At 42.6% G+C, this 288358-nt stretch overlaps 1 protein-coding gene and 1 non-coding gene across 2 annotated transcripts; both read left to right on the top strand.

Annotated features, from left to right (window-relative positions):
* The first annotated feature begins 96242 nt into the window (after positions 1-96242).
* On the top strand, positions 96243-236802 carry LOC126474636 (uncharacterized). The gene is made up of 3 exons (XM_050102115.1): positions 96243-96516; positions 199955-200290; positions 236477-236802. Exons 1-3 carry the CDS (start codon positions 96243-96245, stop codon positions 236800-236802), a joined length of 936 nt encoding a protein of 311 aa, XP_049958072.1.
* A 45220-nt stretch (positions 236803-282022) lies between these two features.
* Trnas-cga (transfer RNA serine (anticodon CGA)) lies at positions 282023-282097 on the top strand. Its single transcript has one exon. It is a non-coding gene; the product is annotated as a tRNA-Ser (tRNA).
* The last annotated feature ends 6261 nt before the right edge of the window (positions 282098-288358 follow it).

Here is a 288358-nt window from a genome sequence, read left to right on the forward strand (position 1 = left end):
CAGGAACGACTTCTGAAGTTTCAAAAGACTGTAACTCACTTACTATATACTAAATTCTTTATTTTTAGTCACTCAGAAACACCCTGCACCATACTGTGTATCATGCTCTTGATCTTTTTCCAAGTTTTTTCTTCTTTTCTTCTTTCTGGACTCCTTAGTGGTCAACTGTGCTGCATACTCTGCGTTATCAGTGCGAACCTTGTCCATCTGTTGAAGTTCTCTAATGTTTGCGCTATGATTAATTCCCATATGCTGAAGCACTTTTATCTTACCAATGTGGCCATCATTAAAAGCATTAACAGCATCACTGACCCCCCCCCCCCCCCACTTTAGTGCCTTCACTCCAACAAAAACATTTTTTGGCAAGCGAGTCCATATAAGATTACTGAACGACTCATTGGGATTTTGAGTCTGACCATGCAGAAACTTCTTCAGTAATTCAGGATTGCCAGGTCCCTGTCAATAGGTTTTATAATATCCATGACTGCTGCTGAGATGGAATGTTTGTGGCTGGACATTGCGGTAATTCCAGCATGGATCTGGTCAAGGAAAACAAAAGTGGTGTATTGGTTTTTCACCAGTTGACAGTCTCTGGAAGAAGGTAGCCCAGACTGTCTGCTTCATTTTCAACAAATCCTATTATTTCTAATGGCCATCGCGCTATACTGCTGTAGTTCAATAATTTTTTCTGTCAGCCTGCCTCTGATGGCTTTACCATCATACAGTTTCTTGTCTCTCAAACTTTGTTCAATTTCCTCAACCTGGTGCCCATCCTCTTCTGGACATGATCAACACATTCCAATTTATAATACAGCAATCAAAAGACTTCTATATAAAATTAAGGATTTTATTAGATCTTGAAACAATGCATGTAAAATTTTAACATTTTCAGCTTGTGTAGATTATATTTCAAAAATAAAATCAAATACTTACCATGTTTTATAAGTGATATATAATGCTATTCGGAAAATTGCGAATTTTATAATGAGATAAAAATCTCAAAATGTGAAAAAAAATCCGTTCTAAATCCCATTTTTAGTGAAATGCAGATTACTGGGAACAACAAATTACGTATTACTGAAAGAAATTTACAGCCATTGCACTGTTTTAAATCAACGTTAACAATAGTAGCAGTAACTGCAGCAAGATGCGACTATAAACGCACCGTTCCGAAATAGATATACTCATGGACGAATCCGCATTTCAATTAAAATCTCCCTTTTTTGTGACAAAACTGTGTGTCGATTCCGCCTCTTGGATGACTGTTCGCCACCTGCATGATTTCTCCATCAGCAATTCGGTTTCTACAATCTGCGGAACGTGAAGCTGGGATGCAATTCATATATTATTTGCGCGAAACAGATGTTTTCTAAAAATGATAATAAAACGATACTTACCCACTTGCCGCCCTTCTCCCACCACTAGGCAACAGTTTCAAACTACCATTTTTCTTCAGTTATTTTTTAAATTAATAGTTCACCCGGTGAATTAAAAAACGTTTGAAGCTGGACCGTTACATTAGCAGCAGAGAGAGGTGCGTAGCCACTGTTGTACCGATTGATAACAGGGGACACAGGCGTGGCACCACGTATTTTCAGCACCGTTTAGGATCTGCGTACAGGATCAACATGGACACGTTCGTCTGTGGAAGCGCCAAGAAGAAAGAACTTGGTGAAGTTACAATGGTCGTCCTCATTTGGGCGCAGTATCTAGAGGTACTTGACACCACAACACGCTTTCCTCTGGTTCTGAAAGCCGGTAATTTGGAGAAGAGTGAATAAATTTGAGATGTGATGAGGCCCTTCGCTGTGCTTTATTTTGGAGATGTCCATAACGTTATCCCCCAACAAGACAGCATGGAAGACCACATGATGACCCATGCTGGTCCATCCTACCTCGATACATGGGGAGTACTCAACTGTTGCTATAACCAACACGTTCTCCAGATCGGTCACTCACTGCAAACATTTTCCCTTGGGATGTCAAAATGGCTCTGAGCTCTATGGAACTTAACTTCTGAGGTCATCAGTCACCTAGAACTTAGAACTACTTAAACCTAACTAACCTAAGGACATCACACACATCCATGCCCAAGGCAGGATTCGAACCTGCGACCGTAGCGGTCGCGCGGTTCCAGACTGTAGCGCCTAGAACCGCCCGGCCACTCCGGCCGGCCATGGGATGTCGACAGAGTGATACTCCACTGTTCGTCAGCTAGTAACAGGGGGACCATCAGACCAATTAAACACGGATTTTTATGGATCTCAGGCATATTGTTGACGGATCTCTCCTAAGTACATGACTAGCCGTTTTTCATATGAAACACCCTAGTTTTTCGCACCCCGTGTGCTTCCAAAATATGTGAGGATGTAACCATGTATTCTTTCTTCAGTATGAGGGGTATCGCTAAGTGTTAAGTATCATACTCAAAAAGGTGATGTACAGTTTGTTTTGTTGTTGTTAAATCTTCTCTATGTTGTCACCTTTAATCTTTATACATTATTGCCAGTGTTTCGTGACTTCTGAATGCCTTCAACGTATAAGTCTGCAGATTTTGCCTTTAACCGCTCTTCCACATCATTAACAACATCATCTGTGTTGTCAAATCGGCGAGCACGTAAGGGGTTATTCATTTATGAGCACAGGAAAACTCAGTTAGAGGGAGATGTGCCAAATAAGGTGAATGCTGCTAGATCTCAAAGCCATATACCCTCGTTTTTTCCACACCAACATGAGCTGTACGAGCGGGTGCATTATCTGTCAGAAGATGAACACGTCTGAAGAGCATATAACGGCGTTTCTTAATCAGACCTTCCCATAATTGGTCCAGAAGGAAGCTGTAGTATCTGCCAGTGATGGTCTGACATTCACGAAGGTGATGTGTGAGGATAATTCCAAGACAGTCCCAGAAACTTAACTTTTGGGCTTGGCTCATCTGTCAGGGACATGTGACCAGTTTGGAAATGTCGCTTCCACTTCACAATATTTCCATAATATGGGCAATCATTTCCATAAAACGCCGAAATGTCATCATGCATTTCGTGGGCACTGTTACCTTTCAAACGTAGGAACTTTATCATAGTGCAGACCTTTTTTGAAGTACCGGGATGAACAAGCTTTAAGTGAGGAACTTCCGATCGAGAAAGAGGATCCAGTGAGTAATGCATCAACTCTGATAGTGAAAGGCCAAGTAGAAGGATTGGAGTTCGAGTTCTTGTTGGATACGGGAAGTCATGTTATTTTATTATCCAAAGCAGTGTGGGAAAGTTATAAACACAAGTGGATATGCCCAATTTATCCGGTAACTAACGTACATGTAGTGGGACTAGCCGGAAACAAAGGGAAGAAGGTAGAAGGAGAAGTGTTACTCACATTCACCATTTCCGGAGTAACGCTACAGCAATCCATGTTAATCGTGTCCGGAATATATTTACCTGTATTATTAGGTATGGACAGATTAGTGGCGAATGGAGTACAACTAGACTTACCGAGAGAAAGGATGAGTATAAATGTTAATAATAGTCAATTGTGGGTTAAGTTGAATAAGAGTAGTTCCTGTCTAGATAGCACGGAGCATTTCAAGAGTTGGAATATAAGATGGGAAGATACTGTGAAGATAACGCAAGACGAAGAAGGGTCCGTGTCGGTAGATGAAAGTAGTACTGGTGATTAGAAAAGTATGGTTAAGCAAAAATGCGATGAGTCTAGTGGACTGAATGAAAACGAAAAGGGACAGTTATAAGCGGTCTTAGGTCGCAATAAAAGAGTCTTCAACGACAAGTCAGGACTATTTCAGGGGCATGAATGCAAATTAAAAATGAAGGAGCATATACCGTTCCTTAAAGCTCCGTATCTTATAGCTTTAAGTATTCCACATACTGTAACTAAGGAAATAAACAGGATGTTAAATTGAGATATTATTGAGCGCTCTGACAGTCTGTATGATAATCCCGTAGTAGCTGTAAGAAAGCCTAATGGAGACATCAGACCGGTCTTAGGTGCTAGAACAGTGAATCGAATCATAGAAATTGAACGAGATCGACCAGTTCCGATAGAAGAAATCTTAGTTAGGTTCAACGATGCGAAATACTTAAGGTCGATAGATTTGTCTGCGGGATATTGGCAGGTTCCCCTTGCGCAAGAGTCACGTAAGCACACAGCTTTGTTGTTTGACGGCAGGTCATATCATTTTAAAGTACTACCCTTCGGCCTTGATGTATCGGTGGCTGAATTTATTAGAGTGCTAGACATGGCATTACGGGAGGAATTGCTTGACAAGGTGTTTGAACATGTCGACTACATTCTAATGATTTCGAAGACTTGGTCACCTCATGTCGAACTGATTGACAAGGTATTACTAAGGTTGACACAAAGGGGAGTCACGGTTAAGTTTGCGAAAGCACATTTCGGGTGCAGCGAGATTAAGTTTTTAGGGCATATAATTAGCCACAAAGGTCTTAGACCTGACCCTAAGAAATTGAAAGCTATTAGTGAATGTCCACAACGTAAGAACAAGAAAATATTAAAATCGTGCCTTGGGTTAATTGGGTATTACCGTCGTTATATCCCGAGTGATATCACGAATGGTATTAATCTAAATGCCCTGTTAAAACTGAAGGCCCAGTGTTCATGGAGTGAAGACTGTCAATCCGAGTGGTTAGCTATTAAGAAGTCTTTATGTGAAGCGCCCATACACAGGCGTCCCGACTTAAGTAAGGAGTTTTGTTTAGCGGTAGATGCATCTGGCTACGGTATTGGTTGTCACGTGTTTCATGAGCAGGGAATAAGACTAGGAGTTAAGACATACACTTCGTTACCAAATATGCTGGTGGGAGAAGTACAAACATTAAGGATAAGAAACGCCATGAGTCGAGGTATTTATCGATCTCGTAAGTTATCTTTAGTCTGCATTAAGAAGTATAAGAATGAAAAGGTTGAAACTAGGAGGAGGCCGAGGGGTGCTTCTTATTTGGACAGAACTTTTGATGAGAAGGAAAAAAGGTTAAGGAAGGGCAAGTTTGAAGTAGAAGCAAGAAGGCCCAGAGCCTACCAAAAGGTATGATATACTGATGGGTCATTAGCCACAAGTCAGGGTAAATGATGCCTCTTGGATTGGGAACTTTGCATCACCCAACTATAGTATAAGTTTTTGATAGTTTGTAAGGTATTTACTATTTGTGCTAATATTGTGTACATAGTGTAGTGTTTGTTGTAAGGAGGACTTCTATTCCATTTAGTACATTGTTTTGTAGCTGTAGTGTTAATGAGCATTTTTAGGATAAAATTAAGCATCATGCACGTATTAACATGTAATTGAATGAAGAATAGAATTTCACTGAGGGGGAAGAACTCGGGTTAGGAAGGAAAGGATGAAAGTAGCTAGCAAGTCATCTAGTAAAAACCATTTATCGGAATTGTTTTTCTTACAATTGGCATCACGAGTATGAGAGTTGAAGCTACAACTGACCTGTTTCTTTAACTGGAATATATAACAGGGAATACTTATTAGGCGAAAGGTCGTTACAACATGATGGGAATAGGACGAGTAACAAGAAAATACTAAAGTGTATAATTTGCTTCAATATCTCATGCCTCAGTCCAAGCAACAGAATGTAATATGTTTCGGATGTTGTTGGATTTGCTCAATCAATCTCTGTTCAGTATATTTGAAAGTAAAATGTCAATCCGTAAGAGAGGTCGCTCAGCATCGAATAAGGTCGCGGAGGAGGCTCTGTGCTGTGTCAAAACGCTCGGGCTACGTTCGCCCTTACTGGTGCTGAGCGTCCTGCGTGATAAATCAATGATAACACCTGGTGGTCACGATAATATACGTTTATGATGTGGTAAAACCAAAATCAAATTGTGTTCTAGATGATATGAGAGCGTCTATCACATGCGAGCATGCGCGACTGCAGCGATATACCATATCGCCCTCCCCGCCTCCAGAGATGCAGCCGGCCGCTATTGCGAAGAATCGACACCATCGATGATTATTACATTAATTGTTAAAAGTTGGCGTGGCGTTGCGTGTTTGTTCGTTTTAAATGGTTCCTATTGTACAACGAAAAGAGTTAGTTAGTTCCCGGATAGACCTTTCACCGACCAAGTGGTGGTAGTGGTGTATATCAGGTCTGATCTTACAGCGTTTCACTGGGTGGTGTAGTGAGGCTGCTCAGTTGACACCTAAGTCTTGGGAGAGTGCACGGAATTTTGTCGATTATAGTTGTGGGAACAGTTTCGTTCCTAAAATTTGCTGGGGTGAGTCCCGCGTGAGCCTCATTTAATTGAGAGATTGCTTTGTTAGGTGCTGAGTTTTGTCGAATCGGTGTGACCGATATCCCGTCTGCATTGTATGTTGAATGGTCGCGATGCGCCCAGAGGTAATTGGGTTGCTTGTCGTTTTTATTGAGGTGGTTTGGGTATTATGCGTGTGTGTATCGAGAAGGGAAAGCCTCGAACACGTGTTAGTAGTTGTATTTTCAAGACCACTAGCTTGCAGCAGACAGCGAATTGGCTCATAGAACGACGAACTGTTTCACTATACGGTGATGGTGTGCACGTATCACTGAGTAGACAAGCGATAGTAAATTGAAGGAACCATTTAACGAGCTACACGTAGCTAAACCAAAACTTGATTCATCAAGGTGACGAGTGGCCGATTTTATATGTTAGGTAACTTAGCAGGTCGCGTGTGGTCAACGCCTGAAGAGGTCAAGATTTGCTTTTAAATTTAACTTAAGGTTAGTTGAAAAGTGGCGGTGACATTTAGGATTTTTGTTTGATTTTTTTTTTTTATTACTGGTTTCCGTATTGTGGGGACTGATAATATATTTGCTGGCACTCGTTCACTAGTGATAACCGACGTGTATTGAGATAAATAGAAGGAAAATAAATCCAATTTCATTCGGATTAAAGGAAACTTCCCAGTCTATTGAAGTAGTATCTAGTGTGAATATATCTATATCATTTTCGGAAGTGTAAAAGAGTGTAATTCAGAGATATTGATACAGTGGAGTCGATATCACGTATAATGTGGTGTTTTTTAAATGTGTTTGGTGAAAGGTTCTTGAACAAATGAAATTATAAATAAGCTACTGAAACTAGATCTTCTCAATATTAAATAAAAGATTTCGATTAAGAGAAAAAGTTTTCTAAATGATGAATAAGTTCAACTGAAGTAATTGAATTATTTACGGAAAGGCCAAAGATTTTGCTACTAACAAAGATTCGTTATTCTGTGACGCATGCGAAGTCTCATCACTTACATATTATCGCTGGGTCGAGTTGGAAAAATATTTAAGGGAGAATTAAAAATGTTTTAATTCCTGACAGTAGTGATGGAAGTGTCCATAAACAGAATAATCATTTCAAGACGGTAGACAGACTGGTATTTTAGTACAAGTAATAAAATAGTTCTGAGTTTATGTCGGAGAGTACGTACTGCGTTGTGAAAAGCTCGTTGCGAAAGATAACAATTGCCAGTTGGATGTCGCATTTATGATCACGAAAGATAATCAGGTACTGAAATTAAAGTAATTTGTTGGACTGACGAGATCAGTATAGTAGACAACGAGAGTAGTTCATTAAGTAGGCCCATTTATTCACTACTGCTTAATTTCAGTGAATATTGTTAAGTGATTATTCGCAGTAATGTCGTGGCTTGGTACGATTTCGGCGTCGTGTCTAGGCAGGGTGTTGTTCCCATTATTTGGCAGACAGGCTGTTTGCATGGTCAGTGGTTGAGGTGGCTGCAATATTAATTGTACTAAGGCTGATTTCGTGTCCGATTGGTTCATTGCCAGTGTGATTGCGGCGCGGGCTAGATTCTTGTCGTCATCAGAGGCTCCTCTCCAACTGGAATCTTCTGCAATTAGCGTTCTGCAGTCTTAACATCTAGTTAAAAATAAGAAACTGTACCTAATTAAAGATGTGATGGTTGACTGGTGGCCTAAGTACTTTGCGCAACAGGATACTCTGCAGTAACGGCATAGAGATGTTGGTACAGTACGATCCCTTGTTGGGTACTGCCAGTCACGGATGAGTACATGATGACCTCAGATGTTAGGTCCCATAGTGCTCAGAGCCATTTGAAGCATCTGAACTACATGAAATGTAATCGCAGTCACGAGTATGGACAACCATCAGCTCTATAATGGAATGGCAACAGTGTAAATTTCCAGCTTTTTGCGAGCGATCGCCTTACCTTCAGGCTATCCAGCTGAAGCCCACACCCAATCTTCCATTGTCTTCAACCATCTGTCTACAACATGCACTCATACATCGATTATGCATATTCAGTTACAGGAGAGACATTTTAATTGAAACTCGCTCCACCGGTATTGGCGGATGAATACGATATTTCAGTGCCTGTGTTGTTTTGAAATACGATGCAATATTATTTCGGACATGTTTGCATGCGTCTTATCAGTTTTCTCCGTCTTACACACTGTTAGTTCAGGCACTCCCTGTAAAATAAATAGTGGAGAAAAATGGTTCAAATGACTCTAAGCACTATGGGAATTAAAATCTGAGGTCATCAGTCCCCTAGACTTAGAACTACACAAACCTAACTAACCTAAGGACATAAAACACGTCCATGCCCGAGGCAGGATTCGAACCTGTGACTGTAGCAGTAGCGTGGTTCCAGACTGAAGCGCCTAGAACCGCTCGGCCACAGCGGCCGGCAATAATGGAGAGAAGTAACTGAAATACTCTACATCATGTGCTGAGAGACCAGTGATAACACTGATAAAATTTCATCAATGTAGCATAATAATTGCCGAGAGATAATTAGAACTGATGATAAGAATTTTGCGATATCCTCTCGCACTACCATTCATAGCGTTAAGATTTTAATATCAGGCAGTGTGACACAAATCTTTTACAAAGAGAAATATTTTGATTGAAAGATTACTTACGACTGGCCTATATAAATGAAATTATGACAGTTTTGAAAATATTGGCATGTGTGGCGACTATTTTCCTGGGAACGCTACGGGACAGAACAAATGGGCAGCTAGTCGCCTCTCCCCTGCGGGGTTCCTTTAACGCGGCCACGGTCGCCTCCGGCCGAGCCATATTATTCACCTCGTTAGACGGGTTGCCCCAGCAGCAGCTGCAGCAGCAACAGCAGCGGCGGGGGTAGGCGGAACACACCGCGTCGCGCGCAAATTAGAGTTCCGGCAGCGGGCGGGCGCCGTCCTCAGGCTGCCACCCGACCCGACCCGGGCCCGCTCAACAAGCTTTGATACGTCATTAATCTGATAAACACAAGTGGGTAATTACCAGTGTATCAGCAGCGGGACGGCCGCCGTCCGCCCAATTAACTCTTGTCGTCTCTCGCCACGCCTACCGTCTGTGTGTGAGAGCGTATGTGTGCGTGCATGTGTGTGCGTATGTGTGTATGCTTGTGTGAGTGTGGCCATGTGTATGTTTGTGTGCGCGTGCAGCCGCGGCGAGGACAGGTGCGTGGACGCGGTGCTGTCGGCTACGCACGAAGCAACGTGGGCGGCGCTTGGGCTGAGCCACCGCGTCGGCGATGCCGCAGCGAGGTTATCTGCGATTTTCACGGTCCAGCAGAGGCACGTAATTGTTATTTTAATCACGGACCCGTGTGCATGTAACGTATCTCGCATTTACCTGACATTTCGTGCCTCGCTCAGCGTACCTACTTTTTTCGTTTTTCCTTAAAAACTTGAAATTTCATGTATCTGAAACAGACTAAATACATGCTTCAGCAGATGCCAGTGATGGGAATGTATAGGGCAATGCTTTGTTTACATTTCTCGTTTTGCTGGCCGTACGGCAGATTATTTCGGTCAATAAGAGCTGTAAAAATTTTCCCGCACAGGAAAACAAGTTCAGCAATATATCTGACCAACTTCTTTCCAGGACGAAGTTTCGAGGTAACAAGTGAACCTCAGAATAGACGCACTAGTAGATCGTGAACACACTGGGTACAAAAAGTATAGCCAGCCGCTGTGGCCGAGTGGTTCTAGGCGCTTCAGTACGGAACCGCGCTGCTGCTACGGTCGCAGGTTCGAATCCTACCTCGAGCATGGATGTTTGTGATGTCCTTAGGTTAGTTAGGTTTAAGTAGTTCTAAGTCTAGGGGACTGATGACCTCAGATGTTGTTAAGTCCCATAGTGCTTAGCACCATTTGAACCATTTGAACAAAAAGTATTCTCGCTCAAAGTTTCCAAGGTCTAGACAAAAACGTTGTCGGTTTTAGTGCGTAAAAATATCCGAGATGTTCTTTAAAATTTCTCAAAGTTCCTATTAATGTTTCAGGTGCTACCGACACACTGTTTTTGCTACTTTCCTTTTTTTTTTTTTTTTTTTTTTTTTATCAGCCTTGTGGCTGGGCTGAAGAAGTCCGCCACATATTTTCACTCCTGCACCAAGCCCTTACTCTCAAAGTGGCATCTGCAACTTACACCTTCAGTTACTTTCTGGATGTATTCCTGTCCCTGTCTTTTTGCACCGTTTTTACCCTTTAGAGCTCCCTCTATTACCGTGGGAGATATTCTCAGATTTCCACAGATCCATCTTTCTTGGGAAACAGGAGACGACTGGTCAGTGTATGAGGATGACACTACCTTCAACCGCGTTATTAAAATTTCTTTATTCAGTGCGACCGGTTCTAGTACCACACTACACAGCCACCAGGCCCTCAGTAGGCAGTAATTAGATCTGCAGACACCGGCTTAATATTATTTCCTGATGGATAGTTGGTGTGGATCCAACTATTGCCTATGAAGGCTCGATGACGGTCCAGTGTAACATCGAAACCGGTCGCACTGAATCAAGAACATTTAAAAACACATTATTTCCTGATGCCTTAAAACATGTCCTATCACCCTGTCCCTTTCTCTTGTCAGAGTTTTCAGTATGTTCCCTGCTTCACCGATTCTGCAAGGAGCCTAACCATCCCTAGTCTTATCAGTCCAGCTAAATCTTCCGTAGCACCACATCTTAAACGATCGATTCTTTTGTGTCACGGTTTCGCCCATTGTCCATGATTCACTACCATACAGTGCTGTGCTCCTCAAATTACGGCCTATGTTTCATTCCAGTAAACTTCTCTTGGCCACGAATGCCTTCTTTATCTGTTGTGGTCTGCTTTTTATGTCTTTTTTGTTGGTCCGTCATGTGTTGGTTTACTTCCAAGGAAGCAGAATTCCTTATCATCGTCCTCAACGTGATCACCAGTTTTGATGTTATGTTTGCTCTCTATAAAATTCTGTACTCATGACACAGTTTATTCCATTCAACAGATCCTCGAATTCATCTTTATTTTTACTGAGGAAACTGCACGCCCTCATATAGCGAGTAATCCGCACTCACATATTACGCATCTCTATTAAGCAATCTGAAAACGATTACTTTAAAATCCGGTAACAATGTCGCCCGTGCATTCTGATCTAGAATCGCCTTAGCTGCCCTATTTTCGAACATGAATATACGTGTATAAATTACTTTCGATACTTTCGAAGCGTGTTTTATCAATTAATCTAAACTGCATATGACTTCCTGCAAATGAGAACGAATGTAACTTATAGTTAACAATAATACCAGAAGAGCTTTGTCATGACACAATTACACACATTGGCCAATTGCTACATATCAAAAACATGTCCTGTTGAAAAAACGCATCTACTGAATTCATGTAAGAATTCTACAAATGAATGCTGTTAAAAATCCTCTCGAAATGTTTGTTTAGGCCATAAAATTGCGTCTTAAGGGTTGCAACCGATACCTCGGCTCTATTCTGTCTACGCACTGCCAGATTATGAAGTGGCGAAATGCACCTACCTCAAGTAAATCAATGTGCAGCAAACAGTTTTCATCTTCTTTTATTTTAGGCTACTTTCATAAATTCAACTTTATCTATCTTCTTTAAAATAAAGGTAGATCACTTGATAGGTTTGAGTATAGAATCGATTCTACAGTAATGTGATATCTTTGCTCTCGAGCTGTTACATATGCGATGTTGTAAGCTGTATCGCAGGGTTACGTTATCACCTTTGGTGTGCGCGTAGGCGCATTAGTTAGTTGTGTTAAAAAGAGGAAGCAGTTGTAATGTTATGTTTCAAATGTAAAGTCTCAATTTATCAATGTGTTTAATTAAGATGAATATGTAATGGTAACTGATCCGAGAAAGAGGAAGTGCAATGAAACCTCTTATTTACGTGAAGAGGAATTATAAAGTAATTTTTTTGACGTCACTCTTTTATTATTGTAGCGCCATTTTTCACCTACATTTCTCTTATAATTTTTAATTGATGATAGTTTTTTCAAAAGTAGAAAAGGGACCAAATGTGTTCCGAAAATACTTGTGTTTGCAACAAACAGAGAACTCATTGCACCTCACGACTGTCTCTGTGTAGATATAGTAATTGGCAGCTTCAGCATAGCGGCGGCCAAGACAGAGCAGTACTGCAACATGTTATCCAGATTTGCGCAGACTAGAAGTAAGGACTAAATATTTTGATGTTTTTTTTATTTTTTTTTATTCAATCAGGGCCGACTTACGTCATTCAGAGACAGTCAGATTTTCCCGTGTTGTGTATCAGTTTTAGCTCTGGGATCTGGGATTAGTTTTGCAAAACTAATTATCGTAGGTTTTATGTCAAAGTTCATTTTTCAGGCAGTTTATACTGCTTCAAAATTCTTGCAATCACATTATTCGCTTCGCCAGTATTAAGGGCTTGCCTTCTCGCTGCGGGAGTTTAATTTTCAATTATATTCATACCTACTTCTCCCCAGCCGTTATTATTCAAAACAGAGTATGTCAGTCATATTTTTGTTACTTAAAGGGAACTTACAGATTTTTCTTGCAACAGTGCAATTTTTACTAGATATAGGTAAACTGAAACACATAACTGTTTCGAAACAAATGAAATAGTACAAATGTTTCGAAACAGTGAAACAGTTTGTGTTTTGTAATAGTATAGGCCCTCACATTATATCATCTTGAGCGTCTACTGTATAAATATTGTCATAAAAACACAAACGAAGTGCCAGAGCGCCAATCATATCGCAGTAAGTATGGAACTTTCACTCAGGCGTCTTTGCAGTTCCTTATTTCCTGTAGCAAATGCGCTGATTTCGTGTCATGTGACTTTCATACTTTTCAATTAGCCCAGGTCAGACCAAATATGTTTGACATAACAGATTTTACCAAACTCATTTCCCTGTACTCTAGTGCATACTTTTGATAGGTTTTATGAGTGATAATCTGTATGTGCTCTTGAAAAGGCATATTATGATATATAATTTATTGAGATAACATTTGGGGAAGAGGGGCACTAAATTAACATTTATGAGTGTGCCACTCACACTTTTATTACTCACAGTTAACGTTTCCGTTGTTTGTCACACAGAGCAGGGTGCAAAGTGACGGATGCACACATAGCAGGAAATTACCATAACAGACTGGAGCGTATAGCACAATGGTCAAGTATGGCAGTTTCTCATCAAACATTCACAAGTTAGCTGGATACATCTCATAATAAGTACACTTGGTGGAACTGGAAAAAATGTCAAGGTAACTGAAATGCAGAGATCGGTGTGTTTCTTTGAAGTATAAAATCCAGACTAAAATTGAAAACAATTCATACAGTGTAATGCCTTTGTGATACTTATATCATGGCAGATCTACCTCTACACCACTTACAGTTCTTGCCAAAGAAGTTTATTTGAGGTACAGGTACATCTACTTGAGGGATCAAGTACTCACAGCAAGCAGGTGTATTACCATTTTGTTATGAACTTCCCCAGGAAATCATAGATGAAGTTACGTTGCTGTTGAAATGCAATTTTTATCACAGTATCTGAACGCCAAAACCAAAGAATTAAAGTGCCATAGTTGATCTGCCTGAGATTTATTTATGATACACAAGTAGCAAGATGCCTGTCCTGTAATAACCAAACATAGCACATTTACAAAAATAAACACACAAACATATAGATACACAAATCAGATAATTATTCTCAAACACATAAATGAATAAATAACATACTCAAAAAATTAAACTCGCTGAATGGTGAGAAAAAACGTATCTTCTGTGTGCAACAAATTTGAGAAAAATGTTCTTGTAAGGTAGCTACATGCACGATTTAGTGGACTGAACAAAATACAATCAAATGCAAATTCAATGCACGGTGTCAAGAGAAGAACAAAATCAATTGAAATTTTACGGTTTCATTTCTGAGCAGATCCGCTGTACCTATTCTAGCTTGTAAAGTAGAAATATCATTTTTTATACTTTTTCGCTTGAAAGACTGGCTCGTCTGTCTGTTATTGTTTGCCCCTGATTTGAAAACATGCGCTCACATGGAACAGAGGTGACCATAATACAGAGACGTCGTTTCATTCTTTCAAACAGTGTACGAAACAACACATGATTTTCTTTCCATCACAGCAATGGATCTTGTGATCTGTGTATCAGTGGCATCTTCATATATTTATCAAGCTCGACTATACTTGCAGCACGTGGATTGTCTACCCTTTGGATCAAGCCACCCACAGCTTGGTCAAAGTCTTGCAAAATGTTGCCACTGCTAGAGGTGAATATGCTCACCGCAACTAGTTTGGCTGGTGGTGGATTGTCTGTAGAACATCAAATGGATTTCTGTCGTATTGCACATCATTTTTTAATTATGGCATCTTTTGTTTCTTTTAATCGATGCCCAGTTTTTGGAAATCCTCCCTGAAGCGAGGATCCAATAATGTTGCTTCACAAGCAAATTGCCTTATGTGCAGACTTTTGAACGAGGTGGGTGCAGATTCCATCCTCAAGTTTAGCAACTACTGTATTAGTGGCTTCATTGCTGTGATCTGAGTTTTTCAGTCTCACACAATGACTTTATAAACCTTTGCTTAATAAGGCAACTTTTTACAAGGTTACATTTCTTTCACTGCTAATTTCTGTTGTGACTTGTTCAAAAGGCGGTAGTATTTCACAAGATTTTTCAATAACTGACCAGTCTTCATTGGACAGTTTTGTTTGTGAATCCACAATGAGTATAGCGAGGGTTCTTTGCAAAGGTTGTTTGATTTTCAAAAGCTTGTCAAACATTTCATACGTGAAATTGCATTTCGTAGGGCAATCTTGTTTCGGTGTTAAAATAGGGAAGCAGATGTGCTTCTGAATATTGTGTAATTTCTCAAATGCTTGGGGACTTCTTTTGAAAAATTCCAGTATTACTTTCACTTTTGCCCTTGTGTCTGTAATTGATTCAAAACTTGCTTGCACAGGTAAATACAGTGTATGTGCATCATCCACACAATTCCGAAGACGGCAAGAGCTGACAAGTGCGAGAATTATCGCACAATCAGCTTAACAGCTCATGTATCGAAGCTACTTACAAGAATAATATACAGAAGACTGGAAAAGAAAATTGAGAATGAGCTAGGTGACGATCAGTTTGGCTTTAGGAAAAGTAAAGGGACGAGAGAGGCAATTCTGACGTTACGGCTAATAATGGAAGCAAGGCTAAAGAAAAATCAAGACACATTCATAGGATTTGTCGACCTCGAAAAAGCGTTCGACAATATAAAATGGTGCAAGTTGTTCGAGATTCTGAAAAAAGTAGGGGTAAGCTATAGGGAGAGACGGGTCATATACAATATGTACAACAACCAAGAGGGAATAATAAGAGTGGACGATCAAGAACGAAGTGCTCGTGTTAAGAAGGGTGTAAGACAAGTCTGTAGGCTTTCGCCCCTACTCTTCAATCTGTACATCGAGGAAGCAATGATGGAAATAAAAGAAAGGTTCAGGAGTGGAATTAAAATACAAGGTGAAAGGATATCAATGATACGATTCACTGATGACATTGCTATCCCGAGTGAAAGTGAAAAAGAATTAAATGATCTGCTGAACGGAATGAACAGTCTAATGAGTACACAGTATGGTTTGAGAGTAAATCGGAGAAAGACGAAGGTAATGAGAAGTAGTAGAAATGAGAACAGCGAGAAACTTAACATCAGGATTGATGGTCACGAAGTCAATGAAGTTAAGGAATTCTGCTACCTAGGCAGTAAAATACCCAATGACGGACGGAGCAAGGAGGACATCGAAAGCAGACTCGCTATGGCAAAAAAGGCATTTCTGGCCATGAGAAGTATACTAATATCAAATACCGGCCTTAATTTGAGGAAGAAATTTCTGAGGATGTACGTCTGGAGTACAGCATTGTATGGTAACGAAACATGGACTGTGGGAAAACCGGAACACAAGAGAATCGAAGCATTTGAGATGTGGTGCTATAGACGAATGTTGAAAATTAGGTGGACTGATAAGGTAAGGAATGAGGAGGTTCTACGCAGAATCGGAGAGGAAAGGAATATGTGGAAAACACTGATAAGGAGAAGGGACAGGATGATAGGACATCTGCTAAGACATGAGGGAATGACTTCCATGGTACTAGAGGGAGCTGTAGAGGGCAAAAACTGTAGAGGAAGACAGAGATTGGAATACGTCAAGAAAATAATTGAGGACGTAGGTTGCAAGTGCTACTCTGAGATGAAGAGGTTAGCACAGGAAAGGAATTCGTGGCGGGCCGCATCAAACCAGTCAGTAGACTGATAACCAAAAAAAAAAAAAAAGTGCAAAACAAGGTACATGCCACCATTTGCACATCATCGCTGCCTTCACCATATTAGGTGCATTATCTGTAATACAAGCTACAGTTTTATCGGTAATACCCCAAGTTGGAGTCACATTTTGTAATTCACTGGAAATGTTTTCTGCTGTAGCCTTGTCATGGAATTTAAAAGTAGATAAGTAAAATGACTTCAGATTGTAGTTTTCATCAAAGAAGTGATCAGTCAATGTAATATAATTCACATTATTCACAGATGTCCACCCATCAGGTGTAATGCAGATGTAGGATGTAGCTTGCACTGCAGATCTTACTCGCACTAGTGTGCTGTCGAACACTTGAGAGAGTAAGCTGTGGGAGAGTGTTTTTCTACTGGGAGGTACATAGTTTTCATTTAATAAATAAGTAATTTTTCTAAACACTAGACCCTCAGCTACATTAAATGGAAGGTATTCTTTAACAACAAGCCTTAAAATCCGTTCGTCTGTTTTGGTTTGTTTGAATGAAGGCACTGGTCTTGATGCAGATCCAGTAATCTTAGTTTGTCTACCACATCTACCCAGAACCGAACCGTGGTAGTGCACAGATTGTTCATCGTGACGCACAGGCACTGAAATGGCAGATTCCTGAACAGTTTCTGTGGAAACTGAACTGGCTTCGTTACTGCCCAGATTCATAAAAACTGGTTTCGAACGAGTTTCACTTAAATTAACTGTTGGATACTTATGTCGCAAGTGTCTGTTTAAGCAAGAAGTTGAACTACTTTGAAACGACAACACTGCCGAGCACAAGTTACATTTAAGTTTCTCAGGTTTTATCTTCATAAAATAACCCCACATCGGGCTCCGTAACGCCATAGCTGAAGACAGAAGAGCCAACACGAACGGAACTGGAGGCGGGACCAAACTACAGAAACAACGGATACTGGGATTCCCACATTTCGTTAGTATGGATAATATATACCCGTCCTGCTAATTTCCATGCACACAAAAGAAATAATTGTGGAGAATAGGCACATTGACTGTAAAAATTGCAATTGTTTCAAAGAAAATGCCTTTTTTGCATGCTGCACATCGAAATTTTTATTTTTATTTATGCACCCAAACGCGTTTCGCCTTTTTTACAAGGCATTTTCAGTGGGTGTCCTGAAATATTACATGAATTGTCCATATTTACACGTAGGTTATGGTTTCACATCTAGGTTATAGATCTGACTATAGACTCACAAATAAAACTCCATAATTCGAATAAATGACAAAATATAAGAGAAAAAAATTTTTGGCCCCCAAGGTGTTTCGAACTATTACCATAAATCCACCATGCTTCCCAGCTCTTCCTGTTCACCATTACATCATTAATGATCCTTCAGTCACATTGCTTGAAAGTAAAACCAATTTATGTATATGTCTAAAAACTGCCACTATACTTTTTTTTAAATTCAAAATGTTGTAGGTTATCTTGCTTTTTTTAATATAACTTTACATGAACAGAGATGCGTATGTTATAGGAGATGTGTAATTTAACTGAATGTTTTTCACACTTTTATTATTTTGAATGCGAATAGTGTGCTTTATTTTATTGTTTGTTAGTGTTTATAAAGAATATATTACATTTCGGAATAGAGTAGTCAATCAGAATCGAAGCTTTATTTTCGAAAATATTAAGCTTCATGCTGCTGTGTATCAAAAAGATTTCGATACTCTTGAAAGTGTTTTATGAAGTAGTATATTAAACGTATTTCAGTATCTGTACCGTTCCTGAATCTCGTCCGAGACAGAGCGGAAAGAAACATCACTGTTTCCATACAGTTAGTCAGTTCCAAGCACAAGAGGACTGAACATCGTTATTTTGAAACAACGATACAGTTTCTGTGGCTGGCTCGATATCGAATCTGGTCCCGTTATCCGACACAGAGCGGAATGAAACACCACTGTTTCGAAACAGTGGAACATAACCCTTTCAAAACAGTGAAACTGTTCCACGTATCGCTACACTGTATCGAAACATAGCAACAGTGGCCAAGTCTAATTTTTACCAGGTTTACGTTTCATTTAACAGTGAGTTTTAGCTACATCACAGATCATGTCAAATAAAATGCATCCTCTGTGCGGCAAGCCCTCCATCCGAGCTCCCCACTACGCAACTACTCAACACTCTTTCTCTTTGCAACTGGCTCAGTCTCTCACCAGAGCTCTGCTCAGTACTACAGCCCATCGAAAGAAAACGTCTCACTCACCTATTCAGGAATGTAAAGATGCTTATAGTGGCAAATATAATGAACAACTTGTTATTTCTAACAACAGATACACAGAATGAAATTTTCACTCTACAGCGGAGAGTGCGCTGATATGAAACTTCCTGGCAGATTAAAATTGTGTGCCGGACCGAGACTCGAACTCGGGACCTTTGCCTTTCGCGGACAAGTGCTCTACCAACTGAGCTACCCAAGGACGACTCACGCCCCGTCCTCACAGCTTTAATTCCGCCAGTACCTCGTCTCCTACCTTCCAAACGTCACAGAAGCTCTCCTGCGAGTCCCGAGCTCGAGTCTCGGTCCGGCACGCAGTTTTAATCTGCCAGGAAGTTTCAACAGATACACAGCCGGCCGTTGTGGCCGAGCGGTTCTAGGCGCTTCAGTCCGGAACCGCGCTGCTGCTACGGTCACAGGTTCGAATCCTGCCTCGGGCATGGATGCGTGTGATGTCCTTAGGTTAGTTTGGTTTAAGTAGTTCTATGTCTAGGTGGGTGATGACCTCAGATGATAAGTCCAATAGTGCTCAGAGCCATTTGAACCATTTTGACAGATACACGTTTCGACACAACTAACTGTTTGACGTCGTACCTAATGCGTGCCGTTTTCTATTTCTTACAGGAAATTAGCCATCATATTCTTATAAGCATCTTCTCTCGACCATTCCTGAGTGCGTAAGTGCAGGAAATTAGCCATCGTATTCTTATGACCATCTTCTCCCGACTAATATGCGGATAAAGTCGTAGTCTGCAGAACCCGTGAATCATCAATAACAAGTAACCTTTCCGCAGAGGTACGAGAACTTTCTGTGATCGTGGTGGAAATGCACATTCGGGCGTGGAGACTCCACTTCTACTGAAGAAAATCGCTTAGTGAGCCTGGAAACTGTATCCTGGAAACGGTGTCGCGAGTGTATCGGCTAAGTATATTACTGGATAACGTCTCCTTGACGCGAAAACCCTCAGGTAGATGGAAACATCACTTGTCAGATAGGCTGTGAGGCAGGCGTGCGGTACGAGATCGGAGAGTGATGGGAGGGGCGGTGCCAGGGGCGGAGTGCAGCGCGAGCAAACCTCGCTGGCGGGAACGGATGTGGGGCGGCGGCGGCGGCGGCGGCGGCGGCGGCGGCGGTTGCTGTGGCCGCACGCCGTGCCGGCCGCTCACTCAACGTCACACAACTTGCCGCCGCTACCTGCGCCTAGGCCGTGTCGTTGTGGTCTGTTTAAGGTGCGGTCACCGCTACCCGCACCGACGCGCAGGCTTAACATTACACAGGGTCATTTGTCCTCGAGACAAAAGACGACAAGCCCTATTAACTTCCTAGACGCACTGTACACTTCGCCATCTTCATACCTGTCCAGAAATTAGTGAAATATTATAAAACAACAGAAAATAAGTTACAGGTCACGAGGACTTCAAACGAGTGAGATGAATTCCGACAACGAACACTTTTGACCTCGAATGCTCGGAACCGCACGAAGCCAAGCTTAGAACAACAGTCGATCATAAAAAAAGAGGACGCAGTGGTCTGTGTAATTTCCACGTAAAAATCAGTTAAAGGCCGTAAATTGGACTGATTACGTAGGAATTACAATTAGGAACAACTTAAATTGGAAAGAAGACATGGAAAGTGTTGTGGGAAAGGCAAACCAAATACTTTTACTGGCAGAACTCTTAGAAGACGCATCTGATCTGCTAAACAGCCAGTCTACACTACGCTTCTCCGTCCTCTTTTGGAGTACTACTGCGCGGTGCGGGATCCTTACCAGACAGGATTAACGGAGTAAGTCGAGAAAGTTCAAAGAGTGGTAATACGTTTTGAATCATCGAGAAATAGGGGAGAGAGTGTTATGGAAATGATAGAGGATTTGTAGAAGACATCATTGAATCATAGGTGTTTCTCGTTGCGGTGGGACCTTCTCATCAAAAATCTATCACCAACTTTCTCCTCCGAATGCGAAAACGTTTTGCTGACGCCGACCGACATAGGAGGAAACGGTCATCGTAATAAAATAAGGGAAATCAGAGCTCGCACGGGGAGATATAGGTGTTCTTTTTTTCCTGCGCGCTGTTCGAGAGTGGAACAACGGAGAATTTTTGTGAAGGTGGTTCGATGAACCCTCTGCCAGGCACTTAAGTGTGATTTGCAGAGTAACCATGTAGATGTCGATGTCGGTGTAGAACACGTTGCATTCTGACACTTGTGACGTTTTAATAGACAGAAACCAATACCATAGGAGGGATGCTACATGCAGTTCAATGATGTTAATGTATCATTCCATTTTAAACCAACAGCGCCAGAAGACTCTGCACTTAAAGTTATTATAATAGCGTGTAGCACGCATACCCTACACACCTGATAGTGGCCGCGCAGGAGTAGCCCGAGCGGTCTAGGGCACTACAGTCATGGACTGTGTGGATGGTCCCGGCGGAGGTTCGAGTCCTCCCTCGGGCATGGGTGTGTGTTTGTCCTTAGGCTAATTTAGGTTAAGTGGTGTGTAAGCTTAGGAACTGATGACCTTAGCAGTTAGGTCCCATAACATTTCACACACACATTTTACACATTTTGATAGTGCTTATACTAGCCCTCGTAGTGCAGACCCTGATTTCGATGAAGTGGTTAAAACGAACTGGAAGAGAAAATGTGCACAACTCAAAACCACAGTCGCATTTAAGCAGCCCAGTATCAAAAGCCAAACTATTTTCATTTTGAAATGATTGGGTGTATCAGTGTCTTAACTTGCCTTTCGCCAAACGTACTGGAAAATAAGCGTGTAGTTTGGTGCAGAAAATTGATTGTGAATCACAAAGTGAAGTTTGATGATGAAATAACCATCATGTACGTATCTTCATTTGTGGTTTGGCACATTGTAGTCTTTGAAAATGAACAAACCTCCTCATACAGAGCATATACTGCCGAAAGAAGTAAACCCTAAGAAGTTGGGAATGTTTTGTTATTTTCGGTGGCAATATCTTCAGCATAACGTTTTTACTTGAAAAACTTGCATCTAGAAGGATACGACATGTATGACCTGACCTGGAGTCATACGGCAATAGACTCTTTCCACTTGTTACATGTTACTTAGGTCAGAAAACGTTTCACCTGTTCTTTAGTCTTTTTTCGCTTTTGATTGACTCCATATGAATGTTTCTGTGCACGTTGTTTCAAGTTTCTTTGCTGAAAGTGCCTTGTCTCCCTTCAGAACATATGACAGATGTATGACTTGTCTGTTAGTACGCTTGTTACTGATAAAGCCACATCAGTTGTGTAGCTGTGGGTAGAGCTATCTACGGGCTAGCACACACTAGCTGTAGTTTTCTCTCCTCTGTGAGACAGTGTTTATGATAAAACATTTCGTACTGGAACTGACTCTGGTCATTGTTCCAAACATTTACTTTCTCCACACCCTGCTCTGTCATATACTTGTTCACCTCCTCCACAAACTGTTGTGGCTTGTGACGTACACTATTATCGTCTTCGCTGCTTTTATGTGTGATAAATGAAGTAATACGCTTGAATGAAATGCTTTATTCAGCCTTAAGGATATTAATAAAAGAAATCGGTGCTTTGAAACTGTGCGAGCCAATCATTTTAGACGCTTCTAGTGCCCACATTTGGAGACTCCATTAGTGAACTCAGATCCATACGATCTTGCTCTATCTAACTGCGATATTACATGCTCTATTGCAGCTTGTAACTGCTACAGTCTATTATAACGAACTATTGTTCTCCTTATAGTAGACACATTTAGAATTAATCTGAAATTTTATTTGTTTTACTGCACTTATGGCACCTCATTAAATTGCTGTAGGACTTGAAGTCACGACTGTAACAGACTTCACAAATATTAGCTAATACGCTGTCATCAGTACTTCTAATACACTGGGCCTCGACTGTTTGGGTGACGATAGTACGTACTCACTTCGACTAGACTGTTCCTATTGCTCAGGAAATGAACACCGTTACTTTGAGTAGCCGCCTTCAGTTTCAGGTTCTTCTTGTCATTCGAAATCATTGTATTTATCTACCGAAACATGGATTTCTGTGTCATCCCCATTATATTTCCGAATTATTGCATTATATCAGCGAACTTTCTATCCCCGACTCCGGTTTCATTTCCATATTCAGCACGGCATAGCTTTGTCCCTAATAACTGGATCACCTCCTCGTATGATTATTTCTCTTCATATCAATGTACAAGTTTACACAGCAGCCAGCATGCGAACACTCCAAGAGACTCATTTGTAGTGCAACTATACCATTCATGCCACTCGAGCACTTATTAGTGCAGCTACAGCATTCCACCGTCTCATGGCGCCAGCAGACAAGTGCGGAGTTTTGAATTGAAATGAAGCAGGCCCGTGTTGCTTTTGTGATCGAGTGTTAGTCTAGGCATGTTTTCGTGCGTTTCCGGGCGTTCAAGGTCCAAGGTATCCGCTGTGAGTGCCGTTTCACGAGATATCTGACGTGCAATTTATAAAATCTAAATTGTCACCACAAAAGTCAATCTTACTAAATAATGTTAGATGCACATTAATAATTGACAGATTCAACCTTATTATGTTCTACAGACGGATCAGCAATGCTTTTCGACAGACAATTCTCTCATCGTCAAGTTATCAAACCCAGCTCATGTAGCTAAAATGTCTGTCAATACACTTTCGGCGTTCATGAAATAAAATAGAATGAAAACACTGTGTACACTCGGAGACTCGACTCGCAAGTTCTCCCACTGACTATTTATAATCGTAAATTCGTCGCTTGAATCTTGTCACGTATAGGCGGTTTCTATCGGAGTAGAGAGGAGGGACAGTACATATGTTCACATATGTAACCAAGGACTGGTGGCATTGCTAGTACATTAGTAACTGTTAGAAAAATGGTTCAAATGGCTCTGAGCACTATGGGACTCAACTGCTGAGGTCATTAGTCCCCTAGAACTTAGAACTAGTTAAACCTAACTATCCTAAGGACATCACAAACATCCATGCCCGAGGCAGGATTCGAACCTGCGACCGTAGCGGTCTTGCGGTTCCAGACTGCAGCGCCTTTAACCGCACGGCCACTTCGGCCGGCAGTAACTGTTAGATTCACCTGTTATTATAAGGGTGTCCCAGAAATGTCGTGACAAACTTCGAGGGATTGTAGAGTGTGTCTCGTGGAACGAGTCGCGGATAGGAATGATTGTCTGGAAAAGTCATTCACGACGCTACAGGGTGTCGAAGTTACAGACGGCGACGCCTGCAGCTAGGCCACCGCTTTGGCAACAATCGTGACTTTGTACGCCGACGGACTGTAGGTGAAAAGTGTCGAAATATCGTTTGTTATTCAGTGATCGCATCTGATATTCACCATCGCCAATGGAGAAAATGGAGCTAGTTGCTGAGAGAAAGGTCTTGTCTCCTATGAATGCGACGCTGTGTTGCGTTGGTGGATGAGGGACATGGACACGGGTTCCCATTTGCTATTTACTTTTGTCCTGGATCCGTCTAAAATTCATGTATTTATCAGAACTGAAGAGATATTATTTGATAAACTAACAGTATGGGAGTTCCTTCCTAATCTATACCTACGAAAGGTTTAATTAAATTAGTCTTCTACCAAAAGTAGATAAAAATTCTGTACCTGCTGGCTTCACACAGTGAGGAAAAAGTATTCGTACACAACTAGAAATGTAAACATAGAAACGACTAACAAAGCTCTTGCAGCAAGGAACGCCTTCAGTGGTAAGCTGCACCTCGCGCCTGCTGGTTGTAAATGTCGTACAGTAGTAGTACACTGGGCTCCAAAGAGAAGGAAACAACTGTAGAGAAAAGCCAGTAGTTGTCTCCCAGTATGGAAAAGGCAAATCATTTTCAGAAACTACTGGTACAATTGGCAGAAGACAGGCTACTGGCTGTATACTGTTCGCGGATGAAAGTAAATTTAACATATTTGCAATTGATGGCAGAGTATTGGTGTGAAGACGACCATGTACTGTGCTGGATACCAAACACATTCAACACACTGTAAAGCACGGGTGGGGGTGGGGGGCGGGGGGTGGGGGTATACTGATGTATGACGACTCTAGTGTTGGGAAACTTGTTTATGTTGAAGGTAAAGTGGTTAGATTAAAATATTTAAATATCTTAAAGGAAAACCTCAGAACTGTGTTGATAGCTTGGGCTTAGACACAGATTACTAATGTCACGAAGAGTGGAACCCTAACCATACAGCGGATATTTTTCACCTGTGGTACTCTCGGGTACTCTCCGTGTCCTCAGATTTCCAACAGAGACCGCAGATCGTATTCCAATTTTAAATCTTGGGAGTATGCTTGAAAGAAAGACCAGAAAACATGAAATACGAAGTAAGACTACTCTGAAACAATGCCTGCAACAAGAATGGCAAAATATTACCTCAGAGACTACCGAAAACGTGGTTCATTCCACGCAAGAGAGATGAACAGAAGTATAAGTGACACATTGAAGAGGAATTCCTGCAAAATATTAACAATGTCATTACATTAATGTAAATTGCGTTTTTCTTTGTATGTATGAGTGCATTTATCTCCATTTTGTGAAGGTAGCTGGTGCAGAATTGCTGTTTACTTTTTGCAGAAGGACAATTTAGTTAATTATTTTACAAGTACAGATTAGGATGGAAACACGATACTGTTACTTTAACAAATAACATCCCTCGTTGTGATCTTTTAAACGTTCCAGCGCAAATATTTGTGGTCTAACAATAGGTACTGAAAAATGACTTTCACTACTATGAGTGTAAGGCAGGGGCTCATAAAAGTAAATATTATGAGATATTCTAAAACTAAGTTTTAGCACAACGTGTTTTTTTTTTTTTTTTTTTTTTTTTTTTTTGTAATTAGCACCTCATATTACTTCTCTCGAAATCAATAACGTGAAAAATTACAAAAAGAATGGCGTTTTTGCATCGCAATATGTCGGTTACTGTCTTTCGGCGCTCGTGATAATACTGAAAGTAAAATTACATACGTCAATCACATCGCGATTGTGAGCAACGCCGGGTTCACGCTTGCATATCGAGATGTGCAATAGCGGCGCGTTTTTTTTTTTTTTTTTTCAGCATCAACTTTGCTTTGCATTTCTCGGAGTGTAATTCACGTATTGCGATGCAACCAACGCCATTATCTTTGTGATTTTTCATGTTATTTATAGGGTAAGAAATGGCACAGTGTGTCCGTTCAGAAAAACGTAAATTTATCTTGAAAGTAATATTTTCTTATGTTTCAGAATCTCTGGTAGCATTTATTTTCATATGCCCCTGTCTTACATGCATACCAGTGAAAATCGTTTTTCAATATTAATTTTTGTGCTAGAGGTACTTGCACTGAAACGTTTAAGTGGGCCACCCTGTATAACATCATTACTGCTATGGGCTTTATCGGATCAACCTACGGTATTACGTGCCATTCTCTGGAGTTTCCAAGCAGCTGCCATTTTTCCTCTATGGTATCTTTTCTTTCTTTGATCCACATTTTTCCTGGTATGATGGTGCTGCCTTCATTTTCTCACCATACTTCCGATTTGTTATTTTTTGTCTGTATGGGTTTCTTATGAGAGTATATGATGAACTTACATGTGTCCACAAGCGCAAGTGTCCATGTCTAAAAGAATAAATGTTTCACTCTCTTTGGTCCGAGGGACATAACAGTGACGTTGATTTGCAACCCGTCTTCGTTTAATGAAGCACATATATTTTCCCGTGGTGGAGGTGGAATACACAAGAACACAACCGTTTCGTTTGCACTGGACGAACTCTGTAAGTTTCCCGTCTGAAGGATGGACTACAGCATCGAATTTCTTCGATGCATCACACTGCCTGTACAGGAACACATCTTAAATTGTTTACGCAGCATCATATTTCTTCTTGCACCCTCCACAGCCTCACAAAACGCAGCTTCGTTACAGACCACTAATCGGTCTTTTAGTCCTGTCATTGTTACACCACAGCAATAAAATCGTGCACCTAACTTCTGTACTAAGTCATTATTTGCCTTACATCCTTCACGCCTCAGTAAGACAGAGCGAAACGACGAATAGAAAGCGATAGGAGCGCCACCGTCTCTGACTCGTCACACTCGTAGAATTACAGTAGAAAGGAACGAAGGCAATGCTGACGAAACAGCAACGCCTTGATTTCTGAAGCCAGCAACCCTCAAGACCGGACTCGTACACTCTCTCACTGCAGGTCAGGCTGTATCTGGATCACCTGTAGATCCGAAAGTTGAATGTAACAAGTTATTACTACTAAAATATAACATCTGTTACCCTACAGCCTAAAAATGCATAATATTAAGTTACACACATAGTTCCGCAGTAAGAAAATAGAGGAACGGAAGGTTCCAAATGATTGGAAAAGTGCACAGGTAGTCCCAATCTTCAAGAAGGGTCGTCGAGCAGATGCGCAAAACTACAGACCTATATCTCTGACGTCGATCTGTTGTAGAATTTTAGAACATGTTTTTTGCTCGAGTATCATGTCGTTTTTGGAAACCCAGAATCTACTATGTAGGAATCAACATGGATTCCGGAAACAGCGATCGTGTGAGACCCAACTCGCTTTATTTGTTCATGAGACCCAGAAAATATTAGATACAGGCACCCAGGTAGATGCTATTTTTCTTGACTTCTGGAAGGCGTTCAATACAGTTCCGCACTGTCGCCTGATAAACAAAGTAAGAGCCTACGGAATATCAGACCAGCTGTGTGGCTGGATTGAAGAGTTTTTAGCAAACAGAACACAGCATGTTGTTATCAATGGAGAGACGTCTACAGACGTTAAAGTAACCTCTGGCGTGCCACAGGGGAGTGTTATGGGACCATTGCTTTTCGCAATATATGTAAATGACTTAGTAGATAGTGTCGGAAGTTCCATGCGGCTTTTCGCGGATGATGCTGTAGTATACAGAGAAGTTGCTGCATTAGAAAATTGTAGCGAAATGCAGGAAGATCTGCAGCGGATAGGCACTTGGTGCAGGGAGTGGCAACTGACCCTTAACATAGACAAATGTAATGTATTGCGAATACATAGAAAGAAGGATCCTTTATTGTATGATTATATGGTAGCGGAACAAACACTGGTAGCAGTTACTTCTGTAAAATATCTGGGAGTATGCGTGCGGAACGAGTTGAAGTGGAATGATCATATAAAATTAATTGTTGGTAAGGCGGGTACCAGGTTGAGATTCATTGGGAGAGTGCTTAGAAAATGTAGTCCATAAACAAAGGAGGTGGCTTACAAAACACTCGTTCGACCTATACTTGAGTATTGCTCATCAGTGTGGGATCCGTACCAGATCGGTCTGACGGAGGAGATAGAGAAGATCCAAAGAAGAGCGGCGCGTTTCGTCACAGGGTTATTTGGTAACCGTGATAGCGTTACGGAGATGTTTAATAAACTCAAGTGGCAAACTCTGCAAGAGAGGCGCTCTGCATCGCGGTGTAGCTTGCTCGCCAGGTTTCGAGAGGGTGCGTTTCTGGATGAGGTATCGAATATATTGCTTCCCCCTACTTATACCTCCCGAGGAGATCACGAATGTAAAATTAGAGAGATTAGAGAGCGCACGGAGGCTTTCAGACAGTCGTTCTTCCCGCGAACCATACGCGACTGGAACAGGAAAGGGAGGTAATGAGAGTGGCACGTAAAGTGCCCACCGCCACACACCGTTGGGTGGCTTGCGGAGTATAAATATAGATGTAGATGTAGGTGCAACAGAGCATGGGAGTGAAATAGCGCCGCAACTGCAAACGTACTGAGAAGCTGAAGTACACGGGGCAGTATTATTCTTTTTGACGAAACGTCTAAATTGCGCAAAGATTCGCTGTGTAATTTCAGCAGGGTATGGACCAAATGTAAAGTCGCGTCCAACCTTAGTGAAATGATGCAAGCAATTTGAGGAAAACGGCAGAGACGATTGGCAAATCCAAATCTTCCACCATGCGATTTCCATCTTTTCGGCAATCTGAAAGAACATCGCGGGGGAAAGAGCTTTTCCAAGGATAAGGACGTTGACGCAGCGGTCCTTGAATGTCTCCATGACCAGGGCTCAGATTTCTATGGCTGTGGAACTGAATGATTGGTAGGTAGTTCTGACCGTATTTTGCTGAAACATGGTGACTGTGCTGAAAAATAGTGTCATGTGTCTGAGTCTCTTTGAAATGTAGTGCAGCATTCAATAAAAATTAAAAAGTAGCCTGGCATTCTATAATCATGTGTAAGTTAATTTTTGATGTCTCCCTACACGGAATTATTGTGTGTTTGGTTCCATTGGTTGCATGACGCTAGACGAGACCAAATAAAACGTCACAGTAGCGACGGTGCGGAATTTCACTATTTAGCGGAACTGCAAACATGTATCTGAAAGTAAACAAAACCTTAAACGTGTAACTTTACCCTTTCGATAGGATAATTAAAACGTGTCGACTATCATGTGTACAGAACGCCCACGCAATTAAGTGGCGGTACAACCTGCTGCCACAAATGCATAGTACAAAGCGATTATAAACTAATGTGCAATTAGCGTGTTACGCTCATCCAGTCGTGATAACGGCGACGAGTCGTTGCAGGAACTTCACGACACATCGAAAACTTATTAGAGTCATTATGATCCGTTATCGTTTACTTTAAACCATGTTGTACATGTGACGAAGCTGAATATGGAACGCACATCGATATTCATAACGACACTGACGTGTTTAATGGGACTGAGACAAACGCTTATTGTTCGTGGAGTGTTCCTTAAAACCATGCGTCACAGTCAAGATCGATGGGCTTGTGCTTCCAGTGTTGTATGAAACCGAATTGACGCGATGGATTCCTTCGTGGTCAGTAATAAATCTGCCTTCCATTTTACCCTTCGGCTGTACTAGTGCCACCGCATAATTTATCCCTCAGACACGTCACACCAGGAATTGCTGTAACACTAGTCTAACTTGGAGCGTCCCTTGTCAGTTTCGTATAAGCCAGCTCTTGTGCGTTACAGATGTAACGCTTATTGCCACATTTATATATCAGCAGCTTCAAGTCGATTCCTTTCTAATCTACACAGAGTCCAACTTCCACTTCCATAGGGCAGTGCACTCCATATGAATGATTTTGCATCGGATTTTCTGACACCTATATTCATAAATTTGCTGTTAAAATGTTTTTCTTAGTTATAAATGATTACTTTGCAAATGATATCCTTCTCGTCATTTCCATTATGCATCCATTGTCCTACATATGTTGTATAAATTGACTCGTGCTGAAGCGAAATTTCCAAAGTCACTATTCTCTCCCTCGTGTACCAGTCAACTTAGTGGCACGCTATTTCGGAATATAGCCACAAGTCCATTATTAGTCGACACATAAAGTGCCCCAGGCCAAACTCGAGTTAAGATTGACTTCCTAGAAACCTAAGCTTTAGAGTTGCATTTTCGAAGCCGGCCGCTGTGACCGAGCGGTTTAGGAGCTTCAGTCCGGAATCGCGCTGCTGCTACTGCCACAGGTTCGAATCCTGCCTAGGGCATGGATGTGTGTGATGTCCTTAGCTTAGTTAGGTTTAAGTAGTTCTAAGTCTAGGGAACTGATAACCTCCGATGTTAAGTCCCACAGTGCTTATAGCCAATTGAACCATTTGAATTTTCCACGACTTACATGTCATCTTCCTACTTTTTCCAACTCGACATGATGCTGGAAATAATTTTACAACAATTTTACTTTTAAGATAAATAGAAGCGGAATTAATACGGGAAATTTGTACGGAAATCTATCGTTTGGATTATATCTGTGGTTGTTGAAGCACAACCTATTACGGCACTGTTGCTGTCCAAGCTCTGCTTAGTATACTATTTTTTTAGCTACGCTTCCAGGGCTATATATTCACCTTCCGTTGTATCCGAGGTTATTATCCGTTGTTCATAGACGGAGGTTTTGTTAACGGAGCAATATTGGTGTTTCAATAATTCGTTCGTGATATCAGGGTATTTCGTTATTACCTTCCACTTATTTAATACTACTTCTGGAATTAATGATATTAATAGTGATCCTTGTGTTCTGATTTTCATGTTTTGTGCCGTTGTACTCCACGTGGTCCGTTATTGAATGTATGTAACTTAGTTATTGCATCTGTTAATTGGATTAATGAATAGTACACGCAGACATTCTAAGGTGGTTTCGATTGATTCTGATCGCATATCATTTTATGAAATTACTCTCCATGTGTTCTTTTAGAAGTGGAAGTCAACTGAGACCTAGACAGACAGAAACGGTAAGTAAAATGTTTATTATTTCAAAAGTAGCACCATAACTGTTAATACATTTATCCCACTTTGAGACAAATGGTCAGTGGGGCTGATGACAACGCTGTTTAGTCCCATAACCCCCGCCCCCCCCCCTTTTTCAGTCAATCAATCAGTCAAGATGGTCAGTAGCTGCGTGGAAAACTGTTTGTTGTTGCCTACAGAACTATGATTGTACTCAGGCAAGCACCTTTTCCACACAAGGAAAACGACGCTCACGAATGTCTTTCTTGAGAGCTCCAGAGGTATGGAATCGCATGAGAAAGGATCAGTTTACTTACGGAAGGTGTTTAAGGCTTCCCAGCGGAGCTTCTGCAGCGTAATCGACGCAGACTTGGCAGTATGGAGACAGACCCAGGACTTTCTCTGGAAAATCAGCCTCCATACTCCACATCTTTCCCCATGCGATTTCCATATTTATCGAGTCCGAAGAAAGAAATTCGTGGCCGTCGTCTACTTCGGACGAAAAGATGCACTTCTGGGTACAATAGTGGTTCCGCAGGCAACTGCAAAAATTTTTAACATGAAGGCATTGGTCGTCTTGCCCCACAGTGAAATAAATATATTAAGAATTATGGCGATTATTATCGAAATAATAAACTGTTTCCTTACGTTTTCTGTCTGTGTCGTTTTCATTTCGCTGCCCCTTATATTTTTACGTAAAACAGTAGTTGATATGAGGGCTAGCTATTAAATGCTTTCTGCCATCAGGGGGGGGGGGGGGTCATCATACTAAACGAGCCGCGTTTGGGTACAGGCAGATGGTGTTGTCTGCTTTTTTGGGGAGAGCCAAACCACTGGAGACTAGGTTCGCCGACACTTAAACGACTCAGGTAATGGTTGCCTGAGGACCTAAATTCTCAATGCAAGGCCATTTAGTCAACCAGCCAAGACTATTAGCGAGTGAAAACGCTTACACCCGTCTCGGACAGATAGATGAAAGAAACGTAGGCAGATCATCATTGTGCAGCACCGGACAAATAAAAATCATTATTCTTCCCCGTGCAGACTTTTCTGTTAGTCAGTCTTCCCTCTTCTAAACACCCTGAAACACCTATGTTCGGCGAATTTCTACCACTGGCGAATAGTATAAATTTTTCCACCAATTGTGTTCTTTCAGATTTATTGATTACCCCAGCTTGTCACAGATTATTTCCTTCAATGTTCATCAGACTTTATCTCTACGTATAAAGAAAAGTATCCTAGCTGGTCCTAGCAGGTTTTCATTAGCCCCCAGGTGAGATATATCTTCTTCTACAAAAACCGAGAGAGATGACCAATATTATGACAACGTACTACAGAGGAAGGCGCTTGACATCTCCGTCCGACATTTTCAATTGATATATTCTTCAATTTTCCCAAATCATTTAAGGTGAATGCCAGGTTGGTTCCTTTGAAACCCCACAGACAATTTCGTTGCCCATCACTGCCTAATCGGAGCCCGATCTCTAACGATCTCCTCGTTGACGGGACACTAAAGCGTAATCTCACTATTTTATCTTATATAAAACATGGGATGCGTCCTTGAAGTGAAAGGTAACACTAAATTCCAAGTAGCATAAAAAAAAACCAGGAGGCTTGGCTATAATTGTTCTCCAGGCGGAACTGCCTTTATAAGACAGAAGCGTCTGATTTGTCGATACGTTGCGACACTCCTTGGCTGCGGAAAGCCGCACAACTGGGCGGGTACGAAGTTTCGAATGCACAAGGGCTATGGGGGCATTGTTGCTGTGTGCCGCTGTGTTCTGACCACTCACAGAATAGTTAATAAGTAAGTGGCTTACATTTAAGAGAAACTAAAATGTAGACCTTGCTCGGGCATTGGCTCTACTTGATTCTCTACCCTGTTTTTCTCGTATGAAATCATTCAGGTCACGCTCCACACGCGTCATATTCAACGACTTGAATATATGTAAGATAATTTGCGTGCCACACAACGCAATTGACCCGATAAAATAAGTAATTACAAACCTATTTCTGATGCGCAATAAGTACCTTGAGTAGATATTTTGTGATTGCTCCATTAATACACGTGAGAGAGGGAAAATGACACGGCGAGCAATGCAACGTTCCCTGATGCTTCAAAATTTTACTCGCAAAAGATCAGCTTGCTTTAAATTCAGGGCAAATTCAAAGCTCACAGTTATACAAGGTGTCTCTCCTAAGAGCCGTCAGACGCATTTTCTCTGGTGTTTCAGACAATATTTGCAATTTTGTTTTTTCTTTATGTAGCCGGAGTCAGCCCAAACCGTAAGTGCTTATCAGACCTAGCATTCGACTCTCATTGCGACGGAAAGCGTCGATTTATTTCCCGTTAAATACAATATGGTTTTAATGCGTAATTTTACGCACTCAATCGATACAGTGGTCCCAGATTAGTCTAGTGCGATATTTGGTTTATCGGTATGTGTTAACATGGGCAGTAAGACACCAGCACTTCAGCAGCGACAGCACTGCCGTGGCTTGTGCGGACTGCTATCGCCAAGCATGGACTGCTGTTTATCCTTTGTGTCACTGGTAATACATATCGATAAAAATAATAACACATTAGACTAATCTGTGACCGCTCTATCGATTGGGCACGTGAAATTGCGCTTTAGAAATCACTATGTTTGTAACGGGAAACAAATCGACGCTTCCCGCCGATACTGGGCATCACATGAAGGACGTGATGAGCAGTATTTGTTCGTGCTGACTCCAGCTGCACAATGCAAAAATTAAATTGCGAATATCTGTTGAAGCATCCGAAAAGATGGGCCAGATGACTCTTAGGAGAGACACCCTGTATAATCCCCTAGAATTTTCAAACTGAAGAGATTTTGGGGAAACGGTGTTCAGTTGCTATGTTATGAAAAGTTGTCTCGAAATTTACTAGTCACGAATTTAGTTTATTCATTGACATGAGTGTGGACAAAACTATTGGCTAAAAAGCCACACAAAAAGCGCTGTAAGAACAATGAAACATATTGTACTATCATGATTTGTGCTGTACTGATCCCCTAGCGAACAATTGCACGTGGAATGTCAGGAGCGCAACGCGTAGCATAATCAATCACCGTCCAATTTGCTAGGGTGTACATTCAAATATGGTGTCGACAACCAACAGAAAAATGAAACAGAAAATATAGAAATCATTAACGAAAAGAAATTTTCCTCTTATATATGTGACCATAGTGAAGTGAGCTCAAGACACTGTTCGTAATGTACCACAGTCATGGCTGTGTTGATGATAGAGGATCGTCTGATAGCCAGAACTAAGGCTATCTTTTATACATTCAAAAACTGCAAAATTAATAACAATTGCACACATGTGTGAGTATTCGTGAAACTCAGTGGGTTCGGATCCACAGTTTATATATAGCCACAGATCTATAATTTTGAAACCTAAGGTTCATGGGTTCGCGATGGTCTGAATTTAGTCTACCTTTTATAAATTCATAATCCAGAAAGTAGATAAAACTTGCAAACTAGTGTGTATAGTCATTGGACGCAGGGGATTCAAATGAATTGCTAAACACAGCTATAGATCTAAATTCTAGGGTTGAAAGGCACTTGGTTAGCTGATGACCAGAATTCTGCCTGTCTTTTATAAATTCCGAAACTGCGAAATATAGAAAATTTCACACTTGTGTCAGTGGTCATTTATCTGTGGCGACTGAGACCTATCCTTTAAACATGCCCATGATCAATAAGCTGTGATTCAAAGGCAGGTGGTGAGCTGATTGTCAGAATCTAATCTATGATCCACAAAGGAAACTTCACACGAAACAAGTAAAATTGTACAGCTAGAGCGCAGCACACGAATAGCAACAATACAGGAATACACAGTAAATAGGATTACCCTTGTTACATTATCATTAGCACTACAAGACTACGAGTTTAGACAAAGACAAGACAAAACATTACCCATAAAACTGCAGTTAGTACGTGACTTTACTCGAGAATAATTTAGAATAAGCAATAATGTTGAATCCTTGGCGTTATCTCACGAAAGAAATGTACAAAATTAATTGCAATCTCAAATCGAGTTAATCTAACCGAATGCTTTGTCCGTGACACTAGAGCAGCACCTACAAAAACGTGTCCATAACCTAGCAAGGCCCGCTGAACATTACCTCACTTCCTTGTTGGGTGGCGTGTTTACCCTATGCAAGAAGAGGTTGGTTTGAATGTCCGCAGCTCGTGGTCGTGCGGTAGCGTTCTCGCTTCCCACGCCCGGGTTCCCGGGTTCGATTCCCGGCCGGGTCAGGGATTTTCTCTGCCTCGTGATGACTGGGTGTTGTGTGATGTCCTTAGGTTAGTTAGGTTTAAGTAGTCCTAAGTTCTAGGGGACTGATGACCGTAGATGTCCCATAGTGCTCAGAGCCATTTGAACCAAAAAAATGGTTCAAATGGCTCTGAGCACTATGGGACTTAACATCTTAGGTCATCAGTGCCCTAGAACTTAGAACTACTTAAACCTAACTAACCTAAGGACATCACACACATCTATGCCCGAGGCAGGATTCGAACCTGCGACCGTAGCAAATGGTTCAAATGGCTCTGAGCACTATGGGACTTAACATCTGTGGTCATCAGTCCCCTAGAACTTAGAACTACTTAAACCTGACTAACCTAAGGACATCACACACATCCATGCCCGAGGCAGCATTCGAACCTGCGACCGTAGCAGTCGCGCGGTTCCGGACTGAGTGCCTGAACCGCTAGACCACCGCGGCCGGCCGACCGTAGCAGTCCCGCGGTTCTGGACTGCAGCGCCTAGAACCCCACGGCCACCGCGGACAGCGCAAGAAGAGGGATGGTAGGGGAGGGGACATAGCCAAACAGCCACGTGTACTATGCAAAAACCTTACCACTACACTTGTAACTGACCAGAATCTCTGGTTCCAGCAACAGCTATCTGGCGCCATCCAGCCACTCACTATAAAGACTCTTGATACATTGGAGCAGATTTCAGACCACTTACATCATCACATTTGCACACATCCACAGAGTAAACTTGAGAACCCAAGAAGACTGCAAGATACGGACACAGACACCCTATCATTCTCCAGAAGGGTAAGAAATCTAGATACTGTTAGCATGCTGAGGCATGAGTTGTACTCAAGATTTGTGAAACGGATTTCACGGACTCCTTTCAAACAGATAACATTAGTCTGAAACACATATTTAACAACGAAGTAAACATGTACTCTGCAAAAAATGAAACGTGAATGTCTCAGAAGACACTGTCGAACATCAGTGTAATTCCGTACACATGCACAACATTGACAGGTATGTGTATGACTAGGACTGCTTTTATGTGACAAGAACAACGACATCAGAGTGCATTGCTAGGCCTTACAGATTATATAATTGGCGTGAAGAGCTTCAGATGATGAGTAATCACTGTGAAGAGACAGGAGATGCTGTGTAATCGTCTGAGGGGGAATTATCAGTGCCTGATAATATGGCTAGAAAGTCTTTCACGACGGTATCCTTGCATACAAAGTTCTTGGTTTACTTGCTGAGAGAGTGGTACTTAGATTCCAGGCTCTCAGAAGGTGCAGCCTAGGATACAGACCGGATTACTTATTATTTTCAGTCACTTCACCCACAACCTTCGGGCATGGGTAGTGCTAAGCATGGTCAGCCACTGAAACGTTTGCAAACCAAATGAATGGATGCATGCAGAGGTTTCAGATTGCCGTTAGGGCTTTTATGTTTGTGATTCCATTTGTTAGCAGCCTCGAATTCAACATGTGCTTAGTCAAGGCAGTCGGTGCATGGACGACTCTTTTTATAGTTCTTTCTTTCCTCTCTGATTAACGTTCGAGAATCACTGTACGAATTCTATGAACTTAATCATTCTCCCAGATGTTGTGTTAAGTTTAACGTATTCACCTCAACCTCATTACCTCACGTTTGCCAAGGTGCCGTTACCATAATTCCCGCGTAAAGTTGTATTAACATTTAATGAACGGAGAAAAATGAAGAGATAATTGTCTTACCGACTGACAAGGGGAATGCTACGGTTATTCTTAATGTTACAGATTGTCAAAAGAAAGTGGATCTGCTACTGGAAGATACTACATGCGGGATTCTCAAATACGATCTCACACTGGCATTTAGCAGAAGATAGCGAAGCAACTAATGAACCCTGCCTTCTCTGGCAACACGTGAGGAATTTAAGGCCAAGAGTACCGGTGCCACCCAAGTTGTTTGATCTGCTTAAAATACACAAAGATAAGGTTCCATTGAGACCAACTGTTATTGCTGTCGGCTCTCTTACATACAGACTGCCAAAATACTTAACTAAATTATTGGCGCCTAAAGTCGGAGACTGTAGACAGCAGAATAGCAATTCACGAATGTTTTTTGCTATAGTTAACCAGATGAGGGTAGGCACGAATGACGCGATGGTCAGCTTCGAGGTGATCTTCCTGTTTAAAAATATACCAGTGTAGGAAACATTAAAGCCGTCGGTCGTTCGTCTCTTCCCTGAAATTTTGAAATGAATTCGACACGCTTTGAAGACCACTTACTTTCTGAACGGTATAAATTGCTATGAAATATTTGATGGAATGGCTACGGGGTCGCTACGGTCACCAACCACAGCCAATATTTTTTAAGGGGAATTTTTAAGAACTGACATTGAACAGTGTTCCCTTCCGTCCACCTGCTTCCTCTGATAGCTGTTAGCATTAGTGACATAAAAGCAGATATATGTTGCGAAAACAACTCAAATCCTTTAAGAAAGGCAAATCTTCCGGTCCAGATGGTATACCAACCAGGTTCCTCTCAGAGTAAGCAGACACAATAGCGCCTTTCTTAGCAACCAACACTGGAAAGTAATACAGGTCACACCAATATTCAAGAAAGGAAATAGGTGTAACCGACTGAATTACAGACCCATATCACTGACCTCAATTTGCAACAGGATTTTGAAGCATATATTGTACTCGAACATTATGAATCACCTTGGAGAAAATGACTTATTGATACATAACCAACACGGTTTCAGAAAATATCGTTCTTGTGCAACACAGCTAGCTCTTTATTCCCATGAAGTAATGAGTGCTGTTGACAAGGGATCTCAGATCGATTCCATATTCCCAGATTTCCAGAAGGCTTTTGATACCGTTCCCCACAAGCGACTATTAATCAAATTGCGTGCATATGGAGTATCGTCTCAGTTGTGTGACTGGATTCGTGATTTCCTCTCAGGGAGGTCACAGTTCGTAGTGATAGCCGGTAAATCATCGAGTACAACAGAAGTGATATCTGGCGTTCCGCAAGGTAGTGTTATAGGCCCTCTGCTGTTCCTGATTTACATAAATGATCCAAGTGATAATCTGAGCAGCCCCCTTAGATTGTTTGCAGATGACGCTGTGATTTACCGTCTAGTAAAATCATCAGACGATTAACCAATTACAAAATTATCTAGAGAGAATTTCTATATGGTGCGAAAAGTGGCAATTAGCACTAAAGAAAGAAAAGTGTGAGTTCGTCCACATGTGTTTTAAAAGAAATCCGATAAATTTTGGGTACGCGATAAATCGCACAAATCTAAGGGCTGTCAGTTCGACTAAATACCTAGGAATTACAATTAAGAGCAACTTAAACTGAAAATACCACGTAGATAATATTATAGGGAAGGCGAAACAAAAACTGCGCTTTGCTGGCAAAACACTTAGAAGATGCGACAAAGCCACAAAGGAGACAGCCTACATTACACTTGTCCGTCCTCTGCTAGAATATTGCTGCGGGGTAAGGGATCATTACCAGGTAGGACTGACTGAGGACATCGAACAATTGTTTGCAGTTTGTTGCAGGGCAGTTTGTTTCGTGTTATCACGCAATAGGGGTGAGAGTGTCACTGATACGATACGCGAGTTGGGGTGGTAGTCACTGAAACAAAGGCGGTTTTCTTTGCGGCGAGGTCTATTTACGAAATTTCTATCATCAACTTTCCCTTCCGAATGCGTAAACATTTTGTTGACACTCACCTACGTACGGAGAAATGATCATCATAATAAAATAAGAGAAATCAGAGCTCGAACGGAAAGATTTAGGTGCTCCTTTTTCCCACGCCCCATTCGAGAGTGGAATAGTAGAGAAGTAGTATGAAGATGGTTCGATGAACCATCTGCCAAGAACTTAACCGTAAATTGCAGAGTAACCATGTAGATGCAGATGTAGATATAGATATGTGACGGTACATTTTTAATATGGCCGCTTGTTAGCGAGGTACTGCAGCAGCTGATTGATCATTTAAGTGGTATACATCCTACTATAAGACTTACAGCGGAGGGAGAGGACGGAAAGTTACGTTACTTAGACGAGTTGGCTAAATGGAACTCAGATGGATGACTCAGCCAACCGACGCATACAGACCTATACCTGAAAGGAAATTGGTTGCACCATCCAGCTCAGAAGAGAGCCATACTGAACACGTTAGTATACAGAGCTAACTCAATTTCAGACAAGGAATATCTCGGCTTCGAAATTAACCATTCACAAGAAACCGGTATTCTGTGCGTGATATTAGATCAACAATGTACAGAAGACCAAGACATGACGCCGTTGAAACAAACTAAGAGAATCAAAACACAGCGCGACTTCCACTCTGCTGTGCAACAACTAGTAAGTTATGTAGTGTCCTAAAGGGGAAAGAAATCAGATCAATCTTCTGGCTACCCAGAAAAAGTAAAGCAAATAGGCGACCCATTAAAAATAATCTCGGTGTGAGGATGCCGGGAATTTATAATGTCCCATGCGGGTGTAGGTACAGTTATGTGGGCTAGTCTCCACTGACTGTTTTTGAATAGTGTTTCAAGCGTCAGCGTACCTTAAACACCGATAACTGACACATCAGCTGTGACTGAACACAGCCTATTGAATAAGAACAAGATTTTGTTTAATGAGTGAGAAAACCTGTTCGCGCACCGCCTAACTGGGACTCAGTGATCAGGGAAGCAGTTGAAATTAGAGCACGTGAAAACAGGTTGAATAGAGATACCGTCTATGCACATAGCAGTGCATGGAAGCGTGAACTGGCGAAAGAGCACAGAGGAAAACTCCCCGCAGTTTACCACCTTATACGAGGAATTGAGCTGCAAGCAGCACTGGATAGAGACGCAGAGGGCATCATCTCAGAACGCGACATTTCCGTGTTGTCGTCATGACGTAATCCAGCTAATGAGGTGCACTCCTCTGGATATAAAATCGAGAACCATTTCACTGCAGCCTTATCCCCTAACGACAATGATGGAGGCAATCATCAAAAGTTTGAGATTTTATCCGAATCTGACGCGGCAAGTAAACAGAGAAGTTTTTATGCAGCGCCTGATAATGACCGAAAAGAGCCTCATTTCGCGGGTCTGTTCGTTCGGCTGATCGAATTGTGCGATACACAGATTTAAGGGACATTCGGATAGAACAGTGGCGTGAGGATGGAATGCTTATGAACGTGAGGGCAGGCAGATTCGTCACCAAGGTTCCGTTCACTGCATCGTTCAGCCTCGAGGGAGGATCGCCGTGTTGTGCACCAAGCGCGTCGTAACCCCTTCACAACTGCTTCTGCCAACGCAGAACACGTTCTGTGTTTAAAAAATAATGGGAATTTTGTAATTTCATGTATCGTATTAATCTAACCCTCTTGATGTTTTTCATCCTTGTCTTGGCAAACTTTCATTTAGTCTCAATTAATCTGTCGAAATGGTAACATGTGTTTTTCTTAATTCGGAAATTATTTCGTTATCACAAAAATGGCATAATGTATTTCAGCAAAGTCTTAGAAATGTTATATGTTGGTTTCATTTATCTCCCACGAGTTAATCAAGGATTTAAGATTGGTATGAGGCATATTCGGAAAGTAAGGCTCGATTAGGCGCGAAATGGAAACCAGTGGGAAAATCCGATGGAACTTCGCACAGACGTGTTGGGCAGTGTCTTTAGTGTACCTGTGGATAGCTTCACGACGCTCTTTTCAGTTCAAAGCGCAAAGTAATCACGTAGAAAAGCCTAAAACAATAGTGTGTCCCGCCAAGTATGTGAATCTGTTGAGAAATTTAACTTGAAGCTATGCAGCTAACATAACATAAATATCATGCGTTTCTTTCTTCAAGACAATTTTCAGCCGCGTTCTGCAGGGATGATGAAGACGCTTCTGCAGCGTTTCCCATGGGAAGTGTATGTTCACCGACAATACAACCTTCAATTGGCTCCCTCCGTTGTTCATCTCTGCTCACATGAACCGCCGGCTAGGAGGACAACATTTTGACACAAACAACGAAAGGTAGACCAGCGTAGAGAATTGGCGGAAAGCTCAGGCGGTTGCTTTCTCTCCACGACAAATGTCTGATTCGGTGCGGCTACTATTTAGAGAGGTAGCTGGAACGTGTGGTTAACTGCTGCGAATAATTTTTTTTTTTTTTTATTTTCACTGTGGTTTTCATTTTGCGACCGATCGGACCATACTATCAGAACAGCCCTCGTAAATCGAAGAAGATCGTGAAGACGTTGAGAACGACGAGCGCCTTCGGCAACTCAGCACATCATCTAACGGTGAAATCATGTTAAACTGAAAGGTATGTTTATGTATCACAATCAGGAAGTCGATGAATTTTTGTCCCACGCCGTGAGAGTTTTCGTATGTTGTTTGGTATGTAACCCGTGATTGCGGAATTTGACACAAAATTAGGATTCCGAACAAAAACAGTGAATGTAATTTGCTCAGGAGTCGGTCGGAGAAGTCAAGAACGATGCTGAACTGCTGAAACATATAACAGGTCATGCAACATGGCATTGCGGTTATGAAGTCACAATGGAATCATTCTGGATCGTCAAGATCGAAAAACCTCGACCAGTGCTGTGAAATTTGAAAGTTACGCTCAAGCTATCCCAAAAATTGACTTACAAAATGGGGGGTTGAAAAAGCGCTAGCATAGATGTGTAACATGTAATTGGGACAATTTTGAGGATGTAGATGAATAGTTAAAACTGATGGGTAATAAAAGTTTTTTCCAAAATCTATTAATTTTCGTTGAATTTTGATTACATCTCGTACTTGCCACCTTTAGTTAGTACTTGCTACATTTACTTAGTTAAATATTTGTCTTTGCAATAAAAAAACTTCAAGATTCACCCTCCTTCTTGGGAATTTCAGTATAAATCATGTTTTTCATGACTCAGATGTACTGATTACCTTATGTTCACTCGGTGGATGGCTCTCACGGTAGAAAGTAGCGTATATTCTGTAATATGGACGACCTCACCTAAAAAGTGCACATAATCTATGGCAGTAGCGCGTCATCCGAAGACAATAGTAAAATAAACAATATCTTGAAGGTGTAGATGGTACTGCCAATAAGCCACATTCAAGTTTAACAGTAGTAAATAAAACAAACACGATGCTTTGGATTTGTAACTTATCCCATCTGCAGTTATTTTGTGCATTACTTGTCGGATTCTGATTAAAAAAGTATTTCATTAGAGTTCTGAGTTCCAATACCACTGGGCCGCATGTATATATTCCTACACTGTTTTTCAGAACCACACTTAGTAGCAAGATTTTCCGAGAGTAATAGTTGTCTACCTTCAAGTGTCTATGGCAGTTTTTTGAACTAAGCGCTTTGAACATGGCCATTTCAGTAGGTCCAGATGCCGTCTCTATGCCGATGGTGCTTATCACTGAACATGATCATTGAGAAAGGTCATAGGTGCTCTGAAAAATTGTGACCTTGGTAGACCACCATGCAGGCTTTTTCCAGGTTACAGCAAGTAGCAAAAGCATGGTTAATATTGGTGTTCAGCAAAACGCTGACACCTTTCTAATATCAACCCGTGAAATCCGATCGATAGAACTCAATGTTCTTTGTTGACCGCAGTAGCTATCCATACGAGCATAAATGAACTCTACGCCATCTGAATGTGTATTGAGAAACATAAGTAAAAAATTGTTGATATTTCTGAATATACATTCAGATTGCATAGTATTCACTTATATTGGTAATTATTGCCGTCTACAACAAACATTAAGTTCTTTGCTTTCATTTAAATGCTGTAACACAAGTTAAATTTGAAGCAGGAGTCTGTGACTGTCGTTGACCTGACTTTCCGTTTCGTAATTAACATTCAGTCGAAATGTTTAATCAAGGATTACTTCCGTAAGTGAATTAAATTTCATATTATGAACCCAATTATAGAAATCCACTTGCACCAGATCTGCTAACTGCTCCATTTTCATTACGAAACATCATTCCCGCTTCGCATGCAATATTATTTCAGCAAATGAATCCGACCTCTCTGTTAAATAAACTACATTTGAGTATAAAAAGTTTTTATGCCAATATTTGTCTCATTCGTTGTGCAATCTGAATTCCGTGCGTGATTTATATTTAGCTGCTTATTTACAATATCTCTCTTAAATAATTAATAAAAAATGCACATTGTGCATCACAGAGTTTAGTCAGGCGTTACAATAAAAACTTGAGAGCACAAACAAACTGTTGCTGCTGCATTTGTGTGTGTGTGTGTGTGTGTGTGTGTGTATGTGTGTGTGTGTGTGTGTAAGTGAAAGGAGTGGGCGAGTGACACAAAGGTAGGTCGAGGGGAAGTAACCGGTTATTATTTACATCTTACGACGTATTTTACTTACGTACGTCGTGAAACGACGTTTGACAATTATTTGGTCCATGAAAGAAAGGTAGGGCTCTCTCACTATTTCTGGAACCAACAATGCAGCACTGCCAGAGGCTAATCACTATTGATAGTTGCATAAATATGTTCAACAACGGTTTTTGAGTGCCAAGCTATACTTGATAAGAAATGAGAGTTTCTAGATTACAAGAAGGATAATACTGCACAGTAGTCCAATGCGTGGAAGACACTGACTGAAATTAATCTCTTGTTTGTAATGCACGATAAATAAGATGCACCCAAAATTCTTTTAAATGCGTTTTTGACCTACAAATCTTTAACAGGTATGTGGCGTTACACGCTACAGTCCGGTACAAGTCCAAAAGAAAAGTATACTCTACTACTTGGACTAGACTAGTATATTCTGCTACTTACACCGAAATACAGGTACTCTAATTCACTGAAGAGTACAACGACCTTTCTTTTATTTGGAATGTTAGTCCGCCTTTGGAAAGTAATATATGAGCTATTCTGCATGGCACTGATTCGACAAGCACTTGGTTTGTTTCCAGGGCCGGCACCAGCCGTCTGCGCACAGGTCACGTGGAAGAGGCGCTCGATAGCATCCCAAATGTGTTCCAAAACATACAAATCAGGTTAATTTTTTGGCTAAAAGATCCTCTACCATGCCCCCAAAACATTGTAGCACGATTCTGGACTTCTTAAACGGTAAGATGTCCTATTGGAAAATACCGTCGCCGTCGCGAAAGACATCGCACATGAAGTGATGTAGGTAATCTGCAATAATCTCCATATAGTCCACAGTTGTCATGGGAACTTCGATTACTACCACAGATCCGATGGACGCCCAGATGGATGTGCCCCATAGCATAATTATTCCTCAACCTGCTTGCGTGGTGCGGCGCATGTTTCCAGCTGTTGTACACAACCTGCTTCCGCGGCAGGGTGTATGTTTCGAACGACTGTTTGCAACCTGCTTCCAAAGGACAGTGCGTGATTCGAGAGACCATACGCCAGGACGCTGGCGCACCCGACACGACTGACGTCTTCGTGTAGCAAGAAGTGTGATTCATCCGAATAGGTGACACATTTCCATTGTTGTACGGGCAAAGCTCGATGATCCTGTGTGCACTGCTATTGTAACTGTCTACGTGGAGACGCGTATGGCCATCTGCTACAGAGCCCCATATTGAGCAATGTGCGTTGAACGGTATGTTCCAAAATACTTGAGCCTGCCGTCAAATCTGTCACAAAGCAAAGAGGGCAAGCCTCCGTGGTTTCATCTTTCTTCAGCCACTTTCCATAGATGCTCATGAATTTTGCAAGGGAACAACCGAGCAGCTTTGTTGTTTCCAAGTCAATTTTTGTTGGGAGCAGCGCCATAATAGCCGGACACCTGTCAAAATCGCTTACGTGAGTGGATTTCCACATTTTCAGGCCGTATTTTACCCAGTATGGTACACCAATCCTATCTGCTACGCTTATATAAGTTCCATACCGCGTAATGTGACCACAACGCCACCACAGATACTCACTCACGCGGTGGGCACTCTATCATAATGTTCTGTCTCATCAGTGTATATAATGTTAGCTTACTGCACCTAGTAAAGGTCTTTAAAACATTTATACGTTGCACGCTCTACATTCCACCACTCAGTTAAAGCTTCACATTTTCTAAACTCCGTCTCAAATCGCGACGTAAAAGTTTGAAACTTGAGTCAAAATTTCCTCAGTAATGCTGAAAAAGTGTGGCACTCTGTAACGTCACCCTTGAGCTCGGCGACGGAACGACACATGTGAAAAAAAGGCCAGAGCTCGTAAGTTCCTGTAAGTTGGGTTAATGATGCTACAATGGCACCAAATTTCTCACCAAATCGGCCCATCACAACCGTGGTCGTGTCAGGTCACACGATGGGATGGTCCTCACATCTCCTCTTACTGATCGCTTCTCTCGACGCCGACGAAAAAACACTATCGCTCAGAAACAACTCGAAAAGGCCTTAAATGGTGCGATAAAGGGCGTTAATGGAACCACTTCTTCCCTTGGGGCGTTGATTCCCACACATTTCGCGGTCGCTGTGGGCTATGCAACAGGAAGATGTTCTTGACCACCTCCGACACTGCTGAGATTTACTTCTTCCTCCTACGGCACGATTTAATCATCCGCTGAGGACATTGTGGGCCTGCTACCCTAATAAACGTTATCACACTCCTTTGGAGTGCAGCGCGACATCTGTGTTTGCTCTGGTGTTCAGTATGGGACCATTCAAGGCCATTCGACGAAATATGAACGCGTCCTGAAGCAATAAACGGTGTCTATACTTTTTCAGCACTCCTGTTCAGGGCCCTACTTTGATTACAAAAACTGTTTCTTAAAACAAGAGTCCTTGACTGATGCAATTTACAGGGTTTGAGTCAGTGACAACAACACATTGTTGACTTCAAAATTGAAATCTTCCATTTTGAAACTTGTATATCAATAACGACGTTGATATATTGTTTATCGCACTTTTAGTAAAAATGCTTTAGGCTGTGCACAAAGCAGCATCGATGTAGGGAGATCGTCCAGCAAAATCCACAGAGCAGCAGATAGCGCAGACTGAGTGTCGTAGCGACATGTCAGATATTTCAGGTAAAGGCAAGTCCCTCGCGGCTAGCAAAGCGACTCGTCAGTAGCGCGCGCTTGATAACTGTCAGAGGAGGATGCGAAGCCTCTGGACGTCCAACTATTTCCAGCAAAGTTAAGTTATTTGCAACCACCCTTTGACGTAGTCGGACAATTCGAACAATACACAGCAACGTCCGGCTCATTTTTGTATCAGTCCGTTATTCTGCCATCGGCATCGGGAATCCGGTGAGGTTTTTCGTCATGTATAGCGTATATTTTGACATTTTTTGTTCATTATGGCTTCCTTCTAGTAAACTACATTAAATTTTAAGTATGTAATAGTAAAACGTAGCCCTTTGTTGTATATTAGCTACAAAATTGTTTGGATAAAACATAAATCACACAGCAAATGTTGAAAATAGAGGTAGAAAAAATAAATGAGTAATTAGAGTCCTCCATGTAGTGTTACGACAATGTACTGTCTTACACTATGGTGTGAAATGACACGTACAAACATTAATCAGTACCTGTCGTTGGGCTAATATTCCATAAAACTTTTCATCTCATCTGCAGACCCTCATTACTTATGTATTCGTTGCATGTTTAAAAAAATCACATCACATTAGTAAAAGATAAAAAAGTTACCTACTCTTGAAAAGAGCCTTTACCTACAGTATTTTCTCCGTAACGTTCGAGTAGATTGGAATAGAGAAACCTTATGTAATATTAAAGTCTTACGAAACAATGGTAATAGTACTGATCTCTTAAGACAATTTAGTTCAGTGTTGTAAACACAATTGAGCCGTGTTGTTTTCACCCTTCACAAAATTACATTTTACTCTGCAGCGGGCTATTACCTCCAGGCTAGGAACCACTGCACTAGAGGGTGATGAAAGTGACAAACCATTCAGTAGAAGACAAATTATTTCTTATTTTATTCTTATTTTGATTTGTGTCTCTCTATCTCTCTATCTCTCTCTCTCTGTCTCTCTCTCTCTCTCTCTCTCTCTCTCTCTCTCTCTCTCTCTCTCTCTCTCTCTCTGTGTGTGTGTGTGTGTGTGTGTGTGTGTGTGTGTGTGTGTGTGTGTGTCGTAAGGAAGTTCTCGGTTTAGGATTTGGTTCAAACGGTTCAAATGGCTCTGAGCACTATGGGACTTAACATCTGTGGTCATCAGTCCCCTAGAAATTAGAACTACTTAAACCTAACTAACCTAAGGACATCCGACACATCCATGCCCGAGGCAGGATTCGAACCTGCGACTGTAGCGGTCGCGCGGTTCCAGACTGAAGCGCCTAGAACCGCACGGCCACACCGGCCGGCTGGAATAGGATTTCCGAGGGAGAGTGGACATTGATTTAAAATTTCGACGAATTCCCAACCGCTTTGAGCGCTATCGAGGAGTACAGTCTTACAGTCCCTGAAACTGTAATGTAATACAGTTCATCATGAATAAATGGGGATACATTAGCAGGTATTGTCTCATTACTGTGAGCTATTTCAGACATAAGTAAGCTGATAAAATAAATTTCTCGATTTTTTCGATCTTAACCGGAACGGAGTTGTTGATTAGGTATTTACTTCGAATAGCGGTGATAATACCTGGGCAGCAACTTTTGTATACATATACAAAAACAAGAACTTAGATTAATCCAAAGAAATACGCTGATTTATATTATTCATTCTTGTAATCCTAGGTAATGAGAACTCGATCGTACAGTTAATACAATTATAGATCGCACAGTTAATAGAATTAAAGTTGTACTCCAAACATGTAACAAGAAACTGAAGTACTAGCGCCTTATGAGGCTCCCAATTATATTGGTAGACGGAGGAGGAGGAGATGATAGAGAGAAAGATGAGGAGGCGATTGACAGAGGGAAGAGGATGATATGAACACACGAAGGAAAGTGGAGGAGACGCACAGAGAGAGGAGGAAATGGATAGCACGAGGGGGAGAAGGAAATAGACGGAGAGAGCGAGAGGATCAGATGGGCAGAGAGAAGGGTAGGAGCGATTGAAGAGAGGCAGAAGGTGATGAACAGAGAGTTGGGGTGGAGGACATGGACATAGAGAGGGAGGAAGAGATGGAAAGGGAGGGGTGAGCGGGAGACGGACAGAGATAGGGGATGGAAGAGATGGACTAGTAGAAAATATTAGTAAATTCATACCTGGGCAATGCCGGTAACTCAGATAGTAGTAAATAAATATCTAACTTCACGGGTGACCGACACAGAGTTATAAAGGGGAAGAGCCATTATCTTGTTAAGTTAAAGATACAGCTGCGGGAAAAAAAAGAAAATCGGAATAAAAGGACAAACGAAAAAAATCCAGACAAACTTTTAAGGTGCATCGACTCCTAGGAAAGAGTTAAAGGAATTTATATCAGCGCAGTTTAACCAAGCTACTCGATCAAATTCGTTGAAGATATAACTGAAGAATGGAGAAACATAAAAAATATTGTGTGTCACATACCATTGTGCAAATTAATCTACGAAATCCAGATTCCAATGGAAAAAACAGCAAAGGAAGGGTCAGATCTAATAGCTCTACCAGAATTAAGACAGGCACTGAAGAAAGCAAGGGAACTGGAAAGCACCTAGATTAGAGAGAACTGCCACGGAACTGATAAAGTATGTGGAACATTCCTGCAAATTCAGAATGCCCGATGCCTATAACATGTGCTGGCGTACATGAGAAATACCATAAGAATGAAGAGTGACTAAAGTTATTTCACTGTTTAAAAAGGGAGACAGAAGTAACACAAATAATTATAGATGAATTAGTTCCCAATTGATTCTTCTGAGACGTACAGAAAATTACTATTAAAAGACTTAGAAACATTTCTGATTCATTTTTGTTAAAACAGCCAGTAGGTTTCCGTAAAGGAAGATCCTATGCCGAAGAAGATTCCACGCTGAAACGAATTATACAAACAAGAAGAGAATTCAGTTGGGAAACAAACCTAGTATTCGCTGACTGTGAAGAAGCATGTGACTGCGTCCTTAGGAAAAGTTTTCCTAGCGTCTGATAAAAGTATGGCCAGGTTTACATGAACATACGAAAACAAGGATACATACTGGCAGATACCTGACATTACAAAAGGAGATAAACCTGGGCGTAAATATACATACAGGTACATCGACGACCAGTAGAGGGAATGGATGAGGGACAGAATAATTGCAGATGTAGAAATGGGAACAGTGATTTTTTCTGACGAGCAGGTAATCATATAGGTCGGCGGAGACAAACTACAAAAAGCGGTAAATAGCTTAAGTCACAGCGTGTAGATATCAATAGCAGAAACAGAAAAAAACAGCATTTTCATGGCAATGCTGCACAAGAACTAAGATGGTAATCAGTAGTATAGCAATAGAACAGGTGACCCATTTGCAGTTCCTAAGTTGTAACTTTTGAAGAAGAGAAAAACATAAATATGATAATTAATATAGCTCAACGAATATGTGGCACAAGGAGAAGGACAGAGAGGAGGAAGACGAGAATAGGACATAAAATGAGATAAAAAGTCAGGTCACTACCCACAATACTATAAGGAGCAGGAAACTGAACATCAAGACGTTAAGACACTAGCTGTTCCTGAGCTATTGGCTTAATTTTTTTAAACAAAGCTTGGGATGCAAGCTGTTGTTACAATCCTGACACAGGAAATCTGCGAAAGGTATTCATTCCACTCAGCAGAACATCGGTTATTTCTATGGTCAAATTAATGTATTTCACATTTGGAGCATGTGAGAATATGGTGTAGATCAAGTTATAAAACATATCGCCACATTAATAGCCGATGCGTTTCTAGACGCTCAAAATATAGTTGAAGACGTTGTGTGCAAGAGCTACTCTGAGATGACTAGGATAGAACAGGTGAGTTCGTATCAAACAAGAAGGATGACTGATGATAAACAGAAAATTTGTGCGGTGCTCCTTACCATAAGGCGTGTGTGTGTGTGTGTGTGTGTGAGTGTGTGTGTGTGTGTGTGTGTGTGTGAGATCCAGTACACCTTCCTGGAGTAACTGCGAAAGAAGTTGATACACGTATGATATAATGTTAAGATAAAACACATTGGGAAGTGCCAGCACACCCTTGACTTTCCTACACCCACATCACCCCTGGGAGTGGGAATGGTGTAACGAACAGAAGTATTTCAGTACAAATTTCTTTCAAAGTTGCTGTACGTACGTCTCAGAAAATAGAAAAAGAACATGCTTCTAGCGTCTCTAATGGCGGTGGTGGGAAAAGATATCACTTATAAAGAATCTGATACTGGTGATAGCTGTGTCAAACAATTAACTTCGCAAGGCTTATTAGTACAAATTAGTCACATTCAATGAAACGTAGTTTGTAGAGAGCTGTTGAAAGTGTTGTAAATTTTTAGAAATGAAGACAATCCCCAGAAGGAACTAAATTAGTAATAAAACATTTTGCCAGAAAAATTGACATAAAAAGTTTAGTGATTTATGTAAAGAATCGTCTTCTGGATATTTCCAGCATCCAGCTGGCTGTTATATAGTGGCAGGAGTTTCTGAAGACATCAGTACAAAGTTATTTTAAAGCAACCCACTATAATCTGTGATGATACTTCAGGCGCAACAAAAAATTGGTTCTCAACACCTTTACTAACATCATATTCCTGTGCTGATGCACTCAGCTCTTTCTACGTCTGCCACACACATAGAAATGAAGTGGATCTGTAAAAAGTAATACTGAAAATATTGACGTTTTAAGGTCTTGTAACTGTTCATACCTCTCAGTAGTCCATACGTTCACCGTATCGTTGTTTCTACTTACAGCAGACTTCAGTACCCTTCGCGTGTAGCACAGTTACAACCCCACTCTGATCAACACATCCCCCTTGAAAAATTTATAAATGACTATGCTGGTAAACCTCCTACGTTATTTGATTTTCAAACAGCTGGGCAAAACTGAACGTACTCAGACATTTCTCTCTTTACTTATTCTGATCAACACTAAACGCAGTCTGACTTTCAATAATCCCTACAAAACAATGGCCCTGACTAACAGTAACCTCTTTCATGAATCACTTACGTCACAAAAATCTTCGTTTCTCGAACTATCGCAATACAGCGAGCGCCAATACTGCCAGCTAAATTAAAGATTCTAACTACTGAAGGCACCAACTAATGATAGGCATAGTTAGAAAATGAAAGAATTTGATGGAAAACATACAATGTATTTACCTTCATAGTGTTCAAAGTATATATATATATATATATATATATATATATTATCAGTTCATGACATCCAGTCTTACAAATTTCCTGTTTCTGACGGACACCCGTCCAGATCGTCCGCTCTCAAAACTCAGCCATCTCTCTCCCCACATCCACCACTGCTGGTGGCTCACCTCCAACTGCGCAACGTTATGCGCTGTTCGCATCCAACACTACAATAGCAAATATTCCAACAATGCCAACCAGCCACAGACTGCACACAGCACAGTCAGCGATTTTCATACAGAGTGCTACGTGGTGTTACCAAAAACCTAAACAGCCTACTTACACACTGAGGTGACAAAAATCTTGGGTTGGCAATATTCACATGTACAAATGGCTGTAGTACTGCCTGCACAAGAGGTTCGTGACCTTAGCGGTTGGACCCTAAACGAATGGAAAACGGTGGCCTCATCACATGACTTCCAATTTCATTTGAGCTATGGCAGGACTGAAGTGTGGCGCAGACCACACGATGCCATGGACCCATATAGTCAACAAGACACTGTGAACGTTGGCAAGTTTGTAGTGGCTCCATAATGGTATCGACCGTGTTTATATGGAATATAGTGGATCCTCTGGTCCAGTTGAGCCGATCATTGATCGATAAAGGTTATGTTCGATTAGCTGGAAAACATTTTCATGTTCCCAAACAAAGCAGTTTTTATAATTTTTATCTATGACAATGCGCCTTCTCACCGGGTCACAATTGTTAGCGATTGGTCTGAAGAACGATCTGCACAATTCCAGAGAATTATTTGGCCACTTGGATCGCCCGACGTGAATCCCATCAAACATTTGTGAGACATGATCGGGAAGTCAGTTCGTGCACATAATTCTGCACCGGCAACGCTTTCCGGAGTGTGGCTGGATATGAAGCATAGCTCTATATTTCTGCAAGGGACTTCCAATGAGTTTTTGAATCCATGCCATGTCGAGCTGCTGCACTACGTCGGGGAAAAGGAGGTCCGACACGATATTGGGAGGCATCACATGACTTCTGTCACATCAATGTGCAGCGTGTCGTCTCACAAATTCGATTCTACAAAGGGTACTAAACATAACATGGCGTGCGGATTCGATTTGGTTGCTCTCTGATCTCCCTATGTTGTAACATAAAGCGCGTTAAACTGTGCGAGCAGGTCTTGTATGTTGTTGTTGTTGTTGTTGTTGTGGTCTTCAGTCCTGAGACTGGTTTGATGCAGCTCTCCATGCCACTCTATCCTGTGCAGGCTTCTTCATCTCCCAGTACTTACTGAAACCTATATCCTTCTGAATCTTCTTAGTGTATTCATCTCTTGGTCTCCCTCTACGATTTTTACCCTCCACGCTGCCCTCCAATGCTAAATGTAATCCCTTGATGCCTCAGAACATGTCCTACCAACCGGTCCCTTCTTCTTGTCAAGTTGTGCCACAAACTCCTCTTCTCCCCAATTCTGTTCAATATCTCTTCATTAGTTATGTGATCTAACCATCTAATCTTCAGCATTCTTCTGTAGCACCACATTTCGAAAGCTTCTATTCTCTTCTTGTCCAAACTATCTATCGTCCATGTTTCACTTCCATACATGGCTACACATCATACAAATACTTTCAGTAACGGTTTCCTGACACTTAAATCTATACTCGATGTTAACAAATTTCTCTTCTTCCTCTCTACTTCGACCATCGTCAGTTATTTTACTACTTTAAGTGTCTCATTTCCTAATCGAATTCCCTCAGCATCACCCGGTCTAATTAGACTACATTGCATTATCCTCGTTTTGCTTTTGTTGATGTTCATCTTATACACTCGTTTCAAGACACTGTCCATTTCGTTCAACTGCTCTTCCAAAACCTTTGCTGTCTCTGACAGAATCACAATGTCATCGGTGAACCTCAAAGTTATTATATCTTCTCCATATATTTTAATACCTACTCCGAATTTTTCTTTTGTTTCCTTTACTGCTTGCTCAATATACAGATTGAATAACATCGGGGAGAGGCTACAACCCTGTCTCACTCCCTTCCCAACCACTGCTTCCCTTTCATGCCCCTCGACTCTTACAACTGCCATCTGGTTTCTGTACAAATTGTAAATAGCCTTTCGCTCCCTGTATTTTACTCCTGCCACCTTTAGAATTTAAAAGAGAGTATTCCACTCAACACTGTCAAAAGCTTTCTCTAAGTCTACAAATGCTAGAAACGTAGGTTTGCCTCTCCTTAATCTTCCTTCTAAGATAAGTCGTAAGGTCAGTATTCCCAGACGTGTCCAACAGCCCAAGTGCGTTTTCCAGAATGGATGATGCTCTAGCGGACTATACGTTGCTTTCAAACAGTTTTAAAGCATAATGTGTGTACTAGTGTCGAACCCAGAATATTCCCTGGAAAAGATTAGGGATTTAGTTGACTTAGAGTTGAAACAGATAAATTGTAGGCAGAGACAAACATGCAAACTGATTAGTAACAATATTAATGGAGAAGGTATGTGGAGAGTAGCATGCGCAAAGAAACCATTATCTGCTAAGAGACGTCTGCTAGTAGCAAACATACACCTCGATAGGGAACGTATGTATGGAGCACAGCGTTTATGCAAGGGAATCATACAGTGTGGGAAGAGACGATAATCGAATAACTGATAAAAAATGTTACATACGGATGTTGAAAATTATCTGACGAGACAAGAGGTGAGCAGGTTCTCACAGTCGGGAACAAAATGTATGTATGGAAAATACTGACTATGAGGGGTTCCAGGTATATGTCTCCACTCCTGTTACACATACAAATCCAATGATACATTACCTCAACACACAGAATAGCCAAAATAAAATGGCGCTGCCAATCTGCATTTTATCAACGGAATGTTTCGGCTTCTTCAGCCACATGCTTCGTGTATGGATTTCAGAGTGCTCCAAGATTGCAGACATATTCTTGAAAATACCTTGAAAATAGTCGAAAAAAGAAAGAGCGGTATCTTAGGAGATATGTTAAGAATGTCTTACATGGTGGTAAAGACATTCTTAGAGAGGAAAAACTTGTGAGAGAAGACGGAAGATACACGACTTGCCAATAAAGTTGCTACACCAAGAAGAAATGCAGATGATAAACGGGTATTTGTTGGACAAATATATTATACCAGAACTGACATGTGATTACATTTTCACGTAATATGGGTGCATAGATCCCGAGAAATCAGTACCCAGAATAACCACCTCTGGCCGTAATGACGGCCCTGATACGCCGGGGCATTGAGCCAAACACAGCTTGGATGGTGAGTACAGGTACAGCTGCCCATGCAGCTTCAACACGATACCACAGTTCATCAAGAGTAGCGACTAGCTTATTGTGACGAGCCAGTTGCTCGGCCACCGTATACCTGACGTTTTCAATTAGTGAGAGATCTGGAGAATGGGCTGGCCAGAGCAGCAATCGAACATTTTCTGTATCCAGAAAGGTCCGTACAGGACCTGTAGCATGCGGTCGTGCATTATACTGCTGAAATGTAATGTTTCGCAGGGATCGAATGAAGCGTAGAGCCACGGGTCGTAACACATCTGAAATGTAACGGCCACTGCTCAAAGTGGTGTCAATGCGAACAAGAGGTGCCCGAGACGTGTAACCAATGGCACCCCATACCATCACGCCGGGTGATACGCCGGTATGGCGATGACGAATACACGCTTCCAATGTGCGTTCACCGCGATGTCGCCAAACACTGATGCGACCATTATGATGCTGTAAACAGAACCTGGATTCATCCGAAAAATGACGTTTTGCCATTCGTGCACCCAGGTTCGTCGTTGAGTACACCATCGCTGTGATGCAGCATCAAGGGTGACCGCAGCCATGGTCTCCGAGCTGATAGTCCATGCTGCTGCAATCGTCGTCGAACTGTTCGTGCAGATGGTTGTTGTGTTGTAAACGAAAAAAATGGCTCTGAGCACTATGGGACTTAACAGCTGTGGTCATCAGTCCCCTAGAACTTAGAACTACTTAAACCTAACTAACCTAAGGACATCACACACATCCACGCCCGAGGCAGGATTCGAACCTGCGACCGTAGCAGTCGCACGGTTCCGGACTGCGCGCCTAGAACCGCGAGACCACCGCGGCCGTCTCTTGCAAACGTCCCCATCTGTTGACTCAGGGATCGAGACGTGGCTGCACGATCCGTTACAGCCGTACGAGTAAGATGCCTGTCATCTCGACTGCTAGTGATACGAGGCCGTAGGGATCCAGCACGGCGTTCAGTATTACCCTCCTGATCCCACCGATTCCATATTTTGCTAACAGTCATTGGATCTCGACCAACGCGAGCAGCAATGTCGCGATACGATAAACCGTAATCGCGATAGGCTACAATCCGACCTTTACCAAATCGGAAACCTGATGGTACGCATTTCTCCTCCTTATACGAGACATCACAACGTTTCACCAGGCAACGCCGGTCAACTGCTGTTTGTGTATGAGATATCGATTGGAAACTTTCCTCATGTCAGCACATTGTAGGTGTCGCCACCGGCGCCAACCTTGTGTGAGTGCTCCGAAAAGCTAATCATTTGCATATCACAGCATCTTCTTCCTGTCGGTTAAATTTCGCGTCTGTAGCACGTCATATTCGTGGTGTAGCAATTTTAATGGCTAGCAGAGCAGAATATATTCAACAAACATAATCGAGAAGTAATTTCTTTTAGATGGTAGTGTTGGCACAGGGGAGAAACTTACGGCAGGCCGCATCAGATCAACAGAAATGATCACTTACACCCTAATCTTATAACATTGTGGACATGCCTCCGGTATATTCAGTAAAACTTTCTAGTTTATGTTTACATTCTGTTAAAACTGCTAACACAGTATTTTTCGACAGATATCATACGTAGACACTCTATAAGCTCTATAGACGAGAAGTTTAATACAGATTTTACTGAAACTTCCTGGCAGATTAAAACTGTGAGCCCGACCAAGACTCGAACTCGGGACCTTTGCTTTTCGCGGCAAGTGCTCTACCATCTTTTTTTTGTTTTTTTTTTTTTGTTTTTCGACGCTTGCCACTTTTTTTTTCGCGGGCAAGTACTCTACCAACTTTTTTTTTCTTTTTTTCGCGGGCAAATGCTCTACCAACTTTTTTTTGTTTTTTTTTTGTTTTTTTCTTTTTTTGTTTGTATCCAATGTCAGGCTGACATACATGTTGTTGTACTATCGCATAAATAGTGTCTACAAAGTCCATATGTTGACAAATAGTGGCTAATTAGAAACTTAGTTAAGTAAGGAAATGAATAAAACTGAAAATGCTCAAATGAAAGACATGAAGACAATTGCGGATAGTACAAATACAAAAGAAACATACTCCTGTAGCAATGAAATGAAATTCGTGTCGGGGGCGACACCTGCTCACGACCCGACGTTCGATAGAGCAAGAGAGCCATCTATCGACTCGTTCTCCGGACGTTGGTGTAAGACTGGGTCGTCTTCTCGAAAGTAACTAAGGGTCCGTAAGTGTGATCGATGTCTATCTAGGCTTCTTCGTCTATCTCATCTCTCACCCGTCACACCCCATCTGGCCGGCGGGTCGGTAAATGTAAGTCGCAAGTAATTAGCGAAGTCTTGCCTATATTTCTTATGCTGTTGCAGCTTCGTGTGTCCATCCAGGAGAAAATGCCAAAAATCAAGTTTGTCCTTTTCCGAATCGTTATACACGTAGCCCACCACCATTCCCCGTACCCATGTCACTGCATTGGTTTTTTGGACCGGAAAATAAGATTCTTGGGGGAAAAAAAGTGTGTCTGATGAAATTGTGTGAGGGCGGAGCGTAACAGGAACGCCAATATCTGTTGTGCCAAGTGCCACACTGGAGCCGTCCCACTACATGCTAAACGATGTTCATCAGTGTCCACTGTTGCGCAGCCTAAACATAGTGGAGTGTCTGCCAAATGAATCGCGTGCCGCCGTTGATTCGTTGCGAACTTCCTATTTATCACCACATACCATGTTGAGCGTACCGACGTTGGGAGGTAAACGTTCCGTATAACGCGCCATATCTGTCTCCAGTTCTTGTCTGGGTACTTCTTTTCCAGGGTATTCCTGGGGCACCGGCGCAGTAAGAGTTGGTATACGTCTCGCGTCGTCGGTAGTCGTGTTGTTGGGAAGGAATCTCTGACATAGCTAAGCTCCAAAAAAAAAAAAAAGACTTGAAATGTGACCGCTTCGATGAAATATGGCCCACATCGACTGGGGGCAGCATTGAAGTGGGCGCTAGTACATCGGCCAACGCACCCGAGATATTGCGAAATTGACCGCGCCACTGTCGGAAAATCGTACTGACGAATAACGCCTGTGCCTTTTCATATACGTTCTCTAGACCAAGTCCACCCTCTCCAGGTGGTAGCGTAAGCGTTGTGTATCGGATCTTAAACAGGTGTCCCACACTCGCGTAGGCTCCGAAAGTTGCTTGTATCCGTGATGCCATTGTGCGCGTTAAAGGCAGGACATGCGCTACGTGAGTGAGTCTCGGTGCTAGGTATACGTTAACATAGGTCACCCTCTGAATCATATCCAACGCTCTTAATTTCTGTAACAGCACCATTGTCCGCATCAGCTTCAATATGCGTCGGTAGTTATCCGCTGCTGTCCGCTGCACATCCGTGTGGAACGTAATACCTAGGCATTTTATGGTCTTAACTAAGATGAGCGGGCCTTCCTCCCCCCGTCTGAGCTACCGAAGCACTACTCACGGCTGGTACTCACAGCTTTACTTCTGCCAGTACCTCGTCTCGATCGTGCACGCAGTTTTAATCTGTCAGGAAGTTTAATATCAGAGCACACTCCGCTGTAGAGTGAAAATCTCATTGTGGAAACAAATTTTACTGCTTTTCGAAAATTATCTTCAGTCTAGGATTACAACCAAATTTGCAACCATGCAGTTATTAAGGAAACATAAATTTTTGAAACAGAAAAATTGAGTACTACATATAAACAAACCTCTGAGCATAAACATCATAGAAATAGCTATGTTAATTTCAAGAACAAGCCAAAAGACTAAAATTTCAAATTCTGAAATGTTGTTAAATTATTAAATAAATTACCTTTTGAAATTGTATATCTTATTCGAAAACTTTGGAGAAAGAGATACTGAAATGCTTCCTATTTTTTGTCATTTCTACCCCAAGTAGAAAATAGCCAGATTTGAAATATGAAAATAGGGTCGTAATTTTGATTTTAAAAGCGTAGTTGATTCACAAACCTGTTAACACCAAAACTGCTTTCATTATTTGTAATTGCTGATAGGTAACATAAAAGAGATATAATCTATTCGTAGAAAACACAAAACTGCAATTCACCTATTCGTCTATCTGAGTGGAGAACATGCCCAAATGAGATTAAGTTTTCCATTGCCTTAACCCGTATATTTCACATTTTTCTAGTTTTTAAAATGACATTAACCTGAGTCAAAGGTGTATAAACTAAAACCAGAATAATAACTCCAGCCTGAAGCCGGAGCTTTTATGAGGTCTTTGACGTATCAGTGGAGACGACATATTTGATTGTCACGGATGCACGAAAGCGGATGTGCGTTAAAGGGTCTCTCTATAAACTGTTCTCTTCAGTAGTATATATGAATATTGTAATCAGTCGTGAATGTGTGTCAGAATCTACAATTAAACCATCTGATGGAGAATGATATCATGGCCAAAAATATTTATTTAAAGGCAAACTTCAACTTAATCCACTACCAGAACTTATTTTTACAAGCTTGCACAAGAAGAGGGAAGAGCAGCCTGGGAGACTACCGTCAAAACATCATCATCAAGAAGGTAAAAAAATGGAAATGAGCGTATGGCATCGTTGGTCGGGAGGCCCCTATTCGGGGAGGTTCGGCCGCCAAGTGCAAGTCTTACTTCATTCGGCGCCACACTGGGCGACTTGCGCGCCGATGATGAGGATGAAATGAAGATGAGGACAACACAATACTCAGTCCACGAGCGGAGAAAGTCTCCAACCCGGCCGGGAATCGAACCGGGGCCCGCTTGCATTGGAGGCGAGCAAGTTACCACCCAGCTAAGCAGGCGGGCATCCAAAAGGTAAGTACTAGTAACACAGTTACGCCTTCATCACTTTGTCCAAATTTAGATACTTTAGGCTAGAAGACGAGTACTAGAATTTTGTTATAACCAAAATGTATTATGACATGTGGATGAAGTGATGTCAGAGCCTCCACTTCACAGGCCACCTTCCGGTGTGTATGGCGCAGGGTACATTTTGTATCAATGTCACTTCTCACTTGTTCTGTTCCACTCGCAAATTGTCTGGGAGAAGAACGATTGCCGGCGAACCTTCGATTGAGCTCTAACCTCTCTCCCTGCTCTTTTCGCGTGGTATACACAGGTGGAAGAAAAATATTTGTTGACTTTTCTAGGAACGTATGCTCTCGGAATTTCAACAGTAAATCACACTATGGTGCAGAACGCCTCTGTTGCAGCGGCTGCCATAGAAGTTGGTTGATAATCTCCGTGACGCTTTACCGCTTACTAAATAAACCTGTAGCGAAACACGCTGCTCGTCTTTGGCTCTTGTCTTCTTTCTGTCAGTCCTGTTTGGTTCGGATCCCATACTAGAGGAACATTCAAATATTCGTCGAATCGGAATTTTGTAAGATAACTCCTTCGCTGGGGGGTGTGTTTCGTTATGATTCTTCCAATTAATCTCATTCCTGCGCCTGCCTTTCCTGCGAAAAGTTTTATGTGGTCGTTCCACTGTAAATCGCCGTATCTATTACTCCTAGAAATTTTATGGTAGCAGTTGCTTCCAGTGATTGTTCCGCAATCGTGTATCAAACAACAATGGCTCTCTCTTCCTACTTGTGTCCAGTATGCTACATTTGTTTATGTTGACGTTAAGTTGCCATTACCTGCACAAGGTGTCGATCCCCTGTAGGTCTTCTTCCGTTTCACTACAATTTTCTAACGTTACGAACGCTCTGTATACAACAGCATCGTTCGCAAAAAGCCACAAGGAACTTACAAGGTTATATAATACGTATTCATAAGAGGCGCTGAGAATCATAAGGGGCTAAAACGCAGGCACAAAATTTCGAGTAAATCGATTTTTGTGAAAGTGAAATTTGCTCTCAAACCACAGGTCTCGTTGGTTTCACTTGCTTTTGTAACGAAAGCTGGCTATCCTACTAAAAAATCATTTATAGACTAATGAGAATAGCGTCTTTTTGCCAGCTGTAAAGTGTGTATTAAATGTGAAACTAGAATCAGAACATAAAGAACAGATATTAAATGCACAACACACGATTATGGCATGTTCTGACACTTCATGGTCCTCATTATCACCACTTTCATTACACACATTTTGTGGCTTGAGGGTGAGATAAAACTGTCATCCCACTTCAGGTATGAAATCAGTAGTTCTTCATCTAGTAGTTTTGTTGCATCTTGGTGTTTCAAGGTTCATATTTGCTATCTGCTCGTATATTTTGGCACTAGATTATGCTGGGAATCTACAGACTATTGGTAAATGACAAATTGTGATCCCCATCGACTCGGCATGAAGAAAATGGTGGCGTCCCAAGCCTCCATTGAAAAATATGTTTCTCTAAACAACAGAATCCGGCAACTGATGAAAACTGCATCTTTGCGAAATTCTTGAAATGTACGTTGTTACAATGTACATCAGTCTTCGTTTGGTAGTGAGATCGGTAACACTCTTAGAGGTTAAAGTTTTAAAATGGTCTTGATCCTACAAAATATTCCTTAAGATGATACCTAGTCGTCTATAGATCAAACTCTAAGATGCAGATAATGTTATAACTTATAGTGGGACAAAAGCAATGAAAGTTAAAAACTTAGATGCATAAAGAAAATTAATGGAAGGATGAACATCCAAAAGCTCTGAATGGAGGCAGAGGGCGAAGCACGAACCATATGTGCGAAGGTAAAGACGTCGACTGCTGAATAGCGTGAATAAGTTATGCGTTAAATAGAAGCTCCGCCCAAAGCTTGTCGCATGACATAGGTAGGAGCCAATGCGGAGAAGCGTAAGTTGAAGGCTTATCAAAACAATACAATTACAGGACTGTGAAAATTAAAAATAATAAATTAAATTAAAGGGTGACAGTTATTGAATTATATAAAAAACCGTAAATTAGTTACAAACAGCGGAGTGGGCACACTTTATTCAACATGTAAACGTCACTACAAATATTTGGATACAGGTTATGACATGTTCTATATGCCTGCCATCCTTGGCGAAGATGTGGCGCAGACGAATAACGAAACTCTGCATGACCCACTGGGGTGTCGGAACATCTATGCTGTCGATGAGCTCCTGACTGGCTGTTTTCAGCCCAGCGATGGGTTTGGGGTTATTTCAGTACGCCTTGTCTTTGAAGTAGCCCCACAAAAAGGAGTTGCACTCGATCCGGAGACTATGGCAGCCAATCGACCTCAGGGTATCCCAGAGGCAGAATGCTGTCCCCTCCTCCAGGACATCAAACAGTCTCCTATGGAGTCGAGCTGCGTCTTGCATGAACCACATCTTATCGAAATCAGGGTTACATTGGATAATGAGGATAAAATCATTTTCCAAACCTTCACATCAAGGAATTTCGCACCCATTATTCCTTCTTCTCGAAGGCGAAATGCGGATTCTCAGTCCCCCAAATGGGTCAATTTTGTTTACTGACGAATCCATCCAAATCAAAGTAGCCTTCGTCGCTAAACCACACCAAACAGCGCATACTAATTCCCGTTATGCCCCGCTGCGAACAGTGCAGTTTGAATGTCTTACGCAAACAGTTCAGAAACACGATGATTTTATTTCATCCTGTATATTAGCACTAGCTGTGAACAGAACAAGTGACACAGTGATAAATGTAAGTACAGACACCAGTAACAATCGGTTATGGGAGCTATGATTCTAGCATTTTAACATGTTTTTAAATATATAATATACTTGAAACTTCCTGGCAGATTAAAACTGTGTGCCCGACCGAGACTCGAACTCGGGACCTTTGCCTTTCGCGGGCAAGTGCTCTACCATCTGAGCTACCGAAGCACGACTCACGCCCGGTACTCACAGCTTTACTTCTGCCAGTACTTCGTCTCCTACCTTCCAAACTTTACAGAAGCTCTTCTGCGAACCTTGCAGAACTAGCACTCCTGAAAGAAAGGATATTGCGGAGACATGGCTTAGCCACAGCCTGGGGGATGTTTCCAGAATGAGATTTTCACTCTGCAGCGGAGTGTGCGCTGATATGAAACTTCCTGGCAGATTAAAACTGTGTGCCCGACCGAGACTCGAACTCGGGACCTTTGCCTTTCGCGGGCAAGTGCTCTACCATCTGAGCTACCGAAGCACGACTCACGCCCGGTACTCACAGCTTTACTTCTGCCAGTACTTCGTCTCCTACCTTCCAAACTTTACAGAAGCTCTTCTGCGAACCTTGCAGAACTAGCACTCCTGAAAGAAAGGATATTGCGGAGACATGGCTTAGCCACAGCCTGGGGGATGTTTCCAGAATGAGATTTTCACTCTGCAGCGGAGTGTGCGCTGATATGAAACTTCCTGGCAGATTAAAACTGTGTGCCCGACCGAGACTCGAACTCGGGACCTTTGCCTTTCGCGGGCAAGTGCTCTACCATCTGAGCTACCGAAGCACGACTCACGCCCGGTACTCACAGCTTTACTTCTGCCAGTACTTCGTCTCCTACCTTCCAAACTTTACAGAAGCTCTTCTGCGAACCTTGCAGAACTAGCACTCCTGAAAGGTAGGAGACGAAGTACTGGCAGAAGTAAAGCTGTGAGTACCGGGCGTGAGTCGTGCTTCGGTAGCTCAGATGGTAGAGCACTTGCCCGCGAAAGGCAAAGGTCCCGAGTTCGAGTCTCGGTCGGGCACACAGTTTTAATCTGCCAGGAAGTTTCATATCAGCGCACACTCCGCTGCAGAGTGAAAATCTCATTCTGGAAACATCCCCCAGGCTGTGGCTAAGCCATGTCTCCGCAATATCCTTTCTTTCAGGAGTGCTAGTTCTGCAAGGTTCGCAGAAGAGCTTCTGTAAAGTTTGGAAGGTAGGAGACGAAGTACTGGCAGAAGTAAAGCTGTGAGTACCGGGCGTGAGTCGTGCTTCGGTAGCTCAGATGGTAGAGCACTTGCCCGCGAAAGGCAAAGGTCCCGAGTTCGAGTCTCGGTCGAGCACACAGTTTTAATCTGCCAGGAAGTTTCATATCAGCGCACACTCCGCTGCAGAGTGAAAATCTCATTCTGGATATAATATACTTTTTGCCATCAGGACCGCTGTAAAAGTTGAAATAAGCTGTTAAGATGGTTTCCTCCCAATAATATTTTCCACAGCAATACTATCATTTGCGTTTTGAGTCCATGTGGAAGTGAAGTTCGGAGAAATAATTAAGATAGATATTCTCGTACATGTATATTCGCATATACATATTTCGCTCATAAAACTGGTTCACCGTACGATCAACACATGTCAGGAGCAGGCATGCACAAGGTGATTCAGGAGGAATGTCACATAATTTGTGAGGTCATTCTACATGTGAAAGTAGACCGATAAAGTCCTATGAACATGTGTCAGATTTTCGGTCGTTATGGAACTGGAATGGGTTGCAGACCGCACACGTCCTTGAATGGATATGAAGACAAGTGTGAATATCACTTACCAAAATGGTGTGTAGGCGCTGTGATGAATAGAATAATGGTGGGACGGATAACTGATCCATCCTACAAGAGGTGTGGTGTTTCTCCAACAGACGGCAGCACTGTGACGTCACACTGAGGCATCAGCTGCAAGCGTACGCAGTATTCAATTTTGGGTGGATCAGTCAGAAGTCGTGAGCGCGGTTGCCTGTTATGCTCCATGTGGAATATGCAGACATGTTATCTTTGTACAGGTACTGTAATGGCAGTGCCCTTGTGTCAAAGACGTTTGGTGAACCCCCCGTGCCAGAGTATTTCCCACGGTTTCTCAAACATTACGTGATTACAGACGACTACTCATTATAAATGTAACACCAGAACATGATGCCGTCCAGCCAGTTGAGGAAAGTAACGACATTATTGCAGTGGAACAACGGAGCGCCAGTAACTGTACTCAGCGGATTAACCATCACCACAAACACGAGTGTGGCACGCGCTATATTCCGAGGGCTTGTACCCATTCCAAGTGCAACCCACGCAACCCCTTCACCCACGTGACTTCTTAAGCAGACAACAATTTTTTGAGTAGTTGGCTGTACACAGAGATGTGGTGCAAATACAGTTTATTTAGATATAAGGCTACATTTACTTCCAGTAGTATCATGGCCAATTGCAGTTCTCACACGTTTTCGGTGGAGAACCGAGGAGATACTAGGGGAACAAGATTCCAAATTATTTTCTCACTGGGAGCTTGCCGGAGTGGCCGAGCGGTTCTAGGCGCTACAGTGTGGAGCCGCGCGAGCGCTACAGTCGCAGGTTCGAATCCTGCGTCGGGCATGGATGTGTGTGTTGTCCTTAGGTTAGTTAGATTTAAGTAGTTCTTAGTTCTAGGGGACTGATAACCTCAGCAGTTAAGTCCCATAGTGCTCAGAGCCATTTTTTTACGTTCTCATTGAACGTTTGTTGTGGTATTATTGATGACATGGTGATAGGGCCTGTGTTCCTGCCAAATCGAATGACACCTGCAGCATACACAAATTCCCTGATAGCGGACCTACCTGCGGTTTCAGAAGACATGATCAAAGACCAACGACGGGGAAAATATACGTGTAACATTGTAGATCACCAATTCACTGTATCAGATGAGTATCCCAGTTTTTTGGTAGCACATTTCCTCAACGATGGATTGGCCATGGCGGACCCATTAACTAATCTGCCAGATACCCGTCCTAACCCCATTAGACTTTTGTTTCTGGGGCTGGTTAAAGGAGGATGTGTACGCTACAAAGGTAGATACACATGAAGATCTTTTGGCTTGCATCACCAACGCTGTTGCTCGTATTAAAGCCTGCCGAGATTGCGTGCGATGTGTAACACAACACACCTTCAATGGTTCAAATGGCTCTGAGCACTATGCGACTTAACTTCTGAGGTCATCAGTCGCCTAGAACTTAGAACTAATTAAACCTAACTAACCTAAGGACATCACACACATTCATGCCCGAGGCAGGCTTCGAACCTGCTACCGTAGCGGTCGCTCGGTTCCAGACTGAAGCACCTAGAACCGCTCGGCCACCCTGGCCGGCCGAAAATCGACACAGGTGTGCTTTACACCCTTATGGTTTTAAGCTCCTGATGTCTAATGTGAGAAGTGATGGACTTAAAAGACTCCCTTAGCAAGTACCCCATGCTATTATTGCGTCTGAAGACTTCACTCCATTGAAACTGACGTATTGCTTTTTGGTCCCTAGAAGCTCTCCTTTGAAACCACACAGTTGCTCATTAACGATACAAATAAATAAGTTGGGTGGTGGTGTTCCCACACAAATTTAGCAGACCCGTGTGTGTGTGTGTGTGTGTGTGTGTGTGTGTGTTTGTGTTGTTCCTGTATACGTTCCTAGAGTAGTTGCAAACGAACGCGGTACACATGTGACGAGTTATTCGGACAAGATACGACGGCGGTTTGCCATCACAGACACTCTATGGTTTATCAGGCATAGGAATCGGAATTTGAGTAGGAAGGGCGTGTCGCACAGAAATAGCAACAAATGTCATGTAAACGATTACGTGAATATTGTAAGATACGGTGAACGATATCAAATCTCGATGAATCATTACGCAAACAAAAATTGCTAATAAAACAAACATACACGTTTTCTTGGGGATAATCGTCGTGTACGAGGGAAGGAAGAATGGGGACGAGCCGGGCCCAAATATAGCGTCGTTTCCTCGTCGACGTCCGCATCAGCACGTCACTTAGCGCGGTCCTTCCAGGAGCCGACATCGCCGGAGATAAGAGGCGGCTGTCACGCGGACAGCCGAAGCTGGGGGAATATTCTCGTCAGCCGGGGCCGGCCTTTGTTCGTCCGTCACGCGCCGGCGGGCGGACAGCGGGGCACGCGAGGCCCGCCGGTGTTCTTGCAGGGGGCACGCCCAGGGGCGGCGCACCACCTGGCCACACTCTTATCGAGCGCCGGCCGAGGGCGGCACCGCGCCACCGCGCCGCTTTTAAGCCGGCCTGCTTCTCGCGCTGCGAGACACCGCCTAATGCGGGCGCCTCCGCCAGCCGCACGCACAGTGGCTTCCATTGACGCCTCTCGTCGCACCTGCTGCTGGCCGAGGGAATGTTTTGCGAGGCTGCCCAAAGAAAACAGTTGCCATTACCTGCAGAAAGTGTCGACCCCCCTGTAGGTCTTCTTCCGTTTCGGTTGCGTAAGTCTAGGCTTTCGCGGCCGTTGTCATTGAAGTTAATACTTCCTGGGCCATTCGGACCAGTCATTTTCTTCTCAAACCTCCAAAAAGCCATTTTTCGCTCCTTGGATTTGGATCTCCGCTGGAAGCTTGCACATGTCCCCAGGTGGCTGAACACAACCGTAAACCTATTCCTTATGCATTATTTTCTTAATTCTTCGCCCGCTTCTGGAGACGGTGGGCTGTCAGCGACATGACATGACGTTCTACATCCATAACCATTACGTTTAAAGTAGTAGTAGTACACTACTGGCCAGTAGAACTGCTACACCACGAAGATGACGTGCTACAGACGCGAAATTTAACCGACAGGCAGAAGATGCTGTGATATGCAAATGATTAACTTTTCAGAGCATTCACACAAAGTTAGCCGGTGGCGACACCTACAACGTGCTGACGTGAGGAAAGTTTCCAACCGATTTGTCATACACAAACAACTGTTGACCGGTGTTGTATGGCGAAACGTTGTTGTGATGCCTCGTGTAAGGCGCAGAAATGCGTACCATCACGTTTCCGACTTTGATAAAGGTCGGATTGTACCCTATCGTGATTGTGGTTTATCGTATCGCGACATTGCTGCTCGCGGTGCTCGAGATCCAATGACTGTTAGCAGAATATGGAATCGGTGGTTTCAGGAGGTTAGTACGGAACGCCGTGCTGGATCCCAACGGCCTCGTATCACTAGCAGTCGAGGTGACAGGTGTCCTATCCCCATGACTGTAACGGATCGTGCAGCCACTTCTCGATCCCTGAGCCAACAGATGGGGACGTTTTCAAGACAACAACCTTCTATACGAACAGTTCGACGACGTTTGCAGCAGCATTGACTATCAGCTCGGAGACCATGGCTGCAGTTACCCTTGACGCTGCCTCACAGACAGGAGCGCCTGCGATGGTGTACTCAACGACGAACCTGGGTGCACGAATGGCAAAATGTCATTTTTTCGGATGAATCCAGGTTCTGTTTACAGCATCATGATGATCGCATCCATGTTTCCCGACATCGCGGTGAACGCACATTGGAAACGTGTATTCGTCATCGCCATACTGGCGTATCACCCGTTGTGATGGTATGGGGTGCCATTGGTTACGCGTCTTGGTCACCTCTTGTTCGCATTGACGGCTCTTTGAACAGTCACGTTACATTTCAAATGTGTTACGACCCGTGACTCTACCCTTCATTCGATCCCTGCGAAACCCTACATTTCAGCAGAGTAATGCACGACCGCATGTTGCAGGTCATGTACGGGACTTTCTGGATCAAGAAAATGTTCGACTGCTGCCCTGGCCAGCACATTCTCCAGATCTCTCACCAATTGAAAACGTCTGGTTAATGGTATCCGAGCAACTGGCTCGTCACAATATGCCAGTCACTACTCTTGATGACCGAGCGAGGTGGCGCAGTGGCTAGCACACTGGACTCGCATTCGGGAGGATGACGGTTCAATCCCATCTCCGGCCATCCTGATTTAGGTTTTCCGTGATTTCCCTAAATCGCTTCAGGCATATGCCGGGATGGTTCCTTTGAAAGGGCACGGCCGATTTCCTTCCCCATCCTTCCCTCACCCGAGCTTGCGCTCCGTCTCTAATGACCTCATTGTCGACGGGACGTTAAACACTAATCTCCTCCTCCTCCACTACTCTTGATGAACTGTGGTATCGTGTTGAAGCTGCAAGGGCAGCTGTACCTGTACACGCCATCCAAGCTCTGTTTGACTCAATGCCCAGGCGTACGAAGGCAGTTATTACGGCCAGAGGTGGTTGTTCTGGGTTCTGATTTCTCAGGATCAGTGCACCCAAATTGCGTGAAAATGTGATCACATGCCAGTTCTAGTACAATATATTTGTCCAATGAATACCCGTTTATCATCTGCATTTCTTCCTGGTGTATCAATTTTAATGGCCAGTAGTGTAGTTCAGTGAATAACAGTGGAAGCACGTCATATTTAATAGAAACAGGTTCCTTTTTTTATTAAATATGACGTGCTCCCACTATTATTCACTGATTATTTTATAAGATCAAGATTTTACATGTGTCATTTCTTGCGTAGCGAATATTTTTCTTAATTTATGCCTAATTTTGAGCTTGATGTCCTGTAATATTTCTTAATGACATGAACCTGGGTCGTTCTTAAATAAAGAACAATACAGTCAAATGGCGGTGTGTTCATTTAAAAAAAAAATGTGTGACTGTTGCTCAGCAACTTCAAAACTTGTTAACAGTGTGTTCCATTGGTAAACTAAAAGATTTATAAATACAGGTAGGTGTAGTTGAAGAAGTTAACAAAATTACTCTGATCGACTGCGTTAACGGCTTAGAGCCAAATGGTAGAAGAGTCTAAGTGAAGTGAGTAGTTGCAGTGAAAATACCAAGAACAGTTATAGTTTAAGAATATAAATACAAAACTAAAATTGTAGCCAGAACCAAATCTTAAAATTTTACTTACTACAAAATTTAACAGAATTTTAAAATAAAGACATGTACTGAATTGAACAGGCAGTGGCCAAGTTTACAATAGCCTACGCTGCCTTAGGATTTCGTCCGAAGTTTGGCGAAAACACAACTACATAGCTAATTGAAGACATGCGAGGTAAAACGGACTAACACTCAAATGTAAAAGCTTAGATATAAGTGTTACCATCAATCGCAGGGTACGGCAACTACCAAAATTGACATCGGTCTCACGCCTAAGTGATATTTACGAGCATGTCTTCAATAGTACAGCTAGTTTCTGCAGGTCGGTGGTCAAGCAAAGCAGTAGGCTGAACTTACATTAAAGGCGACATGTAGAGGAAACCAACGCTTCAAATCAGCGGCAGCAAACAACGGCAGTAGCAGATCAGACACACAGAGTAGGCAAGGCTCAGCAGGCAACGTGACAAAAGAAACAAATGACATAATTAAAGGAGTCCTGTTTTTAATTATGTCAGTTAGTCCACAAAAGTGACAAATGCTAGATAATACGGATTTACGTTACTCAGATGGCCAGCTGTATAGATCGTATACCAATTAGGTTCATTTCAGAAAATGCTGACGTAATAGCTCCGTACTTAACTATCATATATAATCCGTCGCTCGATTGTAGATCAGTACCTACAGACCGGATATTTTCAAGGGTCATGCCAGTTTTCAAGAAAGGAAATAGGAGTAATCCGACGAATCAGAGACCCATATCACTGACGTCGAATTGCAATACGATTGTGGAACACATGTATTCGAATATGATGAAACAGGGAAACGATGTGTTGACACACAGTCAACTGGCATTCAAATTCATTCTTGTGAAATACAATTAGCTTTTTATTGTGACGACGTAATGAGTGCTATGGACGCGGGGTCTCGAATGTTTCCATGTTACTACATTTCCAGAATAACTGACCGAAAGACATTGACTAAAACAGAAATGAAATCAGGCATTCCTCTAGGAACGGTTATGTGCACTCTAATGTACTGTATATAAATTATATTCAAAAAACGGTTCAAATGGCTCTGAGCACTATGGGACTTAACGTCTGAGGTCATCAGTCCCCTAGAACTTAGAACTACTTAAACCTAACTAACCTAAGGACATCAACCACATCCATGCTCGAGGCAGGATTCGAACCGGCGACCATAGCGGTCGCGCGGGTCCAGACTGAAGCGCCTAGAACCGCTCGGCCACAACGACCAGCATAAATGTTGTATGAGACTATTTTAGCATCCCTCTTAGATGGTTTGTAGTTCATGCTGTCGTCAGAATATTAAAATTAATTGGATAATGATTTAGACACGATATCTCTGTGGTACATAAAGTGGAAATTGACGCTAAGTAATGAAAATTAATCCACATGAGTGCTAAAAAGCACTGCTTAAACATCCGTTACATGATAAATCAGACAAATCCAGACGCTGTCAATTCAGCTAAATACCTGGCGTTTGTAGGTACGAACAACTAAAACTGAAATTATCATATAGGTAATGCTGATGGAAGAACAAACCAAAGACTGGTGTTTCACTCGCAGAACACTTAGAAGATGCAAAACTAACATTTGTCTGTCTTCTTATGGAGAATTGCTGTGAGGTGTGGTGTATTTACCAAATAGGACTGACAAAAGACGTCGAAAAAGTTCAAAGAAGAGCATCTAGTTTTGTATTATCACGAAATTCAGGAGGGAGTGTCACGGATATGATACGTGAGTTGGGGTGGCAGTCATTAACACAAAGCCATTTTTCTTTGTGGCTAGATCTTTTCACGAAATTTCAGTCTCCAGTCTTCTCCTCTGAATGTGAAAATAGTAGGGAGAAATTATCATCGCAATGTAATGAGAGAATTCATAGCTCGCAATTAAAGACATAAGTGTTCATTTATTTCCAAGCACTATTCGACAATGGAACGGTATAAAAATTGTGTGAAAGACAATTAAATGTGAACAACAGAGTTGCCATGCAGATGTGGATATAAATTTCATTTACACGTGCACTGCTCACTGTTCTACACACCAACGGATGACAACCGGGTCGTCAAAATCTCCCACCAGGCCACATATTACTACTGTCAACATCGGTTCAGACAGATGGTATCATGTATGCTTACACAGGAACATCTGCAACTGTTCCTCATCATCATTTGATACAGTACTGTCGAATATGTGGATCCGTTTGTTTGTCCTCCGTATCCAGCTCGTGATTAACATCAGCAAGACAATATGTATTCATTTATAGGTATGCAACTGACCTACTCTCAGTGGAGTGTTAATATTGTACGTGACAGTTTACACTTGTGTACAGAAGTTGGTTCCGAGGCGGATATTTGCCTTTCGCAGGCTGTGCTCTATCAATTTCATGCCACAAAATGCTTACCCAAGTTGTTCCAAAGCTTGACCTTGGCACACGAAAGCACAGAAGCTTATGACAAGTTAAAAGGACCACTATTTGTGAGGTCCCCTCGAATACAGCAGTTGGTATGGCACTTCCTTCACAAACCACGTATGCAGGTTCGTACCCGGAGTCGGCACGAAGTTGTAGCTAGGGAGCCACACACAATCAAGAGGTAAGTCATGAATCTTCCTATTTTCACTCCAGAAGATGTTGCTCGTTAACCTCTCTCCGGCCTGAAAATATGGGAGGGAATAGAGATGAATAAGCTACCTCAACAACATATACGGTCGGGAGTGAAAAGCTTCAGCGAAACCGTTTTCAATTACGTTGTGTGCGCAGCGCAAGCTAGTTCATTAGCGACGCCCTGAAACTGTAGCGGAGCTGTGATATAGTTATAACAGCACGCCCGTTAAACGGTAACATCGTGCGCAAGTGCTCATATGAAGGAATACTGGAATGAGGACGACATTGCGATTACCGTTGTCATATTAACTGGATAATTGTGTTATAAATTAATTTGCGGTAATAAATTAGATGTGCGTAGTAATTATAAACTGGGTCATTGCCACTTTTACCTATTTGTGACATTCCATTACATAACTACTAACAGTATGAAATGTCACTGCACTATTTCACGCCAACATCTCTGCACGTTCCATAGCCGTAAACGGCACTAGATGCTAAGCGATGCGTTTCGTTGTTATATTATGAGTCGAAGACAAATGATTCAACCAAGATACATATATGCGCTACTTAAGAGGAGTTAGAACGGAAAAAATTCTTTTTCGAATTTTTATCTCATAAAATTTGCAATTTTCCTAATAAAATGATATATACATCTCTTATAAACTCACACGAGAAGTATTTCATTTTATATTTGTAAATATGATCTACACCTGTTGAAAATTTTAAAACTTTTACTTGTATTACGTCAAAATGCAATAACATCAATAATTTTTTATATTGAATGTTGTGTTATAAAGGTTAGTTTACATGTTTGTATTGGTAGCACTGTCAAAAACAGCATCGTATCGTTTCGTAGTATAAAAACACGTTTTTCCGAGGGAAAGTGACGAATAGATTGATAAATCTCTCAAAAAGTAAAGTAGGATTTCAAGACGAAGTGTTTTTAAGAAAAATGGATTTCATGGTAATAGATTTTCGGATAAAGGGGAAAACTGTGTTCAAAATGTTGCATATGAAGTTACAGATAATGAAATTTGTCAGTATCTAGAGAAACACGCATTAGTGCTTCGAAGATTAAAATAAAACGTTGTGATACAACGTTTTCTCAAAACGAAAGTGATGTAAATGGTAGGTTGGGTTACGTTCTGACAGATTTACACATCCTAACAAGAGTGTTGTAAAATATGAGGAAGGCCAGTTAGTTTACATGAAGACAGTGAGGTATCAAATGGACTAGCCATATGCCACGCCTGCCTTGTAAAATCGACAAGTATGTAGTATTTATTGAAGCTGCTGTGGAACCTGTTGCATGTGAGTCAATGAAGGGACTGCAAAAGAAGCTGTTGAAATAAATGATAGTGTGACTGACATACTAGTAGCTTTTGATGGCACTTGGCAGAAGAGCGGCTACAGTTCTAAGAATTATCTTGCTACGGTGACCAGTGTGGATACTGGAAATGTAAGTGGCCGTGCGGTTAAAGGCGCTGCAGTCTGGAACCGCAAGACCGCTACGGTCGCAGGTTCGAATCCTGCCTCGGGCATGGATGTTTGTGATGTCCTTAGGTTAGTTAGGTTTAACTAGTTCTAAGTTCTAGGGGACTAATGACCTCAGCAGTTGAGTCCCATAGTGCTCAGAGCCATTTGAACCATTTTTTTGGAAATGTAATGGATTTACAGATTTTAATCAAACATTGTTATAAGCGTAAATCAGGGAATGAAGAAGGGCATATCTGTGACAGAAATTATGAAGGAACAATGGTGGCATGGTGGTGATGGAGACTCAAAAGAATATAATAGTGTAGTAGCTGCTCAGGCTCATGATGAGAAGAGTGCACAAAATTTCAATAATGTAATTAAAAAATCGTATTTCGGAAGCAGTGGCTGAAATGCAATTATTGTAGTTCGGTAGACTCAGAACATGCAGTTTAATGTCCTGTAAAAGTTTCATGCCAATGGCTACAGTGGTTCCTGAAATACAGTGAAGCCAAGTCACTAAATTTAACATCGTCGGGATAGTGCAATTCAACTCCCCAGTGCAACGCATAATGTGGAAACAATATTTTGTCGAAAGAAAGGCTAGATTAAAATATATTGCCACCAGATTTTGATGGAATCAGTGAAGACATTTCCTATGAGCTAGTAGAAAATGTGAGTGTTCGTCTCCTGTTATATTTTCAGTAGCTGAGCTTTGTCATGGCGAGATGGTTCGCTGTGACTGCCATGAATGAGGTCTATATCTACATTCCAGTGGCTTCCAAAACGCATTCATCCGGATTCAACCCTACATGATGAATGCAAGTAAGGCAGCCCTCAGTAAAGTCACCTTAAAACACGGTCGGCGTTAGAGAAAATTAAAAATAAAGACTTTATTCTCCTAAATTATAAAATTTTGCCTTTTAAAATGTATATTCTTTAAAAGTTCCACGTTTGAAACATCCATGAGGGTAAGTAGGTGCAAAAATTGTATGTCATTTAAGTAATTTTTAGGCGTCCATTGATTTAATAATAATATTAGCTTTTGCTTTTGCCGAAATAAAAATTTCTTGGAATTGACCCAAATGTTTTATGATCATAAGTGTAATCAAGAACAAAAACGTCATTTGATAACACTGAAGGATTAGTTCTGATAAATTGGAAATAATAGAAAATTAAAATATAGCCCCTTTAGAAAGACTCAATTAGATTTGCGACGTGAGTGTAACTTGAGAAAATCCACAAGATTTGGATAAAGAAAAGTATCAGCTTATTAATTCGTCATTCATCGAAAAAATAATAAACGATTCCGATGACGACGTGAAGATTGCATCGATTTGCCGTCAGATGAGTGATATCACATGCAAAACCACTAGATGCCTGAATCAATAGTGATCCAGCAGTTTTTCAGTGCATTTCTGAAACGAGATCCCATTTATGCCTAACCACTCTCATTTCTCCTTAGCCTTGGCAGCAAGGTCCTACCATATTTCCTCTCCGCTGCAAAGAAGACAGCAGCAACGTACTGCCACTCACAGCTGTGTGTCAGAAGATGGGTGTCAGCCCTATCAGAAGATGTCAATCTCTACACATATCTCTATGAACCGTCTGAATGCCTTGAAATCTACTTTCCAACTCCCCGAAAAATCCTCTCTGCCATCAGTTCCTCAAGGAACCTTTACAAAAACAAATTTATTTAAAAAAAAAAGTTTTTCAGTCGTTCTCCCTTTTGTGATAGCTTTTAGCAAAAATTATCCTCTCTCTGCCGAAAAAGTTTATTTAAAAGGTAGCCAAACTCTAATACTTCCAAGCTCGCAGAGTCTTAACAATTCACTAACAATCTCCTACTCTTAAGAATAGTTTCTCCTCTGCACTCGTACCTACTTTTCTTGAAAAAGGTCGCCCGATCGTTCACTACAGCTACCCATATTAAGCATTCGCCGTTCATCATTCTCCCCATGTCCATGGCCTGGAGAGAGAATGTCGGCACACCGACTCTTTACAAAGCATGGTTGACAGTCCATCCTCAAACACGAGTTTTGCATTCTCACGAGCCAAATAAGATCGTATCTCCTTTCTCGCCACTCACGCATCATTCTTTTATGACCAGCGTCCGGCGTGGGGCTAGAAAACACCGCTGAATTGAACATCACTTAAAGAGACGCATAGGTCACGCACAGTCCCATCTTTAGTGCTCATTGCTGGTGGTCATTCAACGACACCTGATAGCCAGCTGCCGCCTCAGTTTCTCCCAAAATCCACAGTGCCTCCCCACTTTGGCACCCTACACACAGCAGTTCTGAACTGGTGACCGCCGTGTACGTGACAAGGTTCTCCAGAACATAACCCTGCACAGTGCAACTAAGGTCTTCAGATCTCATGTTAAGTTTTCCCTTGGGGACACGTCCGCGGCCCATAGCTAGCAAGTGGTCCCTGTTTTGGTGCCTTCCAAGTCCACCAGCCCAATATTACATGCAAACTAAGGACTGAGAGTCAGATTTGCTCTATAGAGGGATGGTGTGATCTCTGCATTCATCTATGTGGTCCATTCTGATAGCAAAGATTGAGATACTAAAGAAAAAAAGGAAACATCTGTCATGATCGATGAATTCTTAATGATAAACAGAAGGAAAGAACATTCTGGCAAAGACTGAAGCATTGGCTATAATTATTATTGTGTGGTTTTGTAACTTGAAATAGGCTAAAATGCAGTTGTGTGTTATTTTTTAATTGTATAATTTGGTCTTTGCACGTAGAACCATACACACACATTAACCCGCCCAGGGTGCTTAGACCCTCCTTCTCTAAGCTCACTTGGATAATATTCAGCAGGCGCGTCCACGTCGCGGGAGTGGACCCGGCTTTCGAGCTGGTGGCAAAGTTCTGCTGGCGACCCAGTACCGCGGGGTATAGCGAGTTACCCATGCCCAGGGTTACGGGTGAAGACCATATCAGCAAGGAAGAAAAAGAAGAAGGACTTCGGTACTGCGGACTCGGTGTAAGTGGCATCTCATTCCCAGAGGAACCCAAGGGAGGGATAGGCAGAGTCCCTCAGCCCAGAAAGGCAGTCGTCTAATGGAAGGAAACCACCATTAAAAATCACCTGGTCCTCCAAGTCGGGGGTTTAGGCGTTGGACCTACATTCCACCCTAGGAAAAGAAATCACATGTATAATCTCGTAATTTAGCCTCGGAATGGAGTGGATCAAAACGAAGAGGACAACAGGCGCGAAAAAGAACAATAAGAATTGCAGTATGGAATATACAAATAAACGTGTTGTCTTTAAAGAAATAAAGCGTCTTGACGTCGACATAGTGGGCGTAACAAAAATCAAAGTGAAAGGGCAAGGTGCAGAAGAGACAAATCATTATATATACATTTATAGTGGCGTACCAAAGGGACAACGACCCCAAAGTGGAGTTGCCATTGCCATAAGGAAACAACTCAAGAAAAACCTAACCAACTGGGAATATGTCAGTGACAGAATTCTGCAAGTACAGATGAAAATAAAGGGCCGTTCTGTGATGATTGTTGTGGTCTTTTCACCAAACGACGACTCTGATGTAGCGAAGAAAGACTTATTCTACATTCAGTTGACAATATCTCTTGAAAATATAGGGAATCGCAAAGAAGTCATTCTACTAGGAGGCCTAAATGCCAGAACAGGATGGAAAGCTAATGACTCCATAGTGGGACAATATGGTGATGAAACCTTAAATAATACTGGTGAAAGATCGATAGAGTTCTGCATACAAAATGGCTTAATAATTCTGAATGGATGCTTCAAGCATAAGGACATCCAAAAATACACATGGACGAAACCAAGCTCTAACCTCAAGTCCATTATAGACAATGTCATAATAAAGCAAACAACAAAGCTAGTAGTACAAGACGTGAGGGCTATGAGAGGTGCAGAGTGCAGATCAGACCATTTTTTGCTAATGTCTAAGATATTATTCAAGTTTATCAAAGACACAGAAATTCAAGTGGAAGCCAAGCCAGAGCAAGCCAATATTATGTAATATAATTTACAAAGCCTTGATAATAGTTCTACCCGTTTCTTGAATAAGCAAAGGCTAGCAGAAAAACTTGCTGCCGTTGAAGGAGCCTGTGCAGATAAGATGTATGAGATGGTTAAAGAAGCCATCCATAACGCAGCTTATGAAGCACTGGGAGAAAAAGAAATTCAAAATAGTAATAGAATACGTGATGAATGGTGGAACCACTCGGTACAAGAGAAGTTAGAAAGGTAGAATAAAGCTTATAATAAATTGTTGAACTCAAGATCAATGGTTAGCGGGAATACAGAGAGCGGAAAAAAGGTGCACAGAAAACAATAATTAAGGCAAAAATGATGCCTGTCAGAAAACCGGTGAAGAGAGAGAAAAAAGCATGGGGAATACACGAGCAAATAAAGCCTGGAAGGTGTTAAAAACAATGAGAACATAGAATAAAGATAAAACAGATATAAACCTCATTAGCATGCAGGAGTGGCTACAACACTATTAACTGAGAAAAGAGCGGCATTCACTGAGAACCCGCGACATGTTGAAATCAGTAATAATAATATACCACCGATAACCCCGAAGGAAGTCCAAAATGTAATTAATACCATGAAAAACAGAAAGTCGCTGGGTCCAGGTTTAATTTATATAGAACTGGTTAAAGCAGCACCGTCAAAACTCTCTGAGATACTGGCAGTGATTTTTGACAAATGCCTTAGAGTTGACGAAACCCTAAAGGAGTGGAAAAAGGAAACAATTAGATCAATTTTTAAGGAGGGCAACAGTAGAAATTGTGCAAACTGTCGTTATATTAGTGTGATGCCATCTATGGCGAGAGTCTGTAGCCGTATCCCAAAAAAGAGGATAGAAGAAGAAATAACTGAATCTGAAGAACAAAATGGATTCAAATCTGTTCGCTCCTGTACTAATTGAGTATTTACCCTCAAAAACCTAGTGGAGAAAAGGACAGTAAGGACCCTTACGACCCACCTTGTCTTTCCAGAAAGCTTATGACATAGTACCACAAAACAAGCTATGGACAAGTCTATTTGAAAATGGCGTGTTACCTAGCTATGTGAAAGCTGTCAGACTCCTCTACCAAGGTTGTACGGCAATGGTTAAAGTGAGAAATCAACTATCTCAAGAGTCTGAGGTGACAAGGGGACTACGCCAGGGATGCACACTCGCCCCTATACTCTTTAAGATTTACCTAGAGGAGGCACTAAAATCCTGGAAAACGAAATGCGGAGGAATGGGTATCCCCATAGCCGATGAGATCTTGCTCACTTTATTTTTTGCTGGCTACCAACTGTTAGTAGCTGGAGATGAGGAAGATGCAAATTACATGCTCCGCAAATTAAAAGAAGAGTATTAAAAATGGGGTCTTGTCACAAACGTATCTAAACAGAATATCTGAGAGTGGGAGAAAATGCTGTTAACGACTTATAACTCGGTGCAGATACTCTTAAAGATTGTCATAATTTTGAGCACCAGGGAGTGAAACTGTCGTCAAATGGTAGAAGTACAGATGATATAAACAACAAAACTAGCCAGGTCAAGGAACCAACTACGTTAATGGTATTTTGTGGAACAAAACCATAACGTGCAGAACAAAACATATCATCTACCACACAATTATTGAAATTATCACGACACATGGCGCAGAGTTGTGGGGAATAATACAGAGGCAGAAAGATGACCTGCTGGCTGTCGAGATGGCTTTCTGGAGACGGAGTTGTGGATATTCCAGGCTTGATCATATTACACTCCTGGAAATTGAAATAAGAACACCGTGAATTCATTGTCCCAGGAAGGGGAAACTTTATTGACACATTCCTGGGGTCAGATACATCACATGATCACACTGACAGAACCACAGTCACATAGACACAGGCAACAGAGCATGCACAATGTCGGCACTAGTACAGTGTATATCCACCTTTCGCAGCAATGCAGGCTGCTATTCTCCCATGGAGACGATCGTAGAGATGCTGGATGTAGTCCTGTGGAACGGCTTGCCATGCCATTTCCACCTGGCGCCTCAGTTGGACCAGCGTTCGTGCTGGACGTGCAGACCGCGTGAGACGACGCTTCATCCAGTCCCAAACATGCTCAATGGGGGACGGATCCGGAGATCTTGCTGGCCAGGGTAGTTGACTTACACATTCTAGAGCACGTTGGGTGGCACGGGATACACGCGGACGTGCATTGACCTGTTGGAACAGCAAGTTCCCTTGCCGGTCTAGGAATGGTAGAACGATGGGTTCGATGACAGTTTGGATGTACCGTGCACTATTCAGTGTCCCCTCGACGATCACCAGTGGTGTACGGCCAGTGTAGGAGATCGCTCCCCACACCATGATGCCGGGTGTTGGCCCTGTGTGCCTCGGTCGTATGCAGTCCTGATTGTGGCGCTCACCTGCACGGCGCCAAACACGCATACGACCATCATTGGCACCAAGGCAGAAGCGACTCTCATCGCTGAAGACGACACGTCTCCATTCGTCCCTTCATTCACGCCTGTCGCGACACCACTGGAGGCGGGCTGCACGATGTTGGGGCGTGAGCGGATGACGGCCTAACGGTGTGCGGGACCGTAGCCCAGCTTCATGGAGACGGTTGCGAATGGTCCTCGCCGATACCCCAGGAGCAACAGTGTCCCTAATTTGCTGGGAAGTGGCGGTGCGGTCCCCTACGGCACTGCGTAGGATCCTACGGTCTTGGCGTGCATCCGTGCGTTGCTGCGGTCCGGTCCCAGGTCGACGGGCACGTGCACCTTCCGCCGACCACTGGCGACAACATCGATGTACTGTGGAGACCTCACGCCCCACGTGTTGAGCAATTCGGCGGTACGTCCACCCGGCCTCCCGCATGCCCACTATACACCCTCGCTCAAAGTCCGTCAACTGCAAATACGGTTCACGTCCACGCTGTCGCGGCATGCTACCAGTGTTAAAGACTGCGATGGAGCTCCGTATGCCACGGCAAACTGGCTGACACTGACGGCGGCGGTGCACAAATGCTGCGCAGCTAGCGCCATTCGACGGCCAACACCACGGTTCCTGGTGTGTCCGCTGTGCCGTGCGTGTGATCATTGCTTGTACAGCCCTCTCGCAGTGTCCGGAGCAAGTATGGTGGGTCTGACACACCGGTGTCAATGTGTTCTTTTTTCCATTTCCAGGAGTGTATAAATGATAGGATCAGAGAGGTTTTGAATGTCGAAAGCACAATCCTAAACTACATAGAAAGTAAGGGCCTCTTTTGGTATGGTCACTTACAGCGTATGCCAGACACAAGGTGCCCAAAACATGTATGGCAATGGACTCCACATCAAAGAAGAAAGCACGGTAGATCAGCGAGATGCTGGAAAGACGACGTCATCCAAGCAGTGGCGGCGAGAGGTCTTTATGAAGGGGACTGGGATGAACGTGAAAGATGGACATTGCGATACGAGAGGCGGCGGCAGCCTTAGAAACCTCGCTCATACATACATAATGTTTTTGAGGTCCATGTTAGTTATCGTGCATTTAGGGTTCTCCTTGTTATTAAATAGTGTTATTACTTTGGGGATTTATTCTTTGAATGGTTAATTTTGTTTTGAAGGCATTGATATACTTGCATAAATGCATGTCATTTAACTTTTTTGAAGGAATGTATTAGAAGTTTGTTTTAAGGATTGTTAAAGATTATGAAATTGAACCTAAAGGGGTAACAGGTCTAAGATTTCAAGTCAATTCTTTTGGGCTCCGCCTGGAAACTGTGAAAGCTAACATTTGTAAACCTCTGCTGTTTGCATTTATTGTTTTAAGGCTGTGCCTTGGGCTTTTGGAAATGATTTTACTTAACTGTGAATGGGATCTCGGGACACAACCCTTCAATTTGAATTGTCACATGTTCTTTTATTGTAGTAGCCGGCCGAAGTGGCCGTGCGGTTAAAGGCGCTGCAGTCTGGAGCCACAAGACCGCTACGGTCGCAGGTTCGAATCCTGCCTCGGGCATGGATGTTTGTGATGTCCTTAGGTTAGTTAGGCTTAACTAGTTCAGAGTTCTAAGGGACTAATGACCTCAGCAGTTGAGTCCCATAGTGCTCAGAGCCATTTGAACCATTTTTTTATTGTAGTAAAGATATCATATATGAGCTGTGCTCACCTCTCAAACCAGCACCACCACTCCTCTCTGATGTCCCCACAATACAGTGGACACAGATTTCCAAGTCAGTTTCTCTATTCTTGTATGTCAGATGAAAACTAGAGAGTTGCCGGCCGCGGTGGTCTAGCGGCTCTAGGCGCTCAGTCCGGAACCGCGCGACTGCTACGGTCGCAGGTTCGAATCCTGCCTCGGGCATGGATGTTTGTGATGTCCTTAGGTTCGTTAGGTTTAAGTAGTTCTAAGTTCTAGGGGACTGATGACCACAGATGTTAAGTCCCATAGTGCTCAGAGCCATTTGAACCATTTTGAAAACTAGAGAAGATTCCTTTGGCTGCAAGGAATGCAATGCAGCTTGATGGAGCCGAACCATATTTTGCCCTTCTTTTATAGGTAACACCCCAGCTGCATATTCCGTAATAGATGAATTTGTTGTCGAACAAACACCAGAAGGTCGCCAAACTTAAATCGTTACACGTTCATTGATGTTACCGTCTGAAGGCAGTAGTGCATAGAAGAAAAGTGGATACGCAAGATTAACTGCTTCACCGTATGGTGGGCACGTGTGCCTTAATATTGGAATGCTAATGTTCACTATGCGTGTCGACGAAATACGTTCTTTTAGAGCGGAAAAGCGCTCTGAAGACGGTGATGGATACTGAATGTTCATTACGAGCTGCTGTAAACGTAATACGAATTTCTATAAACTTGTAGCCACAGAAATAAACAATAATAATCACCAAACAAAAATAAATAACAAAATGATTTAATTACGCTGTAGCGAAACATTACCAGCGATATGCTCAGAAGCTAACTGACATAAATCATACATTATCTAATCAAAATCATACGGACATCCCTACACAATGAGGGAATGACCTCTAGATGTCACGAGACGCGGACGCACCAGTATAGAAGGAGGCGCGAACTACAGCATTGACAGTAGAGGGGAACACAGTGACTTCGAACGTGGATGAAACATGGGACTTAGGGAACGACAGGATTCGGTGTAAACGGGGCCTTAGTTACCTTTGGTTGCTCAGAATTTAAAAAAAAAAAAATCACGTACACTTTATTTGGGACCAATTGAAAATGATGTTGACAACGAGGAACAATTATCAAATTTGACTATTAAGACACAATGTCTAATAAAAAAATTCTTAAGCGAGTTGCACTCACGGCTGAAGGCCTTATTGACCCGAACTTAATTATTTGTCGGCTGAAAGGCTGGATAGAAAATTCTTAAAAACAGTTAAACTTCTCCAAGACATACTAAAATATCTTTTAAAGAAAATTTTACTATTAAGAGAGAACATCTAATTAAAAAATTCTTAAGACAAATTTCATTCACGACTGAAGGCCTTATTGACCTTAAAAGCAAATTATTTGTCGGCTGAAGGCCCCAATAGCAACAACTGAAAATTAAAACATTTAAAAAGAACCATCATCACAATCTGTTCAGCCAAGAGAGAAGTGAGCCTCAGACAACGCTCCAAGGATCGGCCTGGGAATGTCGCTCAACATCGCAACCGATGAGACAGGCAGCCCAGAGTTGTATTCACTTGACCGGATGAAAACGCAAACTAGTGACAGACCAACACTCTTACAAAATCTACCTAGCGTCTGGTAACAACACAACGATGGAATAAGCCATGCAAGGGGGAACCGGCGGACAGCACTGCGTCTTCAGAATCCGGGTGTTTAGAACATCCCGAAGCAGCAGGAACCACTACGATCAAATCAGTCCAACAGAAACAACATACCCGAACCACAATCAAGGAGGCTGTCTATCTACACGCCTTACCGGACACCAGCGGCAAGGCAAGAAAAGGAACACTGCCGCGAAAATACGCTAACCTCCAGGGCAAGTAACTGGGGCGTTAGCGGCCACTAGACAAAAAAATACCGCTGGTTGAGCTTCATCAATAAACACAAGGAGTTCAATGAGTAATAATAAGAAGCGGAGGATTGCTGACTAATTTCGCCAACTCCAAACACTCCACTCATTGCTCTTCGTCTCAGCAACCCTGCGAACAGCAACGAGCGAAGAAACGGCGTGATCTCAAAATAGTGGAGGTTTCACCACTGGGTTAATGTTCACTCAACTCAAACGTCCTGGGTCCGCAAGACAACGAGGTTGTGGCCCTCGCAACTACAGCCCCTCGATGTGGCAGTGCCTGCGTGCCGCCAGCGGCCCCGGCATGTTCTCGCGCTGCCGGACCTCACTGCTGCTCTGTCCCAACCGAACTCCCAAACACACTCCGATTCTGACAACACTTGACGCCCTTCCAAAGATAGTACTAAGGTACAACTATCTATAATCGCTGCTACTGCCTCTCGTGAACGGACAAATCTAACAATCGCAGTGGCGCCAGTAAACAGGAGAATAAAACGAGTCGCCACTATTCCTATTACACGATGCCAACCTACCAACGGCACCAACTCGAACCGGAACGCGGCTCAGTGGACTACTCATTGGATGTCACCTGAGTAACAAATCCATCAAGGACATTTCAACCCTTCTGAAGCTACTCAATGGCACTGTTGCTGATGTGACTGTCAAGTGGAAACGAGAGGGAACAACCATAGCTAAACCAAGACCAGGCACACCCCATTTACTGACGACAGAACCGTTGAGCATTGTTGAGTGTGGTTGTAAAAAATAGTATGAAATCTGTGGAAGGAGTCACTCGTGAACTCCAAAGAGCTATCACCAGTACAGCTACAATGGCTGTACGTACGGAGCTAAGGAACCACACATTTCTGTCGTCAACAACAAGCGACGCATGATGTGATATAAAGAGAAAGCCACTGGACAGTGAATGACTGAAAACGGGTTGACTGATGAAAAACACTATATTCTGTGGCGGTCCGGTGGAAGCGGTTGAGTTCGGCCAATGCCTGGAGAATGTCACCTGGCGTCATGTGTAGTGTCAATAGTGAAGTACGGACGATGTGTATGGGAGTGCTTTAGTGGTTAGAGTGTGGCACATAATAAAATACTAAATGTACTAATGAAAACATTTTGCAACAATGTGAACTCTGTTCAACAGAGGAGCAATTACGGGAGGCTGACTCAAAACACCGTTTGTGAAGTAATGCTATTGTACAATTACCTTTCTGAAATGGACTATCCTGCTGTGTCATGACCTGAACCCAACAGAACACCTTTGCCACGACCTAAAACCGACTTAGCACCAGACTCCTGCTTCCAATGTCACTGCCTTCTCTGCTTTCGGCTCTTGAGCAACAGTGGGCTGCTTTCCTTCCATAAAAATGCACAGACCTCACTGAAACTGCATAGGCCGTTATAAAGGAGAAGGGTAGACATTGTCTATTTTAACAGGTGTCCGGATACTTTTGATCAAATAGTGTATGTACATTTTGTGCCACGTTACATTTACAAATTCAGTGCAAATATGAGTCCCCAATCTCGCTTTGTCCCGTTAGACAGAATGACGCCACTACTCCTCCACCACTAATAAATGCTCTGTAGCAGTCTAGTTTCAGAAAAATTCTGAGATTCGGCCTCTGAACTACAAGACGTATAACATCTCCAGCTTTGTCTCAGTAAAATCCATTGGTATTATTCTCTAAGAGAAAACAGAAATGTAGTTCAAAGCTATCTCGTCAATAGACGCATCAGACTTCATATTTCCATGAAAAAAAATTGGAAGTTATTAACTTCAGTCAGACCTCGTCATATCGTTCATTAAACACCACCTCCGTCTAGTTATTGACACAAAGCTCTAACAACAGGCCTCTTCAGACAAGAAACCGGCATGCTCTAAGATATGCAGTGCTCCGCGAGGTAACCGGAATATTAAGCAAAATAGCGCTCCAGCACAGGGGAACGTAATTTTTAACGCACTTCCAAGATTCCCATACCGCTAGAATAATAACTTTACGGATCACGATAGATCACTCATTCACGACTACATATCTGTAACAGTCTTAAAACACCACTTTTGCCTCACAGGTCCCCTAACTCGCCTCCAACATCCACGAGCACTGGTGACTGACATCTCGATTTCGAGGGCTTCCGCCGGTACCAATAAATTATTTTTAGATTCACTCAGCCAATCAGCCTCTCACACAGAATTCAAATGTTTCATCGCCCTGTTCCTGCACCCACTAAGAGAATTCCTGTGGGAGGTCACGCATGTTGACAGGTCATTTCAAAATTAGTTTGCAGCGTTTGCTGGTAAACATTTGCTGTCGTGGGAGACTCAACGGCTCTTTCGCCACCGTAATGGGCTCTGGTCACAACCGCCTTAGAAGCTATACAGAGAGACTCACCCATCAAAACCAACTTACACATGATAGTGGAAACTGGCGCTGGTGTCAACAATAGCTCACAGGCGCGGGCTGGAATATTTTAAAGATGGTCATATTCCGTAGGTTGTTGATGGATTTCCGCTTCATCCGTCGAAACTGACTTTCGAAAGAATCTTATGTATAAGAAGAGTAAAATCTCGCAGATCAGAAACTTTTAATCAGCAACCAATCCACAGAGCTTCGAAGAAAGGGCAAAAAAAAGAATGAGTTAGTGACGGACCAAATGCTGTGGTAGGATAAGTAGTGTGGAGGAAACCGGCCGTGGCTGTTATTTTTTATTTTAATTTAAAAAATCTCTCGGCATTCGCCTTAATTGATTTAGGGAAACAACGGAAAATCCAAGTCACTGTGGGTACCCAGAAATTCGGGTCCACAACACGTGTCAAGCGACACAAATATATAAATATATAATTACCTGCCGGGCGGAGTGGTCGAACGGTTCTAGTCGCTACAGTCTGGAACCGCGCTGTTGCTACGGTCGCAGATTCTAATCCTGCCTCCGGCATGGATGTACGTGATGTCCTTAGGTTGGTTAGGTTTAAGTAGTTCTCAGTTCCAGGGGACTGATGACCTCAGAAGTTAAGACCCATAGTGCCCAGAGCCATTTTTATAAGTACATTAAGCTCCATGCTGTTCTGCCCACGCCTTTGGCTATGGTACATGGTGCTCAGACCCATTTTTATAAGTACCTTGAGCTCCATGCTCTTCCACCCACGCCTTTGGCTGTGGCACATGGACGACAACTTCAAAATTTAGCCTAATGGAGAATCCGATGTGCTTAAGTTCCTTTAGTATATTAACAGCCTGCGCTAGAACATGAAACTAACTGTGCGACTCCGTTCCTGGACGTGAGTGGACTGGGTTGCGAGATCTACCGGAAACCTACCCACAGCTCAGTTATTGATTAGGTAAGGCACCAACAAATATTCCAGAGTGGCTACAGAAAACAGGGTTTGAAAGAATTCACTAAACACAGTAGGCGCTATCGACACAGAGGGTATATGCAAATGGAAATGTCGTTTGGGATTGTTCGCTGAGATATATCTCGGGGTGGAATGTGCTATCTGTCGGGACGAGAGTTCTCGCTCTGCTCATATTGACCACTTCCCTTGCTGATATGTGACAATTATGCAGTATGTAGAGTGTAGGCTACTGTGAGAGACGGGAGGGAGTGAAACCGAATGCCTCGACTTAGCCTGCTCGTTTTGTACAGCAGCAAGTGGCCGTCGATCTTAATGTCCCCATCCGACAAAAGGATCACTGCCAAAAGTGCACTCACTGGATGAGAGGCTGTTTAGCGATATACAAAATCAATCCAGAAAGGCATAGACGGTCATCAAGAAACGCATCTCCTCCCCTTGCGGACCAAGCACTGGCGGTGAAAGTTCATATGACACCAAGATTCGAACCGGCTTACCTCCGAGTCGAACATCATCGCACAGGCGTGCATTAGCTACACCGGCTACAACGACAGGTCAGGTGTATGCATTCTTAGAGCGATGCCGCCTACATTGGAGAAACCGGAAGACTAGTTAGCACTTGCGCTATGTTCGATTAGAACAGCACAACATATCGACACCAGTCGATTACCATCGAGGTTGTCGACAAGATACTAAGTTTCACGAGCGGTCTAAGGCGGAGCGGTCATGAACTGTTCGGCTGGTGCCGGCGGAGGTTCGAGTCCTCCCTCCGGCATGTGTGTGTGTGTGTGTGTGTGTTTGTCCTTAGGGTAATTTAGGTTAAGTAGTGTGTAAGCTTAGGGACTGATGACCTTAGCAGTTAACTCCCATAAGACTTCACACACATTTGAACATTTTGAACTAAGTTTCAAGAAGCACGAGAATAGCAAGACACCCGTGGGTTGACACGAAATAAGAGGTAACTGAAATCCTGAAGTTGCCCGACATGTGTACTGTGGACGCCTTCAGGCTCTCGGCGTCCTCTTTACCAGCAATCCCTGTTCGAGCTAAGACAGTGACCCTACCGACACTGCCGATTCCGGCTAGACAAACAATGGATACACAAAAAAGCCACTTTACACGACTACCAGCAGAAAATTCGACTCCCACGAGCTTGTCGTAGCAGGCTAACAATTAACAGCAGGCCAAATAACCAACGAATAGTCTGTCTCGTACCCCTCCTTCTATGCTAATACCGATCGGTGGTATTTTAGGAGCAATTCATACTAATATTACATGTGCGAAAGTAACTCTGTTACGCTTTCACAACTAGACTGCTGAACCGATTTTGATAAAATTTGCTATGGAGATAGCTTGAACGCTGTTAAAAAACGTAATCGACTCTAAAAAAACATATTCACTGATTTGAAGCGTATCATGCGTATAGAACAATAATTGCTCTTTGTAAAAGCTGTTTACTATTTATCTTTATAACTTTACCATGTTTGGGCCGGCCGTTGTGGCCGAGTGGTTCTAGGCGCTTCAGTCTGGAACCGCGTGACCGCTACGGTCGCAGATTCGAATCCTGCTTCGGGCATGGATGTATATGATGTCCTTAGGTTAGTTAGGTTTAAGTAGTTCTATGTCTAGCGGACTGATGACCTCAGATGTTAAGTCCCATAGTACTCAGAGCCATTTCAACCATGTCTGAGGAAACGTTTTTACTGTTTGATATGTTCTACATAATGCAATTCAACGCGGTAAATACAGTGTTCCTATACTACTCTACGAGTTTAATCAATATTTCCAATCTAATATCGATCACAAGTCCGTCACGTTTTAATCACTGTGCGTCATGCGTTACGTGTAAGTTCTTTGTTGCGTTCAACTTCGCTTGAACAGCTTGCAGTCATGGGTTGCTGTCCCGCTACAGCGACATTGGAACAGTCACAAGCCCGTCACATTTTAGACGCTGAGAGTCACGCTTCTCTTACGGCTTGCAAAACACTGGAAGACTCGCAACGACCGCGTCATTTAAAGGCTGTACGACAAACAGAGAATCATACCTTTACATGTGGAACGTGAGAGGCTTTTAGTGAGCCTGCATTTGATTATGATCTATTAACTGACTATGTCAGTCATGAAGTGATCTTCGTAGGAGGACTGATCAAAAATGTAGGCATCATAATGAATTAGCATGTAAGGGAGAAGCGATTGGTATGTGTTGTTCTGGTTACAAAACTTCACATGCAGTAGTAAGCGAGCCTGAAAAACTCCTAAAAACTCTACTTCAGCACAATTATAAGGATTCGAGGCATTTTCAGATTCGGTGTACACCAGAATAATAGAAATAGATTCATTATGTATCTACATACCAGCATTGCATACGTTTTCTTATACAAACCTCTCAACACAAACACATAGTAAAATCAGCAGCTTGTCTATTCACCATAACTCATCCTAACGAAAACTACTCATATGAGAATGAAGTAGCAAATAAAGCTAGTAAATTCCTAAATTCTAATAATTGTGACTTTGTTGCTCTTCAATCACCGTAAAAATGCAATATATTGAAGCACGCTCTTCCCAGATAATTATTCTACGCCTTGAGGGTGGACACCGTAACACGACCGTAACGTCGTTTATTTTAGTACATTTAGCATTTTAAGTACACTGTTGCTAACAAAATGTGAAACCCAGAAGCAATAGTCTGCAACAAGCAATGATAATAGGTATAGAACAGCGGAACTATAACATAGAAAATCTCATAGTAGAAACCGAACGAAACCTTACACGTGAAGAACAATAAAATAATTGTGAAATAAACATAGGACTGACAAGAGATTTAGTAAAAAAAGAAATAGAAGGTATAATCATAGGAACACAGCACACACAATAAGAACAACCAAACAAAAGCAGCCACTATGAAAACGTCAAAACAAAAGTTAGTAAACAACAACACACTAATAACAAGAACAGGCAAGGGAAATGTAACAGTACTCATGGACAAAGCGCAATACATCACAAAAACTAAGGGATGCATAAATAGCAACACCGTACAAAATCCGAAGTCAAATTCATCTACACGAATTCCAGCAAACCTGAGACGAGCATTGAAAAACATTGAACACACACTCACAGACAAACAGAAGTACTACATAACACAGAAAAACCCACAAGCACCAACACTCCGCAGCCAACCAAAGATACATAAGAATGGTATACCAATGAGAGCTGTTATTAACTTCAGGAAAGCCCCAATACACCACATAGCTAAACATCTCCAAAAGTTAATAACAAAACACTATACAATAGAAAACAACAGAACAGTGATAAACACAGGAAATATAATAGAACACATCCACAACATACAGGTATCACACACAGCATCACTGATTTTATTCCACAATGAAAATATGTACACCTCCACCCCTATCACAGAAACAATAGAAATCAGAATAAAATCTCACATCCTACAGCAACCTCACCACAGAAGCAATAAAAGAACTAACAAATATGCTCGAAGGGACAACCGAACAAAACTACTTTCAGTTCGATAATGAATGTTACCTACAAAGAGATGGACTGCCCATTGGATCCCCAATATCAGGAACATTACCAAAATTTTGATCAGTCATCTAGAAAATCAGATATTTGAAAAGATAACGACTAATGAAATTTTAAAAATCATGTATTGGTACAGATATGTAGATGACATTATTTGTCTGGTAGATCAGCCAAATGAAAAAAATAGATCAACTCCACTCGGAAATCAACAAAGCACATTAGAACATAAACATCACAATTGAAAAAGAAAATCAAATAAATATCCTTGACATAACAATAAAAGAAGAAAATGGCAAACATACATTTAACATCTTTGGAAAACCAACAGCCTCAGACACAAGAATACATTCCACATCTAATCATCCCCACAACCAGAAGCCTGCAGCACTAGGACATATGTTACATAGATTAAACAGGTTCGCACTCAACAAGAAAAACGATGAAAAAGAAATCAGTACAATCATACAAATAGCTAGGAACAATGGGTATGACACACATGTAGTACACCGGCTCAATCATAAAATAGTAACACAAATACAAAACAAACACAACACTTCCAGAGTTCAAAATAACTCACAACCTGCAAACTCACAAATACACTCAACGAACACACACATTGATAACATACAGGAAAGAAACAAATGGTACACTATGACTACACACATAAATTGATACATAAATGTACTAAAGAGACAGGGCTTCCACATAGCATATAAGACTGGGAAAACCCTTCAATCACAGCTAGGCCAATCGATTACGAAGAGGGACAAATTTCAGGGATAAGAAGTAGATAAACTTGAATGTCCAAGTTGTGATGTAGTATACATAGGCATGACATGCAGGAATTTTAAAACAAGGTACAAAACCATATCAGGTGTTGGAAGTACGAAACAACACATTCCACATTTGCAGAACATTTAAAACACCATAACCAGCATCTTACAAACATGGAACAAGAAATGAAAATAATGAGGACAAGCGACGATGATGAATATCTCATAGAAATGCAAGAATACTTCCACAGTCAAAAGCCGTCGCTGGAAACAAATATGTGATAAATGAGCAAATACACATCACTACAGGCTCCCTACTACACTCAATAAAAGAAATGACAAGATAAAGATCGTCCCTCTCACACAAGCAGCCACAAAAGTATCAGTAAATAAATAAAAGTAAAAAATAGTAATAATGAAAAAAAAGAAATAAAAACAGCACACGAAAATATATTATTACACACACACACCCACATACACACACACACACACGCACACAGAGAGAGAGAGAGAGAGAGAGAGAGAGAGAGAGAGAGAGAGAGAGATGCATACACAAACAGCTCACATATGATCCAAAAATTAGTCTCGAAAGTTGGCAATAACATTCGATCTTTAGCAAGAACACCCGACAGTCGGTAACACAAACCAAAACGCTGCATCAAAACATTTTTTCAGTTCCTAGTGCTGAGAAAGGTGGAAAAAACACCCAAGTGGCAATTATAAGAAGAGAAATGGCGCCAAAGATGGAACAGATACGTAATGTCTAGAAAATCGTCCGCGGGACCTGTAAGTAGAATTTAAAATATTACTACATCATAGCAAAAACCAGCCCCCAATATTGTTTGTAACCTATAGGTATACTGTTGCAAAATGTATACTAAATATAGGTTGTTCGAAAATTCTATCCCTGATTACATAAATTGATTACTCAGGCTAGAAGTAAGATACAAACATGAAACTGGTGTCTAATTGTTTACAAACTATCAAAGTTTGTTTCACACATCAGTAAACTTGCACATGAGCACCCTTGGTAGCACGTAGCACATCTAGGCTATATTCAATTTCCGTCCACACATTAGCCAACATCACTGGAGGGATCGACTCAAGGACTGTGGTTATCCGTTGCCGCAGGGTTTCAAGATCTGGTACACCTCGTCCTTGACATAACCCCATAAAAAGAAGTCTAATGGGGTTATGTGAGGAGAGCGTGGACGCCAAACCGTTGGCCCATCACGTTCAATCCATCGCCCAGGGAAGGTCATATCGAGATAGGCACGCACGTCCAAACCCCAATTAGGCGGTGCACCGTCTTTATGAAACAAGACATCGGGGTGATACTGAAGCAGCTGAGGAACAGCCTACAGTTGCAACATGTCCAGATAGACTGCAGATGTGACAGTAGCCTCAGCGAAGAAGAATGGCCCGATAATTCGATCGTGCAATAGCGCGCACCAAACATTCACCTTTGGACTGCCTCTGGTGCACTCCATGACCTCGCCAGGGGTTTTGAATCCCAGATGCGCACATTATGGCGATTCACTACTCCACTGACAGAAAAGGTCGCTTCGTTTGAAAAGGCAATTCGTCTGAGATAACCATCATCGTCCTCAATACATGAAAGCATTTCGACCGCAAAGTCATATCGACGTGTACTGTCATTGGGCAACAAGGCCTGAACGATTTGCACTTTGTATGCACGAAACAATAAACGTTTGTGTAAAATGTCATGGAGAGAGCTTTTTGGCATCTGTAATTCACGTGAGGCTCTGCACACCGATTTCTTCGGACTTCGCAGAAAAGACTGCCTTACAGTTTCCACCCTGTCTGCTGAGGTTCTTGGTCAACCAGACCTCGGAAGGCCAGCAACCGATCCTGTGTTCTTGAACTTCTCATACCAGCCTTTAAAGTTCTTGACATCAGGTGGATTCCTTCCAAATGTTGTCTGGAAGTGTCTCTGCACTGTGGTTGGTGATCGTGTCTCATGGTACCACAGGACACACTGTGCCTTCTTCTGATTGGTTAACATGGTTTCTTGGGCACTGCATCTCATCCACTACTTACGTACCGCGAAACTAAAACAGAAAAAAAGTTCTATAGTTGTAAACAATTCGACACAAGTTTCATATTTGTATCTTACTTCTAGCCTGAGTTATCAGTTTATGTAATCGGGGAAGACTTTTCGGACACCCTGTAGTAAGAATATGTACATATTCCAGGCCACTGGAGATGCTTTGCAGAGAATAAAGGAAGTCTAGGGGGCTGATGACCTCAGATGGTAAGTCCCAAAGTGTTTAGAGCCATTTGATTTTGAGAATAGAGGCGAAACGTGTACGGCACGAAAAGTGGATTTCATTCAGTGGTAGTCAGACGGTCCAAAAAGTAAAACTATCAATATACTGTACTATAATAAATGATTTAAATGACAGCAAGGTCACGTGGACGTGGGCACAACAGCGTCCTTTTTTTCTGACAGGAAAGGTCAGTGTTACGTAATGATCTGTCTGTGCGAAGCCGTCATACGATATGGAAGCGCCACTATGCCTCGCCCACACATCACACGGTGGAATGCCGACATGTGAATGCGTTCGAACAAGGCTGAATGATTCGTGTCCGGGAGGCGGGGTGGGACATTTCGGTTCGTAAAAGGGACGCTTCTCCAACAGTGAGATGTATGTGGAACCAATGGAGAAGAGAGAACCGTTGACAGGGTGCTGGATGACACGATGTGACCACAAGGCGAGGTGACTGCTATCTTGTCCGCTTGGCTGTAACAAACAGAACAGGTTCGTCCAAAGTGTTGCCCTGACGTTGGAACACTGCAACTGGAGTGGACATGTCTGCGTCGAAGGTTCGACGCCGTCTCCTGCGGACTGCTCTGTTGGCACGCATGCCATTGCGTCGGCTATCATTAACCAGAACTTACGAACGCTGTGGACTGCAATGGGCACCTGAACGCCGAGTGGTAAACTGTAGTGTTTTCGGACAAGTACAGCTTCAACTTGTCCAACAGTGATGGATGCATATGCGATAGATGCTGCCGAGCTGAACGCAATCGTGCAAATTGCGTTATTGAGAGGCATAGCCGAGAAAGACTAAGTGTGATGGTTTGGGGCGCCATTGCTTGTAACACGCAATCTCGCCTACTGCCACTTGAGCGCAATCCGAACAGCTACCGCTACATCAGGGAGATTTTACTGCCCGAGTCACTGCCCCTCCTGCTGGCCTTCCCATATGCCATGCTTCAGCAGGTCAACACACGACCACACGCGGCGAGGAATGTGTAAGCTTTCTTCGGAGAAAGACAGGTACCACTCCTTCCCATGGCTCACCATTCAAACGAGATGTCGCCCATCGAAATCGTCTAGTGTATGGTCACGGTTGATGCTTTGTAGACGGGCCCACAAATCACGTGGTAGAGTATTCCCCACTAGCATTCTCAGGCGCTTGCGGCGGCGCTGTTCCTTCCGTCCCTTTACGACGAAACTGTGAACATTGTCTCAGCAGATTATCAGTAGGGAAGCCGAGCGAAACCTACTGTACTTCGACGTGAACCAGGCTGCAATTAAAGTCACTAATCTACCTTCCGGGAGAAAGTTTTCACACGACATTAAAGGTTGGAAATTTGGTCCTCAATTAATATATTCTGAAACGTAGGTGAACAAGTATCACTGCCAAACCCTGCTAGTCTTAACACAGTCACTCACAGTCCCTTTCACTCACGTTAGCAAGTTTATGGTGTTGCATTTCCCGAAAACGTAATAGCTACAAAAATACGGATTGTTTTTTTGATTGAGAATGCTCGCTAAATATTAAGTCTGTCGGTACCTAATGCAGTCACAGTTTTTAGCCACCTACCTGCTCAATAGGCCACGCGGAATATATGTCTTTTCTCGTCACAAAATTCACTTAAAAATCCCGAAATTTCTACACACCCATCGGAATAATTATGCCGTCACTTTACAACACTTTTCATGTATGAAACACTACTAGATCCGGCAACTTATCATTTCCATCGGTACTACTGCGACACACGTCCGAACTGTTTCATGGCTAGGCCCGACTCCTCTCTACCATTGGTCAGTTTACTCAACAGCCAATAACAAAACAACATTCTCCCGCGTCAGTCCGCCGTTTTCGTCAGTAACCAATCGCAAAATAGTAAACCTAACGACTGTACTTTTTACCGACGTAATTATCTAATGTGCTGTAGTTTTGTTTATGCATAAAGTTTTTTGCTATTGTTAATTATACCTGAATTAACTTTCCCTTTACCATAAACTTACTTTACAAATCTATTCTACAAAAATCCCCTTTGTCCACATCCACACTTCTTCGAAATGTTCCCACACTAAATCCCACTACATAACTCGTTAAACAATTATCTTCATAATAACCTTAAACCACACTCATGCATCATTCATACTGCTAAAACACATCTATAACATTTTACATAAACAAAAAGACATAATAACACTTTATGAAAGTACTAGAACAGTTTATGAAAAGATTCTATTACTTTAGTGCACTGTAGTGGGCACAATCGAAACTAAATCACAGTCCCGTATCCAATACTGTCCTCTATCGGCTGATACATAAACTACTTGCGCGTCCAGTCTCGCGTCACCATCTGTCACTATCCAGCTGTGAGACACATCTCCCATTTAACCGTTTCCAAGGAGGAGACGTTTAGCGGCTCTGATTGCAGCACGTGGCGGCTCTACTCCGTACTAAGTCTTCATAGTGCATGTACGTGTCTTTAATGCTAATCATTTGTGTAGTGTTATGTCCCTTATCGGTGGAATATATATCATTGTAATCATATCTCTCGTTCTTGGTGTTTCACTTCTTCCAAACAGCAGTGTATTTTATAAGAATGTGCAGCAATACACCCCAAAAGGATTTTAATTATGTGCCCAACGCCTTAATAACTGCGCCGCCCACCATTCAAGATGATATCCAGAGCCAGGAGCAGGTACTGTGACGACAAAATTCACGTCGGGCAGTGGCGGCGTCCTGCGCAACCCGGAACGGAGAGTGTTCCGGGCCGGCTCGTCTGCGGCGGCGCGCCGACAGGTCTATCTGCGGCGCATTCCACGGCGGCCGGCGGAATGCCGCGCCGCGCCGGACACTCATTACGGCGCCGCCGGCCAAGATGCGCGCGCATTCCACCTGCAGCCCTGGCCACACACTCCCGCAGCCCGCCAAGTCGAAGGACACGAAGAGGTCAGTGCACTTTTACTGACTCCGTCTGACGTAGTCTAGCAAACTATTTAGGGGGATTCCCGGCACGAAATGATACACTACTAGCCATTAAAATTGCTACACCACGAAGATGACGTGCTACAGAGGCGAAATTTAAACGACAGGAACAAAATGCTGTGATATGAAAATGATTAGCTTTTCAGAGCATTCACACAAGGTTGGCGCCGGTGGCGACACCTACAAAGTGCAGACATGAGGAAAGTTTCCAACCGATTTCTCATACACAAACAGCAGTTGACCGGCGTTGCCTGGTGAAACGTTGTTGTGATGCCTCGTGTAAGGAGGAGAAATGCGTACCACCATGTTTCCGACTTTGATAAAGGTCGGATTGTAGCCCATCGCGATTGCGGTTTATCGTAACGCGACAGTGCTGCTCGCGTTGGTCGAGACCCAATGACTCTTAGCAGAATATGGAATCGGTGGGTTCAGGAGGGTAATACGGAACGCCGTGCTGCATCACAACGCCCTCGTATCTCTAGCAGTCGAGATAGCGAGGTGCCGGGGCTAGCAGTGTATTTAACATAAATTCTTCTAGAATCTACATATGTAAATGATGCTCTAAGCCCCCCCCCCCCCCCTATTCTAACTCCGACTTTTGCTGTTGCACATGGATTAAAAAAAAAATACCCGAACTGACTCTAATCAACCCTGCCAGTGGAGTAGAAAAGAGTTTGGCACCTGCAATAATTTAATTTGATAAATAAGTTAAATAAACGAAGGTTTCATTAACGTAGTGGGAAATGAAAGTTCTGTCCAAAATAACAATATGATTTATTAAGAATAAACACAAAATAGTAAACAAAAACACATGAAATATTTACAATACATCAAATTGGCTCAAATTGGATACTCAAACAAAAAACGCTGTGAAGGTGAAGTTGTCCCTAAACTAGATTGTGGGGATTATGACGAAGTGGTATGTGGAGCCAATTCCTTGCCACTCAAATCTTAAGAGAGACACACAGCTAACCCAACATTAATTGCTACTACATTAGTGAGAACTCAGACGACGAACACCCAAGATAGATTGGAAAAGACGAACAGGCGCACTCTGCTGAGCTCTGATTATCGCCTAGCAAAAATGCCTGCTTTGCCAGTGCTGCGGACGTACATTACCCAGCTGTCTTCTTAGCTGCAAGAGCACGATCTGGCGTGCTGGAAGCGATGGTTGGTTGCTTCGACGTCCAGTCGTGGTGATGATAATGTCGCGAGTATAGCTCGAAACAAATTATCCTGGTCTGGTTGTTCCAGACTAAAGACTTCCTATCAATACAAATGCGCTTCTGAGGGAGACAAAGAAGGCTCACCACACAATCACTGACGGTACAGTGATTGATTTTAACAAGCGAAGTCACCCAGTAACTCCGATACAGTCAACATTAGCCAAAACTTCTCAAGACAGACAACATAGGCCTCTTGTACACAGAACGCTCAATTGGCAACTGTACTCGGAAAGTTACGTTGAAGTCGAAACTTCAGCAACTTCGTCAAACAGTTACAATTAAATAAAAGTATATTAGACAGCCAACGGAAGCCAGGCTGACCCGAGCAGCGAGAGCTCAGTCTTGTAACCTACTTCGACCGAAAGGCGAGAGCCGACTCCTCTAGAGCACCCGTACAGGCCGAACACCGAACATTCCCGCCCCCACGACAGTGGCTGTGCTTAAACGTTCCAATCAGCATCTCGAAAACCGGCGGAAAATTCCACTCTATTGCCGGAGCACTACCATTCCACCAATGGAGATGCTTGGCGCCAATTTCTGCGCTGATTTTGCTACGTCACGGAGCTACGCCCTGAGCAAGCCAATCATAGCTACTATTTTGCAGAAAGCGCGGGAATTTTCCCGCCACAACTGCCTGGGTACACAAGTCATTCCCACGCCTCGCTGGTAGCCCGCCAGAAAGTGTTTTCGCTAAGTTTCTGCGAAGTAACGGAACCTCTAGCCCAGCCGCTACTTCAGGCCCCTCCGGGCGTGTCTTTTGACAATGTCGGCGTCTGGAATGCATTCACTCGACTCCCTCACACCCGTCGGCTTACCCTTTCAAGATCGGCAGAGCCAGCCTGTCACCGGACCACCTGGGTGACGAGAGACGCTGCTTGGGAAGTCCGCGTGTGGAGGAATAGCAACTTTTCACCGCATGCAATTAGAGAGGAAAATCGTAAGATAGAAATAAGAGAGGGGGCTCATGCATCTTATCTGCATGGCTGTAACAGGTCGTGCTGCCACGTCTCGATCCCTGACTCAACAGATAGGGACGTTTGCAAGACAACAGCCATCAGCATGAACTGTTCGACGACGTTTGCAGCAGCATGGACTATCAGCTCGGAGACCTTGGCTGCGGTTACCCTTGACGCTGCATCACAGATAGGAGCGCCGGCGATGGTGTACTCAATGACGAACCTGGGTGCACGAATACCAAAGCATCATACTTCGGATGAACCCAGGTTCTGTTTACAGCATCAGGCCGGTCGCATCCATGTTTGGCGACATCGCTGTGAACGCACATTGGAAGCGTGTATTCGTCATCGCCATATTGGCGTATTACCTAGCATGATGGTATGGGGTGCCATTGGTTACACGTCTCGGTCACCTCTTGTTCGGACTGAGGGCGCTTTGAACTGTGGACGTTACGTTTCAGATGTGTTACGACCTGTGGCTCTACCCTTCATTCGATCCCAGCGAATCCATACATTTCAGCAGGATAATGCACGACCGCATGTTGCAGTTCCGGTACGGGCCTTTCTGGATACAGAAAATGTCCGACTGCTGCCCTGGCCAGCACATTCTCCAGATCTCTCACCAAATGATAACGTCTGGTCAATGGTGGCCGAACCACTGGCTCGTCACAAAACGTCAGTCACTACTGTTGATGAACTGTGGTACCGTGTTGAAGCTGCATGGGCAGCTGTACCTGTACACGCCATCCAAGCTCTGTTTGACTCAATGCCCAGGCGTATCAAGGCCGTTATTACGGCCAGAGGTGGTTGTTCTGGGTATTGATTTCTCAGGATCTATGCACCCTAATTGCGTGAAAATGTAATCACATGTCAGTTCTAGTATAATATATTTGTCCAATGAATACCCGTTTGTCATCTGCATTTCTTTTTGGTGAAGCAATTTTAATGGCCAGTAGTGTAAATAACGCCTTCGTCAATTTGTAAGAGACAATGGAAGCGATTAACAGCCTAAGCTCACTCACTACAGCAGTTGCCAGCGAAAGATGAAGGAGCCAAGTTCAATCCCGGCAAGCAGTTTCATTAAACTGGTGCATAAATTCGTAACTTTTTTCTGTAAGTTTAACAAACAGAGCAGAAACACATAACAGAGGCTGTAGTCATCAGCAGTATATTTTCCTTCACTGTTTACAACAGTCTCCCAACACTGAGGTAACTTTTCGCTTCCGCGACTGGTTTCGAGGCGAAGTATATCGTCGATCCGTGTAAGGAGCGCATTTTCATCCGGAAAGTAAGCTCCTTGAAGGGTTTTCGTTGTGACTGTAGAAAATCTGAAAAATCGGAGGGCACAAAATTAGGTGAATAAGGTGAGTGCGGGATGTCTTCCCAACTCATGTCTTGCATACTGTTGTTTGTCAGTCTAGCAGAATACCGGCGGGCGTTATCATCACTTCATGCAGTCTTCCTACTCGTTGTTTTTGGATTGCGTTGGAAATACTTCTCAGTTGTTGACAATAGATGTCAGCAGTAGTGGTTACACGTCGGGGGAAGCAATTCGTAGTACACCACTCCGCGGCTGTTCCGCCAGATGCATAACATTATCTTTCGCGGATGCGCGCACATCTTTGTACGGGCAGCTGTTACTTTGTTTGGGCGCAAAAATTCCTTTCTTATCCGTATGGTCGGTGTCATTCACTAGCCAACTGATGACGAGCAAGCAGAGATGCAAATATGGCCACCCGTTGAGCTTTGTGATTTTAGCTTAGAGCATACGGTACCCATGCAATAGGGTTTTGAACATTTCCCATTGAAATCAAATGGAAACGATGGTGGAATTGTCACAGTGCGTCACATTTTCCAGTTCTCGAGTACACTGAGTAGATCATTGTGGATTAACGCGTTTAATAGATCTTCATCGAACCCCGAAGGTTTTCCTAAACATGGAAAGTCACAAATGTCAAAGTCATCCTCCTTAAAATGACAAAACTATTTTCTTACCGTGCAGTATCCAGTGGCATTACCTTCCCACTCGGCGCAAATGTTTCTGGCTGCCTCTGCTGCTGTCACCCTCCTATTGAACTCAAACACAAAAATGTGTCGGAAATGTTCCGATTTCTCCACTTGGCACTCCATTTCATAGCATCAGCAGCTCCACTCAGTATCTCCAAGTGACAAAATGACAATATGAAAACTCAGATAGCAGCAGTGAACTACAAATAAGAGGCCGCGCCGGATTAGCCGAGCGGTCTGAGGCGCTGCAGTCATGGACTGTGCGGCTGGTCCCGGCAAAAGTTCGAGTCCTCCCTCGGGCATGGGTGTGCGTGTTTGTCCTTAGGATAATTTAGGTTAAGTAGTGTGTAAGCTTAGAGACTGATGACCCTAGCAGTTAAGTCCCATAAGATTTCACAAACATCTGAACATTTTTTACAAATAAGAAATGACAATCGATAAATAAACCCCTAGCAACTGGAATACCAACACGCAGAACAAAAACCCTACGCACGTATGCATCAACATAGTAATATGCCAGGAAGTTTTGCCAGGAAGTTTCAAGTCAGCGCACGCAATACTGCAGAGTGAAAATTCATTTAGAAGACTTAAGGGAGTAACAAGGGTGATGCTCGATTTTGGAACTGATGTTCATAACGTCTTCTTTCAGTTAAATTACAAATTACAAAACCTACTTCAGACCATTATTCTACAACCTTACGTTTATATTATGTATTTTTTCACTTAAAAAGCTTGTACTCAGAAAACACTACACAAAGGGCCTTCGTGGACTGCTAGGGCGGTTTGGGGGAGCTATGAACGTTACAATTTTCGACCTACAACGAAATTTCAAAAATAGCTTTGCAACTGATAATATCGTGTACCTTATTACGTAGGGATATTTTAAAAAACGTTTTTAATAAAATGGCGAAACTCTGAAATAAAAGCGATGTTTTTCGACAAAAAAGCCATTGTAAAAACATTCCCTAAGGATAGAAATTAAAATATATCACAAAAGTCCTACTTAATACAGTAAAGAAAGGAACCACCGACTCACAAGTTACAAATTGGTGTAATGTATTTGCTTGTCTATTTCATGAGCTGTAGCCCCCCCTCCACCAACTTAAAAAATGATGTTACGAAAAAAAAGGTTTAAAGTTTCAACTTGTGTTTTTTAATACTGAAACAACAAACGTTCAATCGGCAGTACCGACACCGTACACTTTTTATTACACACTAATCATGTTGTGAAGAGAAATCTTGTTGAGAATAGTATTTCTGATGACACTATTTTTGTCTTGTAATACCACCCGAAACTAAGTATTCCGTCGATAACTATTATTGTATTTCATCGATTGCATTCGAGCGCTCGGATGCACCAAGCAGTAAATCGCAGTTTCAACACATTTTAACATATTACGCACACTTTGTATTAATAAATCTTAATAATATCTCACTGAGGAACATTTTAAGCTAATGGAGAAACTAGCTAAAAAATTCTGTACCCCACATAACGACGTTTTCATGGTAATTTTGTTGCTGTTATGTCATTCCCCAAGGCCGGCAAAAGTGGTGGGGGCGGGAGGGGGTGTGGGAGGCGGTTGCTGCCAGAAATAGAAAATCCCTCTCTTCAGCCAACAACTTTGAAATATGAGTTATTGCAGCGCCTGTGTTGTTCTGTAGAACGATGCAATATTCCTTCCGACATCATGCATCCATGCAGGCACTGCAGCCCACTACAGCCGTTATGAAATACATTACATCCATCTGCAGTCGCAAATATGGACAACCATCGGCTGTAAAATCTACGACCAACAGGTAATTAAATCTGCCAGTAAACAAGCAGGAAAGGAACAAAGTTATCGCTATTAAACACTGAAGAGCTAAAGAAACGGGTACACCTGCGTAATATCGTATAGATCCCCCGCGAGAACGCAGAAGTACCGCAAAACGACGTGCCATGGACTCGACTAACGTCTGAAGTAGTGCCAGAGGGAACTGACACCATGAATCCTGCCGATCTGTACATAAGTCAGTAAGAGTACGAGGAGGTGGATATCTCTTCTGAACAGCGCGTTGCAAGGCATCCCAAATACGCTCAATAACGTTCACGTCTGGGGAGTCTGGTGATCAGCGGAAGAGTATGAACTCGGAACAGTGTTCATGGAGCCACTCAGTGGCAGTTCTAGGTGCGTGGGGTGCTGCATTGTCCTGCTGGACTTGCCCAAGTCCGTCGGAATGCACAATGGACATGAATGGATGCAGGTGATCAGACAGGACGCTTACGTACGTGTCACCTGCCAGAATCGTATCTAGACGTATCAGGTGACCCGTATCACTACAACTGCACGGGCCCTACACCATTACAGAGCCTCCACCAGCTCGAACAGTCTCGATACAATTTGCAACGGCACTCGTCCACCTAGTCAACATGCCCAAGCGAGGCGTAAAGCTTTGCGTCGTGCAGTCATCAACGGTACACGAGTGGACCTTCGACTCCGAAGGCCCGTATCGATGATGTTTCATAGACTGGATCGCACGCTGACATTTGTTGATGTCCCAGCATTGAAATCTACAGTAATTTGCGGAAGCGTTGCACTTCTGTCGCTTTGAATGGTTCTCTTCAGTTGTCGTTGGACACCTTCTTTCAGGATCTTTTTCCAGCCGCAGCGATGTCCGAGATCTGATGTTTTACATTTCTGATATTCACGGTACACTCGTGAAACGGTAGAGCGGGAGAATCCCTACTTCATCGGTACCTCGGAGATGCTGTGTCCCATCGCACGAGCTCCGACTATGACACCACGTTCAGACTCACTTAAATCTTGATAACCTACCACTGCAGCAGCAGTAAACGATCCAACTGCGCCAGGCACTTATTGTCATATACAGGCGTTGCCGACCGCAGCGCGTATTCTGTCTGTTTATATATACCTGTAGTCGGATACGCATGCCTTACCAGTTTCTTTGGCGCTTCAGTCTAGAACAGCTTGCAGTAAGCAATGATTATCTGGTTTCAACTGTAACTAAGTTAGTACAGAAAATTAAAAGAGAACGACAATACAGAATAAGTAACAGTACCCTAACAGGTGAACAGAAAAACAAGTAAATCGTGTTCATGCCTATTAATTATAATGGTCTGGTTTGAGAAATTATTCCTAAGTAGTTTTGCAATAAGAACTTGGATATGGGGATTAAGACTAATGACACTATTCGCTTCATATTCAGACATAGTTTGAATAAAAGAGCCTCGAAATTCACTGTAGCATATGTTTATAAATTAAAATGTGGAAACTGTCCAACACTTACGCAGGTCAAACAGGCAGGATGTTGAAATTCGTTTCATTGAGGACGACTGATGTCACGTCCGGAGAACATCTTCTAATATCGAAGCACGGTGTTGGCACAATTGATATGCGGTGGCAAGTTCAAATGGTTCAAATGGCTCTGAGCACTATGGCACTTAACATCTGTGGTCATCCGTCCCCTAGAACTTAGAACTACTTAAACCTAATTAACCTAAGGACTTCACACACATCCATGCCCGAGGCAGGATTCGAACCTGCAACCGTAGTGGTCACGCGGTTCCAGACTGGAGCGCCTAGAACCGCACGGCCACACCGGCCGGCTACGGTGACAAGTGTTGCACAATGAAACTAAGGGACACCTCCTGACAAAGTTGAAACTGATTTTTACACACCGTATACAAGAGACTGACAACGCAATAAATTAGCAGAACTATTCTTTAACGATGCATTTTTTAGAAGCTTTGAAGTCCTATTCCAGTCGTCTACCGCAATGCAGAGCACGTATGAACAACAGATCCGCACACCGAAAAAGGTCAGCGTAGTACTTCGGCTCATACACCGTCCTAGCAGGAGGCCAGCTCGCAGATATGTTTCCATACTGCCAGTAAAACACCGCGCCACACGACACCGCCAAGCAGAAGCAAATACAGTTCACCACAACTGTCATCCTTTTCTCTATAGCTTTAGTTGTCACACAGTTCCACTTTTATAATATAATGTTTTATACTTGTCATGGTTTTATACTTTCACTGCTCTACAGTACATCTTTAATATTTAATGATACTTAATTGAGTTACTTTACACAATTCCACTCTTATAATTTTACAATTTTTTTCGTTTTCCTATTTACACGTCCATTGTTCTATACTTATAATGTAATAACTGGAAATTTTCCACATTCTCAATATATTTAGACAGTAATTCTGGTTTCGGTACTTCATTTCCTCTTTGTAATTTGCTGTAGTGTGCCTTTTACAGTTTTACACATCAACTGATCAAATTTTACATTAAATTTACTTTTTGCAGTTTTAGAATAAGACGAATGCCATCTCTTGTTTAATTGATAACATCGTAACACGCTCCTTCCTCCCTGACTTCTCACCCAGCTCTAAATCCCCTCTTGGTCACTTTTATAATTTTTCTGTTTTATGCCTTTTACAGCTTTACTTACGTTCCCAAAAATCTTTAAATACATGTATTTTTCATAATTGCAGCTTAAGAGTCTTTCTTGTTACACTCATGACATCCTTACCATTCTCCCTCCCTGCTTCCATTCCCCTGTGACATCTTCGCTTCGTTTCCATGTTTCATTCCTCTCCCCTCACCCAACACCCTCCTCCACCCATTCCCCCTACCCATCGCTACCTCCACCAGATAGGAATTTAAAATATAGACTACTGTTCCAAAACACTGTACACTGACATGAGGTTGTGATAGAGACACGACATGCTGCTGGAGCAACTAAATAGACAAATTCTACAATTATGTACAAATTTTGTCAAAAAAATCCTCTGTATGAAATATAATTAAGTTGATCTCTCTGTGTAAACTTCACACACTGATGACCTACGATAATTTTTATCGCAGCCCGTACTTTCATTCGATGCGTGTCTTGGAATTATTTTTGTCTTTATTTAGCAGACATTGCTACTTGGTTCCACATGTTTTTCTTTGCATTATGTGGTTTGTGCTGTGTGGCTTGCTTAATGTAAGACACAAATACATGGTTTTGAGGAGGATGTTTCCTCATTTTTCTGTGTGCAATATTGTTGCAATGAATTTTAGGTGTTCTCGGAGACTTATATCTTTTTTTGGTTCGTATTATCACTTCCTAACCGCATGGTGCAGTAAAAAGCCCGGCCTCAAGTCTCAGATTTGCTTGTCATAAATTGTCTTATGGTCCCACTGATCTAGAATGGATAAAATATGCTTACAATACTTTTGAAAATTGTATATTTACGAGTCATTAATCTGTACAATAAGTCAATAAGGTGGTCTGCGTGTATATGTTACATTAAGTCACTGAAGGACTACGATACAAAATTTTCGTTAAGTCTGGCACTCTAATAATAACTACATTGATTCTTTCTCTGTCAATATTTCATTATATTTATACTTTCTTATAATATTTTAATGTACTGTAAAGAATATACAGGGAATTTCTATAAGAGCATGCAAAAACTAAACAGGACACAGAGGATGCTCCACTGAACAATTTGAGGTAGGGAACCTGGGGTCGGAGAACCCAGTTTAAGGAGATATGGAAGTAAACTTGTCCACAGCTTTGTCTAGCATTACTGTTTTCCAGATTATTTACAACTAACACGCATAAAGGTTTATACGTACTGTGCTGTAGATTTACATGTACATCCTTTATTTCCTGCAAGGAGACAAGGAGACTGAAGCATATCTTCTATCTGGCCGTCTGAATGGTCACCTGTACTTGAGGTTCACGCAAAGAGTTTTACCTGTGTTGTTGGGGAACGTATCCTACGAGGGGAAGTGGATACAACATGACAGTACACCGCTTCACTTCAGTGTGGATATCAGCAACCATCTCAGTGCTGTATTTCCTGGTCGCTGGAATGGAAGGGAATGTCCTATTCCATGGCCTGCGAGATCATCTGTCCTGAATCTTCTAGATTATTTCCTATGGAGATATCAAAAGTCACCAGCGTATAAGACCCCAGTGGATAAGGAAATGGCATTAGTTGCCAGATCTCTGTAATGTGGTTCGAAACACACCACGGATATTTGGCAGGGTGCGTCAGATTCTTGTTCGCCGATGTCATGCTTCTTCAGTGACGTAAGGTTGAATACAGATACACGGAGCGCAGCTTATTGCCATATTGTACAGAAGAACGATCCATAAAAATACAAATTTTAAAAATATTTTAAGCATATATTACCCATACTAGATCCGTGGGACCATATGACAGTTAATGACAAGCAAATCTGTGACAGTAGGGCTATCTCTTATTACATTAGGAGGGTAGGATTTGATGGCCGTCAATTTCAGCACATTTTGTAAGATAGAGTACCAATTTCACGTTCATTGGGCCAATGATAGTATTTGTTGTTAAATGTAACTAATGTAAATAAATAAGTACACTGTAATAAGGTTTTGTTCTTATTATCTCCTGAAGCTGGCTTCTTCGACCCCGCGTCCCCTACCTCAAATTACTCAGTGGAGCGTCCTCTATGCCCTGTTAAAGTTTTGCACGTTATTATGGCAACACATGCCCTGTACATGCCATTAAGTTACTTTTAGTGACCGATTGCCGAGTAGACAATACTTAAATTAAGTAGTACATGTAATGAAGTTGCACACAGCTATCGATAGGTTTACAATGTTTGGAAGTAAGTACATCCTCGGCAACATCGTAATAGCTGTTTCATTTGTCAGGCTGCAGCACTTTGAGTTTCTTGTAATGGAGTACGAATTCTGGTTTTATGCATGTGACATTAAATAATGTATTTAGCTCGATATGTAACAAATGTCGTAATAAATGTAAGTAATGTCATTGCACTGTAAATCTGGTTACGTTAATGTGCGTTACGGTATGTTTTATTTACACATGACGATCTATGAAGACCTTGGTTTATTTCCGGTGCTTGATAATGGCTCACGGCCGAAATTCGCTAATAACACGATTTTAATAAAGCACAATACAGCCTACAACGGACAATGTATTCTTTTATTACTGTGAAATAATAGTGTGGTGTATGCAGGGCTGTCCCTTGCATATTTCGGCCGCCACACTTAGGTTTACGTTTCGAAGTCCGGGTATGGCACTTGTGAGACGTGGTAAAAAAATTGCTGTTTTGAAGAGCGCACCACAGAGCGTTGTGTGAAGCAGTCGCTCTCCGTTTCTGTCGGTGGCGCCGCTGTGGCAATCGCAGCTTTGGTGTCTCCCTCTGGTGGGAAAGCGGAAAGGTTGCCTGTTCACGTACATTTAAGGGGGACTATCAGCTCGGCTGAGGTCCTCTGTTATGCCAGTCCTGCCTGGATATCTGCCCCCCCCCCCCAAATTCTATAAGTCCCTCCAGATCCTTGAGCGCCATGCACTCCGCCTCGCCTTCCGTATACGCCTCCCGTCCCCCACGCGGATCCTCTATGATCTCATTCCTTTCCCCCATCTGCTCCTATTCCTCGAACATGTCCGCATCCTCTACACCTCCCGCCGTCTTGAACCCCCTCACCCCCTGGTTGCTCCTCTCCTCTCCCATCGCCGCCCCCTGCCACATCTTCACCGCTGTGTCCCCCCTACCCTCCATCTCTACACCCTACATCTCCTTTCCCAAGGTGGCTTCCATCAACTCCCCCTGCCGGATGATGCCCTCTCTCCCTCCGTTTATCCCTCCTATCAACTCTGATCCTCACTCCCCCTCCTTTCCTCTGTCCTTTCCCTGGGCTCCCTCTTCCCCCCTTCTGTCCTGTTTTCTCCCCACTAAACCTCCCCCCCCTGGGTCCTTTTGTATTCCCCTCCTCTGCCTACCCCACTCCCTGTCGTGTCTGCCCAGCGCCCCCACCCCTCTTATGGGTCCTCATCCTCCATCAGCTCCTTTCCCAGCTCCCCCCATTTTTTTATTTTCCCATCATCTGTCCAGTTCCCCCCCCCCCCTCCCCACCTCCTCTCGGCTGTGGTATGTCACATTTGCCAACTTTTTAGTGCAGTGTTCCAGTGACTGTTCAGTGTTGTTCGTCTTTCTGATGTTGCGAACAGAAACCATGCTGTCGCTGGGTGTGAATTTTATGTCTTTTGCTAACAGAAACCAGACTGTCGCCGTGTTTTTTTGATTGTCTGTCTATTGTTTTACCTGTCTGTTTTGTATATATTTTCTTAGCGTCATCATCCCTCTGTTCTTTGTTTTAAGTTCCACGATTTTTTTTCGCCATGTTACTCTTTAAGTCTCCGATTTTATCGCCTGTTTTTATTATTTATTATCTTCATCTTTCTAACAAAGTCCGTAGGCTGAAGAGGGGCGTACTAAGCTGCTGCCAGCCCGCCCCCTTTGGGGGGAATTGAAATTCAGAAAAGAAAAAAAAAATACTCGGCTGGGGGTCAGTCAGTCGGAGGCAGTTGATAAGCCAGGGCAGTCTGTCAGTCTGAGAGTCTCGGCGAGTCTTGTCAGTTGGTCAGCCGGGTCGCTGAGGCGGTTAGTGTCTGTCTGTCGTCCGGAGTGCTATTATGTGAGGCCGCCTGTCTGGTCGAGCTTGCTCAGGCAATGGGCATTGGCGGTTGGATCGATCGGTTGGTCGGTCGCGCACTGGTACACAAGATGACTTGTCCGCCTGGAGCGTCGGCGCATGTGAGGTCGCCACATGAGTCCAGTGGGCCGCACCGTATAGCGAGGCGTAGTGGCTTCAAGGCCTACACGAGAGCAACAGGGGTCAACCCACGACATCGGTCTGGCTGGGGAGAGCTGCGACGCCGTGAGACGGGAGATCGGTGCGCCTTCCTGGGTCCGTTGAAGCGGCTGGCAGCGGACGGTTCGGGAGAGCGTTTTGGGGGTGCTGCGCCAGGTCTTCGCCAGAAATTGTAGTTTATTAGAAGTTAAGTGATTCGTGATTTTTTGCTTCATTTACTTGTTAAATTCTATTTATTCTCTTGGTCAGTCTCTCGTCCCCAGATTGCTCGTCTGTCTCTCATCCGCATTTGTTACGCAGTTAGTGTCTGTCTGTCTGTCTGTCGGTCTGCCGTACGTTAATAGCTGCCTCTGTTATGTTTGTCGGATTCGGTGTTAACGAATTTATTGGTTAAAGGCCAAATTCTTGAAATATGTTTTTATCTTGCCTATCGCCTTGCGAGGTGGTATATGTGTAATGTAGAGCATGTTGTACATTGTACATTTTATATTTTGTGTAAGTCTGCATGCTATGGGTTTTATTTAAATAGTCGTTTTAGGTTATAAGGTTGCCACCCTTCCACTGCAAGAGTCCTTTTCTAAAAAAAAATTGCACTTTCGGTGGCAAATAATTTGAGTGTTGTACCATTTCCATCCCTCTTACGGGGTGCATAGTTTACGTGTTTGTGTAAGTTGTTAAAAATTGTTTAGTTTAAAGTAATCTGGTCTGTTGCAGATTTGCACCAGTGTACTCTTTTTCAGAGGTTGTTGTGAGCGGTCATGACCACGGCAGTGTTGAAAGGGAGCAGGCAAGCTTCTCAGCCCGACGGCTCCTATTGTTCCTTCTGCCTTTAAATAAAATTGTAACTTGATATTTCGAGGGTGCTTTTCTGCTTATAATTTTTAAATCAGTTTCTGGAAAAGCTTTTAGGAATAAAATTCACATTTTTTAAAAGTAATTTCATTTTTCATCAGTTACTTCCTGGCAACTACTTCCACGCTCACCTAGTGTGATTAAATGTGTTAATGTTTTTGATGAATCGCTAGTGAATAAAGTGAATTCTTTAAGAAAAAAATTTTGAAAGTAAATTCACGGTTCAACTTGTCTCACCTACGAAGTCTTTTATAAACAGAAGAGGCAAGATATTGCATACAGTCAAGACGCTAGCAGCCGCTACAGCGTCCGTGGCCACTGGCCTCGCCACTACATGGCGTATAACCCATTTTTTTCTCCTCAAGAGTGGAATATCAATTATAACGATACGAACATACCAAAATACCTAGTAACCGAGCAGAGAAAATCTTCGACCCGTTCCCATTCGGTTACCAATCCGTCGCGCGTCCGTGTAAGTCACAGCACACAGCGCTGCAGTCGCGAGCACTAATTTTTCCGCGCGGTCACATGCTCACTTGGTACCGTGCACTGTATCGTTCCGCAGGCGGCTGCTTAAGTCGGCGTTCCACCTCCCGAGCTCCGAGCAACCAACAGCAGCTTCAAGTCTACCTTACGAGTCCCCTCTACGGACCGTGCCAGCGGTTCAAATGGCTCTAAGCCCTATGGGAGTTAATAGCTGAGGTCATCAGTCTCCTAAACTTAAAACTACTTAAACGTATCTAACCTAAGGAAATCATACATATCAATGCCCGAGTCAGGATTCGAACCTGCGACCGTAGCAGCCGCGTGGTGCCGGACTGAAGAGCCTAGAACGGCTTGGCCACCGCGGCCGACGGACCCCGCCAGCGGTTGTGCCTGCCAAGGTACCGCACCGCACTTCCCGTGAGCCACCGCTGCCCTTCCGTCAGCCGCTCCCTAGGGTACGCCTTCGCCGCATTCGCATGTGGCTACCTACGAGCTCATCGCCTCGCTACGCCACCTTGCTGCTCACCAGTCGACTGCCTACGAGCTCCCAGCCTCTTAAGACCGTGTTGTCGCAGCATCCGCTGTTCATCAGGAGACTACCGACGAGTTCGCACCCTTGTGGGTGGGTGTCGTTAACTTCCCTGCTCCACGAGAAATTGCTGTTCTCTAGTTGTGTAAACATTATTCTCAGAAGTTGTATTTAGCTTCGTTCTTGTGATTAACAGTTCTGACTTCAAGGAGTGTACGTCACAACGTCCAGCTACGCCACTTACGGGGGAAGGCGGCAAGTGCAATCACCCCATTTCCCAGGAACTTCGGTCAGTTGAAAAATGTCATCTGTTGACATCAGCTGAAAAGCGTCTTCACAATCGGTTGTCAGTACATCTTCACCTTTAGAGGACGTTAGGGGGACATTCCAGTCCTTCACTGAGCACTTTGGTCGTTACCGGCACGTTCAAATGCTGCCCTTGCTGCCGTTACGCGCCAGTGCGGGGAGCACGATTTAAAGGCTGGCGGTCTCAGGATGGCGAAGATTTTGATATCACCCCTCTACAACGTTGCCTCTCCGAAACGCTGGTGGTGCAGGGTGCTTCTTGCAGTGGTAATGCTTTGAATACTGACGTTGACTGCGATTCTTTTTTCGCCAGGGATGAGTACGCTTGTTCTGTTGAGGTTGAAGTGAGTCCTGCATCAGCGTGATCTCCTCCACCCATAAGAACGTCTGTCCCGTTAGTTCCAATAATGTAACGCAGACATATTCTGCTGCTTTGCCTTCCTAAATCTGATACGATGGAGCAACAGGTTACTCCAAATTCTCTTCCTGTTAGTCAGATGATGTAGACCTTTACCTGATGATGATGTTCATCGCTCCCGGCTTTGTTTCTCGCATTCCGTTGAGTGGGTGCGCCTCCCGCCCCTCTCCCCCGCAGTGGACCTTGATGGACCACCAACCCTCCAACGCCAAGAAGTTACTTTCTCTCCGAGTGATGTGAAACAACGTTATCCATCTGAGTGTGCAACGTCGTGCGGGAAAAAGCAAATGTACGCTCCTCTTCGCCGTCTGCCGGTGTTTGGAGAGGAGGACGTGACTACTGACTGGTTAGATGCGGCCCGCCACAAACTCCTTTCCTGTGCTAACCTCTTCATCTCAGAGTAGCACTTGCAACCTACGTCCTCAATTATTTGCTTGACGTATTCCAATCTCTGTCTTCCTCTACAGTTTTTGCCCTCTACAGCAACCTCTAGTACCATGGAAGTCATTCCCTCATGTCTTAGCAGATGTCCTATCATCCTGTCCCTTCTCCTTATCAGTGTTTTCCACATATTCCTTTCCTCTCCGATTCTGCGTAGAACCTCCTCATTCCTCACATTATCAGTCCACCTAATTTTCAACATTCGTCTATAGCACCACATCTCAAACGCTTCGGTTCTCATCTGTACCGGTTTTCCCACAGTCCATGTTTCACTACCGCACAATGCTGTACTCCAGACGTACATCCTCAGAAATTTCTTCCTCAAATTAAGGCCGGTATTTGATATTACTAGACTTCTCTTGGCCAGAAATGCCTTTTTTGCCATAGCGAGACTGCTTTTGATGTCCTCCTTGCTCCGTCCGTCATTGGTTATTTTACTGCCTAGGTAGCAGAATTCCTTAACTTCATTGACTTCGTGACCATCAATCCTGACGTTAGGTTTCTCGCTGTTCTCATTTCTACTACTTCTCATTACCTTTGCCTTTCTCCGATTTGCTCTCAAACCGTACTGTGTACTCATTAGACCATTCCGTTCAGCAGATCATTTAATTCATCTTCACTTTCACTCAGGATAGCAATGTCATCAGCGAATCGTATCATTGATATCCTTTCACCTTGTATTTGAATTCCACCCCTGAACCTTTCTTTTATTTCCATCATTGCTTCCTCGATGTACAGATTGAAGAGTAGGGGCGAAAGGCTACAGCCTTGTCTTACACCTTCTTAATATGAGCACATCGTTCTTGATTGTCCACTCTTATTATTCCCTCTTGGTTGTTGTGCATCTTGTATATGACCCGTCTCTCCCTATAGCTTACCCTTACTTTTTTCAGAATCTCGAACAGCTTACACCATTTTATATTGTCGAACGCTTTTTCCAGGTCGACAAATCCTATGAATGTGTCTTGATTTTTCTTTAGCCTTGCTTGCATTATTAGCCGTAACGTCAGAATTGCTCTCTCGTCCCTTTACTTTTCCTAAAGCCAAACTGATCGTCACCTAGCGCATTCTCAATTTTCTCTTCCATTCTTCTGTATATTATTCTTGTAAGCAGCTTCGATGCATGAGCTGTTAAGCTGATTGTGCGATAATTCTCGCACTTGTCAGCTCGTGCTGCCTTCGGAATTGTGTGGATGATGCTTTTCCGCAAGTCAGATGGTATATCGGCAGACTCATACATTCTACACACCAACGCGAATACTCGTTTTGTTGCCACTTCCCCCAATGATTTTAGAAATTCTGATATAATGTTATCTATCCCTTCTGTCTTATTTGACCGTTAGTCCTCCAAAGCTCTTTTAAATTCCGATTCTAATACTGGATCCCCTATCTCTTCTAAATCGACTCCAGTTTCTTCTTCTATCACATCAGACAAATCTTCACCCTCATAGAGGCTTTCAGTGTATTCTTTCCACCTATCTGCTCTCTCCTCTGTATTGAACAGTGGAAATTCCGTTGTACTCTTAATGTTACCACCGTTGCTTTTAATGTCACCAAAGGTTGTTTTGACTTTCCTGTATGCTGAGTCTGTCCTTCCGACAATCATATCTTTTTCGATGTCTTCACATTTTTCCTGCAGCCATTTCGTCTTAGCTTCCCTGCACTTCCTATTTATTCCATTCCTCAGCGACTTGTATTTCTGTATTCCTGATTTTCTCGGAACATGTTTGTACTTCCTCCTTTCATCAATCAACTGAAGTATTTCTTCTGTTACCCATGGTTTCTTCGCAGCTACCTTCTTTGTCCCTATGTTTTCCTTCCCAACTTCTGTGATGGCCCTTTTTAGAGATGTCCATTCCTCTTCAACTGTACTGCCTACTGCGCTATTCCTTATTGCTGTATCTATAGCGTTAGAGAACTTCAAACGTATCTCGTCATTCATTACTACTTCCGTATCCCACTTCTTTGCGTATTGATTCTTCCTGACTAATGTCTTGAACTTCAGCCTACTCTTCATCACTACTATATTGTGATCTGAGTCTATATCTGCTCCTGGGTACGCCTTACAATCCAGTATCTGATTTCGGAATCTCTGTCTGGCCATGATGTAATCTAATTGAAATCTTCCCGTATCACCCGGCCTTTTCCAAGTGTACCTCCTCCTCTTGTGATTCTTGAACAGGGTATTCGCTATTACTAGCTGAAACTTGTTACAGAACTCAATTAGTCTGTCTCCTCTTTCATTCCTTGTCCCAAGCCCATATTCACCTGTAACCTTTTCTTCTACTCCTTCCCCTACAACAGCATTCCAGTCGCCCATGTCTATTAGATTTTCGTCCCCCTTTACATACTGCATTACCCTTTCAATATCCTCATACACTTTCTCTATCTGTTCATCTTCAGCTTGCGATGTCGGCATGTACACCTGAACTATCGTTGTCGGTGGTGGTCTGCTGTCGATTCTGATTTGAACAACCTGGTCACTGAACTGTTCACAGTAACACACCCTCTGCCCTACCTTCCTATTCATAACGAATTCTACACCTGTTATACCATTTTCTGCTGCTGTTGATATTACCCGATACTCATATGACCAGAAATCCTTGTCTTCCTTCCACTTCACTTCACTGACACCTACTATGTCTAGATTGAGCCTTTGCATTTCCCTTTTCAGATTTTCTAGTTTCCCTACCACGTTCAAGCTTCTGACATTCCACGCCACGACTCGTAGAACGTTATCCTTTCGTTGATTATTCAATCTTTTTCTCATGGTAACCTCCCCCTTGGCATACCTGATATGTGTTAACTAATGCAGGCGTATAAGTTTCTGCCGGCCGCGGTGGCCGAGCGGTTCTAGGCACCTCAGTTCGGAACCACGTGAATGCTACGGTCGCAGGTTCGAATCTAGCCTCGGGCATAGAGGTATGTGATGTCCTTAGGTTAGTTAGATTTAAGTAGTTCTAAGGTCTAGGGGACTGATGACCTCAGATGTTAAGTCCCATAGTGCTCAGAGCCGTATAAGTTTCTCATCCTATATGTTAATAATGTAATATTTCGACTACGGCTTGCTGCGTTACAACAGTTTATTTATGATTCCAAAGCTGATGTGTGTTTGCAAGAAGTGTTATTTGATGTATTTTGACTCCACAAGTGATCAATATTTTTTAGTGCTGCGCAGAAAAGTTCTACTGGTGTGGCGGTGCTTTATGGGGACGGTATTCCGTTAACGGACTTCGAAACGTTGGACGACAGTCGGGGTGTTGCGTGCCGTTTTTATGATACCGCCTGAATTCTTTCTTTGTGTATATTTGCGTCTAGTCGTACAATTACCACTCGCGATTTTATTAGGAAGACGCCGTTTATTGTTTCTTCAAACTCCGCGAAATATTTTGAGTTGGCGGAGATTTCAACTGTATCTAATGTCCTGTGGATCGGTCTCAAGTATTGTCGCGAGCTTAATGATATGGTGGCATCGTTGAGTCTACAGGATGCCTGGGTCTGCAGACATCCCAGATTAGTAAGTTTTAAGTAGTAGTAGTAGTAGTAGTTTTTATTTGTCTGCTTCCCTGTGTAGTCAATTTTTGTCAGTTAATGCAATTCCTGATAGCTTTATTGAACACTGTGCTGTTTCAACGGATCTTTCTCGCACTATTTGTGAGCTAAACATTTTATATCTGTTGGAATTCTTTCTGGACGATCTCATCACTGCTGCTTGGGGGCGAGCAAGCCGTTCCCAACTGCGTTATCCCACAGTTACGGAATGCTGGGTTTCCATTGCCAAACGTCGGCTTCGCACTGCACTCATGCTGGTAAAGCGGCTGAAATGATGACTCAGGGATTTTATTATACTGTCCTCCGTGACCTTTGTTAGAGTGCTCGAGAAGTCCCTTTAAGAGTTATGAAGTTCACAACGTGATGGCAAAATTCCTGCAACTCAAAAGCCAACAATGAGATGGCCATAGTTTGCGTTCCCAGCTACGTTCGATTCTCCGGGATGAGTTGGCTAATTCGGCTTCGACGCTATCTCAAAGATCGTATCTCTCTACCATTTATTCTGTAGATGGGCATGAGTGGACATCGCAACCATTGCTTGAACTTTCCCTCCAGTTTTCCGATCCTTACAGTGGAGTAGCATCAGACGGTGTACCGTCTGCCGCTTTTACTTCCCTCCCTGATAGTGTTGTTACGCCGCGTCTCCACGACGAGTTTTCAGTGGCTTTTCATCGTGATGAGGTATCTGTCTTCATAGTTCACTATCTTTCCCGGAAATCGTCGGGTTTGGAAGGGGTCCCAAAGAATTTCATGTTCGGTTTTCGCCTCTGACTGGAGATACGATAACATCTGTGATGAACGAAGTGGTACAAGGGATACACATCCTGTCCTCTTTAAAAGTCGGAAAAATTGTTGTAAGTTACGTATGTCCGTGGGTCAGGCCCGACTCATAAAGCTATTTAATTTTGATTGTAAAATCGTATAGCGGGTGATAAATAGCCGATTGTTGGTTTCGTTTGCTAACATTCTCACGCGTTGTCAAAGTTGTGTCACGGATCGTACTCTCCCAACTTCCGTTGCCGATTGTCGTCATCTCATTTCGATTGCTTCCTCTGTTCCCGTCTCGGGAGGTGTACTTTTTATTGATTAACTCATGTATTGGACCGATATATTAATGATTTTGTGTTGAGAGTGTTGACTGCTGTTGGTTTTAACAATGCTCTGCGATCTACATTCACCTCTCTAATTAATGATATTGGGGGGACTATTGAAGCAAATGATTGTCTTATTCTCCCATAGAAGCATGCCGCGACGTCGTCCAGAGCAGTTCCCTATCTATGTCGTTATTCGTGCTGTTTCTGGAACCCTTATTGCGATCCACAGCTGCTCATTTGGGTGGCTGGTCATTATTGGGAGAAAGGTTCGTCGTTCGCAGGTATGCTGAAGACGTTGTAATACTTTTTCGTAGTTAAAATGACATATCGGTGCTCAAGAACGTTCTGGGTGCATTTTGTCCTCTTACGACCGGAAATCTGTTGTTGTTGTTGTTGTGGTCTTCAGTCCTGAGACTGGTTTGATGCAGCTCTCCATGCTACTCTATCCTGTGCAAGCTTCTTCATCTCCCAGTACCTACTTCAACCTACATCCTCCTGAATCTGCTTAGTGTATTGATCTCTTGGTCTCCCTCCACGATTTTTACACTCCACCCTGCCCTCCAATGCTATATTTAGGATCCCTTGATGCCTCAAAACATGTCCTACCAACCGATCCCTTCTTCTGGTCAAGTTGCGCCACAAACTTCTCTTCTCCCCAATCCTATTCAATACCTCCTCATTAGTTACGTGATCTACCCACCTTCAGCATTCTTCTGTAGCACCGCATTTCGAAAGCTTCTATTCTCTTCTTGTCCAAACTGGTTATCGTCCATGTTTCGCTTCTATACATGGCTACACTCCATACAAATACTTTCAGAAACGACTTCCTGACACTTAAATCCATACTCGATGTTACCAAATTTCTCTTCTTCAGAAACGATTTCCTTGCCATTGCCAGTCTACATTTTATATCCTCTCTACTTCGACCATCATCAGTTATTTTACTCCCTAAATAGCAAAACTCCTTTACTACTTTAAGTGTCTCATTTCCTAATCTAATCCTCTCAGCATCACCCGATTTAATTTGACTACATTCCATTATCCTCGTTTTGCTTTTGTTGATGTTCATCTTATATCCTACTTTCAAGGTACTGCCAATTCCATTCAGGTGCTCTTCCAGGTTCTTTGCGGTCTCTGTCAGCATTACAATGTCATCGGCGAACCACAAAGTTTTTATTTCTTCTCCATGGATTTCAATTCCTACTCCGAATTTTTCTTTTGGTTCCTTTTCTGCTTGCTCAATTGCAGATTGGATAACATCGGGGATAGGCTACAACCCTATCTCACTCTCTTCCCAACCACTGCTTCCCTTTCCTGCCCTTCGACTCTTGTGACTGGCACCTCGTTTCTGTACAAGTTGTAAATAGCCTTTCGCTCCCTGTATTTTACCCTTGCCACCTTCGGAATTTGAGAGTATTCCAGTCAAAAGTTTCCTGTAAGTCTACAAATGCTACAAACGTAGATTTGCCTTTCCTTAATCTATTTTCTAAGATAAGTCGTAGGGTCAGTATTCCCTCACGCGTTCCAACATTTCTACGGAATCCAAACTGATCTTCCCCGAGGTCGGCTTCTACCAGTTTTTCCATTCGTCTGTAAAGAATTCGTGTTAGTATTTTGCAGCCGTGGCTTATTAAACTGATAGTTCGGTAATTTTCACATCTGTCAACACCTGCTTTCTTTGGAATTGGAATTATTATATTCTTCTTGAAGTCTGAGGGTGTTTCGCCTGTCTCATACATCTTGCTCACCAAATGGTAGAGTTTTGTCAGGGCTTTCCCAAGGCTATCAGTCGTTCTAATGGAATATGGTCTACTCCCGGGGCCTCGTTTCGACTTAGGTCTTTCAGTGCTCTGTAAAACTCTTCACGCAGTATCTTCTACCAGGCGGCTTCCTCTTTCATTTCTTACCCCCATTCCATATTCACCTACTACGTCTCCTTCTCTTCCTACTATCCTACTATCCTACTATCGAATTCCAGTCAACCATCGCTATTAAATTTTCGTCTTCCTTCACTACCTGAATAATTTCTTTTATCTCATCATACATTTCAACAACCTCTTCGTCACCTGCGGAGCTCTTTGACATATAAACTTGTACTACTGTGGTAGGCGTGGGCTCGTTATCTATCTTGGGCACAATAATGCGTTCACTATGCTGTTTGTAGTAGCTTACCCACATTCCTATTTTTTACGCATTGTTTAACCTACTCCTGCATTACCCCTATTTGATTTTGTATTTATAACCCTGTATTCACCTGACCAAAAGCCTTGTTCCTCCTGCCACCGAACTTCACTAATTTCCACTATATATAACTTAAACCTGTCCATTTCCCTTTTTAAATTTTCTATCTACCTGCACGATTAAGGGATCTGACATTCTTTGCTCCGACCCGTACAACGCCGGTTTTCTTTCTCCTGATAACGACGTCCTCCTGAGTAGTCCCCACCCGGAGATCCGAATGGGGGACTATTTTACCTCCGGAATATTTTACCCAAGAGGACGCCATGATCATTTAACCATACAGTAAAGCTGCATGCCCTCGGGAAAAATGACAGCTGTTGTTTCCCCTTGCTTTCAGCCCTTCGCAGTACAAGTACAGCAAGCCGTTTTGGTTAGTGTTACAAGGCCAGATCAGTCAATCATCCAGACTGTTGACCTTGCAACTACTGAAAAGGCTGCTGCCCCTATTCAGGAACCACGCGTTTGTCTGGCCTCTCAACAGATACCCTTCCGTTGTGGTTGCACCTATGGTACTAGTATCTGTGTCGCTGAGGCATGCAAGCCTCCCCACCAACGGATTAAGTATCACGATAGACTACAGCAATTTCATAGAGAACCATCTGAAATAATTTTCTCATTTTATTCCTTCAATCATTCATCTGGTATGCAGTTAGACCCTATGTCAATAAATGAGTACACTGGAAAATATAGTAATGTTCTACAAACACGGGTACATAAATGAAAAACAAAAATAAAAATAAAATCGGGTTTCCAACATAGGGAGCAAAATTGTGAAGCCGCCATGCTAACCGCTGTGCTACGAGCTATGCTAGCATAACTCGGTGAAAGGCACATAAAGTGCCTCTAAAATACCTCGAAAACTTTGAGGGGGATTTTCTTAAAACGGTCCAGTAACTACGAATACTCAGATGTACGTGTTCGCCTAATTTGACCCCTACTTCACTCAGCGAGATCTCTGGGAAATATGGCTAAGGTAGTTGCGTGTTCTGGCATCAGCGAAGAATATTACGTTGGCAACGAGTCTGTTTCTCTAACATGTTCTAGTAGAATCGCGTATACCGGTCTGTGGCTGTTGACTCCTCCTCTCCTGCACCATATTACACTGGCGAAAAGTTAACAACTCTTTCAGTATTCGAGTTTCAGAGTTTTATGCTTTGCATTACATCGTGTTGCTGGACCAGGCACTTCTTTTTTCAAGTTTGTTAGAGTGATTACCAAGCCACTGAATTTTTGGTTGTCTGCTAGTTGGCTCTGTGTAGCAGCGTCTCATAGTTCTTGCGTTGTTGTAGTCTGTAGGCTGTGTTGTTCACTGCTTTCTACGATTAATACATAGGGGCAAGTTTCCCCGTCCCTGCAACTTAGTGAAACAAGTTTCTGAGTTGCTGTTGCTTTTTTTTTTCTTTTTTTTTTGCATTTTTAGAGGCACTCAGTACGGTAGAAGTGTGAAATCTCTGAAATGCTGCTATTCGAGTTTCAGCCCGCTGTCTGGATATGGATCCACTGTCATTTTGTCTTGTTATGTCCGTCGGCCTTTTTCTGAAGCCATTCGTCGTTAGGAGCAACTAAATCAGATACTGCTGCACTGGCTTCCACAGTCGAGTCTTGATCCGCCGCTCAGACATCTGTGCCGATTTTTCGTGTGTTGTTGGATTAGAAAGAGGGCTGGGACCGGTAAAGTCAACAGTTCTACTAGCACTTCATGGCCTACGGCATATAAGGTACTGAACTCAGTACTCATTTTCTTTCAAGTGCCGTTGTAGTCGGCTTGTGTTGTCAGTAATGACCGGACGCTCCATTGGACGACACCGACTATATCTTGTTAGAGGAACGATGAAGCTAACAAACACCACATGGGGAGCGCAACCCAGCATCCCCCACACTTCCGAACTTGCTCTGTAATTCTCTGTTGCGCAGTACACTGCACCAGTCTGGAGGAACTCTGCACATGCTAACGAAGTTGATGCGGCTCTTCACGCGAAAAGCCACGTAGTCAACGGCGGCCTCAAACCAACGCCACTCAACAAGAGCTTTCCACTCATGGAAATAGCACCTTCAGATGTAAGAAGATAGTAGAAGTGAATTAAAAGAGGAAGCAAGAAACACATCCAAGGTGTCCATTGCTTGTAACTCACACCTATCCGTCAGGACTGAAATACAGAGGAAGCTTCCTACTTACAACCGCATCAACTCCAAATTCAGCAGAAGCACGCCAAACTGAACTGTGGAGAACAAGGTCTCTTCGACGTCGCTATACGCCAGAAGAGAAGCTACCATCAGGCTGCCATCTCCAATATGGGACCTGGAAGACACTCAACATGTTAAGAAGAGGAGGGACAAGGTGCAAACTAACATGAAGAAGTGGTGTACCAATGACGATGAATGTTGTGAATGTGGAGGAAGGCGCGACTCTGAACACTTGGTTTGCAGTGACATGAGCGAATCCTGTAACATGGAAGACTTGTTTGCAGCGAACAACCGGGCCATCCTGGTTGCTAAACATTGGACTCATTTATTCTCGGTAATTAGTATTATATTTCAGTTATTATTTTATTGTATTTTAGTGTTCTTTGGAGTCAGATAAATAAATAAACAAGTTGAATAGTTACATATGCAATTGTTTTGGTGATAGTCGCCTCAGGCCAAATAGTTCGCATGCTTGCTTGATATCTTCCCCTCAGCGTTGAGTGACCTTGTTCAGGAACATTGTCAGGACAGGGCGTCCAGATGTTTTGTGTGTGCCGGTCAGGGTGGCCGAGCGGTTCTAGGCGCTACAGTCTGGAACCGCTCAACCGCTACGGTCGCAGGTTCGAATCCTGCCTCGTCTGCCTCGGGCATGGATGTGTGTGATGTCCTTAGGTTAGTTAGGTTTAATTAGTTCTAAGTTCTAGGGTACTGATGACCTCAGAAGTTAAGTCCCATAGTACTCAGAGCCATTTGAACCATTTTTTGTTTTGTGTGTAGTTAGTTGGGCCACCTTCAGTCCGGTTGTTTGCAATATCGTTGCATGGTGTGGCTCTCCATTGTGTCTTTACGGAGTTCCACGGAGGCGGTCGCGGCACTCTCGGCCAATCCGTTGCCTCTGACGTCACGGTACGCTGACTCTGCTGTCATCGACGTCAGTTCTGTCGACACCGGCTCTGTCACGGCCGACCCCTCAAGTCATCGCCAAGTCTGTCACCGTTGGTCCAAACGTCATACCGCACGTCGCCAGTCTTGTCCAAATGTTCAAACCGGCCGACCCCTCAAGTCACCGCCAAGTCTGTCACCGTTAGTCCAAACGTCATACCGCACGTCGCCAGTCTTGTCCAAATGTTCAAACCGGCCCTGCTGCCGTCGCCAGTCCTGTCGACGCCGACACCAGTTGTCTTGTCAGTGTGCTCCTCACTGTCCCTGTCATGGTTGGCCGTCTTTCCATTGCCGCTGTCAAGTCACTATTCCATCAGGCGCCGCGTTTCCCGTCACGTGTTCTTCCGAGCCCTGCGTTGTGCCTTCATGGAAGTTTCGTCGCAAGACCCACCGACAACCGATCGGCTCCTATATCGGTTGCATCGGTTGCGATATCGCTTGCGGTGGCCACTAGGCGTTCCTGTAAGAGGTCACAGCGTATTTGTTGCAAGGGGATAAATTTATTTTGTTGTAGTTCGATTATGTCCTTACTGTGAGCTTTTGGAAGTTATTATGCAATGTTCACACTGAGGCGATGGAACACCACTATGCACATCTACATCATACTCCGCGAGCCACATAATGGTATCTGGCGGAGTGTACTTTCGGCACCACTATGTGATCCCTCCAACCCTGTTTCACTCGCGAATAGTGCGTGGGAAGTAATATGTTGTCTGACTCATTCTGAAAAGTGCTCTCCAGAAATTTCAATAGTAAATCTCTCCGTGATGCACCACGTCTCTCTTGTAACGTCTGCCAGTGGAGTTTGTTTCGCATCGCATGGTAAGAATTTACAGTTTCGTTTTTGCACGTACGGATGAATTCGATACGAAACAATATCTCTGATCATGTATTTCTTTCAGCTCTCAGCGTCGGCGGTATCCTCTCGTCACAAACAAAGTAAGTCCTTAAAGTGTAATTTTAAATTCTCGATCTATAGAACTGTCAAAAATTAGTCTCGTGCAAAGCTCGGATTAACATTACATATCAAAAGGAGTAGCAAAACACGAAGAGAACTAATACTACAACAACGACTGTGTAGTACTTTTGTGCTTTTCATGTCGGTTGCAGACAGACAAAGTGGTGTGACCGGCACGCGAACCGCGGAACTTATTGCAAGGACAGCATCACGAATGATAGCTTAGTGATATGAAAAGTACTAGATAATACCGCATTCGATTAATGTCTTAAGACTTGGTCGAATGGACACCTATATTTCCCGCTTAAAAAAAGTTTTTTGTTTGTTCAAAAATGGTTCAAATGGCTCTGAGTACTATGGGACTCAACTGCTGAGGTCATTAGTCGCCTAGAACTCAGAACTATATAAACCTAACTAACCTAAGGACATCACAAACATCCATGCCCGAGGCAGGATTCGAACCTGCGTCCGTAGCTGTCTTGCGGTTCCAGACTGCAGCGCCTTTAACCGCACGGCCACTTCGGCCGGCTTTTTTGTTTTTTTTTTGTTTTTTTTGTTACGAGAAACAAATCAAAGTTTTCCGCCTACACTGGACGTCACATAATGAACCCGATGAGCAGCGGCTCAGTGAGATGATCGCATAAAGCAAATTGGAAAGACCTGCGCCAAATCACTTAACAAAGAGAATCCCAGTATATATACTCTTAGGACACTGAATACATATCTTTATACGGAGCGTAATGGGTGGGCGCACTTTGTGCCTGAGGTAGACATGTTTTTAAAGCCAAAGAAATGCGAGCAAAAAAGCACGTGCAACGTGTCTCTAACGCACACCACTTAATATTGGTAGTACTGGAACACAAATAATACTCAGCAGACACCACCTCCATTTCTTGTTAGCAGACAGTTGAGTGTAAGTAAGTGTTTTATTAGTGGGTTTTTATGTAACACGTCAACTGAAATAAAGAGGAAACTGAAGGGGAAAAATGTTAAACATTTTTGTTAGGTCAGCAAACTTGTCGTTGTGGTTAACGTCACACAAATTTAAGAATAACACATACCTTCGGCTCTGAGATATGTTTGTCGAAAATATACGATTTTAAAAGATATTATTTTAATAAGAGGGGCGATCGACGTATAAAGTACATTTTGAGTTTCACATTGCACGCAACGCCTGCAGTACTGATAATAGTGTGAGACCCTCTGTGTTATGCCTTGGCAATTAAACAGGTATAGCGTGGTTGGCGCAATAGTCTTTTTGTAGATATTTAGATGAAATTATATCTTAATAATTACCTCCCAACAAGTAATAGAGATCATTTAGATGGTCTTATTTTATTGCTTTATGTCGATCTCCTGAGTACAGAAATCAAGGGTGTTGGGATAGACCTCCATATTAATTTTTCTATGTCTGTTGGTTTTGTCCATTCTCCTCTGTTTTTTACAAGGGATTCGCCCAAGTATCATCCCTCTTCTTTTCCTTTCGAGGATATTACAAGGGATTCGGCCCAGTATCATCCTTCTTCTTTTCCTTTCGAGGATATTAGTTTGGAAGTTGTAAGTAGTCTGTTTGTATGTTGGCAGTTCTATAAACTGTGTTAATATCGCTGACAGAACTCTGCGCCCTCGGCAAGAGATTCTGTGGTTGGACGGACTGCAAGTTAGCGAGTGGATAGGGAAGTGTATGGACACGATTTTCCTAGTGCAGACTCAGTCTTGGCAGGACACGCAATGTAAAGTGAGATGAAATGATGCGTTTATAAGAATATATGCAAGGAAATATATGATGATGGAAGTTGTTCAGAATTTTTGTGAAGTTGAATTATTGATAACTATCCAATGTTTGGAATTGGATGTCACATGAGTAAGGTAAAATTTTCTAAACACATTGTTTGCTCTTCAGCAAAATCTTTCTTTTGCTAACCGTATGCCTCCTAGTAGTTAAGAGTCTGTAGTAGTTAGAATCTTCTTATTGAGCTGGCTGTTGTTGATACTTGCTGTAATTTCTGAAGTTCGTGTTATGAAGATTTTCTGAGGCAAATGACTTACGAAAAAGAATGGAGTTTCCACTATCGGGATTCGTGATTTAAATGAGATTATGCAATTAAGAGAGTTGGAGGTAGTTTCATATTTCTTTAAATTCATATTTTTTGGATTTGTATTATTGTTAGGGTTTCTTCCAATTCAGGGTCATTCTTTTGTGTTAATTATTGGAAGATATGTTGTTAATGTATAGCAGTCACACTGCGATGGGCTAGTATATTGTGTGTAATAAACGAATAGGTTAAATTTGAGTTCTCATTGTCAGGAAAATTCTGTAGTTCAGTGTTTAATAAAAAAATAATTAGGGAAGTAGTTTCAAAGTAAGCGAAGCGAATGATATAAAAGTCATGACATGAACTGTACGTGGTACTGAAGAGGCCCGGAAAAGACATTTGGTCCTAGACTCGACGAAAATAAATCTGCACGTCTTAGCAAAGGGGCAACGATTATCTCATAAGCGTCTACCAAGCAGGGACGTATATCTCATGAGTAACGGGAAAAGCCAAACGCCTACAGCGTCCTTGGAGGCTGCATGAGCATTGAAGTGGTATGATGGATTGGAGAGGGATGGGCATTATAAGGCCAAACGGCATAGGATACGGAAGGCATGGCAAACCACTCTATTGAAAACCCATCTGGTATACCTAGTCCCTTTGGACTGTGATCGCAAGTATGGTTGTTCCTCCTGGGAAGATCGCCGGGTAGAACTTACCCAGGAAGACCGTGCACTGAATTAATCGAAGACGGAAAAGTGGGATGAACAGCAGAAAGACTTAGGAAGAGCATTTTAATGGATTACTACGTTAGAAGATAACGAAAATACAGACGGATGAAGGAAGATGCTCAGAACAATAAATAATGAAGAGCCTCTAGCTGAAATCTGACGCCAAACGAATATACTAAGGAAGAAGAAGTGCATCAAAAAGGGTGAACATCGACAGACGATGACGACCACTGGCAACATACGACAGAATATTATGAAAGTTAGGAATATGTTCTTTTTAATGTTACGCAGACTCCATGAAATTTCGCCACTTTTTTCCTTAATCGTTGTTGTTGTAGTCTTCACTTCGAAAACTGGTTTGACTGGGCTCTCCATGCTACTCTGTCCTGTGCAAGCCTCTTCATATTCGAATAACTATCGCAAACTATATTCTTCCAAATATGCTTTTCGTATTCACCTCTTAGTATCTCAACTCCTACCCCCCTTTCACACACACACACATTTCCCTCTAGTACTAAACTGGTTGTCCCTTCATGTTTCAGAATGTGTCCTGTCAACCAGTCCCTTCTTCTAGTCAGGTTGTGCCACAAGTTTCTTTTCTCTCCAGTTCTATTCAGTATCTCATCGTTAGTTACGGTGATCTGCCCACCTAATCTTCATAACTCTTCGGTAACACCACATTTCAGAAGATTCTATTCTGGTCTCGTCTAAACTGTTTATCGTCTATGTTTCACTTCCATACATGGCTACATTCCATACCAATACTTTCAGAAAAGGCTTCCTCACTCTTAAATCTGTGTTCAACGTTAATAAATTTCTCTTTTTCAGATATCCTTTTCTTGTCCTTGCTAGTCTACATTTTATATCCCCTCCACTTCGGCTTTGATCACTTATTTTGCTGCACAAATAGCAAAAACCATCTACTACTTTAAGTATCCCGTTTCCTACTCTAACTCATTCACTATCACCTGAGTTTATTCGACGACATTTCATTTTTCTTGTTTACTTTTGTTCTTGCGCACCTTATATCCTCCTTTCAAGACACAGTCATTTACGTTTAACTACCCTTCCTAGTCCTTTGCTGTCTGTGACAGAATTACAATGTCGTCAAAAAAGCTCAGATATTTCATTTCTTCTCCCTGGACTTTAATTCCTGCTGTACTTTTTCTTTGGTTCCCTTTACTTTTTTCTCAATGCACAGACTGAATTACATCGGGGATTGGCTCCAACCATGTCTCACTCCTTCCTCAACCATTGCTTTCCTTTGATGCCCCTCGACCCTCGTAACTGCTGTCTGGATTCCGTAAGACTTATAAATAGCTTTCTGCTCCATGTATTTCACCCCTGGTGATTATATTAGGATCTGTGCAAAATTGTACCAGGTACCTTCCTCTTTGATTCCTTTCCCCCAGTCAACGTTCATCTACAATTTTTCTTTTCTTCTTTTTCTTACTATATAAAGCCAGCCCCCGACACAACAGAATAGTCGTAGGACCTATGACAACTGATTAGCATAGGTCCTATGGTCATCTTTGATCAGTTTTCACGTCCAGTTATTCTGTTGGTTAGGCATGAGCCCTCAGATACATTCCCAACCCAGCACACCCCCTGGCATCCTATGTCTTGTAAGGTTTCATTTTTGACGACAGTTTCTAGACGCGATCTGTAATTTTGACAAATATATATATATATGGGCTTTCCCCCAAATCTTCCATTGGGTATGTGGAATTAAACGTGTGATCAAGTTTCCTTCTCTGTGTATTTTGGTATGGGGTATTGTGTAAGGTTAGCTTTGTTGTTATTCACACTATATATGTAATTTTACGATGCATCGTTTTGCGAGCTGACGTTTACTTGCTGTTATATGCTATTTTTGTCTTTATCTGTTAACTTACCAACCACCTAGCCCAGGAATATGTCATAGTGGACTTATTTTTCGGCAATTACGGTGTTTCGTAATATACAAAGATCGCCAATCTGACTTTCTGTGATCTCAATAAATGGCTTTCTAAGGCTTAAGCCGATTTCTTTTCGGCATTTAAGATGTATTGGTAGATTATAAAAGTCACCAGTGTAGCATTTCTTGATGTATTATGTTTATACGTTTGTAGTTAATCGATCTATTGCACTAATGTACAGTGTTTACATGGAACCAAATATTATAAAGTACCTCTTGTTAAGTTGGTACTGCTATTGCTAACATGTGCTATAGTTTTTGTCTTTGACATGGCGTTGCATTTGACTGTATCACTGAAAGTTTTGCCAGATTATATTTGTCAGTGTGTTACTAGCTGTCGTTTTAAACTTTGCTTATTCATGAAAACTGTAGTACACATCTGTTATTGTAAAAATTTGCCTTCTATTATGGTGGGTTCAAAAGGGCAAATTACTCTTATTCTGGTATAGCGTTCCAGCCGTTAATGTCAGTACATCACACACTTATCAACATTATATTTACCTGTAAACTGTGTAATCTCTTCTGATTTGATTTATTTGTTTCATGGTTATGCTTGATAACGGTCTTTTGACCGAACCTGTAGTAAAATAAAGGACAGCTGAAGGTTCATCAAGAGTCTGTATAGTTATTGTGAAGGCCGTTCCTCTTCAACGGGAACCACACTCTGTTGTGGCTGCATCTGTGATACGGTTATTTGTGTCGCTGAGGCACGCAAGCCTCCCGACCTAAGGCGATTTTCATTGTCATGGGCGGAGACATTATTCTCCATATCATTATCGCAGTCAAAAGAAAAGTCGCAACCCAGATAGTTTGAACTTTTTGCTAACACTGCTTTTGAACGCACGTCTTGTTTCCCTCGGAATGTCATTACTTTAGACTTTCCTATAGATATTCTATTTTAATTACAATTATGAGCAAATACATTAACGTTAAGATTTGCTACAGCGGAGCAGATTTAAGTGGTGTCGAAAAGGGTGCTGGACTCGTTAAGACAAAAAGACTTGCAGGATGCATTTCGAAAATGGCGGGAACGCTGTGTCTGCTGCCAAGAGGGTTCGTTTGAGAGTGATGTTGCATAGAAAGATCTATGAGAGCATATAATTTTAATTGCCGTACAGGATTGCTATAAGCATACTTCTGCTATTTGAGCCAGTGTGGACTGAAAACTATTAACTGTGTGTTTCCAACTTTGTAGGAACGATGCTCAGACTGTGCGCTGCAGGATTTGCGGTGTCAGTGGAGTTACTGTCGTAACTTGCCGTTAGCGGCGTAGGGTTGAAACACAGTCACCAGCTTGCATTACATATGCAGACAGTGCACGTGGGCCTGGGCAAGGTGAACAGGGATTTGTTCCTAAAGCCGTTTTATCAACACAACAGCAATAGTGCTGCTACTCTTCGTGAGTATCAACGCATTACACGAATATGGAGGGGTCCTCTTTCAGAACGTGATCGGAGGTTCGAATTAAATGGCAATTCGGAATTGCTTCTGTGAATAGCCGAGAGCTTATTCAGCAACAAATAGTTTCTGTTGCCACGTCCGACAATGTTCGACGCAATGTGCGAGCTTCAAGCAGTGCACGAGCTGTGTTACGGCAGCTGTACATTGCATGGTCCACCGTTCGAAAAGAGCTGCGAACAGTTGTGAATGGTATCTCTAATGCGGTTATAGGTTGTTATCGATGCAGATCGTCATCGCACTGAGCAACGTTTGTAACCTGTAACGTAAACATGGCACGAAATTAACGAATGTTATCTTCTCATGTGGAAAAGAAAATGTGTTCCTCTGAATGGTTCATTCGTTATTTCCTTGCCACAAGTCCATGCAGATGCTTTCAAACCGTTCCATTGTCCTACGATCGCTAGGTTTTCGTGGGTGACCGCTCAAGTAGCCAAAGATTAATTACAACTACCCTGTATATCGCCTTCTTTAGGACTGTACCTCATATTTGTCTATACATTGTCACTGTTGTTTATACCAGCAATGCTTCCAAGGTAAGTGCACTAACTGCTCAAGAAGAAAATTCAGTTGGAGGAACAAAGATTTGATACAGCGGTGGAGATTAAACCGTAACTACAGAGCATATTAAACGCCTTAAGTGTTAGAATGGTTACATTTCCTCCCCAAGAGGAGAATTAGAGAGTGACGGTGAAGAAAGATACACTACTGGCTATTAAAATTGCTACACCTAGAAGAAATGCAGATAATAAACGGATATTCATTGGACAAATATATTATACTAGAACTGACATGTGATTACATTTTCACGCAATTTGGGTGCACAGATCCTGAGAAATCAGTACCCAGAACAACCACCTCTGGCCGTAATAACGGCCTTGATACGCCTGAGCATTGAGTCAAACACAGCTTGGATGGCGTGTATAGGCACAGCTGCCCAAGCAGCTTCAACACGATATCACAGTTCATCAAGAGTAGTCACTGGCGTATTGTGACGAGCCAGTCGCTGGGACACCATTGACCAGACGTTTTCCATTGGTGAGAGATCTGGAGAATGTGCTGGCCAGGGCAGCAGCCGAACATTTTCTGTATCCAGAAAGGCCCGTACAGGACCTGCAACATGCGGTCGTGCATGTAGGGTTTTGCATGGATCGAATGAAGGTTAGAGCCACGGGTCATAACACATCTGAAATGTAACGTCCACTGTTCAAAGTGCCGTCAAATCTAACAAGAGGTGATCGAGAACTGTAACCAATGGCATCCCATACCATCACGCCGGGTGATACGCCATTATGGCGATGACGAATACACGCCTCCAATGTGCGTTCACCGCGATGTCGTCAAACACGGATGTGACCATCATGATGCTGTAAAAAGAACCTGTATTCATCCGAAAAAAATGATGTTTTGCCATTCGTGCACCCAGGTTCGTCGTTGAGTACACCGTCGCAGGCGCTCCTGTCTGTGATGCAGCCTCAAGGCTAACCGCAGCCATGGTCTCCGATCTTGTAGTCCATACTGATGCGAAACGTCGTCGAACTGTTCGTGCAGATCGTTGTTGTCTTACAAACGTCCCCATCTGTTGACTCAGGGATCGCGATGTGGCTGCACGACCCGTTACAGCCATGTCGATAAGATGCCTGTCATCTCGACTGATAGTGAGAGGAGGCCGGTGGGATCCAGCACGGCGTTCCGTATTACACTCCTGAACCCACCGACTTCTGCTAACAGTCATTGGTTCTCGATCAACGCGAGCAGCAATGTCGCGATACGATAAACCGCAATCGCGATAGTCTTCAATCCGACCTTTATCAAAGTCGGAAACGTGATGGTACGCATTTCTCCTCCTTACACGAGGCATCACAACAACGTTTCACCTGGCAACGCCGGTCAGCTGCTGTTTGTGTATGAGAAATCTGTTGGAAACTTTCCTCATGTCAGCACGTTGTAGGTGTCACCACCGGCGCAAACCTGTGAAAAACCTGTGAAAAACCTCTGAAAAACTAATCATTTGCATATCACAGCATCTTCTTCCTGTCAGTTAAATATCTCGTCTGTAGCCGTCATCTTCGTGGTGTAGCAATTTTAATGGCCAGTAGTGTATTTAGATAAAACTAACCTTATAATTTATATATTTTGGGTACTTCGGATTTCGCCTCGTGTTTAATTTTGGTTCTACACTGTTGTCAACAGCCAAAATGTTCGGAGACGTAAACTCTCTGATTCGGTGTGATTTATGGTGCAAATGAAACTCGGTTTAAAACGTCGCGCTGAGTCTGCGTTACACGAGGGGTTCGACCTGCCGGCCCTGGTAGGGCTGCACCTGCACGCGGCCATTACTCGGTATTTGGCGGCGGCTGCAGGAACCAGCTCGGGTCGCCACCGTGGCAGGCGACTGCCGCGCGTCAGTGCGCAGCCATTAGCCACCGCATTACAACACTTGCACCATAATGACTAGCATTAAGCGGCGCATATCTTGTTTTACTGTCGCCATAACCGTTGGCGCGCATATCAGGCCGGCGGCGCGCAGCAGCCGCAATAACACGGCGGCCAGGACGGGCCGGCCGACACGCCGCTGACTTTCCTTCCTGTCGGCAGGTGCGTTAACGCCGCATCTGATTAGCGATAAAGGCAGCACGCAGCCCGCACCGCCACTCATTCAATTACGGTTCTGCGCCGGATCCTCCACGAGCTGACCGCGGTTACGCGCCCTGCAGGCGAGACGGTTCATCGCATCTCTGCAACGATGTTGTTCTCCCCCGTACAAGGCACATGTTAAAGAAGTAAACCATTGAATCAAACGAATGTCATCTAGTTAAACCGAGGTAATGTTTGGGATTTCTCAAGAAAGTGTTATAGTCCCCGTACTGTTCTTAATCCATGCAAACATTTTAGATTTAGATGTAGAGAGGAGCTGACACTAAATGAATCCGTTACTGTATTTATTGCACAGCTTTCAGATGTCATCACTGCACTTTTCGCTACGGCGGATCTTTTTATTGCACTTCTAGCACTGTTACTATCTGTATTCGAAATTTTTGCAATTTTGCTTTCACCTTCACCAGTTTCACGACATTTATTTTGTTTTCCCCAGTTTCGTAAACTTATTTTGCCTCTAATTTCATGACCACATACATAAAGGTCTTAAATTCAACTAAATACTTAAGAATCAGAATTATGAGCAACTTAAACTGGAAGGAACACAGCCGGCCGATGTGGCCGAGCGGTTCTAGGCGCTTCAGTCCGGAACCGCACTGCTGCTACGGTCGCAGGTTAGAATCCTACCTCGGACATGGATGTGTGTGATGTCCTTAGGTTAGTTAGGTTTAAATAGTTAAGTCTAGGGGATTGATGACCTCAGATATTAAGTCCCATGGTGCTTGGAGCCCTTTGAAGGAACACATAGAAAATGTTGTGGGAAAGGCTAACCAAAGACTGCGTTTTATTGGCAGAAAGAAAATTTAACAGATCTACTAAAGAGACAGCCTACACCACACTTGTCCGTCCTCTTTTAGAATACCGCCCGCATCTCGCGGTCGTCCGGTGGCGTTCTCGCTTCCCACGCCCGGGTTCCCGGGTTCGATTCCCGGCGGGGTCAGGGATTTTCTCTGCCTCGTGATGGCTGGGTGTTGTGTGATGTCCTTAGGTTAGTTGGGTTTAAGTAGTTCTAAGTTCTAGGGGACTGATGACCATAGATGTTAAGTCCCATATTGCTCAGAGATATTTGAACCATTTTTTTCTTTTAGAATACTGCTGTGCGGTGTAGGTTCCTTACCAGAGTACATCGAAAAATTTGAAAGAAGGGCAGCACGTTTTGTATTGTTGCGAAATATGAGAGAGGGTGTCACTGAAATGATACAAGATTTGGGCTGGACATCATTAAAAGAAAGGCGTTTTTCGTTCCGACGGAATCTTCTCACGAAATTCCAATCACAAACTTTCTCCTCTGAATGGGAAAATATTTCGACACGAACCTACACAAGGAGGAACGATCACCAAGATCAAATAAGGGAAATCAGAGCTCGTACGGAAAGATACAGGTGTTCATTCTTTCCGTGCGCTGTACAAGACTGGAATAATAGAGAATTGTGAAGGTAATTTGATGAACCTTCTGCCAGGCACTTATATGTGATTTGCAGGGTATCGATGCAGATGTAGATGTAGGAAGCACTACCAATAGCCCTCTTAGATTGTTTGCACGGGTTGCTGTCCTTTACCGTCTAGGATAAAAATGTACTGCAATTTAGACGTTCATAAGGTCCGAATTGACCCTGAAAAAGTAAGAAATGTTAGATCTTGGACAATGAGAGGGGGGGGGGGGAGGATAGTTCCGTTGTCAGATCTGAATGTATTGCAATCGGCTGTGTTATCTGATACGAATTAATCAAACACCTGTATACAGGATGATTAAAAATAACGTGTACAAACTGATATGGCACATCGGGCATACAACAAGGATCAGTAACCGCATAGGAATCGGGGTCACAAAGGCCATCTGGGGCTTCTAAATGGTGTGGCTGTTATTTAGTCACATGCTAAAAATGGACGCCCACTAGAGGAGATACTAAAAGTTCTGTCCAGATGCATCGAAACGTCCCTGACATCGACACTTATTGAACGGTGCACCCATTCAAAGATAGTGTACCTCGAAGACATCCTGCTGCCGCAACAATCCTGCCCACTACGTCCTCCGGCGATGTAACAGGTGTTTCATACACAATGCCCTTCAGGTATCCCCACAGGCTCTGAGTCATCGTGGTGGTCATGCGGGTGGCCCACATGACTAATCCAGAGCCCGAGAAAGGTTGCCTGTAGATGTGCTCTCATTTCTCTGCTGAAATGCTTAGGGGCTCCGTCGTGCTGAAATAGAATGGGGCGACGAATACGCATGGAAAAATCACTCAGCATGTCTAGCAGTGCTTCTCGCAGGCATGCGAGTTGTGACTACCAAGTTGGTCTGGGAGAGTGTACGGCCCAGATTAAACAGTCACAGAAAGTCTTAACCCATAGTCGTCCGGAGTGGCCGAGCGGTTCTAGGCGCTACACTCTGGAACCACGCGACCGCTACGGTCGCAGGTTCGAATCCTGCCTCGGACATGGATGTGTGTGATGTCCTCAGGTCAGTTACGTGTAATTAGTTCTAGGTCCCGTAGTGCTCAGAGCCATCTTTAACCCATCCGTTAAGGGTAAACTTGTGTAGTATGGCTTGCGTACGTGTATCAGATGCGTTCATATCTGCCCATGTATGCAGGTTGAGAACGTTCATCACACCTTCATGTGAGAACGCAGCCTCATCGGTGAAGAGTACACTCGCTGTGAAGATTCGGTCTGCAGCGGGTTCCTGCAGAAATCACAGCGCAGATCCGATGCGGTTGTTGTAGTCCCCCGGTTTGAATGCCTGGACGCGTTGGAAATGAAACAGATGCTGTCCTTCGACGTGTACAATGCGCTAAACGGGGCGTTGGGAGATATCAAAAAATGTTGTTCAAAATGTGTGTGAAATCTTATGGGAATTAAATGCTAAGGTCATCAGTCCCTAAGCTTACACACTACTTAACTTCAATTATCCTATGGACAAACACACACACCCATGCCCGAGGGAGGACTCGAACCTCTGCCGGGACCAGCTGCACAGTCTGTGACTGCAGCGCCTTAGACCGGTTGGGGGATATCAAAATGGCTCTAAGCACTATGGGACTTAACATCTCAGGTCATCAGTCCCCTAGACTTAAAAAAACCTAACTAACCTGACATCACACACATCCATGCCCAAGGCAGGATTCGAACCTGCGACTGTAGCTGCAGCTCGGTCACAGCGGCCAGCGGGGGAGGGGATTATCAGTGGCGCGGGATACATCTTGTTTATTTGTTGACAACGTAAGCTGCATCCTTCCGAAGAAACTTTCTTCTGTCGCGACTGTCCATGTCGTTCGTTGGCGACCATCATGCGGCTTGTACAAATGGAACGATCCAGTTCACTCAATCGACGATGAAGGGTGGCGAATAATGTGTGGCACAGCACTTCTCTATCGGGATATTTCGCACGATACAATCGCATAGTTTCCGTGCGGTTAAAGGCGCTGCAGTCTGGAACCGCAAGACCGCTACGGTCGCAGGTTCGAATCCTGCCTCGGGCATGGATGTTTGTGATGTCCTTAGCTTAGTTAGGTTTAACTAGTTCTAAGTTCTAGGGGACTAATGACCTCAGCAGTTGAGTCCCATAGTGCTCAGAGCCATTTGAACCAATCGCATGGTTTCTCGTCCATTGCCGTTCGCCCCGTCATAAGTCAAATATACCTCAGCCACTTCGCGGTACGTGTAGCTAGCTATATTATTCTCAACGCTTACACAGCGTGATCGGTGACGGTATCCGTGCTTTCCATCCGTGTTTGTATACCAGCGTCCTCTCATGACCGTAGCTCTCTCTCGTTGCAATTGGGACCCCCAGTTCTATGTGATTACTGGTCGTTGTTGTATGCCCTATGAGCCGTGTCAGTTTCTTAATGTTTTTTTAATCACTGTGCCTATTTGAGTGGTATCTGTTCTGTCATCACTCAAGTATATACATTTCTGTAAGAGAGCGACGACTCCTTGACGTTTTTTTCGTTGCAGATGCACTAATATCATCTAAATTGCTATAGCAGTCCATAATTGCGAGTAGGGGGTTAACGAACGAGAGACACCGCACTGCTGCGTGCGATAAGTTGGAAATATGAGTCGATCAGAGACCGTATCCGGATGGCCGAAGCGGCAAAGGAAAGCGCTCATGAAAAACAGAAAATACGGGTTCGAGTCCGGTACTACAAAGTCGTGAATTCCCATGCATCCCTGTCCTTTCTTTCTTTATTTTGTGGAGTCTCTAATTATATGGAATATAGTGACTAAAAATGGTTCAAATGGCTCCGAGCACTATGGGAGTTAACATCTGAGGGCATCAGTCCCCTAGAACTTAGAACTACTTAAACCTAACTAACCTAAGGACTTCGCACACGTCCATGCCCGAGGCAGGATTCGAACCTGCGACCGTAGCTGTCACGTGGTTCCAGACTGAAGCGCCTAGAACCGCTCTTTCACAGTGGCCGGCAATTCAGTGACTACTAAATGAAACATGAATAACTGTTATTTCAGTTTATTACGTTAAAGTGACTCATATCTCATCTGACAAGCGACACTAATTCTAAAAAGAAACTTGGTATATCTCATTGAAAGGTCTGGGCTAACTTTCTGAAATGGTTCAAATGGCTCTGAGCACTATGGGACTTAACTGCTAAGGTCATCAGTCCCGTAGAGCTTAGAAGTACTTAAACCTAACCAACCTAAGGACATCACACACATTCACGCACGAGGCAGGATTCGAACCTGCGACTGTAGTGGTCACGCGGTTCCAGACTGTAACGCCTAGAACCACTCGGCCACCCCGGCTGGCTCTAACATTCTGATAATCGTATATAAAAATAGAACAATGGCAATATGAAGTTGTACCGTTATTGTCGTGGTGTTAGTTTAAAAGAGGGATAGTACTATAGGTGGGAATGCGCTGCACTTGCAGCTGGAGTTCGAAGCAAATTGGTCATTCGGATCTGAAAGCAAGTCCTGAGAGCGAAGCCTGAGGTTACTGAAAATCTATAAAAAAGGCTTTACTGGTCCTTCGCATCGTCCCGCAGTCGTGACTTGAACTTACCACATCATTCGGTAGGAGGAGGCTGAGGCGATTGCAGTATGAGACATTAGCGTCGCACCAACGACTCGCGACTGCGGTTCGGTTCGAGACAGAGATCTTTCTCTCAGCCCGTCCGCTTGTGGATGGACCAATGGTGGCGACGAACGCTAGCGGGGGAGATCAGTGCCTTTGGTCAAGTGACGAAGAAGTCTAGGCGTCGGATGAATCGTCGCAACTGATTCTTAAAAAAGGAAACTTCGTATTGTTGCATTTCGTATTCTCTGTTTTGCTTGGACTGGCTGAACTACGGATATTGTGGGCGCGGAGTAGCAAAAAGATTTCTTACGGAGCCTCGCTGCTCCCTCGAGTGCTGGTTACTCATACTAATGTCATTCCAACTGGCTTCATACTTATATAAACCAAGAAAATCCGAATAAAAATTTAAATTAAAGCGATTAAACACCTAAATCACTGGTACTGTTACATATTCCATTTCTCTACGTTGGTTAATTATTCTGATCTAGTGGGTCTTCATCTTCTAATTTTACATTAGTTACCCGACAGTTTTGGGAAAAAACGAGTACTGAAGGAAGTCTGTAAACTTTTGGTGGTATGATAAATAGAACAACATAAAACTGGAACCATGACAGAAAATGTTGAGGGGATGGCGAACCAGAGACTACGTTTGATTGTTGAAACTCTTAGAAGATGCAACGTAACTACTAGATTTCCTACATTGCACTTGTCTGTCCAGCTCCGGAATATTGACGCCTGGTATGAAACTTACCTGATATGACTGACAGAGGACATCACAAAAGTTCGAAGAAGGGCAGTTCGTTCCGTACTGTAACGAAATAAGGGAGCGAACGTCACAGACATGATAAGCGAGTAGCTAAAACAAAGGTATTTTTCGTTGTGGCGATACCTTTTCACAAAACCTCACTCACAAACTTTCTTTCGAAATGCTCAAATATTCTGATGAAGCCGATCTACATAGGAAAAAATAATCAACGTAAGACTATAAAAGAAATTAGACGTCGCAAGGGAATATTTCAGCGTTCCTTTTTTTTCCACGTGGTATTCGAGAGTGTAACAATCCGCAAATAGACTGAAAGTGGTTCTATAAACTAGTTGCCAAACACTTAAATAGAAATTGCCAAGGTATCATGAAGATGTACAGATACAGAAAAGATTAAATACTTTCTTCCTATTAAGTATTTGCTAAGGTTACGTGAGCTAAGTATATAGTACGACAAGCAGCCTCATTTTTTTCTTTCTTTAAAAAAAATTCTTTATTATTAGTAATGATACAACACAGCTCACCATGTAACCTAATTAATGGGGCTATTTCTATATAGTTTTCCAACAAATATTGAAAATACATCTAAGTGTTCCTAGGCAAGCTAATATTTTCTTTTCCTTACTACTTTACTAAGGTTGCTGAGATACTACTACTTACGAACCTACTAGGTGTTGGCCATGCCCATCGAGCTAACCCCAGTGGGCATGCCCCCTGCTACTGGGTCGGTCCAAGAAACTTTACAGCCGCTGCAGTCTACTTTTATTGGCTCTGAGCACTATGGGACTTAACATCTATGGTCATCAGTCCCCTAGAACTTAGAACTACTTAAACCTAACTAACCTAAGGACATCACACAACACCCAGTCATCACGAGGCAGAGAAAATCCCTGACCCCGCCGGGAATCGAACACGGGAACCCGGGCGTGGGAAGCGAGAACGCTACCGCACGACCACGAGCTGCGGACTCTGCTTTTATTACTACCAATTAAGCTACTATCAATTAAGCTACTGCCTACGCTAGTCTAATCCAGTTACTACAAGTAAGAACTATGTGCTTGCATCGTATCCTTGGTTAGTGACGCACCTCGCCCCTATTCCATGGCATGGCGGATCACGAACTTAACGGCGGTCGGGCAGTGCACGCTCCAGCGATATGGGATAGGTGCGACTGGGCTTCGTCTTGTATATCGTAAAGACCAGTATTCCCGCTCAAGAATTCCATAAAATCTTTGTTGGATCTCCTTATCTAGCTTTTTGACTACTTCAAATTTTTCTTCCTCTCTTAATACACTCCTGGAAATTGAAATAAGAACACCGTGAATTCATTGTCTCAGGAAGGGGAAACTTTATTGACACATTCCTGGGGTCAGATACATCACATGATCACACTGACAGAACCACAGGCACATAGACACAGGCAACAGAGCATGCACAATGTCGGCACTAGTACAGTGTATATCCACCTTTCGCAGCAATGCAGGCTGCTATTCTCCCATGGAGACGATCGTAGAGATGCTGGATGTAGTCCTGTGGAACGGCTTGCCATGCCATTTCCACCTGGCGCCTCAGTTGGACCAGCGTTCGTGCTGGACGTGCAGACCGCGTGAGACGACGCTTCATCCAGTCCCAAACATGCTCAATGGGGGACAGATCCGGAGATCTTGCTGGCCAGGGTACTTGACTTACACCTTCTAGAGCACGTTGGGTGGCACGGGATACATGCGGACGTGCATTGTCCTGTTGGAACAGCAAGTTCCCTTGCCGGTCTAGGAATGGTAGAACGATGGGTTCGATGACGGTTTGGATGTACCGTGCACTATTCAGTGTCCCCTCGACGATCACCAGTGGTGGACGGCCAGTGTAGGAGATCGCTTCCCACACCATGATGCCGGGTGTTGGCCCTGTGTGCCTCGGTCGTATGCAGTCCTGATTGTGGCGCTCACCTGCACGGCGCCAAACACGCATACGACCATCATTGGCACCAAGGCAGAAGCGACTCTCATCGCTGAAGACGACACGTCTCCATTCGTCCCTCCACTCACGCCTGTCGCGACACCACTGGAGGCGGGCTGCATGATGTTGGGGCGTGAGCGGAAGACGGCCTAACGGTGTGCGGGACCGTAGCCCAGCTTCATGGAGACGGTTGCGAATGGTCCTCGCCGATACCCCAGGAGCAACAGTGTCCCTAATTTGCTGGGAAGTGGCGGTGCGGTCCCCTACGGCACTGCGTAGGATCCTACGGTCTTGGCGTGCATCCGTGCGTCGCTGCGGTCCGGTCCCAGGTCGACGGGCACGTGCACCTTACGCCGACCACTGGCGACAACATCGATGTACTGTGGAGACCTCAAGCCCCACGTGTTGAGCAATTCGGCGGTACGTCCACCCGGCCTCCCGCATGCCCACTATACGCCCTCGCTCAAAGTCCGTCAACTGCACATACGGTTCACGTCCACGCTGTTGCGGCATGCTACCAGTGTTAAAGACTGCGATGGAGCTCCGTATGCCACGGCAAACTGGCTGACACTGACGGCGGCGGTGCACAAATGCTGCGCAGCTAGCGCCATTCGACGGCCAACACCGCGGTTCCTGGTGTGTCCGCTGTACCGTGCGTGTGATCATTGCTTGTACAGCCCTCTCGCAGTGTCCGGAGCAAGTATGGTGGGTCTGACACACCGGTGTCAATGTGTTCTTTTTTGCATTTCCAGGAGCGTATGTTGCAAGTATCAAAGTTTGGTAATTGTTGTCTAAATCCGGCTGCCTCGTCGTCTTGTATGGGGCACTTACAGTCCACATGGTCAGCAGTGCCCTCCATCGAACTACAGTCACATGAGGGTGTAGATCGCTTCCCATGTCGGGTACGGTCCATGCCCCATGATAAAGTGCAGCAATCATCTACTCGGCTTAAAGTAGTTTAGCTGCAGCCGCTCACTGATGTTAGGCGGTAATTGGAAGGTCGTACGTCCAGTTTCCTCAGCCTCCCAGGATGGCTGCCACAACTCCTTCCCCCGCCTTTTCATCATAATTTTGTCCCCAACCTGGACCTTCCAGAATTCCGGTCGCCCTCTCAATTTTTCCCTTTTTAACCCAGTACCATGCTGCCTGCTACATTATTTTGATCTAAAGGGGCAAAGTCCCATTAACTCCAATAAGACCCCGTCCAATTACGTCCTATATGCCCCCACTGAACGCAGTAACATGTTTCGTTGCACTCTTCTCGCGGTCACGGCAGGCATGGCCCTCCTCAGCCTGGGTGCCTGCACTACGTAACGGTAACCCACTATGGATGTCATAATACTGTTGTGGTATCATTTAATTACGCCTGACATATCCTCATTTTTTTTTTAAACTCTTTATTTCAACAGCAATATGAATACTGCGATAACATACCATCTAATGCATTAGTGGGTCATATCTTTATAGAATACAATTCTTTGCAGCGTATCTACTACTATAGGAAGTGTTAACTATTCTACGGGCAACAGCTATTCTTAATCGCTAGGTCTACTGTTCTAAACTACCCTACCAAACTACACTACCTGCAGCGTTACAGGTGTGGCAGAGAATGCAAACCTGCTTTTGTCTGGCCGTACCCACCGAGTTAACCCCAGTTGACGTGCTACTAGCACCGAGCTGCTCCTGTACTTAACTCGCTGCAGTTACTACAAATGATGTTGCATAACAACAAGAAAAACTACTTCCTACTTAAATGTAACCAACTCTATGAGTCATGATCGGTATGCAGTGTGATGTCCGGTTTGGTGTTGTACCTTCCCCTATTCCAAGACGCGGCGGATCCCGACCATCACGACGATCGTCCAGTCTGCGCCCCAGTGGAATGGGATAGGTGCGTGGAATCTTACACTATCTGCTATTAATTTTGGTTTTCCCTTCGATAATCTCGCAGGACCATTGATGAAACCTCGCTGGCTACAGTATCAATAATTATGGAAGTATCGTGGTCTCTCATCAGGTGGTACATGTCATAATTGGTTAATTTTTTTCTTAACTGGTGGCCACATCATCGAACAGGGGGACCCTCATAAACCACGTGGTCTTGAGTGCCTTCCTCAGCACCATAGTCACACGAGAGGGAGAAATGTCAAAGATATGTCAGGTACGGTTCATGTCCTGTGAGAAAGTGCAGTAGCCCTTTACTTGGCTTGAAGTGTTTGAGCTGCAAGTGTTCTCTAACTTTGGGTAACACTGATAAGTCCTGCGTCCAGTTTCCTCGATGTCACAGTATTCATGTCAAATTTCTTCACCCCTTCTTTTTATAGCAAACTTGTCCCAGACGTGAACTCCCAGAATTTCTTCAGTTTTGTCAGTTTTACCTTTCTTAACCTAGTACCATGCTGCCTGTTCCCTTATCTTTACATCCAAGGGACAAAGCCTCATAATTACCAACAATGCCCTCCCAGGAGATGTTTTATAGGCCCCAACTGAACGTACAGCAAATTACGCTGCACTCTCCTCACGGCCTTGATCCTCATGAGCCTGTGCGCCCATGCTCCTGATGGAAGTCAAAATTGTGTTACGATATAACGTTATTAAACCAGCTTCAGGGGAAACCTTTTACGCCCAATCGCTATCAAATTGTTTAGTACCTCTTACGACCTCTGGATCACGGTGTCAATATGCTGGGAGAAATTCCATCTCTCATCGACTACTACAGCCAGATATCTGGCCTCCCATCGCCGAAGAACTGGTGAACCATCAATTCTAACTTTTGGATTTCTGGCTAGCTGACTCTTTAGTAATAGATATGTTGACTTAATATGTGCGACCCTCATTTTGGTTCTTTGACACTATTCTGTCAAGATGGTTACTGCAATCTCTACTTTTGGTTCGAGGTCTTCACTTCTACAGCCGTCAACCAGCAGGAGGAGGTCGACTCTGTAGGCTATCGCCTCCAGAACATCTGCGCTGCCCTCAAAGCTGTCCAGGTGAGGCTCCATGTTTATGTCCCAAAGAGTGGCCCCATGACCAAGCACTGTAGACTCCCCTTCGTAATCCTTTTACCAGCTCTCCCGCCAGGGGATGATAGCCAGACCTCCCTTCCCATACAAAAGCTACTAAGACAGCCATTTAGTGGCCCTTGACACTTTTTCTCTCGCAAGCAGGAGAAGGGCGAAGGGCACCACAGGTTGTAAAAGGCGCCACTGATGTCTATCACGATGCCAACTGTGTACTTGTTTGGGGATGATCCACAGACCTCAACCGCCAGGGCGATGGCGTCAGACGCCAATCGCCCCAATCGGAAGCCAAATTGCCTGTCGCTTACCCCATACAGCACTCGCTGCACTGTCAGTCTGTCAGCCAGCAATCCCTCCAGCATTTTACCCAGCAGGCCTAAGAGACAAATTGGCATGTAGGATTTAACTTTCTTCCGGTCTTTATCTTGGCTCTTCTTGATAATGACTACGTTGGCCTGCTTCCAGATGGAAGGAAACGTCCTTAATCGTAGGTACCCACTATATCCTTCTCAGAGGTGTTACTAGTTGAGGAGTGAGTTATTGCACTACCTCAGCTACAATGCTGTCTGGTCCCAGGGCCTTTCCCCACGTTAGAGATTTTATGTGGGCAGTCACTTCTTCTGAGAATGGGTACATCATGGCGTTGTTCTCATATTGTCTTTGATCTTACTGCCTAATTAGGCCTTGTACCTCTGTGTCCTCATGCTCATTGTCGTCAGGGAGCAGGGACCAGAGGAGGACCTCAACAATTTGCTGCCAGGATCCCGTCATCCTGTTCCCATCCCTGACAGTGGACAGCACTATGGGTGACTGTATTTTTTCCCTTACAAGCTTGTAAGGGACACCCCAGGGATCGATAGCCCATTAGCTCAGTACATACTTCTCCCAACTTCGGAGCCTTACTGCCCTCATCTCTTTTTGGAACTGCGGCTTGGCTTCCCGGTATATTTGTAGCCATCACTGTTTTTCTTACGAGATGACAGTTCGCTAGAGTAATTTCTCTCCGTCCTGACAGACTGACGCATCTTCCCTAGTTCAGCAGACCATGGCGACGGAGACGCCGCAACGGCTCTCCTCCTGGTTGGCATGGCTGCCCTCAGTGCCCTGGTAAGTGTACTGTTGACATTTTCTTCGCCTTCCGGCCATGCCAAGGCGTTAAACTCTCTTGCCAGGCGTTCGCAATCGGCTTTGACGTAGTTTATCTGCACTTCCCACCTTATGTCCGAGCGGCACTCACTTTCGTAAAGTGCAAAGGTGATTAGGTTATGGCCGGCCGGTGTGGCCGAGCGGTTCTAGGCGCTTCAGTCTGGAACCGCGCGACGCTACGTTCGCAGATTCGAATCCTGCCTCGAGCATCGATGTGCGTGTAGTCCTTAGGTTAGTTAGGTTTAAGTAGTTCTAAGTTCTAGGGGACAGATGACCTCAGATGTTAAGTGCAATAGTGCTCAGAGCCATTTGAACCATTTTTGATTAGGTTATGTTCGCTTGTTTTGGACCTGTCCCTCACCGCCCAATTTTTTACATTTCCCGCTATATTTTGTGACATCAGCCTGATGTCAATTTTAGAACCCTCATCCCCTCCGCCAGTGTAGGTGGGAGGTTTCCAACACTGTTGGCGATTAAGGACTGCAAGGCCATGATGGTTTCTTCCATTTTCCCACCTCTCTCATCCTAAGTGCCCCTGTCTAATAGGGGGCATTTGGTGTTTATATCCGCCACCACAACAATCTTGTGCCCCCTCAACGCCTGGTTATGTGTACATGTTGGTCAAGATAATCTCTCTTCCACACTGAAAGTACATGTTAATGAGATGTGTTACTCCCACGGGCGACTGGGGCTCTACGATGTTGCAATTATCATCCGACAGGTGTCATACCACTGTGACTCTCAGAGCACTGTTTATTATCAGGACGGCGGATTTCGGCTGATTACCAAAACTTATGACTTGCCAGTTGACGGCGGCAAATGCTACTTTCCCAGAAAGAAATTATGGCTCCTATAGACAGAGCACATCAATGCTCATCTCCTCCACCACCCTCCGAAGCTCCTGCATAACAAACCTACTGCTGTGTGCGTTTAGTTTCCCCAGCTGTATTTCTGTTGTCATGGGAAGTACGTGTGTACGTGAGATTCCGGGAAGTTCTTCCTTCATTCGAATGCAATTCTCCCATGGGACAGGACTGACTGATTATATATTTCGTCAAGATCAAATGGTTCGTTTCGTCTCTCAAAAACCCTCTTCACCAAGTCACGCAGGGCACCAAAGCTAGTGGAGAGATTCACTGTCTTCAACTGAATCCTATCTACAGCCTCCATGCCCGAGAAGGTAACTTTACGCCCTAAATTATGTCCAAGAAGCACCACACGTCTCAGAACTGTGGTCAGGACAGCCGGTTCCTTCAGGCGGGATAACTGTATGGAGTATTTGAGATTAGGGTAAATTTTAACTGGATCGATTTCTGATCTTCTAATAGCTGATCGATCTGGTGTTGTCATGTCAACACTCGTGCTACTCATGGTGTTGACCTGTACCTGTTGTTCTGGTGCAACATTCCCTTGCACAACCACCCACCGCTATAGGACGCCCTTCTTTTCAAGCGCGACCTTCTGGCAACCCGTAACCCCTGATATAGGCAGAGGGAGTGGCCTCTCGTTCGTGACTGTCTGAACAAAAGCGTCCACCATTTCCACCCTTTGTGTTCGGCCTTCTGCGATCATTCTCAGACATTGCTTGAACCTTTCGGCCCTTTCCGCATCCATTTTCCTTTTGCATGGGAACTTTCTTTTTGGCATCCTGAGAACAGTTATGGCCTCCTCCATATTCGATCCTAGATATTAGTCTCTGTTCTAACATCCTGTACATGGGGCACTACCTTCCGGTGGCGTTGGATGTTTTCTTACCCCTCTTTGTACAGGGAATGCAGATTCCAGTTTTTGAAATTGTTTTTTAAAGTGATCTTCCGCTTCACACCTAGAGCAAGCTGGCTTCCGATCACAGTACTTGTGTACATGAACTAAGTCTCCATAATGGCATGGAACACAATGTAAAGTTTGCCCATAGACGTAAGCTTTCTCCAGATGTTTCCCGAATTTCGGCAATGTGGTGTACCACGTCGTGCTCCCGAGGCCCAGTTTTAAATCTTAATTTAAACGCATTTCTGAAATCTTCAGTACTCATGTCTTCGAAATGATGTAACCTAATTGTTCCACAAATTTAGTTTTGATCTAAGGTGACTGGAACATCATAAATTATCACCAGAGGATTTCTTTTTCTTTTGGTGATTCACACTTTGCAGCCTTACAAAGTTTCAGGTTAATTAATATTTAGCTCCTGCCTTCTTGTGTTGCTAAATCAACTGTAACAACATTCTTAGTTGCTTTCACTTTGTTAATCCTTACCTTCCCTTTAGCTGGGTTTATCACGGTTGTGAAAATTTCTTACGCGGTTTTGTTGTCCTGACCGAGTCGGTGTCTTAGGAAGAAAGCCATGTCCGATATCTGTGACACCTAGGCCATAGTTTTTCTTGTTGTTTATGGTTTGCGTGCCGCGTGAACGGCCACACCTGCCCACGATTTTACTGGCTACTTGGGCAGCCATTCACTTTTTTTTTTTTTCTTGCCACTCGAGCTTTGCATGAGCAGTAGCCCAAGAAGCAAGTTCATTTTTATAGCCAGGACCGCAGCCTGGCTTATCATTCCGTTCTTAACATTGGGTTCCAGGTACTGTGTGATCTTGGCACGTCTCTCCATTACGCTTTCCACTGTCTTTCCCAGGTCCCCTTGTGGGGAGGGAACATAAAGCATACAAGCCCTTCCAGGCGCACACGAATCTCATGTCTCGTCGTCAGCTATATTGAGTAAGACAAGCGGGAAAGATTGGGAGCCTCATTTACATAAGCAATCTGCAAATCACCGTGAAGTACGTAGTGTCTATCATACTATTACTGTAGATTTTCTGTCCTAATCCATTTGCGAAACGAGTGAAAGTGAAATAATATTATGTCTTGCTCGACTACAGGCTCTCTCAGTTTACCCAACATCGTTTCGTGAAAACATCATTGAGTTCGTTTCTAGGATCTCTATATAACTTCCCCCAGCATTTTCCTTACACTATCAGATAAACTACACCGACTTTTCTGGGGTCTATCACTGTATTTCTGAATTTGTCATGCTTACCTGGTAAGGATTTCAAACCTTGGAATAGTACGTGCACTAGCAAGTTGTACGCGATATCCCTCACAGATGCATTACGTTTTCGGAGAAACATTCCAACAAATATAAGCCTTCCATTCTCCTTCCCCAATACCGGGTTTAAGTGGACTTCTCGTTTCACACCTCTTCACAGTGTTATCCGAAAATACTTTGTGGCGTTCTCAATATGTTCACCACTAATCACGTAATGAGACATTATAGGGCTATTTTTCTTTAGCGTAGGCATTTTCTCACATTTACCCACTGTTAAAGAGTTGTGTCATTCATTATGCCAAGTAGGAATTCATTTTCTTCTTAGTGTTCCAATTTTCACATATTCCACTGTGCACTCATTTGTCAACAAAGGTACAAAAGATATTTTTCATCGAAAAGCATAAAGCAATCAAGGACTGAACAGGAAACCACGCCCGCCAAAAGAAACATTCTTCAAGGTAAAGTTCATGAAAGGGTAACGTTGAAACATTGAAGTGGAACGTGGCCAGTAGGAAATCAATTGAAGAAGTATCTGGAAGCATTTGAAAGATGATGCGATGGAAGAACGTTAACAATTAAATGGGCGCTTATTATAGGACTACTAAAAAAAAAAAGCAAATACAGAATTTCAAAACATGCTAGACGTACTGCTGGGAGAGTTGTAGTTTCATAGAATTTAGTAAATTAGCATAACATCCTCTGAAAGCACACTCATTTCCGCATTTACAGTGTACGGAATTTTTATGATATAAAATTGAAATGTTCTATAGCTGTGATGAGAATTCGAAATATATTTAGATAATTGGGTATGCTACGTGAGTTTTAGACTCTACAAGGGGTATTTCTTGCATTTTGTGTGTAACTGGTCTCAAAGTATTAAATTGATGTCAGCTACATATTTGAGAATGTATTATCGCTACGACATAATATCATTGCCTTATCCCAATGATGCAATTCAAGGCTTTGAACCGTATGTGGAGACCTGTCTACATAATACTTTCCGCTGTCCACAAATGAATGTGGTAATGATTAAACTCAGCCACCACATCTCTTCATATATCTTACTACACGGTGAGCTAGAGTGCAAGACCCACATGTTGGACATAAATTGTAACTTACATACACATACATACGTTGAGGAACAAAACTCACGGGATAGTGACACGCACATATACATATGGCAGTAGTATCGCGACCACAAAGTATAAAAAGGCGATGCGCTGGCGAAGCTGTCATTCTTACTACCGTGAATCGATTCATGTGAGAAGGTTTCTGACGTCATTACGGCCGCAAGAGGGAAACTAAATGACTTACAACGCGGAAAGATACTCTGAGCTAGAAGCATGCGAAAAGATTGTGCCGAGTATACCAAATTTCAGGCATTACCTCTCACCAGGGACAACGCAGTGGCCGACGGCCTCCACTTAACGACTGAGAGCAGCAGCGTTTGCGTAGAGTTGTCAGTGGTAATAAACAAGCAACACTGCGAAAAGAGAATACCAGAAATTGTTGTGGGACGTACAACGAACGTCTCCGTTGGGGCAAAATGCAAAATTTTGCGTTAACGGGCTATCGCAGCTAAACGACCGACGCGAGTGCCGTTGCTAACAGCACGACGTCACCTGCACCGCCTTTCCTTGACTCGTGACCATATCGGTAGGACCCTAGATGATTGTAGGACAGTGACCTGGTCAGATGAGTCCTGATTTCGGTTAATAATAGCTAATGGTGGGGTTCGTGACGCAGCCCCTCGAAGGCACTGTGCGAGCTGATGGTGGTTCAATAATGGTGTGGGCTGTGTTTACACGGAATGTAATGGGTCTTCTGGGCCAACTGAACCGATCGTGGACTGGGCTGGAAATGCCTTTGTTCAGCTACTAGGAGACCATTTGCAGTCATTTGTAGACCTCATATATCCAAACAACGATGGAATTTTTATGGATGACAATAAGTTATATCACTGGGTCACAGTTGTTCGTTATTCATATGGAGAACATGCTGGACAATTCGAGCATCCCGTGGTCTGTGGCACCTTGTTCCGATTTGCATGGCCCCCCCTAGCCCCCCCCCCCACCCTCACCCCATCAGAGGTTCGAATTCTCGCTCTGACATGGGTGTGTTTGCTGTCTTTAAGTTAGATTAAGTAGTGAGTAAGCTTAGGAACAGACGACCTCAGCACTTTGGTCCCATAGGATCTTACCACAAAATTTTTCCATGAATCTCGGTGACCATTTGTGGGATGTAATCCAGAGGTGAGTCTGTGCACAAAACCCTGCACTGACATCACTTTCGGAATCCTGGACGTAGCATGGTTCAATATTTCTACAGAAGACTTCCAACGATCAAAATGATTGAATGTGTGTGTGTGTGTGTGTGTGTGTGTGTGTGTGTGTGTGTGTGCGTGTGTGTGAGCGAGAGAGAGAGTGTGAGTGTGAGTGTGCATGTATCTTCCACATCTTCTAAGTCCTTAGACTTATTTCAGCCAAACTTCATGTACATGAAATTTATTTCCTAAAAGAAATGCAGATGGACAACAGGAAGATGAAATGGACAGCAAGAGGGGAGTGATGGACAGAGCGGAGAGGAGATAAACAGAAGGAGGGGTGGAGAGGAGATGGCAGAAAGAAGAAGGAGGAGGAGAGGGAGACAAAGAGGGAAAGGAGAAGATGGATAGACAAAGAGAAAAGGAGGAAGTTGACAGAATGGGGTAGAAGACATTGAGAAAGATTGGGAGAAGTAGGAGACATAAAGGCAGAAGTGGAGGTGGAAAGAGAAAGGAGGAAGGAGTAGTATGACAGAGAGACAGGGAGGAGGAGACAGAGAGGGTAGCAGTAGGAGATGGTCAAAGAGAGGGGAAGGAGAAGATAGAGCGAAAGGGGCAAATGGCCGAGAAATGGGAGAGGAGATTGAAGAAGGAGATGGGAGAAGGAGATGAACAGGCAGACAGAGGCAGAGAAGATGGGCAGAGGGGGAAGAAGCAAGACTGATGTAGGCGGCAAGAGGAGAGAGAGGACGAGAGGAGGAGACAGAGAGAGAGAGAGAGAGATAGATGGGAGGAGTGGAAGGCGTAGGGGCAGGTGGAAGATGGAGAAGGGTTACGGGAAGTGGGATAAGAAAGAAGGGGTATGTAAATTGGAAGAGGGAGACGTTGTGAAGACGCAGAGGGCAGAGGAATGGGTGTGAGAGATGGATGGAAGACAGCAGAGAAAAATCGAAGGGAGATAGTAGATTAGGGAGGGACCAGACATATCTGTATGAAATATATCCTACTGATAGGTCTTATGCAACACACTGTGATTTCAAAAAATAGGTGTGAGATTTTTGTATTCTCTCGCTCGCAATGTGCAAACTGTTAGTCCCATAGAAAAAATTCACTGAAGAATTTTGTAGAAATCTAATATAGTTAATTTATGTACTGGGATAAGTTTTCGAGTTATTAAAGAAAAATACGTTTTAAGGCTACTTTTGTTTCTCTTGAATTATTCGAAAACTACGGCCTCCAGTGGAAACATATCGTAGTACAAAATTTAACTAGATTCAATTTCCTACATTAAGATCCTCCTCATTTTTTCTGTAGGACTAATAGTTTGCGTGTAGCTAGCATGAGACTAGGAAAACTCGGTGGGTGGTATTTAAAGGCATACTGGGTTGCATAAAACCAATAGGTAGGGGCAACTGAATCACCATGTGACACACGTATGCGACGGTGAAGCGTCAGGTAAAACTCCAACATATTGTAACAATGTATGTATTTGTTGTGATATGACAACCACGTATCACTGAGAGAAACATGATTATTTACCTGCTTATTCTTTGGGTAGTTTCGAAGAGAGACCAAGGGTTGTCAACTCTTGAAGAAGGCTTAAAATTACTTTTTAAGAAACGAGTAGGCCCAAGTGCTCATCCTGTGATCTGGCTTGAGCACAGAAAGTCAATTACATAGGTTCCGGAGAAGGGAAGGGGGCCTTCACGACACTGAAATATGTGGAAGTGATTGCGGTAAGTCCCTGCTCCATGTTTTGGCGATGAATGCGGTTTTCTGTTTTGAAGGTAGCTGCCGTTAAGTCACTGCAAGTCCCTAGAGTATGATTGTGCTTGAAATATTCACCTCTCTGTACGCCGATCTAAAAATGTGCCACCATGGTGCCATTCGATCAGAGTGAGAAAATTCGTAGCTTTTCCCTCCAGAGCATGTTATTCAAAAGAATGTGTTGAGCCGTGGTAAAATGTACTCTTTTGAAGAGCGCGCCGCATCGCGTAGTGTAAAACAGTCGCTTTCCGTTTCTGGCGGTGGCGCCGCTGTGGCAATCGCAGCTTTGGTGTCTCCCTCTGGAGGGAAAGGGGAAAAGTTGTCTGTTCACGTTCATTTAAGGGGGGGCTATGAGCTCAGCAGGGACGGAGTCTCTCAGTCTGGCCGAGTCTGGTAGTTGGTCAGCCAAGTTATTCTGGGTCTGTCTCTCGTCCGCATTGGTGAGGCGATTAGTGTCTTTCTGTCGTCCGGAGTGCTAGTATGTGTTAGGCCGCCAGTCTGCTCGAGTTTGCTCAGGCAATGAGCATTCGCGGTTGGATCGATCGGTTGGTCGGTCGCGCACTGGTACACAAGATGACTTGTTCGACTGGAGCGTCGGCGCATGTGAGGTCGCCACGTCAGTCCAGTGGGCCGCGCCGTATAGCGAGGCGTAGTGGCTTCGCGGCCGACACGAGCGCAACAGGAGTCAACCCACGACATCGGTCTGGCCGGGGCGAGCTGCGACGCCGTGAGATGGCAGATCGGCGCGCCTTCCTGCGTCGGTTGAAGCGGCTGGCAGCGGACGGTTCGGCAGAGCGTTTTGGGGGCGCTGCGCCAGGTCTTCGCCAGAAATTGCAGTTTATTAGAAGTTAAGTGATTCGTGATTTTTGCTCCATTTACTTGTTAAATTCTACTTGTTCTCTTGGTCAGTCACTCGTCCCTAGCTTGCTCGTCTGTCTTTCGTCCGCATTTGTTAGGCAGTTAGTGTCTGTCCGCCTGTCTGTCGGTCTGCCATACGTTAATAGCTGCCTCTGTCATGGTTGTCGGATTCTGTGTTAACGAATTTATAGAATTAAGGAATAAAGGCCGAATTCCTGAATATGTTTTTATCTTGCCTATCATCTTGCGAGGCGGTATATGTGTAATGTTTAGCGTGTTGTACATTTTATGTAAGTCTGAATTTCATGGGTTTTATTTAAATAGTCATTTTTATAAAGTGGCCACCCTTCCACCGTAAGGCTCCTTTTAGAAACAAATTGCACTTTCGGTGGCAAATAATTTCTTAGTGTGAGTGTTTGTACCATTTCCATCCCTCTTATGGTGCGCATAGTTAATGTGTTTGTGTAAGTTGTTAAAATTTTTAGTTTAAAGTAATCTGGTGTGTTGCAGATTTGCACCAGCGTAGTATTTCAGAGGTTATGAGCGGTCGTGACCAGGGCCGTGTTGAAAGGGAGCGGCAAGCTTCTCAGCCCGAAGGCTTATACTGTCAATATTGTTCTTTCTGCCTGTTGTAAGTTGATATTTCGAGGGTGCTTCTCTGCTTATAAATTTTAAATATGTTTTTGAAAAGGCATTTATGAATAAAATTCCCATTTGTTAATGGTAATTTCATTTTCATCACTTACTCCCTGGCAACTACTTCCACGCTCATCTAGTGTGATTAAGTGTGTTAATGTTCTTTATGAGTCGCTAGTAAATAAAGTAAATTCTTTAAGAAAAGATTTTGAAAGTAAATCTACGGTTCATGTGTCTAGCCCAACATTGTGCTTGGGTGCGAAGGGCTCACCCAGTGAGTAGACATGACTAGCAGCTGATACCAACATCCTGCAGTTGATCCATTCTATAAGCTAAGAAAGACAAATATATGGAGGGGTCTCCCGTATTCACGTAAGTAAAGCGAAATTCTCGCTAGTCTGTGGCTATGGTTGGGAATCCTCTCCACCACACAGAGTTTTTAAAAAAACTGGAGAGTTACGTTTTGTGAAGAATAATGACGGGCTTTTGTCGTTTAGCCGTTGAGGGAGAGAGACTTGTGATCCTACCGTGGAAGCAAAGAGACTTCCGTTACTGGCACCGATTCGGGTGCACGTTTTCCGAGTTCTGTGTAAGTGCGATATTTCTCTTCGCTTTGTGAGCAGTTCACAATGTGCGGGAACTGCCACCCAACTTTTGTCGGCTGACTAACTGTATTATTTCATGGGTCTTTGAATCCTTTACTTTTCATTTGCGAACTGGACAGACTAGGAAAGCCTGGTGCACTTCCCAAGCAGTTTTCCATGTATATTACGTACCTCCCCATAGTATCAGTGGGACATTCATGATGAAATTGAGCTTCTAAAGAGCTTTATTTTACAGTATTTTCAGTGACTTTGTGCTCTTTGCGATGGAGGAATTTCTCAGTCAACATGACGAGAATTTATTTTCATTTCGTTGGAATCTTATTCTATATTATTATAATTTGGTATATGATGAAGTTGTATAGTACGTAAATGGCATATCAAACTCAGACTACATCTGAATTTCAGAACCATTGTGCCACAGCTGGATTCTGATTAGGTGACTCTTTAAATGCAAAGAGAAACCCTGTATTCCTACATTGTGACGGAGTTCCATTGCAAAGCAGGTGCCAACCTTTATGTTTAAATATTGAATGTGAGAATGTTTTGATAGTGGCTATGACTTGTGATCTGCAAGCATTACTCTGAGCTCGTCACAGATCATTACAGGCTGGTCACAGAGAGACGTAAGTAAGTTAGGATGGCCGGTACGGTCCATGTCGACCTTGATCTAAGATGTTATAAGTACAACTATTCGTGTCGAGCATTATCCGGAAACTTGCTTCTGGAATAGTTGGATTTTTCGCAGCCATAACGGGGCGGTGAGGTACATCTTAGGGTGCAAATTTAGCTGTAGGGCCATTTATGGTCCAAGTTTTGTCTCGGTTGTGCACTGTTCATCGGCTGCTGCATTATTAGAGTGGAGTGCATGTTATTTGCTAGTATGTGCTATGCTTAGGGGGGTTGATTATTATATGTTGCATGCAGAGATTTGTCCATCTTGAATGTGAAGAGTTTTTGAGTTAAGTGTTGTTTATTTGTATCTCACTTGTGTTATTCGCCGGGTAGTAGGCTTCTAATTGCTATGTTTAACATGTATAAGACTAGTCAATCGCATTCTAGAGATGATGAAAAATAACCAGACTGGAGGATTCAATATAATCATAGGAAATGGTATCAGAACTTTGTGAGGGGAGGTGGCAGCAGCGATTGTTTTTCCTGAAACCCAGGAAAACGCACCGATAACCGAGCAGAGTCGAAGTAGCATTGTTTGCGAAATAGTCAAACGTAGCGCGGAGGAGATCAAGTATATGAATTACGGGGGACATTTCAATATGTCTCAGAGAAATGTCAGAAAAATCGACGAGAGGGATAGGAAAGCCTTGCCAGATACGAAAGAAGCACAGGAGAGAGACTGGAAGGCAGAATCAGATAGAGTAAAAGCAGAAGCAAAGAAGGAAGGAGTACAGGAGGACGTTAAGCGATTTTGGAAAGGAATGAAAGAGCTGGTAAGAAAATTTTGTTTCCAGTAGACCAATTGACAGAGGGATGGTCGAAGTTTCAAAAACCATGAAAAGCGTCCTGGCCAAATTGGAAAAGGCAGAGGAAATTAACACCTCAATTTCACACAGGTTGCGGTCGTTAGGAGATATTAACACATCATTAAGTCAAAATCAGCAAATTCTCGAGAAGTGAACAGTATTGGAGGTGACAGAATCGGAACTATTTGCATAAACGGAAGAGCTTTTCTCGCTCAGACGTTGTGCAGAACAGCTGAGGAACGAGGCTGAGAGACAGCGAGCCATGCTGTCACCAATTTTAGTAGCAGAGAGTTGGGTGATTAATAATGAAGAGAATAGAAGTATTCGCACTCAAATAGCGCACCTTTGTCGGCGCCATGTGATTCCTTTATGAGAGTCAATTGCAGTGATGAGAGCTGTAACCAGAAACGAACAAATATTTCATGACAATCACTTCTTACTGAGAAAATTCCTTACTTTTACTGTAGGTGAGCACCTACATATCAAAACGTGCATGACACAACTTAAGGACAGTTTACCAAACCACTGTGCAATGCAGAGACAATTTTAATTTATTAGCAGTCATAAGAATGGTGAAATTATTGCGAAGGTGTGGCAAGTTATACGAAATTGCTCTGCCTCCGATAAACCTGAGTCAGATATCATGTGAAGTTGTGGGTCTGCTGGACAGCAAAATTGGGTGCGCCTGAACATTATAAGAGCTCCGCCACCCACAGTAATACCATTAAAATACTTCGGCGATATTTCAAAATGGAACCAACACATTTTCCACATGTACAACAGTGGCAGATTACGAGGGTTCTTCTGCCGAAAACAATGCTACGAATGCGAAACTTTACGTATGTTTTATTTGAAGTCTCCTGAGTGAGCGCGCCAGTTCTGACAGATATCATAGCTGAAGGACAGGTTCAAAACTGCGTCTGTAGGTGATGTACGTTACAAGCAACAGGCAGTTATCGAATTTCTCACTACAGAGAAAGAAACTGCGGGGAATATTCATAGCCGCTTGTGCAAAGTCTATGGAGCATCTGCTGTCAACAGAAGTGCAGTTAGTCGCTGCGCACGGAGGCTGTCATCAAAGGTGGTTTGGTGAAACTTCACGATTTGCAGCGGTCTGGGAGACCATCCACGGCTGTCACACCTGACATGTTGCAGCGAGCTGATAATGTCATTTATTAAAGCATGCCATTCGTGGAAGACATTTTGAGGACAAAGAGGTGTCAGTCGCACAGTGAAGCACTGGCTCCGTCACGAGGACAAGGATTGGTACCGCCAGGGCATACACGCCCTTGTTTCACGCTGAAGGAAGGCCGTAGAACGGGATGGAGATTACGTGGAAAAATAGGGTGTGTAGATAAAACACCATTCTTTCGTGTGTATAATTTTCTTGGTGTTCAATAATGGACTGTTGAGAACGAAAATGCAGTTCATTACTTTCTGGGCAACACTCGTATTCATAAACACAATGCTGACAGCGCATAGGAGACATCTCAGTTACGTATCCAAGAATGACCCGGATCAATTCAGGTTAATTCTGGTTCATCTTGGGGAGTGTGTGCAAGAAAATAAGAATTCAAATGTTACAACGGACAGAAGACAGAGCAGAAATTCATGGGAATGTAAGTGTAGAAGGGAGCAGCAATTGAAGTCGGTCTCTGAATCAGCAAAGAAAATGAGATAATGAAAGACCCAGACATACTGAGGACAGATCACAACAGGGGTGTGGAGTACCAGAGGAGCTAACGGAGGGAGAAAGCACAGGTATGCAGATAATAAAACTGGGAAATCGAACTTCAGATCGCAACTGACAAGCCTAACAAAAATAAACAGGTTTGTTCAGCAGGATTTTCTTTGTGTAAGTCTGCAGGCTTTCATGGCCGTTGTCACTGAAGTTAAAATCTTCTGGGTTATTAGGCCGCGTCATGTTTCTTCTAAAATGCTCGACGTTTGGACCCCTCAGTTGGGATCTTCCTTAGGATATTTTGGTGTACACTACTGCTAGAACCCTAGCAGCAGTGGACACCAAAAGATTCTGAGGAAGATCCCAGGAGAGAGGTCGAAACGTCGAACATTTTAGAAGAAACATGACGCAGCCTAATAACCCAGAAGATTTTAACTTCAGGATTTTCTTTAGTTTTTAGTTATAGACTGTTGTGTGATTTTTTGTTTGTTTGTGTATATTCAATGTGTTGTGGTTATTAGTGTTTTGTGAGTGAGCGGTTCTTTTGCGAATTGATAGCGTTAAATTTAACAGGTTGTCTGCGAAGGGCACTGTAAATAAACTAGACCATGAATAATGTGACACGTGTGCGTCTAAGGGCCAGCAGTATTTCAGTTCACAATTACGCGCGGTAGGGGTCTTTAACTGTATGTGTTTTACGAATGTTCTAGATAAAGATGCGCAGCTGCAATCACTGAAAAAATTGACGAGACCTGTTGACGTACGGTTTTGATTATCTCTTGCAGCAGCGAGCCAATAATTTTGTAAACGTATTCCCGAATCTAAGATCAAGTCACACGGGTAAATACCAGGAATAAATTTAACATCCCCTCTGGTTTTTTATGGTTTAAGACAGCAGAAGTCCTGACATATGTGAGATCAATATAAGACACAGACGTATTTGTTCAAAATCTCCTCCTAAGCCCCTGGATCGGTTTCAGTCAGACTTGGTACAGATATACTCGTGTTCGAACTTAAGCGCGATAAAAACTTTCGAATAATGTGACACTGCGAACTAACATAACTAGCTGAGACATGAGGCATATGTAGAAAGAACTGATACAGTACAGTGCACAAGAAGTACTCTATGAGAGTAACATAAGTGACTCTTTGTCCCAAAGATCATAACTTTTGCGAAGTCACCGTTATTTATGGTGGACACCTGTCCATTGCAAAAAGCAGGATATTGTCCTTAATATGTTGCGTCATCATCACACACGGCATTGTATACTCTACAACGGGCTCCCATGCTGACTACAAGGTTGGTAAGGAGTTCTTGTGGGTAGTGATTTCCATTCCTCTGCCCAAGCGGTTGGAAACAAACAACAAAATTATATACATTCTAATGAAATAATCAGTGAAAAGGAATCGTTGCACTAAATTTGGGAACACGAACATTAAATTCACGATACTAACAAACATTTAGGGGTACACAGTACACACTACACACTCTTACACGAATAAACTCCGCCGACAACAGATTACCAACCAGGTACAAACATACCACCGTGCGTTCTTCGAATCAGTGCTGAGCTCTGCTGCGAGTGCATGGGCACATGGGCACACACTCTAAAATTCGCCATGAATAAAACAGCTGTCAGGGGCGTTTGGTACCACATTAGCGGAATCAATATATGTGGTGCTAGGAACACACACAGTCGATACTGCGATCAGATACCGCGCAGCATCACAGTGGTTGAAAACGGGCAGATCTGACGGGACTGAACGAATCACTGAAATAACAGTTCACAGTAAGCGCCCTCTTAAACCCTTGAAGGGAGGGGGTGGAGACTTGACAGCTAAAATGGGGATTAGTGATCTGGGGTATCACATACACTACATATTCACTGACATACAAGAGCGGCTGCAAATGAGCTATGCCAGTTTCTGACCGAACACGGTAATTATCCAGCGCACTTACAGCGCGTCACAATGAGCAACGACTCAAAGTATATATTCATGGTAATAGGAATTCTGGGTCACAGTGTCCTGACCTGTAAGCTGTTCAGTGATCTAGGGGAAACAGGACTACACTGAAACACATTAACATAGAACACGATAAACAACATAGTGCGTAATGAAGACCCATGGAACACGCTTAACACTTTAGCCGACACAATCTCTTCCCTACAGCATGTTGGTTAGCGAAATGGATTACAACTCCACCGACTACAAAATATGCAGCATTAGCACAAATAATACAGGATAATCAAACAATGACGAACGATGAACGTACAAAAGTCAATGCGCATAGGACGTAATCCACACAAGTAAGTACAGGCTGAAAACATATAAAGTTTTGCGTTAGTAAGAGAGTAGAAAATAATTCTAATAGAAGCCTGAAACACATAAAAAGACGCAAGCAGAACATTTAGATAGTGACCGATTGATCTCAAGGCGTCGCTTTAATGCTGTTCTAAGATACTCAGATTTATAATGACTACAATGCCACGTGCAGTTAAAACATACGTCACGTAACATAACCGAAATAAACGTAACATTTAGACTTGGAAAAAAATGAAATGATCGTATACCATTTATTGGCCGGGATATCCCCTTCGGGGTTCGGTCGCTGTATTCCAAGTCTTTTTAGCTGACGCCACTTCCTGACTTGCGTGTCAAAGATGATGAAGGAAACAGAATACCGAGTCCCCTGCCGGTAATCGAACCCGGGCCCCCTTGCGTGGTAGGCGGGAACGCTACGGAGGCGGACTTAGCCTTGGACTTATAATGATTACGAATATCAAAGGCGTCTAGACGGTAATGGCTCGATGATCGTACCGAGGTTTTCACTCCTGGAACGAATCTCTCCTGTCAACTTTTAACCTTCTTCTTAAAATTCAAATACGGCGACTTTTACTTCCACTTTTATGTACATTTTATGTTCTATAAGAATAAACGCTGCATTACAAGAAATATAAACAGAAAAAATAAAAAGGGCTGCATCTTCATAGCAGGGACGGGCAATGGCGTGTGTGGCGATTTTGTACTGCGGTGGCCTTTCGGCAATCCCTGTGCACACTATGAAACGCTGCTGCAGAGAGATCACCAAGACCTCCAATAATAAATAAAGCAGCCAACCACAAACCATACAGCAGCATTAAAAAAGTGGTCCCTATGCTCGTGTCACTAACGCAAACGTTGCCGCCGACGTGGAATCGATATGCAGAACAAGACATACTGGTCGTCAAACAGTGGAGAGTGATACTGACTGCCTTTCAGTCTTGTTAAATATGGCTGAAATTAGACTCGTTGGTTGACTTGGGTCCCTGCTTGCCTGTTGCATAATGTAGCTGCATCTGACGGTTGTCGACCAGCTCTTCTTATTCGGGCAGCAGTGCCTGTAGTTATGAATACTCCCCACGCACGTGAAACAAAATGTGAACAATATCCACCTTCTGGACTCACTAGTCACATTTCTTCCAGTTTCCAGATGACACTTCCCCTTGTGAAGTCATCCAGGTGCTGCCTCCGGGACATGCGGCAATGAAGAACACCACTAAAACGCACATAACTTCTCGTTGATTGACACGCGCACTCTTTTTCCTGTTCCTTCAACTTCTTCGTGCTGCGGGGCCACACCATTTGGCGCTGTAGTCACCCTGTCACAGTTTACTGGTCGTCGGGCAGTGGAGAGTGACACCACATGCCATGTATTCGCCGGCCGCGGTGGTCTAGCGGTTCTAGGCGCGCAGTCCGGAACCGCGCAACTGCTACGGTCGCAGGTTCGAATCCTGCCTCGGGCATGGATGTGTGTGATGTCTTTAGGTTAGTTAGGTTTAAGTATTTCTAAGTTCTAGGGGACTGATGACCACAGATGTTAAGTCCCATAGTGCTCAGAACCATTTGAACCATTTTTGCCGTGTATTCCAGCTATATGTGGTTGAAACTGGGCCCATATCGTGACTTGGGTTTCTTCTTTCCTGTTGCACGATTTCCATTTGGATTCCCGAAGCATCTCCGTAACACTTACTTGTTGCCCGCCGTGGTCGAGCTCTACGTCTCCTTCAGGCAACAGCGTCTGTGATTCGGAATGCTCCCCATGCACTTGAAACAATGCTGCGAGCAATATAAAACTTCCGTGCCAACTCGTCACACTCTTACAGTCTCCCGACCATTCTTCCCATGTAAAGTCTTCCAGATGTTGCTCCCCGGTCATGTGGTAATGAGGAACACCACCAGACTGCAACGTAACTGCTCGCTGATTAACACTCACACACATTGTCTTTTCCTATTCCTTCGAATGTCTCGTGTTGTGGACCCACATCATTTTATGTTGTAGTCGCGCTAACCTCACGCCACCTGACGCCGAGCTTTCCGTGAACGACTGGGTGAACTCTGGCAACATGCTCCCGCACATTCATTCGTTTCCACAGAGTTTTTAATAAATTATGTCACTTTACCTCGTCCCCCAGGTTTGTCATATCAGCGTATTTTTTTTATGAAAAGAAACACTGTGCGGATAGAAACTACCACCAGTTGGTGGGTGGAGAAAGAAAGGGAAGAGAGACAAAGGGAGTGGTGAATGAGGAAATGGACAGGGAGAGGATAGAGGTCGATGGAGGCAAGTGATGAGGAAAAGGTTAGGTAGAGTGGGAGGAGAAGATGGACAGAGAAGGGGAGCAGAGTAGATGCACAAAAAAGGGGAGGAGGAGAGGAATGTGAGAGGGGGTAATGGGGATATGGATAAATAGAAAGAAGGAGAGGAGAAGAGGAGATGAACAAAGTGAGGATGAGGGACAGAGATAGGGGGTTTGTAGGAAGTGGGTAGGGAGAGAGGGAAGAGGGGACATAAGGTGAGATTAGGAGGAGGAGATTGAAAGTGAATGGGTGAGGACGGGATAGACATAGAAAGAAGACACTTAAGACTAAATAAACTACTGGAAATCTTGGGTCTATAGAATTGACATATTGATCAAAGACTGGATTAAAAGAACATTTTAAATGGCAGTACACTATAAGGAGAACCTAACAGCGGAAAGAATGACGTACTGAGTGAGGTGCATTGTCTAAATAGTCACGTTGCTGACGTGCCACATGTTTACAGCTGACTGAAATGATTGATGCGTGAAACTCGAACCACGTGTATCAACAGGTGTACACTGAATGCGAGTCTGTAGGCTGGGAGACAGCCGACTGCAAGTCTCACAGGAACACACGTCTCGCAACAGGATCCCATCTGGCCCCCAGGCGCCAGCCGAAGCGCGGCCGACCGACCTAATGCGTGCGGCGGCGGCCTAAATGGATCCATTACGACTGATAATTACACAGTTGGCGTATTAATCACTCAGCGCGGCGTGACGCGGTGCTGTGCGGTGCCGCCGTCACCTCCGTCCGCCCACAGACTGCGCGTCACTCACGCCGCTACACGAGGCAACGCCGGGCTGTTAACGGTCGACGCAACTGCCGTTCTGTAGCGCGCGGTAGCCGAACGCGCAGGGGCCGGTTTGGTGTGTCACGGAGCAGTCGGGTGTTCCTTGCACGGGTGTAGTGCTGCGTTTGGACGGGACTCTAACGGCTCGACCGATATACATCGCAGGTGGAGTAATCTCGAGCAGGGTAGTACCGAGGGAATGGCGTGACGGGAACCATAGGTGCAGACACGGAGGCAACTCACACTGACTTCCTAAAAAGTAGGAAAAAAAATCGGTTTTACAGTTACAGGGGAGGTATGTGACTTCTGCTACCCCACGTGTTCCTATCTTCTGCCTACGAGTACAAACGTTTTACTCGGTCCGCGACTGTCGTTGTAGTGTCATTTCTGTAGTGTAATTAACTGCCAAACCCAGCATTGCCCGTGTTTTCATTTTGCCAGTTTCTATCATAAACGATACCAGGAAAGTCCTATGTTTGTAGTATGATATCGAAAAACTTTAATTTCCATGTATTCCTGAAAACATCTTTGACGATTTCGAAACAGCTGTAGAAAAAGAATGCACTACGCACATTGTACAAAAGTACAAGTACAGCTGCTTCATGTGTGTAAAACAAGATTCTGTAAACATCTCTATGGCCACTCATCTTCATAGCTCTACAGATGGCTAATGTTTTCGCCAACAGATGTTTGCAGTCAGGGAGTTTTTTGACTCGATTGTAATGTCTTCATAGTAAAGAATTAGTGTATTAAAACTTCATAAATGATGCGGCACTTTTCCACTCATCCTAGTGTTTATGACGACGTATCACTTGATGTATGTCTCTTACAATGACAATTTTGATAAATTTGTGTAGGAACATTCAGGTGCATGTGTGGATGCTGTCTACGAAATTAATTGCAAATATATTTAGTAGCACAGAAGCTATACATGTAACCCTCGCAATACCAAAAGGGGGAAGGGGTGGGTACTTGAAGCCCACCGTTTGAAAACATTGTAATTGGGTCAGTTATTGTAAATTTTAAAATTTGGAAAAAAAGATTTATTGTTTTTTCTACCATATTCCACATATATTTTAAAATTTTTTCTTAAACTTAACCCTTAAATGTATGTCACACTAGTAGATGTCACTTTCTCCAGTGAATGTGGTATTTAATATCTCCAGGTTCAGGACGTTACAAACACATCAACATCTCTTTCAAAAGCATGTTGAGAGTAAACGTCAACAACAATAAAAATGTTACTGAATATCCGCTGTTATTGCCAATGGAGTGCTAAAACGCTTTTTCAGGATCTGGGCCGTACTTACGCATAAATACATCTTTCAAAAGTGTGTTCTACAACAACTAACGCATTTTGTTTTTTAATTTTTTTTAAGATGGACATAATGTAAACCCCCCTCCCCTGGTGTTGTAAGTTATGACGAATCCTTTGGTTTTGCTAAGGTTAAATGTCATTCATGATGGGGCAGTTTTTCATGCACCGTCTATGGCGCCATATCTCTCGAACCATGGCAGGTAATTCTAAAGCTAATGTTTGACTGAAATCGGTCCAGTGATTTAGGAGGAGATGTGGAACATACACATATACATAAACACATACGTGCATAGATTCACTTTTTTTAATGTGTATGGAATTCTGTACTCTAATTTCGTCGAAGTAGCAACATACGGAAACGGCTACTACGGAATAGACATGTTTCGCATACATGCTTAATGTGGCGATAGTGCGCTGGTTCGCAGCTACCATTAATGAAACTTGTTCATGTTCACCATTGGGGTTCTTGCGGATGCATCGCTGTGGCACTGCATGTACTCAGATGTTGTCAAACGCTTTCTGAAGCAATATGCTATGTGGTCAAAGGCTACCGATTTTGCATATTCCTGCCGAGTGAAAAGTGGTGAGAGGCTGTTTCAGCTAGACAAATTTAAAGCAATTCATGGAACGACAGGTGAAAAGGGAAACACTTCTCATACACATCACATCATTTCATCAGACTTGTCTTATCAGAAAACGTCTTACATGAAAGTTCTGTACTTTTTATTGACTTATGTACAGCTGATTTTGGTTACGAGTATAGCAGGGATGTTGATAAGGTGGAGTTAGTTAACGAAATAAGTGTTTTCAAGTTCCATGTGAAGGTGCCGAGCAAGAGCACGAGTATTAGCTTCCCATTCTTTCTTTAAAGAAATCATTACGGTGTGCTTATCCAAACAGTGAAGAAGATCTGAGGGCATTTAAAACAATAGCAGTGACTACAGCATTCTGTGAACACAGTTTTAGCAAATTAAAGATAGAAAAACGATGTAATTTCGAGCAGGGTTGAAAACATATTCTCAAATTTAGCTCTCTTGTCGACATAATACGACACAGTTACTAAACTTGACTTCAACGACATAGTACTTTCGTGCCACTCAAAACAAGGAAGTACTAAGTTAAATTATAATAAAATTACAATTTTAGGAAAGGGATTCCTCAGCTCTAAATTACAGGCACTTGTCTTTCATTTCTGGCAGGTAATTTATGTATTATCAATGGTTTGTGAGGCACAAATAAAATATGAAGTTTATTAAATGTCAGAATCAAATGAACAGACTACTATAAAAAATAAGATGCAGATTTTGTACTACAGTCAGCAGCAATAGTCATTCTTTCTTACAGAATGGGTGGACAAGTACAGAGTGACGTATAAAGTCACTTACGAATTTTAATAGTGGTGAAACAGGTAAAATTCTGACAGTTACCATTCTACAAGAGTCTTACGTGGAACTATCTGTAGTGTATGACTTCGTACACAGCAGTATGGAGAGATGGGCTACAAAGAGATGAGCCAACTGTCGTCGTAGGAAAGCTGAACAGGAAAAAAATGATTAGCGAACAATTTAACGCAGTAAACGCAAAATGTACTTAAACTATATTTCACAGAGTCTACGGAGATTCCTTACAAATAATGCAGCAACAAATACTCCAGCTATCACAATGTTCACGTTCTCTGAACTAAGTACAAATGATGGTGTCAAAACCGAGATCCGGCGACGTATATGTAGCGAACTGGATCGGAGAGCGCTCTTGGTACTGAGCCACTGCAGTCCTTCTGACCTCACTTAACCTCTATCGGCGTCTAACGGAAACTTACAGTTCTGTCGACAATTTTGATACTAGTGGGGAGGTATCGATACGCGACAACACACTACTGATGGAAGGAACTCTAATAGCAGCAACATTAACAATTCTTAAAGATAATGGAGTGACGCCATTGTCGACACCATTGGACAGCAGTGATGACGGTGCACCATTGTTCGGGTGAATACAGTTCGAGTCTAAAGTGCGCGTACGTATTGTGAGAGTCGGCTCTGAGATTGTGACAAAATACGATTTGTCTATACATGTATTACGTAAATGATTTATCTGCAAGTCAAGTCGGCTAGGCAAGGATTTTATTTGGTGATTATAAGTATTTTCAGTGAAATTCAGTTATAAAGAAATACAGGTCGCTTAGAAGTGAAATAGGAAATTTAGAGAAGCTAAGGCGAAACGGCTCCGTGGAAAGTGTGAAGAAATAGAAAAAAGGAATAATTATCGTAAGTACCGACTCAGTATACAAAAAAGTAAAAAAAAAAACCTTTAGTGAAATTGAAAGCAAGGGCGGAAACGTTAGAGTGCAAAGGGAGTTCCACTGTTAAATTCAGAGGAGAAAGTGGATGGATGGAAGGTCTCTATCAGGAAGAAGAGTTCTGATGACGCGATAGAGGATGAAACCGGTATCTATAGCCGAGCCAGTTCTAGAAGAAGAATTAAAAGAGCTTTGGAAGACTTAAGATCAAAGAACACAGAAGGGATGGGCAACACTCCACCAGAATTTCTGCAGTCATTGGAGGAAGTGGTAACACTACTCAGGTTGATGTGTAGAATGTATCACAGTCACCTTAACAGTTCATTCTTCCAAGTTCCTGATGAGAATAATATACAGAAGACTGGAAAATACTGCGAATCTGTTAGATGCCGATTACTTTGGCTTTAGGAAACGCAAAGTCCCCAGAGATGCAGGTCTAACGTTGTTGCTGATATTAGAAGCAAGCCTGAAGAAACATCAAGACATGTTCATAGGATTTGTCGACCTGGAAAAAACATTCGACAACGTAAAATGGTGCAACACATTTGGATGAGAAAAACTGGGGTAAGATATAGGGGAAGACAGTAATATGACCATACAACATGTAGAAGATCCAACAGGCCACTATGCGACTGGAAGACTAAATACAAAGTGGTCGGGTTAGAAAAGGTGTAAGACAGGGATGTATTCCTTCACCCCTACTGTTCAATCTGTACTTCGAAGAAGAATGACGGCAATAAAAGAACGGTTCGAAAGTGGGATTAACTTTCAGTGTGAAAGGATATTAAAAGATTCGTTGAAGTTATTGCTACACTCAGAGTAAGTGAAGAAGAATTACAGTATCTGTGGAACGAACATTCTAACCAAGCAGCAAAATAACCCATGACGGACGGAGCAAGGAGGACGTGTAAAGCAGATTAGCATTGTTGAAAAAAGGCCTTCCTTGTCAAAATACATCTATTACGCTCAAACACAAGCCTTCATTTGAAGAAGAAATTTGTGTTAATGTGCGTTTGGAATACAGAATCTTATGGTATTGAAACATGGTATTTGGGAAAACTGTAAGAGAAGACAATCGAAGCACCTGTGATGTGCAGAAGACTGCTGAAAATTAGGTGGACTAATAACGTAAGGAATAAGGCGATACTTCGCAGAATCGGTGAGGAAAGTAATATGTGGAAAGCACTGTCAATAAGAAGGGACAGGTGCCATGACAACTGTTTAGACATCAGAAAATCACTTCTATGGAACCAGAGGGAGCTGTAGAAAGCAATATCTTTAACGGAAGATAGAGATTTGAATACATCCAGCACATAATTGAAGTCGTAGCTTCCAAGTATTACTAAGTGATGAAAAGGTTGATACAGGAGAGGAACTTGTTGCGGTCCGCATCAGACCAGTGAGAAGACTAATGACTCAAAATCAAAGACAAAAAAATTAAAAAAATTAAAATAAAATAACTGGTTTTGATTTATGGCAAACTCGCAGAATTACACGTTGTCAGACAAAGTGCAAAGCTTATTCCAGTCACGATGCTATTACTACAATGCATATAGATAAGATGGTTGTCTTTATTATTCGGATGCTACCTACAATGTTGTCGATCTATCGTCGCTGATGATCATTTGTTTGCGACAGGGAGAGAATTCCACTATTTTGTGTTTGTTGAGAATGTGCCAGCTTTTCCAAAAATATTCTGACGGTATGTTAGCAAAAACACGCGTGGCAGGTACAGTTATCAAAGAGAGTGGAATGGAGAGATATTATGATTTACGCATTTTGGAGCACGTAACTTTATCTTACACACTGGAAGTATCGGGTCGAGAGCGAAGGTTATGTTCGCGAGCACAACGTGAATTCTGACCAAAGCTGCTGTAACTTCGTAGAATTGATGTAACAAATATGCATGTACGAAATAGGTGGAGACTGGGATTCGATAGTGTATCAAACTTTTACCAGATTTATTTGTGGTTTATTTGCGAATGTAGCAGCTTCCCAGAATATTATTTTCGTAGTAAATTTCGTTCTCATCAATCACATGCTGGTGTGAAATGTGCTGTCAGCTGTCTTGCAGGTACGTCATGTATGTCTGACAGCTGTGGATGGTGCCGTTGGACTTCGAAGATGCAGAATCAGAAAGGCGTGTCTGCTAAGCATTAGATTCACGTAACCGTGATGGATATAGCTTCCTCATGCTTCCTCATCAGGTGGTTTACATCCTTCAATTTGCGGGTTAGAATTTGGACCGTCGTTACTTTCTCTCATAGTGTACCGATGTTTTAGTTTGCTTGACACGAGAAAGGTGTCGAGTTACATTCACGTTACACATGAGAGGAAACGCCGCGTATGTTACAACCTCCTACAACAGAAACGATGATACAGAACGTATGTTCACTAGAAACCAACAAAGCATAAAAGGAAGACTTGGTAATTGCTGGAATGCGGAAGAACGCAGGAAAAAAGCCTACTGATAAAATGAGATAATCGGCAACATCTTGAAAACTGAGGAACCTCGATGTGGATGGTGCTCCGCACTGATTCTCTCACTTTATAAGGAAGTTGACGGAATGGGTGTAAACAGTTATCTTGGCAGCTCTCTTCTCTAAATAACCTACAAAATTATTTCGAAAGAACTTCAGGGTAGTTCAGAAAGACAATGGTACCTACAACTCGGTGAATACCAAGTAGAGCTGAGGAAAGTATGTTCATGAGCCTTAATGTTCTCCTTAAACGTAGAAGTAATAAATTCATGCCGACCTTCGAAAATATCGAAAAGGTTTATTACTGAATTGACCAAATAACTTTTTCTCGAAATACTTAGAGAATTTGGTGTATATAACAAAACAAGGGCCATTCTCCGATAAATTCGTACTGACACCACCTCCAAAGTGAAGTTTAAGGGAGGAGAAATTCCAGGTACTTTTGAAATCAGGTAGGGCGTGATGTAAGGCCTCTACTTTTCAACAGAGCGATCTGCGAATGGCGAAAAGGAATGACTGACAAAGATATTGAAAATGGAATCAGACTTGACTTAAAGAACACGAATTTGACAGTTGGCTGTCTGGCTTTTGCAGATGACTTTTCATTTTCTTTCTCATTATTTAGACACTCCTGCACAACACATCAATGAACTGAAAATATGATCATGAAGAGCAGGTCTCCAGATCTCCTTCGAGGAAAGTTAATTTATCCCGAAAACCAAGTGGGCACTCAGAGTAGTAAAGGTAGATGAAGACGAAATCAAGCGCACGAGGAACCTTACAAATATAGAAGAGTGGTTGGAGGCTAACACCTCTAAGAAACAACCGTCTGCGTTTCTGACCAGAAAAATGGAAATACCAAATCAGCTACCGTAAACTATCGAAGAATTCGATATTAGTTAAAATTAAAATCCGACAATAGGTGGACTGGAAAACAGGAAGGAAAAGAATAGGAAAGAAAGGGAAATACTGGGTTGATTTTAAGGCCCAGGTGAAAGAAAAAGGAAAATTGTAACGAAAATAGCTTGGTCCGGAGATTGCCAATGCGAAAATAAGTACGAGGAGAATGTAAACTACTATAAAATTAGTAAAGTAGGTGGCTGGACATTTCAGGTTACATATTGAATAAATTTTTTTAACATGTCGACATGTGACAGTCTTTAGAAAAAACGGTGCAGTTGACAAAAGCAGTAGGTGAAGATGATTGTCGGAAGAAGAGTGATTTGGAAAGTATTTGGTATGGAAGGGTTGGAAAGGAGGTTCCCGGCCAAACGTATATAAAGGGAGGGAGCAACACGAAGAGAGACAGGGAGAAACTCTGGCGTGCAGTGGAAGAAGAGTATTTTGTTTACGCTGGAGCGATGGGTATCTCTTGACATAATTCACAGTCAGGCAGGGGGAGGGCTTTAACGTTTCTTTAGGATAAGGTGAGGAGATTGATGTATGGTTGGGCGACGTGTTGGTGCAAGCAAGCTCTACAGAGTGTAAGAGGTGATCAGTGATGATAGGCTGTCTGGTGTTATCTGGTTGTGTCTGTGGCATGCGTAGACAATTCGTAAGTGTGGGAGAGGAGAGAGGGAAATTTAATAAATTGGTACTGGATCTGGGTCGGAGGGGAAGGCGTTCGCGGATTTGGAGGAAATGATAAAATTTTGGTGCAACGTAAATCCAGGCATGAGAGAGCATTGGTCGGATTAATGATCTGTGTGTGTGGACTGTGATGAAGGGATGTAAGCCCCGTCTTGGGACGTGCATTAGTTCAAGTCTGTTCTGAGCAATTTGGTGGATGATTAGTAGGTGACATTCCCGTGTCAGTTTATAGTTGAGGATTTGTCATAAGTACTTCAGTGTACTGGATAATCGGCTTTTGTGCTTGAAAATAGAGAACTAGAAATCAAGGGGCAGAAGCTACCTCCACAACATGTCTTAGCGTGCTCGCAGTTGGTAGAGACAACTGTTTCTAACAATTTGATTAAGATACTACATAACTTATTAAATTTCTGAAACACGTACTATAGTACCTCCAACGGTGCACGTTATGCGTGAAAACAGCAATAAATAGCAAAATAAACGATTAGAATCGTGATTAAGTCTAATTCTCTAAATTTCACTTGTCCATCGAGATAGCGATGCCCATTTGTACTATCTCCACGACGGATCGGTTTGTTTTAAATTATTTTAAATTTAAATTACTCTTGCAATCGTAATTCTAACGAGTTTATTATGATGCACGTTCCATTTATTTGGTATTTGACTTTTGTTTGTACGGCATGTTTCTTGTCAGCACTACCATCCTGTTATCAAAATAGGTAGAGGTACCTTGTAAAACTATTACTCGGTGCTCTAATATCTGAACTGCTCAATTGCAACCCATTTCGTAAATAATTGTAGTCTCTAAAACAGGGAAATTAACAGTTACTTCTTCCTGTGCTGTGTTCAGGGCCAAGTATTACAAGTAATATTTCTTTTAAAGGACAAAATTTTTGGCTTTGACTGATAGCTTTACTTAAAAATTATTATCAATGTTTGTATGTAGAAATATGATTGGTGAGAACACTTACTAGAAATTTGTTTAAATGCAACAGGAGCTTGTGTGATGATAGAATTTAATGCTGTTTCCGTATAGGGTTAAACATCACATAACTCTTTGACCAGCGCAGAATACTCTATCGAACTCTGCGGCGTCCCGGGAAACCTCGGGTCCGTACGATCGAAAGAAAACTTCCCCAGCTTTACGGGGGACGCAGAACGCGGCATACTGCTAGCTCCAGGATAAATGGAGTACAGCTGCCAATACAATTTCATTCCAACGCTTACCGGCAAGTTATACCATTTTTTAACGTGTTTCATTCCATCATTTGTATCTTTACCTCGTATAGATCTTTCTTCGTGTTCGTTGTATCGTTTCGACGTACCTCGACATGTCGAAAATTAATTATGTGTGTTTCCACTGGGGAGGTACTACGCTGCAGGTAACTGACTTTGTAATTCACTCGCTTAAAGTTTTTACTTACTACAGGATCATCTAAATTCATTGCTGCTTTCTCTTTTCCTAAGATGGCCAAGTTAAGTGGAGGGTGTGACAGAGAAAGTGATTGCGGAGGGAAATACTGTCACCGCTGGGATACAGTCAGAGGTACTGAGCAACAAGATTCCTTGAGAGATGAAAACTCGAGACTGAAAGGTTTAAATTGTACTAGATAGGGCTGCATGGGGAAGGCGTGCGAGCTGACTTGTGACAATTATTATATCACGGACACGATAAACTAATATGTGCAATTAGGGATACGTCGAATAAACAACTGACCTTAGTACGTATTGCTATAAATAACAAGCCAGTTGGTGCACTCTCGGACTGAGAGTTCCATCTCGGAAACTGAATATGACTGGTTCACCCAACATCAAGGTGAAAGGTAATCGGATTGTCTGTGATGGAGGATAAATTAAGTTTAAAAGATAAAGGTAGTTTGCTAGTTAAGGTGGCCTTTGGAGATTTCTCGTGGAAAATTAATAAGAAGATAGTTAAAAATCTGTCCACGTCTTGCATACTTGGAGCTGACTTCATTGGGAAGATAGCCTTAATTCCGGATTGGATTGAGAGGAGTTTTTATTTCAAATTTAAACAGGGTGTACTGCTCACATTCTTCCAGTATGATGAGGGTACTGTCATGGTGATGGCTGATGGGGAGTCAGGTATGTATAATGATCGATTAAACTATTTGCATACGTTTGTTAAGAACAAAATCGAAGATCTTTGTTTCCAATTTCCGGTTTAGCTAACAAAGGAACTGGGTGTCACCATATATGCTCGAGTACGGCGTTGAGCTAATGGACCAGGTCCCAGTGAAGGTATTACTGTATGGGTTAACTCCACCAGTGACGAAGGTATTATGGAAAAAAAATAAGGAAAATGTTGGATCAACGTCTCAGTCGTCCTTCTACGCCACCCTACGCGGCGCCAATATTTGTGGTGCACAAATCGAGTGGGGAATATTGGCCGGCAGTGGATTATCGGGAATTAAATAAAAATGTGTTGCGATCGGTACCTGTACCCGACCGTCATCCTTAAGCAGGCCTACAACCAGACCCCAATTGACTGAAATTTATTTGAATTTAGTAGAGTTCCTTTTGGCTGGCGACAGGAGCTACTGTCCTGCCACAATTGATGGATGTTCTGTTTTCTGATGTTCAGTTCAAATTCGTGCACCACTATTTAGACTGTTTAGTTTTACACAGTAACTCGGTTCAGGACCATCTGGTACTGTTGGAGGAAGTGTTTGGGCAGTTACAGAAAGTGGGCCTCATAGTAAGTCCTGAGAAGATGGTTTCTGCCTCTCCTTCGATGAAATTCGTGGGACATATTGTGCCTAGAGAGGAGATCCTGACGGAGTGAGGCTATAAATCAAGGGTCTCGTCCACGTAATGTTAAATAGGTTGCTCGATTTGTCGGGCTGGTGAATTTCTTCCGTAAGTTCATTGAGGCCGCGCGGGATTAGCCGAGCGGTCTTGGCGCTGCAGTCATGGGCTGTGCTGCTGGTCCCGGCGGAGGTTCGAGTCCTCCCTCGGACATGGGTGTGTGTGTTTGCCCTTAGGATAATTTAGGTTAAGTAGTGTGTAAGCTTAGGGACTGATGACCGTAGCAGTTAAGTCCCATAAGATTTCACACACATTTGAACATTTTTGAAGTTCATTGAGGGGTTTGCTGACAAAGCAGCTCCTCTTAACGAATTGCGCCGGAAGATAGTGCAAGTTTACTTAGGGTCCTTCTCAGGAGGCCGCATACTTAGCACTTAAACAGGAATTACAGTCTGTATCTGTGTCAGCTCTACTAGATTTTAATGAAGAACCTCGAGGTTGGCTTGTGTTACAAGAAAATGTAGGGATGCAGAGGGCTATTGCTATTGCCTCAAGAAAATAAAATGAGTTGGAGGGAAAGTACCCCATATATGAGCTAGAAGCCATCACTGCCTTGTTTGGGATGGAGAAATTTAAGTACTACCTGGAACACCAGAAATTTACCCTGGAAACAGAGAATCATGCACTGAGCTGGGTACTCGCTAGACAGGTACGCTACGAGGATTCTCACACGTAGATTTGAAATCTACTGTTACAAGAGTTCTGAGAACGTATTGGCCAATAGTTTAAACACCTTGTATGAAGACGAGAATGAAAGTCCAACGCATCATCCTCCAGAGGGCGAACAGGAACATCCTGAGTCAGATCCCTAGTCTGTTCAGAGACATTAGAGAATATCAAGATCAGTTTGAATGTCTGAGTGCCATCAACAGAGGACTGAGGATGGTGAGTTTGTCGACCTTTATTTAACGAATGATCGGGTTCTCTGTTATAAGGTGCTTGGTCTGGGGCAGCCGAAGGTTGCTGCATCTGAGAAATTGTTCCCGCTCTCATTTAAATATTCCACGAATCCCTGGGGAACTGGACGGGAGAAGAACCGGGAGTTTTCCTTACGGACGAAAATGGACGCGGAGACTCGCAAGAAGGTAGAAAACTGTCAGATATCTGCTCTCAGTAAACCTGCTCAGAATACAAATGTCGGCTACTTGACTTCTAAACCTGTTGATAAGGCCTTTCAGCGCGTGTATATTGATTTCGTGGGTCCCTTGCTGCGATCTAGGGATGTGAACTGTTTCTGTTTGGAATGATGGTACATAAGTATCGTATGTTGTTAACTACAGGACGGACGACGACCCGGATGGCCACCCGCATGTTAAGTAGGAAGTTAGGAACCTTCAGACTCCTGGATTACATTGCTACTGATAATGTGAGCTGTTTTACTTCTGAGGCATTTAAACAGTTTTGTTTAGGAAAAGAGGTGCAAAACATAACCAATGACCCAATACTATCCTAACACCTCTTAATTGCAACCTCAGAACTGCGCTGATCGCCTACCATCATAAAGATGAAACTAATTCGGACCGTTCTCTGCTCTGATTGACCATGGTGTTGAATCCAATGCGTCGTGAGGCTCATGGATCAATACTAGCCAAATTACTTTTGGATTATCAGGTGGAGACTGCACGAGCAGCTTGTGGGCGATTGAGGATCTATTGCCTGAAGAGAAGGCTTTACTTACACCTTCCTGTTACGCCAGCTACCAATATGCTACCCAACCACCTGCACTTACGCCTATGTGATCACTACATCGATTACATACAGTATTCCTATAAAAGTAATTGTACAATGAAGCATATTTTATCGAATTTGTTACGAAAGTAGTAGATACATGTAAAAAATGAACAATCATGACGAAGTTACACATTTGCGTTCATAACAAATGGTTCAAATGGCTCTGAGCACTATGGGACTTAACATCTATGGTCATCAGTCCCCTAGAACTTAGAACTAGTTAAACCTAACTAACCTAAGGACATCACACAACACCCAGTCATCACGAGGTAGAGAAAATCCCTGACCCCGTTCATAACACGAGTAACAAAACAAGGCGTTTGCGTTTTCTGTATGGAAATTGGTATAAATGCGTGCAATGAGTGTTGTGTTATTGCATTGTTAGTACTTGTCCAGCCTTAGTTCTTCGTAATTACTTCAAAACTTCTCTTCACCGTTGGTTTTGGCATTACTTGTGGTTTGCATAATGAAACTGTCGTCCATCCTTCTTATATCGCTCTTTTAAGCACACATATGGCTTCAAACTGCCTTCCATTAGCTTAAACACGCCTTGCAAGTATTTCACGGGGTTCCTATCCGGACTACGTGCAGGCCTGGGCAAGACGTAGATATCTTTATCTTCAATCACTTTCTGGGGGTATCAGAAACATGCATAGATGTATTATGTTATTGAATCATTTGACTTTAATCCCCTAGGTCAACTCTGACGTCGATCTGTTGTAGAATTTTAGAACATGTTTTTTGTTCGAGTATCATGTCGTTTTTGGAAACCCAGAATCTTCTCTGTAGGAATCAACATGGATTCCGGAAACAGCGATCGTGTGAGACCCAACTCGCTTTATTTGTTCATGAGACCCAGAAAATATTAGATACAGGCTCCCAGGTAGATGCTATTTTTCTTGACTTCCGGAAGGCGTTCGATACAGTTCCGCACTGTCGCCTGATGAACAAAGTAAGAGCCTACGGAATATCAGACCAGCTGTGTGGCTGGATTGAAGAGTTTTTAGCGAACAGAACCCATCATGTTGTTATCAATGGAGAAACGTCTACAGACGTTAAAGGAACCTCTGGCGTGCCGCAGGGGAGTGTTATGGGACCATTGCTTTCCACAATATATATAAATGACCTAGTAGATAGTGTCGGAAGTTCCATGCGGCTTTTCGCGGATGATGCTGTAGTATACAGAGAAGTTGCAGAATTAGAAAATTGTAGCGAAATACAGGAAGATCTGCAGCGGATAGCCACTTGGTGCAGGGAATGGCAACTGACCGTTAACATAGACAAATGTAATGTATTGCGAATACATAGAAAGAAGGATCCTTTACTGTATGATTATATGATAGCGGAACAAACACTGGTAGCAGTTACTTCTGTAAAATATCTGGGAGTATGTGTACGGAACGATTTGAAGTGGAATGATCATACAAAATTAATTGTTGGTAAGGCGGGTGCCAGGTTGAGATTCATTGGGAGAGTCCTTAGAAAATGTAATCCTTCAACAAAGGAGGTGGCTTACAAAACACTCGTTCGATCTATACTTGAGTATTGCTCATCAGTGTGGGATCCGTACCAGATAGGGTTGACGGAGGAGATAGAGAAGATCCAAAGAAAAGCGGCGCGTTTCGTCACAGGGTTATTTGGTAACAGTGATAGAGTTACGGAGATGTTTAGCAAACTCAAGTGGCACGCTCTGCAAGAGAGGCTCTCTGCTTCGCGGTGTAGCTTGCTCGCCAGGTTTCGAGAGGGTGCGTTTCTGGATGAGGTATCGAATATATTGCTTCCCCCTACTTATACCTCCCGAGGAAATCACGAATGTAAAATTAGAGAGATTCGAGCGCGCACAGAGGCTTTCAGACAGTCGTTCTTCCCGCGAACCATACGCGACTGGAACAGAAAAGGGAGGTAAAGACAGTGGCACGTAAAGTGCCCTCCGCCACACACCGTTGGGTGGCTTGCGGAGTATAAATGTAGATGAAGATGTAGATGTAGATCTACTGATCAATTCTTTATCTAGCATCTCATTGTATATGTTAGAATTCATTCTAGTGTTCAGCCAAGCAGTTCGTGATTTTGGGCAGAAGGCTGCCCAAATCATAGCACTTTTACAAACAAAATTTCTACTCATTCTTACCCGCTGCTCTGTTCTCGGGTCATGCTAGTAATATTGAAATCCATCCGGTTCGTCTAAATTAAATTTCTCCACACCGAAGATCACTTTATCCCATTCTGAAAACATGACATACGTTTTGCAACAGACTCTAAACTAGTCTGTTTACGTCTGTGTGTTAGAGCAGGTTTCTACGGACGTTTCTGGAATGCAAGATGCTAGTCACTCGACGAAATTTATCGCACATGTCAGTAACCGTAAGTCAGCACTAACTTCAAAATAACAATGGGCTTCGGCTCTTGCTTTGTGCAAAAATAACCATTTAGATGTCACATATAATATTCCATTTTGGCCGTCTATTCCGTTCTGTCCATAAGGTGCGCCCAATGTAACGAAATTATCAATCACTGTACTTGTTGGCGATTTGGCGATTAGAGAATCCCATTTCCAAGTAACTACCGAGTTTTGCTTTTTCATCTCATGGTAACTGTTTTCCGCATGGCTATTTCGTTACTGTGGTTTATGCACACAACACTCACTCCCACTAATGGTGTCCATTTCCTATCTGCGGTAAAATCATGTACGCACACAGTAATACGGCATGGAGCCGACTGCCTTTATATCGAGTTCCGTCCTCTACAAACTGAATTGTTTATATTACATACTGTGCGACTGACGTAAAATACGGAATCATTTGACTGCATTTGTCTCTATACTGAATTTTATACTATTACATATATACTGTGCGCAATTATTACTACCGGTAACGTTAATTTTTTTACAAAAGCTCGTGCCTTTATACTGTATTCCACTACTGTGTATAAAGAATCCATTCATATGAGAGAATATAGCAGTTCCCAATGCACATAAACGAAGCGCTGGTTCAGTAACTGCAACCGTACTGCATCAATATGAAAATCACCGAGTACGGAACAAATCCACAGTTTAACAAGGTTTTAAGTTATATTTCACTTTTGCACAACCGTGTGCATTGCATTGCATCGACAGGAAGTGCAAAATGGCTAAGCAGGGATGGCTAGAGGACAAATGTAAGGATGTAGAGGCTTATCTCACTAGGGGTAAGATAGATACTGCCTACAGGAAAATCAAAGAGACCATTGGAGAAAGGAGAACCACTTGCATGAATATCAAGAGCTCAGATGGAAACCCAGTTCTAAGCAAAGAAGGGAAATCAGAAAGGTGGAAGGTGTATATAGAGGGCCTATACAAGGGCGATGTACTTGAGGACAATATTATGGAAATGGAAGAGGATGTAGATGAAGATGAAATGGGAAATACGATACTGCGCGAAGAGTTTGACAGAGCACTGAAAGATCTGAGTCGAAACAAATCCCCAGGACTAGACAACATTCCTTTAGAACTACTGATAGCCTTGGGAGAGCCAGTCCTGACAAAACTCTATCATCTGGTGAGCAAGATGTATGAGACAGGCAAAATACCCTCAGACTTCAAGAAGAATATAATAATTCCAATCCCAAAGAAAGCCGGTGTTGACAGATGTGAAAATTACCGAACTATCAGTTTAATGAGTCACAGCTGCAAAATACTAACACGAATTCTTTACAGAAGAATGGAAAAACTAGTAGAGGCCGACCACGGGGAAGATCAGTTTGGATTCCGTAGAAATATCGGAACACGTGAGGCAATACTGACCCTACGACTTATCTTGGAAGCTAGATTAAGGAAAGGCAAACCTACGTTTCTAGCATTTGTAGACTTAGAGAAAGCTTTTGACAACGTTCACTGGAATACTCTCTTCCAAATTCTGAAGGTGGCAGGGGTAAAATACAGGGAGCGAAAAGCTATTTACAATTTGTACAGAAACCAGATAGCAGTTGGAAGAGTCGAGGGACATAGGGAAGCAGTGGTTGGGAAGGGAGTGAGACAGGGTTGTAGCCTCTTCCTGATGCTATTTTCAGCAAGCAGTGAAGGAATCAAAAGAAAAATTCGGAGTAGGTATTGAAATCCAAGAAGAAATAAGACTTTGAGGTTTGCCGATGACATTGAAATTCTGTCACAGACAGCAAAGGACTTGGAAGAGCAGTTGAACGGAATGGACAGTGTCTTGAAAGGAGGATATAAGGTGAACATCAACAAAACCAAAACGAGGATAATGGAATGTAGTCGAATTAAGTCGAGTGATGCTGAGGGAATTAGATTAGGAAATGAGACACTTAAAGTAGTAAAAGAGTTTTGCTATTTGGGGAGCAAAACAACTGATGATGGTCGAAGTAGAGAGGGTATAAAATGTAGACTGGCAATGGTAAGTAAAGCGTTTCTGAAGAAGATAAATTTGTTAACATCGAGTATAGGTTTAAGTGTCAGGAAGTCGTTTCTGAAAGTATGTGTATGGAGTGTAGCCATGTATGGAAGTAAAACATGGACGATAAATATTTTGGACAAGAAGAGAATAGAAGCTTACGAAATGTGGTGCTACAGGAGAATGCTGAAGATTAGATGGGTAGATCACATAACTAATGAGGAAGTATTGAATAGGATTGGGGAGAAGAGAAGTTTGTGGCACAACTTGACTAGAAGAAGGGATAGGTTGGTAGGACACGTTCTGAGGCATCAAGGGATCACCAGTTTAGTATTGGAGGGCAGCGTGGAGGATAAAAATCGTTGAGGGAGACCAAGAGATGAATACACTAAGCAGATTCAGAAGGATGTGGGTTGCAGTAGGTACTGGGAGATGAAGAAGCTTGCACAAGATAGAGTAGCTTGGAGAGCTGCATCAAACCAGTCTGCGGACTGATGACCACAACAACAACAACAACAACATGTGCATTGCGTGTTCTGGTATGAACCGGCTTGCTTTACGACAAAGTATTCACTCCATAACGCCCCGTGCAATGGACACAAGTCGTAACATAGTGCTCACAACTTGCCGGCCGAAGTGACCTACAACTGACCTTAATTTTTTTATTTATTGGCTATTTTCTTTTAGTCTACGATCTAAATAAAAGAACAGACCGAATGTTGCACATGAATTGGCATGAATAATGCACATAATGTGTTAGCACAAAATAATTTCAAAGTGGTCGTAGTAATTAACTAGACCTGACTTCACTTTTTGCAACTTTGCATATATGGTAACACTGCAGCTCAACTTGAATACAAGAGCACCATTATACCAACTTTAACTCAAAAGCGCATGCCGAGCCTCCATCCTCGATCGCCACCAGAGCATCCCTCCGTGATTTTAGACGGCGTGCCACCGGCCCCGACCGCAGACTTGGCGCTTGCTAACGGAAGAAGTGTCTGTTCTATGTAAGCACAGCGGACGGATCGTCGCCGTCCGCATCTCTCTCCAGCATGGCCACCGTGGTGCTCCCGTAGGGACTGCAACTGCTGTGTTCGGATGCAGGCTGAGTTGGCATCCCTTCGCTCCCAGCTTCAGGCAGTGTTGGCTTCGGTCACACAGCTTGAGGCTGTTGCCAATGGGCATCACTGTGGGGGTCCGGATGGGGGTTTGTCGGGGACGGCCAGCTCGTCCCACGCATCCCCTGATCGGACTAAGACTGTGGTTGCCCGGGATACTGCCCGCATTGAGGCTGATCCCTCACCTGTGGTAGAGTGGGAGGTCGTTTCAAGGTGTGACAGGGGGCGAAAGACATTCCGGAGGGCTGAACGGAAAGCCTCTCCAGTTTGTCTGACGAACCGGTTTCAGGCTGTGTCTCAGGCTGATACTGATCTTCGGCCTGACATGGCTGCTTGTCCTGTTCCAGAGGTTGCCCCTCAGTCTGCAAGATCCGGGCAGTCGCAGAGGGTGGGCTTACTGGTAGTTGGGAGCTCCAACGTCAGGCGCGTAATGGGGCCCCTTAGGGAAATGGCAGCAAGAGAGGGGAAGAAAACCAATGTGCACTCCGTGTGCATACCGGGGGGAGTCATTCCAGATGTGGAAAGGGTCCTTCCGGATGCCATGGAGGGTACAGGGTGCACCCATCTGCAGGTGGTCGCTCATGTCGGCACCAATGATGTGTGTCGCTATGGATCGGAGGAAATCCTCTCTGGCTTCCGGCGGCTATCTGATTTGGTGAAGACTGCCAGTCTCGCTAGCGGGATGAAAGCAGAGCTCACCATCTGCAGCATCGTCGACAGGACTGACTGCGGACCTTTGGTACAGAGCCGAGTGGAGGGTCTGAATCAGAGGCTGAGACGGTTCTGCGACCGTGTGGGCTGCAGATTCCTCGACTTGCGCCATAGGGTGGTGGGGTTTCGGGTTCCGCTGGATAGGTCAGGAGTCCACTACACGCAACAAGCGGCTACACGGGTAGCAGGGGTTGTGTGGCGTGGGCTGGGCGGTTTTTTAGGTTAGATGGCCTTGGGCAAGTACAGAAAGGGCAACAGCCTCAACGGGGGGCGGGGCAAAGTCAGGACATGCGGGGACCAAGCAGCAATCGGTATTGTAATTGTCAACTGTCGAAGCTGCGTTGGTAAAGTACCGGAACTTCAAGCGCTGATAGAAAGCACCGAAGCTGAAATCGTTATAGGTACAGAAAGCTGGCTTAAGCCAGAGATAAATTCTGCCGAAATTTTTACAAAGGTACAGACGGTGTTTAGAAAGGATAGATTGCATGCAACCGGTGGTGGAGTGTTCGTCGCTGTTAGTAGTAGTTTATCCTGTAGTGAAGTAGAAGTGGATAGTTCCTGTGAATTATTATTGGTGGAGGTTACACTAAACAACCGAACTAGGTTAATAATTGGCTCCTTTTACCGACCTCCCGACTCAGCAGCATTAGTGGCAGAACAACTGAGAGAAAATTTGGAATACATTTCACATAAATTTTCTCAGCATGTTATAGTCTTAGGTGGAGATTTCAATTTACCAGATATAGACTGGGACACTCAGATGTTTAGGACGGGTGGTAGGGACAGAGCATCGAGTGACATTATACTGAGTGCACTATCCGAAAATTACCTCGAGCAATTAAACAGAGAACCGACTCGTGGAGATAACATATTGGACCTACTGATAACAAACAGACCCGAACTTTTCGACTCTGTATGTACAGAACAGGGAATCAGTGATCATAAGGCCGTTGCAGCATCCCTGAATATGGAAGTTAATAGGAATATAAAAAAAGGGAGGAAGGTTTATCTGTTTAGCAAGAGTAATAGAAGGCAGATTTCAGACTACCTAACAGATCAAAACGAAAATTTCTGTTCCGACACTGACAATGTTGAGTGTTTATGGAAAAAGTTCAAGGCAATCGTAAAATGCGTTTTAGACAGGTACGTGCCGAGTAAAACTGTGAGGGACGGGAAAAACCCACCGTGGTACAACAACAAAGTTAGGAAACTACTGCGAAAGCAAAGAGAGCTCCACTCCAAGTTTAAACGCAGCCAAAACCTCTCAGACAAACAGAAGCTAAACGATGTCAAAGTTAGCGTAAGGAGGGCTATGCGTGAAGCGTTCATTGAATTCGAATGTAAAATTCTATGTACCGACTTGACAGAAAATCCTAGGAAGTTCTGGTCTTACGTTAAATCAGTAAGTGGCTCGAAACAGCATATCCAGACACTACGGGATGATGATGGCATTGAAACAGAGGATGACACGCGTAAAGCTGAAATACTAAACACCTTTTTCCAAAGCTGTTTCATAGAGGAAGACCGCACTGCAGTTCCTTCTCTAAATCCTCGCACAAACGAAAAAATGGCTGACATCGAAATAAGTGTCCAAGGAATAGAAAAGCAACTGGAATCACTCAATAGAGGAAAGTCCACTGGACCTGACGGGATACCAATTCGATTCTACACAGAGTACGCGAAAGAACTTGCCCCCCTTCTAACAGCCGTGTACCGCAAGTCTCTAGAGGAACGGAGGGTTCCAAATGATTGGAAAAGAGCACAGATAGTCCCAGTCTTCAAGAAGGGTCGTCGAGCAGATGCGCAAAACTATAGACCTATATCTCTTACGTCGATCTCTTGTAGAATTTTAGAACATGTTTTTTGCTCGCGTATCATGTCCTTTCTGGAAACCCAGAATCTACTATGTAGGAATCAACATGGATTCCGGAAACAGCGATCGTGTGAGACCCAACTCGCCTTATTTGTTCATGAGACCCAGAAAATATTAGATACAGGCTCCCAGGTAGATGCTATTTTTCTTGACTTCCGGAAGGCGTTCGATACAGTTCCGCACTGTCGCCTGATAAACAAAGTAAGAGCCTACGGAATATCAGACCAGCTGTGTGGCTGGATTGAAGGGTTTTTAGCAAACAGAACACAGCATGTTGTTATCAATGGAGAGACGTCTACAGACGTTAAAGTAACCTCTGGCGTGCCACAGGGGAGTGTTATGGGACCATTGCTTTTCACAATATATATAAATGACTTAGTAGATAGTGTCGGAAGTTCCATGCGGCTTTTCGCGGATGATGCTGTAGTATACAGAGAAGTTGCTGCATTAGAAAATTGTAGCGAAATACAGGAAGATCTGCAGCGGATAGGCACTTGGTGCAGGGAGTGGCAACTGACCGTTAACATAGACAAATGTAATGTATTGCGAATACATAGAAAGAAGGATCCTTTATTGTATGATTATATGATAGCGGAACAAACACTGGTAGCAGTTACTTCTGTAAAATATCTGGGAGTATGCGTACGGAACGATTTGAAGTGGAATGATCATATAAAATTAATTGTTGGTAAGGCGGGTACCAGGTTGAGATTCATTGGGAGAGTGCTTAGAAAATGTAGTCCATCAACAAAGGAGGTGGCTTACAAAACACTCGTTCGACCTATACTTGAGTATTGCTCATCAGTGTGGGATCCGTACCAGGTCGGGTTAACGGAGGAGATAGAAAAGATCCAAAGAAGAGCGGCGCGTTTCGTCACCGGGTTATTTGGTAACCGTGATAGCGTTACGGAGATGTTTAATAAACTCAAGTGGCAGACTCTGCAAGAGAGGCGCTCTGCATCGCGGTGTAGCTTGCTGTCCAGGTTTCGAGAGGGTGCGTTTCTGGATGAGGTATCGAATATATTGCTTCCCCCTACTTATACCTCCCGAGGAGATCACGAATGTAAAATTAGAGAGATTAGAGCGCGCACGGAGGCTTTCAGACAGTCGTTCTTCCCGCGAACCATACGCGACTGGAACAGGAAAGGGAGGTAATGACAGTGGCACGTAAAGTGCCTTCCGCCACACACCGTTGGGTGGCTTGCGGAGTATCAATGTAGATGTAGATGTAGATGAATACGGGAAAGTAAGGTCCGATCGGTTGCAAAATGGAACCATTGTGAAAATCAAAAATGTATTGTTTGCAAGGTTTAGCTACATCTTCCAGCTTCTTCTCTACATAGTCCCCGCTCCGATTTTGACATTAATGTAGCGTTGTACCAACATTCCAATACCCTCGTCATGGACGCAAGTCGCCTGTGCTTCCTGCCAATGGCCAACAGCTCGTTGTTTGTGCTAGAACGTTGTCTTCATAGCTAGCGGTTCATGTGAGCAGAGATGAAGCTCAGGGAGAGTCAATTACGGTCTCTGTCGTGGGTGATCAAACACTTCCCAACGAAAACGCTGCAGGATCATATTCATTACCCCTTTAGAGTGCGGCCGAGAACAGTCATGCAAAAGGAAACGTATGGTACCTATGTTATGTGGGCTTCATGAAATCAGGCGAAATCTCACACCAGGCCCTCGTACTTGTCGGAAGACACCGTTGTTCTAAGCATCTTTAAGTGCTCATTGTGCGCTCAGAACTGAAAAAATCGATGTGTCGCGATCGACGGGACTACCAGAGACACTGCCCAACACATCTGTGGTTTTCATTTCGTACCGCATCGGACCTAGCTTTACGAATAGCCCTCGTGCTTATCTCGATACAGCTGCACTCTAGCGGCATCCGCCAAACATAGACAACAACGAGATCGTTGTCGCCGGGGAACATAGCTGTGCCGTTCGACATGGCACGTCTTTTGCCCTTTCTCACACAAGCACTTCGCTTTTGGCCTTCCATTCTCATTTTTCCGCCTTGGTTCATGTACATTTATATATTGCCCTTGCCCACCAATAGCTTACATCAATTTTAATAAGATTTGGGAATTCTTATACTATTTTACATCGTCGAACACTTCTTCTAGGTAAAAAATTCCTATGAACGTATCCTCATTTTTCTTAAGTCTTGCTTACATTATCAATCGCAATTTCATAATTGCCTCCGTGGTTCATACATCTTTCCTAAACCAAACAGATCATTTATCAGATACTCAATTTTCTTTCTTGTTCTTCTATTAATCGCTATCGTCAGCAATCTGAATGCATGAGCAGTTAAGCTGATTGTACAATAGTTCTCACTTTATCTGCCTTTCTCAACTCTCGGACTGTGTGGGTAAAATTTTTACGAAAGTCTGCAGTCTCATAAATTGTAACCACAAATTTGTGAAGTTGCCACTTCCTCCAATGTTCTTAGGAATTCCGAAAGAATCTCATCTATGCCATCTGTCTTATTTGATTACAAGTCTTCCAAAGCTGTTTGACCCCAATACTGGATCCCATATATCTTTCGTATCGATCCCCATTTGTTATTCCGTCACGTAAGCAGACAATTCTATACCTTTCTGCAAGCCTTTAGTGAACACTTTCCATGTACTTCCTCTCTCCTCTGCGTTTAACTGTGAAACTCCCATTGAAATCTTAATGGTCCCGCCACTGCATTCAATTTCATCGAAATTTGTCTTTCCTATGTATCGGATTAGGTCTTCTAACAACTATTTCCTTTTCGATTTCTTTACATTTTTATTGCTACTATTTCGCTTTCGTTTCCCTCCACTTCTCACTTATTTCATTCTTCAATTATTTATGTTGCTATATTCTTGTCTTCCCTGGAATATTTTTTTTCTACTTCCTTTTTTAGTCGGTCAGTTAAAGTATTCCATCTGTTACTCAAGGCTCTTTCGCTGCTACCTTCTTTACACCTATATTGGTCTGTACCACTTCTGAATGCTCTCTCTGGCATGTTCATTCCTCATCATCTGATCTGCCTGTTGTGTTTATCGCGTTATCTATACCCTTAAAGAACTTCAAACATATTTCATAGTTCTTTAGTACTTCATATTTGCGTTCGCGAGGGGTGGGATAAAGGTAACATATTCCCCCCCTCCCCCTCCCCTCTAAATTCGGGAAACGTATGAAAAGGCAAAAACTTTATCAATTTACAGAAGCTCCTTTCAACAAGATATGGAAATACTAACGAAAATGTCTAATACCTGATATTCCTGAAAGAACAAACTAAAAAAACCTCTCCTCTTCAAGCAATCTGGAACAGCAGTGAGAACTAACATTTCAAGAATAACTTACGTCGTTGTGTACATTGTATTTTATAATCAATCATGAGCCGAATTAATAAGTGCTCAGACCCACAAACAGGTAAAAGAGATATTCAGTCCCCTGCCTCCAGGAAACACTTTTAGTTAAAGGATAGTAGAAGTTTCAATAATTAAGGAACATAATTTCAAAACGTTTTGTGTGCACCCTTCATCAAACGATTTGGATATAGCTCCAGTCTATTTCTTGTATGCTCTTCAACGCCACTTCCACTGATGGCTGTCTTAAGAAGTAATCTCTTGATTTTTAATGTAATTACGACATCTGTGATGCAGAAAATCTGCAGAAATTTTTGTCGTCAAGAAATGTGAAATCAGTATGCTGGAGGCCTTGGCTGCTAATACCAAACCGATCTATTTCTTACAGTTTCGGCTACGTGCGTTTCTTATTATGAGTATTTAATTGTTACCTGATACACCATCGTAATAATGAGCAGGATAAAAATGCCACCACATGCGTCAATATTCTCGATAATAATTTGCGAAATCGCTGGAGTCTGCCAGCTTCGCAGATTTCGTAGGATATCCTTTTTTGTTGGTAGCCATTAGCACGCCATCGTAGCGGCGTGACCGTTCCGAACGAGTCACAGTATATTCTTGATTAGTGCTCTGTGTTTAGTGAGGTTACATTATTGCTCATTTAGAAATAGAGCAGACAACCAACTTCTTTCAAATTCTTTTTCGTCTGTGAACAGAATAAAGGATTTAAACCCAACAGTAGTTTCAGTTGTAGTGAACAACACTTCAGGACGCGATGAAGACATCACGCAGCATTCAGTAACAGTATAACTAGATTGAAGCCGGGTTTACAATGTCACTGAGCCGCAGCCAGGTACATCTGATGTTCAAAATACTCATCGAAACACTAGATAAAACTACAGCCAGTGTGATATCAGTATCTTTTCTTCAGAGAAATGCCCACGACACAATCAGGGAATACATAATTACACTGCTATAATTTGGGTTCCACCAATAAATTACAAATTTCCTCTTGTCGAAAGATATTTGAAATTGCAACATCAGCTTATTATCAACAAATGTGGATACTTTCGGTAAGTTATATGTTTTGCAACTGAATTCCAGTCTAGGAAAGGTGCACATGTTCAGTTGAGCCCGATAGTAAAGCAAAAGAAGATAGCTAAAAATATTCAACTCCACACACATTCGAAAAACGACAATAAGTGAAACCAGGGCTAAGCTTTTCTCTGTCGTTAATATTGTTTTGTTTTGTGGATGAGAGGGTTTATCCTTGAGAAGACACATGGATTTATGAACAGCTATCATTAGATGAAGGTGCAATTGAAAAGGTGGTAAATTTAGGGCACTATTCATCATCATCATCATCATCATCATCAGACAATTCAATCATTAAATGATGTGGCCCCTTCGAGTCGTGGATTCAGGTAGGCTTTCAGCAATCTTCTCCAAGTGGGACGGTCTTGGGCAGTTCTCTGCCAGGTGTTACCAGCGATCTTCTTGATGTCTTTGTCCCATCTGTCTGGTGATCTTCCTCTAGGCCTCCGGTGTTCCCTCGGACTCCACTCCAGTACTAGCTTCGTCCATTTATTGTCTGTTCTTCTTGCGACGTGGCCAGCCCACTGCCATTTCAAGGAATCTACTGTCTCTAAGATGTCATTAACCTTCGTCACAGACCGGATGTCATCTGCCCTTTTACTGTCCTTTCTTGTATAGCCCAGCATTGAACTCTCCATGGCTCTCTGTGCTGTCCTAAGTTTCCCTTTTGTAAATAAGTTCAGTGTCCATGTATCACAGCCATACGCCATCACAGAAAGAATGCATTTCTTCAAATTTACTGGCATTTTTGATCTGAACACTTTTGAATTCTTCCCAAATGCTTGCCAGCCAAGCTTGATGCGCCGATAGATTTCTGGCCTTATGTCTCCCTTCATATTTATAATCTGGCCAAGGTAGACATATTCAGTGACCTCTTCTAGCAGACTGTCCTTGACCTTCACATCTCCAGCTGGGACCCATTTGTTGGACATTACTTTTGTTTTGGAAAGTTTCATGTTCAAGCCAACCAGCTGACATTCCGATGCAAGATCTGTAACTAAGTTTTGGAGCTCTGCGAAGTCTTTGGCCAGTAAGGCAATATCATCGGCAAATCTCAAGTTGGCAAGCCTTCTTCCATTAATTCTAATTCCCTTACCTTCCCACCTCAACTTTGACATAGCCATTTCCAATACAGCAGAGAACAGTTTTGGGGAGATGGGATCGCCTTGCTTGACACCCCTCATGATGCGGAATTCTTGAGTTGATTCGCCGGTGTTAACATAAGCTGAAGAATTCTCGTAGATTTTCCTGAGTACTTCAATGTATGCTGCTCCCACTCCTTGCTCACTCAAAGCTTGGAGGACAGCTACATGGCTAACGGAGTCAAATGCCTTTTCAAAGTCAACAAAGGCAATGGAGAGAGGCAGTTGGTATTCATTCGCTCTGCTTATCACTTCACTAACGGTCAGAATGTGGTCAATAGTGCTAAAATTGCTTCGGAATCCTGCTTGTTCTATAGGTTGGGCTGAGTCTAGGGTGGAACTAATTCGGTTTAACAAGATCTTTGGGAAAATTTTGTACAAAATTGAGAGCACGCTGATAGGACGGTAGTTTTTAATATTGTGAATACTTCCTTTCTTGTGTATCAATATAATCTTAGCCTTGTTCCACGATAATGGGATTGAAGCATAGTGCAGGCAGGAAGTAAATATTTTTGCCAAGTGATTTATTGTTACCTTTCCTGCCAGTTTGAGGATGTCAACGCTGAGTTCATCATCACCCAGCACTGTTCCCTTCTTCATAGTATCTAGAGCACACTTGACTTCTGATGGGAGTATATCTGGAACACTAAGTACATCATTTAATTTAGATACACTCAAATTTTCCCTTGGGTTGCTATACAAATTGCTATAAAAGTCTCTGATGAACTTCAAAACCTCCTCCTTTTCAGTCATTCGACTGTCATTTCCATCGAGTGCGATAATCTGCTTTTTACCGATCGTGAGTTTGCGTTTGGTTGACTTTAAACTTGTCTTGTTCTCCAAGCTTGCTCGTAAGGTGTCTTCAGTGAATTTCTGTATGTCAGTTTTCATTTCTCTTCGCACTGCCTTACATAGTTCGGAATACGTTACCATGTCACGATCGGTTTGGATTTTCATTTCTCTCCTCTGTTGTAAAAGGGTTTAAGTTTTGACACTGAATTTCTTTGGTTGTCTATTTTTTTGGCATAGGCCACCGACTTCTTGTGCACTTTGAAACAATCATTTCCGCCAAATCACCATATTTAGTTACATGGAACTAGCTTTGGAAGACTTCTTGGAATTTCGAGGAATGTTCTTCCAGGTTTTTGATGTTGATTACCCTTCTCTTCCCTTTCATAAGTTTATTCCTTTCATTTCTTACATTGAGTTCGACTCTTGCTCTCACAAGACGGTGATCACTGCCAGTGTTGAACTTATTTAGCACTGATACGTCTTTTACAATCTGCGGAATGTTTGACAGAATAAAGTCTATCTCACTTTTGACACTGAAATTTGGGCTCCTCCAAGTCCATTTTCGTTCAGGGTGCTTCTTAAAGAACGTATTCATGATAGACATACTGGTGTACTCAGCGAACTGGACTAATCTCTCACCTCTATCGTTTCGGTCGTCAATCCCATAGTTGCCCACCACTGTGTCGCCTTGTTTCTTGGTGCCAACTTTTGCATTAAAATCGCCAATGACCATCTGGAAGTGACAATCGCTACCTTTTTTACAGGTGCTATCCAGACTTTCATAAAAGGATTCGATTTCTCCGTCAGGGTGACTTGAGGTGGGAGCGTACACCTGAACAATCTGTATTTTGTACCTATTCGACACTTTCAGGACCATTCGAGCTGTCCTGCAGGAAGTTCCTTCTAAGACAGATACTCTATCGGCAATATTATTGTTGATTAAGAACCCAACTCCATTGAGTTTTCCTTCTGGGTCACCACAAAAGTAAAACAAGTTGCCAGACTGCAAACGGAGACAGTCTTCCCCTTTTCGGCGAACTTTGCGTGAACCAACAATACTCCAGTTGATTTTTGTAAGCTCTTTCCCGATCTCTTCTAGTCTGTCGTTGCCTATTAGAGAGCGACAGTTATATGTACAGACTTGAAGAGTCTGTATCTTCTTCTCAGCATCACTTGGTGTTTGGGACATCAAAGTTGCTCCCATCTGGAGATCCGACTGTGGGGCTATTACTCCGGAAAATTTAACATTAATGTCACACAACATAACTCGAAGGTGAGAAGCATAATCGCCACGCTTGCTTCAGAACGGATTGGCGATATAATTTCCAGACCGCCCCTGACATGGGGTGCAGACGCCTTTGGTAGACCACTCTACTAGAGTACAGACGCCACGACGCTGCTAGTTTTGGTTCACCCCAGGTATTTCATTTCCCCGGTGCCACCCATATCTGGGAGGCTTTCCCCTATCCGCCACCTAAGGAGGCGCCCGATGGGGGACTAGCAACCCCACACTATTAAGATTGCGAATTTAGGCAGTAGATGTAAATCTAAAAAATTATCTTGATAGAGCAGACGCTGATTCGCCTTATCTGAGAAAGTGAAATTATTGACATTGCCGGCGCTTTTGTGTGCAAACGGCGTGTTGAGAAAATTGACAAATGTAAGATTTTCATTGTACTGGCACATGAAACTGCTGATATTTGTGAGACCGGACAGTTTGCGCTTTCTGGTTCATATGTTGATAAAGACAATTTCTTTTCATAATTTGTGAAGCTTTTGTCACAATTACGGCTATTTATGTTGTTCCGGACTTGCTTTGGCTGACGTTTTACAAGAAAGCATAAATGATCTAAGATTAACTTTGAACGATGTTTGTGGATATTTTTTCGATGGGGCAGAAAATTTGAGCGGTGTGTTCATTGGATGGGCAGCTGAATTCCAAAAGTCCTCTCCGTAGGGAATTTGTGTTCATGTGCCAACCATTCATTATATTTAGCTGATCGCCATTCGTGTACTGTTCCTGAAATCAAGACCTATTTATGCAGCTTAAACAGAATCTTCACATTCTTCATTTCTTCCCGTAATAGGGAAAATGTGCTGAAGAATAAAGTGTTACAAGTTCATGCCAAAGGAAGAAGAATAAGGCTTATGAAATTCTGTGAGCCCGAAGGGTAGAAAGGATAAATTTCCATGTTTGCTGAATTACTTACTCTTGTCATAGAACCTTGTCCGAAAATACAAGAATTCCCAGATACAGAGACTTCAAGCCAAGGAGTTTCAGTTTCGGCAGCTACACAGAAATCGACTTTCTTTGTGTCGATGATTGTAGCTAGTCAGATTTTTACCCTCTCCCACATTTTAGTCCGTTTACCACAATCAGAACTGGAGGAACTTAATATGTTTGTTGATCTGTGTGAGAATCTAGAAAAGGAAATGGAAGATATTATAACACTTTTCCGCCAAGAGCACAAGGAGGCCGGAAGTGTCGTTGAATTTAATGGTCAATTGAAGACATAAAGTCTCAAAATGAGTCCGTGATCATATTTTTGGCACTTTATTTGGCAGGTCCATCTTGATCACACAAACTTTGCACTTCATTATTGCCGGTTTCGGCCGCTGCCATCTTCAGATCATAAAATACTCTGGTGTAGTATCAGCTTCAAAGTAAACATGTAGGTACATAATACGTGCTTGCTATGAACTTACTGGAATTAAGTCGAAAGACCAAGAACCAAGGGGAGATAAACACAGTGTCATGACTTCGAGACAGTGAGCCCTGAAGGGTATTTTAGGTAGTCAGTGTTTCTTCCTTTCTTACACTACTTCATCAGCCAATTAACGACAATTTTTAAATCTCAGGGGGAACTTAGACATACCAACTTCGTTACCGAAATCCGATGAAATACTACAAACTACTGTTGATGCAGTAGTAAATCAGTGGCCTAATGATGCTCATTCATCACCAGAATTTTGTTCAATGAACTGAAGATGTAAAGAAGCAATTCCCTCAATCATAAGGCTCTTCACTTACTACCCATCTATTTTACTACGTCTTGAAGTATGTGTAATGATATTATTTTTCCCTACACTCGTAAGATTCTGAAACTTTCTATACATTGCCCGTTATTACAACACACAAGAACGATCGTTCTCAACACTGAGTTATTTGAAGATTTGCTTAAGGAGCAAAACAGCTAAGAAAATTTGTCTCTTAATCTACAGGCGCATAATGTCATTGTTCATGTGTTGAAGTCATTATAACGCTTGTGAACACATTACTTTAGTTTTGATTATTATATTTTACCAATTCTACAAATGCCCTGCTATCCTCCCATACCTCCTTCCCTTAACAAAGACCTGAGACCGCTACTTCACTAATCCACTTCATTAACATCGTTTCTTCTGGTCGAGTCTCTTACACTTCAGCAAACACTTCACCACTTCTAAAGTTTGATCAGAGTCTGTGCCTGCTCCTGGGTATACCTTACAATCCTGAATTAGATTTTTGAATGTCTGATCATGATGAAATCAGCTGAACTATTCCCGTGCTTCCAGTCCTTTTCCAAGTATAACCCCTACTATTGTGATTTTTGAGCAGTCTATTCTCTATTACTAACTGAAATGTTTTCCAGAGCTGAATTAGTCTCTCTCTTGTCTTATAGCCGCTACCAAGTCCACAACCTCCCATAGCTCTTTCTTCTATCGATTCTCCTACTTCCTCATTCCAGATTATCACCTCCTTTTACATACTGAATTACCTGTTCAGTATCCTAATATACTCTCTCTTCACCCTATGCTTGTGCTGCCTGCAGGTGTAGTAGAACAGTTGTTGCTGGCTTTGGTTTGCTGTTGATTATGATAAGAACAATCATACCACTTGACTGTTCACAATAGATCTTTCTCTGTTCTATGCTCCTATCCATAAAATATCTTACTCCTATTACATAAATTTTTGCTGCTGTATATAATAGACAGGCCTGCATTTACTAGTAAAAGGAATAAAAGACCTGTCATGGATTTGAAGAAATTTTTGTATCCTATCACTAATAAAATTTCACTTTTTTAATACATTACTTATTATAAACAGTTTCTGTTGGGTTGTCGGTTCTCGTTTTATGTATAATAACTTACTACCATCCTGAGTACAAATTGATCCAATTTCATAATTCTAACCCAAGTACTTTAGGAAATAATGTCCCTGAAAATAAAAAAGCTATATTTGAGAAAAATCAGTTTATCAGTTTAATGTTTAATACTACAGTTTTAGTATAGTTACTTATGAGAATTCCTTATCATTAATATTTTGCAGCACCATATTGAGCATCATTTGAAAGCTAGTGATCTTCTTTTCTTCTCTTGGTCCCTCTGCTTTTCTCTCTAGCTCCTTTTGTTCATTTTAAATTAGCAATTTCTGTTTTCAGATTCTATCTTGATCTATTTGTGCCAAGTATATTGCAGTAATTTTACTAGATCAATAATTACAAAACATCCATTTTCCTCGTTACTTCATCACTGAAGCATAAAGTAGCATCATAAACATCAAATTTGAGGGTTGTTATGTGAAAAAACGCATTTTTTTGTAATAGGGTCGAAATGACAGAATTCACACATTGATTTAAATTTAGCGTTTTCCCATGAAGACATTTCTTCACGAAAATATCATTACAAAAATCTCTAAGGATAGAATTAATTTCATTCAATACTGCTGCAGGTAACAAATGTTTGTGATCTTATGTTGCACTTCTCCTGTACTTCCAACAAGTATGAGGATTATTTGGGCAAAGACAGTATTGAGGATTTTCATTTGTGAAAGATTGTTGAAATATATAGCCCCCACAGCTTTTTCTCTTATTTTCTAAATTCCAACACTTCTGCTTATGGCCAAGCCATAATAATTCAGTAATCTTCCTATTTCAACATCCGTCAGGTGATTATTACAATCTGCCTTCTTATTATCTTCAAGTATTATTTTTTACTTTTCTTTTCATAATCTTCTCAACCTGGACTCTATTCTCTTCTGGACATGCCAATGGATTCTAATTTAGCAATTGTGACTTTAGGACTATAGGGTTGTTCTACACGTATCTCGCCACAAGCCTTGCTGTCACATCCCCTAACTATTACGTGTATCTGAAACTTCTGTTGAAAGTTATCTAAATAAAGAAAAATATGTATTGAAAGTTATCTAAATAAATAAAAATAAGTCTGAAGTACTCAGTTTCTGCTCGTAAGATCTGAGCTGTAATATTAAATGAACTGTTGTAATGTGAAAGCAAAGCTGCACTGTAATAATAATTAACTGCCACAATGAAAATGAAAGTATTTCATACTGTAAATGTTAGCAGTCTGATGGCAAGAATTCTGAACAATATTAACTGCCTTAATAATTAACTTGGATGTGAAGCCTAGAGTAACTGGTTTTACGAAGTTTGATCGCCAACTGTCTCTGAATAACATAAGTTGGCCCTGATTGAATTAATAAAAAATCAATAATTTCTCCTTACCTCTATTCTGCGCAGATCTGGATAACGCATTGCAGTAATGCTCTGTCTTGCACGCCGAATACTAAAGTTGCACATTATTGTATCTACACAGAGACACTCAAATGACGCAATGTTTAGCTTAGGTAGATAGAGCAGTCATAGTTCTACGGTCTTAGAATGCAAATCGAAGTGCTTATCGAACATTCTTGGTTGGATTATCCATTAAAAGTAATTGTAAGGGGAATATTGGTAAGAAAATGAAATATGAGCAAAATTGACAACACAATTTTTTTCTGTATTGAGAAAAAGTGCTCAAAGCAGATTTTAAATTTAATGAACCCCTCAATGTCCAAACGATACACTTTACTATCTCTCAAATCTAACAACTTTCAGTACAATAACCAAGTTAGTTCGAAGGCTCAGGAATAGTGAAAGAAAAAGTAACATCATTATTGTGTTTACCTGACATTCCATTAGATTCCTTCCTTCACAAATCAGTTTCATAATCATGTTGACTGAACAAAATGATAAACTGAGACATTAAATTAAAATCATAATATTCTCATAGCTACCTCACTCTAACACTGTCATACATCATCAGCCTAATTCTAACACTGCTCTATCTACCTGAGCTAAACATTGTCTGTCCCAATGTGCCCTCATGCAGCTCAAAGATACTTAACTTCTGCGATACAGCTTACAACATCGCTGCTCGCTCACAATCGATTCAGTTACCAAAAACTCAGATACAAAAGTTATACATGACACATATCATTCACCCGCGGTCTGGCGGACAAAAATTTCACAGGTGAGGTGATTTGATTGACATTGCTGAGACTGGGAAATTTTACTTTACAAAAACAATATTCTTATGAAAGATGTAGAAAGGTGAATACGAAAGTTTAAAGATGCAATACGAGTACATAGATAATACTAAAACTATACACGACAGAAAATAAGTACAAATTATTACTGGACATAAACAGTTCCATAACGGAAAATAAGTACAAATCATTGCTTGACATAAACAGTTTCATAACTGAAAATAAATACACATCATTGCTGGACATAAACATATTGTTACATGTGTAGACTGTTAGTACAGTGCACTGCATATAGTAGTGTCCTAAGTGCAAAAAAATGTTTATCACTGTTATATCCTAGCCAGTAATGCCACCCGAGCCCGCTGCCAAAAGGTTGGCAGCATCAAAGTCCGGACGCCGTCCGCATAAGCAGCGCCAGCGAGACAGGAAATCGCCGCAAGTCTGCGCGCGCCACCGCTGGCTTCTGGGTTCTTAAGCGCTGGAGTCGCGAGCGCTAGGACAGTTCTGTATTCGCCTCTCAGTTGTATACTCGCCACCGAATTGTGTACTTGCTAGTCAGTTGTGTGTTCATCGCAGCAGAGTTGTTGTTTGTCGTCAGCCGACGTTGACCTAGCCGCTCCGACTCGAACTAGACAGATTTCTGTAGACACGGAGTTCACTACTGTGTTTCTGTATCTTCGTTAATAAAGATAAGTACCGACTTTTATTTAATCAGAGTGTTTGGGTTTTCATCTTTCTGTTCACTGTTCCAGCGGACCGGTCGGCCCGCTATTAAAAGTGTGGCGGTGACTTCGTAAGCCGTTTCTACAGGGAATTGCTTGTCGCTACGAACGCCGCCACAAAACTGGCGACGAGGGCCTCCGAACTCGTGTGCAGGGCTGGTTCAACTTGTTTCTGGTTATACTAATTATAGCGATAAAATTTTGGGGGCTGGTTTAATTTGTGTTCACTATGTCTGCCGAATTACAACAATTGATCTTGTTACAGAGTCAGCAAATACAAAGTCTGGTGGAAGCAATCGCCAAACAAGCGGCTAATCCTCCAACACAAAAGGAACAAGCACAGGCAGCACCACCTTTCCGTGCTTTTGATGCATCAAGAGAAGAATGGCGAGAATATTTCGCGCAGTTGCAGGCGCACATGACAGTCTACAAAATCACGGGTACTGAGCGGCAGCTTTATTTAATTTCCACTGCAGGCGTGGAAGTCTATCGACTACTTTGTAAGTTGTTCCCGGAATCCAAGCCAGAAGCTTTAGACTATGACGTTGTTGTTAACAAGCTTGCTGAGTATTTCGAGTCGCGAGTTCATGTGGCAGCAGCCAGATTCAAGTTCTTCAGATTAAAGAAACTGCCACATCAATCTAATAAGCAGTGGTTAACAGATTTACGGGGCCTCACCCGTCAGTGCCGATTTAATTGTGTGTGTGGAGCTTCCTACAGTGATGTCATGTTACGAGACGCTATTACTCAAAACATTGCGGATTCTCGTATTCGTGCTGCTATCTTAAAGTTGCCTGACCCGTCATTAGAGACTGTGATGAACATCATTGAAGCCCAAGATACTTTTGACTATGCTGAGTGTGAGTTAGATCAGCCATGTATTTCTCAAATTGCCTGTGCTAAGCAAGTTATGTCACGCCCGCGGCCCCACCGGCAGAGTCAAACTATAAACACTAGCCGGCCGCGTCATGTTAAACACATTCGTCAGCCGCGTGTGCAACTGCCCTAAGTGTGTTCTTGCTCATCCTCGTGAACGTTGCCCGTTGAGAAACGCGGTTTGTCACTTTTGTCAAAGGAAAGGACACATCCAGACTGTTTGTTTGCGTAAACGCAAGAACAATTCTAGTGCTGCCCAGCCCATGGATATTCATGTTCTTCAAAGCCAGCCCGCCCAGAAGGTCGCGTTTAAAGACTCTTCCACGGTTCGTGTGGGTAATAAACTTGTTCGCACTTGTTCGCAATAAGCCACCCACCCAGCCCTCTGCTATGCGACCCAAGCGTAATTCAAACGCTGTAAAAAGTAATGTACAGACTGCAAGTGAAGCGGGAGTTGTTGTTCCACCCGCCCAACCCACGAGTTGTCGTAAGCAGCGAACACGCGCTAAACGCGCTGATTTTGTGTCTTCCGCCTCCACTGCACCGATCAAGAGACAGTGTAATAAACTATTTGTGAAGCTACGCATCCAGGATAAGTCCTTCAATTTTCAATTAGACACTGGTGCGTCTGTGACTCTCATAAATTGTGCTACGTATGCGGCTATCGGCCACCCTAAACTTTCAGCGGCAAAACATTCTTTGGCTACTTATAGTGGAGAACAAATTCCTGTGTTAGGTGTATGTAGCGTGCCAGCCACATTCCGTGGCAATACAAAAACAGTTTCATTCACAGTGCTCCGCGCTACAGACAGTGTAAACATTTTCGGATTAGACTGTTTTGACTTGTTTGGCCTGTCTTTCCAAGACAATGTGTTGCAAATTAATTCTGTTGTTGTTCCTCAAGACAGAATAACCGATTTGTGTAAACAATACAGTGACGTATTTAATGACGGACTAGGTTGTGCTGCGAACTTTGCCGCTCATATTACGTTAAAAGATAATGCTCAGCCTCGATTTTTTCGTGCTCGTCCAGTGCCTCACGCCCTCCGGGCACCTGTAGCAGATGAACTTCGTCGTTGGCAAAACAACGGTGTTATTCAACCCGTTTCAGCGAGCCAGTGGGCTTCTCCCTTAGTTATTATAAAGAAACCGTCTGGCAAGTTACGTTTGTGTGCTGATTTTAAGTCGACAGTTAATCCTCAGACTGTCATTGATTCTTTTCCTTTGCCTAGACCGGACGAGCTGATGGATAAGTTAGGGGAAGCTCGTTTCTTTTCCAAAATTGATCTCCGTGAAGCATATTTGCAATTGCCCCTCGACGGGCAATCACAACAGTATTTTGTCATAAACACGTCGTTGGGGTTGTTCCGTTTTCTGCGTTTGCCTTTTGGTTGTGCGTCAGCTCCAGCTGTTTTTCAGCGTTTTTTGTCACAACTTCTGGCTAATGTGCCATCGTGTTGCGACTATTTAGACGATATTGTTGTGTCCGGTCGGACGCCTGCTGAACATTTCCGTAATTTGGAGTGTTTGTTTACAGTGTTGTCTCAGGCAGGCCTACGTTGCAACATCGATAAATGTTCATTTTTCCTTACGGAGTTGGAGTATCTGGGACATGTTATTAATGCTCAAGGCATTCATCCCTCCCAGTCACATTTAGCAGCTATTCGTGATTTGCCCGCCCCTCGCAATCTGCAGGAATTGCAAGCAGTTCTTGGCAAATTGACGTATTATATTAGGTTTATACCTAATGCATCACAGATTGCTGCACCGTTGCATCGTCTCCGCCGTAAGAATGTTCCGTTTGTGTAGTCAGCTGATTGCCAATCAGCCTTTCAGCAGCTTAAAGAGGCTTTATTGAATGATCGTTGTCTGGTCCATTACGACCCTAACAAGCCTCTGGTGTTAGCTTGTGATGCCTCTTCTTTCGGCCTCGGTGCTGTGTTGTCTCACCGAGTCGGTAACACCGAACGTCCTATTGCGTTCGCATCTAAATTGCTAAACAAAGCTCAGTGTAATTATAGCCAATTGGACAAGGCAGCGTTGGCTATTGTGTTCGGTGTCACAAAATTCCATCACTACCTCTATGGTAGACCATTCTATTTAGTAACAGATCACAAGCCCTTGACGTCACTGTTTCATCCGTCTAAACCAGTTCCTCAGCGGGCAGCTCAGAGACTACAACGTTGGGCTCTTTTGTTATCACAATACCAGTATGAGATACTGTATCGCCCTACAGCTCAGCATGCAAACGCTGACGCGCTTTCTAGATTGCCGATTGCTGCGGATGATGTCTTCGATTCCTCTGACGACTCTTGCCATCAGATTGACGCCGATGAGCATCAATCCCTCCGGGATTTTCCGATTGATTATCGTCAGGTGGCACGTGAGACAGCTATGGATCCTCATCTGAGTTTACTATTACGTTTTGTTCAACGTGGTTGGCCGTCCAAGGCAAAGGACATATCGGATCCTGTGGTTCGTCGCTATTATCCGCAACGTCATCTGTTGTCTGTTTCGCACAGAGTTTTGCTGTTACGCACCGAGAATGACCAGCTTCGTGTAGTGGTTCCCCAAGTGCTCCAATCCAAGGTCCTCGACTTGTTGCATCAAGGTCATTGGGGAGTGGTCCGCACCAAGCAGCTTGCCCGCCGTCATTGTACATGGATCGGCATTGATAAGCAGATTACGCAGATGTCTACAGATTGTTCGACGCTATTTTGAGTGGGCACGCCCTGCCGGTCCCTGGCAGCGAGTACATATTGATTTCGCTGGTCCATATTGGAATTCTCGTTGGCTCATCGCGATAGATGCATTTAGTAATTTTCCGTTTGTTGTGCCCATGCAGTCTACAACGTCTGCACAAACTATACAGGCGTTGACTTCAATTTTTTGTATCGAGGGTCTTCCAGAAGTTTTAGTGTCTGACAATGGTCCACAATCTACCTCTGCTGAATTTGAAAGTTTTTGTTCTGCCAATGGCATTCGCCATGTTCTTACTCCGCCGTTCCACCCTCAATCGAATGGTGCAGGGGAACGTTTTGTACGTACATTCAAGGATCATATGGACCGCCTTCGTGCTACGCACTCTCGTCAGCAGGCCCTCATCACGTTCCTGTCGTCGTACCGGACCACGCCACGCGACGGCCCTTCGCCTGCGGAGCTTCTCCACGGCCGTCGTCATCGCACCCTACTACGGTTGTTGCACCCCCCGGATCGACCCGCCGCTTCTGAGCATCGCACGCGTTTTCAGCGCAACGACGCCGTTTTTTTCAGAGTTTATCACGGTCGACGTCGTTGGGAACGTGGTACCGTGATAAGTGTCCAGGGTCGCGGTTTTTATACTGTTCAAGGTGCTACTGGGGTGCACAGGAGGCATCAGAACCAGTTGCGCCGCGCTGGCCGCCCGGATTCTGCCGCTCGTTCTTTGTCCACAGATTCGGTCCGCGGCGGGTTCCAGCCGCGCCTTCCGACTTCGCTGCCGCCCCCAGGGCAGCAGCAGCAGCCGTCGCCGCTACCACGCCGACAGCCAGTCCCGTTGATGCCTCCCGCGCAGCTTCATCCGGGAGCGCCCCAGGTGGTCGCTCCGGCGCCTGCGGTCCCTCTTCAGTCGCCACCGCCTTCGGAGCTGATGGACGTCGACCCCTCAGCCGGGCCGCCTTCCCAAGCGGTGGCTGTGCAGCCTGTCCTGCAGCCGCTTTCCTTGGGCACCCCCAAGGAGTCTGACACCGCAGCGCCTTGTCCGGCGCCCACTCAGCAGCCGTCGACGCAGCGTCAGGAGACGCTGCCTCTCTTCGTGGGTCCCGACGCCCCGTCGCGTCCAGTACCAGAAGCTGCGCCCGTGGTCACAGGCGTGCACCCTGACCTCGGTTTTCAGTCGGTGTTTCCCGAGGTCCCGCGCAGCCAATGCTGGGGTGCGGACCGGGGACTGCCACCGACAACAGTCTCCGCCCCGGTCTCTTCTGCTACGCCTGCGGCCAGACCCCTCCCCCGCCGTCGACGCTCGCCACGTCATTATTCAACGACGGTGCGGCGATTTGGGGGGGAGGAGTGTTATATCCTAGCCAGTAATGCCACCCGAGCCCGCTGCCAAAAGGTTGGCAGCATCAAAGTCCGGACGCCGTCCGCATAAGTAGCGCCAGCGAGACAGGAAATCACCGCAAGTCTGCGCACGCCACCGCTGGCTTCTTGGTTCTTAAGCGATGGAGTCGCGAGCGCTAGGACAGTTCTGTATTCGCCGCTCAGTTGTATACTCGCCACCGAATTGTGTACTTGCTAGTCAGTTGTGTGTTCATCGCAGCAGAGTTGTTGTTTGTCGTCAGCCGACGTTGACCTAGCCGCTCCGACTCGAACTAGACAGATTTCTGTAGACACGGAGTTCACTACTGTGTTTCTGTATCTTCGTTAATAAAGATAAGTACCGACTTTTATTTAATCAGAGTGTTTGGGTTTTCATCTTTCTGTTCACTGTTCCAGCGGACCGGTCGGCCCGCTATTAAAAGTGTGGCGGTGACTTCGTAAGCCGTTTCTACAGCGAATTGCTTGTCGCTACGAACGCCGCCACTAAAATCACCACCCTAGATTGCGGCACAAACAGTGTCCTCATAGCAGTAAAACTTGTAAATAACTGCCAACCATACGTGCATAGGCAAACTGTATGACACATTGAGGGAAAAATCTTGCAGTCCCACAGACAATGACACTAAAAATGTTATTTTAAAAGCACAGTGAGAAAATCTTGCAGACCCACTGGCACTGTCATCAGAAGTACTCGGTAATACGGACCAGTGCAGGACAATCTTGCAGTCACACTGGCACCAGCTTCAGGAGTCTTTGGTACTACTGACCAGTGAAGATTAACCTTGTAATTCCACTGACATCAACATGAGAAGTGTTTGATATCGCTGGTCGGTGCAGCAGAATCTTGCAGACCCACAGACACTCTCATCAGAAAAATTTGGTATTGGCAGTAATGAGGAGGTGGCATGCTCAGAATGTGCTATAAAAATAGTCCCTCCACACTGTAGATACAAGGTAACCACTCATTACAAATATGTCTCCACGAGACATCCACAGTATGTATAGTCTTAAGTACAGTACAGGCCGATCACAAGCCACAGTATAATCAAAATATGAGAGCTAACAGAGGCTACCAATGAAAATAATTCAGTATCTGTGCAGAGTGCAAATAAATCACAAATGCTTTATGTAAAACCAGAGGGTATGTTCAAGAAATGAATATCATGGGGAACTAGTACACATATTACATCTAGAAACAAAATGAGAAAGATATTACCTTAAAGAGCTAAAAAGGATACCAGGATACAGTACATCTGAACACTGACGAAATGGCTTGATACTAAGAAAATAATCAGTTTCAAAAGTATTTACGAAGTCCACATGTCAGAGTAAAGTGCATGCAAACTTATTTGCTGTGTGACACGAATGTTTGACCTTCAAGAGCAATAATATCAGAATACAGTGCACCTTAACACCAAAGAAGTGGCTTAAAACGAAGAAAATAATCAAGTTAGCAATATCAGCAAGAAAAAACTATATATAGAGTCCAGTATATCATAGTACATACAAATAGTATGGGAACACTCCATTATATTCAGTGTAATGTGCAAACGTAGTTGTAGTACGACCAAATCATTGGATACAAAGTTATAATGGTGGAATGTGAAAAATAGTTATCAAGAGGAAAGTATGTCACATTTGGTAACATGAGTAACACAGTTCTATAAAACAGTTGTTCTATACGTTCAGAGAAGTGTGCAAACATAGTTGCTGTAAGACGAGACACTTTCCATACGATTGCAAGAAGATCTATATGTTAACATAAAAAACTATTTACACCAATATCTAGGGTAGCTATCTCTGCAGAATAAACACACACACAGGAAAAATTGGAGCTCCTCTAACTATGGGAACAAATAGGACACGAGGAGAAAAAGGAAGGTTTGTATAGTGCACTAGGCCTATTGTACCTCTGGAAATAAGCAATTTAAAGTCATTCATTATGCGTCAGTCATCGTAGCAACAAGAAAAATTTGGTCAAAATAATGAATATGTCAGACTAGACAAGATATATACTATCACACAGCAGAAAGAGAGTAATCATTGGGCAACAAGAATTTAGGTATCCAACCACAAATAACTGTAGAGGAAAAGAAACCATGTCTAGCAAAACAGCAAATCACTTGAAAGTAACTCTAGTCTCACACCATTCATACAAGGGAAAAAAATATCAGAATGAAATCTGAAGAAAATATCATCATATACACAAAGTCTCTCCTTAATGTAATATCTTCAAAAGAAATACCTCATAAATACTCTTAGTAATACCAGAAACAAGTACAGAATGTCACAAACATCATACCATTTGCTGACAAAACCAAAGCCTGACCTTTCTCAATTCAATAACACCTGTTAAAAATGGATTAGTACAAACTTTGAAAATACATCAGGTTCAAAACCACCAGACATGGTCAGCCAAAGTGTCTGCCACATGACCATTACCTGAACGCTTACATTTACCTCTGTATGTACCAAGCTGACTTTACCAAGCTGCTGAAGTATATAAACCTTTCATTCCTTAACAGAATCATGGTAAGACGATGGCAAAAAAAGGAAACATTTACTAGCGCAAGGTGGGTCTGTAACAGTTAAGTGCATGGGATTAAGATGTGCTAGTGGTACAAAAATTACAAAACTAAGGTTCACCATAAACATGAAGGAAATTATACGCCATAGTCTAAAGTAAAATGCCTATAGGTAATAAACCAATTGTAAAACACTCTACAATCTATCCAAAACATAAGACAAATAAAGTATAGTATGACCTGCGTACAACTCTTTTGAAAAAACAAAGCATGAATGTAGAATATACACAAGTTAGGTGTAGTAGTATCAGTGGTGTGAGTATGTTGTCTGTCAAGCTGTGTATGTGTTTCCTAATTCCTTAAGTACATATGAGAAAATCATAGCTTCCACAAGAACAAATAGTCAAGATAGTGCAGTAGGTTATTATAAGCGAAGAAAAAAAGTCATAGTATATAGTAGTAAGCAGACCAGAAATATAAATAGCTGTAAGATGTAGCATGGCTGTAGCCTGTTGTGTTGCTATCATACAGAAAAAATTACCAAGTATATCCAGAGTTGCATAAAAATCACAACTGTGCATCATACAAAAGAAATTTTAGTATAGTAACGAGTAGCTGGAGAACAGTTACTATTGTCAACCTGTCATGACTGAACCAAACTCATCTTTTATACCTATAAACCACAAATATCATCACATGAAATAAAATCTACTTCAGCAAAAACAAGATCCCTAAGCCCTAACCATTACCTCAATAATATTCGTCATCATTATCATCATTTCATCAGTAACCTCACATAACACATTATATATGTAAGCCACATAAATCATAATCATATACCTCATTAAATATCATCAGTAAACACCATCATCAAATACACAAACATGCAGTAAACTTCATATTACAACACATCTGAAATATACCAAAATAAAAGTCCCTGTTTTGCCTACACCAGTTGTCTCCCACACGAAAACACCCCATAGCCATAGGTATAAAACATCCAGTACTGTACACATAACAGTACTTTAAACATAGCTGCGCTACAGCAATGGTTCCACGTAAATCAGACTAAGAACAGCCGACCAGTTGCAAAGGATAAAGTAATCTTTACCTAGGTTTCAATAGATATAAATCTATCTTCTTCAGAAGACGCAGTATTATAACAACATGAAGTGATATGTCCTTATCGTTTAGGCAAACATCTTCTGAAGAAGATAGATTTATATCTATTGAAACCTAGGTAAAGATTACTTTATCCTTTGCAACTGGTCGGCTGTTCTTAGTCTGATTTTGGTACACATAACACTTTCAACGACAATAGATCCTGAGAAAGGGAAATTCTAGGTCTGAGCAAATATTCCCTCCAACAGTTGACAAAAATGTATGAAAGCAACAGGCTGTACACAGGATCAAATAAATGGTAGAAAATTCTCCTGAGTAACACCAAAGTAAATCCTAATATATGTGTAAGTCCAACGTTATAAGATAAGAAAAGACAAATAGGCTGTAGTGATATCAATCCGGCGGTAATACAGATCATAGCGTAAGTGTGTTGTCTGTAAAGCAGTATATGTGCGTCCTATTCATAGAACACTTTGACAAGTCACATAATCAGGAAATATCGAACATTATAAAACAATAAATAAAAAAGTAGGTTGTGTCCTATTCGTGAAATTCTTTGAAATTCGTAATATGGTACACTCATACTACGTTTGGTTCCCAAACTTTCCCTCTTCAAAGCATTCGGATGACAAATACGACGAATTCTTTACGGTTCGTCATAGCAAAGAAAGAATTTTCTGAACAAGTGTTTTCCTTTATGAGACAATCTGTGTGATCTGACAAGTACTTTTTGACCTACCAGAAATGTTCGCTTGATTCCAGAAGGCTGCTGACGTTGAATCCTCGTCTCTGCAGATCGCTTGATGTTTCGTAAAGATATATCCACAATTTCATGGTGACGTAAGCAACGAGACTTAGGTATCGGTACAAGTACTCGTGTTCTGTCAGGTGGCAGTTTGTTTTTCAGTACAAGGTACGGAGAAAGTAAGGTAGAAGCGTTAGGAACAGAGTAGATAACATCCTGAAATGTGTAAATGTGATTGTCTCAATCTCTGTGTGTCCTCTGGCAATACAATCTACATAGTTTACCTCTTTCATAATGCGTTTAACTGGATTTGAAGAAACATGATAGTGGGAAATGTAATGGGTTTGATTTTCCTGCTCATGAGAGTACAAATCCATTCACTTGACCTAAATTGCGCACCGTTGTTTGATATGACCTTGTCAACATGACCAACTTCTGTTAAAAAAATTCTTAACAAAGGCGGCGGACACAGTTTTGCCAGTAGCTTTACGCAAAGATGTGAATGAAACAAATTTCGACGTGAGCTGTACAACTACCGAAATTTAAGAGAAGCCTTGTCTCCTGGTAACAATAGGATCGTATAAGTCAACGGCTGCTAGATGTCAACTGAACATAAAAGGAAGATGTTTTTGTCTTAGGTTTCTGGTAGAATTTTCGCTTCATAAGTACAGGACGAATTGGTTTCTCGATATTAAAGGAATAAGACGTTTGACGAAGAATGAAAAAGCGTTTGCAGGCTCCATAGTGAGTGTAATTGAGATGTATTTACCACATAAATTTGTTTACTAGATGCTCGGTAATGCAGAAAAGCCAGGTAGGACTATCAGGTGTTGACCATTTAAATAAGATGTTATTCCGAACGCGATAGTAGAGTGTGATAGAAGGTTTGATTCTGTCGGGCCTTTGCCGTTTGATGTCTTTCCAGATCGGATCCTTGTCTTGCTCTTTAGCAATGTCGGTTATCGCCGAAGAAATAAAGTTTTCGAAAGCTATCTGTTGAATGTATAACACAGTGAAATTGGCGTGACAAAATTCTGTTGAAGAACCAGACGGAGTACTACCAAGTGAGCGAGATAATGCATGAACGACAATATTTTCAACACCGGGAATATAGATTACCGTAAAGCGAAATTCTTGTAAATACATAGCTCAAAGAAGTAAACGCTCATGAGAGAGTTTCGCTGGAATAAGAAGTTCCAACGCTCTGTAATCAGTATAAATCTTGGTATGTTTGCCAAATAAGAAGTGACGGAATTTGGAAAATCTTCTTACATTCATAGTTGAAATGGAGGACAGTGAGACGTCAGCTGATATAAATTCGAAAAAACGAAGAAATTCCTCCAGCTGTATTTAAGGTGTCAACTTAATTTTGGCAACTAGTTTCAACGTTGCAACAACGTCATATTCAAGCCCATACACTTGTTGACGTCAACTGCGTGCGGCTCATGCTAGAAGTCAGTGTTGAGATATGGACGTGCTCCGTGTGACAACGGGGCACATCTATATCTCAACACTGACTTCTAGTATCAGTCGTACTCTGATGACGTCAGCAAGTGTATGGGCCTGAATTTGACGTTGTTACAACGTTGAAACTAGTTGCCAAAATAAAATCGACACCTTAAACACAGCTAGAGGAATCTCTTCATTTTTAATATGTATTTGGAAAAGGCCCACACTACTGATAAACACAGTTCTGTTAGAGAATAGTTACGTTCAGCTGGAGACAGAACGCGGCTACCGAAAGCAATGCTATTCTTAACAACAATGCCGTCTTCTTCGGTCTCTTGAAACGGATAGACTCCAATGGCCGTTTTAGAACAGTCTGTAGCCGAAACGAAGTCAAGTGAAAGATCAGAATGAGAACGTAGAGGAGCGTCCAATATAGCTTGTTTTAAATTGACAAATTCTTAATGAGCTTGGTCGTCCCAGAACCAATTGGAGTTTTTGCTGCTATGTTGGCACAAATGTGGGGTATCTAAAGTCTTGAAGTGCACAAAACGACGGAAAAAATTGACCAATCCGAGAAAACTTCTGGTTTAACGTTTGGAAGTGGGTGTGGTGATGTCAAGGATAGCGTATCCGGGTCAGGTTCAATGCCAGAAACGTATACGACGTGACATAAAAATTTGATGTTAGATTTGCCAAGTTCAGAGCTGCTCAGGGTGACTGTAACACCATGGTCAAAAGAGACTTGTAATAAAGAATTCAAGGTATTATTGTGCTCTCCCCAGGTCTTTTCGGATATGAGAATATCATTGACATAACTGGTAATCTTATTTTTGAAATACTCTGGTAAAATAGAATTTAAACCTCTGATCAATGCTACAGACGAAATGTTTAATACGAAAGTAAGTTTATGGAACTGGTAGCATATGCCAAAACAGCGAAATACCGTATATTTGTGGCATTTAGGGTGCAATTCAGTCTGCCAGAAACTAGATTTTAAATCAAGGGAGGAAAAAATTATGACGCCATGAAATTTCTGAATAATCTCTTCCAAGGTTTGCGGTCTATCGGTTTCCGGTATAATAATGTTGTTAATTTGTCTCGAATCGAGAACAAACCTCAATGAACCATTCTCATTTCGCACAATATGAAGCGGACTGTTGTAAGGGTTGGCTGACGGGTCAATAATACCTTGTTGAAGCATGGAATTAATTTCTTCTTTATCTCTCTGACGATAGACGAATGGTGTAGTGTCGTCGAGCGAAAGTATTGCGTGGCTTAACTCGAAATTCATGAAGAAAACCACGAATAGTGCCAGGGACATTATCAAAAACATGAGCACGCGTTTGTAAGATTTTCCGTAATTGTTGTTTATGAAAATCAGAGGTGGCTTTACAGTTGTCAACTTTGTTCTGAATCGTGTCGAAAATCTCAATCACAGCGCCGTCAACGTTGTGTTCACAGTACGAGTCAGCAGAATTAAATTGTGTGGTGTACCAGTCGATATTTCTATTTGAAGAAAGAAAATGCAGGCGATTGATGTTCCTGGCTAGAGAGGCTCTGATAAAAATTTAATGACATCATATTGTCTTCATTTTGTTACGTAGTACAAGAGTTTTAAAATCCAGCACTGCTTTAAGTCAGATTAAGAAATCGATGCCCAGAGCGACTTCAGTTGTTAATAATGGAATAACAAGAAAGTTCTCGAAAAATGTGTGACCTCGACAAGAAAATTATATATGAGTTTCAGATTAAACTTCAACGCTTTTAGCAGGTACAGCACCATTTATTTTGATTTTGTTAAGAGGTAGCATCGGACAAGAATCATCAGAATTGCAGCGATTAAATGCAGCGTCACTCATGACAGTAACGGGAGAACCTGAACCCAGAACTGCTTTTAACACGTGTTTGCCAACTTCAATGGTAATAACAGGATGACAAAAATGTTCCATAGGCTGTTCAGTTTCACGTAGCAGTAAATCAATGATGTCTTTTAAGCGAATAATATGTGTGCTCAAAAAGAGATGTACCCTATGTTGGCGCGTCGTCGGCATCATCTAGTCATTGTTGCGTAGCGTCTACACCGTTCGGTGCATTGGCAAATGCGACTTCAAAGATTTGAACAGTGCACTGGGGTTCTGAATTATTTTATTTCCGTTGACGCGGTTGAAAATGTGAATCTGGTTCATTTGAGCATAAAGACTGGTTGTTATTAAAGTGCCCTTTATTCCTGAAATTATGATTAAAATTTCTATTTCCCTGCTTATTCCCATTGTGACCATGAAAATGCTTGGCAGTGCCATAAGAGTTCTACGGTTACGGCTATTGTTTGCAGTAACGGAAAGTGTTCCTGTGTATAAAATTATTACCAGAATCATTTTGCGACAATGATTGCTGCTGTGACAGCTCTTGCGGCAAAGGCTGATTTATGTGTTGTCCAGAATTAACATATTGCTGACTAGGCAGTTGAAATTTGTGATTCTGCTGTCGGTAGTTAGTAGGAAGACTTCGGTTCTGCTGAAAATGTTGTCACTGATTACCATTAAAATTCTAGTGTTGTCAGAATTTCTGTTACGCCTTCGTTCCCAAAATAGTTACTCTAATTGTGATTGAAAAACGTACCAGAATGACCACCGTTGTGTTTGTAATGAAAATTGCGGTAGATGCTAGAAAGGTTATTATTATTCTGCTGCTAAGAAAAGGACGATCAATTTCAAGTAAATGTAAAACGTCACGAAAAGCTTGTATGTTAGATGTTTGCTGACCTGCTCTAAACGCATGTTTAAAATTTCCTGGAAGTTTTGAAATACATAATTGGATCAAACCTGCAGGGCTGACTGGCTCAAGTAAATGCTGGTTTTGTTGGTACATGTATGCAAGGTATTGTGTTAATGTTTCAGAATTCGAGTTGTGGAAGTTCGGAAAATTTATTAGTTTGTCTTTTACAGCATGCTGTGTCGTCTCAGACCAGTACGCTGCGAGGAAAGCGCTTTGAAAACACGAACCAGTGTGGATGTCGCGAGCTCTGTCTTTGTCTTCTTATCAGGAACCAGGTTGAATGTCGCGAGCTCTGTCTTATCTCGTGTTTTCTACTGAAAATTTCGTGCTTGTACTCTTGTTAACTTTACTATTACAGAGATCGCCTGAACTTTATTTTTTTATTGGTCGTGTGCGCAACAAATAACTTACTTGGTCTTTCTGCTGCCACTGCACGATCTGCTGCATTCCATTCTTTAACAAAAACATAAAAAACCTATTATTCATGCTGATTGCAACGCATGTTCTGTATGGCGGCTCCTGCTGTTACTGCGGCTGCTGCTGCTTACTACAACTGAATATAATTCAAGAGAAAGGGTTTGGTCAAATCTAAACTCGATAAATGATAACCCAAACAAGTAATTCCTTTTTTCAAAACCTATATTCTGAAAGCGATTCTTTCTCATTCAATTAACAAAACGCTAGAAGCTCTTTGAACAATCGCTTCGTATGTAAATCTGCCTCCAGTGGCATGAAAGCAATATTAGGAATTAATCAAACTCTTCAGACAGTCTGAAATACTCCTCAGTTAAATACATAGTGAAACAATTCCCTAACAATTACAAAAGAAATCAGTGACAACAATCAATACCTTATCTATTCGCCTAACAATGGTTTCCTTTAAGAATTCAACTCCTATCATTATCAAAATTACCGTCTGCTACTACGCACATACACACACTCTTTTCTTTAAAGTAATAAGCATAATGCAAATTATAAAAAATATCAGCTCAATACCAAATCCTGTGTCGCAGCTGGCGGACACGGCAATACGGCAGCTCGGCGACAACTCCTCGCCCAACACACGTGCGCACCACAGCAAGCGGGCTCCTACACTGGCTTCTATACTGACACTAATTAATCCGTGCGCTGCGAAGCGCGACAACAATATCTTAGATTCCAGAACTTGTGTATGCGCTCTGTAGCCAACCTTTAAATCCTAAGAGAGTATTGCCAACTCTCATAATACACTCCTGGAAATGGAAAAAAGAACACATTGACACCGGTGTGTCAGACCCACCATACTTGCTCCGGACACTGCGAGAGGGCTGTACAAGCAATGATCACACGCACGGCACAGCGGACACACCAGGAACCGCGGTGTTGGCCATCGAATGGCGCTAGCTACGCAGCATTTGTGCACCGCCGCCGTCAGTGTCAGCCAGTTTGCCGTGGCATACGGAGCTCCATCGCAGTCTTTAACACTGGTAGCATGCCGCGACAGCGTGGACGTGAACCGTATGTGCAGTTGACGGACTTTGAGCGAGGGCGTATAGTGGGCATGCGGGAGGCCAGGTGGACGTACCGCCGAATTGCTCAACACGTGGGGCGTGAGGTCTCCACAGTACATCGATGTTCTCGCCAGTGGTCGGCGGAAGGTGCACGTGCCCGTCGACCTGGGACCGTACCGCAGCGACGCACGGATGCACGCCAAGAGCGTAGGATCCTACGCAGTGCCGTAGGGGACCGCACCGCCACTTCCCAGCAAATTAGGGACACTGTTGCTCCTGGGGTATCGGCGAGGACCATTCGCAACCGTCTCCATGAAGCTGGGCTACGGTCCCGCACACCGTTAGGCCGTCTTCCGCTCACGCCCCAACATCGTGCAGCCCGCCTCCAGTGGTGTCGCGACAGGCGTGAATGGAGGGACGAATGGAGACGTGTCGTCTTCAGCGATGAGAGTCGCTTCTGCCTTGGTGCCAATGATGGTCGTATGCGTGTTTGGCGCCGTGCAGGTGAGCGCCACAATCAGGACTGCATACGACCGAGGCACACAGGGCCAACACCCGGCATCATGGTGTGGGGAGCGATCTCCTACACTGGCCGTACACCACTGGTCATCGTCGAGGGGACACTGAATAGTGCACGGTACATCCAAACCGTCATCGAACCCATCGTTCTACCATTCCTAGAACGGCAAGGGAACTTGCTGTTCCAACAGGACAATGCACGTCCGCATGTATCCCGTGCCACCCAACGTGCTCTAGAAGGTGTAAGTCAACTACCCTGGCCAGCAAGATCTCCGGATCTGTCGCCCATTGAGCATGTTTGGGACTGGATGAAGCGTCGTCTCACGCGGTCTGCACGTCCAGCACGAACGCTGGTCCAACTGAGGCGCCAGGTGGAAATGGCATGGCAAGCCGTTCCACAGGACTACATCCAGCATCTCTACGATCGTCTCCATGGGAGAATAGCAGCCTGCATTGCTGCGAAAGGTGGATATCCACTGTACTAGTGCCGACATTGTGCATGCTCTGTTGCCTGTGTCTATGTGCCTGTGGTTCTGTCAGTGTGATCATGTGATGTATCTGACCCCAGGAATGTGTCAATAAAGTTTCCCCTTCCTGGGACAATGAATTCACGGTGTTCTTATTTCAATTTCCAGGAGTGTATTTATAACATTTCATTACTGAAATATTTTGTAATATTTTAGTTTAATGAGGAAAGTGTTTAAAATCATGTCTGTAGAACGTAAGAAAGATGTATTTTGGAGGGGACAACCTTCAACCAACGGCGAAGTAGGCAGTGGCAGAGCGCTGCTCGACTCAAATAGAGACAGGTTCTTTTTGAGGGTGCACTAAAGGGAATGATTCTAGACACTTGGGTGTTTGTAGTAACGGGGGTTACTAGGCTGTGTGGGTAACTGATTCTAGGCAGCGAACGGCCATTGCTGTACTTCAACTTTTGAAGGGACTTAATAAAATTATTTCTGTCGGTATTACTATCGTAGAATCGTCTTCCGTTTATTTGGGTTATTCTTTCATGGATAAACACTATTCACTATAATTCTCTGTGGTCTATATCAATCACAGACATTAAGCTAGAACAATTTTTACTAGTTATTCATTTATCTTTATTTATCATGTCTGTATACTTTGTTAATTCACAGTTTCAGCCTATGTGTAGACAACATGAATGCCAGAATCATAGCTACAAGTTTTTATTTGCAGCGAAATAGTTGCTGGGCATGAAAGCAGGCATGAGCGGCTCGACCCTCCGGTATTATCGAGAGATTCTTTCTAAGCAGAGCCGTACACAGCTAGTTACCTGAAGTACGAGCAACATCAGGTAAAGTCGCAATTGGTTTGCTTATATGGAATGCTTGTCAGAGGCCAACCACTTACCAGAATATACGTCACGTAACTTTGCATTTCTTTATATTTACTTTCTGTGTGAACTTAGAAGTTCCCTACCTTGACACTATCACATTCCAGTATATTTGCTGTGTTCTAGCATCACGTAATCACACTCAATTTTGGAATTATTTGATCCGTTTTTCCCTCAGCTTTCAATTCACAAATTCACTGTGTGCACTTGTTTTTGATGTTTAATTCATGCTGTGCCATGTGTTCTACATTACGGAGCATTCAGGACGTTAACTTAAATGTTACAGTTTCTTTTATTTTTGCTCTGAGGACATTACTGAAAAGTCACAGTATTCTGTGCTATAATAATAATCTTAATTCACTCATAAGTAAATATAATATTCTTCTACAAATTTCAACAACGTAGACCAGACATTTATTTCTAATTATAACCAAATGACGTAAAAATTCAGACATTTTCGTAATACAACATAGTCTTTTAATTACACATTTAATGCCATACAAAGTAACAATGACATGATTGAAATCATTCTCATCATGAGGGTGACAGTGGCCGGTATAACGGAAGTGCATGAAAGCAAAGTACACTAGTTGTTTGTTTTTCTGACACTAGCAGTGTATTGACTCACAATACGCACAGAACTGTACAAGAGGACCTCTTTGTAAAGCATAAAAATGTTTTTATAACACATAAAATACTGCAGTGCAGTATTTGTGTAACACATTCGATCGTACGAAATTTGTAACTTATTTATATAGTAACCCAAGCCTTCATTTGTGTCGTATTTCCTGATGCTAAGACCAAATTATACTGCCCCGGAAAACTATGACTTTTTCACGGAGCATTTCCAAACATGTAAGGAAGAGATATAATCCATACACAAGGAATACTTAAAACACTGCCAAGGTTAGGACAATGTCGCAGACATGCTAGTTGCGAACGCTCTGTCCACTCGATTGTAGACGCGATACGCACCATTAAGTGTGGACTGGCCACTGCGGCCGATCGGTACTAGGTGTTTCAGTTTGGAACCGCGTGACCGCTACGGTCGCAGGTTCAAATCCTACCTCGGACATGGATGTGTGTGATGTCCTTAGGTTAGTTACGTTTAAGTAGTTCTAAGTTCTAGGGGACTGATCATCTCAGATGTTAAGTCCCATAATGCTCAGAGCCACCATTGGGTGTGAAGCGAATTGCTAGACAGTCCACTGATTTTCAGTGTTGCACGGTGAGTTGATTGTCTTATAATTGCCTTACAACTGCTAACTTTAGACTTTTAAACTGATTTATTTATTTCAGAATGTTCCCGTTAGCCGCGCGGGACTAATCGCTCGGTCTTGGGCGCTGCAGTCATGGACTGTGCGGCTGGTCCGGGCAGAGGTTCGAGTCCTCCCTTGGGCATGGGTGTGAGTGTGTCCTTAGGATAATATAGGTTAAATAGTGTGTAAGCTTAGGGACTGATGAACTTAGCAGTTAAGTCCCATAAGATTATATATATATATATATGTACAAGCTATGATCACACGCACGGCACAGTGGACACACCAGGAACCGCGGTGTTGGCCGTCGAATGGCGCTAGCTGCGCAGCATTTGTGCACCGCCGCCGTCAGTGTCAGCCAGTTTGCCGTGGCATACGGACCTCCATCGCAGTCTTTAACACTGGTAGCATGCCGCGACAGCGTGGACGTGAACCGTATGTGCAGTTGACGGACTTTGAGCGAGGGCGTATAGTGGGCATGCGGGAGGCTGGGTGGACGTACCACCGAATTGCTCAACACGTGGGGCGTGAGGTCTCCACAGTACATCGATGTTGTCGCCAGTGGTCAGTGGAAGGTGCACGTGCCCGTCGACCTGGGACCGGACCGCAGCGACGCACGGATGCACGCCAAGACCGTAGGATCCTACGCAGTGCCGTAGGGGACCGCACCGCCACTTCCCAGCAAATTAGGGACACTGTTGCTCCTGGGGTATCGGCGAGGACCATTCGCAACCGTCTCCATGAAGCTGGGCTACGGTCCCGCACACCGTTAGGCCGTCTTCCGCTCACGCCCCAACATCGTGCAGCCCGCCTCCAGTGGTGTCGCGACAGGCGTGAATGGAGGGACGAATGGAGACGTGTCGTCTTCAGCGATGAGAGTCGCTTCTGCCTTGGTGCCAATGATGGTCGTATGCGTGTTTGGCGCCGTGCAGGTGAGCGCCACAATCAGGACTGCATACGACCGAGGCACACAGAGCCAACACCCGGCATCATGGTGTGGGGAGCGATCTCCTACACTGGCCGTACACCACTGGTGATCGTCGAGGGGACACTGAATAGTGCACGGTATATCCAAACCGTCATCGAACCCATCGTTCTACCATTCCTAGACCGGCAAGGGAACTTGCTGTTCCAACAGGACAATGCACGTCCGCATGTATCCCGTGCCACCCAACGTGCTCTAGAAGGTGTAAGTCAACTACCCTGGCCAGCAAGATCTCCGGATCTGTCCCCCATTGAGCATGTTTGGGACTGGATGAAGCGTCGTCTCACGCGGTCTGCACGTCCAGCACGAACGCTGGTCCAACTGAGGCGCCAGGTGGAAATGGCATGGCAAGCCGTTCCACAGGACTACATCCAGCATCTCTACGATCGTCTCCATGGGGGAATAGCAGCCTGCATTGCTGCGAAAGGTGGATATACACTGTACTAGTGCCGACATTGTGCATGCTCTGTTGCCTGTGTCTATGTGCCTGTGGTTCTGTCAGTGTGATCATGTGATGTATCTGACCCAGGAATGTGTCAATAAAGTTTCCCCTTCCTGGGACAATGAATTCACGGTGTTCTTATTTCAATTTCCAGGAGTGTATATTCCCGTTGGTCTTGCATGCACCCTTTTCTTTTACTTCTCTGAAACAAGGGTATCTTTGTTATTTTTGTATGTATTTTACGGATTTATATAAGAAATAAAACAAATATTGGTGCCATGGAAAATAAGGCTGTTTGCCATAAAAATGAAATGAAATTGACAAACACTGCAGCATAAAATGAGGGCCACTAAAAAACAGGAAAGGGTTCAACTGGCAAAAATTATTTACAGAAAATCTGCCTCGGTATCTGTCCTCACTGTAAAAAATTCGCTACAAGGTCATCCGTGAAGCATCGCTGAAAGAGGAATACACGCTCAGCGACGCAGGTGATGCGGCGCGTTCAACATCAGAGAGCTCCTCACTAAACGAAATGCAGCCGCAGGGCCGGCCATGTCTAGAGCAGTGAGGGATTATTCTCCGGGTAATTACTTTCGTGCGACCTGCTGCCGCTCTGTGGAGCCTCAGACGTGGCTGCGCCGGGGGTAACAATCTCAGAGGAAAGAGAGGATCTCTGGTACGTTCCTCTTGGGATCCCCAGAACGCCAGCAGCTCATCAAAGTAGAGCTACTTCATTGGTATTGTCGTAGATACGACCCTTTATGCACTCTAAGCGATTGAGTAAAATATTCGTTAAACCGAGATTCATAACTGTCTTACGATAAATTTTGTTGTAGCTAACCACCACAAGTTGCTAAGAGTTTTTATTTTCACGGCTGTGCAACTGCTTTCAGTCTTGAGGTCACCCCACACAGCTGAACCTGGATGCAATGCGCAATAAGGGCACACAGATTTTACTGATAGGAAAGACGCAGTGCACTACTATAATTAGTTGAAACAACTAATCTTTTAAAACCACTCTCCACTTGCTTCGAAAATTTGTCAAGTTGAAAACCGCAGATTTAAAATGTAGTACAAAAACAAGGAAACTGGTATAAGCATGCGTATTCAAATACAGAGATATGTAAACAGTCAGAAGACGGCGCTTCGGTCGGCAACTCCTATTTAAGTCAACAAATGTCTGGCGGAGTTGTTAGATCAGTTACTGATGCTACAATGGCAAGTGATCGAGATTTAAGTGAGTATGAACAAGGTGCAAGAAAAGGACCAACAACGTCTGAAGAGAATCGTTCAACGTGACAGAAGTGCAACCCTTCCGCAAATTTCTGCAGATTTCAGTGTTGGGCTATCAACAAGTGTGAGCGTGAGAACCATTCAACGCCGGCCGGAGTTGCTATGTGGTTCTAGGCCTACAGTCTGGAACCGAGCGACCGCTACGGTCGCAGGTTCGAATCCTGCCTCGAGCATGGATGTGTGTGATGTCCGTAGGTTAGTTAGGTTTAATTAATTCTAAGTTCTAGGCGACTGCTGACCTCAGAAATTAAGTCGCATAGTGCTCAGAGCCATTTTTGAGAACCATTCAAAGAAACATCATCGATATGGGCTTTCGGATCCGAAGACCCACACGTGTACCGTTGATGACCGCGCGACACAAAGCTTTACGCCTCGGCTGGGTCCGTCAGACACCAATATTGGACTGTTGATGACTGGAAACGTGTTGCCTGTGGGACGAGTGTCGTTTCAAATTGTATCGAGCGGATGCACGTGTACAGGGATGGAGACAACCTCATGAATCCTGCATGTGAGCAAGGGAATGCTCGAGCTGATGGAGGCTTTGTAATGGTGTGGGGAGTGTGCAGTTGGAGTGATATGTGTCCCCTTATACGTCTAGATACGACTCTGTTAGGTGACATGTACGTAAGCATCCTGTCTGATTACCTGCATACATTCATGTCCACTGTGCATTCCGACGTACTTGGGCAAGTCCAGCAGGAGAATGCGATACTCCACACGTCCAGAATTGCTACAGAGTGGCTCCAGGAACACTCTCCTGAGTTAAACACTTCCGCTGGCCACCAAACTCTCCACTCATGAACGTTATTAAGCGTATCTGGGATGCCTTGCAACGTGTTGCTCAGAAGAGACCTCTGCGTGCTCGCGGAAGCCCTACACGTAGATGTACCAGTTTCTTTGGCTCTTCAATCTTTTTATCTCCGTGCGTATACTGTTTTCTGCTGCTGTTCGTATAAGCGTATAATTTTCTGAACACAAATCCTTACGTTCTGTCGGTTTTACTTCATCTACCCACACTGTATCTAGACAGACACTACAGTTCCCTTTTCAGATTTTCCGGCTTGTTTCGTCTTCTCTATGTCCGACATAGTCCTCTTGAGAGTTCAACAAGTGTATTTCAATTTAAGAGAATTCCAATTTATTGTTGTGTCCGAGTTTCACATTTTTAGTAGGATTACATGATTCGATCAATCTGGAACATCTTCAGATGTAAGTATACTGATACGTGGTTCTGAGTAGACAGGACGGGTCGCTGATGCAACCATATAGATCTGGAGATGTTCCAAGAAAAATGAGTGAGAATTATCTGACATAATTTTGTTTTATCCACAGGTCTTTACAAATAACTTGCCACTTAAGACTAAGGCAGGTCGTGTTTTTATAATATAAAATTGTAAATAAACATAATAAATAGCTTTTTTGAATGACCATTGTTCTAACAAAGATGTAATCTCTTGTAGCACACTTCATTTGTTCGGAGATGCAAGCAGGCACCCAGTATGGCTATAATCTGGGAGTATGGTAACTAATCTATATAAAATAAATATCGGGATATCATTACAGTGAGTTTATTAACTTACTTCTCAAAGTAATTTACAATCAAATATTTCAAAGAATTCATCACTTAAGTCACTAAATATCGGGTGCATGCTTATGACGTCTAGTACTGAGAACAGCAACCTATCGCAGATTGACTCGTCTGACACTCAACAGAAATTTGCTTGCATACTTTGTACAACTTCAAAGGCATTTGTAAATGATTGGTAGCTAAATAATTTTGATTTGTTCTCAGTTTCTGCATGTTTACTGCGGTCTGGTATTGAAACATCAAAGCTTTAATGACTATTAGGCAGCTCCTCGGATTTCTTATCCCAAAGCTGCAATCTGATAATTAGCTGTTGTTAAAGAAAAGTTTTTATTTTTCGCGTTGGTGAATCCATAATTTACAAACAGCCAGGAAAGATTCTTTCCCATGGCTCCCTTACATCTCCACTCCACTGTTTCACAGCCATAGCAAGTGACACATCCGTTGACAATGTCTGGCAAACAGTTTCTCCCTCGTTGCTATTGTATTCTGCATGCTGCTTGAACAAGCAAAATAATTTTGTTGGTTGCAGCACCAATAAAGGTAAAAATTGAAAATAACATACAACTTAAGTAAGAGGAACCTTACATTTCCCCAGCCATGAATTCTTTTCAGAGTTGGGGCTTATTGAAATAAGATTACAATTTATAAAATATCAGAGATATGGATTAAAATTTATAGGAGTAGTTCTTACATGCAGACTTATTTTCTTTATTCTTCTCTATGCAATAAATTTATGTCTTTCCTAAACATCAAAAAGAAATTCGTAATTTTTTATGAACTGCCTTAAATATAAATTTTTCATCCTATTGGAGATTTTTCACAAACAAACAAAATTTACAAATATATAAAAATACATGAAAGACATACTATCCTCTAACTTTACAGATTTTTGTCATATTTGGAACTGTATTGATCATGCTCTCTGTATTAATATTAATAACCATTGATTATCAAACCAAAGAAAACTTTATATTTTTGAGCCATCCAGTAAGACAATCAACACTCTTATCAACTTAACTTCCTCTTTCATGCAGTATGAAACCATGTATTACTTTTATTAAAGTCGTCCTTAAATGATACATTAAACCAATATTTCAGTATATTTGCTAAACAAAGTTCTGATAGGAATCAGTACTTAAATGACATTTTCGCTTTACTCTGAATACACAAAATAAAAATTTGACACCTTTCTGCAAAGCATGGTTACCATTTTATGGAAACTGTATGATCAGCCTGAATTACTTTATTATTACACTAGTAAAAACATTAATTATTATGCTTCCCCATGTGACTCTTTGCTGATCAAAATAAATGAATACCACACACAATGGTATATTCACTTATCTCCTAATTTTGTTTCAGCTACATCCATCCACTACAGCTTTTTCATGGAGCACACATAAGTTCAAACTCATTACAGTAGAGCACACAGTTTATACCAATTGTCACTCATTTGATGAATATGATAACCCTTGTTGCTATCGTTTGTTTCAGTCTTTCTTTGTTGGCTGCAGCTCTGATTTTGGCTCTTAAATTTGCTCATGTGGCTTTCATGTCTCCAATTTTCCTGTGATTCCAGACACTGTCAATTATATTATAGGCACATACAACAAAGAAACATATTTGAAACAAAATATACAAATAATGTTTTATATTTTGCGTAATGTTCATTTATAGTCATTTTCTCTCTCTTTCCAATAGACACAAATATTTTCTGATTCCCAAATAATTCATTAAGAAATTTACTTTGTTTAGGTACAAAACGATATTTATTAGTTAACCCATTTTCTAATAACAATAACTTCTTCCATGTCAACATTAATACTCAACATTTTATACAAAACATTTCATGTTGTGACACACAAGCCTTATGTCACTATAACATCCCCACGCATGCATCCATTTCCAAGGACCCTTAACACTGAACAGTACCTGTCTAGTGTTCTTTAAATGCCTCACTCTACTTCACATTCTTCCTGACTAATTGTCCTCAAGAGACCATCAACTCAGGCTGCCTCATGTGTGCAAACAAATGCAGAAATACATATTTTTTTAATAATTCTTCACTATTAGTTTTCTCTAGCTAAAACATATCACATTACTTCAGTATATACATTTAACTGTAAGTAATGCCTGGTCATTTTAATACTTCATTTGTTCACAAAAGCCATGTGTTTTCCAGTGCCTGGATTTCACATTTGTGATAACCAGAATGGTTCCAATCAATTAATGTGGTGCTTTTTCATGTGTGTGACAGTATATACACCTATTTCTGATGGGTAAATCGGATCAGATACCTCTACGGCATTAGGATGTTGTACTCTGCTACCATTCATAAACCTTCAAAAGTTAAGTAGAATTTCTTTATCTCACCATTAATGTTAAATGATTTTCCATGTGTTCTGACCAGCACAATATCTGCTACCATGATTTTGTTTTCAAAATTTCGTTTTCAGAAGTTCTCATTTATCTACAAGTTTTGTACAGCAAATTTCCACTTCTGTTCCAAACTGATGCCAATCCTCTTTGGGAATTTTAGCTCTCTCTCGGTCAGATTTTTATTTTTTTGATCTACAATCGATTCTTATCATAATTCTGTTGTTGAATGAGGTAGTTCATGAAGTACCACCTTGAAATCCTTAATATTAAGTCCCCACTAGTATGCTGATCATGGCAGAAAGATCTGCAGAGCCTCCTTTATCTTGCATTACCCATTAAACTGGAATGTGAACCCAATGATGTTTGCACTTAAACTGAGCACAATTATCTCTGAGAGCACTCCTAGGCTGCCCTACTGTGCATATGTAATCTTTGCTCAGCTCACTGCTTACTCTCCTTTCAATAAATTTCATTAAGCGATGCATTCTCAAGAATTTTGAAAACACGTTCATTATTTTCTAGATCTACTTACCATATTATTAATGATTCATACTTGCTACAACTTACCTGCACACTCTTTACATCCAAAATGACCTCAGTTTAGGTAAGTGTAAGATATAATGGTGTCTGTTATATGTCCAGGTGAGCAAAATTTCCAGTCTTCGCAAACTAGATTACTCCTACAATCTATTACCCTATTTTCTATTAAATGACACTTCTTTAACTTTGTTTCCTGGTTCTCTTCCCAACTTCTTTTTTGTATCGTTGCCAATATCAGATCTTAGTCCTGTTCCTTTTTGATATTCCTTAAAACTCCTTTAGTATATCATTCATACTCTATAGTTTTCATGTATAATAAATGAACCACTGTTGGTTCAGACCCTACTTGCTCTCCCAGCCTCAGTCAGGTGAGGTAACGTGTCTGTTACCTGGCCATTACTGTACACCAAACTGGTATTCCTACAGAGCTATGACCCTCCTAGAAAACCTTCCCTTACGACTTTTGATGGTAGCTACATCTTTATTATCAATATGTACAGTAAATTTCCTGCCCAGTGGATAATAGTGGAACTTTCTAAAAATGCATACATCAGTTAACATTTCTTTCCCAGCAGCTATGTAGTTTCACACATATTTAGTAGACATTTTGGTGGAAAAACTGATTGTCCATTGTCTGTCCTTCCCTCTGTTTCTATCTATTGGAACATAAGACCTCTTATCCCAAATTCTGAACTGACAACAGATGGGCAGAATTCTGGTTCTAATCTTGGGTGAAGTGATTTATCCCCTTAATACTTTCAAATACATTTTACCATTGTTCCACCCAAATCAACAAATCAGTCTCTTTTTAAGTTAAGCATAAACAGTCGTATTCAAAACTCGTTCATTTATAAATTTTCTATGAAAGTTACATACACCCAAAATGACTTTACTTGCTTGTATTTCTTAGTTTTGATAACCCCTTCATTGTGTCCAACTTCTCTGGATTTGGAATGATACCTTTCACTGAGATAGATCTTCCTAAGAATTGTAGTTCGCCATTTTCGAATTTGGGACTTGGCAAAGGCTACAATAATATTTGCCTTCTGAAAAGTTTCTAACGCATTCTCCAAAATCTTGTTATGCTCTTACCAGTAGCTGACAACAATTGATATGTCATCAGTATAAACTGTAATCTTAGCCAGAAGATCTTCCCCTAGCATGGAATCGAGCATTCATATAAATTCAAATACAGACAAGTCTGTTCTGAATGCCTTTACCCTGAATTTGTAACATCTACTGCCACAAACCAAGGTATAACAGAATTTGCAAAGTGCCTGCTCTTGGGTAAAGACTGGACAAAATACTGGGACCTCCAAAGTTTCATTGTATCTCTTAAAGAGTTCCTGATTTGTCGTTCTGAGGTTATATTGTTTTATTCTTACCTGAGAGCCTAGTGTCACCCTTATCTTTCGTTGGATATACCAATAGATTGTGGTATTGACTCTTCGATCTATCAATACTTTGCAAGTCCAACAGTTTTTTAATTCCCTCCCCCATTGCATCTCTTTTTCTAATGGCAATGATCAGGTTTATTATTTAAATAGTTGGTATTCGAAAGATTCACCCCTCACTAACACTGGTTTGTTAGAAAACAACCGTTTACACTTCATAAACAATGTTTTTAATGTCTTGTTTTACATAGGCCCTATTTCATCATTCAACAATTTTATATCAGTCCTATCTTGATCATTCCCCCCCCCCCCCCCTATTTTTAATGTAATTTCATTTTTATTAGTTTTACGTGGACATCATATATGCATCACATTCACATAGCAACTACTCTGTGATTTTCCGTGAGGACTAACACTATTCCTTTCATTCTTACTTCGTTTTCTTAGCACACTGTTTAAGAGTAGAATTGATGAGAATTATTGTGACGGTGTTTCGATGAAGCCTCTGCCAGGCACTAAAGTGCGATTAGCAGAGTAGCCATGTAGATATAGATGTTGATTGCATCACATTTTTACTTTTTACCTTCAAGGACATATTGCCTAATTCGAAATCTATAACAGCACATACTCTACCAACAGATCTTTTCGCATTATAAGTGCAATGTAAAAATTTGGAATCATCTTGCTACTAATCTATAACACTTTTTCTGAAATTCACCAACAGTACTTATAACTGTAACTTCTGGCTTTGGTAGTACTAATTACTTCTCCTTTCTTTATTATTTGCAAGGAAAGTTTCTCTGCAGTGCAATATAATTCACTACCCATATTAACGACAACTGCCACAACACCATGAATCTCAACTGCAGATTAACACTCCCACTTAATTCCAACTTCTGTTTCTTCAAAAAAGGCCATCCTTTACATTTCCAAAGTCTTTCCAAAATTTTTGTTTAATTCTACCAGTCCAATGCGCACTTGAGTTCAGGTTCAGATCTTGCATAAACTCCTTCCTAATTTTCCCACTTATCACTGTCTCCAAATTTCTCTTATTTCTTGTGAAAATTATTTCACAAGATTTTAATTCCAATAGCTGAAATGTAATATTTATTGCTATTATTATCAATCACATATTATAATATGAAATTGTTCTTGATAATAGTTGTTTTACAGGTAACTGACAGTTGGGGTCCTTAAATGCCGTATGTTTACGTTTTTTTACGTTTGGTAGTCAGGGATGGTGAGGTTGTTGCTTAAATATTGTTTGGTTCAAATCTTTTATGTATGTGTCATCTGTGACTTCATGTATTTATCCTTTCTCGTGGTCGAAAATTTAAATAATTTTTTTAAAATGGGGCTGATGTTACAGGCCAATTGATTCATTGAGTAATCTCCATTTCTTCCAAAATATTCGTAGTTTGTCCATTAGACATTTTGCATAAAATTTGAACGTGTTTTCAGTGTGTTCAGATTTGTGTCATTTTGTGTCATTTTTAAGATGTGGGTAGAATATTGACACTCCTTTCAGATCCTCTCGTATATTCTTTGAATCTAATGTTGATGTTTCTTCTCATTTGTCTGATGCAGAATTTCGTACAGTTTCCACAACTAATTTCATACACTTCGCTGTTAGAACTGCGCTTTCTCCTGATCGAATTTGTGGTTTAAGATTATTAGTAGTGCAAAAGGGTAAATTTACATTTGTCTTATGTAAAAGTCTGTTCATTTTATTCGTTATCAGGCCTAGATAATTTATTGGCACAAGTGCTTTTTTTGACATAGTTGTAGGTTCGCTTTTCGGTATTATACACTTATGAATGGTTTTATTTTAGGTTTTGTTTGCTGGTTGTACATTCTGTGCACTGTATTCGGTTGTAAACTATTTGTCTGTGCTATATTTTGTAGTGTTGTGATTTCTTTTTGCACTGACTCTTGCTATTGGGCAAATTTATAATTAAGTTAATCACTGATGTGAAGAATGGATATTTACGAGCATTTGGATGACGAGAATCTTTGTTAATGATGCTGTCTGTAATGCTTTTCTAAATATTTCGGGTGTATGTTTGTTGTTTATTTTACTTTTTTTCAGGTCGAGAAAGTTTGTAAGAGTTGTTGGTTTCAGTTCTGTGTTATTGTTCATTTTCGGATGTAAGTTGTTACATTTTTTGTGTATTTCTTGGTTGTCGCCATTGTGACCATTTATTAGCAGCAGATCGTCTTCTACACATCTGCAGTAATATACAATTTTAGAACGTAATTAGCTGTTGGAACTATTCCGTTTTTCTTTTAGTGTATTTTGAACCATCTGATTCTGTACAGAATTTCTTATTAAATGCAAAATAATCATAGGACAGCGTGAGTTTTAACAGTTCTCTGTATTCTTAGGTTGCTGTGATAATTTTTTTCTGTATTGAAGAATGTTTTTCTTGTAATATTGTTTCCACAACTGTTACTTTTGTGTATAGATGTGTAATATCAAATGAGATTAATTTCGCAGTTCATGAGATTTATAAGCCTTTAATGGTTCAAATGGCTCTGAGCACTATGGGACTTAACATCTATGGTCATCAGTCCCCTAGAACTTAGAACTACTTAAACCTAACCAACCTAAGGACAGCACACAACACCCAGCCATCACGAGGCAGAGAAAATCCCTGACCCCGCCGGGAATCGAACCCGGGAACCCGGGCGTGGGAAGCGAGAACGCTACCGCACGACCACGAGATGCGGGCTAAGCCTTTAATGGTATGGACTAAGGTTCATGAATTTTTCATGGTGTGACAATTTATTCGTGTTTTTATTTAATAGATCGATTAGGATATCTACGCAGTTTATTACATTGCAGCTGCGGGAAGTGACTCCTTGGAAAATGTCGTAGTTCATGTCATAGGCCTTACTGGCTTCTCTACTACTATGAAAATTGGAACCTCCATGGTTCTAACCTATTCTTCCTCGCCTATGAAATCTATTATTGCACCTTCATACTGGCAGGCAGGCATCCACACAGTTGTCAGATGGATTACAGTGGGATGTTCCCAAGGCTCGATTTGCGCCGAACTGCAGCCGCTGTTAAGTGTTGCTGAGCTGAGTCCAGGTGATGAGAGTGTGAACTGCAGATCTCATCGTCCTAATTACTCGTCACAGATGCGTGTAACTTCAAAATGGATCTTTGAAGACTTGGTCCAGGGTCAAAGACAAGAAAAGCAATATGAGTGCAGAGTCGCCTCTCTAAGCAGAAGTGCGGATTAGAATACCGACATGCATCCTAATGAGACTATATATGCCTGTTAGTTTTTGGCAGCCTCCCTTCGGACTTTGAAAAATCACTCACACAATCTTTTCCAGTCAATCACAGAAATGACTTTAAGTGGTCCCCCTAATCAGGGCCTGGATATATGTTCTCCACTTCTTCCAACCATAAGGTAAAAATGTATCCGCCAATGAGATATATGGAAACATGTGACGAGTGTCGCCCCATTCCCACATTCTGCAAATTTTGTTGAGCTTCAAACACCATTCAACTGGAAGGGTAAAGCTTTGTAGGCACGTGTGTGACTATATCTTTTGTTTGAAGATACATGTCTGGAGAACAGCCACAGCAGCATAACGGCGAGGTGACAGCTGAAGACTGCTCCTGAAAGTTACTAACAAGGGCGAGTTCTCACCCCCTTCTACCAGTGGTTTCACGTTCTGCTACAGAGGACACCATTCTTCCTTTCCACCACTCATTGTTTGCGGATGCTTAACCACTAGCCTAATCCCTGCAGAGGCTCTTCTGGCTTACATATGGCCCACTATCATGAGATCCTGTACTCTAAATGCCTGGCAGCAATTTATACAAAATAGGACAGAAGATCTCCACACAGCCACACACACACACATGGTCTGTGTGTATAATGGCGCCTGCAGTCATATCTGCATAGTCACATTTCGCCTCATGGGCTACCAGCTACAATGACTGATTAGAGCGTTATGGCCCACACAAAACTTATCACGTTGTGGGCCCTAGCTGTCTAAATGCCGCCTTAGAAAAAAGTGCATCATGGGAGATGATGAAAGAAAAACTTGTGCGAAGAGCCATACGACACAAGGTCCTGAGGCTATGAAGTGCATAATCCAATGAAACTGAAAGTTAGTCTGCTGTGCCATGACAGCAAACACTTCATCTTTGTGGTTGGGATTGGGACCCCTATTCTCACACCATTTGCCCAAGTATGTGTGTGTGTGTGTGTGTGTGTGTGTGTGTGTGTGTGTGTGTGTGTGTGTGTAATACATACCTGAAGCGTTTGTCATAATTGTGTGTCTGTGTATGTATGTGAATAAATTCACACTATGTGTGCTTCCAAATTGTATATTACTATGTATTCTACATAGACACTTTTTGCTTACTGTTTGTGCTTGAATATGTGTGTATATGTGTTATTCTTTCTTCCTCACATATGGCTGCTAGTCTCCATACAATGTAAACAATGTGCATAAAAAATCCATGTCTGTTGTGATATATCACAGGAATCAAGTTCATTTATGTACTATCTTATATAAAATCATTCTCTTCCTCTCTTAGGATTCATCTGCTTTTGTTTAAATATTGTGTATAAATCTATTCTCCTCCTCTCTTAGCATAATGTACCCATGCAAATGTGCAATCTGTTTAGGAAAATAAACATAATTTTTAACTATAATAACCTATAAGTGAATTTGTTATGTAAATGTTATTATTCATAGAAGACCCTGATACTTTCACCATTAGAGTTCTGTAGGATGGAAACAAATAAGGTCAGTACTTAGAGCACTTTTTATTCATCAATACACAGTGTTACAATACGATCCAAATAATTATTTTCTGTATGCCTTGGATTCAACTCAAATAACATTCAAACCCATAGGTGCACTTACATACGTAGGCATTCCGTCAACAAATTCGGCCTCTACAGATTTATTGCTTATAAAGCTTTCGGAGGCATGTTTTGGTGGTGGATGAACATATTTATTCACTATTATAATTGATTATATTCACACTATGCTCACGCAAATGGTCACTAAAGTCACAGTATGCAGCTCTAACATCAGGTCTCCAACGGACTAGTCTCTCTACCAGGAATTAATAAAATATCATGTAGTTGTTTAAACACACCACACATGAATGTTTAACGTATATGACATCACCTATAGATTTTGACACAAGAACTGCCTCTCCATATGTACTAATAACTGACACCTCACCCTTTAACATGCTAATGTTGATAGGTGTATATGATGGGTTGTATTCAGTCATCATCTTTCTCTCTGAGAACTTCATCATACTACACACTCTCATTTACACCACACATACTGCACTCTAGTACCAATGCCGTAACTTTCTCTGTCTCGCTTCCCACATCAGTCAGTGTGGGATGCAGGACATATATTCAGCAGGTTTATATCACCTTGCAGTCGAATTGTATATACAGGTGAATAACAGATCTATGCTTGCACGTATCTGAGATACAGGTTTTGGCTGTGGCCGTGCTACAGCATACTGAATGATGTCAAGTCAGAAGACTTTCTCTGGTTCAGGATCAAACATCTGCATGTCCTGGTTAAGTAGTTTGGCCAGCACCAGATGACAGACTGTAACAACAATCATAAAAACAAAGTGTAAGAGAGAATATCGTGGCTTCATTAGTTTATGGTAAAAGATACATGATCTCATGAAGGCCGGCCGGAGTGGCCAAGCGGTTCTAGACGCTACAGTCTGGAACCGCGCGACCGCTACGGTCGCAGGTTCGAATCCTGCCTCGGGCATGGATGTGTGTGAGTCCTTAGGTTAGTTAGGTTTAAGTAGTTCTAAGTTCTAGGGGACTGATGACCTCAGATGTTAAATCCCATAGTGCTCAGAGCCATTTGATGTCATGAAGGGAAGCAGTGTGATGTTAGCTGGTGACAATTTACTAATGACAACCATACTGTTAAAACAAAAATCAAACAACTTACCAACAGTTTTCATCTTTTCAGTTGTTCGCTGCTAATGCTGGGAGTCCTTTATACTGGACAGTGCACACACAATCGAATTACAAAAATTGCTTGAGTAGTAGAGGGCTGATATTGCACTCCATTGGCGATGAGTGGTCAAGCGACATTGCAGGGCCACTGCCTGCGGGGAGGAGGGGACGCTGGATGCAGAGAAGAACAGGTGGTTGGAGTGGGAAGGTGGAGGTGCTGGTGGAGGGGAGGCAGGGACATTTGTAGTGGGAGGCAGGGAAGCTGGCGACGGTAGTTGTGTCCGGCTCTTTGAAAAGCGGATCAGGCGGCGTGCGTTCGATTCGCATCTAGTGTTTGCGGTGGCGCTTTCAGTTTGGCACACTGTTTGGATCGCTACCGCCCTCTGGCAGGAGGTGGAGCAAGGGTAAGGTCGCGTGACGATCAGGGAGTACGTACTGGACTGTAACCGACAGAGGTGGTGGGGTGAGCGGGCCCTGTTGTTGGGGGTCGTCAACTGCTTGCAACATGCTTTGGCCGACCTCTTCGCTGACAGGGGCTAAGTCTGCCTTACCCGCTATACGTGGCTTATGAAGCTTAGAAGCCGTGGTGCAGGAGATCAGTGCGTGGGACCGCATGTCTTCTGATCGGCCGTTGACACCACTGGCACCGGTTGGCTCTGACGAACATAAGTAAGTGCAACATTTTCCCAGCACTGTGGTGGAGTGTGAGAAGTTGACTACTGTTTTTACGTAACAGAGTTACATACATAGTGAATCTTCAAGTTCTAGCGAAGTATATGAGTTTCTTCACTGGCTGTTTTGTTGGGGTCTTCCCACCACAGTTTTCATTTGCCTGTCCGCGGGAATGTGGTAATTGCTTCTTGGTCGGGCCGTTTCATTCATACCTTGATTGGGTGATTTAGGGTCGATGTCGTGTGTCTCTGTGGTTCAGGCTCTGTACAGGCACCGCTCCAGCTACATCTTCTGGTTCTCGGTAACTCGGGGAGGTGGTGGCTTGTAATGCAAATTTTGAGGCTGATCTGCTGTTGCCCTGTAGACCACCAATAACTATTCCGACTATTGTGATCTGGGCGCCTTTAGACATGTCACTCCCTCACCGAACTAAGGAAATTTTTTTTTTGGGAACTGCCTTTAATGTGAAGGTTTGTGTGCTGGCTTATTCACATTTATCTGGTAACAACTGACAGGTGTAATATAAGTTATTTAACTGGCAAGAGACAACTATTTTAACTTTAGTTCAAACTAGCTACTTAAAGGATCATTTTAAGGGATTATTATGATAAGTTTAAAATCTTATTATTGGGAAGTTGTTAACGTCATACCTTGCAACATTCTTTACGTAGAGAAAATTTGCCAGCTAATTAATAGAGTTTTCTTTCAGTTGTTGTTTTAATCTTATTATTGGGAAGTTGTTAACGTCATATCTTGCAATCTTCTTTTCATACAGGAAAAATTTGATAGCTATTGGAAATTGTTTTTGAAACTGTTTCTTTAAAAAAAGCCAGACTTAAAAATTTATTATTGAGAAAGTCTTTTAAAATAAAAAGGTATCTTTAGCAGTGTGTGTTGTTTCATCAGCACCTCCTGGCCCCTACTTCCACGATAACATTTTTGGAATAATATGTGTACTTAATATGTTGTTTGTGAATCGCCCTAATTCACGGTTCAGTGGTCTTCAGTCTGATGACTGGTATGATGCAGTTTTCCACGTCACTCTATACTGTGCAAGGCTCTTCATCCAGAGTACCTACTGCAACCTTCATCTTTCTCTATCTACTTACTGTTCATTTCTTGGTCTCCCTCTACAATTTTTACCCCCCCCCCCCCGCCCCTCCCCCCTCTCCCCCCCCCCCACACACACACACTTCTCTCCAGTACTAAATTTTTGATCTCTTGATGTCTCAGAATGTGTCTTGCCAACCGATGCCTTATTCTAGAAATGTTGTGCCACAAATTTCCTTGTTTCCTAGTTCTGTTCAGTACCTCCTCATGAGTTACATGAACTACCCATCTGATCTTCAGCAGTCTCCTGTAGCATCACTTTTCCGATACTTCTATTCTCTTCTTGTGTAAACTGTATATCGTCCATGTTTTACTTCCATACAGGGCTACACGCCATACAGAAACTTTCAGAAAAGACTCTTACATCTGTACTCGATGTTAACAACTTTCTCTTCTTCAGAAACGCATTTCTTGCTATTGTCATTCTATATTTTATATCCTCCCTATTTCGACCTTCATCAGTTATTTTGCTGACGAAATAGCAAAACTAATCTGCTACTTTAAGGTTGTTATTTCCTAATCTAATTCCCTCAGCATCATGTGATTTAATTCCACTATATGCCAGTACCCTTGCTTTGCTTTTGTTTATGGTCCTCTTACATCATCCTTTAAAGACGCTTTTCATTCCGTTCAACTGCCGTTCCAAGTTCTTTGTTGTCTGTGACAGAATTACAATGTCACTGGGAAACCTCAAATTTTTTATTTCTTCTCACTGAAGTTTAATGGTACTCTAAATTTTTCACTGTTTTCCTTCACTGCTTGTTGAACGTACAGACTGAATATCATCAGGGATAGGCTACAACCCTGTCTCACTCCCTTCTCAACCACTGCTCCCTTTCTTGCCTCTCAACTCTTGTATCTGCCACGTGGTTTCTGTACAGTTGTAAATAGCCTTTCACCGCCCATATTTCACTCCTGCTTCCCTCAGAACTTCAAAAAGTATTCCAGTCAGTACTCTGTAAATCTACAGATGCTGTAAACGTAGGTTTGATTTCCTCAACCTATCTTCAATGAAATTTCTTTTAATCTTTCATAAAGAATTCGTGTTATTATTTTGCAACCATGATATCTCAAACTGATAGTCAGCACCTGATTTCCTTGGAACTGGGATTATTATATTCTTCTTGAAGTCTGAGGGTATTTTGCTTGTCACACACACCTTTTTCAACGTGTAGAAGAGTTTTGTAATGACTTGCTCCCTCAAGGCTATCAGTAGTTAAAACTATATTTTATCTACTATTGGGCCCTTATTTCAACTTAGGTCTTTCAATGTTCTGTTAAATTCTTCACACAGCATCATATCTCTCATCTCATCTTCATCTACATCCTCTTCTATTTCTATAATTTTTCCCTCAAGTATATCTTCCTAGTGTAGACCCTCTTTACACTCCATCCATCTGTCAAGTTTCCCTTCTTGCCTAGGACTGTTTTTCCTACTGAGCCCTTGGTATTCATTTGTTCTCTTTTCTTCAAAGGTCTCTTTAATTTTCCTGTGGGCTGTATTAATCATCCCCTAGTGCTATGTGCTTCTAAAGCCTTATTTTTATCCTTTAGCCATTGCTGCTTAGCTTTTTTGCACTTCCTATCTATTTCATTTCTTAGACATTTATATTGCCTTCACCTGCTTCATTTACTGCATTTTTATATCTTCTCCTTTCATCAATTAAACTCAATGTATTTTGTTTTTCGCAAGGATTCCTAATAGCATCCGGCTTTTTACCTACTTGATCCCCTGTTGCATCCACTATTTCGTCTCTCAAATCTACGCATTCGTCTTCTACTGTATTCCTTTCCCCTGTTCATGTCAATCGTTACCTAATGCTCCCTGTGAAAGTCTCAACGACCTTCGGTTCTTTCAGTTTATCCAGATAACATCTTCTTAAAGTCCTACCTTCTTGCAATTTCTTCAGTTATAACCTACAGTTCATAACGAACAAATTGTGGTCAGAGGCTACAAGTGCCCCTGGGTATGTCTTACAATTTAAAATTGTTGATGTCAGAATTCCAGGAGTGACAATGTCAGGACCTTCATGCTTATGGACGGATGGAATGATGGCAGAATTCCAGGAGCGCTGGTTCAAATGTCAGCACGTTTTTCTCCATAATGCCCACCACCACTGCGATACACAAAAATTATCAGCAGATACGTGAAAAGTGATGTTGCCCTCTGCATTAATAAACAGTTCGTCGGTTCAATTTGTACTTCACCCTGACTTTCTCACTGTTCGAGCCCAAAGTAAATCAACAAGGAAGAGGAAAGGAAACCTGTTACAGTTACTACAGTAGGTTAAGTGTAAGAGATCGTATGTTTACAGTAAATTTTCAGTCCATTCGGATGTGCAAGTCATATTTTATAACTCAGCTGTCTGAATTTGAGAAAGCTAATATCAATACAAGTTCCGCTCTTGGATGCTTTCTGTATCTCATGAACGATCACAGCAGCATTTGATCTGTCCGCTCCATGTTAGTTTACATGACCTGAATGCAGATTACTTGCCATAAACCTTCTGTACCAATTTGTCTTTATATTCAGCCTTTCTGTAGTTGCATGAAAGGTAGACCAATGTCGGAATAATCTCGCAGCCCTGTTCCTTAAAGCGTATAAGAATAAATACATGTCCAATATGTTCACCATAGTTCCTGGTTGTTCCGATCTGTCAGTCTGGGCACCGAACTTGTGATTTGGAATTGGCACTTCAGTCTCCAATTAATAATATTAGACCACCTTGGATATTGACTTGCCCACAAACAGAGGGTGACTTTCTATTTCACATTCTCGCCTAAGTGACGGCGTTTCGTTCTTACTTTTATTAAATTTTGTAGCTGATGGCCTGCGACAAGCTGTTTCAGTTGACGCTTTCTTGGCGGCTTGCGTTAAGAAAGATTGTGCTCAACAGTAGTCAGGCTTCTTAAAAGAGTGGTCAGCGTGTCTAACTACTATGCAGCGGGCCCGGGTTCGACACCTGGCCGGGTCGGAGATTTTCTCCGCTCGGGGACTGGGTATGGTGTTGTCCTCATCAACATTTCATCATCGTCGACATGGCAGGTCACCCAGAGTGGCGTTAACTGAAAAGACTAGCAACTCGACGGCCGGATTTCATCCCAGGTGGGGACTCCAGGCAACCAATGCCATACGATCATTTCATTTCATATGCTAAACAATGCCATATGCCACCGCCACATGGCACTACTCCTATTAACAATTTTGGGCTGCCACCTCTCCTCCCGTTAACCGACAAATACAACTGGAATTTTTTTCATCACTATAATATGGTGCCTCTATGTCGAATTCCGTAATCCGTTCTCGCCTATAGAGACAAGTTTTGCTGGTGAGCAGTCGCACTGATTAGAAGTAGACCAGTGATTGCAAAATACTTCATGGAATTCATTTCATCTCTAGGATTCGAACAAGTTACTTCCATGCTTTTGGGATCTCGGCTTCAGAAGTAAGTTTTAGTGATGATGAAATCTCAGTCATCAAAATCGTCCTTTTATCTTACAATTACTGTGTCCCTTTACTGTCGGTGAAACTATTAAATGTGTATCTCTAGATAAAGTAACTCTAAATGTTTTATAAATTCTCACCCGTCTCCAAGTCATCATCATCATCAACTGTTTCGATCACTTGGTGATGTGGCCTCTTTGAGACGACGTGCAAGGCAGAACCCTGCAGATTCTTCCATTTCTACCAATCTTGAGCTTCCCGTTGGCAGTTCAAATCCGGTTTTTTTAAGTCTCTGTTCTATCGTCTCTTTGGTCTTTTTTGGTAAATAGGACTCCAGTTTATACCTGTTTTGATCACCTGCCACCGTTTTTTAGAGCAATGTTCTGTCATTAACCTTTGGTGTGTATATGATATCACCTGGTTTATTTATGTCTTTCTTTGTGTAGCACAACATTGTTCTTTCCATTTATCTTTAAGCTACTATCAGTTGTCTAACAAAGAAGTTACTTGATGTGCATGTCTCAAAGCCATATGTTACTACTGGCAGTACACATTGGTCAAAAGCTGTTTTCTTCACCTCAGCCAACATCTTGGACTTGAGGACTGAAGATTATCTTCCATAAGCGGCCTTGACAAAACATGACGAATAACTGGACAGGACATAACCGACAAACGGAAATTATGCAAGTGGAGAATTCATACATGGCGGACGGAATGGGACACAATTGACAGGGGAAGAATGGTCTTCTCTTTCTTCTCCAGTACCTGAGAGCGGATGAATTTGAGGTACATAAAACCGTCAGGCACTTTCTCACGGGCCACGTAACCTGTGCAATTCCTACACGTTTGGCCTAAAACAGACTCACACTTGTGCCTCTAGTTAGAATGGCTTACATGAACACATAGTGCTCATCTAGGATGCTGTAGGAGATATAAGACCGACGTTAGGGAACAAAGACATAAAACAAATACTACGTAAACAGGATGACTGGAACTTTATAAACAACATCGCAGACGAAGTATTGCGGGTATTACATGCGGCATACAAACAGGAGAGACCATATGCTAGAAAAGAACGGACTCCACATTCGACAGGTGAGCAGTACATAGTAAAAGGCGCCAATACAAACAGAGACGCTGACGCAGATGCTGTATCACACCCAAGAAGTGAAGTTCAAATGGTTCAAATGGCTCTGAGCTATATGGGACTTAACATCTGAGGTCATCAGTCCTCTAGAACCAGTTAAACCTAACTAACCTAAGGACATCACACACATCCATGCCCAACGCAGGATTCGAACCTGTGACCGTATCAGTCGCGCGGTTCCAGACCAAAGCGCCTAGAACCGCTCGGCCACCGTGGCCGGGGGACTTAACATCTGAGGTCATCAGTCCCCTAGAATTTAGAACTTCTTAAACGTAACTAACCTAAGGACATCACACGCATCCAAGCCCGAGGCAGGATTCGGACCTGCGACCGTAGCGGTCGCGCGGTTCCAAACTGAAGCTCTTAGAACCGCTCGGCCACGGCGGCCGGCGGAACTGAAATCAAGATACACATCCAAACTTAGTAAAAGTAACCTAAGGTTTTCTGACACTAAACCGAATCAATCTGAAAATATGAATCACTATGTGGTCGGCTGTTATACCAATTAATAACATGTAACACTATCTGAAGACATGAGATTCCTTTTGCTGCTTCAGGTGTGACTGCCTCGAAATTTTACCGAGTCCTTGCGCTTGATCTAGCTGACTATAACACATTAGTTGTTTGGTTGGTTTTGGGAATAGGACGAAACAGCGAGGTCATCGGTCCCATCGGATTAGGGAAGGATGGCGGAGGACGTAGGCTATGCCTCTCAAAGGAACCATCCCGGCGTTTTCCTGAAGCGGTTTAGGGAAATCACGGAAAATTTAAATCAGGATGGCTGAACGCGGGTGTGAACCGACGTCGTCCCGAATGCGAGTCCAGTATCTACAACATATTAAATCAACTGCCGAACTCCACTATTACCTTACGCTGGGGAGCACATTGAGCCTACTTAATACGTTATTGTTTATTAACACAGTCAAGAAAACACATGTAAAAGATGTGTACCAAACACATGCAAGGTATAAAGGAAAGAACTGCCAAAAAAAAAAAAAAAAAAATGGTTCAAATGGCTCTGAGCACTATGGGACTTAACATCTGAGTTCATCAGGCCCCTAGAACTTAGAACTACTTAAACCTAACCAACCTAAGGACATCACACACCTCCATGCCCGAGGCAGTAGCGGCATAGGCATAGCGGCAGCATGGTTCCGGACTGAAGCGCCTAGAACCGCTCGTCCACAGCGGCCGGCAAGACAACTTTCACATCATACCTAAGTGAAATTTATTGTCATGTCTTATTTGTTTATTTCGTATGTTATTTATCTCCTTTATTGAAGTTAAGAACAAATATAAACTTAATTGTGCATTTGCACTTCTTCATCTTGTAAAATTCTCAAAAATGTATTAGTAATAAAATTGAAATTGTATGATGAAACATGTAAAATCACAAAATACAAGGCCTGCTATGGAGTATCAGGTCTGTAGTTGAAATGTAAATAAATAAAAGTTCCCCACAATTTCGAACAAATATTTCAGTAAATAACACTTCCTCTGGTGGTGTGCGATTAGCTCGGATGCTGACAGCGGCTGGGAGAGGTTTTCACAAAAGAACATAGACGGAATAAGCGGCACGGAAATATTTTTCGCAGAGGGAGTGGGTAAAAAAAATTTTTAAAGAGTAAAATGCCAGTAAAAGAGTGCCCGGTGCGCCGGCAGCGCTCAGTTGCGGCCGCGACTGTGCCCGCGCCGGCCGCTCGCTAATTATTTCGGGTCAGGGCTGTGACTGGGGCCGGCAGCGCGCTGTATGGCGGGACGGCCTAATCAACCCGCGGCGCAGCGGGCGGCAGCGGCGCGTTATAACCGGCCTGCCGGCCCGGGCCACACTGCCGCCGCCGCCGCTACCGCCGGCGCTGTCTGCAAGTGTCGGCCGGAAGCCCGGGGCTGCCGAGCGGAGGCGCCGCCGGCTCGCCGTAACGCGATCGCGTCTCCAGCCACCGCCTCGTCCTTTAACACTGGCCCAGCTCTGCCAACCCCGAGGTTAAACGCGCACCGCCCACAGTGGACACGCCCCGCGGAGATATTCTTTGTAAGCGAATTATCTCAACCGCACTGTAACGCTAAAAAAGGACCCCAATTTCTTTTCTGAATTATGTCTTGGATCCCTTTCCCTTTTTTCTTTTAAACGTAGCAGACTACTATTTGTGGTGTGCGTACTGTAAGACCTTCGGTACACACACCATCAGATTATTTGACTCGTCGCTCTAACGAAGTAGGCGAGTGTCAGCAATATGTCTCGTGGTCTTATCGGGACTTGTTTCTCTTCTGCCGTTGGGTCAGACGATAGAAATGCCACTTGCACGCTTAGAGTAGCAGATTGACGGTGACCAACTTTAAACAGAAACTGATTAATTTTCACACACATTTATTAAAATAATAACAAGCCTAAAAATAACTTAACTTGCTTCTGGATGCTATTTACAATTGACAATCTGAAGTTCCTTTGGTCTTGGTACGTTAATCTTATTCTCACATATCTCTGATACTTGAGAAAGTGTCTATTCATAGATCTTCATGGCTATGTACAGGAATATGGTAATCTTATTAGGCGCAGACTGAAACTTGACTATAGACTGGTACAGACAAATGCAGACTAATGCAGACCGACTAATCGGAGGTCTGTACACTCGTTATAATACCTCGTTCAGGTATCACTGCGCAAGTTTGATCCGCGAGGAGAAAAGGTTCTACGTTAGTAGCAATCTCATTGGCTGCGTTACATATTAATACGCGGATCGGCGGAAGCAGAATTTGGTCCGTCTCTAAGACAGCACCATCTCGTAGTGCGGGGACGGACGAGCGCTCCGCCTGCGTTGTTGTGCTTAGCGAGGCGCGCTCTATTCGGAAAGTTGTGTACGCGCTGACTACGCGGAACTATGTACACAACACTATTATTGTGAGACACGTGAAGAATCGTGTATATAATTTGGTATATCAGTTGCTAAAAATAAGTGTTGCACCACATATGTACGGTTTCGCAAGCTGCGACATCGTCGCGAAAAAACAGTCACACGTATATGTAATAAGTTTCCTTTAATTTACGTCTATGGTCACAAAAATTTTTTTTAGCAGATTACCGGTTTCGGTCTTTAATGAGCATCATCAGATCTGCAGCAAAAATGGGAGTGTATTTACGTTTTCCCATTTTTGCTGCAGATCTAATGATGATCATTAAATATCGAAACCGGTAATATGCTAACCAAAAGCTTGTGACCATAGACGTGAATTAAAGGGAACTTATTACATATGTATTAGTTTATTCGTAAGTACCTCTCCGGGTTTCAGGAGACGACCAATAGAAAAGTACAAGACATAGTGAAAATGAGGCATGACAGTGACAGAGGATTTACCACAGATTCGATACGTAATATGCGCCTTGGACATGTAGATAAATGCATGCAGCCCATTCTGCCGCATCAGATTACATCGCATTTGCCGTGTTTTTTTGAGTCATCACTTTTCTGTCCCCTTGAAGCGGTCCACCACCATTCCTCTCCTGTGCTAACCTTTTCATCTCAGAGTACACTTGCGACCTACGTACTCAGTTAATTACTGGAGATATTCCAAACTCTGTCTTCCTCTACAAATGTTACCCTTTAAAGCTCCGTCTAGTACCATGGAATTTATTCTCTGAAGTCTTAACATATATAGAAAATGTGTGTGAATTCCTAAGGAACCAAACTGCTGAGGTCATCGGTCCCTACACTTACACACTACTTAAACTGACTTATGCTAAGAGTAACACACACACCCATGCGGCCGGCTGCCGTGACTGAGCGGTTCTAGGCGCTTCAGTCTGGAACCGCGCGACCGCTACGGTCGCAGGTTTGAATCCTGCCTCAGGCATGCATCTGTGTGATGTCCTTAGGTTAGTTAGGTTTAAGTAGTTCTAAGTTCTAGGGTACTGATGACCTCAGATGTTAAGTCCCATAGTGCTCAGAGCCATTTGAACCATTTTTGAACATCCATGTGCAAGGGAGGACTCGAACCTCCGGCGGGAGGCGCCGCGCAACTTGCGACATGGCGCCTCTAAACGCGTGTCCACACCTCGCGGCTTCAACATGTACTGTATAATAGTAACCAACAAGGTAAGAGGGTCATAGTGATCTGTCCTTCATGATCAAACAAAAATACAGTCAAATTCTCCTAATATCTCATTTATTAAAGTGACCTGTTTCGGTACGCTTAATCGGCCATCTTCATACACTGAACCGATAAAGAAACGTATAGGCATGCATATTCAAATACAGAGATAAGTAAAAAGGCAGAATATGGAGCTACGTTCGGCATCGCCTATATAAGACAACAAGTGTTTGGCGCCGTTGTTACATCGGCTACTGCGCCTTCCATGGCAGGTTATCAAGATTTAGGTGAGTTTGAAAGTGGTGTTATAGACGGCGCACGAGCGACGGCACACGGCATCTCCGAGGCAGCGATGAAGTGCGATTTTTCCGTACCACCATTTCACGAGTATACCGTGAACATCAAGAATCCGATAAAACGTCATATCTCTGACAGCGTTAAAGCAGGAAAAAGATCCTGCAAGAATGGGACCAACAACGACTGCAGAGAATCGTTCAACGTGACAGAAGTGCAACCCTTCCGCAAATTTCTGCAGAATTCAACGCTGGGCCATCAACAAGTGTCAGCCTGCGAACCATTCAACGAAGCATCATCGATATGGGCTTTCGGAGTCGAAAGCCCGCTCGTGTAGTCTTGATGAATGTACGACAAAAGGTTTACGCCTCGCCTGGGCCCGTCGACATCCATACTGGACTGCTGGTGACTAGAAACATTTTGCTTGGTCGATCGAGTCTCCTTTCAAATTGTATCGATCACATGGACGAGTACGGGTATGGAGAAAACCTCACGAATCCACGGATGCTGCATGTCAGCAGGGGAGTTCAAACTGGTGGGGGCTCTGTAATTGTGTGGGTCGTGTGCAGTTGGAGTGGTATGGTACCCCTGAAACGTCTAGATGCAACTCTTACAGGTGACACGAACGTAAGCATCCTGTCTGATCACCTCCATCCTTTCGTGTTCATTGTGCATTCCGACGGACTTTCGCAATTACAGCAGGACAATTCTCCCCCCATGCGTCCAGAATTGCTACAAAGTGGCTCCAAGAATACTCTTCTCAGTTTAAACACTTCCGCTGGCCACCAAACTCCTCAGACATGAACATTATTCAGCATATCAGAGAAGTCTTGCAACGTGCTCTTCACAAGAGATCTCCACCACATCGTACTCTTAAGGATTTATGGACTGCCCAGCAGGATTCATGGTGTCAATTCCCTCCACCACTACTTCAGACATTAGTCGAGTGCATATCAATTCGTGTTGAGGTTCTTCTGCACGCTCGTGGGGACCCTACACGCTATTAGACAGATGTACCATTTTCTTTGGTTCTTCAGTGTTTTATGAGAACTGCGAAGATACAAAAGTGCTTGTTAATAAGGGAAGTCAGCATTTACATAACATATACAAAACATAGAAATACTATAGTGTGATATTTGGATGGAGCTTTACAGAACGTGTGTAAGAGATCAGAAATAGTAATGCGTGGTGTTTACCCATTTAGCTGGAGCTGTTGGCGCAGTGAACAGCTACCTGTGGTCACAACGGTAACTGCTGCTAGTGGCTATTCTGTCATGAGTGAAATAGTGTACGAAGGCGTTTGCATTTACTGCATTACGTCATCTGTAGGCAATGGGAAATTAACTTACGTAAAAAGCATTATAACTTGTGAATAAAACATAAAAATTACAGGAAAATTGTATGTAAAGCATTATAGAAATGTAGCTTTTCAAACAAATAATGCAAGTCTTTAATAATCTTGCTATCAATTTATGAATGTATTTAAAACAGAAATATCAATAGAAACAGCTTTAGGATCATTAAACACCAGCTGGTGACGGTTTTTCGTACTTACAGCGACGCAGTTTCCGTATAAATATCGATAGGATCGTTATTGGTAGTCAAAGATTATGGTGTAAAATGCTATTCGCTCGAAGATGCTGCATAACGGCTACAGGCGACCAATCTTGTACGTGGAGGACGCTGTTACCTTGGAGACGTCGTTCATGTAATTATTAATGGTTAAAATGTATTTACCGGACGCTCTTCCCACGGTTATGTTGCAACTGCAATAGCCGTTGGCTGTCGTGGAGGCATGTAGGAAACGACGTGACAATTGCGATGATTCCCTTTTGTTCCGGTTTTCCACAGCTCATGTTTCACTACTGTACGGTGCTATGCTTCAAACGTACGTTCTCGGAAATTTCTCTCTCAAATGTAGGACTATGCTTCATACTAGTGCATTTCTCTTCGTCAGGAATGCCTTTTGGTCAGCGCTTGGCTGCATTTTATATGCTCCTCGCTGCATTCGTACTGGGCTACTTTGCTGCCTGAGCAGCAGAATTCTTTAACTGTATCTGCTTTGTGGTTACCAATTCTGATGGAAGACAAGCAACCGAGTGAGCGGATTTCCAAGGTAGCTTCCCGTCGTAGAGACACCTCGACTGTGTTCTCGCACATAATAAAGGAACAACTGAAATCATTGCTTTCATAACAGGAGGTCAGACATCACCCTGGTACTAATCCACCACAACACTGCAACCACACCAAGCGTGCAGAGCTAAAATTCAGCCCGACCATTAGCAGCACAGCTCCACCACGCACTACAGAGGTCATTCACCGCCACTTTCAACAATAGTAATGCTTCATCTTGAGTTGTTGTTGAGCTACATTTTAACGCTCAATAAAATTAAATTTCACACAATTTATGTTATGCTGATAGCCAGTTATACCGCGAGATCATTATTAACTTTTTTTAAAACTCCGAAGCGACGTGAATGAAGCTGAGACCAGCAGTTCAATATATGATACTGGTAGCAAATCTCAAGAAAAACCCAAAAAATTGGATAAACGTTTAACGTGCGACGTCACCAGAGGATGTACCTCCCCGCACCGCAGCGGTTTGGCTTGGACGTGAAGGCATGACAGAGATGCAATACTTGCATTCGAGAAAACGGAGCAAATTTCGAACGTAAATGAGATTTGTTGGAAGCGTAGAAGTTACAGAATTATTTCCATTTACAGTGAAACAAAGCTGTGACAACATAAGCAATATTCTGTGAATGCATGTAGCTTTCAGTGTTGATTTCGACGGATGATGGATTCATCAAGCAGTGGTGACGCACGGTATTGTAGAAAAGTCATGTAACAGTTTCGTGTGGTACGGTAGCACTACCTCTTCCTCTTTGATCTCTGTGATTAGTGTGCTAGAAATAATTGCACAAAAAAAATAGTTGCTGTATGTAAATAAAGTGTTTCTGGGCCCATATGCGTGTATCTTCTTCTTTTCTGAGTGAAAAAAAGATGCGAGCTTTGGAATGCGTAAAGTTCGGTCAGGGGAAATTTCCATTTCGTGCAGAAGGGTAACGTGGTGAAATGTGTTAAATTTCCTTTGTTTAATGCAAGAGACGAATCAGCAAAGCGTCGCTCTAGCGCGAGCACCCACTTCAGACTGTGATTAACAGCTGCTAAAATTTGCAACACAGCCTCCAACATTTACTCGCGCTCGGTGTAACTGATTTTCGCTAATCTGAGTACACCTCTGGGAAACGGCAGCGATCCATCACAGTTCCCCCCTACACCGTCATGTATGTTCAAGTAGCGTCACCTCAGTTTCGCCAAAAAGCTATAGTATCTCAAGCTAATTGACATACTGTATCAGAATTCCATTTAACAGAGAAATTCGAATTTTGCATACTTTTCCCGATATGATATTACTGGCGTCACGTTAACTGTAAACACACAGTCTGTGTAAATGATCATGAAACCAGCCCGGCCTGCCCATGTGGCCGAGCTGTTCTAGGCGCTTCAGTCTGGAACCGCGTGACCGCTACGGTCGCAGGGTCGAATCTTGCTTCGGGCATGGATGTGTGTGATGTCCTTAGGTTAGTTAGGTTTAAGTAGTTCTAAGTTCTAGGGGACGGATGACCTCCGATGTTAAGTCCCATAGTGCTCAGAGCCATTTGAACTATTTTGGAAACCCACCCAACACGACAATTACAGCTACACCTATGTAAATATTTTACCTGCAGATATGTTTGCTCTCTTTAAACTACAATATGGTGTGTGGAGGTGAGCATATGGAGAACCACAATTATATCCTCTCACCTCCTCTACAGATTGTGCGAAAGCGGAAGGATTGCCATTATAATACGAAGACCTCGAGTGTAAACAGTGCTAAGGGGCAAGTGTTTTGTTTTGAGAAGCTGCGTAGCCAAGTTTCAATAAAATCTCATAGGAAGACAGTTCTGGTACGTGCAATGTGGTTCTTTGGTTCATATAAGCCGCCGTTCTTCTGAATTATATCTACAGTGACGACATATTTTAGAAATGGTACCAGAGCATGCTGGGAAGTAATACCTTCGAATTTTCAAGCGAAAACTCGTAATACTTTCAAATAAAACAGACTTTATTAAGGCTCTACATCTTGATTTCTACATGTATATTTATCGATAAGATCACTCTGGTGACGAACACATTTCTCCCAACGAGAGCAATTTTTTTGACACCGTCACCGTAGAATTTTTGATTCTGTTGTCGAAGCCACAACCTCACCTTTGCTTGCACCGCTTCATGGCGATCAAAGTAAAGTCATCGAAGGAAAAGATGGTTCAAAAAGGCTCTGAGCACTATGAGAGTTAACAGCTGAGGTCATCAGTCCCTTAGAACGTAGAACAACTTAAACCTAACTAACCTAAGGACATCACACACATCCATGCCCGAGGCAGGATTCGAACCTGCGACCGTAGCGTCATCGAAGGAGCTTTGTAAGTTTTGGAAACGGAAGAAAATCGGATTACACCAAGTCGGAACTGTATGGACGATCGTCGATGACAGTGAACCTAACGCGTCGGATTGTAGCAGGTGTTGCAGCGCTCGTGTGTGGTCTGGCGTTGTCGTGCTGAACTAGAGGGTGCTCCATGTGTCGACCAAGGTTTCCGCGGCTAACAACTAGACAGCAGCACACTGTCTCGTACTCATCGGGATGTCGGTAGCTCGTGGCCTAGTGGCTAGCGTTACTGCCTTTGGATCACGGGGTCCCGGTTTCAATTCCCGGCCGGGTTGGGGATTTTCTCTGCCCGGCGACTGGGTGTTTGTCTTGTCCTTATGATTCCATCTTCATCTTTATCAATCGTGACAGTGGATCGATTGGACTTTGTAGAAAATTGGACTGTGAAAAAATTGGGACTTTGTACGGGCGCCGATGACCACGCTGTTGAGCGCCCCACAAAACCAAACATCATCATCATCACTCATCGGGATAGTTGCGTCCCACAGTCATGTAGAGTGCTATAATTCGGAGCCCTCTAGCGGCAGAGTGTTGCAACTTGCGTCACCGAAGCGAGAGAGCCGACTGAGTAATAGGCTTCAAATGTTCTATCTCAACTGTTACTGTAAACAGAATAGAAAATTACTTTTCCCTACGACCTCGCAAACTCCATGCCAAATTTTACTCTTCAAAATTCGTCAATGAGTACTTACCATTGTTTCCTTTCCAACTGACTGCACTTAACATAGATTAGCAGTGGGTGAGTTATTATGCTGAATGGAGAAATACTAGAACGGGAGCAAAATTTTAAGTATCTTGGAAGCAGGATAGACTCTGTGGAAGTGCGCCACAGAAATTAAAACAAGGATATCAATGTCAAAAGAGGCGTTTGTAAGAAAAGGAATATTTTCTGCCGGCCAGAGTGGCCGAGCGGTTCTAGGCGCTACAGTCTGGGTCTGCGCGACCGCTACGGTTGCAGGTTCGAATCCTGCCTCGGGCCTGGATGAGTGTGATGTCTTGTGTGATGTCTTTAGGTTAGTTAGGTTTAAGTCGTTCTAAGTTCTAGGGGACTCATGACCTCAGCTGTTAAGTCCCATAGTGCTCAGAGCCATTTGAACCATTTTTGAGAATTTCCTGCTGCGGTCTGGACAGAGAACTCAGGAAGAGACTCATAAAATGTCTTGCATGGAGTGTTCTTCTATATGGCGCTGAAACATGGACTATGAGGAAGAAAGACAGAGAAAGGCTGGAGGCTTTTGAGATCTGGACATGGTGGAGGATGGAAAGAATAAGTTGGATGGACAGAGTAAAAAATGAAGAGGTACTGAAAAGAGTGGGAGAGGAAAGACAGATACTAGATGTAATAAAGAGAAGAAAAAGAAATTGGATTGGGCATATATTAACAAAAAATGGCGGACTGATAAAAGCAGTTTTAGAAGGTTATGTAGAAGGGAAAAGGAAGCGAGGATGGAAGAGATTCCAGATACTGGATGACATGATGGACGGTACAACATACAGCAGCCTTAAGAAGGAAGCAATGGATCGCAGAAAATGGAGAGGCAAAGGACCTGCTAATATAGCAGATATTTGATGATGATGATGAGTTACTAAAGTTTACTTTATGAGCCAATTTACGAAGCTTTAGTGCCAAAGCTCTCAAAAATATAAATTTCAATTATCCGAATTACTTCAGTGTTTGACAGTAAGGTTTGCAAAAGCTATTTCTGCAATAATAGTATTAACAACACATAACAACTGCAAAGTTTAATCTATGATTCATAATGATATAAAATTTATTTTAGCAAGCACCTTGCTATAACACATAAACGATGTGAAGGATGGACCTTGTATCTACCATCACCCTGTCTCTTAAATTCACGTATACTGTGGTAGGGATGCAGCATTGTTTACTTTTTAAATAAATACTCATATTTACCTGGTTTCTAAGCACATTTGCAATCAGAAACGTAATCAGGACCATCCACATAATCCTAAAGATTCGTAAGAGACGTCCCTGAAAAGCATTTTCGTGGTACGAATACCGCACGTCTTATTATGATTGGCAACCACGTTTTTAGCATTTACCACTGTGAACATGCAAACTCCGTAACAAAGCTACCATTAGCGAGAATCTGAAATTTGAGACTGAGCTAACATACTTCGGTTTATATTGGAGCTATCAACTAAAATGAATAAAGCACACCATTTTCCATATTTTATAGCAGTAACTATTTCTTATGAACTCTCCCTTACCATTGTTTACAACTGAGGTATTCATACAAGCTCGATTTCCTTCAGTTTTACGCTCATCGCCGTTACACGATATTGGTACTGAAAGAAGTAATACGTATCTACACGCTTACTAGAACTTGATCTTCCAGAAGTTAAAAACTTCCCCAGGATAACGCGTTTCGTGAAGCCGACCTTAATGAGCATTTGAATGACGCTCTCGCACTGACAAGAAATTTGTCACGAATGTCGTGGCTCTTCTAATTTCCCATCTCTTCCGTTAATCCAACTATTAATTCCCGAACCATGTACAGTACTGACGAACTGGTTGAGCGAGAGGTTTATGACAATCCTCATAATTCTTCCCATACTTTTTAGACTGTTGTACCCTAGGCAGTATTTGTGTGCTTGATCTACATCAAATCAACCAGTACGGATGCTCCTAGATACATAATGGTTATATATGAAGTGTGAGAAAATCGCTCTCCAAGCGTTATTTTGACAGCGTGTCCTATTCGCATGAACTTCTTCCCATTCTTCCCTCTCCCAATGTTGCTTCGCGAACGCTTGCGTTGTAAAATGTCTGAGGACTTAGGCCTTTGTCTGATACTGCACTCATAAGGTTGAATTTTACCTGACATTTATACATCCCTTTGTCAATAAATTCGCTTTTCCTAGCCACGAAGTCAAATCTAAATCGAAAGAAGCAAAGCAGTTTCTTCAAGTTTTTAATACACATAGCGAAATCAGTAAAGTCGCATATCCGAGGCAAGTAAAGTCAATGTTCGTTTATATTCGTAACGATAAGACTGCGACTCTTAATTCTATCACTGACGTAAACATCTAAAAGTACCTCTGTCACTGAGGTGATAAATCTAGCACCGCCTTCTAATGTTTCTTTGGTGTGCTACTGAACTATCAGCGCCATCTATTGGATCTTTGGTGTTCTACGCCGTCTCAAAGGTAAACATCCGAACTACTAAGCTCAGCAGGCTCCTACAATTTTAAATAACAATATTTTCTCACGCCGTCAGGTTTTCATGAAATAGTGCCAGTATGTTGACCCAAACTACCATCAAATCAGAGGTTCTACGGACTCAACTAAGAACAAAATATCTATTCAACGTGGGCACTAAAATGCATACCTTAACAGCTATTTTTAGTAGAATAGATGTGTTTCACACTAGCTACGATGAAAAAGTGTTCATAGCTCTTAAAATATCCATTTTAGACACCATGTTTACAAGGCATTTGTTTCTCGTTTTGGTCAGTAATTCCTCCTCCCAAAATATGGAAAGGAATGACCTTTCAGTAGAAGGAATCTGTTTCATGACATGGAAGATGACCTCTTAAGCAAGTCATTTTAGAACCTATGATTACTACATATTTATTTCTTTTCCTTTTTTATGTATAAGGAAACTACAGTTGGAGGGGGTATTCTAGGACATCCTGTACATAGTGTAGAAATAATGACGCTAATTTAGATCACACTTTATTATTTAAACGTAATCTACAATCAGAAAATCCCTGTCATATTCATTCCAAAAACATTGCGGCATACTGAGAACTATAAACTCAAATGCCAGTGATAACAATAATGAGCAGATGCAAAAAAACTAACGTACAGAAATTAGTACAAAGTCGTCGACAAATGTAATAAGAATCAATTCTTTATACAGCACGCAAGGAAACCAAGTAAACAGTCAGCAGAATATACCTACAGCCACAAAAATACCTTATAGTCTGAGCAGCTGTTAGGTTTAGACAGAGCAAGATTTAAAAACTTACGAAGTATCGAAATGTGAAAGAAGGGTGGAGAACGAAACTAACGGTTGTTTCAAAACATTAGAAATACTTCACGTATTTAAGTTTCAAACAACTTCAGCAGAAAACGAAAGTCAGAAATTGTTAATCAAATTTGTGTAAAAATAGTACAGAAACTAGCTGAGTTACTGGAGGACAAACTGTCTCTGTCGCACCTACGTCTCTCTCTCTCTCTCTTTCTCTCTCTCTCTGTTTTGTCGTCAACTCTGCATCTCCTGTACCTTTTCCCACGAATTATAAGCCTATCCTGCAACGGGCCCTTTCGGCACCCAGCAGAGAGAGATTCAAACGCCCAAAATAATCGCAGATTACTCAATAACGGCATTCCCAAATATCAGTAAAACGTGGTGACAAACTATGCATTGTTCTGAAACTGTGTTCTGCCTTCAGATAATTGGTGGTATGAGCTGCTCAACATGATTATTAGAAGCTGAAAAAGCAAACCTAAGGTTGGGAGCTCGTAATTTACCTATAGGCGAATCATATAACGCACAGCAATGTTCTTGCAGATTTAGGAAGAAACGAAACTGTTTCTTATGGTATTTTCTGACAGTAAATGGAAGATTCTCTTAACTTTGCTATAATCATTAGAAAAGGTTAATGAGCAGACTACTAGCATTCATGTAACTGCAATAAGTGAATTTCCATCATACCATTACAGCCGATTTATTTCCTTTGTGTGTGTCTTCCACTCATAGAGTGTAAATGACATAATATTCGTGTTAGAATACATCCACAACACAGAGCTCCGCAGTTGTCCACCAGCTGTGCTACATCTCTTTTGCGTGCAACAGCGAAATCTGGCGACGGGACGTATCATCTTTATCCCGCGGGCTATCAGTGCCTCTTCGTTCCTCTGTATCTGTTTTTTGTCTGGCTGCTAGTCGGAAATAAAGCGACATTGAAATTCTGAGCCCTGTTACAGAATTTAAAACCGCTAACGGCGTCTCTTTCAAATAATGGAAAAACCCGCCAGTTTAAACGTTGACAGCTACACTGCCGACAAGGGCGGGCGGAAAAAAATTAACGCTGTTTTGTATTTGAGCGAGGAACGACACCAGGTTTGTATTTTGCGCCCTTCCCCGATGCACGTACCGCACGTGTGAGAACAGAAATTCTGAAACGGCCAGGAAAGTCAGGTTTAGAAATATAAGCACTGGTTTGCTCTGTGACAGGGCGACCTATGACGAGCGGCATGAAATATGGATGTGCGGCCGCGCTGAAACTTTGATGTCAGCGTGATCACCCCTTGTCAAAATCCACTTGTTTGAACTTTGACCGAAGCCCGGCGTCTGGCGAACCTCTCGTGACGACACGCACTGCCTGGACAGCCCTGGGTGGCAAGTATAGATCTAGGCTCGGACACAACGCACTGGAGCCACTCGGGAGGTTCATTGACGACTAGTGAGGACAGTATGAAAGGCACTGATGTCCTGTTTCCATGATATTTTAGTAACTGTAGCGTCAAAGATTAGTTCTAGAAGTGAATATCAGTAGAGTACAGCTTAAGTCTTCGCTGAGATCATTCCACTGCTCGAGTTCATTTTTTAGACACAATAGTCTGACCATATGCTGCTTAAGCGACATGACACCGAAACTATGATAAAAAAACTATCCAAGTGCGAGTGCCTCTCGCGCCCTGGTCGTTGTGTACAAACTTAATTACGTGTATATACAGTGCATTCATTCAGGGAATAAAGGGTGTCTACGATTTCTGCCTGTCGCCGACATTGATACTGGCGAGATATCACTTTTGAAGTAGGATAACAAATGACGAAAGAAATATTTTTTTTGTCGTATGGTGTAACTAAAAATTAGCAATTTCTGACTTTTTCCCAGGTACCAGGACTTGGGAACTTTCACGTTAGCTTTCCAACATTAGTATTAATAATAAAGGGACTGGCAAGGGCATCATGTCATGACTTTATTGACTTATGATGAATATGAGGCACACTCGAGTAGTATTCCCTGCATGTCTGCGTGATTAAGTTACTAACTTAAAGCGTTGGTGAAAAGTGTGGAAGATGTGAATTGTAGAATATGAAGTCTGCAGTGGCTGGCAGGTATAGTCTGTCGGTAGACTCAAGAGCGAGCAGCGCCTTTGGTGGGGGAAGTGGCGTTTCCCGAAAGAACGTTGCCACCGGCCTGCAGCGGCACCCAAAACATGTTGCCCGTTATCTGTCTAGCGCTGTAGATCGGCGTGCAGTGATATACGTCACTTCTGTTCCTCGGATCTTAGTTGCCAGTGTCAGTGTGTTAACTTTGTATAGTTAGTGATATTCTTCGATATCCAGAAGTGATGGATAATTGTCTAGCATTTCAAGAAAATGTGCAGAATACGAAGAAGAGGAGGTATTTGCGGAGTAACGAGCGTTCGATCGTCTCTAATGATATTACAGCGTGTATTAAAGAGGCGACCCAAAAAGAACTGTTGACTAATGTTACCAGTGCCAATCAAAGGGCTGCAGTTTATGCAAACGTCAGCCTCAGCCAATAGGACACATAAGGAAGGAACATAAAAATAAGCCGCATGGTTTAATGGAATCGTCACGAAGGAAACTTATAATTTTGGGAGGAAACCTATCGTTATAGACAGTTTCAAAATCACGTAAAACCTTTGATGCTTATAGAACACTAAATCTCTATCTCGGTCACTATTCACCTGATTCTTATTGCTTAAAACATGTACGCAATAGCTATTCTAAACACTGCTGAAATTTCCCTCGAAATATGTACACCGATTCTGGACTTCTTAGCAAAAAGCTTGACATACGAGGTGTGTTCACATATTAATTTTTATTTTTTGGTAAGAACTTCATTTGTTAATCTACAGCAATGTTATCCTCTTCAAAATATTCCCAATTACATACTACACGCTTATGCCAGTGCTTTTTCCAATTCTCAAAACGCTTTAGAAACTGTTTCTTCGGGATAGTTTATAGGTCTCTTAACTGTGCCTTTTTTAATCTCATCCATGCTTGTAAAACTGCTGTCCTTCCAGGCCTGCTTTAAAATGTTTATACCACTTGCCTGCCCTCGGTTTACTCATAACAGGCTCACCAAAAGCAATATTTACCATTTCTAAAAATTTCAAACACTTTATTCTATTCTTATAACAAAATTTAATACAGATGCTCTTATTTTTTGTTATACAAAACAAATAATCGTTGAAGCTACCAAATCACATGTAACCTTCCTGACAGCTGACAACAGAGTAAATACCCAATATCTATAACATTATACATATAGTTTTGAGGCATGTTTACGAAGACAGTGACAAAAAAGTAGTGCAAATCGGAGTAATAAAACACACAAAATTATAAATTTCTACTTACTTTTTAAACACTCTTCGTGTTGCAAGAATTGTTAAGTTTCTATGCAGTCCTTCAAAGAAAACTTCTACCTTTTAGTACAAACACAAAGTAAGAACAGGCCTTAAATTCTACAGACTGATTGCATTATATGGGGTTCGTTTTACAATTAGCAATAGAGGAACATACATTCACATGAACAATCATTTGGTTCTGTGTTTGTAGTAGAACCCTGACTTCCGTTCTTATGTTAATATTATTTACTCTATAATGCTGTGTTTCGGAAGAAGCTATCGTTTTTTGTATTGGTTATGGTCTTAATGCTTTTGTCTGAAAATAAACGCAGACGACACGTATCTGTACACGGCGTCGCCTCAGATTTAAAGCGCGCACCGCGGCAGGGCCTGTACTACATTGTGAATAGAAGCCCCTTGTGACGTAGCTGGGTTAGCAGAGTCGGGACTTGCTCGCTCGCCGACGGACTAAAAATAGCGGTCACGGGAAACGCGGGACAATACGGCGCCTTTGGGGAAGCCCGGCCTCCGGAGCCACCTGTGCAGGGCAGCACGTGGCGAACACGGGAATTTCGTTTGCCTAGGGGCGATATGACCGACACGATCATTGGGTAGAATCTCAAAAATGGCGTTGTAGGGATTTCGACGATGTTAGAGCGTTCGATATTGGCCGAAACTGAGTATTTTTCCGTCGCGTTTTCGTAAGCTTGGAAGACGGGAGAGTTGTAGAAAAGACTACGCCATCGAGCGGTACGGACTTGGCGTCTTGGCCATCGTCTTCAAAGGGAGCGGACTTCGACTTGGACGTCGGCGAGTTAGGACGCGTCCCGCGAGATCTAAGACGCGAATTGTTCCTCTGTGCAGAATAGTGCAGAGAGGGATTTTTCTCGTACTCGAGTTACAGGTTTTGTCAAAAGAAAGTTGGCACCTGATTTCTACCTTGCAGGATGTTTGCTGTCCTTTGGGGTGGAAGTTTGAGAAGCAACTTTCAATTGAGATTACCTCAGACTGGGATTGCTGTGATTCGTAGACGGCAGAGCCATCCGAATTATCCATATCTTCCCCATAGGGCCAGTTTCAGTGATTGCCTTCACAGCAGGTATAGTATTGCGCGTTTTTTTAGGTCTACATGACGAGGTTCAGGGCCAGAGGTAAATGGTCTGTATCGCAGCATTGCAGCAACGCGCGTTCCATGCAGACTTCTGCGCTTAGAGCTCTTTGTGAGCTCAGAAGCTAGATTTTCACCAATACTTAACCACTTCCAACAACGTATCTAATATTCTTGACCTTGTAGTTATCCTTGCGAGGTGCTGAGTATTCATCAACGTAGCTGCCGGTAATTGGGGCGCGTAGCTGCAAATTAGTTAATGTGCCGTTCTCAGGAGTGTGTGGGTGGTCAAAAATCTTCATATTTTTGTAATTTTTGTCAGTTATGGGAAATATCAAAATTAAATGCCAGTATTACAATCGAGTTATTGACTTCATTGCAGCTAGCATTTAACCTGTCCCAGTAAGCTTTACATGTACCCTAGTCACTGCACGGCTTGCCCAGACGGAAAGGAAAGAAGGTTTGCGATCTTCTATGTCAACGACGGACAAATAAGCTTATACGTGTACTGCGATGCCTTGCGTGTTGCAAAATTTCATGACTATACAGGTTTTGATGGCTGAAATTGGGAGTATCAAAATATGTGAGGTAAATGGCCGTATCTTTTGACTACATTGAGATAGAAGCTTAACATCGTTTCACCACAAAAGGATAATAGATTTCAGTATGTGACATAAATTTCAAATTGATACGCCCACCCGTTCCTGAAGAAAAGGTTCTCAACAGAGAGATGCGTGGCGTCAGACAACCAGATAAGGAATGATAATTTTTTTCTTACGATATAATTAAAAATTAAGAATTTTTGGATTTTTTCCTTTGGTTATACTGTGAAACCTTGCTTCTTGCCAAAGTTCTTGATTATAGTTCAACGGGAAGTTTAAAAATGTTCAAATGTGTGTGAATTACTAAGGGACCAAACTACTTAAACTAACTTATGCTAAGAACGACACATACACTCATGCCCAAGGGAGACTCGAACCTCCGGCGGAAGCGGCCGCACAGTCCGTGACAAGGAGCCTCTAACCGCGCGGCCACTCCACCCTGCCAGCGGGAAGTACCTTACAGGTTTTGCTGAATGAGTTTGCGACTATCAAAGTATGTGACATGTATGGCCGTATTTTTTGACTGCATTGACTCAGAAGCCTCAATTTTTTTACATCGCGAAGGGACTGTAGCCCTTAGTATGTGACATAGTTCCGAGCATGATACACCGACTCGTTCCTGAGGAAAGGGTTTTTAACAGTCCGACAGACAGACAGACAGACAACAAAGAGATCATGTAAGGATTGAGGTACGGAACCAAAAAAATTAACGCTTGATGAAATGAGGACCGAAATATTGTCACCACATAACGGAAAATGATTCTGGAATATTAAAAATGTTCAAATGTGTGTGAAATCTTATGGGACTTAACTGCTAAAGTCGTCAGTCCCTAAGCTGACACACTACTTAACCTAAATTATCCTTAGGACAAACACACACACCCATGCCCGAGGGAGGACTCGAACCTCCGCCGGGACCAGCCGCACAGTCCATGACTGCAGCGCCCAAGACCGCTCGGCTAATCCCTCGCGGCTGGAATATTAGTACGTCCTAAATCGCAATGACCAAAGAACTGTTAGTATGACCAGTGGATTCTTTATTGACGACATAGAAGAAGTGCGCTGTCTTGAGTTTACCGTTGGTCGCTCGAACAACAGAGAGCACCACGTCTCTGAAAAAACAGCTAGCGGTTCCAGTTTCTAAGAACGTTTCTAGGACCGACGCGCATTATCAAATGCTTACATACCTATGGACGTAAACTAACGAATTCTTTCTCGTAATATCGTCAATGTTGCGTTTTATTAGCTGGTGACTAGTTTCCAACTACCAAGTTCATTTTCAAGCTAGGCTTATGAAAGCTAAAATAAAAAAAAATTATAAGAACATAAAAATTAAAATTTGTGAAGCAAAATGCAGTTCTTAAGATATCAATAGTTGTTCACTGAACTGCGCCACACCTGCACTAATAGTGCCTGGTTAGGTGACAATCAGTCACACACACACACACACACACACACACACACACACACACACACACACACTCACTCACAGATAATACACCCACGATATATAGTGACGTGAAAACTCACACCACTTGCCTTTTCGCAGATTGACCTGGCCCTGTGCAATTAGGTGTTGTGTACAGAATTGCGTTGTGCGCGGTGGTGGCAGCTATTGGCGTTAAGATAGAGGTCCGTGTGTGTTTTCTTTCTATACACTGTGTGTCCCAGCATGCCGTCCATGTTTCTTGTGATCAGGGAAAGGATAAGCTTCTGTCCTCTTCTATCTCCATGGTAAATTTGATGTTTCCATGTATACCACTGAGGTATTGATGGAACTCTAGCAGTTTGTCCCTGCCCTGTGACCAAACTACAAAAGTATCGTCAATGTACCTGTAGAAGGATTTTGGCTTGTGTTTAGCAGTGTCCAGCGGTAGCTTTTCGAAGTGCTCCATGTATAGGTCGGCTATTCCTGGTTCCAGGGAGGAGCCCATAGTTACACCATCTATCTGTTCGTAGAACTTCCCACCACATTTGAAATAGGTGGTGGTTTGCTCATGGCGAAAGAGCTTGATGATATCCTCCTCAAAGTGTTCTTCGAGTAAAGCCAGGGAGTTTTCTATTGGTACTCGTGTGGATAAGGATGTTACATCGAAGGTGACTTGTAGATCTTCATTTTCCAGCCACATGCCCTGTAGTACCTTCACAAACTCAGCCGAGTGTTTCACAAGGTGTGGACCGTAACCCACCAATGGTTTTAGCATCTGTGATAAATGCTTAGCAGTACCATATGTCGGCAAGTTAATAGTGCTCAAAATAGGTCGTAATGGGACGCCTTCTTTGTAAACCTTTGGGAGGCCATAGATACGTGGTGGTGCCGGTGCCCTCGGGTACAGCTTCCTGATGATATTCTTCTCCAGTCCCGAGTTGCTGAACATCTCAACGGTCTTTCGAGTCACTGTTGTGGTGGGTCCTTCCCCAGTCGTTTGTAGGCGGGATCCTGCAGGAGGACGTAGATTTTTACCAATAGTCTTCTGATTTAAGCAGCACCGTCGTGTTTCCTTTGTCCACTGCCAAGACCACTGTGTCCTCGTCCTCCCTGACTGCCCGTAATGCCTTGTGTTCTGCCGCCGAAAAGTATTCTTCGGCATCTTTGCCTTGTCTAGTACTTTGCAGACGTCTCTTCTTACTTCTTTTGTAACCTCTTCAGGTAGTCTCCATATGGCTTGCTCTACCCCACTTATGATGTGCCGTTTCGGCAGGATCCTCGGAACCGGGGCGAAGTTTAGGCCCTTGGACAGCACCTCTTGTGTTGGTCCGTCCAGTTCCTTGTTTGTTAGATTAATGATTACCTTGTTGGGAGATGGTTTTTCTTTCTGCTGTCGCACTTCCGGAAGTCTAACACGTAAAATTCGATCTGAGGTGTAAAATTAGTTTTGCATTATTTAAGTTTCACATAAATAATCAAATTGCTACTGACCCATAGAGTTCTTTTCACATGACTTCCATGCTCTGCTGTACCAGGGGAAGGAAGGGAGCCAGCGGGAAAAAGCCAAAAAGGCTAATATGCCCCTATGTAAAAGACTCAGACATAAAATTGGGATACCGGCTGCCTCATTCTTCCTTCCTCAACATCAGTGAGAAGAGACGGTAGTAGCAGCAGAGAGCGAAGGAGATGTTGGGTGTGAGGCGAGATGCAAGACAGTGGGAGACAGCCAAAGACATCGAGTTGGGCTAAGCGGATGAGTGAGAACGGGCAAATGGGAGCGAGTATGTTCGCCTACCAAAATGTTTGGGAAAATATTTAAAGGTTCCTAGGAAGATACAATGAGACAGCTGGTACCCCACTTTCCACTCACGCTTTTGAGCAGGAGCATGTTCGTCTTCTCGCGCTCCGATAGGAGCCTCCTTGTGTTGGCACTTTCGATGCCGCATCAGGTGCCCACAACCGCACGAAGCGGCTTTCAGTCTGGCAGTGACCAATTACCACATTGTTTCGTCTCATCAATGTATATCCTGCTCGTGTATGTTGAACTTTCTGGAAATCAAACAACTACATATAATACGCAATTGAAAAGTTTTCTTAGTGAAATGCACCTACGAGTCCATTTTGGGAATTCAGCGAGTAATACTTTCGTTTCGGAGTCAAGTTTTTTACTTGCCATCTTCGGCATTTAATTACAAGTAAAAAACTTCTCGAAATATCACTACCCAGCTGATTACCATTAGAAAAATATACGTCAGGGCTACGTAGCGATCAACAGGATTTCCATAAGCATCGGTTGTGTAAAACCCAGTTATTTATGCTCATTCAAGAGAGTCAGAAGTTAGTAAATAGCGCAGTCATGGTTGATGCCGTGTTTGCTGATTTCCTAAAGAGGCTGTGATACAGTTCTGCAGATTCGCCTGAGAAAATTTGCGTAATGCGTACCTAAGTAGTTACGCACTTGTACTGAAAAATTTCTTGCAAGAAAATTTAACATTTGTTTTTCTTTTCGTTAATGGAGAGGCATGATCAGAAGGGAAGGTAGCGGTTGGTTTATCAAACGGCATTTGGTGACCACAGTATATATATATATATATATATATATATATATATATATATATATATATATATATATATTATCTGGCAGATGACGCACTGTTCCACAGAAATGTGACGTCATTAAAAATTGTAACGAAACCGAGAGCGACGGTGACGAAGGACGATGCGTCCGAGGGTTGTGCATGGGATAATAACTCTCCGCTCTTAATTCTATGTTTACGACACTTATTTCTGTTATGTTTCATCTCAGAATTATTCACTTTATTTTGTACAGTTTCAGATTCCTTATTGTTAATCAATACGTGATGATGGTTATGATGCTTCTTACTGTTACATTTTTCTGTTGAGGATTCATTATGTTTTTAGAGTTTCAGTTTCCTGATTTTTAACTAATACATATGAGTATACTGCTGTCACCTGATTTTTCTGAACTGTATTTTCACTACAATGTAATTATATTATTATTATTGTTATTAATGTTATATTATAATTGTTACTAGTAACGCAATGTTACTTATATCAAGTAATAAGTTCTAATACATTTGTAAACACTACCTAGAATATAAATAGAACGTTGGTTTTAACAGAAAATTATCTCATGGCAGATTTAGTAGAAGAATCCTACAGAAGTGTAATTTACAGACGAGAGGCGTAGCTTAGAAGAGCATAGCGCAACGGACTGCCAAGTACTTTTCACCGCAAAAATATATTTTATAATTCCAAGTATGCGGCTAACTTTGACTGCTTTTATTTTACAATAGACTTATGTCAGCTGAACTGCCATCGTCAGGTAATCTGTGAGTAAGTGGTACTACTTATGGTACATTATTCTGACTTTGAAGGTAATATTAAATGTATTTCATTATCATACAGTTTTACATACGTCCGACGGTTTCGACATGCATGCCATACAGCTGGTTCTGTCACTGTTTAATTGCTTGTTAGTTACCTTCCGCTGATGTCATTGTAGTGAAAATCGTTGGTGGACGCCTTACCTGCTTTACTACTTTATGTAGTTGTCAGACTATACTCTACATAGCACTACTATCGTGACAGTTTTTTTGGCATATAATGGAGCGATACTATATGATAAACATTACTAACTGTATGTGACTCTTCAGGCTTTCCCGGCGGATATGTTGTAGATAGTCTTCACGGGTTGAACCTCGCTGGTGGCTAGATACGACTGACAAGATCCACATGTCGACGCCGCTGTATATTGAGCACGTGCGTGAAGATTGCGCAGGCGCGGGAACCACGCATGCGCAAAAATTTGCAGATTGATGGCGCCAGACTACGCGTGCGCTGACGCTGTGTTTACTAACATGCTGCCAAAGTTATGACACGTCTATTATCGAAAGCTCTTTGCTTTCTCGTAGTGATTTAACAGCAGCCAATGCCGGGTTCCAGGCTGTACCCAATTGAAATACCGCATCCCTGTTGATAAGGTTATCAGCTGTACGGATATGTATTGCTTCCTTAATGACGCAATCCCAGAAAAAGGATGCTGGGGATAAAACTTCCATCTTTTCATGAGTCATGTGATGTCCTGTGTTTAGACAGTGTTCTGCAATTGCCGACTTTCCGGTTGGCGTAGGCGTGTATGACGGTGATGTTCATCGCAACGTTCTTGTACTGTGCGACATGTCTGACCTATATATGATGCCCCACACTGACAAGGAATCTTGTACACACCACGTTTCCTCAGACCGAGATTATCCGTAACTGAACCTAACAGGTTCCTCAGTTTTGCAGATGGTCGGAAAACACACTTGATGTCATATCTTTCGAGGACTCTTCCGATTCTTGACGACATGGCACCAAAGTACGGCAAGAAGCCCAAGGTGGTGGGTGTCTTCGTATCTTCATTGTGCTCCATAGATTGAACTCGCTTGGGCCTGAATGCATTACGTATCTGTCTCTCAGAATAACCGTTTTGATGGAAGACTGTCTTCAAATGTTGGATCTCACTCGGCAGGCTTTCAGAGTCAGATACCACACGCGCTCTATGAACTAGCGTACGTAATGCACTACCGCATTGTGCTGGATGATGGCAGCTTGTGGCCTGCAAATATAGATCTGTATGCGTTGGCTTGCGGTACACGCTGTGTCCCAAGGTTCCATCTGCTTTCCTTCGTACCTAAAACATCAAGAAAAGGTAGAGTGCCATCTTTTTCCACTTCCATAGTGAAGTTAATATTCGGATGGAGCGAATTTAAATGTTGAAGAAACGTAGGTAGAGTATCCAGTCCGTGTGGCCACACCACAAACGTATCGTCAACATACCGCAGAAAACAAGAGTGTTTGAGAGTGGCTGGCTGTAGTGCTTTGTCTTCAAAGTCCTCCATAAAATAATTGGCCACCACAGGAGAAAGAGGGCTCCCCATGGCGACACCGTTCACTTGTTCAACAGGGATGCTGGATTTCAATTGAGCACAGCCTGGAACCCGGCATTTGCTGCTGTTAAATCACGACGAGAAAGCAAAGAGCTTTCGATAATAGACCCGTCATAACTTTGGCAGCATGTTAGTAAACACAGTGTCAGCGCACGCGCAGAACGGCCGCTCTGCGTTTCCCGGCAGAGGGCGTTTGAGTCTGGCGCCATCTATCTGCAAATTTTTGCGCATGCGTGGTTCCCGCGCCTTGGCAATCTTCACGCGCGTGCTCTATATACAGCGGCGTCGATATGCGGATCTTGTCAGTCGTACCTAGCCACCAGCGAGGTTCAACAACCTGATGATGTCGGACAGTTGCTCCGAGGAAATATTGTGGGATTTGCACAACGTCATCCGGCGGCACACCCGTGAAGACTATTTACAACATTACTACCTGTAACCACACAATATCACTGGAATCTCTTTCAAACAGTCTATCACGAAAATACCGATATCAAGAAAATAATGTGAGAAATACCTAAAGTAATAAGTAAAATAAGGTTGTAATCAACCATTGTTAGCAGAATAACACCAGTGGAACATAACTAACAAGCAATTATACAGTGAAAAAACTACAGATACCGCATGGCTGTGAAAACCACCAGACGCATGTAAAGATGTATTACAATGAAAGCCGTTCAATGACTCCGTTTAAAATTAGAAGTAGTGTAACAGAATTAAATACCATTTGCTTACAGAAAACCTGATGAAGAAATTTCAGCCTAAATAGCCCTATTGTAAAATAAAAGCAATCAAAATTAGTAGCGTTTTTAGAATTATAAAATATAATTATAAGTTGTCCTTAAAAGACATGTACTACGACGCGGGCCCAGTACAATATATTTTTCATCAATCTGGAATTCAACGATACTAAATTAATGGAATAGAATTAATGAACTGCTGTAGGATTAACCTTAGTTTTGTTAAATCAGCGCAAGGGTGCCCCAGAACTGCTCAACAAATCGCAGTGGAATACGCTGCAAAGAAGACGTTATGCATCGCGCAGAGACTTACCACCTAAATTCCGAGTGCATATACTCCGAAATGAGTCACAAAGTATACGTGTAATCTTAAAGTGTCATGCTACATGCGCCTTCCTAGCTGCTTGGGTCCAAATCTACGCACGGTTGTTGTGCTGCCTAACATATTGCCGGGTTGCTAACCTTAAATGGTCCATTATTCCCCAACTTTCATCACGATATTTTCTGTCGTACGTTCCGTACGAAGTAATACACACGAAAGGAAAAGTATTTACGTAATACAGACAAAGTTTGCAAATCTAATACTTCTCGTGGTAATAGAAAATGCGTTAACAGCCAAACGGTGCGTCTCACAGCTGAGTGCAGGAACAGTGTGGTAGTGTCTTTATCGTAGACGACGGTTTATCGTTTGTTGTTCACCGGGACGTTCCTGTGACACTATTGTACAGGCACGAGAGAGGATGGATACTACTATCGCACAGCCAGCGTTCTTTGTAAGCATCCACTAATAAAACCATGTACTTTTTTGAGGATGGGCACTATTTTTCCCGTTGGAAACAGAAGTAGAACGAGTGGCTCTCAATAAGTAATGCAATACTTTTTTCCGAAAGCATTTTTTCTTTTATGATGAGAATTCCAATTCCCCAATCCTTTGACTAGAAAACCCTGTTTCTCAACGTAATCTCCGTTAAATGCAACGGCCCTACCCCACCTTACTGGGAGGGCCTTTGTGACCGGATGGCGCCATTCCACTGGTCGATGTCGGAACCAACATCTTTCTGCACCAACGACTTTCCCATCATTTCCGTATAGCTTCTCGCGGAGTTCATCCTCCATTGGGCCAAACATATTGAAGCCGCAAGGTGCGAGATCCAGGATGTAGGGAAGAGAAGAACCGTAAGAACCGTCCAATGAAGTTTCGTGAGCTCTTCTCGGGTGAGCAGGCATGTGTGAGGCCTCAAGTTGTCGGGGAGAAGTTCGCTTGCATTTTTGTGCCGACGAACACGCTGAGGTCGGTTCTTCAATTTCTTGAGGATAGAACAATACACTTCAGTGCTTATCGTTACACATTGAGCAAGGACATCAAACAGAATAATTCCCTTCAGAGTTCCTGAAGATCGGCTGAGGGTACAGTTTTAGACATTTATTCGGAGGAGAGGTGATGTTGCTCCACTGCATGGACTGCCGCTTTGTTTCTGATTCGAACTCGGGACCATTGCCTTGCGGGCAAGTGCTCTACCATCTGAGCTACCCAAGCATGACGCACGGCCCGTCCTCACATCTTATCTTCTGCCAGTACCTCGTCTCCTACCCAGCGCATACGCCGCTGCAGAGTGAAAATCTCATTCTGGAAACATCCACCACGCTGTGGCTAAGTCATGTCTCCGCAATATCCATTAGTTCAGAAGTGCCAGTACCCCGTCTCTATACCCACCGCACACTCTGCTGCAGAGTGAAAATCTCATTCTCGAACGATCCCCCAAGCTGTGGCTGAGCCATGTCTCCGCAATATCCTTTCTTTCAGGAGTGCTAGTTCTGCAAGGTTCGCAGCAGAGCTTCTGTAAAGTTTGGAAGGTAGGAGACGAGGTACTGGCAGAAGTAAAGCTGTGAGGACGGGACGTGAGTCGTGCTTTGGTAGCTCAGATGGTAGAGCACTTGCCCGCGAAAGGCAAAGGTCCCGATTTCGATTCTCGGTCCGGCACACAATTTGAATCTGCCTCAAGTTTCATATCAGCGCACACTCCGCTGCAGAGTGGAAATCTCATTCTGGAGATGAATTCATGTTTAATCGCCTGTGACGATGGTCGACAAAGAACTGTCACTATCAGCCTCGTAACGCGCAAACAGTTTCGTACAGACGGTCCTTCGTTGTTCTATATGGTCTTCTGTCAGATGACTAGAACCCAGCGGGCACACACGTTTGAGTACCCGAAATGGTAGACATGTGTGGCAGCACTACCAACAGAGACATCCAGTTGATCAACGAGGTGTCTGACTGTGATCCGTCAAATCAGAGTGTCCGCACGTTACAGCCTAGCAGGGGTCAACGGCGTGTGCGGCCGGACAGCACGCGGGAGATGGGACATTCGCGCGACCTTGTTGCGATGATGGAGGACGCCTCGCCCAAAGACTCACGGGCGTTTCCTTCACTGACAAGTCTTCTGCAAGCGAGTATGGTTACTTGTGATGATCTGATTTTCAGTGGAAAAAAGAAAAATGAATGAGAGCTCTCTGCTTGGAACGCACCTCCGTCACAAACACCGTTTTGAAGGCTACGTATAGCACTGCCACCAGTGAGAATTTCTTGAAACTATACAGTCTGAAACATGAACACTCCACTATATCCCACAACAAATTCCGCAGTTTTTCAACCGAAACTGGCCGAGATAAGAAAATACACTACTGGTCATTAAAATTGGTACACCAAGAAGAAATGCAGATGATAAACGGGTATTCAATGGATAAATATATTATACTAGAACTGACATGTGATTACATTTTCACCCAATTTGGTTCAATAGATCCTGAGAAATCAGTACCCTGAACAATCACCTCTGGCTGTAATAACGGCCTTGATACGCCTGGGCACTGAGTCAAACAGAGCTTGGATGGCGTGTACAGGTACAGCTGCCCATGCAGCTTCAGCCGATACCACAGTTCATCAAGAGTAGTGATTGGCGTATTGTGACGAGCCAGTTGCTCGGTCACCATTGACCAGACGTTTCCAATTGGAGAGAGATATGGAGAATGTGCTGGCCAGGGCAGCAGTCGAACATTTCCTGTATTCAGAAAGGCCTGTACAGGACCTGCAACATGAGGTCGTGCATTATCCTGCTATAATGTAGGGTTTCGCAGGGATCGAATGAAGGGTAGAGCCACGGGCCGTAACACATCTGAAATGTAACGTCCACTGTTCAAAGTGCAGTCATTGCGAACAAGAGGTGACCGAGACGTGTAACCAATGGCGCCCCATACCAACACGCCGGGTGATACGCCAGTATGGCGGATTCGAATACACCCTTCCAATGTGCGTTCACCGTGATGTCGCCAAACACGCATGCGACCATCATGATGCTGTAAACAGAACCTGGATTCATCCGAGAAAATGGCGTTTTGTCATTCGTGCACCCAGGGTCGTCGTTGAGTACACCATAGCAGGCGCTCCCGTCTGTGAAGCAGCGTCAACGGTAACCGCAGCTATAGTCTCCGAGCTGATAGTCCATGCTGCTGCAAACGTCGTAGAACTGTTCGTGCAGATGGTTGTAGTCTTGCAAACGTCCCCATCTGTTGACTCAGGGATCGAGACGTGGCTGCACGATCCATTACAGTCATGCGCATAAGATGCCTGCCATCTCGACTGCTAGTGGTACGAGGCCGTTGCAATCGAGCACGGCGTTCCGAATTGCCCTCCTGAACCCACCGATTCCATACTCTGCTAACAGTCATTGGATCTCAACCAACGCGAGCAGCAGCGTCGTGATACGATAAACCGCAATCGCGATAGGCTACAATCCGGCCTTTATAAAAATCGGAAACCTGATGGTACGTATTTTTCCTCCTTACACGAGGAATCACAACAACGTTTCACCAGGCAGTGCCGGTCAGCTGCCGTTTGTGTATGAGAAATCGGTTAGAAACTTTCCTCATGTCAGCACGTTCTAGGGGTCGCCACCGGCGCCAACTTTGTGTCAACGCTCTGAAAAGCTAATCATTTGCACATCACAGCATCGTCTTCCTCTCGGTTAAATTTCGCGTCTGTAGCACGTCATATTCGTGGTGTAGCAATTTTAATGGCCAGTAGTGTATGTTGCATTACCTACTGAGCGCCCCTCGTATATCAATTGGACTTCCGCTCATAGCTTATGAGCTTTGTGCCAGATCGTCTTACAACCGTCCTTATAACTTACACACACACTCACACACGCACACACACACACACACACACACACACACACACACACACACACACACACACACACACACACACACACACAAACACAAACACTCACTTTATTCTCTCAATGTATCCCCGTTTTTCTACTGCCATTAAAAATTATAGGCATTCATTATATACATCAAAATGGACCATATTTTTCTTCGTACCACCCTCTCACCTTCCCTCCCATCTTTGGTAATCAAATACTTCTGTTCGATTCTCCTCCGTACTTTGCGCAAGCACAATGGACTCTAAAACTGTCACAATGTTGTTTTCACATCTAAACTTTCTGTCTTATTTGTCATGGCACGCAAGCACGTCTGGATCAAAACACAAGTTTTGTTCGGTCTTTGTACCAAAGTAAAGTAGCACTTGAAAGAATACAAAAGGTTTCCACATTACGTATTAGAAAAACGAAAACATTAGTTGTGTAAAAGTTCAAAACACACGTGACACACTTTATTCCCACAGCCGCTGTAACATTCAGTTTAAGGAACTAAAAGTTGCATATTTACTTAGTACTTTCATTTCCTCACTGAATATTTCATCTTTTTGTGAATTCCAATGTTGATATTTGCAATAATCTACGAGAGCTCCCTTTAACCAGTTTCGACATATCGATACAAATTCTTCAGGAAACTCTTTTCTTGCTCACAGTGAGAAACTGAAGACTTCGGTGAGTCGTTTTGCTCTTGAGCAACAGCATTCGTTCTCAAAAGTGGGGCACATGTAAATCTTCTCGTCTGAAATTAGTTCTCCATTACTCTTGGTCACGTCTTGTTCGCACTTCGTATAGTAAAATTGAAGGGCCACTTTATACTCTATACTGATGTTAAGACAGAAACTGCCTTTACGTGACAATGGTACACGCTGTTCGTTAAACATTGCACCATCTAATGAATCAGGTCAGTCCAACTCAATTATTTTTCGTTTGGCGAAGGTTACTTCTACGTCGCGAGGTTATTTTGAGAATGTTTGCTTTTATTTTGTCCATAATGGATTCATATGAAGTAAGTGATTGTTCATTTATAGGGTGTAGAATAATAACCGCCGGCCGGGGTTGCCGAGCGGTTCTAGGTGCTGGAGTCTGGAACTGCGCCATCGCTACACCGCAGGTTGGAATCCTGCCTCTGGCATGGATGTGTGTGATGTCCTTAGGTTAGTTATGTTTAAGTATTTCTAAGTTCTAGGGGACTGATGACCTTAGCAGTTAAGTCCCATAGTTCGCAGAACCATTAAACCATTTTTGAATAATAACCCCTACCAGTTACAATAGAGGGTGGTTTAATTTAACAGAAGACCGGTGTCGGTCTCGTCCCCATCTTGAGGCGATTTTCATTCATTTACATGTTTCTATACTCAGTGCTGGAGATCACTGTTTAAATCAGAAACATAGGATGTGCCTATTTAGTCATCATCACGTCATTTGGTTTTGATTTAAACTGTGATCTCCAACAATAAGTAGGGAAACATGCACATGATGTAAACTACCTGAAGATAGGTACAAGACCGAAACCGGTCGTGTGTTAAATAAAATCACTTTCTATTGGTACTGGTAGCGGTTACTATTCTAGATTCTATATTTACTTTTACTACTCTACATATAAGTTTCTAATCGTATGGTTTCATGCAGCGTTACAGGTGCTCACAATTTGCTATTACAAGCTATTTGGAAGCTGGTTGTGGCATCAGAAGTTGCTTTACTTCGTTCTGTGGTGTAATTGATTCAAAGATTTTCATCTCTCTTCAGTTGTAAGATTAGTTTTTCAAAGAATCCGAATCACATATTTCAGACGATGTCGCTCGCATTTGCGAAGTTGTGTATCGGAACTGTAGTTTGGAATACCCCTACGGGGCTATAAAGTTTATATCTTGTATTTACAGTCAGTGTTTTGGTTTTTAACCTATCCACTTACGAATTCATTCAGCTGAAAACCATATCACTTTCTGCATTTAATGTAGTTGAAAGGTTCACTCTGCTCGTCCCATTTTGTCTCTTATCACTTAACTAAGCGATTCACAGTCAGTCTGATGAATGGTCGCTTCACTAGAGAGGTGGCTCTGAGAATAATAAATACTAATAACTATGTTAATTAGCTGTCAGGTGCTAACAGCATGTAGGTCATCATGTGCTGGACTGCTGACAGCTGATGTTGTGAGTCACTACTGTGTGACGCCCCACTGAAATAATACAGTGTTATGTATGAATGGAGTTAGGACTTCTTGACGCTCCTTCTTCTGAATAACTATTTTCCGCATTCGGATTTCATGTGTACACAAACAGGGAGAGTGTCCCACTGCACAGCCGGAGGCTATAAATGGAAAGCTAATATATGCTTAAAGTAATGTATGCCATTTACGAAGCAATACACTCGTGTGGTACACGCAGTATTTAGGTATGCAGGCCCTCATTTCTACCAGTTGTGATGAATTTAAGAACGGGTGAGCTGTACGGATATTTTGAACCTATTTTCGAGTCTATCACAACACTAATTTCGTTCTCCTGAGTATCAGGGAATTTTGCCACTACCTATGGAAGTAGGCTATGTTTCTTGAACACACACACACACACACACACACACACACACACACACACACACAGCTTTCAGTACCCTTGGTGTCAGAAAACACAACATGGTTGGACCGAGTGAGGTGGCACATTCGTTAGCATACTGGACCAGACAAATATCGGGATGGTTCCTTTGAAAGGGCACGGCCGACATCCTTCCCCTTCCTTCCTTCCCCATTCCGATGGGACCGATGGCCTCGTTGCTTGCTCCCCTCCCCAGAATCAGCCAACCAACATTGGTTTGATGTTTCTACCAAAATAAAATAATTCTTTAAACAAACCAAAAATTATCTCTTCTACATATCATCACATGCAAGAATTTGTTTTATAGCTGTAAGATACACACATGACTCGTTTTACTGTCACTACTCTCGTAACCTGCACGTTAAGTTGCACATGAAAAGAAAATCGGACTGTGGTTCACTTTTTATACCTACCTGTTGAAAGGCAGAATAGACCCTCATATTAAGACCACAATGTCATTTCCAAGTTTGAATTGTGTGTGGTATTTCTCGAAAAAGCTCATTTTGGCTAAGACCGATACATCACCTGCCAGAGTCAGATAAACAGGTCAAAGTGTATACGGCAAATCGAGCCTGCTTTCCCATTTGTAGAAACTGAGCAACCGCAGTCACGGTGCTTGTGTCGTGCGTCAAATATCCTGTACAGAAGTTCTACTTGCCGAGATCTTTCGGGAATTTTAATTTTGCCTTTTATTTAGCAATCTCGTTGAAACATTTAACGTCCTCTTGGGTGTACGCTTCCAACTGTTCTCCATTTTCAGCGGATTCTTTGTATGTAGTTTAACGTTTACCACTTCAGGAAACGAATGATTGTTAAATCTAGTCATTGTTTCAATTTTAAACTCTTAGATATGATCTTCATTTTGTTTTGTAGTCCAACTGGCCATTGTAGGAAGTGGCTAAAACGTTGGTCTGCAACAAAATATGACAACATGCTCACATACCCAGAAACGTTTTATTAGAGAAGTTGATGATGAATCTTTTGTGTTTCTATGCAGGTATAGGAACTACAGTGTTACTTGAGGTGGTGTCGAAAATCTATGAAACTGTTCGTTTACTATTAGATTTCCAGAAGACATTACCATCGTATCACCAAAGAAAGTATGTGTGGATAAAAGTGAAACCGGTAGTGTGATTAGACGGACACGTCACACTTGTCAAATACTGACCAAAGAAATACGCTGAAGAATAAAACGAATAATAGAAAATGTACTGAGCAAAAATCAGTTTGCTTGTAGGAGGGAAAAATGTACAGTAGAAACAGTTCTGATATGACACTTGGTAATAGAAAGCAGATTGGGTAAAAATCAGCACACCCTCCTGACATTTATAAACCTGGTGTAGAATAAGATTTCCCCAATGTGTAATAATGATTGGAGCTAAAGTACAGAGGCAGACGAATATTGTACAATATGTAAAATACACAAGTGGATCAATAAAAGCGAAAGCTCTAGAATGGGATGATAATATTAAGATGTAAAGCAGAGTTAGAGCTTGTCACTTACACGACAAAGAAGAAATAATAGAAGTGAAAGAAAATTTCGTAACAGGTATATAATACAGATAGTACATAACTGTTTTGCTGCCACAGACGTGCTCTTTGCATACCGTACTGAGGCGGCTTTTGTTCTGGCTGTACTGCTCGCCAAATGCTGGTGCCTGTGCTGAGAGATGGCGCTCCGTTTTTTCGAAAACTATTAGGCAAAAAATTTTCATTTTCGCGCTGTCTTACAGTGTGATATCTTTACTTGAAAAAGAATTGAATCTCGTTTCCTTATCCATCATACTGACTGCACTGCATCAAAGTACTTTTTATTAATTTATTTAGCGTATGGCTAATACAGACATATCATAAAATTAAATTACTTATACATATGTACACACTGACACACAAGAAACTTAAGTTTGTCTTTACAACTGAATATCCAGTCCTTCAATCCAGCGCACTGCATCTGGATTTGCTAGCAGGAAGTCCTCTTCAGCGCCGTGATAGGCTCGAATCCTGCAGTCAAATTACGTAAGACATTACATGATTACACGAAATTTTAAAGAGTTCGCTGGTGTAACAACGCACTGCGTAATCACTGCGTTGGGTTGGTTGTAGTTCATAAATTGCTGTAAGTGCAATGTCGATACGTTTTCTAAATTTTACTTAAAACTGAGGCAGAAGGATATCTGATTTAGTTCTCGGATTACTGGGTTTCGCGTCAGAAGGATGGTTTTTTTGCAAATCATAGTACGCAATAAGGCACATATCTTTCATGTTAAAAATGCTCGAAAGTTTTTTATTCGCCTCAATATGGAAGTAACTCGTCTGCAGTAGTGAGGTGTCGGCGGCACAGGACACATTTAGACGTCAGTAGAACTGCAGGGAAACCCAAGTGATGCAAGTGTACACGACTACACCAGCTGCGGAACGGAGTAGCAGAACATGTGTCCATGCTCACAGCAGCGAAAGGGATAATACGCATAGATAATGTAGATATCAATGCTAACGTTCGCTGATAACCTCGCCGTTGAGCGCCTCTAAGCATCACCAATGCTAACGTTCCCAGACAACATATCCATTTCGTCCACATGCAAGGAAGATTTAGTAGACCTGTTGAAAGGAACGGAGATCATACTTTTATCGGAATACAAAGACGAGTGTGAAGATATGTAGCAGGAAGAAGACTAACGAGTTGCTCGATATCAAAACTGGAACCGATATACTAAAGAAAAAAAAATGAATGATTTCTGCAGTATGTGAAGGAAGATTACAGAGCATTGTCTAGGCAAGCAAAAAATAACAAGGAAACAGCCAATGTGAAAAAAGTCTTATTAATTAAAGAAGCTATAGAGATAGACTGATATGGAACTGAAGAAGAAGTTCGTGGATGTGTACATCTGGATTACATCACTGGTTGCAAGTCAAATCTGAAACTTTGCGAAACCTACGAAGAAATTTGAAGGTTTCGCAATGTCGTTCCATGTCATAATATTATCTGAGCTGCAATATGTCTTTAATGACGCATTTATCTAAAGGAACTAATCTTAATCCTTCCTTCTCTCTTTCTCGATATACGAGTATTTTCTCGTTTTCAAAAGTTCATACATGTCAGCTGGTAATATCAAATACACTAACTGAATACTGCCTAACTATGGCCTTTCGGTAACTGCTGTAGAAGCTGCAAGCAAACAACTGTGGGAAAGGTTTCGCATTATATCACTAGAAATCACCTAAGGGAGAGCTGTAGACTAATTTATTGGCACTTTACGACAGAGACTGTAGTAAAAAATAAGCTAGGAACAGATAACTAAAAGATTTTTTCCTTTTATTAAGAAGAAACCGATTTTTTTCATTAATTAAGGAGATTTCACGACAGTATTAACCTCACACTATAGTGATATTAATTCCATTCGTTTATTGCATAATATTACTTGTGTTAAGTATTTATCACTGGATAGTTGTTTGCCTTCCCCGCTACGTTTTTGTGCGTAGTTTAGTAGCTGTGTGACACTCGACACTGAGAAGTCTATAAGCGAAAGATAACTTTAAAACAAAGTTTCACGTCTACTTAACGTGACATTATTTCAAGTCACATTTTCAAAACTCTCTCACACACCAATACAAGAAGTGGTGCCCAAGAAGGAATATGAAAATTCTAACAATAACGGAAATAATTAAGAAAGTTTATGGTTTGTATGCTCGTGGTTCTTAATGAGTTCTGATTTTCTTATTGAGTACCATTTTGAGAAACAATAAAAGAAGGAAAAGGGGGGAAATGGCTCAAGACTCACATTCTAGAGAGCGGCGCTTCATGTCTCCGTGCGCCTCTCATAAACCATTTCCCGAGTGTTTCCTGTGACAAAGGCACGGGCCATTTCATGTCGGCAAATGGATCTTCTGCTCAGTCTCTAACGACCTCATCGACGTCGAGATGTAAATCCTACTCCACATCTACGTATATACGTCGCCAACCACTATGAGGTGCATGTTCGAGGCTACCTTCAATCACTAGCAGCGATTCTTGTTCTATACAAGCCCTGATTTCTCTCCTCTTGACGGTACTTTCGCGAGAGTTACGATGATGGCTGTTGTTTCACTCCCCAGTTTGTCGCAAATTCTGGTTCTTTAAGCTTCCTCAATAGTAATTCGTGAAGAGAACGTCTTCTTCCCGCCAGAGATACCCGTTTCCGATCACGTAGCATCTCCGCAATACTTTGATCGAACTTACCGCTGACAAATATAACAGTAGGCCTCGATGTTTTTCCATAATGACATGATGGGGATCCCAAACGCTCGATCAGAACTCAAGGAAACGTCGCACAAGTGTTCTGTACACGGTCTCCTCATATATGAGATCTCCTAGAATAATACCAACGAACAGGTACCGATCATTCGCCTTCTCCCTCCACGACATCAAGTGCTCGTTCCGTTGAAGTTTCTTTGCTACGTTACGCCTCGATAATCGACGTGACTGTGTCAGACAGTATAACACAACCACAGAATACCAACATTACGGGATTTTTGTTCCTACTCATTTGCATTAATTTACATTTTTACTGCATTTTTACTAGCACAGAGCACGCAGTCATTCACCATACCAAGCAGAAATTCGTCCAGGTCATCATGTATCGTTCTACAGTCAGTTAAAGATGGTAGTGTACCGTAAACTACAGCCTCATCAGTAAGTAGTCGCAGACTGCTGCTCACCTTGTACGTCAAATCGTTAATGCACATAAAGAAAAGGGTGGGCGTATCACACTTCCCTGAGACCTCCCTGTCGATACCTGCGTGTTCGATGAAAACGGATGAAATCAGAGTTCAGGAGAGAGACACTCACGAGCCCTCGGAAACACACATACAAACTCACACACACACATACACACACACACACACACACACACACACACACACACACACACACACACAGGCAGAGAGAGAGAAAGATAGAGAGATAGACTGCCATTCGCAGCATGCGGTAGTTGGGAGAAGTCTCAGTTACTTGATTGAGTGCCACAGGAGCTCAGCGTGATCGACGCTCCTCTATAAACTCGCCATTGTAGGAAGCTCGAAGTGGAAGCCAAGAGAAAGCCCTTGCGTGCCGATGACGGGCGACAGGGACTGGAGCCGAAATTGGCAGCGGATGCATTATGCAGGTCAACCTTTGTCCAGCGCAGGCGGTGCCAGTGATTGCCCCGGGACAAACACGACTTCCCGGGATCAGACGTCAGCAACGGATCACTGCCGCTTCTGAGCTGCTGGAGACGTCTTTCTGCCACTCTCTCACTGCTGAGGATGGCACCCTCCTGCGATGACCCCCGGCATCAAATAACAATGGCGGCGGAGAGCCGCGCTGGGTCCACTTTGATGTCCTCCCCCATCCTCGTTCCCCGTCCCGCAACCCTCCTACCTGGACAGTCACGCGAATCCGGTTATTGACGTCGGCTCATCACAAAGTCGGCCGCTAGCCAGAGTACACTTAGAGACGCTGTTTAAACGGCCACTGTGTGTGAGCGGTCCACCTTTGTTTCCTGTACGTCTGTCGCTTAAATAACAACCCCGTACGTCGGAACTGAATATATCTGCGTATGACGAAAATATTAAATTCTTAAAACTGTTCTATGTTTATTTCTTCAAAAATGACGCTTGTCTGCTGCTGTCTCCATTTACTTATACTACGCTTTTCAGTGGATGTTAATGGTTCACTCACGCCATCGACTGGCAGTTTTTTGGTTTATTTTCTGTACTATCATACAGTTTCGTCTCTTCGCCGTTTCCAAACATCGTGTTTAGATGTTTTATTGACTAAAGTATCACGAAAATGATGGATGGCCTCTTGCACGAGCTGTGTACAGGGTGCTTCAGGGTGGAAAGTAATTCCTTTAGGAGGTGCTAGTACAGACTAATTCTAATGAAACATTGTGCGCAATACGTGTCCAGTTTTTATAGGTTACAGAGTTACAGCTGGATGCAGATAAGATGTCATTTCGGGTGTTGGTGCTCCGGTTATTGTAGACTTATTTACCGACACCCATTTTTGTTTGGGGTTCAGAGTGTGAAATTACGTTCGAGAGCACATACACTACTGCAGAAATGCAAGACTCTCAAGGACAGGCCATTTTATTGACAAATGTTGTAATAGGTAATTCATCATGGTAGGAGGGTATGACAAAAAAAAGTCAGTAGAAGCTGCCAAAACAGTCACGTCAGTACACACTGTGCCCCCCTTCTGCTGCAAAGCAAGAGTGTGGTCTCGCATGCAAACTATCGCAAAGGTGCAAAATGGCATCGGCGATTGACTTTTTCAAGCACTTTCCACCTTTCATTGGAATTCACCAATGGTTCTTGTAGGCTCTGGAGAACAATAAAGTTCCCATTTCACCATCCATATGTGTTCAAGTGGCGATATCTCTGGTGATCTTGGTGGCCAGGGCAGTTTTTGTACACTACGAACAGCAAACTGCGTCGCAGCAACCATATGTCGATGCTCACTGCCCTGCGAATATATCACATCATCTTCCTGTTGAGGAAATGGAAGTATCACGGGAATAACATCCTCTGCAATATACCGGCACAGGTAACTACCCTGCAGGAATACCTAATGTGGGTGAGGTTTGTAAGTGATGGCCCCTTACATCATGAAGCCTACGGTGGGCCATGTGTGTCGCTGTATTCACAATGGAATAGGCCGCTCACCAGGTCTACGCCGTGCCCGTGTACGTCCGTCACTCACATAACCTGCTCTCGTCACTGAAGACGATAGATTACCATTCCACTCTCCAGACAAGACCGTCATTGGCAGCGTGGGAAACGGTTTTTGGCCGGCCTCGGTGGCCGAGTGGTTCTAGGCACTTCAGTCCGGAACCGCGCTGCTGCTACTGTCGCAGGTTCGAATCCTGCCTCGGGCATGGATGTGTGTGATGTCCTTAGGTTGGTTAGGTTTAAGTAGTTCTAAGTCTAGGGGACTGATGACCTCAGATGTTAATTCCCATAGTGCTCAGAGCCATTTGAACCGGACGTCTCTTTCACCAGACCAGAGTAGCCGTGCTTGGAGGTGTCGTTATGTCAGTGGCGGTCTGTGATGTTAATCTTGCTGCGACCAGTCGGTCCCTTAGTGATGATTCATCAGGTGCAACTCGTGCACAGATACTCCCTGGATGATGTTCGGTCGGCCAATGCATCTCTCAAAATGCCGCAATATTGAAGAGCGCCTGTGCTACGTGGAGTTCAGGTACCTGACCTACGAGTGTAGGATTGTTTACAGACCACTATTAAAAACAGCGACACACCACTGGTATCTTGTTCCCAAAATTAGCAGCGACCCGTCGATGTTTCAATCCAGCATGTAACAAAGCACATAATGCGACCCTGTTCAAATGGTTGACATTGTTCGAAAAGAGTAAATACTCGTCGACGGGGCTGTACTCTAGAATGAATGTTACACACAGTGTTTACCACTAAATTCAGCACAGCTACTGCCGGAAGAAGGCGCATAGACAGGCATCCTGAGCGCCATGTGATCACCGTAGCAAATTAATCAATAACACTAAACCCCTCAGTATGCACATGACACACCCTAATGATACTGAACATAGTCTTTGAGGCTGTTGAATTTTATTTCTGGCAGTTTAATTGAAATTTTGACTGTAATTGTAATTGTGGTTTGTTCGCTAATTCTACTATTTTGTTTAAGCCTGCCGCACGTAATTACAAATACTGACTACGTCGATATGGTTACGTCTGGAATGAAAATGCTGTTCCCGCTTAAGAGAAAACGGTAGACGTTTTCCTAATCGCAGAGTATCTGCTTCAGTAGAATTTGAAACTGCTTGACTCCGGTGCTTATTGAGTTGGGTAGAACGTAGTCTTCAACCAGCACACGCAGTATTTCTAAACGTATTGGTGTTACACTTACAAGAATGTGGCGAACACTGATTTGGCGCATTGTGTTACCACATCATCTTACAGCGCCCCGTTATCTTGAAATTTATGAACACGAGCTTCCAGAATTGTGGGAAGAGTCCTTTGGTTACAAACTGTTACACTGTTCCAGCCTGATGGACGTCCTGCACATTCTAGTCATCAGGTGGCTCATCATCTGAACCTAACAGTGCTCCGAAGATGCATCGACAGAAATATTCTCGTTTCTTGGTCACCAGTCTCCATGGATCCTCAGAAATTCTCAGATCGGGACGTATTTTTAATATTAACCACAAATCGCAATTTATAGTATTTAGGAAGTGACATATACCTCGCTAGAAATACATCAGTAGTGTGCGTACTTAAATCAGTCTTGCAGTAACACACTCTTAGTTTATAGGTAATGGTAGAGTAAAAAATGAGTTACACTACAACGAGCACATACGTAAACATACCATAACGCAGAATTTGAAGTCTTGTCTCGGACAGTCTACCACTTTGCTTCAGAAATAAAAAGAAATAATTCCAGTTTCCCAAGTTATAATCTAATTTTCCGGAAGCCATCTCTTTGTTGTCAAAACAATGCCAGAACTGGTAATACCAAACCACTTATTCCCAATGGGCAACGCGTTTACCCCACTAGCCGTTAACAGGCTGAAAAGAACTGCCGCTGCGATGGACCGAATCTCAAATAACCGTATCAACACAGACTGAAACATTCAAAATAATCAATTCAATGACTTCTACCTCTGACAATAGCAAACGATATCTCAGAAACTTCGAAAATTCCTCAGACTCGTTGACTTCTGTCCACGATTTTGGGAAATTTTCTTAGTTATTACGTGAGTTATGGGAATTCAGAGTCTTCTCCAAAATATTCCCAACTGGGAGCCTCCTTTTCCTAATCCGAGTTCTCCAGGAATGGCTGAAAACAATGGAGTTATAACAGACCATCTTTTCCTCATGAGTGAGAAAGAAAGATGCAAAGAGTTTCACAGACTGGAGATTTTCCTGCAGGCAATACAGATGGGGAAAACACACTAAAGACTATAAAGAAAATTAAACCTAGGTTGTTATGTAATTATTAATTATTTCACCCTCAGTGAATAGGCCATCTGAGGAGGACGTTCCAGTTTCAGTTCTTCACTCTTTGTTCTTCTCTTTCTTCCAGAATGCTTTCATCTGTTCACTATGTTTCTTCTTTCTGTCTTCAGACCATGTCGAATCAGTCTTTCTAGTTATCCTGCCTTGGAATCGTTCCATTCTGAATACTTTTTCCCGAACGGCTTCTCTGTTGTTTATATCTACTATTTTTATATCGTTTTTTTCTAAATTCTTTTTAACTTCGTTGACCCAACTTGTTGTGAACATTTTACTCTACATACATACTCTACATACATTTGAAAATCTTATTAGTTAATCCGCTGTCCCCCCCATGAACCATGGACCTTGCCGTTGGTGGGGAGGCTTGCGTGCCTCAGCGATACAGATGGCCGTACCGTGGGTGCAACCACAACGGAGGGGTATCTGTTGAGAGGCCAGACAAACATGTGGTTCCTGAAGAGGGCAGCAGCCTTTTCAGTAGTTGCAGGGGCAACAGTCTGGTTGATTGACTGATCTGGCCTTGTAACATTAATCAAAACGGCCTTGCTGTGCTGGTACTGCGAACGGCTGAAAGCAAGGGGAAACTACAGCCGTAATTTTTCCCGAGGACATGCAGCTTTACTGTGTGATTAAATGATGATGGCGTCCTCTTGGGTAAAATATTCCGGAGGTAAAATAGTCCCCCATTCGGATCTCCGGGCGAGAACTACTCAAGAGGACGTCGTTATCAGGAGAAAGAAAACTGGCGTTCTAAGGATTGGAGCGTGGAATGTCGGATCCCTTAATCGGGCAGGTAGGTTAGAAAATTTAAAAAGGGAAATGGATAGGTTAAAGTTAGATATAGTGGGAATTAGTGAAGTTCGGTGGCAGGAGGAACAATACTTTTGGTCAGGTGATTACAGGGTTATAAATACAAAATCAAATAGAGGTAATGCAGGAGTAGGTTTAATAATGAATAAAAAAATAGGAGTGCGCGTTAGCTACCACAAACAGCATAGTGAACGCATTATTGTGGCCAAGATAGACACAAAGCCCATGCCTACTACAGTAGTACTAGTTTATATGCCAACTAGCTCTGCAGATGATGATGAAATGTATGACGAGATAAAAGAAATTATTCAGGTAGTGAAGGGAGACGAAAATTTAATAGTCATGGGTGACCGGAATTCGTCAGTAGGAAAAGGGAGAGAAGGAAACATAGGTGAATATGGATTGGGGGGAAGAAATGAAAGAGGAAGCCGCCTTGTAGAATTTTGCACAGAGCATAACTTAATCATAGCTAACACTTGGTTCAAGAATCATAAAAGAAGGTTGTATACCTGGAAGAATCCTGGAGATACTAAAAGGTATCAGATAAATTATATAATGGTAAGACAGAGATTTAGGAATCAGGTTTTAAATTGTAAGACATTTCCAGGGCAAATATGGATTCTGACCAAAATCTCTTGGTTATGAACTGCAGATTGAAACTGAAGAAACTGCAAAAAGGTGGGAATTTAAGGAGATGGGACCTGGATAAACTGAAAGAACCAGAGGTTGTAGAGAGTTTCAGGGAGAGCATAAGGGAACAATTGACAGGAATGGGGGAAAGAAATACAGAAGAAGAAGAATGGGTAGCTCTGAGGGATGAAGTAGTGAAAGCAGCAGAGGATCATGTAGGTAAAAAGACGAGGGCGAATGGAAATCCTTGGGTAACAGAAGAAATATTGAATTTAATTGATGAAAGGAGAAAATATAAAAATGCAGTAAACGAAGCAGGCAAAAAGGAATACAAACTTCTCAAAAATGAGATCGACAGGAAGTGCAAAATGGCTAAGCAGGGACGGCTAGAGGACAAATGTAGGGATGTAGAGGCTCATCTCACTAGGGGTAAGATAGATACTGCCTACAGGAAAATTAGAGAGACCTTTGGAGAGAAGAGAACCACTTGTATGAATATCAAGAGCTCAGATGGAAACCCAGTTCTAAGCAAAGAAGGGAAGGCAGAAAGGTGGAAGGAGTATATAGAGGGTTTATACAAGGGCGATGTACTTGAAGACAATATTATGGAAATGGAAGACGATGTAGATGAAGATGAAATGGGAGATACGATACTGCGTGAAGAGTTTGACAGAGCACTGCAAGACCTGAGTCGAAACAAGGCCCCGGGAGTAGATAACATTCCATTAGAACTACTGACGGCCTTGGGAGAGCCAGTCCTGACAAAACTGTACCATCTGGTGAGCAAGATGTATGAGACAGGTGAAATACCCTCAGACTTCAAGAAGAATATAATAATTCGAATCCCAAACAAAGCAGGTGTTGACAGATGTGAAAATTACCGAACTATCAGTTTAATAATTCACAGCTGCAAAGTACTAACGCGAATTCTTTACAGACGAATGGAAAAACTGGTAGAAGCGGAGCTCGGGGAAGAACAGTTTGGATTCCGTAGAAATGTTGGAACACGTGAGGCAATACTAACCTTACGACTTATCTTAGAAGAAAGATTAAGAAAAGGCAAACCTACGTTTCTAGCATTTGTAGACTTAGAGAAAGCTTTTGACAATGTTGACTGGAATACTCTCTTTCACATTCTAAAGGTGGCAGGGGTAAAATACAGGGAGCGAAAGGCTATTTACAATTTGTACAGAAACCAGATGGCAGTTATAAGAATCGAGGGGCATGAAAGGGAAGCAGTAGATGGGAAAGGAGTGAGACAGGGTTGTAGTCTCTCCCCGATGTTATTCAATCTGTATATTGAGCAAGCAGTAAAGGAAACAAAAGAAAAATTCGGAGTAGGTAATATAATTCATGGAGAAGAAGTAAAAACTTTGAGGTTCGCCGATGACATTGTAATTCTGTCAGACACAGCAAAGGACTTGGAAGAGCAGTTGAACGGAATGGACAGTGTCTTGAAAGGAGGATATAAGATGAACATCAACAAAAGCAAAACGAGGATAATGGAATGTAGTCAAATTAAATCGGGTGATGCTGAGGGAATTAGATTAGGAAATGAGACACTTAAAGTAGTAAAGGAGATTTGCTACTTGGGGAACAAAGTAACTGATGATGGTCGAAGTAGAGAGGATATAAAATGTAGACTGGCAATGGCAAGGAAATCGTCTCTGAAGAAGAGAAATTTGTTAACATCGAGTATAGATTTAAGTGTCAGGAAGTCGTTTCTGAAAGTATTTGTATGGAGTGTAGCCATGTATGGAAGTGAAACATGGACGATAACTAGTATGGACAAGAAGAGAATAGAAGCTTTCAAAATGTGGTGCTACAGAAGAATGCTGAAGATAAGGTGGGTAGATCACATAACTAATGAGGAGGTATTGAATAGGATTGGGGAGAAGAGAAGTTTGTGGCACAACTTGACTAGAAGAAGGGATCGGTTGGTAGGACATGTTTTGAGGCATCAAGGGATCACAAATTTAGCATTGGAGGACAGCGTGGAGGGTAAAAATCGTAGAGGGAGACCAAGAGATGAATACACTAAGCAGATTCAGAAGGATGTAGGTTGCACTAGGTACTGGGAGATGAAGAAGCTTGCACAGGATAGAGTAGCATGGAGAGCTGCATCAAACCAGTCTCAGGACTGAAGATCACAACAACAACAACAACAATCCGCTGTCTTGCCCAAAACATGAGTCTTCATTTTCTCACTACGTTTGAAACATTTTCTACATTTTCGTACATTTCAGCATTACTTCGTAATTTCCAACCTTCTATTGTGTTTTCTGGTTCTAATGTTTTCCTTATAATTCGTCTTTTCTAGTCCTTCAATTTTTTTTAATTTTGCCACACATTCTCTTTCATATAGGCATTCTGGCTTCATTTCTGTGTTGTAATGCCCATTTTTGAATTTTTGGATAGAACTTTTTATTGTAGAGTTCTTTAGTGATACCATATACTCTCCCCATTTCATACAAGCTTTCTTCTACTGTTGATTTTTCCAAAGCGTTTTCTGGGATTATCTCAGGTAGATATTTGAATTTTTTACCCTCTATTCAGCCAACACACTTGACCGCGAAATGCAAAGGTCCCGAGTTCGAGTCTCGGTCCGGCACACAGTTTTAATCTGCCAGGAAGTTTCATATCAGAGCACACTCCGCTGCAGAGTGAAAATTTCATTCTGGAAACATCCCCCCCGCTGTGGCTAAGCCATGTCTCCGCAATATCCTTTCTTTCAGGAGTGCTAGTGCCACAAGGTTCGCAGGGGAGCTTGTAACACCGTAGCTCTAATGCTGTACGGATTTATTTTGCCTTTTGCTTTGGTTTAATGTTACATCGTCGAGCTTTTGTAAATGTGTTTCTTTGAATAGATAACACAAAACTGTATACTTTTTTCTTTGTTTAAAACTTTGATGTCGTGGCTTGATTCTGTACAATGTAGTATATCTGTCATTTAAATTCCTTGTCCCATTTGGAAGCAACAAAACTTATTGTATATAATTGCAATTTCTGTGTGAATAATTTTTTTTGTAGAAATGTCACTATGTGCAAATGTTCTGATTTATTTAATGTATTTGGTTACTGTTATGTAAACTGCTAGTCCTCGCATAGGGTTCTTAGTTATTCTCTATGTAAAAGTTGTTGTGGTTCCCCTCGGGAAAGGAACTGTGTAACGCGCGCAAATTGTGGTTGGCCTAAGTGGAAAAGGTGGAACAAGAGTCAGTCAGGGACGAGCTACCAAACTGTGCACTGCTATGGAAAAGTTGCATATTGTGCTGATTCCGAGAGAGGCTTTTTCTGCTACTTTCCAATGCCTCGGATGGATGGATAAATAGCTGGAACGATTCTGGAATTGGTATCCATCATCGCCACCAAGAAGTGACAGAGTCCAGCAATTCTGTCTGCAAATCTACCTACCAACATGCAGTTGCCACCACATTGCGCAATCACTGAAACGAAATGCTATAATAACGTACAGTAAAGGATCAGCTCATTGGGTGATTTAGTGTGCACAAATATAAGGTAATTTATAACTGAATTTATGTACCGACCTTGATTTTTTCCCTATCACTACACCTCTCAGGTTCCTCTCCATTTGAACTATGATCACCGAGTGTCCTATTTTGTTGAAAAAATGAAAGTCTCAAAGTTAGATAGTTAATTACATAATGTTGTTTGATCTTTGATGAGAAGGGAATATTTAGGTTTACTGTAGATTTAGTGAAATTGTGGGAAGCAGTAAATTTAGATTTTCAAAGTTTTAAAGTCACCTATTTAATCATTTAATTGAAAATAGAAGACTGTGGTGATAAAGACAATTTGCTGTTTCTTTTAAAGATTAAAAGTTCATAAAGCTGAGGCTTATAAAGTTTTGCTTAGTAAATGATCACATTGCTGCTTGTAGTAAATTTTAAAAGGTGAGTCAGCTTCTTGTAAATTTGTCAACATTGTGTCTCAATGCAGCAAAAGTCGTGAATTGCAGTTGTGGAAAGTTATATTTGCTTGCTAAGCACTTGTTTCTTTCGGGTATTGAAAGTGCATATTAATAGTGTAATAAGATCCACAGGTTATCCTTTACCTCTACTTATGAAAACAATAATTTTATTCAAAATACAGCTAGAAGTAACCTGTTAGTGAATCCCAGTTAACTTTCATTATAAATAGCAAAGTATTTAACTGAGAGAGACTTAACCTGTGACCAGCTCATAATTTTGCAGTGAACTACATTTATAATTTTATGTCAGTTAGGAAAATGTTTGAACAATAATACTGAACTTATGTCCAATAAATAATTCTGCAGTGAATATTAATAGTAAAGTTATAAAGACCATTCAGTTTGAATAAGCCCTGAGGGTAATAGTGTGTTTCATTATCTGTTATGTTTATACAAATAGTCTGTCCTGCTCTGTCAGCTTCCAGTTTTAACCGTGAACATATGTAGGTGTCAGAGTTCATTGCACTCGCTTGTGGTAAAATATAAGTTGTGTTTGTCCGTTAAAGTTACTAATAACTGTTTTCTTAAACAAGAATGTTAATCATTCTCTTGCCTAATTAGGCTGGCGACCGTTTCCTTTATTCTTTAAACAGTGTAGCTAGGTAAAAATATTATTTGCTACTGTTTGAATATTTAAGTAATTCTGACTTTCATTTCCGATAAGCCACTTCCGTTAGGTACAACGCGGTCAGTATAACAAAATTCCTCTCAGATGGTAACACTGCTCTGTTGCTTTATACCATAATTAATCTAACAAAATAATTCTGCTTTGTAAACTGCCTCCAGCTTCGAGGTTATGGTATAGCAGTAGCGGACAAAAGTGTTATAAGCTTCTGTAAAGTTTGGAAGGTAGGAGACGAGATACTGGCAGAAGTAAAGCTCTGAGTACGGGGTGTGAGTCGTGCTTGGGTAGCTCAGTTGGTAGAGCACTTGCCCTCGAAAGGCAAAGGCCCCGAGTTCGAGTCTCGGTCCGGCACACAGTTTTAATCTGCCAGGAAGTTTCAAACAGAGTCCAGCTATACAACAACAACAACAACGACGACAGAATCGAAGCAGCGACTAGGCGGAATCGGCATAGCTTCATGTCGTGCTGTGGCTCTGAGTGCATGCGGACTGTGGCACAGCCGCCGCCCATCCTATGCTGCGGCGACAGGGGTTGCTCATTGTACCCATCCACTGAAGGTGTGACACAGTGGGTGTGCTCCATTCGGTCTGCCTGTTTCCACGTGTCTGCTGTTGGCGTTGGATGGAACTTGCAGTTCTGTTGCCAACTGTGGAATGCCCATGGTGTAATACGGTCGCAGGACTTAAATCCCATTGAGCACATTTGGTATGCATTAAGGAGACCTATTGCAGCTTCCCAAATGCACCAGCGACCATTCAGTGGTTGTCAACTGCACTGGTGGAGGAATAGAACGCCCTACCACAAGAGCTTTTTACCAACCTTGTTGCCAGCATGAGAGTAGGTTGCAGAGCATGCACTGCCATTTTTGGTGAGCACCCCCGCTATTCAGAACCCTGTCCCGCCTTTTGTTAAGTCCATAAACAGAAGGGACTTCATTGTAATTATCATCTTCCAACAAACGTCTCATTTTTGTGTGTGTGATTGCTTTCTTCTGTCATTTATTTTCTGAACTGTACTGTAGCAGCTTTTTCTATGGATGGTCCAAATTCTGTCGAGCTATGTTACTTGGCAATGACACATTACGCGACAGTTACGTTCATCCTTGAAATTTCCACACCAGTTTATTACATACGTACAGCTTCAAATTCTAAGGTGTCCCATTCTGCAGCACGTTGTTAGTTATTAACATTGCATGCACTGGCCATTATATTATATTAAATACAAACAGAAGCGACTTTTTTAATTGAATGTCGTAACATTCGTTTTGTCAGCCACACCAATATGCTTTTACGACATTTCCAGCATCAGTCGTTTATGAATGTAGCGACTGAAAATTGCTCATCTCTATTACAGCGATTTAAGATTAATGGATAAAACAGATATATGAGGGTTGCCCAGAAAGTAACGCACCGAATTTTTTTTCTCATCTGAAAACAACGCTACGAATGTGAAACGTTACCTATGTATTATCTGAAGTCTTTTGAGTGACCGCGCCAAGTTTCCGTCACTTCCGACAGATAGCATAGCTGCAGGACACTTTCAAAGTGGCGTCTGTAGGTGATGTACGTTACAAGCAACTTGCCGTCATTGAATTTCTCACTGCAGAGAAAGAAACTGTGGGAAATATTCAGAAACGCTTGTGCAAGGTCTGTGGAGCATTAGCTGTCGACAGAGGCACAGTTAGTCGTTGGGCATGGAGGGTGAGGATATCAGAAGGCGGTTCCGCGGAGCTCCACGATTTGCAGCGGTCGGGGAGACCATCCACGGCTGTCACACCTCACATGTTGCAGCGAGCTTCCACTTACTTGGGCCATAAAAGGATGCCAATCGCGGAAGACATTTTGAGGACGATGAGGAAGTGATTCACCCGGTGAAGCACTGACTCCGGCAGCACGACAAGGATTGGTACCGACAGGACCTACAGGCCCTTCTTTCCCGCTGGAGGAAGGTCGTAGAAATAGATTGAAATTAGGTGGCAAAATAGAGTATGTAGATGAAACACCATTCTTTCGTGTGTGTAATTCTCATTATGTTCAATAAAGAATTTTTGAAGAAAAAAATGCTGTGCATTACTTTCTGGGCAACCCTCCTGTTCCGAGCGGTCTAGGGCGCTGCAGCCATGGACTGTGCGGCTGGTCCCGGCGGACGTTCGAATCCTCCCTCGGGCATGAATGTGTGTGTTCGTCCTTAGGATAATTTAGTTTAAGTAGTGTGTAAGCTTAGGGACCGATGACCTTAGCAGTTAAGTCCCATAAGATTTCACACACATCTGAACATTTTTTGAACCCTCCTGTTGTTCAACAGTAACAGCTTCTTGAGTAGCAGAAGGACGGGTCAGGAAATGTTATTAATGCTTAAAATTCCATGATAAATGAGCATTGTTGTTGCACCACTGCCTGCCTTATGCTGTTGTCTGTACTTGGCCTTTTGGTCGCTATTAAATACTTATCATGTGATTGTAAGAAAACTGTTTGGTGAAAACATTTGATATTTGCCCATCTTACAGTATCTTAGCTTGATAGAGGTCTGAATTTCTCTTCGTTATTTGTCTAGTGACCGTGCCGCTTTAAATTAAGTAAAGTGTTCCGCAAAATTTTAAGGAGTTTCAGAGATAAAAAACACGCTTAGTAAACTTTACATATAATTAATTTTAGGTCATATAATGCTGTATACGAAATGTAGAAAAGATATCGGAATTTTATTTAACTCATAGAACAGAATGATATCTCATTTTGATCTCGAGTTATTGGTTCTTATATCCGACAGACGGTCGCACATGGCCGCCCAGTCCATTCCCTCCATATCGGGAACCACGTAGCCACAACAATCCTCATATTTCATAAAATGTTCAAGTTATTGAAAGGAGGTTTTCTGCAAATGACAGCATACCAACACGTACGTACTTCATATGATAAATGCTCCAAATATTTTTGTTCATCAAGTCATGGAACTAACTCGTCCGCAGCCGTAGGAAAGTCCTCGGAAATGCGCTAAGAAAAACCCAGATACCGCTTTTAAACACATCCTCTTCATCTAGGGAGCGGCGGAATATGACGACAGCTACAGCAGTCAGATGGTTGATTGATACAAGTCTTCTGAAAAAGTTGATCCATGTTTTTGTTTGTCATTCATCCAGATAATTCCTTCAAGACATGAACTGTGTCCTGGCATATGTTGTGTGGTGAAAAGTTATTGAAACTGTGGTATTCGGATACTGCAAGCTTTTAGACGAAAACAAAAAAATAAATAGTCACCAGATGACGATTTTTGTTTTTGGATAGAAATTTAATAGCTTGTAAGAATCATTATTATCATCGGTTCATTGGTGACTAACCAATTAGGAGTGGATGTGTGTGTGTGGTGGAGGAGCAAAGACAGTGACATATGCCCGTATTAGGCTCTGCCCATTATGCCTAGTTACAGAGGTTATTGTTGAGCGCTTCTGGTTTTGGTTCTCCCTAAACTTCTGTGTTTTGTTGGTTTGTATTTTTATACCATTTTTGATAGTCTCTTCCTGAGTCCTAATGATGTGCTTTTTACAGTAATCACATATTTTCATGTAGACATTGATACTAATTCTGATCTAATTTCTGCATTCTGATTAACTCTTTTCTTGTGCATCCTGGTACATATCTGATGAAGCATATTTTCGCACTCTAAAATCTTGGGGTGACACATTTTCTCGTTTTCCACGTACCAATTGTACGCATTAAACTGAGAGTTACAGTATTTAGTAAAATACTGAAACTTCTTTATTTAAATGAGTGTGTCTGTACTAAAATTGCAGAATGACTGAAAGATGAAACTTCTGCATTATTTGATCCTGAAACAGCTGAGTAAAACGTACTGAGACTCCTTTCTCTTTACTTTTCGGTTCATATGGTTCAAATGGCTCTGAGCACTATGGGACTTAACATCAGAGGTCATCAGCCCCTAGAAGTACTTAAACTTAACTAACCTAAGGACATCACACACAATCATGTCCGAGGCAGGATTCGAACCTCCGACCGTAGCGGTCGCGCGGTTCCAGACTGCCAGACTGAAGCGATTAGAACCGCTCGGCCACACCGGCCGGCTGTGTGTTGTCTTTAGCGTAAGTTAGTTTAATTTAGATTAAGTAGAGCGTAAGCTTAGGGACCGATGACGTCAGCAGTTTGGTCCCAAAATACCTTATCACAAATTTCAAAAAAAAAAAAAAAATTATGAGCACTGATAAATAATAAAAAAGTGGAGAAAAATTCGTTCTTGTTTCTCCTTTTCCCTTGCTGTTAATATTGGCGCTAGCTGTATCGGCATCACCAGACGAACAAAGCTTCCTTAGTTTGCGTGCTTAGTGCATGTTACAGATCCAGAACGTCGGTCTTTTCCTATGACCACGCTAGAATTATCATTGATGATTGTCTACAATCAACAGTTAATGTGTTTCAGTATTCTAATTAGGATGTAACCCATACCTAACGAAAATTTAGTTTTTATTCGTCACAAGACCACCCAATAACGGGAAATACTACTACAGTGATAGAAGTTAAACACATTATATTGCAATGGTAATCATAATATGAAATAGAAATTTAACGTGACTGATGAACGTCAAAAATATCCAGAGGAAATGGCTACACAATATGAAGACGCACAGACCCGGGATATCTTCGGAACAGCTTTAGTGACGTTAAGGATTCTGCGGAACTAGAAAAGAACAACTAGTGCCAGAGGCTTTCACGAATGCGCGTTAGACAAACATGTGGTTTAAACAAATATGAAAAACAGAGAATGTGTCATTATGGTTTTGATTGTGGTCATTAGATAGGAGACCAACGAAATAAACAATATGAATAATTAGTAAACTCCGCTGTTACCGGTGCTAAGCCCGGTGCCTCGTCTAGCAAGTGACAGGAAAGAAGGAGGGGTTGTTGTTGTGGTCTTCAGTCCAGACAATGGTTTGATCCAGCCCTCCATGCTACTCTATTCTGTGCAAGCCTCTTCATCTCCGAGTAACTACTCCAACCTAAATCCTTCTGAATCTGCTTAGTGATTTCATCTCTAGGCCTCCCTATACGATTTTTACCCCCCCCCCCCCGTTTCCTCCTATAATAAATTGGTACTCTCTCGATGACTCAGAATGTGTCCTACCAACCGATCCCTTCTTCGAGTCAAGTTGTGTCACAAATTCCTCTTCTTCCCAATTCTATTCAGCATCTCCTCCTTAGTTACATGATCTATCTATTTAATCTTCAGTATTCTTCTGTAGCACCACGTTTCTAAAACTTCTATTCTGTTATTTTCTACGCTGTTTTTCGGCCATGTTCCACCTCCGTTCATGGCTACAATCCATACAAATACTTACAGAAAAGACTTCTTGACACTTAACTCTATACTCCATGTTAAACAAATTTCTCTTCTTCAGAAACGGTTTCCATCCCATGGCCAGTCTCCATTATATATCCTCTCTACTTCGATCATCGTCAGTTATTTTGCTGTCCAAATAGCCAACTCATCTACTACTTTAAGTGTCTTATTTCCTTATCTAACACCCTCAGCATCACCTGATTTAATTCGACTACATTCCATTATCCTCGTTTTGCTTTTGTTGGTGTTCATCTTATATTCTCCTTTTAAGACGCTGTCCACCCCGTTCAACTGCTCTTCCAAGTCCTTTGCTGTCTCTGGCTAGATTACAATGTCATCTGCTGATCTCAAGGTTTCTATTTCTTCTCCCTAGACTTAAATTTCTACACCAAATTTTTCTTCTGTTTCCTTTACTGTTTGCTCAGTAGACAGATTGAATAACTTCAGGGATTGGCTACAGCCCTGTCTCACTCCATTGTAAACCGCTGGTTCACTTTCGTACCCCTCGACTCTTATAACTGCCATCTGGTTCCTGTACAAACTGTACATACCGTTTCGCTCCCTTTATTTTATCCCTGCGACCTACAGAATTTGAAAGAGGGTTTTTTCAGTCAAAATTTTTAAAAGCTTTCAATAACTGTACAAATGCTATAGATGTAGGTTTGCCTATCTTCTACGAGAAGTCGTAGTGTCAGTATTGCCTCGCGAGTTGCTGTATTTCTACGGAATCCCAAATGATCTCCCCCGAAGTCGGCTTCTACCAGCTTTTCCATTCGCCTGTAACGAATTCGCGTTAGTATTTTGCTACCGTGACTTATTAAACTGATAGTTCGGTAATTTTCACACCTGTCATCGCCTGCTTTCTTCTGAAAGTCTGAGGGTATTTCGCCTGTCTCATACATCTTGCTCACAAGATGGAAGAGTTTGGTCATGGCTGGCTCTCCCAAGGTTATCAGTAGTTCTAACGGAATGTTGTCTGCTCCTGGGGCCACCTCGACTCGACTTAGGTCTTTCAGTGCTTTGTCAAATTCTTCACGTAGTATCATATCTTCCATCTGATCTTCATCTACGTTCCCTTCCATATCCATAATATTGTCCTCAAGTACATCGCTCGTGCATAGACCCTGTATATACTCCTTCAACCTCTCTGCCTTCCCTTACTTGCTTAGAACTAGTTTCCCATCTCAGCTCTTGATATTCATACAGGTAGCTCTCTTTTCTCCAAAGGTCTCTTTAATTTCCCGTAAACAGCACTGAATTCAGGTTT

The sequence above is a fragment of the Schistocerca serialis genome, chromosome 4, assembly GCF_023864345.2.
Source record: "Schistocerca serialis cubense isolate TAMUIC-IGC-003099 chromosome 4, iqSchSeri2.2, whole genome shotgun sequence".
NCBI classification, from domain to species: domain Eukaryota; kingdom Metazoa; phylum Arthropoda; class Insecta; order Orthoptera; family Acrididae; genus Schistocerca; species Schistocerca serialis.

Bases quoted from the DNA above. Each gene is read 5' to 3' on its own strand.
- LOC126474636 (XM_050102115.1), top strand. From the start codon at position 96,243: ATGATATCCAGAGCCAGGAGCAGGTACTGTGACGACAAAATTCACGTC. The intron at 96,517-199,954 runs GTCAGTGCACTT...CTTTGTCCACAG, and splicing joins AAGTCGAAGGACACGAAGAG to ATTCGGTCCGCGGCGGGTTC. The intron at 200,291-236,476 runs GTCAGGAGACGC...GTGCGCCGGCAG, and splicing joins TCAGCAGCCGTCGACGCAGC to CGCTCAGTTGCGGCCGCGAC.